Source organism: Triplophysa dalaica, chromosome 10, assembly GCF_015846415.1.
Source record: "Triplophysa dalaica isolate WHDGS20190420 chromosome 10, ASM1584641v1, whole genome shotgun sequence".
Lineage (NCBI taxonomy): Eukaryota > Metazoa > Chordata > Actinopteri > Cypriniformes > Nemacheilidae > Triplophysa > Triplophysa dalaica.
In genome coordinates, this window is record NC_079551.1 from 11,875,002 (window position 1) to 12,130,096 (window position 255,095).

Here is a 255,095-nt window from a genome sequence, read left to right on the forward strand (position 1 = left end):
TTTTTGTTGTTTACCATATCTCATTAGATGTGACATGGTTCATATATGCTTCAAATATGAAGAAATGTATATATCATCAGAAAAAAAAGATTTTCTGATCATTCATGTAAAAAAAACTTGTGAAAAATCACAACTAAAATCCTCTCTTCTGATGTGATCAAGATAAGCCTGTTTTCAGATCAAATAGATCCCAAACCGAGCTCAAAGTTTTGAAAAACCCAAAGGGCAGGTTTGATCCAGATCAAATGTAAGATCGGATTACATGATCTGATTTTAGTTCGGAATCCCTCTTTTGCTTTTAAAAACCCATGTCCAAGATTTGATCCATTCCATGATCCGAAATCCCACAGGATTACTTTTGAAAAACTGGGCCCAGGTGACCAACTATCAGAAATGTCTTAACTTTGTGCCTGTCAACAAGTGTTTCTCCACCAAGTACAAAGTTATGTGTTGTTGGGGGATCAAATACTTATTTCACTGAGTGAATTAATTTATAAAACATTTCCCACTGACTTTTGTTATTCTGCCTCTTTTAGTTAAAATAAACTATTATAAACCCTTCATTTATTTTTAAGCAGGCAAACTTACAAAATCAGCAGCGGATCAAATAATTATTTCCTTCACTGTATTTGATCTGTTCTATTAGATGTTTTCATATTTTAAATTATTGTATTTTTAGAGAATTGTTTTAGAGTTCTGCCAGTGTTCTTCTTTCAAATGAGACCAACCTAAGCTCTGTAATACAAACAATTCATTAATTGCAACAATTTTAGTTCCAACATTGTGTTTTTATGTACACCAAAATGTGCCAGCATGGAATAATTATGAAAGTACAGTTATAGGACTTATACAGTTAAATGGGGTGAGTTTCACACTTGTGACAGTTCCTGAGGATATCTAGAGGATTTAAACAGCACTGCGGTTTCTCACTTCTGTTTTTTCAATAGAAATTGAGAAAATGCGCGTTCGCGCGACGGGGGCCCTTCACTGCAGGCGAGCTTTTCTCGGAACAACAGCGGCGGCTGTTACTCGGAGCTTAAAAACAATAAACACTTAAGTCGTCTTTATGAACTCAAACACCAAACTTACTTACAACAACACAGAGTAATGAAGTTATACACGAAGATCTCTTTACTCTTTATCATCTCTTTTTTCATCAACGGTGAGTTATTTTGTCAGCATTTCTACAACACTTTCCTACCTAGTAAACTGACAGATATTCTTCATAATTAATGTAGCAACTTGAGACTCAATGATTTCAACTTTCTTTTACATTTACGTATGTGCGTAGTTACGTGTTTTTGTTTAATCTCTGACTATTTGTGTTTCTTCAGGTGTGTTTGGTGATGGTCATGAGAGTTTGATAGTGAATGAAGGAGGATCTGTGACTCTACACACTCATCTTACTGAACTACAGACAGTTGATCTGATACATTGGACGTTTAAAGGTGTTCTCATAGCTAATGTCAACAGAGTGTTCGACAGAGATCCAGTTTATGACTCTGATGTGAGATTTACTGACAGACTGAAGATGAATCCTCAGACTGGAGATCTCACCATCACAAACATCACATCTGAACACACTGGACTTTATCAACTAGAGATCATCAGTGAAAAGACAGAAACAATGTTTCAAACATTCAGTCTCCGTGAGTATCACAAGCTTTATTTTAGTAATGATTTTATTTACATAATTATTCAGTGATTAAACTGTGAAAAAGATATTTCTACAGGAAAGTTTGGAATCAAATTATACTCGTACATTATGTTTATCATATATAATAAACAGTTAGGATGGATAATGTGTTTTAGCCACCCTACCTGTAAAAATAATAGTAAATAAAGAACAATAAATATTTATAATTCTAATGTAAAGATATTTGTAAGTGTGAATTGTGAAGTGATCACATCAGTTATTCAACAAGTTTAAAATCTGAAATGTGACCATTATCCGGTGACTCGCATCATCTGTATGACGTACAACCCCAAAAGTCCCAAAAGTGATCATTTATTGAAATAGAATATATCAAATATGATGTTTTCTTACAGGAGTATGGCAAGTTTGGCTTTTGTCACTATATATATATTTGTGCTTAATATTAGCATTCATTTAAGGTGATCTGATCACAGAAGAGTCAGATCATCTGGCATTAATATTTATGTTTTGTGACTATTGTGATATTAAGTCCATAAAAGTCACTCAGTGTTTGTTACTGAAGGTTAATACAGCAGATTTAAATAAGATTATGCTGTTTCATCTGAACATACTTTTAACTGTATTTTTTTGTGCGGTAATGTTAGATTGCTTTACATAATCTACACGTTGATGTCAAGCAAAGTAAAAAATGAAATCTGAAAATATATAAACTTTCAAGTCATAATTGCATAGCTTAAACTCCCGTTATATCACAGAGGCTTTTTACACCTGGTCACTTAATGCATTTACTCTGATCGTATAGATATCTGATCATGAAAAGTGGTGTAAATGCGACTTTCAGCCTGCAATGCAATTATTGACATTTTCCTCCGAAAATAACCGTTTTACCTACTTTACTGACAAATAAGTTACTTTATGTCCACAGATTTGGTTCTGTTTATTTAAAAAAGAGGCGCCTTTATGCGTTTGGTGAGGGGGCATAGGGCACATGCTCCTGTCTGTCAAAGACAGACATGGTGCAATTGAATGCTTCTGCAGAGGTCAGGTACGAATGCCCTTCCCATAGGTGGATCTCAATACAAGATGATTATAGTGAACAGTTTTTTCAGAGTGACATGCGCCCTCTAGTGGCGAAACGTGTAAATTCAATAATAGGGATTTGGATTTCCTCAGAGTTTGTTGGAAAGGTTTGGTGTTATAACATTCTTATGATAATTTTATTGAGTATAAGGGACACTTTTCCTCATGTTCACGCAAGGCACTCAAGTCATTGAAAAGAGTGGCTACTATAATAGCGTATCATTTGGAAGGGTATAAAGAAATGTGGCAAATGCTTTAAGTTCATTTGTAAAAAAATAAATCTGCATTTGTGTACAAAGTTTTTAGTTCTTTCACTTCATCATAGAGTAGGAAAAGTAGGACATGGCCTTCACCTCTTTTCTCAGAACAACAGCGGCGGCCGTTAACTTACTCGGAGCTTAAAAACAATAAACACTTAAGTCGTCTTTATGAACTCAAACACCAAACTTACTTACAACAACACAAAGAAATTGTCATGGTTCCACTACCATGTCATGTTTTATTCCTGTCTCAAGTGGAGCCGTGGCATTGCCTGATGGTTTCATGTGGGGAGAGACGTTTTTGACCCTTGCGTTCTTCCATACTCTCCTCGAGTCGCGTCATTGTTTCCTTACCCTCCTGTTTCCTAGTTTGTGTTAATTACCTTCCCTATAAAGAGTACTCATGTTCCTTTGACTCGTTGCTCGTGCATTGTTTGATGATCGTGTTCTTGTACATGTTCCCGTCTCTGTACCTGTGATATTCAGTGGCGGCTCCAGACACTTTTGATTGGGGGGGCAATGGGGGGTCCTGGTCATTTCAAGGGGGGTCTCATGAAAACCAAAAAAAAATACAGTGGACACGGCTAATAACTGCATATTACTGCTACTAAACAAATAAAACCAGATCCATGCACACTGTGAAAAAAATGACGACAGGCAAAACAAAAAGCCGCGTCTTTTGATAGAATATTCAAGACACTGGTACTGTTTGAACCACGAGTAACTAAAACCCCTGGATGCTAGCTGCCCCTGAGATCCAAAAGAACGACATGGTTATGATTTTAATTTAGGCTGTCTTGGTTTCTCGGCTGGGCCATGGCTTAAATCCCCCGTTAAATCCTTTCCATTTCAAATAACGTATGTGCAACATTAAGTGCAAAATGAAAATAAAAATTCAATTATATCAATTACATTTGTAATCATAAAACCCGTGTAGGAACTCCCAAATGTAATTGATATAATTGAATTTTTATTTTCATTTTGCACTTAATGTTGCACATACCTTATTTGAATTGTATATTTAGATATTGTCAATTTACATAGTGCATTGCCATTTTGCATATTACATTGCAAATTGAATTTTGCAACACATATGCTTCCATATGCGAGTTGCTCCGGTCCCACCTCCTCATCCTCTAATTCAGTGGTTCTCAACTCTGGCCCGCGAGATCCATTTTCCTGCAGAGTTTAGCCCCAACTCTGATAAACACCTGTTGAGGATAAACAGTGACTTCAGGAACAGACGCGTTCAACTTAATGTAGGGCTGCACAGATTGTTTGGCATATCGCATTAAAGTACCGCGACAGCGATTCAAATCCGTACAGAACAATCTGCACTTGAATTGCTCTCGCGGTACTTAAATGTCATACTCTGATAGATTTGCGCAGCGACACATTAGGTTGAACGCGTCTATTCCTAAAGACGCTGATTAGCTTGTTCAGGTGTTTTATATCAGAGTTCGGACTAAACTCGGCAGGAAAATGGATCTCGCGGTCCAGAGTTGAGAACCACTGCTCTAATTCCTCGGTGTCCTCTATTTCTAATTCTAGGATCAAGCAGGGCTCGCCCTCCACTGCAACGGGTATATTTTCAGTCCTATTTCCGTCTGCTGTCAATTTGTTTTTAGGTATGACGAAGCGATCCATTTTAAGCTTAAAGATATAAAGTGCGTTGCAGCACTTGCGGGCTCGCGGCAGCGCCTTGAACGCAATGACGCAAGGCGCAGCGGCAGCAACGTTCATGGGGCGTCGCAGTGATTCTTATGTTTATATTTTTTGATATGTCGAATAAATTATGAATTATTATTGTTCTGCGGAGTTTGAAGAGGACCATTGTTAAATCTTTATCCCGGATATATATATTTTAATAAATATTAAATATTTTTTAATCACGGAGGCGGTGGGGGGTCAAATGGGGAGTCAAGGCGTTTTGTTGGGGGGTCTTGAGACCCCCCAAGACCCCCCTGGCGCCGCCGGTGGTGATATTGCTGTTCCTGAATGTTCTTGTTGTCGTGTCAAAAGTAAGTGTTAGTTTAGTGTTGTTACCAGTGTTTGTTTTGTAGTTTAGTGAGTCAGTGTTTCTTGTTAAAGTATATATATCCCTGTCTTGTTTTCCCCCACGTGGGTTTTTGTTTTGCCTGTTTAGTCTTGTTATTTGTTTAATAAATCCTTGTTACATCTATACCGTCTGTGTCTGCCTGCATTTGGGTTCCCACGCCATGTCTCACCTCGAGACTCATGACAGAAATGAAGTCATACACGAAGATCTCTTTACTCTTTGTCATCTCTTTTTTCATGTAAACTGACAGATATTCTTCACAATTAATGTAGCAACTTGAGACTCAATGATTTCGACTTTCTTTTTACATTTACGTATGTGCGTAGTTATGTGTTTTTGTTTAATCTCTGACTATTTGTGTTTCTTCAGGTGTGTTTGGTGAGGAGACTGAGAGAGTGTCAGTGAATGATGGAGGATCTGTGACTCTACACACTCATCTTACTGATCTACATACAGATGATGTGATAGAGTGGTGGTTTAAAGGCGATCGCATAGCTAGAATCAACATAGAGGACGAGAACAGTGATCAATTTTATTACCCTGATGAGAGATTTACTGACAGACTGAAGATGAACAATCAGACTGGAGATCTCACCATCACATACATCACATCTGAACACATTGGACTTTATCATCTAGTGATCATCAGAGGAAATATCATCACAAAAACATTCAGTCTCCGTGAGTATCAATTCAATTCAATTCAATTCAAGTTTATTTATATAGCGCTTTTCACCATGTGTATTGTTTCAAAGCAGCTTTACAGGGGCAAACAGGAAAACAGAAAAGTTAAAACACAGCACACAGTGCATGGTATTTATACATCGAGTAAGATCATTCTAATAAATAATATCTAATTTCTAAATAAATAAATAAATGAATGAATGCAGTCTCCCGGTGAGCAGGCCAACACTGCCCTGCTGTGGCGAGGAACCCAAACTCCAATGATTGATTAATGGAGAAAAAAACCTCGGGAGAAACCAGGCTCAACCGGGAGGGCCAGATCCCCTCTGACGTGTCATAGCTGCACTCAGACTGCTGACGTGTGGTTTAGGTTTAGCATTTAATACCAAATATTGTAACTTCAGCCTTAATAAGACAAATAGTCCGTCTTTACTCTTGGTTGGGTATGTAGTGGTCTGAGCTGCGATGGTCCGATGGTCATATTTCTCTTGGCTGGTGGTGGAATTGCCTTAGATGGAGCTGGGATGGTCAGTCAGTCTGCAGCTGTATCTGGCGTAATCTCAAATTGGGGATGGGCATCTGTCGGTCGTCTGGACATGGTGGAACTTCTTCCTACCTCGGGATGGGCATCCCGAGGCAGAGGCGGAAAGAGAATAAAGAGAATAATTAGCGTAGCTGCTGTTCATTAACTATGCATTAAGTGAAAGCTTGGCTGAAAAGATGTGTCTTTAATCTAGATTTAAATTGGGAGAGTGTGTCTGACCCTCGAATAGTATCAGGAAGGCTATTCCAGAGTTTAGGTCTTACGTATGAGAAAGCTCGTCCCCCTTTGGTGGACTTTGTTATTCTAGGTGTTGTCAAAAGTCCTAAGTTTTGAGATCTTAGAGAGCGTGATGGGTTGTAACGTGATAAAAGCTCGGTTAAGTAAGTAGGGGCTAAACCGTTTAAGGCTTTGTAAGTAATTAAAATAATTTTAAAATCAATACGATACTTAATGGGTAGCCAGTTAAGCGATGATAAAACTGGGGTTATGTGATCGTATTTTCTTGACCTAGTAAGAACTCTGGCAGCTGCATTCTGAACTAACTGAAGTTTGTTTATCGATGATACAGGACAAACACTAAGTAGAGCATTACAATAGTCAAGCCGTGAGGTCACAAATGCATGAATAAGCTTTTCTGCGTCTGCAACACATAAACTATTTCGCAATTTGGCAACATTTCTAAGGTGGAAGAAGGCTGTTTTTGTGATATTTGAGATGTGATTTTTAAATGACAGGTTGCCATCTAATATAACGCCCTAGGTCTTTAACTGTATTTGTTGGAGTAACAGTGCAGCTTTCAATTTGCAGGCTGTAATCGGAGATATTCTGTTTACTTGATTTTGGTGCTATAAGTAATATTTCTGTTTTGCTAGAGTTTAAAAGGAGGAAATTACTAGTCATCCAATGTTTTATGTCCTCGATGCACTCTGCCAGTTTGGATAGCTTAAAGGAATCATCTGGTCTTGATGAGATATATAGCTGAGTATCATCTGCATAACAGTGGAAGCTAATTCCATATTTTCTAATAATGTTGCCGAGGTTGATGGACATATGCTGTCCTGCGCATTCAAAAATTGGATTTATGGACTTCGGATGAACAAAAGTTGAAGTTTATTAATCTGAAATACAGCGCGCTGGGCCTCCTCAGACTACAGAGTCTACACAGAGAGTCAGCCCCGCTCAAACAGTGTACAACATAAAGTGTGTATGTGAGAGGGTGTATCTTCTTTCTTCAGGCTGTGCCTCCCTCGAGCGCCTCCACATTTGCTACTTTCATTGTGTCCCATGGAGTGATGACACCCCTCGTGCTTATTCCGGCCGCACCCTTCTTCTTTTACTATCTGCAAGACAGCATATTTCCTCCCCCCTGGTCTCCACATAAACTTGTTTCTTAAAACCCGTGCTTATATGGATATATGCATTGTGTAGGATGACCTCAGGTCAAACAGCTGAGTTGCTCGTGCAAACTGCTGACTCTCAACCCCCACATCCTGTCGAAAATTCCATCTACACTCTAATATTCACCCTTAATCTTTCAAACCTTTAAGCACACACTTTATTCATAATTCTTCATATTAATACACACATTCTACTATTGATTATATATAAGCTATAACAAGATAAAATGTAGTTAACCCATAGACTGTGATTAAATGGACATTGTAATTAAAACATAGATTTGTTATTAAAACCCTTCAAGGGGGAGCATGTATATGGAGAAAAGCAAGGGTCCTAAAACCGATCCCTGAGGTAATCCATAATTTATTTGCGTAAGATTTGACGATTTCCCATTTAAATGGACGTATTGATATCTGTCTGTTAAGTAAGATCTGAACCATTGCAGTGCCTGTCCCTGAATACCGATATAATTGTGTAAACGATCTAGTGGTATTTTATGGTCTACAGTATCGAAGGTCAAGCAGGACTAAGAGTGAGATGTTACCTTAATCTGAAGCAATAAGGAGGTCATTTGTTATTCTAACGAGCGCAGTTTCAGTGCTGTGATGCGGTCTAAAGCCAGACTGAAACTTTTCGTGCATGTCATTATTTTGTAGGAAGGAACACAGTTGAGTTGACACTACTTTTTCTAGTATTTTAGACAAGTACGGGAGATTTGAGATCGGTCTATAGCTTCCAAGTTCATTGGGGTCTAAGTTTGGTTTTGTGATAAGAGGCTTAATTACAGCCATCTTAAAGTGCCCTGGGACATAGGGATGGGAATCGAGAACCGGTTCTTCTTTAGAACCGGTTCCCAGTGAATCGATTCCTTGGAATCGTTAGCATACCTGCTTATCGATTCCGCTTATCGGTTCCGCTCGTTGCAAATGTGTCATGATCATAATCACACACACGCGCTGCGTTGTTTTGGTTACGCAGCAAACATGTCATCGAGGTAGAAGCGATCTAAAGCGTGACTATATTTCACTAGAAAAGACCCCAATGCGGTCATTTGCAACAACTGTAAAAGTTTAATTTCGGCAAAGAGAGGAACTACCTCCAATATGCAGAAACATTTGGCCACACAGCACGCAATTCAATTGCAGGACTGTCGCGTGTTTGATACGCTACTACTTAGCGACACAGCAACAAGTGAGTCAAGCAGAGGCGGAGCTAACGAGACGTCATCTGCTATTAATGCCGAAGGTAACTTCTCTATTTAGTTCATGTGAGCGCTAGAGATGGGCGGATAAGCTAATGTCACCCGCATCCGCTGCTTCAAATAAATGATCCACCCCGATCGTCACTTTAAATACTCAGGAAATGTTACTGATTTTTACGGTTTACTGTCTTTGTCTTTGTAAATGCTTGCATCTAATCTTTCGATGTAGCACACACACGATGTAGCATATAAGATGTAGTAGTCTTATGGCTTTCATAAACATACATTGCCTCACAGTCGCTGCATTACAAACTCAGCACTTTCATCCTTGTTAAACCACTTCGTTAAAACGCTACCACACGGTACTTTTCTTTCTTTCCAATTTTTGTTTTGTTTTTAATTCTCCCTTTTCAAATTTCTCTCGGATCTGTTTTGACTCCATTTCGGCTTTAAGAAATAGACCCTCCCTACGCCACGCGCGCATTTCTTTAAAATTACTGCAAATTAGCGCCTGATTAAAAATGCATTTAAAACGTATTCGTATTTTTTGAGAAAATGTGTTAATACTGTATATGATATCATCCACCCGCAATTAATCAGAATGTATTTTTTTATTACCCGACCCACCCGACCCGCGGATCATCCGCAGCGCCCGCGGATTTAACCGCCATCCGCTTATCACTAGTGAGCGCCATTTCATTGTGTATGTCAGTTGAGTTGAATTTTGTTCCTTCCTTGACTGTTTAGTCTGTGTTTTTAGTTTTTATGGCATTTAAAGGCACTTAAATGGCAGTTTTATTTTATTTTTTTGTCTGGACCAATGATGAATTTGAAAAATTCTATAGGTCCCTGGACTTAACTTTGTAGCCTACTTTTAGGTTTGTTCTGAGGTTGCTACACATAATTTGTGTATACTCTGATTATGTGCTGTGTTCTTATCAGATATTAAAGCGAGTTAATACAAACAAACAAATTTGTTCTTATTCACTCACCCAATGAGAATCGATAAGAGAATCGATAAGAAATCGATCGATAAGCAATATCGATAATGGAATCGGAATCGTTAAATTCTTATCAATTCCCATCCCTACTGGGACATGTCCTAGATTAATTGACGAGTTGATTATGTTACAAATGGGCTCAATTACAGCAGGTAGTAACTCTTTTAATAAAGTAGTCGGAATGGGGTCTAATAAGCATGTCGTCGGTTTGGATGTTGCAATAATTTTAATTAAATCTTCCTGATTTATAGGAGAAAAACACTCTAGCTTTTCTTTTTGGGTGACGGTTGAAACTAATTCTTCCGGCACACTTGGAGGTTTGGTTTTAGCTATGTTGTCTCGTATTATTTCGATTTTCTCAGTAAAAAACTTCATGAATTCATTGCTACCGAGGTGCGGCGGAATACCCAGGTCAGGTGGAGTCTGTTTGTTTGTTAGCTTAGCAATTGTACTAAATAAAAACCTTGCTTTTAGTGCCTTTTTATAACAGCTTGCACTCTCTTTCCATGCAATTTTAAAGACCTCTAATTGGGTTTGTTTCCATTTTCGCTCCAGTTTACGCGTCACAAGCTTTACTTTAATAATTATCTTATTTACATAATTATTCAGTGATTAAACTGTGAAAAAGATATTTCTACAGGAAAGTTTGGAATCAAATTATACTCGTACATTATGTTTATCATATATAATAAACAGTTAGGATGGATAATGTGTATTAGCCACCCTAACTGTAAAAATAATAGTAAATATAAAAACAATAAATATTTATAATTCTATTTTAAAGATATTTGTAAGTGTGAATTGTGAAGTGATCACATCAGTTATTCAACAAGTTTAAAATCTGAAATGTGACCATTATCCGGTGACTCGCATAATCTGTATGACGTACAACCCCAAAAGTCCCAAAAGTGATCATTTATTGAAATAGAATATATCAAATATGATGTTTTCTTACAGGAGTATGGCAAGTTTGGCTTTTGTCACTATATATATATTTGTGCTTAATATTAGCATTCATTTAAGGTGATCTGATCACAGAAGAGTCATTATGCTGTTTCATCTGAACATACTTTTAACTGTATTTTTTTGTGCGGTAATGTTAGATTGCTTTACATAATCTACACGTTGATGTCAAGCAAAGTAAAAAATGAAATCTGAAAATATATAAACTTTCAAGTCACATAATTGCATAGCTTAAACTCCCGTTATATCACGGAGGCTTTTTACACCTGGTCACTTAATGCATTTACTCTGATCGTATAGATATCTGATCATGAAAAGTGGTGTAAATGCGACTTTCAGCCTGCAATGCAATTATTGACATTTTCCTCCGAAAATAACCGTATTACCTACTTTACTGACAAATAAGTTACTTTATGTCCACAGATTTGGTTCTGTTTATTTAAAAAAGAGGCGCCTTTATGCATTTGGTGAGAGGGCATAGGGCACATGCTCCTGTCTGTCAAAGACAGACATGGTGCAATTGAATGCTTCTGCAGAGGTCAGGTACGAATGCCCTTCCCATAGGTGGATCTCAATACAAGATGATTATAGTGAACAGTTTTTTCAGAGTGACATGCGCCCTCTAGTGGCGAAACGTGTAAATTCAATAATAGGGATTTGGCTTTCCTCAGAGATTGTTGGAAAGGTTTGGTGTTATAACATTCGTATGATGATTTTATTGAGTATAAGGGACACTTTTCCTCATGTTCACACAAGGCACTCAAGTCATTGAAAAGATTGGCTACTATAATAGCGTATCATTTGGAAGGGTTTAAAGAAATGTGGCATGTGCTTTAAGTTCATTTGTAAAAAAATTAATCTGCATTTGTGTACAAAGTTTTTAGTTCTTTCACTTCACCATAGAGTAGGAAAAGTAGGACATTTCCTTCACCTCTTTTGAAGTCACATCTTGCAAAATATAGTGATGTTAAATTGGATTTGGATAAAGTCTACCAATCACGGTGTGTGTGTAAACTTGTCAATGACCACATGGATTGTGCGCGTCCGGGAAACATCAGTGAGTGACCCACGCAGTTGACTATCACACACAGCCTGCACTGGTGGCGGGTCGCGTTCCACTCATCTATCCACATGAAATAACTACTAGAAGAAATTACAAAGTTGCACATGTGGGAGTAGGCCTATTTGTAAAAAAATGCTTGTGCTTTCTCAAAAACTGGTCTCAAAATGCAACCATTCGGTCGCAGTCTGGAGCCCTGTATATTGACATATATTCTTGATCATTTGAAGCATATTTTATGTTTTATACACAGTGTAAATGGCCTGATTTCATCAATATTCCAGAATAGTCAGCAGTACAACTGTACAGGATTGCATTGTCCAAGGCGCACACAAGTATGAAGGTGATGTCTTCCATTCTTTCCGACAACAAAACTGCTGAACTGAACAAGCTCGAAATCATGACTTATTCTCTCTCTCTGTCTCTCTCTCTCTCTCTCTCTCTCTCTCTCTCTCTCTCTCTCTCTCTCTCTCTCTCTCTCTCTCTCTCTCTCGTTTCTCCTCCGATCCTGTGGAGATTAAAGCGGTCTCCGTCCTCACCAATCCCTGTGATTAGACTCAGGTGATCTTAATCTGCAATCGACCCACTTGCTTAACATCTTTCCTGCGTCTCTCCGCCCCAGCACAGAAGTCACTAAACTTCTAGCTGTAGGATACATTTTGACCCCATTTTTCAGAAGAGTACAGCAAAGTCATTGGCTGTTGAGTTTTATTATGTAAAGCACAATGATTATCAACATCAGTTTGCCACTTCTACTGATGTTTCAGATGAGCTCTGTAAAGCATTTGATACTCCTTTGTTTACATTTATTTGGAGAAAAAAAACCCAAATTGGGAAGTCTAGAAAAGTTGCTACTCACTGTATGAATCTGGTGGATTGAACTTTCTTGATTTTTGTGCTTTTTTTTGTGAAATTGGATGATCATTTCTGCGTTGTGGTTATTCTTTACTGAATTGTTTGGCAATTTGTTTTTCAAAAAAAGGTGGCATTTATTTAAAAATGGAATTCCATTTGCAAAATTGATAAAAAAAATGCTATCTTGCTTATTAGCAAATATTACTGGCCTGGTCTCTTGTATGCAAACATATTTTTTCACCTCTTATAAACTAAAAGTGTTTGAAGATAAATATGTTTTAAAGAAAGCGGGCACACAAGTAAATCACAAAGGCATGCAGCTCACTGAGTTTCTTGCTGTCCCTGGAGTTCCAGTGACATTAAGAGAAACTATGTTGTCATGGATGTAATTCACACAAGCGTCCTAACATTATTCAAACATAATATTAAAAAAAACAAGTCAAACTTTTCCATAGGTGTCTTACAAAAGAGCAATGGCAAAATAAATGAAACAAATTTTCTGGACCTGTATCACAAAAAAAAGAAAGTCACAAGAAAAGTACTGGATAGTAATTTCCCTTATTTATCAATATTTGCTTGGTAAAGTCCAGATGGCTTTCCAATTGAATATGTTTTTGTAGTATATGGTCCACCCCAGAGCTGAATGTATGTTTTTTTTAACTGAGTTTGACTGTTCTTTATGTAAAGGATCACACTGAAGGGGTTTATTCTGCGATAAATGCTGACTGCCTATACAGTGTCCCACTTATTGGCGTTCCTTCCTGTCTACCCATCTGTGCCCATCAATTTTCTGTGAAATCTTTTAAATCTTTCCGATTCCCTAAAATATACAGATGGTGAATACATGGCAAGTGACCTAAGACTATTCCTCCATACAGAGTATAACAAGATTTACTTTAATATTGATTTTATTTACAGAATCTTTCAGGACCCTGAACATTTGCAGTGTGAAATAACAGTTCAGAATCAGAAGAGCTTTATTGCCAAGTGTGTTTGCACACACAAGAAATGTTCTTTGGTATTCTTGGGCAGACTTGGGCAGACCCAAAAAATGTGCTACCCGGACCCGAATATTATTTAAATGCTGGATCCGACTGAACCCAATCGGCACATAATTCACAGCAAATTGCTTTTAACGAGTCAAAAAAGTTGCGAAAATATAACTTTCTGTCTTAGTTAGACACTCACCCAGTGTAAATTTGTGCACTCCCTAGGGAAATAGTGAAGAATTTCTTGAAAATGACACACTGATATCAGATAGAAAGACCCTCGTGGGTGGTCCTGTGCCCAACATTTTTGTGATTTCAACATGCACAAAACGATCACCATAAATATATGGTGATTATTTTATTAAAAATCCTCTACTTAGAATAATATTTATGGGTTTGGAGTTCAAACCACGGCTTGTGATCCTTTCCCTCTTGTCACACTCTCTCTCGTCCCGCGATTTCCGGTCTGTTTCTCTCAAACTGTACTATCTAAAACGGTGGTTCTCAAACTTTTCTGTTGTAAGACCCCTTTGTGTAGAGTGTATCGCTTTGTGCCCCCCCAAATAAAAACATATAATCTTCAACCTCTCTGTTATAGGTGCCGTTTGTAACAATTTTGCTGTAAAATATCCAAAAAGCACTAGGCTAGTGTTATATATTTTGTTGAGATGAGCCCTTACAATATCTCATTCTCAAATGTTTCCAACTACTTGTAAATCATGAGAAAATCGACATTCTAAACAGTGACACGGGGGTCTACTGTCGCCTTTCAATGGCGTCATATCCGCGTTCCGCTTTCTTACCGCCTTTACTGACATAGAACAAATGTGGAAGTAGTGTCTAGAGTCTAGCAACCCACTAGCTTATTTCGAGCAGTCGAGCACTTATTTATATACCACAATTATACACAACATTTATAAAACTTGATTATTCTACCTCATCTGCTAACATGATTTCTCGGTCGTGTCTGATTGATGGCCATCAGAGGTGGAGTTGAAGTCAACAGATCCCATCGCTCAACACTCCTTCACAGCGTCATCAAGCTGCGGCACTGTTGTTGTTTTGATCGTGCAACCTCTAGCGGCGTTTTTTACTAACTTTAATATATCCAGTGTTTACATCAGGTTATCGTTGATGAAGTGTTCATAAGAAATACAAGTTTACATTGATGGTCTGGGTTAATTGCTTGTCTGCATCTCTATTGATTCAGTGCTCGGCGCTTGTGTCTGTATCACCTGAGACAGTTTATAACACTGGATGTGACACCTGTAGAGTTTTACTAACTCTTTCTTTTTTACTCTTTCTGATTGTTCTGCAGGTTTGTCTCCTACATTGAAGATAGTGAAAGAGAAAGATTCTGTCTCTCTACACATTGATGTTCCTGAAGAACAGAGAAATGAGAAGATACACTGGAAGATCAAACACAACAACTCTCCTGTAGCTGAAATCATTACAGAGAATAAAAAGATCTCAACACCTTTTATTGAAGAGAGATTCAGAGACAGACTGAAGCTGGATGATCATACTGGAGATCTCATCATCACACACATGAAGAATGAAGACTCTGGACAGTATGAAGCAGATGTCACCATTGGGAACAACACACAGACTATACACAAGACATTCACTTTCACTGGTTCAGGTGAGAAGATCTCTTCAGAATAAAAAACATCTTATAATTACAGTTTCTGTCACAGTAAAGTTGAAGATATCTCAGTGCTAACACATACATTGAGATTGTTTATTAACCGCTTCATGTCTTGGCCAGAATTATTATAACCCTTAGTAAAAAATAAATCCTTGAGGTTGAGATAAGTCTACACTTATCCAACACTTGGAGCTGCTTAGCAGAGATTGCTTTTTACCTCAAAACAAAATGAAGCATTCAGCAGCCCAGTATTATATAAGAACTCAATGACTCGAGAAAGGAGTCTGTATTTTACTGTAGCACGACAATAGCAATAATATTTTAAAAATTCAAAGCTGAAAACAAAAGGTCATTTGAAATCTTCAGGTTATTTTTCCAACACAACTTAAATATATGTTGGTCACTTTAGAACATTGTGGCTCTCTAGTTAATTTTTTGTTTTACTCTGATAAATGTCTATTTCAGTAGTAAACTGTGACTTTTAAATTTTGACACTCTGACCGTCCAGTTAAAGACTGTTGACATGTTTACAGTAACAATGAGAAAGTGTCTGCTTGTTTCTGTTTCTGATCATTCATATATATATATACAGTCAGGTCCATAAGTATTGGGACATCGACACAATTCTAACATTTTTGGCTCTTTTCATTCAAATGAAACGAAAAAAAAAGTGCTGTGACTGCAGACTGTCAGCTTTAATTTGAGGGTATTTACATCCAAATCAGGTGAACGGTGTAGGAATTACAACACTTAGCATATGTGCCTCCCACTTGTTAAGGGACCAAAAGTACTGGGACAATTGGCTTCTCTGCTGATCCATGGCCAGGTGTGTGTTATTCCCTCACTATCCCAATTACAATGAGCAGATAAAAGGTCCAGAGTTCATATCAAGTGTGCTATTTGCATTTGGAATCTGTAGCTGTCAACTGTTAAGATGAAATCCTAAGAGCTGTCACTATCAGTGAAGCAAGCCATCATTAGGGTAAAAAAACAAAACAAACCCATCAGAGAGATAGCAAAAACGTTAGGCGTGGCCAAAACAACTGTTTGAAACATTCTTAAAAAGAAGGAACACACCGGTGAGCTCAGCAAAACCAAAAGACCCGGAAGACCACGGAAAACAACTGTGGTGGATGACCGAAGAATTCTTTCCCTGGTGAACGAAACACCCTTCCTAACAGTTGGCAAGATCAAGAACACTCTCCAGGAGGAAGGTGTATGTGTGTCAAAGTCAACAATCAAGAGAAGACTTCACCAGAGTGAATACAGAGGGTTCACCACAAGATGTAAACCATTGGTGAGCCTCAAAAACAGGAAGGCCTAGAGTTTGCCAAACGACATCTAAAAAAGCCTTCACAGTTCTGGAACAACATCCAAAGGACAGATGAGACCAAGATCAACTTGTACCAGAGTGATGGGAAGAGAAGAGTATGAAGAAGGAAAGGAACTGCTCATGATCCTAAGCATACGACCTCATCAGTGAAGCATGGTGGTAGTAGTGTCATGGTGTGGGCATGTATGGCTGCCAGTGGAACTGGTTCTCTTGTTTTTATTGATGATGTGACTGCTGACAAAAGGAGCAGATGAATTCTGAAGTGTTTCGGGCAATATTATCTGCTCATATTCAGCCAAATGCTTCAGAACTCATTGGACGGCACTTCACAGTGCAGATGGACAATGACCCAAAGCATACTGCAAAAGCAACCAAAGAGTTTTTGACGGGAAAGAAGTGGACTGTTACGCAATGGCCAAGTCAATCACCTGACCTGAATCCGATTGAGCATGCATTTCTCTTGCTGAAGACAAAACTGAAGGGAAAATGCCCCAAGAACAAGCAGGAACTGAAGACGGTTGCAGTAGAGGCCTGGCAGAGCATCACCAGGGATGAAACCCAGCGTCTGGTGCTGTCAATGCGTTCCAGACTTCAGACTGTAATTGACTGCGAAGGATTTGCAACCAAGTATTAAAAAGTGAAAGTTTGATTTATGATCATTATTCTGCCAAGCCTCTACCAAAAATGTTAGAATTGTGTCGATGTCCCAATATTTATGGACCTGACAGTACATAAACACCTGCTATGAACACATAGTAATGAATGACATCAACACAATCATTCTGAACATAATTCAGCCAATACATCTGATGTAAAATGAAAGTTTTTCGAATGCTTTTTGTTTCACTTTAGATAAATGTTAGAGCTGCCTGAGCTGAAAACAGCTTGAACTGAAATATTTTTTAGTACATCAGTGCCAACTGAAGTGGCTTAATTTAGCTAACACCGTGTCTACACCGCATGCGAGGCGGCAAAAGACATTAGAAATGCATTAGAATCCATTTACAAAATTGTATTAACAATTTTAAATATTTTCCACACTGGATGCAGCGCAGCGAGACACGACAAACCCATTAAGAACAAGCCTGTCGCGTTCGGTGTAGACACGGTGTAACACCTAATCCGCACACCCCTAAGTGTTTTACACATATCTGGTGAATGTTAATGATCATGACTAATGAATTCATTAATAATATTAAAAACTGTCTCTCTGTCATTATATAGAAGCTAGTGAAAGATTCAACGTTGATGATAAAAATGTTCTATCATTCACAGGTCAGTCTGTAAGTCACCCATTAGGTGTGATAGTAGGAGTATGTGTTTCTCTTACCATCCTGGTTTTTGCTGTAGTTGTGATCTACTGTCAACACAAAAGGAATCGTCCGGGTAAGAAACATGTACAGCTGATACAACAAGAGCTGCAGTACTGCAGTACAGATTTCATTTATACATGTAAACATGTTGTGGACATTTTATGTGTGGCAGACACTTTCATCCAAAGCAACTTACAGTCTATGTAGTTTATGTGTTCCTTATATTTGCAAAATACTTTTAGCTTGCGTCATTAACAAAAACTGTGTGTGAGCATTAGTACTGTGGATGTACTGTTTGTTTTGAGAGATTTTAATGGGATATTTTCATTTGATATTTGAGATGTCTAAAATGAAACTAGTTCAGGAAACATCATTTATCTGTCGATTTCTTGAGACAGAAGTTCACAGAAGGCTCCAACTTAGTTTCTAAGCAAACTGCTATCCAATCACAGCAGTGGGCATTTACTTTATCACACCTTTAAATTAAAATCTGTCACTACGGTTACAGACATCCTGTGTTGAGTGAAGTGAACTGAGCACCTTGAAGTAAATTTGAAGAGTTCATTTGCATAACCAGATATCTCCATTTTTATTCATTTTCTTATTTTTTTATTGTGCATTCCAAATAATATAATTTAAACAGTTGGGTTGTTTTGATTGAATAACAAACCTTTTTTCACCCTGATGAGTTTGCATCCCTGATTTGAGTGTTTTCTACCAAATAAGCTAAAAGTTTCAAATTTAACATGATTACTCGCTGACTTTCAAAACAACGTTTTGTAAAGTTATAGTACAGCTGCACCACTGTTAAGGAAAGGGGTGCGTCGTGGAGTTATAACATAAGAAGAGAGCATCCTTAAAAAATGGAATGCACGCAATAATTGTTGTATCTTGATTATTTTGTTTTTGTAATCGTTGCAGGCCAAATAGATGATTATGACTTATTTTCGATTAATTGTACAGCCCTTAGTAATGTTTTCGGTTTCCATACTTTCATCCTTTTTAACTCCTATAAAAGCATTCAACTGTATTCATGAGATTTTTTTAACATTTAGCAAAGAATAAACAGAAATTTGTTTTCTGTTTCCTACAGATCCCAATACAGGAGAAGAATCAATAAAGATGGAGGAGCATTTGAGGAATAGAGACGACAGCAATGTTGATGTTCCACCACTCTAACATGATCAACGTTACAAAAACATCAATGTGTAATCTGATGGAGGAGGAATTTAAAGTATACAGTGAACAGTCAGATATGTGTCTGATATTAATTTGCCAGAAGACTCTGTATGTAGGGATCCACAACATAGCATTGAATTTTGTTCTAGAGTAGTCCTTAATTTACCTGATTGGTTTCAAAAGGAAACACCTTTGAGAAGTTTCACTATAAGGCTGGAAAACACCAAGTTTTCAGATGTTTTCGGAGACTTGGGACATCTCACTTTGTTTGACTTGAACAAATAAAGCTAAATCTTTGACACCTGGACCTTCCTTGTCTGAGCAATTTTTTGAGATTCAAAATCAACATTTTCCCCATCCGGTTGGAATGAAAATGTTGCAGAGTTCCATGCTGAGGCTATAAGGGCTTTTAAAGTGTGGGTTGAGTTAGGTAGACATAGACATAGACATGGCCTCTTATTTGAGTATAAGAAACAAAGGCAAACTTTAAATATGCCCTACTTATTACAAGAAGTTTATGATGCAGTCTTGATGTTAAAAAGGTAACAAGGCATGTGGTAAGGATAAGATATCTGCTGAACATTTAGCATTTGCAGGCAGAAAACGTTGTCCTTTGCTTGCCATTTGTTTTACTGGGTTTTTAGTCCATTGTATTTTACCTGATGCTATTTTATCTGTTATGTTGGTGTCTATTATTAAAGACAAAGCTTTTAAGATGAACAGCATGGATGATTAGCGGTCTATTGCCTTGGCCAGTATTTTATCCAAGGTTTTTGAGAGGACGTTATTTAATAAGTTAAAACCGTTTGTTCTGACTTTTGATAACCATTTTGGCTTTAAAGCCTAGTTCACACTACAGGATTTTAAGCCCGATTTGCAAGTTACAAGCTCGCCGACATGTAGGGCTGTTACCGGGGGGAAATCATAGGGTGATCGGCGCTCTTCGGTCTTTATGTGTGAACTACTCAAGGACCAATCAATGGGGCTGGAGCAGTCGGCCGACTCGATATCACATGATGTCAAGTGACTCGAGGAGCATCAGCCAATGAGAGAGCACTGCAAGATCATCACCGGAAGTAAAAGGACGAAATCAGCAGCAACATGGCAAAAAAGTGTACTGATCCACTCTTTCACCCATTTACTTTGTTTTTTCCTTTTTGGGTTTTTTTCAGAACAGATCATCGCGCAAACAGTTTTCAGCGCTTAATTCTGACCAGTGTCCATTTTCACTTCCTGTTTCGTGCGTTGTTTCACGTTATTTCCCGTTCCAATTCTCGCGTGTGCTTTCGTGACAAAAGGTGGTTTAGGGGTACCAGATAGTCGCTGGGAAACAGTGTTGTTGTCATTTATGTTTTGTCGCGTAGTGTGAACAGCACAACGATCTACCGACGTGTAAAGTCGTGTAGTGTAAACAAGCCTTAAACCGAAACATGGCACATATTTGTATTTTTGCTTTAATGGAGATTTTCGATTTGTTAAACAGCCATAATTCTGTATGTCTTTTATTGATTCTTTGAGCCTTTGATTGTCTAAATCATGAAAAACTCTTTTACAAGCTATATAATAGAGGGTTTCCTAAATGAATTCTGGCTTTTTGGTATGATCATCAGGTAATGTCTCCAAAGCGACTTATAGGTTGGGTAAACAATGGAAGCAATTGGGTCAACATTAGGACAACAAAAAGCATAAGTGCAATAAAACATGTCTCACAAAGCCTACTACAGTGTAGAGAGCTAAGTTTTTTTTACCTTTTTGGAAAGGCACAACAAGACGTTGTTCGTTTGCAGAGCGTAGGGATCTGGCGGGTACATAAGTCTTTATTAGTGAATGAAGATGAGGGGGTGACAAACCAGTGGTGGTCTTGTAGGCCAGTAGCATAGTCTTGAATTTGATGCGAGCGACTATATGGAGCCAATGTAACTCATGAGGTGAGGAGTGACGTCTGCTCTCTTCAGTTCATTGAAGATCCCTCTTGCTGCAGCATTCTGGATCATCTGTAGAGGTTTTGTTGTGCAAGCAGGAAGTCCAGCTAGTAGCGCATTGCAATACTCCAGTCTTGACAGAACAAGAGCCTGAACTAGGACCTGTGTAGTATGCTCTGATAAGAAAGGTCTAATTTTCCTGATATATGAATGATTTATCAAAGCTGCTAAACAATTGTGGAACAGGCTGTAGAGATGGTTAACACCATCATTAACCATTTGATGTATGCAGACGATCTAGTGATTTTTTGCCATATAGTGGTGGAGTTAATGATAATTTGCTCTCAATATGGTGTAGACTGTGACATCAAATATAATGCAAAAAAAGTAAAATTATGATCGTTAGAGCTAAAGAGGACAAGAAAATGGTCATTTCCGGATTTCTCTCTTTCTGGTTCTGTTCTTAAAGTATGTGATGATGTTAAATGCTGTCTGATGATAGGGATATTTACAGACAGTGTTGTATGAATCATGTGCAAGCAAACATTTGATTCGCAAATTTAATATACAGTGAGGAAAATAAGTATTTGAACACCCTTCTATTTTGCATGTTCTCCCACTTAGAAATCCTGGAGGGGTCTGAAATTGTCATCGCAGGTGCATGTCCACTGTGAGAGACATAATCTAAAAAAAATACTAGAAATCACAATGTATGATTTTTTAACTATTTATTTGTATGATACAGCTGCAAATAAGTATTTGAACACCTGAGAAAATCAATGTTAATATTTGGTACAGTAGCCTTTGTTTGCAATTACAGAGGTCAAACGTTTCCTGTAGTTTTTCACCAGGTTTGCACACACTGCAGGAGGGATTTTGGCCCACTCCTCCACACAGATCTTCTCTAGATCAGTCAGGTTTCTAGCCTGTCGCTGAGAAACACGGAGTTTGAGCTCCCTCCAAAGATTCTCTATTGGGTTTAGGTCTGGAGACTGGCTAGGCCACGCCAGAACCTTGATATGCTTCTTACAGAGCCACTCCTTGGTTATCCTGGCTGTGTGCTTCGGGTCATTGTCATGTTGGAAGACCCAGCCTCGACCCATCTTCAATGCTCTAACTGAGGAAAGGAGGTTGTTCCCCAAAATCTCGCAATACATGGCCCCGGTCATGCTCTCCTTAATACAGTGCAGTCGTCCCATGTGCAGAAAAACACCCCCAAAACATGATGCTACCACCCCCATGCTTCACAGTAGGGATGGTGTTCTTGGGATGGTACTCATCATTCTTCTTCCTCCAAACACGTTTAGTGGAATTATGACCAAAAAGTTCTATTTTGGTCTCATCTGACCACATGACTTCCTCCCATGACTCCTCTCGATCATCCAAATGGTCATTGGCAAACTTAAGACGGGCCTGGACATGTGCTGGTTTAAGCAGGGGAACCTTCCGTGCCATGCATGATTTCAAACCATGACGTCTTAGTGTATGACCAACAGTAACCTTGGAAACAGTGGTCCCAGCTCTTTTCAGGTCATTGACCAGCTTCTCCCGTGTAGTTCTGGGCTGATTTCTCACCTTTCTTAGGATCATTGAGACCCCACGAGGTGAGATCTTGCATGGAGCCCCAGTCCGAGGGAGATTGACAGTCAAGTTTAGCTTCTTCCATTTTCTAATGATTGCTCCAACAGTGGACCTTTTTTCACCAAGCTGCTTGCCAATTTCCCCGTAGCCCTTTCCAGCCTTGTGGAGGTGTACAATTTTGTCTCTAGTGTCTTTGGACAGCTCTTTGGTCTTGGCCATGTTAGTAGTTGGATTCTTACTGATTGTATGGGGGATGGACAGGTGTCTTTATGCAGCTAACGACCTCAAACAGATGCATCTAATTTAGGATAATAAATGGAGTGGAAGTGGACATTTTAAAGGCAGACTAATAGGTCTTTGAGGGTCAGAATTCTAGCTGATAGACAGGTGTTCAAATACTTATTAGCTGCTGTATCATACAAATAAATAGTTAAAACATCATACATTGTGATTTCTGGATTTTTTTTAGATTATGTCTCTCACAGTGGACATGCACCTACGATGACAATTCCAGACAATTTTTAGCCTAGCAACCATTTAGCAATACCTATATCTCTGCATCAGAACATCATAGAGACACAGGGGTTGGTTCGTTACCCTCATGGCTTGGAGTATCATACTAGCAACATTCGAATTATGCCAACGAACATACTTATCATGATAACAACATAGTAAGCCCGGTTTTTACACACTGGGGTGACATAATTTTGTCCATCATGTTAGACAAAGTTTAACAATGAAACCTTTCAAACTCTTCAGGACAGGCTTTGTCAAGACAACATAAAGTTTGTACTCAAAGTTTAAAAATCTAGTTAAATATTATTATTGGCGCTGTTTTGCTCTTAATTTTGTGGCTAACCAAAACAGACCAAAATCTTAACTGAACTACGTCCTTTTTATGGCAATCCTAACTCAAACCAGGATGTAGCCTCTGTTTCACACAAAGACGGTGAAAAAAACAAAAAAAAAATCCCAGAATTAAGACAGAATTAGTTGCTACCTGGGAAGAGACCAGCTGTGACGTAATCTTGATTACCACGCTGTTTTGAAAAAGTGTGATGTGTTAAAAATCCCCACCCCCAGCTTCTGCTTTTCACAGCGTAAGACGCCAACGGCTGTACAGTTAAGTGCTGCAAATTTACAGAAAGGGATTAATCTTTGATCTGTTAACCTACAGGATTAAACTGTCTATTGAAATAACAGAATTTACTGTTGGAAATTGCCTGTTTTTTAACAGCAATTTTTACATTGCAGGGTTGAAATGGGAGAGATGACATCAGATTTAAGAAGAGAAAAGCTAGCTGTGATGTTTTGGGTTCCTTGAATCATTGTACACGCTCAATTTTAAATGAGTGATTGGAATATAAAAAGAATGGAGGAAATAGTTTTGGATGGAAATATGAACAGTGTCTGCAGAATGAGTAATTTGCAATAATTTGTCATTAAATGGTGTATCAGTGGAATATTCCTGAACCGAATGTGGACAAAGCGGAACAAGGATATGTGTTGAAAAAAAAGTTTTAATAGACAAATGTGAAGTAAGTAATTTCACAAACCAAATGTATATTACATCAATTCTTGCATTGTATGCCTCGATAAACATTAATGTCATGCAATAAAATGCCATTACAAAACTCATTAAAAGGATCAGACATACAGTGACATCAGTTCACCTAAAACAAGGTTTAGCAGACTCTCGTGAGGTCATCCAATCTTACTTCTGCCTGGACATGACTGTCTCACATATATTTATTAATCCTCAACTCAACTTTATTTATATAGTGCTATTTACAGTTTTCATTGGTACAAAGCAGCTGCACGTGAGACATAATCCTGACCCTATCATACATGCTGCCACTGCATCAGCCATCCTCACATATAATAAAACAAAGCACAACACACTTTAAATAATCTATAGATGAAAATATGATATAGTTTAAAAACAAATGGAAGCAGATCTGATTTGTGATGTGAAAATGTTGAGAAGTGAGTTAGGCAGATTCGAGCCTACTTCACAGCAGAGTCAAAATCATTTGTCACGCGTCCTTCCCACCACACCACAGAAGCTGCTGATAAAGTACTATTGTGTTTACAATCTTTTCTCTGTAAGGAGTCACTTACATTTTTTATTCTTCCGATGCTTCTGCAATAAATCCTGTAATAAAATATTAGTCTGAATTGCCCTGACCAGACAGCCGTGAGAGCTCCTGCCATACCCAGAACGCCCCTGTAGACATACTGTAGGCCTACATTGAAGTGAGTGTTTATTAAAACAGGGCCTTTCATCACACAGTTCAAATAAAATAAGACTCCACTGGAATCCCAGTCTCAATTTTCTCTTCTGTGATCAGATGTTAAAAGAAACCCATCACAACAGCCTCCAGTCTTTTGTCCTCTTCTGTAGTTGAACTAATTATCCATCTGTGGACAATTCTCAAACCTATTATACAGAGTAAATGCATTTCTAGCTTTGCTTTTGATTATTTTAATCTTAAAAATCATTAATACCACCATACTAGTGCTCACAATTTGTTAAAGTAAACTTTTTTAATCATTTTAAATATGCTTTTTAACATTTAATGGTACTGCTGTGATTTAGTTTAGTTTAGTGTCTGTTTATAATCCACATTCCTACTTTAATACATAGCGGAGAAAGTGGGTTAAATAAACTTGGTTTATCTCAGAAACTTTAATTTAATGTGTTATTTTAAATAGACAATGATGCAAGTGCATCAAAATCATTTGCTCAGGTGACATGTATACTACAAAACGTTGCGCAAAACGAACGCAGTTATTTATTTACGTAAAACATTAGACATCCAAAAACTGAAAAGCCTGACATGACACGGAAGCTCATAAATATTCATGCAACTTTGCCCTTTGAGAAAATATTGGCAACCAAAAATCTCGTAGCACCAACACAGCTGTAAACAGGAGGAAGGAAATCGGCTCAAAATCGGAAGTGAATAAACTTCCAGGACAATTCGCCATTAAGAGTCAAACTGTCGTCAAACAAACACAAACTACACGGTAAGAACTCAACGATAAACTTCACTTCAGTTTCTGATATAATGTTTAAATATGATCATGTTTTTATTACACTTGTTGTCGTGTTAATCGATCTGAACGCTTATTTAAAACCGATGACATGTTGAAGTTCCAGACGAGCTCGAGGTCTGAACTTATGGACTGATCTGCTGAGTTGTCTTGACAAAGTTAGATCCAAAAGCTGCAGATTATTGCTGCTGTGACAGGTTCACTTTTCTATAATTATAATTAGATTATAAAGTGTAGTTCAGGTTTTCACGGATGAAATGCACTGAAATGCTCCGCGAACTGGTCTTTGATTTATACAAAATAAATGCTGCATCGCTGCAGTTTGACTAAACTTTATAGCACAAACTTTCTCTTTAAACTCAAAATTCTTTGGTTTGCCAGCTGATGCACCTTATTTAGAGACTATAATTAAAAAGCTAACAACCATCAGTGTAAAGACAATTATAGTATTTGCGTGAAAACAAGAGATATTCTTGTATTTTTAATTTAGAATTTCAACGAAACTACCAGTTCAGTAACGTAATGTACCTGTTTAAAGCTCCTCGAGACACCACTGGACCAGTTCACATCCGTTCAAAGGGTGAAAAAACGATTCAACACAACAACTTCTTTTGCTTTAAACTTTATAACTCTTTAAAGATATCAGCCAGACTGTTGAAAGTGAGGGTGTGTAATAAAAGTGCCTTCAAACATTATATTGACGACATACAGACAGAGAGACAGCAACACAACCCAGTGTGTGAGTGACAGTGCAGTCTGAGGTGAGGCTCGACACTTCACTTCAGCATTTATGCCTTTTATAAGAGCAGGAAACGTGCAAATTTAGCGATTTTGACTGTAACAATGATCAAATTATTGGAATCATTGGAACTTATAGCACAGAACAGGTTTCATTTATTCAATTTTATTGTATGTTCTTATTATTCGTTTATTTTTCATGATGAAAAGTGAGTCTGACCGCAAGTCACTGCTCTGTCATGAAGCCTATATAACAGGGCGTATCTAGGATATAAAACCATCAGGGCTGAGCCTTAAACACCAGGGGCTATTGTAGGGCATTTGGATAAGGTTGTAAGGGCTAATTTGAAAATATCCTTTGAATAAACTTTGTTTATGCAATATAGTTTATTAGCAGACACAAAATAATCACATATATTTAAATGTGTTCTTCTCAAGGAAAACATGCTTTGCATGAAGACATTTATGCAATATCCTCTATATTGTTTTGATGGTAGAATCATCAGAGAGTATCATTCAGACTTGACTTGAGCAGAAAAAAGCATATGGTTATGTTTGTAATGTGTTAGTGCTTTCATGTTTATGAGCTGGCCGATAATAATGCATGAAATGAACAGTCAGTTTCTTAAGGAGTTTTCCTTGTTTGTAAATTGTTTGTTTACTTCATACCCGATTGTGTGTAAAGAAAACTCGATGGAAATTTTTCGCTGCTGTCTTCTCCGTCTGTTACCCGTGTTGGAATATTCTTCCCACAGATCCAGTTGGCATCTCCATTGTCCCTTGCTCGTTTGACTCTGATTCTGGCTCACTCCAGTTTATCTTTGGCCTCTTAAGGCAGTGTTTATGTCTGTTTATTGAACCTTCTGAGTTTATTAAAGACTATTCAAACGCATCTGCTTTTGGGTCTGTCCTCTATCCGTGACAGAAAGATGAGATTCGCTTGCTTACGGGAAGCATTTGCTCAAGGATGATGTTTTTTTTCAAGTAATACAAATCTGTATTGCTCCACTACGCTGTCATATATGAGGTTATATTATTGCTTCGCCCTGTCCTCCTTATGTGAGGCAGCAGCCTGGTAAGAAAGGTTCACACAGATCACTCACTGACGTCACATGAGTGACAGGCAACATCTCTGCATTATCCTCCTAAAAATACTGCATTACAAGCTTAAGTTAATACCTTTCTTCAACTTCTGGTAAAATGAAAAGATTGTTTGTTTCTTGGCACTTCTGTAGTCTTCTCTGCCCTCCACTGTTATATTTTATTTTGTCGAGCAGCTCAACTGCAGTGGTGATGTTCTATGATAGGTCGAAGTCAGTCACATGTTGTGTGTATGTGCCTGTGTGTGTGTGTCAGACTCTGCACGTGTGAGTCTGAGAGAAGCTGCAGTCGGCATCGTGTACACAGTGTCAGCATTGAATTTTAAACGTCCAGTTACTGAATTCCTATTATTATATTTCCAGTCCAAAACATTCGGGTCTAGATTACAAACAATGGAGCCCTGAATAAAAAGTGCTAGCGACGCCCATGCTATAGAATATATGAATATGGTCTTGACATGCATCTTTTCTGTTGGTTTAAATTAATTCAGATTAATTTAGTCTGGTGTAGTCTGGAGTTTAAACAGTCGTTTTAGCATCAAGACAATCGATAACAACCCATCTCTGCCTCTTTTTAAATAACAACAAAATCTGCTATCAACTGCATTCAAATAAACTGGCAGCATTTTAATACTATTTGAACACACTTACACAGATTTATATTTGTGGACAAATGTAAAAACATCTAATACCATTCCGCTGAATTCTGCATATTGCATAGGGCCCTGCTTATGAGGAAAAACAACTTGAAAAATACTTTATGTGAGCAAAAACTATTGGGGGGAAGATATACACACCACAGGATAAATAAAAGTAAGCCATTAAAAAATGTAAGTTCATGTTATGTGGCTCTTAAAAAATAATTTGTCACCTTTGTTTTTCGCCTCTATAGTAGCCAATTGCTCCTTATCTGATTTTTTTGTTCGGAGCCCTAAGATTTGTTCCCTTACTGTCGGCCTCTCTACGTTGTGTCAAGAACGACAGATGGGGTTCGCCCTTGAGAACCAACCAACTCTGACTACTATAGAAAAGGTCAATGAAATTTGGCGAATGAAACTTGCATGCCGGTCTCCGCCCCCGGATGTCCGGTATGAAAGGAAGCCGGCGTGCAGCAATCATTTACCTTTTGTTCTTCAGAGCCTTCGCTCATGACTACGAACAAAACTAATTCAACGAATTCTTCTTCTACTTTGCCGGATCTACGACGTAGAGCAGCGGATCGTCCCTACCTGCAGTGACCTTCCCCTGGGCGTCTTAGAGGTTTTTTCTAAAAGGTCCTTTTCAGGACTGAGCATTCTCCAGCATGGCATGTCCCGCTGTTCTCTTGGGTGTGGTACTCTCATCGAGGAGGGGGATGGACACGATAGCTGCGTCGATTGTCTGGGCATCAAGCACACTGAGGCAGCTTTCGTTGACACATCTTGCCCACACTGCGGGCAGATGGTCATACAGAAGTTGAGGTCACCGGTGGCTGTCTTCCTACGGGAACCAGCCACCATTTTGTTGCTACCTGGGCCATGACGTCGGTGGCTTTTTTTCAACACAATGACATTGTTTTTTATTCACCTTAGGACTTACAACTTGGCAGACTGCTTACTTTCATACACAGCAACATAACACAATGCATGACATGTAATTTTCATGATCTAATGCTACTTACTCTTAAAAAAATTTAAGCTTTTTCGGCTACTTGAAGCTCTAGCTCCTGACCAAGGGGTCGCATCGACTCACAGTCAGTGTGGTTCGGATGGCCCGGCAGAGACCATTCCAACAAGTCCTGGCTCGTTTCTCTAAGTCTCATCATCATCCTGCCCAGGACTTTCGATCGTTTTATAACTCCAGCCCCTGGGGTCGCAGCGGGATGAACCCAGGCTCGTCGGAAAGGTCTCCTCCCAGCCTCCTTTACACAACACATTTGTTGTTTCTTAGACATTTTTGTTGCTGGTCAGTGGTCTGCTCTTTCCTGAAAATGGCTGACAGAGTGTCTCTGGTGGACAGTGGGAACTGAGCGCATAAGGCGGAGTCTATGAGTGGTCATGGGCAGGACATGTGACATCAGATTGTTAGGGGATCCCTAACTGATGTTTTGTATCACTGTTATGGTTTAAAGGAGATTACAAAAAGAAGAATAGATGGATTTTTATAATTACAGGGTGCGTCTGCACACTCGCTGGTGATTCACTATCTGTTTGATAAACATTTAAAAGTGCATTTTCTGGGATAGAGGCCCTTTAATGAAGGGATAGTTCGCCCCAAAATTTTGTCATAATTTACTCAATTACCCAAACCTGCATACAGAATCTTTGTTATGTAGAACACGAAAGAAGATATTTAAAAAAACGTTGAAAACTAAACAGTTTTGGGACACCATTGACTACCAATGTAGATTTGTCCACTTCTATAGTAGCCAATGGTGCACCAGAGCTGTTTATTTACAAACATTCTTCCAAATATCATTTTTGTGAACAACTATATTTTTGCAGGTTTGGAACAATCTCAGGGCGAGTAAATGATGCTAGAATGCTTATCTTTGGGTGAACTAACCCTTTAAGTAGCATGAATGAATCTCATTGTAAAATGTGTCTGCTGCAGATGAGTGAAGTCAGTGTTGATGTGAAGGCGGACACAAGTTCAGCTGTAAATGCTCCTGTGGTCACTGGAAACACTATAACAGGACCCGTGACCATCATCTGCAGCTCAAACACTGCAGGTACAATAGAACACAAACACAAATACAACACGATCAGTTTCACAGTGTTTTCATTCATCTTTTCTCTCTTCACAGAGCAGCAAAACTCCACAGAGAAGCTCACACAAGAACAAGGTGAATCAACACTAAACATCAGACTCTAACAGCACTTTACATTCTGTCCTGACTCACAGAAAACATGACTCAGTTTGTTACAGTAAAGTGTCGAGTGATTGAAACAGTCGATTTAGAGACTCTAACTTTAAACAATCCAGTTGAGTGTAAAAAGGGATTTGTTGAATCAGAACAGCATTACTATCATGACTACACATCAGTTCCACTTTCGTCCAGACGTCTTCAACTAATGCTTTGTTGGAAGTCACTAGCCTGTTTAAACTCCATCATAAGGTTTGTTGCTCAGAGATGATCGGCTCATTTCACATGATACAGAAGAACTTGAGTGTATTTCAGTAAGAGCTTGTGTTCAACTACACCGAAATAAAACACTAGACTGACTCCTGAAATATTTTTTTAGTTTGAATTCAGTTGTCTAAATATCTGAAAACGTAAATGATCGTGTTATTTTCTCATCTCATAATGACATATACATACGTGACACAGCTCAAGACAGCTACACTACATTAAATTATATTAACTTAAAAATTTACTGCATCATGTCTGTGACACTTCTTTCATTTTCAGCTGCATTACCTAAAAGTCTTTAGTTGACAATGCTCAATGTTCAAGCAGGAGATTCTGTATTTTCTTTATAAGTAAAAAAATTAGATAACCGGTTGTTCATAGTACATACCGACTGTCATATTGTCATAGAACATTCCTTCTGTAAAGTATTTCCATAGTACATGCCCATTGTGTATCCTAATATTGTATTCTGTATTTATTCACACTGTATATCCTGCACTTGCTATTTGCACTTGTGGTTAGACCTAAACTACATTTCGTTACACTGTACTTGTATATGTGTAATGACAATAAAGTTGAATCTAATCTAATCTAATCTAATATATTTAAAGGGATAGTTCACCCAAAAATTATATACTGTCATCATTTACTCACCCTCAAATTGTTGCAAACCTGTATACATTTCTTTATTCTGCAAAACACATCTACTGTATATAAAACATCTGAACAATAAACACAAAACTAACTTAGAAAGCAAGATTCTGAAGACTGGAGACGGGTCAGATATACAGTATAAGCACATCAGATATATATATGCTTCATATTTTCTCACTTTTCATTTCGCTTAAAAACATTTAATGCCCTATTTATTGAGTCCACCCAATGTCATGATGTGTTGAACTGTTTCATGTGAGATTTGTTTCATTTGGTCTGTAATCCTCCATTAGATGAATTTAATGTGTGAATAAAGATGAACATGCTGATGTGAATAACATTTGTCTTGAATCATTTCTCTTTTCTTCTCGTCATTTATGATAACAGAGGCTTTAGGACTGAAAGAGTTTTTGAGAAGTCATAAGATCTACATGAAGGAGAATTCAAAACGTATTTTTGAGGGTATGAAGGAAAATGAAGCCGATCTGAATGAGATTTACACAGATGTGTTCATAACAAAGGGGGATATGAAAGAAGTCAACCGTGAACGTGAGATTCTGAACATTGATGATGCCTTCAAAAACACAACCAAATCATCAGAGGACAAACACATCAAATGCAATCTGATATTTCAGTCACTGAGAGACAAGAAGAAGATTATTCTGACCAAAGGTGTCGCTGGAATTGGTAAAACAGTCTCTGTGCAGAAGTTCATTCTGGATTGGGCCGAGGGAACAGCCAATCAGGACGTAGACGCCATGTTTCTGTTTCCATTCAGAGAGATGAACCAGATTAAAGACAAAGTCAGTTTTCATGAGTTTCTGCTGGAATTTTATCCTGAAATGAAAACAAATGTCATAAAGTTAACAGAGAAATATAATGTGGCGTTTATCTTTGACGGACTTGATGAAAGTCGCTTGAGTTTTAATTTTAAAAGCAGAAAACGGAGTAGTGTTGAGGAAAGATCATCTGTAGATGAAATGATTATAAATCTGATCAGAGGAGATCTGCTTCCATCATCTCTCGTCTGGATCACATCAAGACCAGCAGCAGCCAATCAGATTCCTTCTAAGTTTGTAGGTTTGTTCACTGAGGTGAGAGGATTCACAGACCGGCAGAAAGAGGAGTACTTCAGAAAGCGAATCAAAGATAAGAGTCAAGCTGATGAAATGATCAAACACATCAAGAGATCTCGTAGTCTCTACATCATGTGTCACATCCCCGTCTTCTGTTGGATCACAGCTTCAGTACTTCATGATATTCTCATCCAGAACCATGAAGAAAACATTGACACGACTCTCACTGAGATGTACATTCACTTTCTGCTGATTCAGATGAACATGAAGAACCAGAAGTATGATGAGGAAGATGAAGAAGACTATACAAAGCTCTTAGAATCCAATAAAACCACCATTCTGAAGTTGGCCAAACTGGCGTTTGAGCAGCTGAAGAAAGAGAACATCATCTTCTATGAGAAAGATCTTAAAGATTGTGATATTGATGTGAGTAAAGATTCAGAGTACACAGGAATGATCGCTGAGATCTTCAAGAAAGAATCTGTTCTTCACAAGACAAAAGTCTTCAGCTTTATTCATCTGAGCGTTCAAGAGTTTCTGGCTGCGCTGCACGTCTTCATCTGCTACATGACCAACAATATGAAGGACCTTGAGTTTTTCATCACACCTGAACAAGACACAAAGATTTCTCTTCATGAGATTCTGAACAAGGCCATTGATAAAGCCACAGAGAGTGAGAGAGGACATCTGGATCTGTTTTTACGCTTTCTGATGGGCCTTTCACTGGAGTCTAGTCAGAAGCTTCTCAAAGGTCTGCTCACAAGCACTGAAGACACCAGAGACAGCATCACAGAAACAACTCAATACATTCAACTATTACAGGACAAGAGGATCTCAGATGAAGCTAAAGTGAACCTGTTTTACTGTTTACTGGAGATGAAGGATCAGTCATTATACGAGAGAATCCAGAAATACTTACATCCAGATGATTCAGATTCACTCATAAAGCTCTCGTCTTCAATGTGTACACTGATGATCTATGTGCTGCTCATGTCAGAGAATGTGCTGGATGAGTTCAACATGAACAGATATAAGACATCAAAAGCAAACTACAAGAGACTTGTTCCAGCTGTGAGATGTTGTAGACGAGCGATGTGAGTTCATTCAGTGTTTTTATAGCCTCTCAAAATAACAATATTCACTCTGTGAAAGTACAGGCTGTGAATGAACACTGTAATATAATCTAGATCAATCTTCTTCTCACAGATTTTCAGGGTGTGATCTGACTGCTGAGTCCTGTGAAGTTGTGTCTTTAGCTCTTCAGTCCTCAAAGTGTCCTCTGAGAGAGCTGGACCTGAGTAACAATGATCTGAACGATTCAGGAGTGAAGCTGATCTCTGATGCTCTCAAGACTCACAATTGTCACCTACACACACTGAGGTCAGACACTTTCACTGAAAATAATAAATGAGATTGTCTGTAATACACTAGATATGTTTTACAAACTGACATTTTTGACTTTTGTGTCATTGTGTTTTGTTTGTGTTTAGATTGTCCGGGTGTAATGTGACTGAAGAGTGTTGTGTAAGTTTGTCATCAGCTCTTCAGTCCTCAAAGTGTCCTCTGAGAGAGCTGGACCTGAGTAACAATGATCTGAAGGATTCAGGAGTGAAGCTGATCTCTGATGCTCTCAAGACTCACAACTGTCAACTACACACACTGAGGTCAGACACTTTCACTGAAAATACAAAAAATAATACATGATAGAGTCTGTCATACACTATATGTTCTTTATTCACTTCAACTGAAATGACTGAGTGGTTTATTTAAAGAGCATTTTAACATTAGTGTAAAAGAAACTTTCTTGTTTGACTTGAAGCACTAGTAGTTCATTTTGAGCGTTTTTCGACATTTTTGTCTTCTGGGTTCAAAAATCAAATGTAAAATATATTTTCATGTGAAATACAAGCATGTTCTTTTTGGGGTTAGGTCTTCTTCACAGAAAGTGATAAATACATGACAGATGCTGATGGCCAACTGGAACTGCAACTTTTTTGTGGTGGCCGGAGCTCAAGTGGTTAAGTTCAGCTCAATGTGTCTCGATCAGAACACAAACGGATGAAGGGGCTTATTGTCCACTGAGGCGCATTTATGCAGTTGAAAACGGCAGGAGCTCAGTTGAAAACGCCCGCTGCAGGCAGGGAAAAGCGCATAGCACCTGCGCTGAGAGAAAAAAACAACTGATGGCTTTTTTTAAAGGGCGACTTTACCATTGAAAACAATTTAAAAGACTGAATGTGTGAGTGTTTATAGATGTGTATGTACGCATAGTTTATATGTATGTGCGAGTATTGTATAGGTGTGTTTGCACGATTTTATATGCGTGAAAAAGTGTACATGCATACATTACTAACATAAGATGTATTTTATATTGTGATGTAGAGCGCACATGTTTTTCATATGTGTTTGCTTGAACATCCAATAGTATACATGTATATGTGAGCAATGTTCATGTGTGTATGCACGCTTTTACATATGTTTTCATAAGTGCAGTTTCATTTAAACCCTATACGGTCCTCATAGTGAGGCAACGACTTTAAACATCAGCATTACAGAACTCAAGACTAGACTACGTTCTCACTGCCAGCCTTAATGCTCAAATCTGATTTTCTGTTTGGCTGTTCACATTATTTTAAGAATGTGGCCCATATCAGATACCAGTGTGAACTGGTCGCAGTCCTGAACTGAATCACATGCGCACAAGAGCAATAACAAATGATGTTAATGGTTGACTAACGATTAAGAAAGTTCAGGAGAAGCCAGAGCAGATAATTAAGAGCGGCTGGTTCACAATCAGCAGTCATAGACTCTACTCTCAGCTCAAGTGAAGCAGACAAACATTCTAACCTGAAGCCATCTCTAAAGGATCACACATCCCACCACCTCCCCATCTCCTCTACTTGAGCTCTTGTTGATAGCAGGGCTCCGAGGGGTGAGTGCTGGGTTCGGCCATTTCCGAGCTCGGCACACTCGCCCCTACAACACGCCAAACACGCCATCTTTTTACTACCCCTGTGTAGTGGAGTAGGCGGGGCGAGACAGTGGTTCAAATCATGTAAAACGATGTGTAGCGAAGCCACAAAATTCACGAGCAAATGATAAGAAGAGCAAGGAGCAGGGGAAAGGGCAAAACTTTAATTCAAAACACGGCAGCGCAATTGCTGCCATTTCTGTATGAAGGTGTTTGTGGATGCGAAGTAGGAGCCAGGAGTGGTGGGATTGTGCTGTAAATAACTTTACTCAAATTTTTTTCATGCAAAATTTCAGGATGTCAAGGGCTACTTTATATCTGCCAGCGCCTCTCCAAAGCTCTCTCACGGCAGGACACATGATGATCAAATCTAACTCTTCACTGTCCCTCCACTGACTTATCTGACTGCTGTCCTCCATGTTGTTACGATTAAACACCTGACACGGTAGATCACACCGGCCCAGAATTATGACGCTGGACGATGTAGAATGACGTAAAAGTTGCATGAATACTGATATGACCGTTCAGTCTGACGTCGCAATCTGATTAAGGACAACATATGTCTCCGATCAAATTTAAAATGAGTTAAAGTGTTTTGTCCTGTTCACACTGACATGCAGTAAAAAGATCTGGGTCACATATGAGCAAAATAAATCTGATTTTGCTGGCAGTGTGAATGTAGTCTATATGACAAATATGTGACCCAGTTTGTGAAAACCCACCACAATTTTTTGGTGATTTACTGATTTGTACATACCATCGTCATATATGATGTATAGAACATTCTGTGAAAATTTCATCTTGATATCTTTAATATTGACTAAGACCTTGTCAGAGATTGAGATGATTGAACTCAAACACTGATGCTTGTTATCTGTGAATTAGATTTTAAGCCTTTAGTCTGGTTTTCACAGACTAGATCACATATTAAGATGTCTGAGCCGGTGGTCCATTGAACTGCTGGCTGACATGTTGTACAGCAGCACTTTGATCGACTTTAGTTTTGAGTCCTGTCTCGTGGTCCTGTTCCTCCATCTCTCATCCCGTAACGTCCTGTCTCGCTCAACTGTCCTATCAAAATAAAAGCTGAAATAGGCAGAAAAATTAAGTTAAAATAATTTGATTCAACTCAAAACAATTAAGACTGCAGATTTATTTAAAACTAGTTTTGTTGTAAGTTTGTCCAAAGTTTTAAAAAAATTATTAAAATTTTGTTACAGTCAATTTTATACGTATGTCTATGTCTACGTAAGTCTATACAGATAGTCTGCATACTGTATTCTCTCTTTAGGGACAAATAACATTGAATTTTACTTTGTTGTTTTATTTGAGTTTCCCAAAGAACCAAACATCACTCTCTCCATCACAGAGTTGACTTCTGAGAATTTGTGGGCGGGGCAATGGCTGATTTCTCCTCTCCTTTCATTGGTCACTTTTAAACACACAGTCACACACAGTCTCTGACGTGCATCTTAATGATCACCTTCCTTTAGCTGTGTGTGAGAATTGAAGCAAGTGACATTTTGATTTCTTACATCTGTCACGAAATTGATGGTGTATAATATAGTTGAACTTACATTTCATTTAAGACCTTTTTAAATTCAAATGTACTATAATGATATTCAATTAGATTAAATAAGATTTTATTTATAAAGCGCTTTTCAGAATTGTCTTTGTTGTAAAGCAACGTATCTACTTACCTATATCAAAATTAAAACAATAATTGTAATAGATGAGGAAAAATATACAATGGACAGTATATTGTAAGTTTTTCTCTGTTCAATGTACACTGATGAAAGTTCACAGAAATAAATACTATGTTAGCTTGTCAGAAAAACCCTTGAGAGAGACCAGACTCAAGCGGGAGAGCCAGTTCTCCTCTGTCATATTAAAACAGCACTGCTGCAACTACAGAGAGAAGGATGTCAACTGTTATTAACCCGCTGAGAAGTGAAAAGAGAACTTGTGGGGATAGAAATATTCTGGTAATATATGAGAATAATGTCTCCTGGACTCATTTAATTTGAGCTATCTCATAACATTGGAAGGGTCTACTGCTATAACCAGTTGTGTTGTGTTTAAACAAATAAAGAAAATGCTTTAAATGGCATTTTGGAGAGTAGATCTACATCATATTGTCATTTATAATAACTTCAGCTTTGAAATATAATGTTGTAGCTGTTTTTAACAAACATTTTGTATCAATAAAGTTCATGAAAACCTTTAACAATACAACAGCATTTATTAATACACATTACCAAACGATTTCTTTTTGAACTTATGTGGATCCATAAAGTCAAGGACATCCATTACACTGTAACCCAACTTTAAAAACTGACAAATAAATGTATGGTGTTATGTCAAATGAGGAAGTGTCTGTATAATGGTTAAGATGCACGTCAGAGACTGTGTGTGACTGTGTGTTTAAAAGTGACCAATGAAGGAGCGAGAAATCAACCATTGACCCGCCCACAACGTCTCAGAAGTCAACTCTGTGATGGAGAGAGTGATGTTGTTTTATTTGAGTTTCCCAAAGAACCAACAAAGTAAAATTCAATGTTATTTGTCCCTAAAGAGAGAATACAGTATGCAGACTATCTGTACACAGAAGCTGCGTTTATATGGACACATGGGATTGAATTTAATCAGATTGTGCAATCTGAATGTAGTGTTTACATGAAAGGTAATTGAAGGGATCTGATTGATGTATGTGTTAACATGACAAGCTTCAAATCTGATATAATCTGCTGACATGAGCACACTGCACAAGTGTTCACCTAAAAACCCACTAAAACAGTGTTTTAAAGCAAATGTTGTGCATATTTTATTTTACAAACGGCACATTTGTTTTTACAGTTTATAAAGGCAGAGATTTGCGGATTAATTTATCAGCATTAACAGTAAAAAGAGACCGGCGCGGTGGTCGTAACAATGTTGTAAGCACAGATGTGTTTATTTTATGTCTCAGAACCCAGGATAATAATATACAATTCATAAACGCAAAATAATGTCTACATGTCAATGAAGAAAGGTCATTTCAGCGTCTTATCATGGTGAAAACAGTAAATCCTTCTGAAGCACATGTAAGTAAACGATAAATAAAATAAATGTTCAGTAGCCTACTACGAATATAAGTGAAATTTTATGATAAAATATTTTAACCTACAGTATGTTTGTACATCTGCAAATGTATCGTGTTTTAAAAAGGAACTGAGAAATTGTGGTTAAAAACTCACTTCAGGGAAACAGTTAAGACATTTAAAATGCATAGAAACATTAATATGTTCATTGGGAGATGACAAGCATATGAAAATACTGCTTTTTCAGATTGATGGTTTATTTAGCAACAGCTCCTCCGTTCCGTGCGTCATACGCCTTTACGTCTGTACGAGCCAAAGTCTTGTCATCATAAGGAGAGATTTGACGTGAGGTATTGACACAGATAATGGGTTATGTTGACGGCTTCAGCCAATGACTCCACTGACAGAATGAAAAGCAAAGGCCATAGAGGACGACCTTGACGGGTATCACGATCAAGAGTGAGACATGACAACACTGAAGAGCCAGTGAGAATGTGAGCTATAGAGTGTTTCAACCATTCTGATAAATCTTCTCAATGAGTGCTGAGACTATATCTCAGATGACAGAAATGATTTCAGGGGGATTCCCTCACTGTCTGGACCTTTGTTCTGTGGCATCGAGTCCAGGACCAGTTTTACTTCATCAAGAGATAATTGAGCATCTCCTGATAGTGTTCATCAAGTTTAGGAAGATGAAACTGCTGAAGGACAGATAGATGGAAGTGTTCAGAAGATCTTTTAAAGCTCTGATTTATATCTCAGGGTTGGGTGGAGAAAACACTGTCTCTCTTTACAACATGTATGTTTGCTCTAGATTTCATCTGTTTGATCCGTCATGCTAATCATTTACTTGACCTCTGACCAATGAAATCATGAGATTGCCTCGTGTGATGTTGAATGAATTCAGCTCTTTGTTGATGGATCCAACTATAGATATGACTCGCAGATCTTATAGATGCAAAAAGTCCAGTTTCACTAGATGGGACTAATTCTGTACTTAAATATCAACTCTGTTGTGAGTTTATAATTCAAATCAACCACAAGGTAGATACAGAAGAGAAGAACAACAGCGTGACACCAAGTGATGTGAATAAAATGAAAATAATTCAGTGAATAATCTCAGGTGTGCTTCAATGCTCAGTTTAGCTTCTTCTGACTAGAAACAGATTCAATATGTATTATTATACCACACAAGAATGAGCTTTCAAAACATTGTCTCGTGACATTATCATGAACCTTGAGATGGAGACATAATACAGCACCCAACATAAGGACAAAATGTGACAAATAATAAGAATAAAAGTGAATAATAACAAGATCAAATAAATGAATGAATATTAAGTATATGATAAAAGAAATGTCCTAAGCGCATACAACTTAGTAAATATATAATGGAAATAATGATCAATGAAATGAAATAAGAAGCAAATGTATGTTTCTGATCAGATCTATGGGTGTAGAAATGTGATCCTTTAGCTCAGATTTAAGTGCAGGTCATTTTTCTCTCTTTGTTTGACAGAAAGTGTTTTTAAGGTCCTGTTCCACCTCCTGAACTTATCTCTTCAGCTCATCTCTGCCGAGGCTCATAGATTTCAGAGGAATAGAAGTATAAAAAAACACATTTCACTCTAATAGAATATTTTGTTACATCCCATAAGGACGGAGGATTATTTAACAAGTGAATAAACTCGACTAGAGAAGAACGCAGCTGTGATCAAAGTTCTTGATTGTGGAGTAAAGATCGATTAAATCTCTAACAGATTCATTTAGAAACTAAACAGTGTTGTGTGTTGTTCAGAGTAACGCAACAAATCTGCTTTGATTAGAATGATTTGAATCATTAAAATAGTGAGAAAACAGTCATTGCTTACAATATGACAATGAAATCTAATAATAGTTTCTTGTTAATTGAACTGTAGAACATCAGTCACTTTTACAGTTGTGATGATATTAGGAATCATTGATATTAGGTGTCATTCTACATTGCTTTTTGCGTCCTTAAAAGGCATAACATAAGGAAACGGCGCTTAAAATGGTGATTAATGGAGAAAATCTTCAACACTAGAAATGTATATTTTCTGAGAAAAATGTGATTTGTGGTTCATGGCAACAGCGGCACTGGGTATTCACTGAGGTGAAGAAACCGAAAGCCACGATCGAATCTAACCAATCGCCATGTCTGTAAAATGTTCTGATGCAGAGATATACGTCTGACTAAACGGATGCTAGGTTAACCTGTTTGGTATCTTCGGGTATAGCTCAGCATCTGCAATGCTAGTATATGACACTTTTAGCTATGAGTGAAACGAACCAACCCCCATGTCTCTACGATGTGCTGATGCAGATATAGGTATTGCAAGATGGTTGCTAGGCTAAGCTGTTTGGTTGCTATGGGCGTGGCTTAACATCTGCATGTTGATGACACTCTTAAGCTATGAATGAAACCAACCAATCCCCATGTCTTCACAATGTTCTGATGCAGAGATATAGGTATTGCTAAATGCTTGCTAGGCTAACCTGTTTGGTTGCTATGGGCGTGGCTTAGCATAATGTTATGTCTGTGATACTGATTGGTTGCTTGAGTGAAATGAGCCCACCCCCTTGTCTCTAAGTGGTTGCACTGCAAAGTCATTCAACATAAGAGATTTATAATGCCTTATATATATACACTAGATGTTCTTAACAAACTGAGTTTTGTGTGTTTTGTGTCATTGTGTTTTGTTTGTGTTTAGATTGTCGTTGTGTAATGTGACTGAAGAGTGTTGTGTAAGTTTGTCTTCATGTCTACAATCATCAACGTCTCTGAGAGAGCTGGACCTGAGTAACAATGATCTGAAGGATTCAGGAGTGAAGCTGATCTCTGATGCTCTCAAGACTCACAACTGTCAACTACACACACTGAGGTGTTTCTCTCTACACACTGATCTCACAATAGAAAAGTGAAAAGTGTGTTGACATGTTGATGTGTGTGTTTGTAGGTTATCAGGTTGTATGGTGACAGATGATGGTTGTTGTTCTTTGGCTTCAGCTCTGAGTTCACAGTCGTCACGACTGAGAGAGCTGGATCTGAGCTACAATCACCCACAACACACAACACTTCAGCTGCTCTCTCACACACTCAATGATCCAAACTACACAATCAAGTATGACACACAACATACACATGATTCACACACACCAGACCAATGTCACATCATGTTTCTGTCTTTAATGTGTGTGTGTTTGTGTAGTGTGAGTCATGGAGGAGAGAAAAGAATTAGAGCAGGACTACACAAGTGTAAGTCTACACACACACACACACACACACACAAACAAACACACCTGACACACACACACACAAAGACACACCTTAAACATATACCCACCTGACACACACAGATTGATTTAGTGATTGTTGTGTTGTTGTGTTATAAATGTGTCTTCTTGTGTTCAGGGGTCTGTGATCTCACACTGGATCTAAACACAACACACACTAAACTCAAAGTGTCTGAAGAGAACAGAAAGATCACAGTTGTGAGAGAGTGTCAGTCGTATCCTGATCATCCAGACAGATTTGATGAGTGTCCTCAGGTGTTGTGTAGAGAGAGTCTGACTGGACGCTGTTACTGGGAGACTGAATGGAGCGGATCACGTGTTATTATATCAGTGTCATATAAAAGCATCAAGAGGAAAGGAGAGAGTAATGATTGTGCGTTTGGATATAATGTAAAATCATGGAGTCTGTTCTGCTATAATAACACATTCACTGCATTTCACAATAAGAATAAAAAAGACATTAGTGTCTCTCCAGGTGTGTGTAAGAGAGTAGGTGTGTATGTGGACCAGTCGGCCGGCACTCTGTCCTTCTACAGCGTCTCTGACACACACACACTCACACACTTACACACATACTACACAACATTCACTGAGCCTCTCTGTGCTGGATTTGGAGTTGATTATAACTCCTCAGTGTGTCTGTGTGACATAAACAGTCTCTATAGAGCCTCCTGTTAAACACAAGAGAGACACACATAACCACATGAGTTATTACACAAATACTGTCAAATCTTTCTCTTCTGCTTTCTTTAATCTGGACATTATGATCAGTGTGTGTGTGTGTGTGTTTGTGTGTCTGAAAATGAGCAAAGAAATCAAAATAATGTCAATAATGAGTAAATATATAGATCATAACAGACATTATTTATATGTTTGTGTGTCAATATTTGTCACGTCAGACTCTTAGTCACTAGTTTGTTTCCATCAGACACAAAAGTTATTGTGTGAGTGGAGGAAGATTTTCTTTGTAGTTTTCATCAGTTTCTTGTTTCTCTGTCACTGATGTGAAAGTTCTCATGAACAAGAGCAGATTCATGTTGTGTAAATGTTGTGCTCTTTTACTCCGTTTATATTCAATTCAATTCAAGTTTATTTATATAGCGATTTTCACAATGTGTATTGTTTCAAAGCAGCTTTACAGGGGCAAACAGGAAAACAGAATAGGTAAAACACAGCACAGTGCATGGTATTATACAACGAGTAAGATCATTCTAATAAACAATATCTCATTTCTAAATAAATGAATGAAGTCTCCCGGTGAGCAGGCCAAAGCTGCCCTGCTGTGGCGAGGAACCCAAACTCCAATGATTGATTAATGGAGAAAAAAACCTCGGGAGAAACCAGGCTCAACCGGGAGGGCCAGATCCCCTCTGACGTGTCATAGCTGCACTCAGACTGCTGACATGTGGTTTAGGTTTAGCATTTAATACCAAATATTGTAACTTCAGCATTAATAAGACAAATAGTCCGTCTTTGCTCTTGGTTGGGGGTGTAGTGGTCTGAGCTTGGATGGTCCGATGGTCATATTTCTCTTGGCTTCTGGTGGAATTGCCTTATATGGAACTGGGATGGTCAGTCTGCAGCTATAGCTAGCGTAATCTCAAATTGGGGATGGGCATCTGTCAGTCGTCTGGACATGGTGGAACTTCTTCCTACCTCGGGATGGGCATCCCGAGGCAGAGGCGGAAAGAGAATAAAGAGAATAATTAGCGTAGCTGCTGTTCATTAACTATGCATTATGTGAAGGCTTGGCTGAAAAGATGTGTCTTTAATGTAGATTTAAATTGGGAGAGTGTGTCTGACCCTCGAATAGTATCAGGAAGGCTATTCCAGAGTTTAGGTGCTACGTATGAGAAAGCTCGTCCCCCTTTGGTGGATTTTGTTATTCTAGGTGTTGTCAAAAGTCCTAAGTTTTGAGATCTTAGAGAGCGTGATGGGTTGTAACGTGATAAAAGCTCGGTTAAGTAAGTAGGTGCTAAACCGTTCAGGGCTTTGTAAGTAATTAAAATAATTTTAAAATCAATACGATACTTAATGGGTAGCCAGTGAAGCGATGATAAAACTGGGGTTATGTGATCGTATTTTCTTGACCTAGTAAGAACTCTGGCAGCTGCATTCTGAACTAACTGTAGTTTGTTTATCGATGATACAGGACAACCACTAAGTAGAGCATTACAATAGTCAAGCCGTGAGGTCACAAATGCATGAATAAGCTTTTCTGCGTCTGCAACACATAAACTATTTCGTAATTTGGCAACATTTCTAAGGTGGAAGAAAGCTGTTTTTGTGATATTTGAGATGTGATTTTTAAATGACAGGTTGCCGTCTAATATAACGCCCTAGGTCTTTAACTGTATTTGTTGGAGTAACAGTGCAGCTTTCAATTTGCAGGCTGTAATCGGAGATATTCTGTTTACATGATTTTGGTGCTATAAGTAATATTTCTGTTTTGCTAGAGTTTAAAAGGAGGAAATTACTAGTCATCCAATGTGTTATGTCCTCCATGCACTCTGCCAGTTTGGATATCTTAAAGGAATCATCTGGTCTTGATGAGATATATAGCTGAGTATCATCTGCATAACAGTGGAAGCTAATTCCATGTTTTCTAATAATGTTGTCGAGGGGCAGCATGTATATGGAGAAAAGCAAGGGTCCTAAGACCGATCCCTGAGGTAATCCGTAATTTACTTGCGTAAGATTTGACGATTTCCCATTTAAATGGACGTATTGATATCGGTCTGTTAAGTAAGATCTGAACCATTGTAGTGCCTGTCCCTGAATACCGATATAACTGTGTAAACGATCTAATAGTATTTTATGGTCTAAAGTATCGAAAGCAGCACTAAGGTCAAGCAGGAATAATAGTGAGATGTTACCTTTATCTGAAGCAATAAGAAGGTCATTTGTAATTCTAACGAGCAGAGTTTCAGTGCTGTGATGCGGTCTAAAGCCAGACTGAAACTTTTCCTTCATGTCATTATTTTGTAGGAAGGTACACAGTTGAGTTGACACTACTTTTTCTAGTATTTTAGACAAGTACGGTAGATTTGAAATTGGTCTATAGCTTACAAGTTCATTGGGGTCTAAGTTTGCTTTTTTGATAAGATGCTTAATTACAGCCAGCTTAAAGGGTCCTGGGACATGTCCTAGATTAATAGACAAGTTGATTATGTTACAAATGGGCTCAATTACAGCAGGTAGTAACTCTTTTAATAAGGTAGTCGGAATGGGGTCTAATAAGCATGTCGTCGGTTTGGATGTTGCAATTATTTTAATTAAATCTTCCTGATTTATAGGAGAAAAACACTCTAGCTTTTCTTTTGGGGTGACGGTTGAAACTAATTCTTCCGACACACTTGGAGGTTTGGTTTTAGCTATGTTGTCTCGTATTATTTCGATTTTCTTGTTAAAAACTTCATGAATTCATTGCTACCAAGGTGCGGCGGAATACCCAGGTCAGGTGGAGTCTGTTTGTTTGTTAGTTTAGCAATTGTACTAAATAAAAACCTTGGATTGTTTAAAACTCTGTTGTGCTCTTTTACTCTGTTTATATATGATCACATATGACACACGTGAACTCTGTTGTGCTCTTTTACTCTGTTTATATATGATCACATATGACACACGTGAACTCTGTTGTGCTCTTTTACTCTGTTTATATATGATCACATATGACACACGTGAACTCTGTTGTGCTCTTTTACTCTGTTTATATATGATCACATATGACACACGTGAACTCTGTTGTGCTCTTTTACTCTGTTTATATATGATCACATATGACACACGTGAACTCTGTTGTGCTCTTTTACTCTGTTTATATATGATCATATATGACACACGTGAACTCTGTTGTGCTCTTTTACTCTGTTTATATATGATCATATATGACACACGTGAACTCTGTTGTGCACTTTTACTCTGTTTATATATGATCACATATGACACACGTGAACTCTGTTGTGCTCTTTTAGTCTGTTTATATATGATCATATATGACACACGTGAACTCTGTTGTGCTCTTTTACTCTGTTTATATATGATCATATATGACACACGTGAACTCTGTTGTGCTCTTTTACTCTGTTTATATATGATCACACATGACACACGTGAACTCTGTTGTGCTCTTTTACTCTGTTTATATATGATCACACATGACACACGTGAACTCTGTTGTGCTCTTTTACGCTGTTTATATATGATCACACATGACACACGTGAACTCTGTTGTGCTCTTTTACTCTGTTTATATATGATCACACATGACACACGTGAACTCTGTTGTGCTCTTTTACTCTGTTTATATATGATCACGTATGACACACGTGAACTCTGTTGTGCTCTTTTACTCTGTTTATATATGATCATATATGACACACGTGAACTCTGTTGTGCTCTTTTACTCTGTTTATATATGATCACATATGACACACATGAACTCTGTTGTGTTCTTTTACTCTGTTTATATATGATCATATATGACACACATGAACTCTGTTTTGCTCTTTTACTCTGTTTATATATGATCATATATGACACACATGAACTCTGTTGTGCTCTTTAACTCTGTTTATATATGATCATATATGACACACATGAACTCTGTTGTGTTCTTTTACTCTGTTTATATATGATCATATATGACACACGTGAACTCTGTTGTGCTCTTTTACTCTGTTTATATATGATCATATATGACACACATGAACTCTGTTGTGTTCTTTTACTCTGTTTATATATGATCATATATGACACATTAATCACATTAATCATCTGAACAGCCTAGAAGTAGTCAAGCCCCCTCACCTCCATTCTCTGGGGGGTATGATCAGGGTCTGGACACACACTGAGCTCAGAGCCCTCGCCCCGGGACAGCTCGACAAACACACAAACTGTCTGTCCCACTTCATTATCTGTAAGATGAACTCGTGAATTCACTTTTTCTCTCTACAGAAATACATAGAAAATAGAGACGAGGACAGAAACATTGACACAGAATTCATTAACATAATACATTAGATATAAATTAAATGTAATATTAAATGATTGACATTATTTGTTTATTACCATAACTTGTTCTTTGTAAATTAATGTTTCTTTGTTAGAAATAAATCAAGTAATGCTCATTTAAGCTTGAAACATGAATGTAGATTTGACATCAAGTGTTGAATGTGTCTGTAGAATAAGAATGCAATGTCTCATTTCATGTTTCTGTATTCAATGATCTTCTGTCTTTCCTGTAAGAGGTGAATGAGTGTCAGTCAAGACTTTTCTTTCATCTTCTCTCTGAATATATCGACAAATCAAATGATTCTTGACTGCTATGAGTTGCCTTATTTACTTTCTATTACTGTAAAACGTATTGTTTCTTACATTCACTGATTTAGAACGTTTTATTTTTATATCAAGAAATTTTGTAATTGGTCTTAAATTGAGAAAATATAAAGAACTACAAAGAACATTAATTTAACAGTTTAAACACTAACATCTAAAACAAAAACATATGTAGAGATTTACAACAACTGTTTTAAATCACTGTGACTCCACGTCAGCTTCAATCACCGGGACATTATGGACTGAAGCTTCAGAGGAAGTCGGGAGATACTGGAATGACAAAAAGATAACAGTATTGTATTTAAGTCTGATGAGAATTACCATTAAAGCACTGGAATGTACTTGCTCATGCAAAATATCTTATTTAAAAAATGGAGTGAATAAACATTTTTTAATGCTTCAGCATGATGAATTAATTATGTTATGGATATGTGTTTTTTTAAGTTATTTTCTGACTTGCAAAAAATTGTTTAAAATAAATAACTTGCACTTCTGCTAAGAAAATGTGTGCTTTGATTTCATTTGATCAACGTTGACGTTCAATAAATAACAGTAGACAGGGACAGATTAATGCATGGGCCTACTGACCATGACCAGCAGGGGGCCCTGGCTAATTTAATATGTGCACATTTTTTTAAATCAATAAAATAGCGCTGAATAATGCGGAATAAAGGGATTATTTTAGCAGCTGTGGAAGTATTAATGTTTTACTAAAACAATCTAAACTGAAACTAAAACGGAAACTGACTAAACATTTATAAAAAAACGTTTTTAACATCACACCACTAGATGCCGCTATTAGGTTACAAATCTTTTCTAAACCTATTGGCCCGTCTTATAAAAAGTTACAGAGTTGATTGAATCATAGTGATAATTTAAAAATGACAAATGTGTGTGTGGGCCATATTTTAAAACAAGAGAAATTTCGTCCTCACATCAGTTGCCCTCAGCTGCTTAAAGATTTTTGTGTTGCTCCTATAAAATAGAATAACAATCTCTGATCAGATAAATACTCCCTTTATGTTCAAACAGTAAAACAAACGTTTTAATGACCCTAAAATGAAAACTTGCCTATTACTAAGTGGCATATTTGTAGGTCTTGGAAGGCCTGTTTATGTTTCTTTCAGAAAGGCCCCCAAGACCTAATTTAAGACAATTTTGCAAAATATTTTGCGGACCGCAGCACCAGGATTTAAGCCCCCACTGGATCAAAGGAAGTTCATCTGTAAAAAATATAATAAATAGTTAATGCAATGTAGGAATTTAATTTAAAAAGTAAAGTGTCTTCAAAGAACGTTCATAAAGATTGATCTATAACAGAATCTGAGGAATATATATATATCTGAAGAAAGCAGGGGATGAGAAGGAGAATAAGATGGAGAGAAGCACACATGTATTGATAACTCATTGTATCGGTACCTCAAAAGGGTGGTAGACTAACAGATTGTAAAAATGAAACGTTGTGTCCCAGTCCAGACCTGGGGCCCGTTTCAATAAGGAAGTTCAACCAACACCGAGTTAAAATCTGAACTCTGAGTTGATTTACTCAGAGAATCGCTACTCTGAGTTTTCAGTTTCAGAACAGCTGATTTGAGTTAGTTCAATCAACCCTGAGTAAGTTCACTCTAGGTTACGCGCGTTCAGCATGGCGATGAAAAGCCATCATCAATTGAGTGAAGATAGCACGATTCACCATGGCAACGGCACGTGACAAAAAGCGCTCTGTTCATTTCTCGCCAATCGAATTGAAGGTACTGTTACAAGCGTAAGGTGAATATTAAGAAAAAAAGAGCAACACAGCCGCAGCAGCAAAAGAAAGAGAGTTGGTATGGGAGAAAAGTGCTTCACTTGTTAATGCGCCAGTTTATATGTCAATCACTTTTATATTTATTTTGTTGAAACTGTGAAAATGCGAATTATATTTAACTCTCTCGCTCTCATGTAGGTGCTATCCTTTTGCAATAAAAAGATCTTGGCAGCAGCTGAATATGAAATATACGACGGCGTCGTAAAAAAAAAAAAACATTTCGAGAATAAAGTCGAAATGTTACGAGAATAAAGTCGAAATATAAAGTCAAAATGTTACGAGAATAAAGTCGAAATATAAAGTCAAAATGTTACGAGAATAAAGTCGAAATGTTACGAGAATAAAGTCGAAATGTTACGAGAATAAAGTCGTAATATTTTGAGAAAAATAACAGAATTTCTAGAAACAATGGATGTGGAGGATTTGGTTAAATCCTACTTTAGATTATGATTTAGCAATAAGGAAATTCTTTGTATTTTGGCGCATCATCACGGAGTTATAATTAGTAAAAGGACACTGCAGCGGTTATGTAGGAAACTGAATTTATTCAGAAGAAAAAATCTGACATGAACTACGAATTAACTCACTGATTCAGATGACGTGCTCAAACATAACTTCAACTCTTAAACTACAACCTTCACGAAAATAAAATACGTATTACGACGAGTTTATTCTCGTAACATTTCGACTTTAATCTCGTAACATTTCGACTTTAATCTCGTAATCTTGAATTTATTTTATTTTTAACGTGCCACTAAAACGCCGTCGTAGAAATACAATAACATCATTTATTCAGGAAACTTTAAAGAAATAAAATGGTCTTGCTAGTAAGATGCCTGATTGGGAAATGTTAAATATACTTCTTAAACTGGCTTTAAAAGTTAAGATAAAACGTCCAAACGGGCCTCACAATTCTCTCCCGACATAAATATAATTCTCTGCGAATTAATGCAGCTTCCTCTTCTATGGGTTCCTAAATAAACGGACATGCCATTTTAAGTTCTGTGTGACTAAATTGAGCGCGATTAGGAACACGAATCAATAAACAAATGACGTATGTAATTTCAACACCGCTCGCTTTCACTTCGAAAAGGGGGAGGAGATTGTAACAAACCCTGCGTTTGCGGAATAAAACCTGCTCCCGACCAGGTTAGGTTCACGGAGTAGGTTACTCTGGTTACTCACTCGGAGTATAAAATACCTCGATTTCTGAAATGGGCTTGACTTACTCCGTGGTCGCGGGTTTGACATACCTCGCGTTCTGAAACCAAAAACCCTGAGTATTCCGTTTTCTGGGGTTGACTTACTCTGAGTTTGCACTTACCCTGCTTTCTGAAACGGGCCCCTGGTGCAGATTAACATTTTTAGGCCGGGAAATTGCACACTGCTTAATTAAGAAACCACGTACCTATCTGTCAACACTATTTTTTTATGCATTATACTTTTTAACAATCACGTGCTGGTAACTCTTTATTAAATCAACAGTGCATTGTTTGTGTTCAAAATAAACAAAAAAGTAACAAGAAACAAATAACTTTACAACATTCCCTGATGCTGAAGAAGTTAACATACACTATACCGTGCAAAAGTCTAACCCAACAAAATGTTTTGAGCCATTTCTTTATATTTTTTGCTGTAGTGTGTCTGTAGGAAATGTAAGTCTACATAACCTAGTATTCCTTTTTGTTATTATTTGTGAAAATACAGTGACGTTTCTGTATGTACAGGGAGTCCGACAACAATGCTCCACACCGAAATGTTGTCTTGTCATCGTCTAGACTGATATTATTACATTAAGGAGGATAAAAAATGAGACAGACTAAATTCAGAAGACCTGTGGCAATGTCTCCAAGACACTTGAAGAAACCGACTTGCAAAGCTGAATATTGGACAAAAGCGGCTTTAAACGCATAGGACAGTCACTGCAAATATTGATAATAGAAGGTAATTGATAAATAAATTGATTTATAACATTTTTATTATGAAGGATCCCCACTTTACAGATTACAGAAAAAAGTGTCCAAAACTTCATTGTTCTGTATGTTCTGTCAAATCTGATCAGAATATTGTATATTGATGTTGAATTAATTATTACTTTTTGTGTTTTTAATATTCAAAAAGATGTGTAAGTCTTTGCCAAAGGTTCTGTTATCTGGGTTTTTGTGGATTACCATTATGCGAAAAAGTAAAGAATGTGGTGATGCAAAGGCTGGGCTGCATATTGTTGATACTTTGCTGGATTTTATTTGATTTAAATTATTGTGTACCTGTTCTTGCTAATGCAGCCATAATCTCTTGCTGTTCTACAGAAAGTGAAGTTTCTTTTTAAGTTATTACACATTTTAAGTGAATAATAAAACATTATGTGATGATGTGAATGTCATTCACTCACACTCTTATCATTTGAAACCTGTATGACTTTCTTTCTTATAGAGAACGCAAAAAAGAAGATATTTTGAAGGATGTTAGTAACCAAACAATGGCAAACAAAGGTACCTTAACTACAGGTATACCTTCTCTAGTTGTGTTCCCCGAACTAGAAGGTGACTTACGTGCCACGTTACCAGGTGCTGTCTATGGCTGTGTTGCTGAATCGACAATCTTTTTTTACTCTATACAGGGACTAATTTACTGCGTTATGTGAGATAGCAGCATTCTTTATAAAAGAAGCACTTTAGAATTTGTTGAAGTTGCATTTATAAGGAATCATAGAATGAAAATAAACCAAATTGAAACCTAAATCCAGACATGTTTTTATTTAATTGTAAAATGAGTGTGCAAACCCAAAATCTCATGTGCAAATGTATCAACCCGCTACACTAACTGGCAGTGAGGTCATTTATATCACAGGTTCTCAAACTTTGGGTCATAAGGAGAGTCACGCAAAGCCACTTGATGTGCATAAAAAAAGTTCATCCAGCAACCAAAAATGATCCTTTGTTTATTGTTCTTGGACACTGGATGATTTTCTCAGATTAAACAGTGATAAATTAGATCTAAGAGCGCTCCAGACCAACCTTCTGAACGTATGACTTACAGGAGGTACTTAACTATGAAGGTTTGGGGAAATGCGTCCCAACACTGTATAAATAGTGAATCACTGTAGGAATCCAGTTTAATGCTACAACAGCGGCTGCCAGCAGATTTCTTAAATGTACAATTAACATTCTTGCTTTATATTTATACATATATTTACCATCTTGGTTCGTTTTTCTTTCTGGGCAAGTTCAGTGTCCAGCAGCTGAAGTTCTTCCACTGTCTGAAACGGCTCATTATCAAGAAGGTCTCCTCCATCCTCTGCCACAGTCACAGCTGTAGAAGACAGGAATTGTCACTGCATGGCCAGGATTTCTTGTTGGTTTTCAACAATGTCTTGCAACTTTTGCAACTTTTGTGCGATAGTCTGAAAAGCCTTTAGAATAATATTGAATATGCTTTATTTTAATCTGAAAAATTAATAAACAGACTTACTCTTTGTTGCTGCTTCAGACAAAGACTGGGGCTCTTCTAAAAGGAGCTGTTCGGCAACTGTTGCAAAATAAAGCAATAAACCCCAAGAAGCAGTGGGTTACTGGTTTTTCATAACGGCTTAGAACCAGGATCAAAATCAAGGACCAGAACTGACCCTTTTATAAAAATATTTTTAAGTTTTAAAAGTATTAAAAGTGATTAATTTATTATAAAGATACACTAATTTTAATAGTCAATAAATACAATAATGCATCACATTTTGCACAACGAAGATTGTAAGACACACTTTGCTGTGGGTACTTCTGCAGAGATTCTTCTGCCATAGAAAAAATAACCAAATAAACTATTAAATGGTGCCTTTCTGATAAAGTTTCAGGTTATGAAAATTAAACAAGAAAAAAATATTCTCACAATTTACAGAACAACTACTTGGGGCCCTATCTTGCACCCAGCGCAATTGACTTTGTACACCGACGCATGTGTCATTCCTATTTTGCACCCGCGCAAAGCGCGCTTTTCCCTCCACAGAAGCACGTCGCTAAACTAGTGAATGAACTTGCGCTACCTGGGCGGTTCAGCGCAAAAAAGGAGGCGTGTTCCGGCGCAAACAATCCCTGGTGCTATTTTGCTGTTCCATTAAACAATTGCGCCACTGACCAGAAAAAACCTAGTCTAAAGTCAGTGGCGCGTTGCGCGTTGTTCATTATGCTATTTTAAGGGCGCATGCTTGACCATAATGTATAGCGTGCACAACGCGCATACACTTTGCTCATGTAATCTACACAGATGCAACAGTTATTTTTGCAAATCATAAATTGTTACACTAAAAAATATTATTAACACATGAGATGACGGAAATCATTGTGGTGTGCCACGAAGATGTGAAAAAATAGGCATAAATCTAGCTTACAAATTATTCAGGCAAATTGTAGTAATTAAGGATCAGACCTGTTTGCCTAATAGTGGCAAGACATATATGTATATAAGGACATCTGACAAATTGGTTTGTCCGTCAAGAACCAGGAAAAAAAATCGACTGAAAAACTGAAAAAACTGAAAGACTGAAAAAAAAAGACTGTGAAATCACCTTTACCATAATGTAAGTACATTTAAAACCTTAGTCTTCAACTTACCAGTTAAGTTGAGCGTGCGCCTGGTAAATACGCCATAATAATAGCAATCCATACTGGAACTTGCGCACCTGGTTTTAAAGGGAATGTTGGATGACGCTCTGATTGGTTTATTTAACGTTACGCCCAAACCACACCTATGAATAATGAAGCTACTTCAGACCAACCCATTTTAGATTTGCGCCGGGCGCAAGAGCCATTTATCCCGCCGGGAAAATAGCAACAGCGCCGAGACCCGCCCACAAAGTTACTTGCGCTTCGCGCTTTGACACTTGCGTTTCAGATCGTTAAAATAGGGCCCTTGAAATGTCATTGTTGTCTGTTAGAAGCCAAAGCGCAAGAGAAAAAAGAGAGTCATATACTGCATGTCTAGTACTAATACTTAAAAACATATTTTTATATTGTACGAACCCATGACCAGAGGAGTCTTGGGCAAGGGTGTGTCTGTAAATAAAAAACTGAAAGAACATCAAGACTGGAAAACAATTATGTATTATATTTAATACCACCAACTGACATTTAGGTGGAACAGGTTTGTATATACTTTTTGTTGACTTCTTCTTTGATAAAACTCTGCCATCTTCTGAAAATAAGAACAAATTGTGTTAAAATAAAGCTCAGAGCAGGTCTAGTCAACTCAGCTCCTGGAGGGCCGGTGTCCTGCGGAGTTTAGTTCCAACACTAATCAAATACAACTAACCAATGTGATCTAAGTATTCAGGACTATTTGAAAATGATGAACAGGTGTGTTGGATAAGGGTTAGAACTAAACTATGAAGAATACATGCTCTCCAATATTGGGACCGACTTTCACTAGCACAGAGTTCACAAATACAGTTCAAATTGTATCTTAAATGTAATTATGTGAAATCTAAATATCTGAAACTAAGTAGCAAAATAAAATTTGTCCAAAGAAACTTGTCGATATGGGACGATGACATTCTTTCCTTTAATAAATATTTTTTATTTTTAATCAAACAAATCACAATTGGTTAAAAGTTTTATTTTAGGGTTATTGAGGTGCCCAAAATGTCACAACTTAAATTTTGTTCATTAATTTGTTTTCTCAGAAACATCTCAGAATAAATTAATAGAGCTTTATGTGAACATATGCTTCACAGTAAAAATACATTAAAATAGCATTTAGTAAACTAGAGAATGAGTGACTTGTTTCAGACTGTTTATAGTTTTAAGAAATGTTTCAGTCTTTTGAAGAGTTGGAATAGTTGTTGTGGAAGTGATTTCTATTGTTACCTCTTGAGAAAAAATCTTGTTCTGACAGAAATCTCTTTGGCTTCTTCTGTGCCCTCTTTTTACTTCTTGTGGTGTCTGTTTCAATATTTGAAGTCTCCACAACACGGGAACATTTTTCTACAGCTTTGCTGTATGAGCCTAAAAAATTTTTGTGTCAAATAAACCTTTTGCGCAATGCTCTTGACATTTAGTTTTAATAATGTTCATTAAAATATGAGCAGGGATATTTATTTTAACCTATAGATGCTGAAAATCTTGCTTTATGTATGAATGAAAAGTGCATAGTGTTTAGATGATATTTTATAGATACAATATGAAATTCCTCCATCCCCCTTGAATATCAATCCCTTGATCTCTCCCTGCATTTCCCCATTCCCATTCCCAGCACTGGATATTATATACAAACTACAATGGAATTACGTTTTTCAGGCAAAACAAATGTAACTGTAACCTCCTCCAGTTGATCCTGTCAGGCAAACTGCAGCTTTCACACATTGGAAAAAACAGGAGAATATTTTTCCCTGAAAAAAGTAAATATAAATCACTGTAAATATATCCATATGCTGTTAATTATTATATTGATTGAAACAAAAACATACCTCTTTGCTCTCCTCCAACTATGAGCTTGGGACAATTTCGACCGAATTGTCGTCCGTAAATTCCACCACTGCATGTTGTTTTGTGACCATCTGTTTAAATAAAATTGGATTTCTCTGAGGATCAGTAGGCAGAGTTCATATCAAACAGAAGACTAATACAAAACTATAAAAAACAAAAACTGTTAATTTTAATATGGGAATTGCATAGTATTAAAAGTAACCAATGGTTCATGGCCTCCACGTAGTGCATTAAAACCCTTTAATCACGACTAGTCTTGGATCATCCCCCACATGTAATGGGCTTTATGTAAACATCTGTTATGCGAAATAAATGAAAGTTATGTGAAAAGTTAAGGGCAACGTTAATCAAAATATTCTGTTGCTGTTTACGTTTTTTTATCCATATTTTTCGGCATTAATATTTAATAACTGTTTTTTAAAAGTAATAACATACTTGAGGCTAGTACTTTATCGTAAATAAGTTACTTATTCACACTTAACCTCTCGTACCTTATTGCTTACTTATTAAATTACACTCTTGAATACTGTATTCTTAGCCAGAATGTCTGCTTTTAAATAAAAAATCGTTACTAAAATGTTTTAAATCAATGTTTCATGTTTAATAACTTATGAGGTAAGTGTGTAACAGGGATAATGTTCAATCATACGGTTATTTTGAAATAAAATCCTTCAGTGTGATACAAGCCTGATGAAACACTGTCAGAGTTTATTGTGAGATTGTCTACCTCTGGGTAAGTTACTCGCCCAAAGACCCATGTGCCTTTCTGAGTGCATTTGTCACATACAAAATACCCAGAATGCTTGATCTTCTTCACCATTGCTCTTGCTTTTGTCCATCCACACCATTGTCGAGGAGCTCTTTGATGTCATTTATGGCTTCCTCAGCAAAATCCAGATCTTTTGGTTTGGTGAGACCAAGTGTCAGTGTGACAGGATAAACACTGATGGGGTTTAGGTGAATAGAACAGAGGATGGGCCAAAGATCTGTCCTGCTTCTTTTAAAAATGGGTAGGCCATCAATATTAAATGATAGCTCCAGTGTACTCACTCGTTCAATCATCTCTGTTGGATAACGTTTGAACTGGTCACAAAGACTCTCTCTTAAATTAAAATGAACACACTCCATTCCTGACTTTTGTGCCGATGTAACAGTCCTTGGAGTTTTCAGCAATGTCCTTGCTGTGGATGGGAGCTCTGGGTGTCCATTTCTTTTAAGTCCTCTCAGGAGATCATCTAAAGCATTATGCGTGATGCTGTGCTTTATTGCCCATTCTTGCAGAAATGTTGGGAGTGAAGTTGAGGCTGTTTGATTTTCACTCTCAGTTTTCTCATTGAGCGCATTGTTCACACTCTTCATGTTCAGAACTGCAACTCTTCCCAATGAAACCAACATCAACAGAACTTGAGATGTCATCATCAATGTCCATTCTTCCAGCATATCCTTCTTGAGGTGTTAATGGATGATCTAATCGTTCCTCCTCCACAGGAACTTCATCCAATGATCTTCGTGCATATTTCCACTGCCTTGTGTATCACTGCCTCTTAGATTTGGAATCCATTTCTAAAGCCAACATACTGGACCTAATTAAAATGTTGTCATAACATATTTCACAATAATTCATTTAACATCAGTCATAAATTCATCATTTGGAATGCTACCATTAAATTGCCTTTTTAACAAAAAAGGACACTTGGCAGATTATTGCTGACCAAAAAAGTAGTAATAGTTGTAAAAAATTGTGATTTACAGTTTGTCATGATTAGATTAGAATTGAATAGTAAAAGATTCAAGTAAACTTAAATGTTCCACTGATGGAACAGGTTAAGGTGCAAGGTATACATTCTGTTGTGTGTTCCCTGCGCTGGAAATCACAGCCTTTTGTATTGTTGAGCTACAGGAACACTTTAGGAACATTATTGGTTGCGCACTGATGATGTGATAGAGACAAATGTTGTACTATGAGCTAAATATTTTGGTTTAGACACCAGAGGAAGACGAGTACCTCTACCTTAGTGACAGTGCTTGTTTCTCAATGTTATACGAATAAAGTAATCTACTTTTCTCAGAGCTTTATCAGAGTTGCATGAATCCTAACATGAGTCTGTGCTCGCCTCCACGTCCTCCTCGTACTGTAAACCACGAGAACGTAACGTTACAGTATTTCGAATTGTTTTGGTCCACAACAAACATAGCTCTGATAATGGAGAAAAGGGAATGGGATTTAATCCCAGTTTGAATAACTCTTACATGTATGTACACTGCAACATGCAAGGTTACTGATTCAGTCAGTGTGTAAGAACTTGACTCGTAAGCATAAATCCAAGTCTTAAACCCAGATGAACACCTTTGATGTGACTTTAAATTAAGACTCTGCGCCAAAAGCTCATCACTTCACATCAATGACTTGTATACATTGCTACAGTCATTTTAGAACAGAAGAGAGCTTCTTCTAAAACTGCTGCATCAGTGATGGAAACAAAATTCTTTAAGATGGAATCTGTTGAAATGCAATTTTGAAAAGTTTCCGAAGTGTCTTTCCTGTTCTAAAATGACTGTACCACTGTTTACAAGTCACTGATGTAAAGTGATGAGTTTTTGGCATTTAAAGTCACACCTAAGGTGTTCATCTGGGTTTAAGACTTGGATTAATGCTGACCAGTCTAGTTCTTACACACTGACTGAATCAGTCATTTCTTTCTGAACATTGCCCTATACACAGAGAAGTATTGTCATGTTGGAGATGAAAAGGGCACTCCCAAAACTGTTGGTATAAAATTAGAAGCACTCAATTCTATAGAATATTATTATATGCTGTAACGTTAAGATTGGTACCCACAGAAATGCCTTAATTTGTCAAACCTGTTTATTAGGAGCAGGCGACCCAAAACCTTTGGCAATATAATGTATATAAGTAATACTTCATTTAGCTGTTTTATTTTTTGTATTTAGGCTGTATATCATTAGTTTATGTAAAGCTTGTTTTAAGCCACCACAGTGTTATTTAAAACATTAATGAAATATCCTTTCATCAGACTTTCATTTCAACTTACACTCTAAAACAAGGCCTATAGCCCCCTCGTCGTCTTCAGTGGGAAAATCTTCTGAAATAAAAATGGAAAAAATGTGCTTGGTGAGATATCTATCTAACTGTTTTATTTTTGTTGACTTGTGAAACCTTTTTATGCAACCCTGAAACAAGTGAGTGCTTCACAATATTTTAAATTCATCTTTTGTTTTTGCTCTAATTTTCAAGTGCTTGGAGACTTTCTGTCCGTTGTCTGGGGTTGGTCTATAATTGCCATTGAATATAACGTCAACTGGTAAGTTAACATCAATTAAAGTAGCGAAGGTTAACTTTAGTTTAGTTAAGACTATTTAGTTAGTTTAGTGTTAGGTAAACAGTGAAACAGAAATACAAATAAATTGTAAACAGTTTTTTGTCACATGTAAACGGAATGAATGAACGGCTTAATAAATGAATTATTATTTTAAAATACTAATATTTCATGTCTGATTTGATGGATATGGAAATCAGAAATGTAACAAAATCAAAGCTAGATTGCTAGAATTGTTTGACGAGGCAGCAAAACATTATGATAATGTGTGAAAGAAAAACTACATAAATGATCTCTCAAGTTCTCCAGCTTGACAGACACATAAAAGTTTATGATTAGATTTATTTAGGCAGGTAAATGCCTGGCAATGTTATTATAAATTAAATTAATTAGGAGCTGATGAATTAAACCTACAAATCTGAATGAATCCCCAGCAATCGACAGCAAAATCAGCAGTGATAAGTGAACCCACCTGCTGTAATGTGTACAGTTGAGGTCAAAAGTTGACATACATTTAGCAGAATCTACAATTTTTTGTGAATTTACAATCAATGAGTACATGAAAATCTACCACTTCCCTTTACCTTAGTATTTTTACTTTTAAAAGTAGAAAAGTATTTTTTTTTTAAATTTAATTAAATGCTGAATTAAACTTACAAAAAATGCTTTGAATAATAAGCGAATAAATCACTGAGACAATGATAAACAAGTAACAATAATATTTACTATAACGATTCGAGTAAATGATGAATTAAGTAACTTTTATTTATTTATTTTTCTTTGTAAATAAGACTCGTCAATTGACTTGCAAAGGTTACTCTCTGCTGTCTCAGACGACATCATCTCTGTCCTGTGTCTGTAACTTCAGTCTGTTGTTCGCCTGTGAGACGTAGATTGCAATTATCAACACCACCGGTATGGCCGCTATCATTTACGGAACCCTTTTGTCCTGTGACGGCAACCGTAGCTTCTCTAATGCGAGGGAGAGGGTGGAGGAGCTTTAAGTTGCAATTTCCAACTACGCCAATAGTGGCCTCTGAAACTTACACACAGAACCTCTAAATGTCAGATCTGAATGCTGATGAAATGTTTTCATTTGGATGGTTTAGATATACATCTTTACAGTATATTATACAACATTCTGTGTGTGTTGACAACCAATGTATTAGTGTGAACAGCTTTGAAGCATTTGACTCAATCCTGCAGATGAACTAACCCAGAAATATATATACAATTTAATTTCTTAAAATGCAGATTCTACATCTCTGTTTGCACTTTTCTGAACTATTGCACTGTTACTGTTACAAGTTGAAGATGATAAATGGCTTAAGCTGTATTGCTTGTTTGAAGTGTCTTCAATAAAAGACTTAAGACAAGTCACGATGCAGTTTTATTTCTATGAGACGTTTAATAGAAACATTTTTATTGACTTTACGCAAGAATAATTGATTTGTGTGATCTGTTGTATCGAGACTTTTAACCTGAAGTTTACCACCTATAGATGTGCTTAAAATGAGTTGTGTTGGAAGATTGTGAGTAAATTATGCAGTTTGAATTTCATGTCTTAACAGCTTTAATTCAGAACCTTTGGCTTAATTAATAATTTAATAATAACTTCTTATTCACCTTTATTGACTTCATTAGTTTGTCTTGTATTTACGTAGAAATCAAAGAATACTTTTGGACACCAGATGGCGCAAAAGTCAAAGTGAATTACTGATCATTGTGATGTCAGTTTAATATATATGAATGCTGCAGTTCATATATTTGAGCACAACGAGGCGCTATAAACATGTAAAGTTTATTATAAAGATTTGACACATCTAATAGAACAGACCTTGATGTTTATCAGCTCAGTCTGCTAAACTGCAGTAGAGGTGACATTTTAAGCTATGATATAATTTACTTCATATCTAAAAATAAAAATAAATAGCAATACTTGACAGATGCTTTTTAAGTGACTTTATAAGATACATTACAGAATGAGATATCACTGTTTGATTTAAAGCAATCTTTTATTTGTCAGACTTTGACAAAGAGTTAAAGATGAAGACAGCAAAAGAATCACACTTCAGTCGCACAAACAAACACAAACTCTTCACACCTCTGACACAAACGCACGCACGCACGCATGCACACACACACACACACACACACAGACACACACACATGGTCATCAACCACAAACGGTCACTAATAGACAAACACATATCTCATGTTCACCAGCAGAACAGAAACCACATTTATCTCCACAGCAGATTTGACTTTAACCCAGAAATAAAGCTGTTAGAGCAGCGTCACATGCATTCAGTGTCAAACATCAAATACTGTGTATTTGAGACCACTGTTAGTTATTCATTTATATTTTTGATCTCTGTCTGAAAATATTTCATAGATCCATCTTTGTCTAAACAAAATGTTCAATCAATGTTAAGAATGATCAATTTAATATTTATTCAACATTAAATCAATGATCTTTGCTATCTGGGTAGTGTTTCCAAGTGTTTCTTGTTTACTTTGGTTGTTTCTCAATTGATGCTTCCACACTTCTGTAGATTGTAACATCGAAACCAATCAAGCTGAGCCATTTCAGGATTGAGGAGACTTCTGAGGAGTCCAAAGCGAGGATACACAGGTGTATCTTTCCCTCACATCCTCAGGTGATGGAGATAAGAATTCACAAGGATACACAAACAAGAAATAAGAACACTGCATTTAGTTTGTGTATTTATATCTCTATGTTCCTGTTGTATCTTGTTGTGAGTTCTGAATGAACAGATTCAATGATATGAAACATGATGACATGTTTTTTACGTTTAACTATTTTATCTTTTTGTTTATCGCTTCATTATGACGTTTAATAAAGTATTGATGTCTTTGAGGGCAGAGTTTAGGCCTGTATAAGAAGGCGTGTGTTGAAAAGAAGAAGCGGTCTTGTGGCAGAGACATGAACATCACCTCACTGAAGACTTTACTGACGTGACACTTGTTCAGACCTCTGAAGTGATGAAGACGATGTTTCTCTTGTTTGTTTTTCTCTCTTTGTGCTTCTGCTGTCTGCAGGGGGGTAAGTTATAAACACTCAACTTTAGGATTTATAATATCAGTTATACAGAGTCATGATGCACAGTTTCTATCAGTAGATTTCAATTTGAATGTGTTTGATGTGCTTTTGAACTTCAGCGCCAGCTTCAATAAAGTTAGGAACAGAATTCATTTATCATTGTATAATGACCAAGTTGTTTTCCTAGAAAGTGACAAGTTTCCTATTTTCTGTTATTTGCAAGAGTTTGACTTCTGAACACTTTCTGCAGGTGTGTTTACAGATGAAGTGAAGTCAGTGTCAGTGATGGAGGGAGATTCTGTTACTCTACACATGAACACTGCTGACATACAGACAGATGATCTGATACCGTGGAGTTTTGTAACTAAAGAAACTCTCATCGCTCAAGTCAACAGAGAAGCCAAAAAAGTCTTATTATATGCTGATGTTCATGATGGGATGTTCAGAGACAGACAGCTGCTGGATGATCAGACTGGATCTCTCACCATCATGAACATCACAACTCAACACTCTGGACTTGATCAACTAATCATCAGCGGCAAACAGAAGACCTCATACACATTCAGTGTTACTGTCTATAGTGAGTAAAGATTTACTGTTTGTCCTTTGACAGCCACATGAATGTGTCAAAAAGTCTCTTAATATTGATTATTAATGTTCTGTTTGTTCTCAAATATTTTCCAGCTCGTCTTCCTGTTCCTGACATCTCCAGATACTGTCCACAAAACTCATCATCTTCAGTGTCAAAATGTGTGTTGTTGTGTTCAGTGATGGATTTGACACATGTGAGTCTCTCCTGGTACAAATGAAAGAGTTTATTGTCCAGCATCAGTGTGTCTGATCTCAACATCAGACTCTCTCTACCTCTGGAGGTGGAATATCAGGATACAAACAAATACAGATGTGTCATCAACAATCCCATCACAAACCACACACAACATCTCAATGTCACTCAACTCTTTTACAAGTGTTCAGGTGAGTCACATGTGATGTTTGTGTTTATTTACTTTTACTTTTCTCTTTCAAAATAAAGTTATTATGAAATCGTGTGACGTGCTCGTGAACTGGAGTTGAGTTTTTGCATGTAGGAAGCTACGTCATTCAAATCGCATTGGTTAAAACAGATAATGGTGCAGTCTACCACTAGGCAAATGTGGCTGTACATGTACTGAGGGAGTCTATAAAATAGCTTGTTTTTGTTATGACTAGACGAACAAAGTATGAACATTTCACCTAGCAGATCAGATGGCCACAGAAATAGCAAATAGATTTGGGAAATCGATCAAAGAGGTATATAGCAGCTTAATAAAATTACTTTACATGGATTTATGGTCAGAGGTTTTAATTATTATCCACCTTGAGGAAACATAATAGAGGCTTGTCAGTAGAAAGTGCTTTGTCTTGCATTTGAAAAAAAATAATTCTTAATGAAGAATTTGAAGAATTATGTTCTAGAGGCTTTAGGTTGACTATTTTATAAGATGGTCAAACGTAGGAAATATAGGGTGTTCTAGATACAGAAAGAATTAGTATATTAATTTAGTGTCTAAAAATAACTAATTGATTTGAAAATATCTTTACATCATTTTTATGTAAATATTGAAGTATTGGTTTCATTGTGAGTTGCGCTGAAGATGGAGGGGCTGAACACGCAGCACCATCAGATCAGAAGCTCTTTTCCTGAAATGTTTGAGGTATACTCCTAAGATTATTAAGTCTGGTAGTGGAGATGGTGGTCTAGTGGGTTAAACCACTGAACTGGTAAATCAAAAATTTGCCGTTCATCCCAGCAGCCACCACCAGTGTGTCCTTGAGCAAGACACTTTACTCCATGTTGCTCCAGGGGGATTGTCCCTGTAATAAGTGCACTGTAAGTCGCTTTGGATAAAAGCGTCTGCCAAATGACTAAATGTAAATGGTTGTATTTTCCACTCCCTTGGTCTTCACACTCCATCCCAGTAGGTGGCAGATATGCACCAAATGCTGGTTTGCCAACCAAAGAAGGAAAGAAAGGGGAAGTAGCGGGCATCGGATGAAAGCTGGGACAGCGTTAAGTCTTTTCTACTCCTGCTGTTTTGAAAATCACAAACAAGAGACTCTTTTAACATCGGAGGAATCTTAAAGATAACCCGTCAGTAAACCATCATCGCTATATCAGCGTGTGCAGGTTTAGTTTAGTGTTTTTCTTCGTTTTCTCTCACTGGGATTGTTAGCCCGCAGGTTTACGGTTAGAACTCAAACGCAGAATAACTTTACTTCTCATCTTTATGGACCCAAACACCTACAAAAACATGAAGAAAATCTCATTACTCTTTATGATCTTTTTCTGCATCTACGGTAAATTTATTTAATCACCTTTACACAACACTCACTTTCTTACAAACCGTGTAAACTACAACAGACCCTGTTTTTGGTTCCAAAAAACATGAGATTTACCAGTCAAGTCTTTTACACACAGTGTTTGATCTCTCAGTGTTTGTGTCTTCAGGTGTGTTTGGTGATGAGACTGATACAGTGTCAGTGAATGATGGAGGATCTGTTACTCTACACACTCATCTTACTGAACTACAGACAGATGATCTGATAGTGTGGATGTTTAAAGGCACTCGCATAGCTAGAATCAACAGAGAGGTCAACAGTGATCCAGTTTATGACTCTGATGAGAGATTTACTGACAGGCTGAAGATGAACCCTCAGACTGGAGATCTCACCATCATAAACATCACATCTGAACTCACTGGACTTTATAAACTAGAGATCATCAGCGGAAAGACAAAAAGACAGTCATTCAGTGTCAGTGAGTATCACAAGGTTTACTTTAATAATCATTTTATTAACATTCAACATCCAGAACAATTGCAGTGTGAAATATCAGACATTTGAAGATGTGATGTAAATTAGGGATGCACCGAAAGTTCGGCAACCGAAAATATTTAGCCAAAAATGACAATATTGGCATGTTCAGCCGAATAAGAGAAAAGGTCTAAAAAAATTAATCTAACACTGACACAGCAAGCGTTACGTTAGAAGTGAATGATCGTAGAGTGAGAGGCGCCCAAGCTTGACCAAACCAGTATACATGTTGGCAGTGTGGAAACGCTTTAAAGTGTCTGAAAAATAGGCAAAATTTGCCGTTTGTAGTCACTGTCCTGCAGAATTGTCAAGAGGGGATACATCTGCAAAACCCTACAGCACTTAAAGTTTAATTCATCATTTAAAATCAAGACACCTAGATCAACGCGCAAAATATGTGAAAGACAAGGCAGTGGCATCAGCAGCGAAAAGTCCAGTTCTTTCCCCTACACCCACTTCATCTGTAGATTTTTTTTTTACACAAAAAAAAGAGGTTTCAAAGCTAAAGTAATTACTAAAAAGATAAAGCAATTCATCGCTTCGGATGATCAGCTATTCTTGTTAGTAGAGGATGTTGGATTTGGCAAGTTCATTGATTTTATTGAGCCCCGTTACACCATGTCTAGGAGACAGTATTTCTCAGACCTTTGCTTACCTGAGATGTATAACGTCATGTACACAAGCTCTTGGCCAAAGATATAACAGCACTCCATTTAAAGACTGATATATGGAGCTCGGATGTAAGCCCCACCAGCATGCTGACTTTAACAAAGATTTAAGCCACAAAAGGTTGTGCTTCACTCACAACAGTTCAGGGGGTTCCATACAGTTGAACCGATACGCTGCATGGCACACACAATTCAACTCGCAGTTCACGATGGATTGTTGAGTCAGCGCAGTATAGCGGATGTGATCACAATTGACAGAAAAATTGTTGGTCTCTTTAAGCATTCTCCGCTTGCTTACACACACCTACAATCTGTCCAAGAGCAGTTCGGAATCCCACCAAAACGTCTCCAACAAGATGTAAGCACTAGGTGGAACAGTACACATATGCTGCGGAGCCTATCTGATCATGAACTGCCTGTGACTTTCGCTACATACCATTGAGTGTTAAAAGACAACGTGCTCTCTATCTTCTGGCCCCATTTGAGCAGAACACAAAGGAGATAAGCTCATCAGATTCATCCGTCCCAGATGTTATCCCCTTACTGGCAGCACTAAAGTATATTCTAAACAAAGAGCTTGCAACGCACTACAGAGTGAAAACATCTAATAAATGTAAATAAATAAAATTCTACTTAGGCTAGTTAAGGAGGCAGGCGTGTGTTGCTTAGGCAGCCGCTGTAAAGTGCTGTGGGAAACCGTGCAGTAAGATATTTCAGGTGAAACAGAAACCAAATCTAACATTAACTTTGTGAATGTTAAGTCTATCCTGACGTTAGCGAGCTAGCTGGCGTTAGCTAACTAGAAAAAAAAGCTTCAAACTAACTAACATCGTTAACTGTATTGTTATTGCCTCTGTCCAGAGATTCCGCCTTAGGTGACATATCAAAAGTATTCCTAGCTCTTGACTTGCCTTCAGTGCTACTTCTTGTCCTCTTAAAACCGAAGTCCCTCAGGTCAATCTATCCATGTTGCTTGGCCATGATGCTGAAATCACAGGCACCAGCACCTGTGCTACTATGTCGCAGACTGACGTCAATTTAAAACAGATCGTCGTGTTATTATATGTACACGTTCCCCTCGTCCACAGTATTTTAGCCTATTCAATATTCGCAAAAACTAAATGTTGAAATAGTGCTAATATTTACAAATTCATTGATAAAATAACATGGGATGGGAAGGGGGGATGGCAGTTTTAGAAGGGGGATGATTTTGACCATCTTTATTTCTATGGGGTATGCCACCCCCCTCAACTCGAGTAGTGCCCATACTAAAGATGAGCCACACATCATCGCTGTCTGACATGTTTGTAGAGATCCTCCAAGAAAATATCCCGGACAGGTCTCTAGAGTGCGACCAATTTAGTCGCACATGCAACCTTATTTTTCAATGGTGCGACTTAAAATTATCAGAGGTCGCACCGGTGCGACCAGCCGTTCGAAGGGAAAAAAGTCTCCGCAATTCTGAGAGTCTTCATGTGATTCATCAACAGACACACATTAGGTACATATCGTGGTCTAAACCAATCAATGATAGTGAAGGGCGGACCCCCCTCTGATTGGCTGTGGTCCAGATATTCCTGCACGTGTGTGTACCAGAAGTCGTGTTAACTGAAAATTCTCGAAAAATCTGAAGGCCGTCCGTCATTTTGTCGGATTATAATGAGGGTAATTTGCAAATCCCCGTTTCCCTTCAGCGTGATTTGCTCGCGAAGCGGCCTTTGTGTTTTCACGTCATTGTTACTGACTAGACATATGATGCGATCTGGGGAAACACGTCGGATGTCGCGCTGTTCACCTATCAAAGTAAACCACATAACATGAAGAATGAAGGAGTATCAATGCACATTTCCCGCCAGTCCTGTGTAAACTATGTCACGCAAAGTTATTTTATACCATCTTTTCGTGAGTTGACAGAGCTCACAGTCTACAGCACCAGGAGTTATCACCGCTCCACTGCTCACGCGAGCATGACCACGATCGCAAAACATACAAGAGATGATCAAACACACTATGCACATGATGAACAACGTAAATCTTGCTTCAAAGTTCTTTAACTGTGCTGCACCATTTTCCTTGCTTTCGTTTTATTCAAACGGTTTTCTACAGTATTTTTGTAGACTTCAACACTAGAATTTGTTTTTAAGAAATTGTTATTAGAGTAAGTCTCTTACCACTGTGAAGTGACTTTTACTTGTGAAACTGGACTTCTGTGCTTTTAATTTCCTCACTGATCTTTAAACACGATTTACTCCAAATTTCATTCCTGAAAATCACAGCGCTTCAGTCGACATCAGCCATAACCTTTGTTACATACACAAGATATGAGCAAAATAAAAAGTGATTTGGAAAGGGCTTGAATATGGTATCAAAAACTGTAACTGCTTTAAAGGGCATTCGGTTGTATTACAATACAACAAGTTCCGAGACGCCAGTACAGCGTGATGACATCACGAACATACAAATTACCACCTAACGCCACCTTGAACCATAGTGACGGGTAATAACAGATTATGACGGATTTTTTACGAGCATGTCAGTCAAAATGATGGACAAAAAAAAGTGTAGCGCAACCTCTGGTGCGTACGTTTGAAAATGCGTGTGCTGCAGTGAGACAGAGAGGTGAGTAGACTAATGCTGTTAGTTATACAGAGTGGATGTAGCAGGGGATGATGATGATGAGAGAAGAGGAAAAGAAAAATTCACAACTTTTTCGTCACTAATGTTAAAGTTAAAGGTTAAGGCCTGATCTGTCCGAAAATCATAAGCAATGCTCTGACACGGAGCCTTCAAGCCCTTGTCCATTCATCTTGAGATCTTTTAAGTTTAAATTTCACTTTACTGAAGCACTTTAAGCACCAACACTTTTTCAGTAAGTTACCTTTCTTGTAATTTTGTGCTTCAAATAAAGAACTTTATGTTAAATAGTTTGTAAGATAAACATTTACAAGTTTTCCAATGGACATTAAAAAAAAGTGAACTGGTAAATGTTAAATGCGATGCGGTCTAAAATTTTGGTGCACCTAACTTTTGTGCTGGTGCACCTAAGAAAAAAAGTAAGGCGCACCAGTGCAAAAAGTTAGTCTAGAGCCCTGCCGGATGTGGTACAGAGGACAAGCTCAACCGTGCAGCAGTTAGATTGTTATCTCTCAGATTTACCCAGGTGCAATAACCCGTCTTGGTAAGAGAGGGATTAAATATTGTAGTATGTTATTTATCAATGTCTCAAAACGTGAATATAAAAATATTTAACTATTCTGATGCTAGCTTCTTGTCTGCTTCATCTACAAGCTCTCTTTTTCAATGCAGCACCAAATGCATTTTTTTTACAGTAAATATACAGTTACAGTCTTTTAGCAGACATTTATAAGCCCACGGCTATTCAAGAAGGGCCATTAAAAGATGACCAGAAATTTTATTTTTCGAATTTATTTGAAAAGGTTTCTGATTGTCTGCTGATATGTATAATGTTCAGAGTTTAATAAATATTTTAATTTGAGTAGTTTTGTTGTTATTATTATTATTGAAAAGCAAGCAATACAAAATAGTAGAAGAAAGCATATTCTGATTATTTACACAAATGTAATGTGATTAATTGGGCAAAATAAATAACAAAATAGTTTTAATACATATTCTGTATTATTCGGCAAAGTGTTTCACATCATGTTGGGCTTCTGCTAAGAATTTTCGTTTCGGTGCATCCCTAATGTAAATTTTATTGTCTGATAGTAAAACTGTCAAACATTCTGCGGTGAAATAGTCACGTCACTACAGTTAACTCAAGATGCATGAAATCTCTCATGTCAACATCATGCACTGATTCACAAGATTTTTGTAAATTCATTACAAAAAACAAAGTCATCAAATTTACTTTTTCAATTTGCTGCAAAATGATCCATTTCATTTTCTGAATATTGTAAAGTTTTGATGTGTGCTGTGCGTTTGTATTTTCTTCATTAGATTTGGTTTAGTCAGTGTATGTGTACATCTGTATTGATTCAATGCTGACCATCCGTGTCTCGGTCACATGAGAGTGATTATAACACTGAATGTGACACATTTATCTGTTCTCTACTCTCTCTCCTGTAGTGTTTACTTTCTCTTTGCCTCTTTCTGTTTGTTCTGCAGGTTTGTCTCCTAAAGTGAAGATAGTAAAAGAGAGAGATTCTGTCTCTCTACACATTGATGTTACTGAGAAACAGAGAAATGAGAAGATACACTGGAAGATCAAACACAACAACTTTCCTGTAGCTGAAATCATTACAGAGAATGGAAAGATCTCAACACCTTTTATTGAAGAGAGATTCAGAGACAGACTGAAGCTGGATGATCAGACTGGAGATCTCATCATCACACACATGAAGAATGAAGACTCTGGACAGTATGAAGCAGATGTCACCATTGGGAACAACACGCACACAATACACAAGACATTCAGTGTCACTGAGTCAGGTGAGGAGATCTCTTCAATATAAGTATTTTCATCATAGTTTTCTCTAAATCAATTATGTCAAAACATTGTCGAAACAAACCCGTCAGAGGAATATTAACGGTGTAGTGAGTCAGTATTTGTTTTACTGGCTCGTCATCATCTCAGTGCTGTTTCACACAAATACATGAAGTTTATTAACTCCTTCACATTAAAAGCTCTTTACAGTCCTGGGGCTTGTTTAAGAAAGGAGTTTAAGTGAAAACTATGTTTGTTAAGCCTGAAATGAGGGAAACTCTGGGTTGTCCGTTTCAGAATGCGATGTATGTCAAACCCGAGAACGCGGGGTAAGTCAAGCCCATTTCTCTGTAGGGCTTTCACGATTATTAAATAATCATTTTATCCCGATTGTTTGACCTCATCTCGATGGTTTCAAATTGTTGCAATTATTGCATATCTCTTTAGAAGATACAAGGGGAAGCTGTAGTGCCTGCATTTTGCATATTTTAGTGTATATGTTGTATCCGAAGTATTATAATGCCGGTAAAATGTATCAAAAATCACTTTAGAAAAAACGTTAAAGCATATACCATAAAAAACCTGTAGTTCATTATCATAGAAGTGAAATGTTATTTTAACCTTGCAAATGAGAAAAACAGACTAGAAGCTTTTCTATGACTGATAGCATTTCAATGGTGATTCAATTCACTCCTGGATTTACACATTTTTAGCGGCTGTATTTTTATTGACATGTAAAAGCCTACTTTAAATATATGATGACCCCATTAAAAAGAAAAAATAACACTGCTCACGCAGAGACCATCTCAGTAACTAAAATATCCTATGTTGACATTTTCATCTCGATGCGGCAGCTTCCTCCATGCATGTCACGACCACGAGTCCCTATTTGCATGTGCTTGCTAAGGGTCTACATTTAAAATAACGAACTTGCTTGCGCCAAAGACATGAAACGTGAATCGCCACTAATTCTTATCACTAGAGGACCGATTGGGAGAAGGGAAATCAACCTTGTGTGTTGTGGCCATTTCAGATCAATTAAATCAAACCTCAGGAGTGACAAAGTCAGTGAAAGACTGACAGAATGACAAGGTACATCCACCGTAGTTAATGTTTGAAGACAAGAGATAGATATTTGGAAGAAGGCTTGTAGCCAAACAGATCTTCCCATTGACTCCCATAAGTAGGTAAAAATACTATGGTTGTCAAAAGTGCCCGATCACTGTTTGCTGTTAATGAGAACCATGTAAATCAGAAGAGGTGCACCTCTCAGAAAACTTAAGATGTTTAATTATATTATGGAGCATTGGGATCTTGAGACTAGGGCAACGTATTTATTTTTTATGAAGGTCTTAAATTTGAACAAAATCAATATTTTTCCCTTGGCTCCAAATAGTTGTCATGTGATTGGCTGCTCCATTGGTGTCATGTTTCGCACTTAAAAACTTGTGGAGGCCCAAAGCCTGAAGAAAATGACAATACAACCCCCTTATATTCAGTGACCATGGTAAATCGATGAGTCAGCACTCTATTGATGACGGCTTTTTGTGTTGTCAGGCACGCGTGTAACTCAAGGTAAACCTGCTCAGAGTTAATGAAACTAACCCATAACAGCTGTAATGGAACCTTAAACTCAGAGTTTCCTTTTTTGGGGTTTGTTAACCCAGAGGTCAGGGTTTATCTTAAAATTTGTGGAACTTCCTTTCTGGAATACACCCCAGGTCTATGATGAGACTGACAGATTCAGTTGAATTCATGAAGTCTCTCTCTGTCGTTACAGCTGGAGGTCTCTCTTCAGGTGCTATAGCAGGGATATGTGTTAGTGTTCTACTGGTCATCGCTGCTGCTGCTGTTGTTGTTGCTGGTGTGATTTACCAACGTCACAGATCGTCAAATTCAGAAACACAAGAGGGTAAGAATCACGTAGCTCTGATACATCAGCAGGAATATCATCATCTTTATTCTCCAATTCTTTTTATTGAATTTCAAATGGTTTACATTATTTACTATGTTACTATTACTATAACCCGCAAGAAAAAAACAACCTCGCCAACAGTTTAAAAAGTTCCCGACTGTCCATGTACTTTAAACGTAACGGGACCTGGCAAGTCTCTGGATGGATGTATAAGTCAGTATAGTTAGTATTTTCACATTTGCAAAGAAAATGAATAACACAGCATTCTTTATTTGCTTTATGTAATGTTACAGAAGAACAAAATAGCCCTGTAGAATGTACAGCAAGTTTCTCCCTTACCTAATAATGCTCGAGACATTGCCATGGATAAATCATGAGTTTTGTGTTTTTCAATATTTGACGCAAACATTAGATAGTCAAGACATACGCAGCACTGCGCATTTGCACTATGTTGTTTTCAAATCTGTTTGAGAAAACACTCTGATTCAGAGTTCTTAATGTTTCCTCCTGATCGGATTGCTTTTGGTCTACACCACCCCTTTCAATCATATCGACCTCAATCGGATTGATGAAGGTGTTCACATGAAGGCTCTTCAGTCTGATTGCAAGTGGATTATTTGATCATTGTCTCAGAACTTCCTGGATTTACATTTATGCCTTTTGCAGATGCATTACTCTACCAATTGAGCTGCAGAACAATAAGTGCATAAATATTTTAGTAAATGTTTGTCACTTTTTATTGATTTAATTATTTGACCTTTTTTTGTCTTACAGGTTCCAACAGTGCAAGTGAGTTAGAAGCCATAAATGAGAAATCCATCAGCTTCAGTGTTGTGGCGTCTTCAGTCTGCTGTTCAAATGCTCATCAAACTCACCCTCCATCTGCAAGCTCTCTGGCGTCTATCACAGCGGAACTCACCTAGGTTAAAAAGATTTCAGTAAAAATGTCCATTGTTCTCGGTTACAAAGAAGTACAGGAAATCAGCCTATTTGAACAAGTACACAGTAGGAAAGTTTTAGAGGTGTCGTGAAGTGGCCTTTTTATTATTTTTATACTGTCTGAGGTCAACTCTTCTGATATTCGTGTGGTTTTTACATTCAAAAACTCAAAAATTTTTTTTTTACGGGCGGTCCGCATTAAAGACTTAGTAGTTAATGCCCACTGCTATGATTTGATGACGATACTGGTGGACACGTAATGTAGGTTACACATAATCAGGGCATATCAAATGATCTCGAACAAAGCAATATTGACGCATAGTACAAATATCTTTAACTTGCACAAGATTGCTGCGCCATTCCTGTCGGATGCAATATTGAAGGTACTGCATTGCCTTTTATTCTCAGTCTCTCTGCAAATCCAGTGTTTACCTGTGCCTTGTTTACAAAGTTAAATGAACCAAACAAGTTAAAATTGATTTCTTAATCACGACATCTTTAAAAGTACGCAAACTGAGCGCATTAACAATACTTGAATTCCTGGAATACTTGTAGTGCCTTACACTCTGACCGTTACATTACCACTAAAGTGTCATATAGCATGGTAGGAACATGAAGGAAACGTGCATTAAATATAATTGAAATATATAATATATATAATAGATGTGTATATATAGAGAAATTTAATAGGAAATCGACTTGGGTATTAGGTTTTCAATGTTTTGACTCTAATGGCTACCTGAACAATTTTCAGTTTGTTTTTTGTCTTTGTGCTGTAAAAACTGACGTTCTGCCTTTGACACTACTTTTGCCTTTGTGAGTTTGTTAATGATTGTATGTTGTCAGGTACAGTTTTTTTTTTTGTTGGATTGACTGCTGTTCATTTCAAACCCTTGACATAATCATTTAGTTTGTTTGAGAAATTTAGTCGTTTTGGGGAAATAATGTGATGTGAATACCTAAAAAATGTGAATACCTCAAAATTTGAATCACAACTTCATTAAAGGAAATTAGTGAAAGGGAGGGGTTACTTGTGACCATAGGTACACTAAAGGTGCTGCTACAAAAGGTTCTTTACAGTGATGCTTCCCCAAAGAACCACTTAAAAGTGCCTATTTATCACAAATTGGTGTGATTCTATATGGCCTCTAACTGCACACTCCTGCCAAAGCACTGTTTATTAATCACCAAACAAATGTCTGTAACAAACTTCACTATTTTGAGACAACTGAAATCGACTGTGCCATTGACTGACTGAAACCTGGTCGGTCTCGAACCTTGAAACCTTCCAATGCCTCATTCGCCATGTACTGAAAATTGAAACTGCTGGGTGACACAGGTGCCTGTGTTTTCTTCACAGCTTTTCTAAACTGTCAAACTTGCCAGAAAAACAAAAATGCCAAGTATTCAGCACTTTCGCGTTCGACTGAACATCCGACTGTACTTAACCCAAAAGGGAATTCAGTCAATTAAGCTAGCTTTTGTTTTGTTTTGTTAGAGTAGTTTTAACCAGTACGTCTTTGTAATAGCTATTACTACATACTTAGGAAACGTTTGGTTCTTTTAGTTATTTGATGGTCTTATACAACTTTGTTGTTGTCATTGTTTTGTTGTTTAAATAAGCCATATTATTATTATGTGTTATTTTATCACTAATATGCAAATTCAGATCAAACATATTTATTTTAAGCATTGAGTTATTGTGAATGTAAATGTATTATACACCGTATTGATGTGTAACAATAAACTCATGCCATTTATAAATTTGAGCATGTATTTTTGTAGTTCCTCTATGACTCCAACTTAAGTATCTGTACAACTTAATTTTTGATGTTTCAAAATGTTTAAAGTTAATTGATATTTGATAATAGAGAGAAAGAATATGCTTCAATTGCTTTGACTCCTCCACATCCCCCATAGGATATGATGCATAAATAAGAATTGACATTACTGTAATAGATCAATAAACTGTATTATATACATTTCATAACTGCTATTGTTTGTATATTTGGCCACAAAGAGGCGCTATAAAGACATTCATCTCCATCAAACTGTGTTGCAATTTCTCTTTGGCCTTAACCTATATGTTGAATCGTCATTCTTTTTGAAAACCTTAAACAAGTCTAGTTTGCAAATATCATACCCTTTATTTCCAAAACTAAACACAATCTCTCTAAAATATATTTGAAACGGTGATACACTTGTATTGCAAAATGGTAAACACAGTCGACAATAGTTTAAAAATAAAAGGAGGATGAGGATGAGCATCCAGCACGTGACCCAAGACCTGTAGCCTAGTATTCATATTTGAACTCGTGATTACTATAGATTTGTTTACAATGTTTGAAAAGTCTATTGCTATGTACAAAAACGTTTTTTTTTTCTGTTTTATCAAAGTGTGTAATGAATGAGTTGTTATGCGACCATGGATAACAAAACTTATGTGTAATTTTTTAGAAATCGAGATGTTAACATCATTTGAAAGCTGGATAATGAAGCTTTCTACTGATGTATCGGTTGTTATAATAATATCTGGCGGAGATATAAAGGTTTGAAACCCTGGAATCTTAGGGTCAAAAGAATCAAAATATTGAGAAAAATGCCTTTGAAGTTGTTAATAAGAAGCTTTGTTACTGGCCATAATCTCACAACGATTAAAATTGTATATATCTAAGGTAGCAAATTAACTAAATGTCTTCATGGAACATGATCTTTACTTAATATTCTAATTATTTTTGACGTAAAAGAAATATCTATCATTTGGACCCACACAATGTATTTGTGGCTTTAACTAAATATGTTCCTGTGCTAAGACTATATTTACTTTGCGTACGAGGTTTTATTAATATAGTTTAAAGATTTGGCCTTTTCTTTAAGGTTTTGAGGAAACGAGCCATGGTTGTCATGACAATTGTGCAAAAATTCCAGGGAATCTGTTCGTTTGGATGATTCGCTCCTAAACGGTTCACCTGATTCGTTGATTAATTGAACTCAAGAGAAATAAATATTTAAAATTCTGCTGTTTAATTATACTAAAAAAACTACATTTGTTTCTGATTCCACGACGCATATTTAATCATAAAAGGGAACTTTCAACGAGATCAAGTCGCTACAGGTAATATGGAAGTATTTTAATGACATTAGTTTTTGAAGAAAAAAGCATGTTGAATTACCACTAATCAAAAATAACGTATGCATGTTTGGAGTCTGCAATTCAATATGGTTGTACATTTAAGCTGTGAATATTTCAAATTGAAACATTTCACTCCGTTTCATCGTCTAACCTTTTAAATTTCATTAAAAAATTCAACTTGTTTTTAAATACAACCTTTAATATTCGACAGATAATTTTTAGTCCATATTATTTCGATTTACAAATTCGCTTCCACAAATGCAGAGGTTGAAATTCGGCTTGAATTTCAAAGTTTCACATCCGAGAATCCGAGGAAAAGCAACAGAGCGCCGATTCTACAAATACATGATCACCAGCAGGTGGTGCAAGTCGGTTCTGACGCAGATAAAAGCAAGAAATGCAGATATGTTTGCCACACAGTCCACTCATCTGCTCGATTAAGTGAATTTAGTTGTTCTCATTGATAGCCTTTTTATGTATCACCAACATTTTCAGACATTTAACTGACACTTGCACTACCAGTAGTCTGCACAGACACACTCTAGTCCTATTATGCTCAGACTTTGACTGCCCTCCTGTTCTGGCTTGAAGGAATTAGGTTATTTTTTACTTCAACATATCATTTTCACATAAAATTATGCATCATCAGCATTTACAGGACATTTCTTGTGTTTATAGCGGCCAAATACTGAGATCTCAACCACCATCTTATTGATAACTGCTCCGATTTTAACACGGCATCTCTCCCAGTAGTGCTTCTTTTACAGACTTTCTTTTTATTTTAATAACATTATCTTGTTTTAATTTGTGACTCTCAGATGATGGATAATGAGGAATTGTGGAAATGTTCGTCGTTTTTATTTTGTTAATACAAAGTAGAAAAACTGATATTTTAGCCAAGCAAACTTCTTGAGCAGGCCAGATAAAATTGACCAGATACAAATAGACAGCACCTGTTTTAGAACCAGACAAGACCCGAAAAAGCAAATTAATTTTAAATTACCAGAGACCACATGCCATACTGAATATCAGCAACATGCATGGTGGGATGGTGGAACAAAAACGTTATCTTTACTAAGTGCTCGTACTCCATCCCTTTAGCGTCCAAGGATCACGCCATCACAGCCAGTGTACCTCGCTAAAATGCTTAATGTTGCTTTATCTTCAGACCAGATGACCAAGATTAGTATAACCTACACCTTTTTACTAAAGCGTAGGCTATACAGAAATGCGGAAGAGCCCTGAATATGAACACAAAAAGCACAATAAGGATTTTAGGATGTCCAGGCGTATTTCTCACATAAGCTGAAAACATAACTAATAGGAAAAACAATGACACGAGTTAGGTAGGTGTCTTTATTATTGCAGTATTTCAGTTAGTTTTTTTATGTATTCGTTCATTTAGCCTAATATGCTAAAATTGGCTTTATTTTTCGTTCTGACCTCAGAGATTGCAGATGAAAAGTAGGCATAATTATTTCCATTGATATGTCTCTTTTAGGTGGTAATTGGTTTGTTTAGGTTAAAGCATTTATATCCTATATTTACAAAATATTTTACAATTATGTTTTTAAGAAAATACTTATTTTAATATGTTGTTGAAAAACAATTCATGGCTTGTTCTTATATCTGTTTGCACTACTTTTTCATTTACTACTGTAGTCAGTTTTAAATCGATATTTATTAGGGCTGGGTAAAAAATATCGATTCTTCGATATTAATCGATTTTCAATTTAACAAAACAATATCGATTCGGGAAATCCCGATTCTTAATGCGTGTGCTTTAATTCAAGGATAGCTGTATTTCGCCTTCCTGAAGATGTCGCAATCACTCGTGCTGATACAAATAAAACAAAATAAATTCCAATAAAAGCGGGAGAGGAAATAAGGATCATGGCGGAAGCTCGCGGTAGCCAATGGACCCCAGCGCCTGCAAATGTCAGATTCACCTCGCGCTAAGACTACGCGATAGCTGAGAACGAGGGATTTCACAATCTAACCAATGTTTTGGAGCCGAGATACGTAATGGTGACACGCAAGTACTTCAGTGAAAGGCATAACATGTCACTATATCCTGGGATGCACATAAGTGATGCGCGTGCGTGACCAAAATTAAAATTGCGCTCTCTCAATAAGTTTGGGTCGCTCATCTGCGTACTGACATGGTTGAAACCTTTTGATGCACAATCACTGTTTTAGACCGACTAAATGTAATACTGGAAAAGATTTCCCTTTGAACTGAATGCTGCTAAAACTACTGCTATCTCGTTTGTTCCCGGTGTTAAATGGGACCTGGGTGTAAGTTATGAAAAACGGAGTATTGGTAGCTCCGCCTTGGTTTGTTCTGTGAATGTCTGGATCTGCACTGCGCTTCAGGTCCATGTGCACTCGCAAGTGCACTTCCCAGCAACCTGCCCTAAACCATAAAGGTTGGCGTTTTAAGTTTCAAATTTGATGTTGAAAATTAATATTTACTAATTTAAAATGAAAAACAAGAATAAATACAATACCATTGTATTTTAAGTGTACTTTAAAGCAATATAAATATAGTATTATCCCACTATATTATTTTGTTTATTTTTATGTATCTCTTCAGAACCAGATAGAAAAACGTATGTGCACCCCTGACTATATTGCAAGCATATACTAAAATGTGGATTCCATGCCTGCAAAACTAGCATTGTAATTGAAGTACTAATAACTAATCGATATTGAATCGAATCGAATCGAAAATCGAATCGAATCGAAACCATAAAATCAAGAATCGAATTGAATTGCCAATTTGGTCGCAAAACCCAGCCCTAATATTTATTGCTTTTTTTCCTATTTAGTTTTATACTAAAAGAAAATGTTTCATTTGAATCGTTAAGTTTATTGTGATTGTGTTATGAACCTAATGTAATGCTTTAAAATATTGTTGTATTGTTTTCTGGCACATTTAATCATATAGCATTGCATGTGTCATTCAAAAAGCTTCATGAAATTAACTTATTTTATTTTAAAACTCAATACACAGTATGGTTCAGTAAAGCACTGTTATATATCCGTTTTTTCTCATCCCCGAAACTCAAACCGTTATTTGATGACTTAAGATGGTACATATCAATATCACGATTTTATGTTTGTATTTGGCAAGCTACAGAAATTATTTAAAGTAATTTTAAAGTTTTGCTCCTGTATGACATACCGCTTTATGGCTTCCTGAACTCTTTTTAAGTTAATTTGAATAAAAATGCTAAATGCTTAAAAATGACATAATGTTAATATATCATATGCACGTAAAAAGCAATGGATGCGTATAAATAGCAAGCCAAATACAAACATAAACTTGTACTCTAGATAGACAGTACAAGGAGATCGGGTAGAATATTAAAATAATTAAATTAATATTATAAATGTATGAGTAGTCCAATGATTCTAGGCAACCTGGAATTGTCCCCGTGCTCCATGTCCTTTCCAGGGCTGATAGTGGTGAGCTAAGCTGCCAGTACAAACGTCAATAAAAAATTTTCTTGATGATGCATAAGAAGCTATCTATGAGAACAACTAAGTTCACTTAATCGAGCAGATGAGTGGACTGTGTGGCAAACATATCTGCATTTCTTGCTTTGATTTACGTCAGAACCGACTTGCACCACCTGTTGGTGAAGCGGTCAGGCAGCAGGAAGAGATCATGGATTTGTAAGATCGGCGCTCTATTGCTTTTCCTCGGATTCCCTGATGTGAAACTTTGAATTTCAAGCCGAATTTGAACCAAAAAAGCCCTGAATTTGTGGAAGCGAATTTTTAAATCGAAATAATATGGACTGAAAATTTTCTGTCGAATATTAAAGGTTGTTTTTAAAACCAAGTTGAATTTTTTTAATGAAATTTAAAAGGTGAATTTTGATGATTTAATTTTTAGACGATGAAACGTAGTGCGAAATGTTTCAATTTGAAATATTCACAGCTTAAATGGATTTTCATGACGTCATAATGGGAGATTTAAGCAATTATACAATTTTGTTTAAAAGAGTGAGAGAATATAAAATAGTGTTAAATTGTAGAATGACAATATTGTTTTGTAAATAACAGGTGCTGATGCTAATCGAAGTCTGACTGAGATGCTTTGACGTTTTGCTTAAGCATTGAATGTGATATGAACGATCTCAGCCTTTCAAGACATTCTGGAACAACAAGTGATTTACTGTAAATGTGTTTTCTTTCTGTGATCCGGTGAAGAGCGAAACTGAAAGTGTTTGAAGGTGCAATACACAAGACTGTCACTCAAAGTGTATGGGTAAAAAAAACATGTTAAATGTGATTGATATACATGTATGTATATTGCTGTAGACTTCATCTGACTGAATAGATGAAGTGATGTTAGAGGATAAAATGTGTGTTTGATGAATCTGAGCCGCACCCAAAACCCACATCCTCCCACCTGAGATAAACACCCAAAACATGTTTAACACCACACACTCTTAAACACGATTAAATTTACGAGGCTACTTATTTTTAAGTATTATCTTAGTAGGCTACTGCTATAAGAGCAATTCGTTTTTGACAGTTTTTTTTTAAAAGCAATAAAATAAATGTCACTCACCGTTCAGGATCAAAGAACAGAAGAGCATTAAGAGATTCTTCATGTTAATGTTTCTATGATGTTCTCTCAGACTGTTTGAGATCAGTGATAGTGATGCACTGGACCAGTCTGACTGCGTCACGTGATCTCCGCAAAGGATGCTGCGCACGTCACTCAGTTTGAAGGTGTCCCGAAATAAACCCGAGACCTCAGAGAGCCACAAGGTGTCGCTAACGCGATGATTTTAAACATAACTGTGTTCAATCTAACAAAGTCTTCGACCATATGGTCTGCCTCAATGTTACCTGTTAGATTAGTATAAAGTCCAAACACAAATGTATAGAAACTCTACTAGAACGTTGGACGGTCAATATTCGTGAATAGCCTATAGGGTCCCTGGTTATGTACACTTTAATACACACGTTTCTACTGTAACTTCAATGACATTTAAAGTGAATTACATTCAGTCACAAAATTCAGGTTCATGGTGTCAACTTTAATGCACACCTTTTATATCTCTTATATTTATTACAACAAGCAATCAAATCACATGTAGATCACTCATTCATACATTATGTCAATATTTACAGCTCAATAGCATTTAAAAGGAGTGACATAGACTTATAGAGACTTCCTCACACGCATCAGAAATCGAAAAGAGGATCTTACTTATCGAGGAAGCTGCTAACTGCGCTACTACTGCAAAGTAAGTTTATAATTATATTCTATATGTCATAGTGATTTAATTCTTGTATGGTGTTCAATTTTCGGGTTAGACCTACTATGTTTACAGGTCAAGTGGACCCACAAACATCATTATTTTTTAAGTCAATAAAGCCATGACAAAAATGTGCATATTTGAAGCACGCTTGTATTGCAATAATTGCAACATGCAATTTTTAGATATTCAGACAGTATAGCCTGTGTGGTTAATATTAGTCGTTTGTCAAATATTTGTCTTGGGTAAATCAATTGAATTAAAAAGGTACAGTTAAAAAATGCTAAACATAAAAAGTACTATCAAAGAAAAATTTGTAAGGGTAAATAAATATGTTTATAATAAAATTATAAGGGACGAAAGTTTGGGTTTGAGTTTAAAATGGGTTTAAAGACATAAAAAGGAAGAGCACAGTAGTTAAAACGTCATTAAAGTTGTTAGTTTTTGATGCCGCACTGCTGTGATTGCGTCCTCGTGATTGTGTTAAACCGACAGTATTCAACACTTCACACACCGCTATTTCCTGTGACATTCAGACAAAGTTTCCTTCCGTAAATGAGAGTAAACGCCGACTTTGGGTAAAAGTATGAATGTATGCCTAAAATATTTGGGTTTTATATATATTTTATATCTTTCTATAGCCTACAGATATCACATAAAACTGTTGTAGGACATCCGGTGTATTCTGAAAGGAGTGCTTTTCTCGGCACAACAGTGATAAGTAAAACGAGAGTCCTTCATTAAAGTGGAATGAAGTACAGCAATAGTAACTAAGGCCTATTTCAAATTACAGTAACGTTAGTGTTGCTTTTATAAGAAATCGTATCTCCTGATTAAAGTCCCAGTGAAATTAAAAATGACACTTCTCATTTTTTCATGAAATATTGCAGATTGCATAGTAAATAGCTTATCAATGTGGGTTATTTTCTTTTTACAATTCATGTACCTTTATATTCTCCAGTTAAAATCTGAAAATGCACTGCCGCCCTGAAATGGCGATCCATCTCAAATGACGTGCTCTATAGACGGCTTGGGTCATCTCTTAACTCCTCCCCTTCAGCTGTCAGTCTTTATTTCAAAATCAATGCAACAGCTGTTTAACACATCCAATAAATTCGCATTGAAAAACGCAAGCCACGCCCACTAATTTTCTCCTTTGAAACTTATTTTCACACGGAAGTAAAAACTATCGAAGCTTCCGGTTCGCAGGCAATTTAATGCTACTTACCACAGTTTTGGTGATAATTCTGATTTTCCATACATCATGTCTGTGTTTAGATTCAACCATTCAATTTAAGTTGGATGTATAGGGCTGTAAAGCAATAATACCAATAAGATTCTGTGTAACAGTTGGTTTAGTCATTGGCCTAGTTCATGTTTTTTGTGATACAAACGTTGTTTCCCTTTCTGTCGGTCTCTCCACGTTGTGTCGAGAACGACAGATGGAGTTCGCCCTTGAGAAGCAATCAACTCTGACCACTATAGAAAAGGTCAATTAAATTTGGCAAATTCAATTTGCATTGCTGGTCTCCGCCCCCGGATGTCCGTGATCAAAGGAAGCCGGCATGCAGCATTCATTTACCTTTTGTTCTTCAGAGCCTTCACTCATGACTACGAACAAAACGAATTCAACTAATTCTTCTTCTACCTTGCCGGACCTACGACGTAGAGCAGCGGATCGTCCCTACCTGCAGCGACCTTCCCCTGGGAGTCTCTGTGGTTCCGGAGGTGTTAGAGATTTTTTTTGAAAAGGTCCTTTTCAGGACTGAGCATACTCCAGCGCGGCATGTCCCGCTGTTCTCTTGGTTGCCGTACTCTCATCGAGGAGTCGGATGGACACGATAGCTGCGTCGAGTGTCTGGGCGTCCAGCACACTGAGGCAGCTTTTGTTGACACATCTTGCCCGCACTGCGCCCACTCTGGGTGCCATTTTTTTCCCGGAGGAGCTGTGTAAAACTTGGAGTGGTCCAGGAGAGACACCCCCGGCTGTACCTTGCGCAGTTGAGTGACACAGAGAAAGTAAGCAACACCGTTGAGGACTGCGCTCAGCAGTTTTTGACGGTGAAGAACCAGACAGTGGCAATTAGCCACATTTTACTGCGCAGCGACTCAGCCGCCTACAGGCCTCCGAGATCCCGCGTGATGTCTGCCTCCCGGCAGCCAAGGACCCCTTCGACATCGGCTCAGGTTCCTGTGCCCCCACAGGCAGCACCCCAGAAGCGGAGGTCGAGGGGTAAACCTCCACCCCGTCAGTAACCTTCTTGCAAGAAGTGACACTGATGGGAAGACCCCAGGGAGAACAACATTGGGCCCAACCTTCACAGCCACGGCTCTGATCGGTCGGTACGGGACGGCTCCTGCCTCGTCACCAAAGCCGGATCCTTTTCAGGGCCTGGCGCCCACTTACACACAGAGTTTTTCCGTTCTGCCCACCGGGTGTAGTTGCAGCCAATCGCACACTCCACTGGACTGTGCCCGGCAACCCGACCTCACGCCCTGGCGAGGCCACCACTCTCAAACCGACAGTACCTGCAGCTGTCCCGCCAGGCAGGCAAAAAGGCGGGGCCAACCTTCCCTTCAGGGACCCCCCCGCGACACATGGTTAGCTCCGCCAGCCGATGAACCACCCCCCGTGGGAATGGTGAAGCAGACCGTCCCCTTGGTCCCCCGTCACACTCCCTGGAATCTCGAGAGCTGCCCACACTGTCTCGGTGGCTTATGAGGACGGTCCGTCTTGGTTACTCGATCCAGTTTGCCAGAGACTCTCCCAAGTTTCGGGGCATCCTCTCTCCCTATGTCAGAGGCAGGGACGGCTCCGTACTTCGGGTAGAGGTCAACACCCTTCTGGTGAAACAGGCATCGAGTTCGTCCCTCAAAACCAAGATGTTCAGTGGGTTACAGCCAGCACCATATCGTTCCCAAGAAAGACAGCCGGTTGCGCCCATAAAGTCTGCAAACCCTGAACAAAGCACCTTCGCAAGCTGCAGTTCAGGATGCTCATGCATAGACGCATCCTGACATTGATCAGGTGTCAGGATTGGTTTTGTGGCAAAAGACCTGTTCTCCCTTTCGGTCTGTCCCTGTCCCCACGGTCTTCACAAAGATCATGGAAGCCACCCTATCTCCCTGAGGTGTGCGGGTACTAAACTGTCTCAACGACTGGCTTATCTTGGCACACTCGCGAGATCTGTTATGTACACAAAGGGACCTTGTGCTCCGGCACCTAGATCGATTGGGACTACAGGTCAACCAAAAGAAGGCCAAGCTCTCCCCAGTGCAGAGCATCCTTTTTCTCGATATGGAACTCAACTCTGTCACCATGTTGGCGCGACTGTCTGCAGCACGCGCCCAGTCAGTGTAATAATAAGGCGTATCGGCATGACCGTGTTGTCTTTGCAATGTGATCATTGAAGGACAGCTGTTCATCAAATATGACTCCGAGGTTCCTGGCTGTTTTGGAAGGAGTGATTTTGGTATTGCCAAGATGGATGTTGAGATCATTTTGCACCGTAGGGTGCGCCGGAAACACAAGTAGATCAGTCTTGGCAGGGTTCAGTTGGAGGTGATGCCCTTTCATCCAAACTGAGATGTCCTTGAGGCAAGCTGTAATACGAGCTCCTACAGTGGCATCGTCTGGTTGAAACGAGATGTAGATCTGGGTGTCATCAGCATAACAGTGATACGAGAAGCCATGAGCCTGTATGAGGGGTCCCAAGGATGTCATGTAGATGGACTCTTGCGTTATCTTGAGACCCAGGCATGGATGCGTGCCCAAAAGTTCCCACTACTCCCTTCCGGGGCCAAGTGGTGAACTTGCAGGCGCTCCCCATCGGGGAGGAAGACCCAACCCCATCCATGTTGTGTCCAGTCCGAGCACTGCGCCTCCACCTGGAAGGCTGTCTCCAAGCAGAGGCTGGCGCACTGGGTCGTGGATGCCGTTACGACGGCATATCGATCTCAGAATCTCCCATGCCCATTGGCAGTGAGGGCTTATTCCACACGGGGTATAGCCACCTCCTGGGCACTGGCCAGAAGCACCTCTCTAGCAGACATCTGTAGAGGTGCGGGTTGGGCTACGACCAAACACCTCGCAAGGTTTAACTACCTTTGCGTATACCTGGTGTCAGCCCACGTCCTGCTTGGCGACATGTAGGACTGGCATCCGGGGGGGGCGTATGCCTGCGAAAGCACCTTCTCACCCTCCAGTAGGTTGGGTCAGTGGGGGGGGCGTATGCCTGCGAAAGCACCTTCCCACCCTCCAGTAGGTTGGGTCAGTGTGCTATCTACCTCTCTTCTTACCCGAACATCTGGCTAAGAACAGGTATCTCACCAACCTCCCTTCTTACCCAAACACTGGTTAAGAACAGGCATTCCATCCATCACTACGCAAGCACCCCCTGGGGGTTGGCTGGGAAGAGCAGCCTTCCCCCATAGGCCGGGATACGATATGACCTATCACAGATAGTTCTAACCGGCCTGGTGCTATCAGACGCAGTAACACCCCCCCCGTGGGCTGTTCCATCTGCTATACCCTCATGACAATGGTTCCCACACATGGTAACCCATGAGCTTCCCCATGTGGACCTCCACCTCGCGGTGAACTACCCAGTCCGCACGTTCCATGCGTTCTCCTCCAAGGACGAGACCATATATATATCTCCACCATATTCCTCCCCATGGGTAGGAGGTGGCCTCTGCAGCGCTTCTCTGATTAAGAGTTGCGCTTTTCCCGGTGTAAACCCGAGCCGGACGGCCTCTCGCCTGTAGAGACCTAAGGCCCCGTCCGTGAAAGGTTACCGGTCAGTGCTGTACCCATCATTCTCCAAGAAAGCTCTGGAACCCCCCGACCACCACATTTGAAGGTTACAAGTTTCATGAAAGATTCGAGCTGGCACGCCCAGGCTTGTTACCGTCGCTTCGCTGAGATTGTGACGCGATTCAGCGTTGTGGCGTTTTCCATAGGCAACCCCATCTGTCGTTCTCGACACAACGTAGAGAGACCGACAGAAAGGGAACGTCTTGGTTACATATGTAACCTCAGTTCCCTGATGGAGGGAACGAGACGTTGTGTCCCTTATGCCACAAACACGTATCTCATTCTGCTGCAGTCGTGAGAGGCTCTCAGGCTCTTCAGAACAAGAGGTAAATGAATGCTGCCGGCTTCCTTTTATACCGGATATCCGGGGGCGGAGCCCGGCATGCAAATTTCATTCGCCAAATTTCATTGGCCTTTTCTATAGTAGTCAGAGTTGATTGGTTCTCAAGGGCGAACCCCATCAATCGTTCTCGACACATCGTCTCGTTCCCTTCATCAGGGAACTGAGGTTACATACGTAACCAAGACGTTTCATTAGGTCTATAGTCAGTTTATGGTGTGTGGGTGAGATCAGACAGAGAACACAAGTGTACACTGAACTACTACAGTATTTACTACAGTATTTGATCTACATTATCACATCTCTCCACCATCTGACAAACATGTTGAATGTGTTCATTATGAAGAGACAGAAAAACATGCAGAAGATCAACAGCTCACTGTTATCTTTTATGAACCACATTATTGGTTTGTTATTTACACAGCAACATCATCTGAGCTCCAGAAACTGTCTGAGATGTTTTTCTTCTCGTCTTGCAGAAGTCAGTTAGTGATGGATGATGGAGCTTCTCAAGAACTCGCTGAATGATTTGAGAAAAGATGAACTTAAAGAGTTTCAGTGGCACCTGAGGAATGATTATAAGTTTCCAGCTTCTGGACTGGTGGAAGCAGATGTCTTAGATACAGTAGATAAGATGGTGGAGCGTGAGAAACAAGAAGGAGCTGTGAACATCACACTGGACATCCTGAAGAAGATAAACCAGAACCAGCTGGCTGAAGAACTAGAGAAAAAACTCAAAGTTAAGAAAGGTAAAGAAAAAGAGTTTCATCTGATGTTAAAGTTCACGAGTCTTTTATTATCTCTCCTTCATTTGACAGTTAAGCTGTTTTTTGTGATTAAAGTGAGTTCAGAAACAGACTGAAGAACATCTTAAAACAGAAACTTGAGCGCTTATTGAATGGTGATGTAGAGACAGTTCTGTATCAGTCTGAATAATGTTGAAACTGATCTTTACATGCTGGAGAACGAGACTGATGGAGCAGTGACATCTCACATACATACATCACATTATTGTTCTGTCTCATCTTCAGTCCACACAACCAGTTTCCCTCAGATCACATACAGTAGAGAATGACGACCCTCAGAGGACTCAGATCTGGATTAAACACACACATGAACCACAACTGACCCAAATCTCAGCTGAGAAATAATTTATAACTGGACCAGAACAGAACTGAAATTAATTTTCTTTCAGCAACAGTAGTGTTTCACTCAGAACTCTTGATAGAAAATCAGTTTGATTAACAAATAAATCACTGTGAGGTTGAAGCATTAAAAGGGTCATCACATGTCAGACCACATTTTCCTTGATCTTTTCACATATATAGGTGTTGGTATCCTTTAGAACCTCTGAGCAAGTGTAGTAACTTAAAACACTTACATCCTAGTCTTGTCAGTACTAAATTATGTGTTAATTTTTTATGGACTAAACGAGAATCCTGCAAACTGAAAGTAATTTATTTCATTTAAATAATACTTTGCAACCGGTAATGACCCGTTCATACGTGAGTTTTTATTTATGTATATGTCAAATCATATATAAATATTGCTGTTTCACTACACATGGTTCAAAATTGTACAAAAAAGGGTTCTTTGGCTTAAAACAAAACCACAACCATTTTTGTTGCTATATAAAACCCTTTTAGGTTTTACAGAACCTCAGTGGAACCATATCTTTATCAGAATATAGGAGGGGTTTTAATTTAGATATTTTTATTAATTCATTTTTTCTAGATTTTCTATTTCCGTTTTACCTTGTAAAAACAATAAGCAAGACATGTAAATCAAGTAATACTTTTATTTCCTATTGGTCACATCATTAAATGTCAGGCAACATTCAATATATTTGAACAAATTAATACCTTAACTGGTTAAGCAAGATTATACAGCAAGCAATGATACAGCAAGGAAATACAATGATTTTAGAAAAATGATTAATGGAAATTCAACCTGTAGAAGTAAATAATGATTGATGATATAATATTTGTGATAAATATTGAGTAGAGTATATACATTTTAACTATCCTAAATAATTGGTAAAGCAGATTCACATTAATTATTTAACAATAAAATATCTTAAATACATGAAAAAACACAAAATATACGATTAAAAACAGTCTGAAGCTTACCTGTGGGGTGTCAGTCTGCAGGCACCTCAGTAGGACTGTTAAATCAAGACATTGATTCAGGACAAACAACCAATCAGGAGGCAGCTTCTAAATGACTTGATTTAATTTAAACCAAAAAAGGCAGGAATAAAGAAACCTTTCCCAATACAAAGAACCATTTCAGGTAAGAAGGGTTTCTTCAGAAGACATGCTTCTAAATAATACATTTACCATCATTAAACCTTTTATGAACCATATTTGTTTAGAGTGTACTGTATAGGCTCAAACACAAAGTATTAAATCATTTCAAGCTCAAAAGCTTTTAAAGAGAATGCAGTCTTACTCAAAGCATGATGGGAAGGGAAATCCCTCTCATTGAGTAAATGAACAGTAATGCTGACACAGTAATGTAATGTCTTAAATGATTTAATCTTCTTGTTGTTTTGCTTTACAGGTGCAGTTGACAGTAAAGCTGTTGATGTAGATTACAGTGACTTCAGCAACAAACTGAAGAAGTTATTAAAACAGGATTATGAGAAAATATTGGATGGTAATTCACACCAGAATACATACTTGACTGATATCTACACTGATCTCTACATAGTGAAGAATCACACTGGTGGTGTAGTGAATGAACATGAAGTGAGACAGATTGAATCAAACAGAACTGCTGCTGAGGACACGTCAGTCATGTGTAATGACATATTTAAAGTCCAGCGTGATACAGGTCGACAAAACAGAAAAGTGCTGACGCTGGGCATTGCAGGTGTGGGTAAAACTGTCTCTGTCAGTAAATTCATCCTTGACTGGGCTGAAGGAAAAGAAAATCAGGAAATCATCTTTATTTTTCCTCTGGCCTTCCGTGAACTGAATCTGATTTCAGTGAACCGCAGTCTAATGGGATTGATTAATAAAAAGTTCTTTGGTTCTGAAAATCAACTGTCCTCACTGCCTAAAGAAGAAGGTAAAGTGATGTTCATCTTTGATGGTCTGGACGAGTGTCGCTTCTCTTTGAGCTTTAAGAACAGTGAGGGATTTACAGATGTTACTAAAGAAACTACAGTGGATGTCATAATAACAAACCTGATCGAGAAAAATCTGATTCCCTCTGCTCTCATCTGGATCACCTCCAGACCAGCAGCAGCCCATCTGATACCTCCAGAACACATTGATCAGGTGACAGAGATCAGAGGATTCAACGATGAGCAGAAGGAGAAATACTTCACCAGAAACAGCAAACCTGAGAAAATGTCAGAGAGAATCATCTCACACATCAAGAGATCCAGAAGTCTGCACATCATGTGTCATATTCCCGTCTTCTGCTGGATCTGTCTCAGTGTTCTCCAGCCTCTGATGATGACTCAAGAGAATCTGCAAAGTATTCCTACAACTCTCACAGGGATGTACATCTACTTCTTACTCTCCCAGATGAAACAGATGAAAGCAAAAAAACAAAGTGACAATCTCCCTCAGTCTTTTGAAGATGTTGTTCTGAAGCTCGGGAAACTGGCCTTCACACAGCTTCAGAAAGGAAATCTGATTTTCTATAAAGAAGATCTTGAGGAATGTGAGCTGTATGTCGATGATGGTATAGTTTTCTCTGGGTTATGCACTCAGATGTTTCAGGCAGAAAAGCCAGTTTCTGGGAGAAAGGTCTTCAGTTTTGTACATCTCAGTGTTCAGGAATTCCTCGCTGCTCTTTACGTGCTTTTCATTTACAAAAACAGAAAAACAAACCCATTCCCTCTCACTCTTGGAGACAAAATAAAGAGGACATTCAAGAAAAATTCACTGGTTGACCTTCATAAGACTGGAATTAAAAATGCTCTTCAGAGTAAGAACGGACACCTGGATCTTCTCCTGCGGTTCCTCATGGGTCTCTCTCTGGAGTCAAATCAGAATGAGCTGAAAGATCTTCTGCCCTCACTGAACATCACAGCAGAAGACATGAGACAGACTTGTAAATATATCAAACAGAAAATTAAGAATGAAGAATCATCAGAGAAGACCATCAATCTCTTCCACTGTCTGAATGAACTGGGAGATGATTCACTGATCACAGAAATCCAGAAGTATCTGAATTCAGAAGGTCTTTCAGCACGTAAGCTCTCTTCTGGTCAGTGGTCTGCTCTGGTGTTTGTGCTGCTGATGTCTGAAGAGACTCAAGAGATGTTTGAGATGCAGAAATACAGAAGATCTGATGAAGCAGTGATTCGACTTCTGCCAGTGATCAGAAACACCAGAAGAGCTCTGTAAGATTCATCTCTACATTCATTCATATCAACACAACACTGACACACTTGAGTAATCTGATATAATGCAACTTTACATCAAACAACATGTATTAATGTAAAACATGATATTTCTAAACCTGGACAATGTTTTTAACCTAAATGTTTGAATTAAATGTAGGTTGTGCATCAAATATTATAATAAAAGTTATATTAGTTTGTCTGTAGATTGACAGCAGCGGGTAGTTTTTGTCACTGAATTGATTGTTTAAATGAAGTTATCAGAATATATGAACAATCTCAATATAAACACAAAAAAGTATTTGTGTTCAATTATTATTTGTAAACACATGTGAGGCTTTTAGCTTTACTGCCGCTGTTTGTTCAGATGATTTGTGTGTTTTATGTATTTGTTTTCTATAAAAGCACTAAGTGTTTCATTTGAATGTGTTGTTTGTGTTTTTCCTGCACACAGTCTTCAGAACTGTAATCTGACTGAAGAGTGTTGTGAAAGATTGTCTTCATGTCTACAATCATCAACGTCTCTGAGAGAGCTGGACCTGAGTAACAATGATCTGAAGGATTCAGGAGTGAAGCTGATCTCTGATGCTCTCAAGACTCACAACTGTCAACTACACACACTGAGGTCAGACACTTTACTAACATATTTTAACATGTTTTTGTAATGTTTTTTTTTCTTTAACACAATACAGCTCAAATAATCTCTATTAATACATGTGTCAGGTTCTTAGAGGTCATAAAGTATCTGGCCCACACCACGTCTCAATCAAGTCACTCAATAAAACGTAATGGTGATTAATGCCTCTGCAACACTAGAAATATTTATTTTCTGTGGAAAATGTGAGTCGGGCTTCATGGCAAGCTGCGGCAACGGGCATTTAATATGGTGATGACACATAAAGCCACAAACAAATCTAAACAATCGCCTTGTCTATAAAATGTTCTGATGCAGAGATATATGTCTGGCTAAACGGTTGCTAGGCTAAGCATGCTGGTTGCTACGGGTGTGGCTTGGTATATGCCAATTGGTGACACTCTAAGCTATGAGTGAAACGCACCAACACCCGGGTCTCTATGAAGTTCTGATGCAGACATATAATGGACATAATAACTTGTTAAATGGTTGCGAAGTTATCATGTTTTGTTGCTATGGGTGTGGCTTCGTAGCTTAATGATGTGTCTTGATACTGATTGGTTGCCTGAGTGAAACGAGCCCACCCTCTTGTCTCCAAGTGGTTGTACTGCAAAGTTATTCAACAAAAGAGATTTATAATGCCTTATATGGGCATGTTTCCTGTCCTATGTCAATGGGGAATTTTGTGAGTTGTGAGTGATATTCTAACAGAGTCTGATAGTGTCTTCAAATGTGGTGACCCGCATGTTTCAACACAATTCTCACTCTGAGCTACGACCCTTCAAAGTTTGGCATCAATGTTAAGTCAATGTGATTTTTTGGGTGTTTTTTTCCCCCCTATAGAAGCCCGATCACTTGTAAAAGTCCCATCACGTCTCTCCTCAGTAAACACACCATTTGAGCCTCATTCAGGGGTCACGAGCGGATGAGTTACACCACACAAATAAACACAAGAAGAACAACAAGAGTGTCGCTTTACTACACAAACACCCCCAAAAAATGAGAGTCTGTGTCATAAACTAGATGTTCAAACTAACATTTGTGACTTTTGTGTCATTTTTTTTTGTGTTTAGATTTTCGTTGTGTAATGTGACTGAAGAGTGTTGTGTAAGTTTGTCTTCATGTCTACAATCATCATCGTCTCTGAGAGAGCTGGACCTGAGTAACAATGATCTGAAGGATTCAGGAGTGAAGCTGATCTCTGATGCTCTCAAGACTCACAACTGTCAACTACAAACACTGAGGTCAGACACTTTCACTGAAAATACAAAAAAATAATACATGAGAGAGTCTGTCATACACTAGATATGTTTTACAAACTGACTTTTGTGTCTTTTGTGTCATTTTGTTTTGGTTGTGTTTAGATTGTCGTTGTGTAATGTGACTGAAGAGTGTTGTGTAAGTTTGTCTTCATGTCTACAATCATCAACGTCTCTGAGAGAGCTGGACCTGAGTAACAATGATCTGAAGGATTCAGGAGTGAAGCTGATCTCTGATGCTCTCAAGACTCACAACTGTCAACTACACACACTGAGGTCAGACACTTTACTAACATCATTTAACGTGATTTTGATTTTTTTATCTTTAACACAATACAGGTAAAGTAAGCTCTATGAATACATTTATAATGAAGTGTCAGGTTCTTAGAGGCCATAAAACATCTGGCCCACACCACGTCTCAATCAGGTCAAGTATAAAAGACCACCCACTGGCCCAACAACGGAATCCAATGGTGTGGTTGAAGGGATCTCGTGTTCTGCTTCTCCTCAGCGATTTCTACATGAAGTTATTCAAGAACTGTTACAATTTAGTCAATTTATATGACACTGTGGTTAAGACCGATCTGACTCCAATTTAATACTATAAAATAACTTATATGTCATTTCAAATGTATCTGTTGATCACAGTTAACTTATCTATAAATCTCCATACTTTAATATTTATTATTTATAGTTATTCTTTCGATTGGGACCTGCAGTCGCACAGAGTCTCACGCCGGCCGGGTTCATGGATCTCACAGACACAAAACGGTCAGTTCCGATCTAGTCAGAGGTTGCCTGGTAAACTAATATCATATCGCGATATGCTTGCTCAGAAACATAACAATAGTTCTTTTGGTCACGATCATGCAACTTGCTAGGCCAGATGATAGGTGGAAAGTCTGTAACATGTGAGCTTTAGTAATGCCCCATTTATAATAAAAAGTCTAGTATAAACTAGTCGATCCAATCCTGACACATCGATTTTGCGTTAACAGAACAGTTTCCTTTCAATCTATTTGTAATAACAGACTTTGAAGAATTTAGATAATATCAACAATAACAATTTATTATACCAGGCAGGCACAACATTAATTAAAACCATAGAATGAATATACAAAGAAATTATTAATTTACTATGCAAAGATCATCAACATAGTATAAGAATAAAATAAAACCACAAAGTTTATCATACCTGGTAAAATTGAGACACACAGCTGCAGTGTGGGAAGGTCTGGTTACAGACGCTTCCCTGAGTCTTTTGCCAAAGCACCTTATATACCCAAGAATGACGGATTCAATGTTCATTGTGAAAGAATCATGAATACAATGGTCATTGTGAAATTTAGTTTAACTCGTGGCTGACGAGATCTTCAAATGGGATGCCAATTTTTCTGTGAACAGGGTTCCCCGATAAAGCCAATCCTCTTAGAGGAGTTCAGGTAATGTCCTAAATTAAAAAAGCTCTAATACACTCTTTGTTAGGTTTGAAGGAACTATAGATCCTTTTACCCATCACACCAAGACCTTTAAAACATTACCAAACATGATGATCAAATCTTCATAACATGACAAAACATTATAAACACAATATGGAATGTGTAAGCACTTTTCCAATGATCAAGGCTTGAATAGATGAAGGAGATGAGAGTGGTGTGATAAGAAGGGAAACAATACACATTGTGAAAAGCGCTATATAAATAAACTTGAAAGGGTTCAGTTCATGGACATCAACACCTGATGAGAGGAAAGGATATCATTCCTCAGGATCTAGCAACAAATGGGGTTTGATTGTTTTGTGTCCTAGCATCAAAAACAACCTTAGTTCGTAGCACCTTTCCAGCTGCCTTACACAAGCTAAACCGTCACTTTCCCAGAAGAAGTAGCTGGAATATAGGAATACTTAATGAAAAGAAGTGAGTTCTAGACCTTAGAAAGTAAAGCAGTAAAAGAGGTCTTATAGAGTCCAGCCGCTCCCACAGAGGTGTCAGTGACTCAGAGAACACCATCAGCTTTAACAGCTCATCTCAGTCTGAAATAGAGAAACTGAAATGATTTGAGACTGTCACTGAAAATATCTTTCAGGGTATAATGAGCACAATCACCTCAGGCTTTAAAACACAAGGTTTTATTACTGCAGGGATCAAGGGAGGAAGACTTTTGGATTTGTGTTTCTCTGCATCTGTAAGACACATTAAAGCTGATTTATTACAATTAATTGTGAACCAAAAATGTTGAAAAGATTGAAGCATTCAGGAAGAGACACAGAAATATTATAAACAGAGCAAATTCTTGTCATCATAAAGAGAGATTTGACGTGAGGTAGTGACAGAAATAATGGGTTGTATAGTTGATGACGGCTTCAGCCAATGACTCCACTGACAGAATGAAAAGCAAAGGCCATAGAGGACGACCATGACGGATATCACGATCAAGAGCGAAACATGACCACACTGAAGAGCCAGTGAGAATGTGAGCTATAGAGTGTTTCAACCATTCTGATAAATCTTCTCAATGAGTGCTGAGACTATATCCCAGATGACAGAAATGATTTCAGGGGGATTCCCTCATTGTCTGGACCTTTGTTCTTTGGCATCGAGTCCCGGACCAGTTTCACTTAATCAAGGGACAATTGAGCATCTCCTGATAGTGTTCATCAAGTTTAGGAAGAGGAAACTGCTGAAGGACAGATAGATGGAAGTGTTCAGAAGAACTTTTAAAGCTCTGATTTATATCTCAGGGTTGGGTGCAGAAAACACCGTCTCTCTTTACAACATGTATGTTTGCTCTAGATTTCATCTGTTTGATCCATTATGCTAATCCTTTACTTGACCTCTGACCAATGAAATCATGAGATTGCCTCGTGTGATGTTGAATGAATTCAGCTCTGTGTTGATGGATCCAACTATAGATATGACTCGCAGATCTTATAGATGCAAAGAGGCCAGTTTCACTAGATGGGACTAAATCTGTACTTAAATATCAACTCTGTTGTGAGTTAATACTTCAAATCAACCACAAGGTAGATACAGAAGTGAAGAACAACAGCGTGACACCAAGTGATGTGAATAAATTGAAAATAATTCAGTGAATAATCTCAGGTGTGCTTCAATCCTCAGTTTAGCTTCGTCTGACTAGAAACAGATTCAATATGTATTATTATACCACACAAGAATGAGCTTTCAAAAAATTGTCTCGTGACGTTATCATGAACCTTGAGATGGAGACACAATACAGCACCCAACATAAGGACAAAATGTGACAAATAATAAGAATAAGAGTGAATTATAACATGATCAAATAAATGAATGAATATAAAGTGTATGATAAAAGAAATGTCCTAAACGCATACAACTTAGTAAATATATAATGGTATTAATGATCAATGAAATGAAATAAGAAGCAAATGTATGTTTCTGATCAGATCTATGGGTGTAAAAATCTGATCTTTAGCTCAGATTTAAGTGCAGGTCATTTTTCTCTCTTTGTTTGATAGAAAGTGTTTTTAAGGTCCTGTTCCAACTCCTGAACTCGTCTCTTTAGCTCATTTCTTTGGCCGCTCATAGATTTCTAAGGAAAAGAAGTAAAAAAACACACATTTGCCTCTAATAGAATATTTTGTTACATCCCATAAGGACGGAGGATTATTTATCAAGTGAATAAACTCGACTAGAGAAGAACGCAGCTGTGATCAAAGTTCTTGATTGTGGAGTAAAGATCGATTAAATCTCTAACAGATTCATTTAGAAACGAAACAGTGTTATGTGTTGTTCAGAGTAACACAACAATTCTGCTTTGTTTAGAATGATTTGAATCATTGAAATAGTGAGAAAACAGTCATTGCTTACAATATGACAATGAAATCTAATAATAGTTTCTTGTTAATTGAATTGTAGAACATCATTCACTTTTACAATTGTGATGATATTAGGAATCATTGATATTAGGTGTCATTCTACATTTCTTTTTGCGTCCTTAAAAGGCAAAACATAAGGAGACGGCGCTTAAAATGGTGATTAATGGAGAAAATCTTCAACGCTAGAAATGTATATTTTCTGAGAAAAATGTGATTTGTGGTTCTTGGCAAACAGCGGCACTGGGCATTCACTGAGGTGAAGACTAACCAATCGCAGTGTCTGTAAAATGTTCTGATGCAGAGATATACATCTGGCTAAACGGATGCTAGGTTAACCTGTTTGGTTGCTATGGGTGTGGCTTAGCATCTGCCAGTTGATGACACTCTAAGCTATGAATGAAACGAACCAACCCACATGTCTTTACGATGCAGAGATATAGGTATTGAAAAAGTCTAGTATATGACACGCTTAGCTATGAGTGAAATGAACCAGCCCCCATGTTTCTACGATGTGCTGATGCAAAGATATAGGTATTGTTAGTGGTTGCTAGGTTAACCTGTTTGGTTGATATGGGCGTGGCTTAGCATCTGCAATGCTAGAATATGACACTATTAGCTATGAGTGAAACGAACCAACCCCCATGTCTTTACGATGTGCTGATGCAGAGATATAGGTTTTGTTAAATGGTTGCTAGGTTAACCTGTTTGGTTGTCATGGGCGTGGCTTAGCATCTGCAATGCTAGTATATGACACTATTAGCTATGAGTGAAACGAACCAACCCCCATGTCTCTACGATGTGCTGATGCAGAGATATAGGTATTGTTAAATGGTTGCTAGGTTAACCTGTTTGGTTGCTATGGGTGTGACTTAGCATCTGCAATGCTAGTATATGACACTATTAGCTATGACGGAGAAGCAGTTTGTTGCAGTTTGAGAATCATCTGAAAGTCGTAAGTTTAATTGATTATTGTGAGTGTGTTTTATTGAATCTAACGCAGTTTCGTTTCCATTGTGTGCGTCCGGTGAGTCACGCTGAGTCACGTGTTAACAGTTGCGTTTAATTGGCGTGTTATTTGGAGTTTTTGGAAGGCGTGTCCTGCTAAATTCAAGTGCTAGACTAAAACGGGTATATAAGTAAGACTATCCACCGCGTGCTGCGGTCGCGTGCAGCCCTCATCGCGTGAAGACCGAAGAGAGTTAAGACCATCGACTCTACCTGCGCGACTAATGACCGAAGAGAGTTAAGACCATCGACTCTACCTGCGCGACTAATGACCGAAGAGAGTAAAGACCATCGACTCTACCTGCGCGACTCCACCGAGCAAGGACACCGACAAGGCACTTGAGTATTACTGTTTGCACTTCGACTATTGCACTTATCTATTATCTTTATTTGTCTTGTACATTCCTTCCTTTTTTACTATGTGTTTCCAAATCCACACTGTCATTACATCTCGTACACAAACGGTTACTCGCAGAAGGCCACGCATGGCTAATGCTAACAACCTGCGTACTCTTTCAACATCCAGCACTACCTCTATTACCTTTCCTATTGGTTTATGGAACTGCCAATCCGCTGTAAACAAGGCAGATTTCATCACAGCTATTGCAAAACATTCTGGTCTTTCTCTTTTAGCACTTACTGAAACCTGGATCAAACCCGAGGACACTGCCACACCGGCTGCACTCTCCAATAATTGCACTTTCTCCCACAGCCCACGCATATCAGGGAGGGGCGGAGGAACCGGTCTACTTATTCCTAACGACTGGAAATTTAAACAGCTTGCACCCTCATGCAACAACACCGCCTTTGAGTTTCATGCTGTCACTGTCATCTACCCTGTTAAAACGCATGTTGTAGTTATATATCGTCCCCCAGGGCACCTTGGACTCTTCTTGGAGGAATTGGACACACTTCTGTCATCATTCCCCGAGGATGGTACTCCTCTGGTGGTACTTGGAGACTTCAACATCCACCTGGAAAAACCACAGGCTGCTGACTTCAACAACCTGACTGCATCGTTTGACCTCAAGCGAGTCCCCACTTCAGCAACCCATAAATCTGGTAATCAACTTGACCTCAATTACACACGCAATTGCTTCACCCATCACTCCCAGGTAACCCCACTGCACACGTCAGATCATTTCCTCATAACTCTTGATCTCGGCTTAACTTCTCCAGACACACATGATTCCCCACTGGTCACATTCCGACGCAACCTACGATCACTCTCTCCCTCCCGCTTATCCTCTGCAGTCTCTGCTACTCTCCCACCCGCTAAACAGTTCTCTCTCCTTGATGCTAACACTGCCACCAACACCCTTTGCTCCACACTAACCTCCTGCTTAGACATCTTATGCCCTCTTAGATCTAGACCATCTCGTGCATCTCCTTCTGCCCCCTGGTTATCTGATGTCTCCTCTGCGAAAACCCAATACTACCACACTAAAATCAACAACTCTCCTGACCCTCGTACTCTCTTTAAAACCTTTTCTGCTCTCCTCTGCCCGCCTTCCCCCTCACCTCCATCAGACTTATCAGCTGACGATTTCGCATCGTTCTTTGTAAAGAAAACGAGCACCATCAGCAATCAATTCTCTGCGCCACCGCCTCTTGACCACAGTCAATCCCCTGACACATGTTTGTTCCCCTCGTTCTCTCTCCTATCTGAAGAGGAAGTTTCCAAGGTAATTTCTTCCAAACACCCGACTACCTGCCCTCTAGATCACATCCCCACTCATCTCCTCCAGGCCATCTCTCCATCGGTTGTTCCCTTTCTGACTCACATTATCAACTCGTCTCTCACCACTGGCACATTTCCTACACTCTTCAAAGAGGCCCGTATTACCCCACTACTAAAGAAGCCTACTCTTAATCCTGCACTGTTAGAAAACTATAGACCGGTATACCTACTCACCTTCGCTGCTAAAACTCTAGAACGTGTTGTTTGTAACCAGCTCTCATCTTTCCTCACCCAGAACAACCTCCTGGACAGCAACCAGTCTGGGTTCAAGAGCGGTCATTCCACTGAGACTGCGCTGCTCTCTGTTATTGAAGCCCTGAGACTGGAAAGAGTCTCCTCTAACTCATCTCTTCTTATCCTACTGGATCTATCTGCCGCCTTTGACACCGTTAACCATCACATCCTCCTGTCCACCCTCAAGGCGATGGGGGTCTCTGGAATGGTGCTACAACTTACCTCTCCGGTAGGTCTTTTAGAGTATCTTGGAGAGGTGAGGTGTCGGAGTCCCATCATCTCGACACAGGTGTGCCTCAGGGCTCAGTGCTTGGTCCGTTGCTATTCTCTGTATACATGACATCCCTTGGCTCTGTCATTAGGAAACATGGCTTTTCCTATCACTGCTATGCGGATGATACACAACTCTACATGTCTTTTCGCCCTGACGATCCGACTGTCTCTGCACGCATCTCAGCTTGCCTAGCCGACATCTCGCTCTGGATGAACGCCCATCACCTGCAGCTGAACCTTCCAAAAACAGAACTGCTTGTAATCCCGGCTGTCTCGAAGACTCATCACAACCTTTCCATTCAACTGGGCTCATCAACCATCACACCTTCCAGAAAAGCAAGAAACCTGGGAGTGGTGATCGATGATCAGCTCAACTTCACAGATCAAGTTGCCGGCACCGCCCGGTCCTGTAGATTCATCCTCTACAATATCAGAAAAATTAGACCCTTCCTTTCAGAGCATGCTACACAAATCCTTGTCCAGGCTCTTGTCCTGGCCAGACTGGACTACTGCAATGCACTACTGGGAGGACTTCCAGCTTGCACAACCAAACCTCTACAGATGATCCAGAATGCTGCGGCAAGAGTTATCTTTAATGAACCAAAGAGAGCACACGTCACTCCTCTACTCATTAAGCTACATTGGCTTCCCGTAGTCGCTCGCATCAAATTCAAGACTCTGCTCCTGGCCTACAAGACCACTACTGGTTCGGCACCACCTTATCTTAAATCGCTAATGCAGACATATGTACCCGCCAGATCCCTACGCTCTGCAAAGGAACGACGTCTTGTGGTGCCATCCCATAAAGGTAAAAAATCTCTCTCGCGCACCTTCTCCGGATCTGTTCCACCTATGTGGAATGATCTGCCCACTGCTACAAGATCTGCAGATTCTGTAGCCATCTTTAAGAAACGCCTGAAAACACATCTCTTCCGCCAACATCTGACTGATCTGTTCTGACTCTTTTCTTCTCTACTCTACTCTAAAAAAAAATGAATGAATGAATGGTTCCGTATACTGTGTTAGGCTATATGAGACTAGTCTTCTTTTTGATTGCACTTATGCTTTTGTTGTACTTATGATGTCCTAATTGCTTCCATTACGTACCCCCATTGTAAGTCGCTTTGGATAAAAGCGTCTGCTAAATGACTAAATGTAAATGTAAATTAGCTATGAGTGAAACGAAGAAACCCATGTCTCTACGATGTGCTGATGCAGATATATAGGTATTGCAAGATGGTTGCTAGGCTAAACTGTTTGGTTGCTATGGGAGTGGCTTAGCATCTGCAATGCTAGTATATGACACTCTTAGCTATGAGTGAATCAAACCAACCCCCATGTCTCTACGATGTGCTGATCCAGACATATAGGTATTGCAAGATGGTTGCTAGGCTAAGCTGTTTGGTTGCTATGGGCGTGGCTTAGCATCTGCATGTTGATGACACTCTAAGCTATGAATGAAACGAACCAACCCCCATGTCTCTACGATGTTTTGATGCAGAGATATAGGTATTGCAAGATGGTTGCTAGGCTAACCTGTTTGGTTGCTATGGGCGTGGCTTAGTATAATGTTATGTCTATGATACTGATTGGTTGCCTCAGTGAAATGAGCCCACCCCCTCGTCTCTAAGTGATTGCACTGCAAAGTTATTCAACATAAGAGATTTATAATGCTTATATATACACTAGATGTTCTTTACAAACTGACTTTTGTGTCTTTTGTGTTTTGTTTGTGTTTAGATTGTCGTGGTGTAATGTGACTGAAGAGTGTTGTGTAAGTTTGTCTTCATGTCTACAATCATCAACGTCTCTGAGAGAGCTGGACCTGAGTAACAATGATCTGAAGGATTCAGGAGTGAAGCTGATCTCTGATGCTCTCAAGACTCACAACTGTCAACTACACACACTGAGGTGTTTCTCTCTACACACTGATCTCACAAAAGAAAAGTGAAGAGTGTGTTGACATGTTGATGTGTGTGTTTGTAGGTTATCAGGTTGTATGGTGACAGATGAAGGTTGTTGTTCTTTGGCTTCAGCTCTGAGTTCACAGTCGTCACACCTGAGAGAGCTGGATCTGAGCTACAATCACCCACAACACACAACACTTCAGCTGCTCTCTCACACACTCAATGATCCAAACTACACAATCAAGTATGACACACAACATACACATGATTCACACACACCAGAGCAATGTCACATCATGTTTCTGTCTTTTATGTGTGTGTGTTTGTGTAGTGTGAGTCATGGAGGAGAGACAAGAATTAGAGCAGGACTACACAAATGTAAGTTTACACACACAGACACGCACACACACAGACCCATTAGCAAACACAGATTCATTTAGTGATTGTTGTGTTGTTGTGTTATAAATGTGTCTTCTTGTGTTCAGATGTTTGTGATCTCACACTGGATCTAAACACAACACACACTGAACTCAAAGTGTCTGAAGAGAACAGAAAGATCACACGTGTGAGAGAGCGTCAGTCGTATCCTGATCATCCAGACAGATTTGATGTGTGTCCTCAGGTGTTGTGTAGAGAGAGTCTGACTGGATGGTGTTACTGGGAGACTGAATGGAGCGGATCATTTGTTCATATATCAGTGTCATATAAAAGCATTGAGAGGAAAGGAGAGAGTTATGATTGTGTGTTTGGATTCAATGTAAAATCATGGAGTCTGTTCTGCTCTGATGACACATTCACTGCAGTTCACAATAATAAACAAACACACATTAGTGTTTCTCCAGGTGTGTGTAAGAGAGTAGGTGTGTATGTGGACCAGTCGGTCGGCACTCTGTCCTTCTACAGCGTCTCTGACACACACACACTCACACACTTACACACATACTACACAACATTCACTGAGCCTCTCTGTGCTGGATTTGGTGTTTATGAATGTAACTCCTCAGTGTGTCTGTGTGACATAAACAGCCTCTATAGAGCCTCCTGTTAAACACAAGAGAGACACACAAAACCACATGAGTAATTACACAAATACTGTTAAATCTTTCTCTTCTGCTTTCTTTCATCTGTACATTATGATCTGTGTGCGTGTGTGTGTGTGTGTGTATATGTGAGAAATCAAAGAAATCACAATAACTGTCAATAATGAGTAAATATATATATATATATATAGATTGTCACGTCAGACTCTTAGTCACTAGTTTGTTTCCATTAGAGACAAAAGTTTTTGTGTGAGTGGAGGAAGATTTTCTTTGCAGTTGCTTGTTTCTTGTCACTGATGTGAAAGTTCTCATGAACAAGAGAAGATTCATGTTGTGTAAATCATGCATTGGTGCAGATGAACTCTTTTGTTCTCTTTTACTCTGTTTATATATGATCATATATGACACACGTGAACTCTGTTGTGCTCTTTTACTCTGTTTATATATGATCACATATGACACACATGAACTCTGTTGTGCTCTTTTACTCTGTTTATATATGATCATATATGACACACATGAACTATGTTGTGCTCTTTTACTGTGTTTATATATGATCATATATGACACACATGAACTCTGTTGTGCTCTTTTACTCTGTTTATATATGATCATATATGACACATGTGAACTCTGTTGTGTTCTTTTACTCTGTTTATATATGATCACATATGACACACCTGAACTCTGTTGTGCTCTTTTACTCTGTTTATATATGATCATATATGACACACGTGAACTCTGTTGTGCTCTTTTACTCTGTTTATATATGATCATATATGACACACATGAACTCTGTTGTGCTCTTTTACTCTGTTTATATATGATCATATATGACACACATGAACTCTGTTGTGTTCTTTTACTCTGTTTATATATGATCACATATGACACACCTGAACTCTGTTGTGCTCTTTTACTCTGTTTATATATGATCACATATGACACACGTGAACTCTGTTGTGCTCTTTTACACTGTTTATATATGATCATATATGACACACATGAACTCTGTTGTGCTCTTTGACTCTGTTTATATATGATCATATATGACACACATGAACTCTGTTGTGCTCTTTTACTCTGTTTATATATGATCATATATGATACACATGAACTCTGTTGTGTTCTTTTACTCTGTTTATATATGATCATATATGACACACATGAACTCTGTTGTGCTCTTTGACTCTGTTTATATATGATCATATATGACACACATGAACTCTGTTGTGCTCTTTTACTCTGTTTATATATGATCATATATGACACACCTGAACTCTGTTGTGCTCTTTTACTCTGTTTATATATGATCATATATGACACACATGAACTCTGTTGTGCTCTTTTACTCTGTTTATATATGATCACATATGACACACATGAACTATGTTGTGCTCTTTTACTCTGTTTATATATGATCATATATGACACACGTGAACTCTGTTGTGCTCTTTTACTCTGTTTATATATGATCATATATGACACACATGAACTCTGTTGTGCTCTTTTACTCTGTTTATATATGATCATATATGACACACGTGAACTCTGTTGTGCTCTTTTACTCTGTTTATATATGATCATATATGACACATTAATCACATTAATCATCTGAACAGCCTAGAAGTAGTCAAGCCCCGTCACCTCCATTCTCTGGGGGGTATGATCAGGGTCTGGACACACACTGAGCTCAGAGCCCTCGCCCCGGGACAGCTCGACATTATCTGTAAGATGAACTCGTGACTTCACTGTTTCTCTCTACAGAAATACATAGAAAATAGAGACGAGGACAGAAACATTGACAGAGAATTCATTAACATAAAACATTAGATATAAATTAAATGTAATATTAAATGATTGACATTATTGGTTTATTACCATAACTTGTTCTTTGTAAATTAATGTTTCTTTGTTAGAAATAAATCAAGTAATGATCATTTAAGGTTGAAACATGAATGTAGATTTGACATCAAGTGCTGAATGTGTCTGTAGAATAAGAATTCAATGTCTCATTTCATGTTTCTGTCTTCACTGATCTTCTGTCTCTCCTGTAAGAGGTGAATGAGTGTCAGTCAAGACTATTCTTTCATCTTCTCTCTGAATATATCAACAAATCAAATGATTCTTGACTCCTATGAGTTGCCTTATTTACTTTCTATTACTGCCAAACGAATTGTTTCTTACATTCACTGATTTACTTGTGTGTGTATTCTTTGGTTATAAGAACGTTATTCAAAAAGTTTTTAGAACGATTCATTCTATTGTTATATTAATGTTCTTAGAACGTTTTTCTAACGTTCCCAGCAAGTTTTGAAAACAATATATTTGAATGTTCTTAGAACGTTCAAAACCTCCAGTTTTTTAGACGTTGTATTAACGTTATTGTTTGGTTATAATAACGTTATAAAAAAACGTTTTTAGAACATTACAGTCTCTCGTTATAAAAATGTTCTAAGAACTTTGAAACATTTTTAGAAATTTCCATCCCCATTATATTATGGTTTTCTTTTATGCCAAAAATTTTTAGGATATTAAGTAAAGATCATGTTTCATGAAGATGTTTTGTACATGTCCTACTGTAAATATATCAAAACTTTATATTTGATAAGTAATAAGCAATATTAGGGACTTCTTTTAGACAACATCATTTTCTCAATATTGGGATTTTCAAATAGTTGCATCCCAAATATTGTCCAATCCTAACAAACCATACATAAATGAAAAGCTTTTTTCTCAGATGATGTAACGAGTATGGATACAAAACCAATGACATGTACAAAGAATCAATTAAATGTATACTTTATATTCTATTTTGTTTATATTATAATTAACCCTGCAGTTCACACAGTATTTTTAGCTCACATCTATATGAAACACATGAAATGATTAGTAAGAGTTATGGATATGTGTTTTTTTAAGTTATTTTTTTTTAAAATAAATAACTGTTATGTTTGCTTTGATTTCAGTTGATCAACTTTGACGTTCAATAAATAACTGTAGACAGGTACAGATTAATGCATGGGCCTACTGGGCATGACCAGCAGGGGGTCCTGGCAAATTTAATATGTGCACATTTTTTTTTAATCAGTAAAATAGCGCTGAATAATGTGGAATAAAGGGATTATTTTAGCAGCTGTGGAAGTATTAATGTTTTACTAAAACAATCTGAACTGAAACTAAAACGGAAACTGACTAAACATTTATAAAAAACGTCTTTAACATCACACCACTAGATGCCGCTATTAAATTACAAATCTTTTCTAAACCTATTGGCCCGTCTTATAAAAAGTTAGAGAGTTGATTGAATCATACTGATAATTTAAAAATGACAAATGTCTGTGTGGGCAATATTTTAGAACAAGAGAAATTTCTTCCTCACATCATGTTGCCCTCAGCTGCTTAAAGTTTTTTTGTGTTGCTCCTATAAAATAGAATAACAATCTCTGATCAGATAAATACTCCCTTTATGTTCACACAGTAAAACAAAACTTTTTAATGACCCTAAAATGACACAAGTTAGGACAAAACTTGCCTATTACTAAGTGGCATATGTGTAGGTCTTGGAAGGCCTGTTTATGTTTCTTTCAGACTGTAGGCCCCCAAGACCTCATTTAAGGCAATTTTGCAAAACCTTTTTGCGGACTGCAGCACCAAGGATTTAAGCCCCCAAGGGATCAAAGGTAGTTCATCAGTAAAAAATATAATAAATAGTTAATGCAATGAAGGAATTTAATTTAAAAAGTAAAGTGTGTTGAAAGAACGTTCATAAAGATTGATCTATAGCAAAATCTGAAGAATATATATATATCTGAAGAAAGCAGGGGATGAGAAGGAGAATAAGATGGAGAGAAGCACACATGTATTGATAACTCATTGTATCGGTACCTGATAAGGGTTGAAGACTAACAGATTGTAAAAATGAAACATTGTGTCCCAGTCCAGACCTGGTGCAGATTAACATTTTTAGGCCGGGAAATTGCACACTGCTAAATTAAGAAACCACATACCTATCTTTCAACCCTATTCTTTTATGCATTATACTTTTTGTTATATATCCATTTTTTCTCATCCCCGAAACTCAAACCATTATTTGATGACTTAAGATGGTACTTGTCAATAGCACAATTTTATGTTTGTATTTGGCAAGCTACAGAAATTATTTAAAGTAATTTGCCCACACGATCTTAACCAATATTGTTTTGCTCCTGTATGACATATCGCTTTATGGCTTCCTGAACTCTTTTTAAGTTAATTTGAATAAAAATGCAAAATGCTTAAAAATGACATAATGTTAATATATCATATGCACGTAAAAAGCAATGGATGCGTATAAATAGCAAGCCAAATACAAACATAAACTTGTACTCTAGATAGACAGTACAAGGAGATCGGGTAGAATATTAAAATAATTAAATTAATATTATAAATGTATGAGTAGTCCAATGATTCTAGGCAACCTGGAATTGTCCCCGTGCTCCATGTCCTTTCCAGGGCTGATAGTGGTGAGCTAAGCTGCCAGTACAAACGTCAATACATGTCTTCTTGATGATGCATAAGAAGCTATCTATGAGAACAACTAAGTTCACTTAATCGAGCAGATGAGTGGACTGTGTGGCAAACATATCTGCATTTCTTGCTTTGATCTACGTCAGAACCGACTTGAACCACCTGCTGGTGAAGCGGTCAGGCAGCAGGAAGAGATCATGGATTTGTAGAATCGGCGCTCTATTGCTTTTCCTCGGATTCCCGGATGTGAAACTTTGAATTTCAAGCCGAATTTGAACCAAAAAAAAGCCCTGAATTTGTGGAAGCGAATTTTTAAATCGAAATAATATGGACTGAAATTATCTGTCGAATATTAAAGGTTGTTTTTAAAACCAAGTTGAATTTTTTTAATGAATTTAATGAAATGATTTAATTTTTAGACGATGAAACGTAGTGCGAAATGTTTCAATTTGAAATATTCACTGCTTAAATGTATTTTCATGACGTCATAATGGGAGATTTAAGCAATTATAGAATTTTGTTTAAAAGAGTGAGGGAATATAATATAGTGTTAAATTGTAGAATGACAATATTGTTTTGTAAATAACAGGTGCTGATGCTAATCAAAGTCTGACTGAGATAAACACCCAAAACATTTTTAACACCACACACTCTTAAACACGATTACATTTACGAGGCTACTTATTTTTAAGTATTATCTTAGTAGGCTACTGCTATATGAGCAATTCGTTTTTGACAGTTTTTTTTTAAAAGCAATGAAATAAATGTCACTCAACGTTCAGGATCGAAGAACAGAAGAGCATCAAGAGATTCTTCATGTTGATGTTTCTCTGATGTTCTCTCAGACTGTTTGAGATCAGTGATACTGATGCACTGGACCGGTCTGACTGCGTCACTTGATCTCCGCAAAGGATGCTCCGCACGTCACTCAGTTTGAAGGTGTCCCGAAATAAACCCGCGACCTCAAAGAGCCACAGGGTGTAGCTAATGCGATGATTTTAAACATAACTGTGTTCAATCTAACAAAATCTTCGACCATATGGTCTGCCTCAATGTTACCTGTTAGATTAGTATAAAGTCCAAACACAAACTTATAGAAACTCTACTAGGACGTTGGACGGTCAATTTTCGTGAATATCCTATAGGGTCCCTGGTTATGTACACTTTAATACACACGTTTCTACTGTAACTTCAATGACATTTAAAGTGAATTACATTCAGTCACAAAATTCAGGTTCATGGTGTCAACTTTAATGCACACCTTTTATATCTCTTATATTTATTACAACAAGCAATCAAATCACATGTAGATAGTTTTCATGGGCTCATTCATACATTATGTCAATATTTAAAGCTCAATAGCATTTAAAAGGAGTGACATAGACTTATAGAGACTTCCTCACACGCATCAGAAGTCGAAAAGAGGATCTTACTTATCGAGGAAGCTGCTAACTGAGCTACTACTGCAAAGTAAGTTTATAATTATATTCTATATGTCATAGTGATTTAATTCTTGTATGGTGTTCAATTTTTGGGTTAGGCCTACTATGTTTACAGGTCAAGTGGACCCACAAACATCAGTATTTTTATTTTTTGAAGCACGCTTGTATTGCAATAATTGCAACATGCAATTTTTAGATATTCAGACAGTATAGCATGTGTGGTTAATATTAGTCGTTTGTCAAATATTTGTCTTGGGTAAATCAATTGAATTAAAAAGATACTGTTAAAAAATGCTAAACATAAAAAGTACTATCAAAGAAAAATTTGTAAGGGTAAATAAATATGTTTATAGTAAAATTATAAGGGATGAAAGCTTGGGTTTGAGTTTAAAATGGGTTTAAAGACATAAAAAGGAAGACCACAGTATTTAAAACGTGATTAAAGTTGTTAGTTTTTGATGCCGCACTGCTGCGATTGTGTCCTCGTGATTGTGCTAAACCGAAAGTATATTAAACACTTCACACACCTCTATTTCCTGTGACATTCAGACAAAGGTTCCTGCCGTAATGAGAGTAAACGCCAATTTTGGGTAAAAGTATGAATGTATGCCTAAAATATTTGGGTTTTTATATATATTTTATATCTTTCTATAGCCGAGATATGACATAAAACTGTTGTAGGACATCCGGTGTTTTCTGAAAGGAGTGCTTTTCTCGGCACAACACCAGAAAGAATGATGAGCTGAGTAATAAGTAAAACGAGAGTCCTTCATTAAATTGGAATGAAGTACAGCAATAGTAACTAAGGCCTATTTTAAATTACAGTAACGTTAGTGTTGCTTTTTATATGAAACCGTATCTCCTGATTAAAGTCCCAGTGAATTAAAAAAAATGACACTTCTTATTTTTTCATGAAATATTGCAGATTGCATAGTAAATAGCTTATCAATGTGGGTTATTTTCTTTTTACAATTCATGTACCTTCATATTCTCCAGTTAAAATCTGAAAATGCACTGCCGCCCTGAAATGGCGATCCATCTCAAATGACGTGCTCTATAGACGGATTGGGTCATCCTTTAACTCCTCCCCTTCAGCTGTCAGTCTGCTTGAAGCTTTATTTCAAAATCAATGCAACAGCTGTTTTACACATCCAATAAATTCGCATTGAAAAACGCAAGCCACGCCCACTAATTTTCTCCTTTGAAACTTATTTTCACACGGAAGTAAAAACTATCGAAGCTTCCGGTTCGCAGGCAATTTAATGCTACTTACCACAGTTTTTGTGATAATTCTGATTTTCCATACATCATGTCTTTGTTTAGATTCAACCATTTAATTTAAGTTGGATGTGTAGGGCTGTAAAGCAATAATACCAATGTCTATAAGATTCTGTGGAACAGTTGGTTTAGTCATTGGCCTAATTCATGTTTTTTGTGATCCAAACGTTGTTTCCCTTTCTGTCGGTCTCTCGACATTGTGTCGAGAACGACAGATGGGGTTCGCCCTTGAGAAGCAATCAACTCTGACCACTATAGAAAAGGTCAATGAAATTTGGCAAATTAAATTTGCATGCCGGTCCCCGCCCCCGGATGTCCGGTATAAAAGGAAGCCGGCGTGCAGCATTCATTTACCTTTTGTTCTTCAGAGCTTTCGCTCATGACTACGAACAAAACGAATTCAACTAATTCTTCTTCTACCTGCCGGACCTACAACGTAGAGCAGCGGATCGTCCCTACCTGCAGCGACCTTCCCCTGGGCATCTCAGTGGTTCAGGAGGTGTTAGAGATTTTTTTTGAAAAGGTCCTTTTCAGGACTGAGCATACTCCAGCACGGCATGTCCCGCTGTTCTCTTGGTTTCCGTACTCTCATCGAGGAGTCGGATGGACACGATAGCTGCGTCGAGTGTCTGGGCGTCCAGCACACTGAGGCAGCTTTCGTTGACACATCTTGGCCACACTGCGCCCACCCCGGGTGCCATTTTTTTCCCGGAGAAGCTATGTAAACTTGTGGTCCAGGAGAGACAAACCAGGCTGTACCTTGCGCAGGTGGGTGACACTGAGAAAGTAAGCTTTCTCGATGCACCCGTCTTGCAGGGTGGGTTGTTGGTAACACCGTTGAGGACTGCGCTCAGCAGTTTTTGATGGTGAAGAAGCAGACAGTGGCAATTAGCCACATTTTACTGCGCAGCGACTCAGCCGCCTAGAGGCCTCCGAGATCCCGTGTGATGTCTGCCTCCCGGCAGCCAAGAACCCCTTTGACATCGGCTCAGGTTCCTGTGCCCCCACAGGCGGCACCCCGGAAGCGGAGGTTGAGGGGTAAACCTCCACCCCGTCAGTAACCTTCTCGCAAGAAGTGGCACTGCTGGGAAGACCCCAGGGAGAACAAAATCGTGCCCGACCTTCACAGCCGCGGCTCTGATCGGTCGGTACGGGACGGCTCCTGCCTCGTCACCAAAGCCGGATCCTTTTCAGGGCCTGCCGCCCACTTATTCACAGAGGGTTACAGCCAGCACCAAATCGTTCCCAAGAAAGACAGCCGGTTGCGCCCCAAAAGTCTGCGTACCCTGAACAAAGCACCTTCACAAGCTGCTGTTCAGGATGCTCATGCATAGGCGCATCCTGACATTGATCAGGTGTCAGGATTGGTTTTGTGGCAAACGACCTGTTCTCCCTTTCGGTCTGTCCCAGCCGCCCTACCTCCCTGAGGTGTGCGGGTACTAAACTGTCTCAACGACGGGCTTATCTTGGCACACTCGCGAGATCTGTTATGTACACAAAGGGACCTTGTGCTCCGGCACCTAGATCGATTGGGACTACAGGTCAACCAAGAGAAGGCCAAGCTCTCCCCAGTGCAGAGCATCCTCTTTCTCGATATGGAACTCAACTCTGTCACCATGTTGGCGCGACTGTCTGCAGCACGCGCCCAGTCAGTGTTGAACTGCCTGGAAGACTTCAGGCAAGCAGCGGTCCCCCTGAAACAATTCAGAGGCTCCTGGGAAACATTGCGTCCTCGCGGGGGTAGTACCCCTCGGGTTGATGCACATGAGACCGCTCCAACACTGGCTTCAGAGTCGAGTTCCAAGGAGAGCATGGCACACCGGCAGCACGCGCATGGTCATGACGCCCTGCTGCCGACGCACCATAACCCACTGGTCTTCCATGACCTTTCGACGGACTAAGGTCCCTCTGGGCAAGTTACGAGGCAAGTCGTGGTGACGACAGATGCCTCCCTGCAGGGGTGCGGTGCAGTGTGTAAAGAGCATGCAGTAGCGGGACGTTGGACGAACCCCTGCCTGCGCTGGCATATCAATTGTCAAGAGTTGAGGGCTGTGCTACTTGCACTATGCAGGCTGCGGCCTCTCGTGCAGGACAAGCATGTGCTGGTCCGAGGACAGCACTACAGCTATGACATAAATCAAATCGTCAGGGTGGCGTATGCTCACGGCAGCTAACACGACTTGCTCTACGCCCCCTCCGGTGGAGTCAACAGGTGACCCGTTCCCTGCGGGCCACACACATCCCGGCCAAACTGAACCAGAGAGCCGACGCGCTTTCTCGTCAGTATACGCAGACACTACGCAGGGTCAGGGAAGAGGAGTACCAGGTATTATTAGTTGCGCCACACTGGCCCAACCGCACTTGGCTTTCAGAGCTGAGGCTCTGGACAATAACTCCCCCTGGCCCATTCCCCTGACAGAGGACCTGCTCTCTCAGGGGAAGGGCACGTTTTGGCATCCCAGATCAGACCTCTGGAAAACCCATGTCTGGTCTCTAGATGGGACCAGAAGATCCTGAGTTGGCTACTCTCCCGCTATGGCCGAGACCATCACCCAGGCTAGGGCCCATCTACTAGGTGGTTTTACGCCTCTAGACGGCACCCCTTCTCGTCCTGGTGTCTCTCTCAACGAGAAAGACCTGACAAGTAAGACGGCCCTCTTGATGGCGCTCGCTTCCTTCAAGAGGGTAGGGGACCTCCAAGCATTCTTTGTGTCCCCGGATTGCCTTGAATTCGGCCCTGGAAACTCTTACATTTACATTACATTTAGTCATTTAGCAGACGCTTTTATCCAAAGCGACTTACATAGAGTTAGGGAGCAACAAGCAATATGTCATACAGGAGCCATTATACACGAGGTGCCAATACAAAGTTACTAGTTTAACAAAAGCTAGACCACTACCTGTTGAGAGAAAGGGTTAGGCTACTGAGTTTTTTTTTTTTTTATTTATTTGTCTGTCAGATATTCTCAGAAGAGTTGGGTTTTGAGTAGTTTTTTTAATGTTGTGAGAGATGTGGCTGACCGGACAGAGTTAGGAAGAATGTCCCACAAGGAAGGAGTTGTGAAGTGGAATGAGCGGGAAAGCGATTTACTGTCCTTATGAGAAGGCAATACAAGACACCGCTGGTTTGCTGAACGCAGGGATCTTGGTGGGGTGTAGGGTTGCAGGAGGGTGTGAAAGTAACCCGGTGCAGATCCAGTGATAGTCCTGTAGGCAAGCATAAGTGACTTGAATCTGATGCGGGCTTCGATGGGCAGTCAGTGGAGAGAGATGAAAAGGGGTGTCACATGAGCCCTTTTGGGCTTTTGGAAGACGAGGCGTGCTGCTGCGTTCTGGACCAGGTAGAGCGGTTTGATAGCCTTTGCAGGAAGACCAGCAAGGAGAGCATTGCAGTAGTCCATGAGATAAGGTCTAACCTTTCTAATGTTGAATAAGGCGTATCGGCATGACCGTGTTGTCTTTGCAATGTGATCATTGAAGGACAGCTGTTCATCAAATATGACTCTGAGGTTCCTGGCTGTTTTGGAAGGAGTGATTGTGGTATTGCCAAGATGGATGTTGAGATCATGTTGCACCGTAGGGTGCGCCGGAAACACAAGTAGTTCAGTCTTGGCCGGGTTCAGCTGGAGGTGATGCCCTTTCATCCAAGCTGAGATGTCCTTGAGGCAAGATGTAATGCGAGCTCCTACAGTGGTATCGTCTGGTTAAAATGAGATGTAGATCTGGGTGTCATCAGCATAACAGTGATACGAGAAGCCATGAGCCTGTATGAAGGGTCCCAAGGATCTCATGTAGATGGACTCTTGCGTTATGTTGAGACCCAGGCCTCGATGCGTGCCCAAAAGTTCCCACTACTCCCTTGCGGGGCCAAGTGGTGAACTTGCAGGCGCTCCCCATCGGAGAGGAAGACCCAACCCCATCCATGTTGTGTCCAGTCCGCGCACTGCGCCTCCACCTGGAAGGCTGTCTCCAAGCAGAGGCTGGCGCACTAGGTCGTGGATGACGTTACGACTGCATATCGATCTCAGAATCTCCCATGCCAATTGGCAGTGAGGGCTTCCACGGGGTATAGCCACCTCCTGGGCACTGGCCAGAAGCGCTTCTCTAGCAGACATCTGTAGAGGTGCGGGTTGGGCTACGTCCAAACACCTCGCAAGGGTTAACCACCTTCGCGTAAACCTGGTGTCAGCCCACGTCCTGCGTGGCGACATCTAGGACTGGCATCCGGGAGACCGGCATGCAAATTTAATTAGCCAAATTTCATTGCCCTTTTCTATAGTAGTCAGAGTTGATTGGTTCTCAAGGGCGAACCCCATCTGTCGTTCTCGACACAACGTTTCGTTCCCTCCATCAGGGAACTGAGGTTACATCCGTAACCAAGACATTTTGTATCACTGTTATGGTTTAAAGGAGATTACAAAAAGAAGAATAGATGGATTTGTATAATTACAGGGTGTGTCTGCACACTCGCTGGCGACTCAATATCTGTTTGATAAACATTTAAAAGTGCATTTTCTGAGATAGAGGCCCTTAAATGAAGGGATAGTTCGTCCCAAAATGAAAATTATGTCATAATTTACTCACCCCAAACCTGCATACAGAATCTTTGTTATGTAGAACACGAAAGAAGATATTTTAAAAAACGTTGAAAACTAAACAGTTTTGGGACACCATTGACTACCATTGTAGATTTTGTCCACTTCTATAGTAGCCAATGGTGCACCAGAGCTGTTTATTTACAATCATTCTTCCAAATATCATTTTTGTGAACAACTATATTTATGCAGGTTTTGAACAATCTCAGGGCGAGTAAATGATGCTAGAATGCTTATCTTTGGGTGAACAAGCCCTTTAAGTAGCATGAATGAATCTCATTGTAAAATGTGTCTGCTGCAGATGAGTAAAGTCAGTGTTGATGTGAAGGCGGACACAAGTTCAGCTGTAAATGCTCCTGTGCTCACTGGAAACACTATAACAGGACCCGTGACCATCATCTGCGGCTCAAACACTGCAGGTACAATAAAACACAAACACAAATACAACATGATCAGTTTCACAGTGTTTTCATTCATCTTTTCTCTCTTCACAGAGCAGCAAAACTCCACAGAGAAGCGCACACAAGAACAAGGTGAATCAACACTAAACATCAGACTCTAACAGCACTTTACATTCTGTCCTGACTCACAGAAAACATGACTCAGTTAGTTACAGTAAAGTGTCGAGTGAATGAAACAGTCGACTTAGAGACTCTAACTTTAAACAATCCAGTTGAGTGTAAAAGGGATTTGTTGAATCAGAACAGCATTACTATCATGACTTACTACACATCAGTTCAACTTTCGTCCATACGTCTTCAACTAATGCTTTGTTGGAAGTCACTAGCCTGTTTAAACTACATCATAAGGTTTGTTGCTCAGAGATGATCGGCTCATTTCACATGATACAGAAGAACTTGAGTGTATTTCAGTAAGAGCTTGTGTTCAACTACACAGAAATAAAGCACTAGACTGACTCCTGGGGGGTATTGCACAAAACCAAGATAAGGGATTAAGCCGGTATATGTTGGGTATCCTGGCAGGATTTAGCCTCAAGTCGGTTGCATGAAAGCAGCTCAAACTTAACCCAGCCAAGTTACTATGGTGATTTATTCTCTGACGCTAGCCTGCTCCAGACCAGGCTAACAGACAGGCTAAAATTAATCCTAGTGATTCCACCGCCAGTGATTCCACTGCTGCATGCAAACACATTAATTCCTCACAGGTTTGGTTGCAGCATGTTCAGGTTCTTTCTAAGTATGTTGCATCATTGTAATTATCCTGTATTAAAATATTACATATATAGTAAATTTTAATTTAATTTAAATCCGTTGGTTGTTTGTAATTGCAACAGTCTTTCTATATTGATTCAATTGGAATTATTATTACTCAGGCCAAGTGTTATATTACTATGCTAATAAATAGTGCTTTTCAAATTGCCATCAGAGGTTTCATAAATATGTGTTTATTGCACTAATTGAGATTACAAAACTTAGATTTACTGGTGGGCCGCCCCCTGTGCCAGTTCTATGGGCTTTTTTTTAACTGCTACAATTCAACATGTCAGCAGACACCTAATTTATTCACCTCATTTGTTCTCTGTTATCTACTTTAAAGTCACTTACCAGCTTCAAAAATGTTCTTATATTTAATTTTAACTTGCTGCCAGATCCTTTTATGGCCAAACAAGTTGTTCTTTATGAAGGATAGAAAGATAAAATCGATAAAAACGTAACATGAGAAAAATAGATTAAATGACACAAATTGTGGATAATTGTTTGCATCAGTTGATAGGTGGACTTCAATAGTAATTCATTTACTCCTTTATTTATTGCCTAATTATGACAGTTCCAGTGGAGCACTTTTTATTAACTGTACAGTTTTGGACTTCTTACGCATTGAGCCAGTCCGCTGTTGTCTGCCAGGCTTTCTCGCGTTATCTCGTCATTTAAAAAAAAGGTTCAGTGGTTGTACTGTTGTACAGCAGGTGGCGCTTTATTTTCTCACTTTTTATTTCCCTTAAATACATTTTATGCCCTATTTATTGAATCCACCCAATGTCATGATGTGTTGAACTGTTTCATGTGAGATTTGTTTCATTTTGTCTGTAATCCTCCATTAGAATAATTGAAATGTGTGAATAATGATGAACTTGCTGATGTGAATAACATTTGTCTTGAATCATTTCTCTTTTCTTTTATGATAACAGAGACTTTAGGACTGAAAGAGTTTTTGAGAAGTCATAAGATCTACATGAAGGAGAATTCAAAACGTATATTTGAGGGTATGAAGGAAAATGAAGCCGATCTGAATGAGATTTACACAGATGTGTTCATCACAGAGGGAGATATGAAAGAAGTCAACAGTGAACGTGAGATTCTGAAGATTGATGATGCCTTCAAAAACACAACCAAGACATCACAGGACAAACACATCAAATGCAATGAGATATTTCAGTCACTGAGAGATAAGAAGAAGATTATTCTGACCAAAGGCGTCGCTGGAATTGGTAAAACAGTCTCTGTGCAGAAGTTCATTCTGGATTGGGCCGAGGGAACAGCCAATCAGGACGTAGACGCCATGTTTCTGTTTCCATTCAGAGAGATGAACCAGATTAAAGACAAAGTCAGTTTTCATGAGTTTCTGCTGGAATTTTATCCTGAAATGAAAACAACTGTAATAAAGTTAACAGAGAAATGTAATGTGGCGTTTATCTTTGACGGACTTGATGAGAGTCGCTTGAGTTTTAATTTTAAAAGTAGAAAACGGAGGAGTGTTGAGGAAAGATCAACTGTAGATGAAATGATTATAAATCTGATCAGAGGAGATCTGCTTCCATCATCTCTCATCTGGATCACATCAAGACCAGCAGCAGCCAATCAGATTCCTTCTAAGTTTGTAGGTTTGTTCACTGAGGTGAGAGGATTCACAGACCAGCAGAAAGAGGAATACTTCAGAAAGAGAATCAAAGATAAGAGTCAAGCTGATGAAATGATCAAACACATCAAGAGATCTCGTAGTCTCTACATCATGTGTCACATCCCCGTCTTCTGTTGGATCACAGCTTCAGTACTTCATGATATTCTCATCCAGAACAATGGAGAAAACATTGACACGACTCTCACTGAGATGTACATTCACTTTCTGCTGATTCAGATGAACATGAAGAACCAGAAGTATGATGAGGAAGATGAAGAAGTCTATACAAAGCTCTTAGAATCCAATAAAACCACCATTCTGAAGTTGGCCAAGCTGGCGTTTGAGCAGCTGAAGAAAGAGAACATCATCTTCTATGAGAAAGATCTTAAAGATTGTGATATTGATGTGAGTAAAGATTCAGAGTACACAGGAATGATCGCTGAGATCTTCAAGAAAGAATCTGTTCTTCACAAGACAAAAGTCTTCAGCTTTATTCATCTGAGCCTTCAAGAGTTTCTGGCTGCGCTGCACGTCTTCGTCTGCTACATGACCATCAACATGAAGGACCTTGAGTTTTTCATCACACCTAAGCAAGACACAATGATTTCTCTTCATGACATTCTGGAGAATGCCATTGATAAATCCACAGAGAGTGAGAGAGGACATCTGGATCTGTTTTTACGCTTTCTGATGGGCCTTTCACTGGAGTCTAGTCAGAAGCTTCTCAAAGGTCTGCTCACACGCACTGAAGACACCAGAGACAGCATCACGAAAACAACTCGATACATTCAACAATTACAGGATGATGATATCATCTCAGATGAAGCTTCAGTGAACCTGTTTTACTGTTTACTGGAGCTGAAGGATCAGTCATTATACGAGAGAATACAGAAATACTTACATCCAGATGATTCAGATTCAGTCACAAATCTCTCAGATTCAATGTGTACACTGATGATCTATGTGCTGCTCATGTCAGAGAACGTGCTGGATGAGTTCAACATGAACAGATATAAGACATGGGATAAGAAGATACTCGTTCCAGCTGTGAGATGTTGTAGACGAGCGATGTGAGTTCATTCAGTGTTTTTATAGCCTCTCAAAATAACAATATTCACTCTGTGAAAGTACAGGCTGTGAACGAACACTGTAATATAATCTAGATTAATCTTCTTCTCACAGATTGTCAGGGTGTGATCTAACAGCTGAGTCCTGTGAAGTTGTGTCTTCAGCTCTTCAGTTCTCAAAGTGTCCTCTGAGAGAGCTGGACCTGAGTAACAATGATCTGAAGGATTCAGGAGTGAAGCTGATCTCTGATGCTCTCAACACTCACAACTGTCAACTACACACACTGAGGTCAGACACTTTCACCGAAAAAAAAAAAATAATACATGAGAGTGTCTGTTATACACTAGATATGTTTTACAAACTGACATTTTTGACTTTTGTGTCATTGTGTTTTGTTTGTGTTTAGATTGTCTGGGTGTAATGTGACTGAAGAGTGTTGTGTAAGTTTGTCTTCATGTCTACAATCATCAACGTCTCTGAGAGAGCTGGACCTGAGTAACAATGATCTGAAGGATTCAGGAGTGAAGCTGATCTCTGATGCTCTTAAGACTCACAACTGTCAACTACACACACTGAGGTCAGACACTTTCACTGAAAATACAAAAAAATAATAAATGATAGAGTCTGTCATACACTAGATGTTCTGCACCTCAGCTGAAATGACTGTGTCATTTATTTTAATACATTGGTGTAAAAGAAACTTATTGTTATCAATAACTATATCCAAACCAAAGCGTGTCATATTTTATATGTGTGTGTGAGTGTTTATAGATGTGTATGTACGCAGAGTTTATATGTATGTGTGAGTATTGTATAGGTGTGTTTGCACGCATCGATTTTATATGTATGCGTGAAAAAGTGTACATGCATACATAACTAACATAGGATGTATTGGTATGGATTTCACATTAGTGCGCACATGTTTTCATATGTGTTTGCTTGAACATCCAATAGTATACATTTATATGTGAGCAATGTATATGTGAATACATATGTATTCATAAGCATTGTTTCATTTAAACCATATATGGCTCCTTATAGTGATGCATCGACTTTAAACATCAGCATTACAGCAACTCAAGACTAGACTAAGACTACGTTCACACTGCCAGCCTTAATGCTCAATTCTGATTTTCTGTTCATCAACCATAGACTTTACTCTATCAGCTCACTCTATCAGCTCACTCTATCAGCTCACTCTATCAGCTCACCCTGTCAGCTCACTCTATCAGCTCACCCTGTCAGCTCACTCTATCAGCTCACTCCATCAGCTCACTCCATCAGCTCACTCTATCAGCTCACTCCATCACCTCACTCTGTCAGCTCACTCTATCAGCTCACTCTGTCAGCTCACTCTATCAGCTCACTCTATCAGCTCACTCCATCAGCTCACTCTATCAGATCACTCTATCAGATCACTCCATCAGCTCACTCCATCAGCTCACTCTATCAGCTCACTCTATCAGCTCACTCCATCAGATCACTCTATCAGCTCACTCCCTCAGCTCACTCCATCATTCACTCTATCAGCTCACTCCATCAGCTCACTCTATCAGCTCACTCTATCAGCTCACTCTATCAGCTCACTCCATCAGCTCATTTTATCAGCTCACTCTATCAGCTCACTCCATCAGCTCATTTTATCAGCTCACTCCATCAGCTCATTTTATCAGCTCACTCTATCAGCTCACTCTATCAGCTCACTCCATCAGCTCATTTTATCAGCTCACTCTATCAGCTCACCCTATCAGCTCACTCTATCAGCGTGTGTGTGAGTGTTTATAGATGTGTATGTACGCAGAGTTTATATGTATGTGTGAGTATTGTATAGGTGTGTTTGCACGCATCGATTTTATATGTATGCGTGAAAAAGTGTACATGCATACATAACTAACATAGGATGTATTGGTATGGTTTTCACATTAGTGCGCACATGTTTTCATATGTGTTTGCTTGAACATCCAATAGTATACATGTATATGTGAGCAATGTATATGTGAATACATATGTATTCATAAGCATTGTTTCATTTAAACCATATATGGCTCCTTATAGTGATGCATCGACTTTAAACATCAGCATTACAGCAACTCAAGACTAGACTAAGACTACGTTCACACTGCCAGCCTTAATGCTCAATTCTGATTTTCTGTTCATCAATCATAGACTTTAACTCAACTCAACTCAACTCAACTTTATTTATATAGCGCTTTTTACAATTTTCATTGTTACAAAGCAGCTGTACATGAGACACATTTAATACAAGTATGAATTCTAAAGCAGCCCCCCCGGCCAGGCAGATAGTGCAAAACAATATGCAAACGGTGGTGAGGAACCCAAAACTCCCATCGAGAAAAAAAACCTCAGGGGAACCCAGGCCCAACCAGGGGATTCCAGTTCCCCTCTGGCAAAAGCTGCTGCCTCTGCACAAGCTCATCAGTGCTTGCACAACAAGGCTTAATAAAAATATAAAAATTAAAGATTATCATTAACAATCTAATAGCATTTGAAATGTTGTAGAAAAAAAACAAAGTTGTCGCGTCCTTTATCCAGCTCTATCCTCTTAGCACTTGTCAGGTCACCGCTTCCCATTCTCAGCTCTGCCATCAGGTCTGGGCATGAACTGCATCCTGCGGTAACCTTGGAACAAAGAGACAAGACTGGCTGAGAGTAGAGTACTGTTCTGCACTCTTTGATGCAACAAGTACATCATTTGTTGTTGGATGTGTTCCTGGTTCCGGTTGATCTAAATAATGCAGCCTAAATCCTCTGAGGATTAATATTATGGAGGTGTAGTGTATGCAAGATTAAAAAGATGAGTCTTTAGTCTAGATTTAAACTGACAGAGTGTGTCTGCCTCCCGGACCGTGCAGGGAAGAATATTCCAAAGTTTAGGCGCTAGATAAGAAAAGGATCTACCACCTGCACTTGATTTTGAAATTCTAGGTATTACCAACTGACAGGACCCCTTAGAGCGTAATGTACGTGGTGGTCTGTAATACAATAGAAGTTCATTCAAATACTGCGGCGCTAGACCATGTAGGGCTTTATAGGTAATAAGCAAGATCTTAAAGTTAATGCGATGCTTTATAGGTAACCAGTGCAAGGTTGACAGAACCGGGGTTATATGCTCATACTTTTTTGTACGTGTAAGAACTCGAGCTGCCGCGTTTTGAACCAGTTGCAGTTTTTGTAATAGGCCCGCAGGGCAACCACCTAGAAGTGCATTACAGTAATCTAGTCTTGATGTCATGAATGCATGAATTAATTTCTCTGCATCTGACAGTGACAGCATATGACGTAATTTAGATATATTCTTAAGATGGAAAAATGCAATTTTACAGGTGTTGGCGACATGGCTTTCAAATGAGAGAGTACTGTCAAATACAACGCCAAGATTCTTAGCTGATGACGAGGATTTTATGGAGCAACCGTCAATCGTTAAGCAGTATTCTTGGTTGTTACGCATAGCAGTTTTCGGTCCAGTAAGTAACACTTCTGTTTTGTCCGAGTTTAGTAGTAAAAAATTGTTACTCATCCACATTTTTAAGTCAACTATGCAATCCTTTATTCGATGAAACTGCTGGGTTTCATGAGGCATCGAGGAAATATAAAGTTGAGTATCATCAGCATAACAGTGAAAGCTAATTCCGTGTCGCTTTATTATATCTCCTAGAGGTAGCATGTATAATGCGAAGAGCAGGGGTCCCAAGACTGAGCCCTGTGGTACACCGTACTGGACTTGTGATTTGCGGGACACCTCATTGTTTATTGCTACAAATTGAAAACGGTCGGATAAATAAGACTTAAACCATTTCAATGCTATTCCGTTAATGCCGACGTAATTTTCGAGTCTATGTAGAAGTATGCTGTGGTCAATGGTGTCAAATGCAGCACTGAGGTCTAGCAGCACCAATAACGAAATACAGCCACGGTCAGACGCTAAAAGCAGATCATTTGTAACTCTGATCAAAGCAGTCTCTGTACTGTGACATGCTCGAAATCCAGACTGGAATTCATCATTAATGTCATTCCTTTGGAGGAAGGAGCATAATTGAGTTGAAACTACTTTTTCCAGAACTTTAGATATAAAAGGTAAATTCGATATAGGCCTGTAATTCCCTAGTTCTTTGGGGTCGAGTTTGGTTTTTTTTAAAAGAGGCCTTATAACAGCCACCTTAAATGCTTTAGGCACATGTCCTAATGTCAGAGATGAGTTAATAATACTAAGAAGAGGATCTATAATTTCGGGGAGCATTTCTTTCAGTAGTTTTGTAGGTATAGGGTCTAGCATGCATGTTGATGATTTAGATGATTTAATGATTTTAGACAGTTCATCGTGATCTACTGTAGAAAATAATTGCAATTTCTCCTTAGGGGTGCTGTAGTTAGTTTGTTCAGCGGATTTCACTACAGGTTGCATTGTTATAATTTTTTCTCTTATATCTTGGATTTTACTTGTGAAGTAGTTCATAAATTCATCACTGTTATGCTGATAATCAGAATCTGACGTCGATGACGACTTATTTTTTGTTAATTTAGCCACGGTGTTAAATAAGAACCTAGGGTTGTGATGGTTTTCCTCTATTAGTGTTGAAAAGTAGGCGGATCTAGACGTTTTTATTGCATTCCTGTAATTTCGAGTACTATCCTTCCATGCTATACGAAATACCTCTAAATTCGTTTTCTTAAAGTTGCGCTCCATTTTACGGGATGCTTTTTTTAGAGTCTGAGTGTGTTCATTATACCACGGTGTTGGGCTGCTATTTTTAATTTTCTTTAAACGCAGAGGAGCAACTGTGTCTAATATTTCCGAGAAAGTAGAGTTAAAATGTTCAATAGTAGTGTCAAAATCGTCAACGTTATTACTCATGCTGGATATTTTAGACAATTCAGGCAGATTATCGAGAAACGCATCTTTGGTAGTTGAAGTAATCGTTCTACCATATTTGTAACAAGGAGTTTGATTTGCAGCCGTAGGCCATTGAAGCAAACATAATATCAGATAATGATCCGAAATATCTTCACTCTGCTGAACGATTTTAACATCGTCCACATTTATACCATAAGAAAGTATTAAATCTAAAGTATGATTACGAAGGTGAGTGGGTCCTGACACATGTTGACTAACGCCCATGGAGTTAAGAGTGTCTTTGAAAGCCAGTCCCAAGGCATCTGTATCATTGTCTACATGGATATTAAAGTCACCGACGACAAGGACTCTATCTGCGGCCAGTACTAGTTCTGATAAGAACCCACCAAAATCTTTAATAAAATCTGTGTGGTGCCCTGGAGGCCTATATACAATAGCTAGAATAAATTTTAAAAATGTTTTGTCCTTAGTATTAGGTGTCGATACGTGAAGTACCATGACTTCGAAAGAACTGTACTTAAAATTAGACTTCTGAGAGGTAATAAAAGAATTCTTGTAAAGTGCAGCGACACCTCCCCCTCTACCTTTTAGACGAGGCTCGTGTTTATAGTAATAATCATGGGGAACGGATTCATTTAGAGTAATAAAATCATCTGGCTTTAGCCATGTTTCTGTCAAACAAAGCATGTCTATTTTATGATCGATTATCAAATCGTTAACAAAAAGTGCTTTATTTGAGAGAGATCTAATATTAAGCAATCCGAGTCGTAACAGCTGATTATCTGTATTTTGTTCATGTTTGATTTGTTTAACGTTTATTAAATTACTTTCAAGAGGTTTACGCAATATCTTATGTTTGCTAATCCGGGGGACAGACACAGTCTCTATTTTATGTTGTTTGTAAGAAGGGATTATTACATGTTGTATATTTTGTGTATTCTGTAACGCGAGACGGCAAGCAGACAGTTGGTTAAGCCATTCTGTCTCCTTCCTGACCTGGGCCCTAGGTAGTCAGACTTTAGCATTATTAAGACTGTGTGCCAAATTTCTAGAGAGGAGGGAAACCCCATCCCAGGAGGGATGGAGACCATCTCGTTTCAACAGGTCAGGTCTGCCCTCAAAACTCTTCCAGTTATTTATAAAATCTATATTATTCTGCAGGCACCACTCAGACAACCAGCCATTTAGTGATGATAATCTGCTATAAATCTCATCACCACGGTAAGCAGTAAGGGGGCCAGAGAATATTACAGTGTCTGACATCGTTTTTGCGAGCTCACACACCTCTTTAATATTATCTTTAGTGATCTCCGATTGACGGAGTCTAACATCATTTGTGCCGACATGAATAACAATCTTACTGTATTTACGATTAGCCTTAGCCAGCACATTTAAGTTTGACTTGATGTCAGGCGCTCTGGCTCCCGGTAAACATTTGACTATTGTGGCTGGTGTCTCTATGTTAACGTTCCGGACAATAGAATCACCGATCACTAGGGCACTTTCAGCAGGTTTCTCAGTCGGTGCGTCACTGAGCGGGGCAAACCTGTTCGAGACTTTAATCGGAACGGTTGAGTGATGTTTTGTCCTGCGACTATGCCGTCTCACCGTCACAAAGTTTCCCAGCTGCAGGGGATTTTCAACCGGAACCGAGCTGTGTGCGCTAACATTGCTCGCATCCGAAGTGTTTTCTACGGTTCTTACACTCTTACTATCCTCAAATAAAGATTGGATGCGAGACTCTAATTCTAAAATCTTCTCCGTCAGCCTAACTACTTCCCTGCATTTATCACATGTAAAACCCTCGCCGCTGACAGAGAAGGCTAAACTAAACATATGACATGAGGTGCAAGTAACAACAATAGGAATAGAAGCCATAACTCACCGGGTATGAAGTGCAATCCTAACTTACCAAGGTTGCTTGATGAGTCTTAGTATATACACTTAAAAAGAGAAACAGTTAGCACACAAGACAAATAGGGGGAGATGATATTCCACAATGTAAACAGAAGGCAAGCTAACACGCTAATATGCTAGCGGCGTTACGTTTCAATGAATATAGGTTTAAAATATAAAGTTATAAATAATTCGGCAACGACAGTGATATGTAACGATAGTAAAATACACTAATAATAAGACCAAGAACAAATGTGAGGTGAAGCAAGTGTCAGAGGATACAAACTAGCCGCCGGCAGCGATGCAATCAGGAACCGGAAACCGCAACCCAAGCCAACCTGATCCAGCACTCGAGCTCATCACCTTAAAAAAAAAAACTTTACTCTATCAGCTCACTCTATCAGCTCACTCTATCAGCTCACTCTATCAGCTCACTCCATCAGCTCACTCTATCAGCTCACCCTGTCAGCTCACTCTATCAGCTCACTCTATCAGCTCACTCTATCAGCTCACTCCATCAGCTCACTCCATCAGCTCACTCTATCAGCTCACCCTGTCAGCTCACCCTGTCAGCTCACTCTATCAGCTCACTCCATCAGCTCACTCCATCAGCTCACTCTATCAGCTCACTCCATCAGCTCACTCTATCAGCTCACTCTATCAGCTCACTCTGTCAGCTCACTCTGTCAGCTCACTCTATCAGCTCACTCCATCAGCTCACTCTATCAGATCACTCTATCAGATCACTCCATCAGCTCACTCCATCAGCTCACTCTATCAGCTCACTCCATCAGCTCACTCTATCAGCTCACTCTATCAGCTCACTCTATCAGCTCACTCCATCAGCTCATTTTATCAGCTCACTCTATCAGCTCACTCCATCAGCTCATTTTATCAGCTCACTCCATCAGCTCATTTTATCAGCTCACTCTATCAGCTCACTCCATCAGCTCATTTTATCAGCTCACTCTATCAGCTCACCCTATCAGCTCACTCTATCAGCGTGTGTGTGAGTGTTTATAGATGTGTATGTACGCAGAGTTTATATGTATGTGTGAGTATTGTATAGGTGTGTTTGCACGCATCGATTTTATATGTATGCGTGAAAAAGTGTACATGCATACATAACTAACATAGGATGTATTGGTATGGTTTTCACATTAGTGCGCACATGTTTTCATATGTGTTTGCTTGAACATCCAATAGTATACATGTATATGTGAGCAATGTATATGTGAATACATATGTATTCATAAGCATTGTTTCATTTAAACCATATATGGCTCCTTATAGTGATGCATCGACTTTAAACATCAGCATTACAGCAACTCAAGACTAGACTAAGACTACGTTCACACTGCCAGCCTTAATGCTCAATTCTGATTTTCTGTTCATCAATCATAGACTTTACTCTATCAGCTCACTCTATCAGCTCACTCTATCAGCTCACTCTATCAGCTCACCCTGTCAGCTCACTCTATCAGCTCACTCCATCAGCTCACTCCATCAGCTCACTCTATCAGCTCACTCCATCACCTCACTCTATCAGCTCACTCTATCAGCTCACTCCATCAGCTCACTCTATCAGATCACTCTATCAGATCACTCCATCAGCTCACTCCATCAGCTCACTCCATCAGCTCACTCTATCAGCTCACTCTATCAGCTCACTCCATCAGATCACTCTATCAGCTCACTCCCTCAGCTCACTCTATCAGCTCACTCTATCAGCTCACTCTATCAGCTCACTCCATCAGCTCATTTTATCAGCTCACTCCATCAGCTCATTTTATCAGCTCACTCTATCAGCTCACTCTATCAGCTCACTCCATCAGCTCATTTTATCAGCTCACTCCATCAGATCACTCTATCAGCTCACTCCCTCAGCTCACTCTATCAGCTCACTCTATCAGCTCACTCTATCAGCTCACTCCATCAGCTCATTTTATCAGCTCACTCTATCAGCTCACTCCATCAGCTCATTTTATCAGCTCACTCCATCAGCTCATTTTATCAGCTCACTCTATCAGCTCACTCTATCAGCTCACTCCATCAGCTCATTTTATCAGCTCACTCTATCAGCTCATTCTATCAGCTCACTCCATCAGCTCTCTCTATCAGCTCACTCCATCAGCTCACCCTGTCAGCTCACTCTATCAGCTCACTCCATCAGCTCTCTCTATCAGCTCTCTCTATCAGCTCACTCTATCAGCTCACTCCATCAGCTCTCTCTATCAGCTCTCTTCATCAGCTCACTCCATCAGCTCACCCTGTCAGCTCACTCTATCAGCTCACTCCATCAGCTCTCTCTATCAGCTCTCTCTATCAGCTCACTCTATCAGCTCACTCCATCAGCTCTCTCTATCAGCTCTCTTCATCAGCTCACTCTATCAGCTCACCCTGTCAGCTCACTCTATCAGCTCACTCTATCAGATCACTCTATCAGATCACTCCATCAGCTCACTCCATCAGCTCACTCCATCAGCTCACTCTATCAGCTCACTCTATCAGCTCACTCCATCAGCTCACTCTATCAGCTCACTCTATCAGCTCATTTTATCAGCTCTCTTCATCAGCTCACTCTATCAGCTCACCCTGTCAGCTCACTCTATCAGCTCACTCTATCAGATCACTCTATCAGATCACTCCATCAGCTCACTCCATCAGCTCACTCCATCAGCTCACTCTATCAGCTCACTCTATCAGCTCACTCCATCAGCTCACTCTATCAGCTCACTCTATCAGCTCATTTTATCAGCTCACTCCATCAGCTCACTCTATCAGCTCACTCCATCAGCTCACTCCATCAGCTCATTTTATCAGCTCACTCCATCAGCTCACTCTATCAGCTCACTCCATCAGCTCACTCTATCAGCTCACCCTATCAGCTCACTCTATCAGCTCACTCTATCAGCTCACTCCATCAGCTCTCTCTATCAGCTCACTCCATCAGCTCACCCTGTCAGCTCACTCTATCAGCTCACTCTATCAGCTCACTCTATCAGCTCACTCTATCAGCTCACTCTATCAGCTCACTCTATCAGCTCACTCCATCAGCTCTCTCTATCAGCTCACTCCATCAGCTCACCCTGTCAGCTCACTCTATCAGCTCACTCTATCAGCTCACTCCATCAGCTCTCTCTATCAGCTCTCTTCATCAGCTCACTCCATCAGCTCACTCTATCAGCTCACCCTATCAGCTCACTCTATCAGCGTGTGTGTGAGTGTTTATAGATGTGTATGTACGCAGAGTTTATATGTATGTGTGAGTATTGTATAGGTGTGTTTGCACGCATCGATTTTATATGTATGCGTGAAAAAGTGTACATGCATACATAACTAACATAGGATGTATTGGTATGGATTTCACATTAGTGCGCACATGTTTTCATATGTGTTTGCTTGAACATCCAATAGTATACATGTATATGTGAGCAATGTATATGTGAATACATATGTATTCATAAGCATTGTTTCATTTAAACCATATATGGCTCCTTATAGTGATGCATCGACTTTAAACATCAGCATTACAGCAACTCAAGACTAGACTAAGACTACGTTCACACTGCCAGCCTTAATGCTCAATTCTGATTTTCTGTTCATCAATCATAGACTTTACTCTATCAGCTCACTCTATCAGCTCACCCTGTCAGCTCACTCTATCAGCTCACTCTATCAGCTCACTCCATCAGCTCACTCTATCAGCTCACCCTGTCAGCTCACTCTATCAGCTCACTCTATCAGCTCACTCCATCAGCTCACTCCATCAGCTCACTCTATCAGATCACTCTATCAGATCACTCCATCAGCTCACTCCATCAGCTCACTCTATCAGCTCACTCTATCAGCTCACTCCATCAGATCACTCTATCAGCTCACTCCATCAGCTCACTCTATCAGCTCACTCCATCAGCTCACTCTATCAGCTCACTCTATCAGCTCACTCTATCAGCTCACTCCATCAGCTCACTCTATCAGCTCACTCCATCAGCTCTCTCTATCAGCTCTCTTCATCAGCTCACTCCATCAGCTCACTCTATCAGCTCACCCTATCAGCTCACTCTATCAGCGTGTGTGTGAGTGTTTATAGATGTGTATGTACGCAGAGTTTATATGTATGTGTGAGTATTGTATAGGTGTGTTTGCACGCATCGATTTTATATGTATGCGTGAAAAAGTGTACATGCATACATAACTAACATAGGATGTATTGGTATGGATTTCACATTAGTGCGCACATGTTTTCATATGTGTTTGCTTGAACATCCAATAGTATACATGTATATGTGAGCAATGTATATGTGAATACATATGTATTCATAAGCATTGTTTAATTTAAACCATATATGGCTCCTTATAGTGATGCATCGACTTTAAACATCAGCATTACAGCAACTCAAGACTAGACTAAGACTACGTTCACACTGCCAGCCTTAATGCTCAATTCTGATTTTCTGTTCATCAATCATAGACTTTACTCTATCAGCTCACTCTATCAGCTCATTCTATCAGCTCACTCTATCAGCTCATTCCATCAGCTCACTCCATCAGCTCACTCTATCAGCTCACTCCATCAGCTCTCTCTATCAGCTCTCTCTATCAGCTCACTCTATCAGCTCACTCCATCAGCTCTCTCTATCAGCTCTCTTCATCAGCTCACTCCATCAGCTCACTCTATCAGCTCACTCTATCAGCTCTCTCTATCAGCGCACTCACCCCTATTGAGGGGCGGGAGCGTTCCAGGTCCTATCCCCTGATATCTTATTTATCTGCTCAGGTAAACTCGTGAATACGTCACACGCAGCACGGTCAGAGTAAACATGTAGGCCAGTTTGTTAACACGTTAGGAGCTTATATTTTTAAAACGATGTGTAGCGAAGCCACAAAATTCACAAGCAAATGATAAGAAGAACAAGGAGCAGGGGAAAGGGCAAAACTTTAATCCAAGGCACTTTGTGGCGCAATTGCTGCCATTTCTGTACGGAGGTGTTTGTAGATGCGAAGTAGGAGACAGGAGTAGTGGGATTGTGATGTAAATAACTTTACTCAAATTGATTTCATGCACAATTTCAGGATGTCAAGGTCTACTTTATATCTGCCAGCGCCTCTCCAAAGCTCTCTCACGGCAAGACACTCTCACTCACCCACATGATGATCAAATCTAGCTCTTCACTGTCCCTCCTCTGACTAAACTCACTGCTCTCCTCCATGTTGTTACGATTAAACACGTGACACGGTAGGTCACACCGGCCCCGAATTATTACGCTGGTCGATGTAGAATGAATACTGATATGACCGTTCAGACTGAGGTCGCATTGCAGAACATCAGACCTGTATCTGATTTAGGACCACATATTGAAGTGGCTCAGATCAGATTTTAAAAGATCGGATTCCATGTGGTTAGTCCTGTTCACACCGACATGCAGTAAACAGATCCGGGTCACATATGAGCAAAATTGATTTTGGTGGCAGTGTGAACGTAGTCTATATGACAAATATGTGACTAAGTTTGTGAAAACCCAGCTGAAGTCATTTTTTGTGATTTACTGATTTCTATGTACAATCATCCTCCATGATGTAAAGAACATTCTGTGAAAATATCATCTTGATATCTTTAATATTGACTGAGTAAGACCTTGTCAGAGATTGAGATGATTGAACTCAAACACTGATGCTTGTTATCTGTGAATTAGATTTTGAGCCTTTAGTCTGGTTTTCACAGACTGGATCAAATGTTAAGATGTCTGAGCCGGTGGTCCAGTGAACTGTATGCTGACATGTTGTACAGCAGCACTTTGATCGACCTTAGTTTGAGTCCTGTCTCATTGTCCTGTTACCTGTCTCTCATCCCGTAACGTCCTGTCTCGCTAAACTGTCCTATCAAAATAAAAGCTGAAAAAGGCTAAAAAATCAAGTTAAAATAATTTGATTCAACTCAAAACATTTATGAATGCAGATTTATTTAACACTAGTTTTGTTTTGAGTTTGTCCAAAGTTTTTAATAAAATTATTCAGATTTTGTAACAGTCAGTTTTATACGTATGTCTTCAATTATATTTCTTTTGGTTGAGGATGATACGTGTTGAGTTACAGTGACATACATTCTTCACAAGGGAGTGGATGATGAGAGTAAAACTCAGTCTGTGAGCACAGGACCGTGATGAGCACTCACAAAATCATGTAAGACCTTTTTAAATTCAAATGTACTATAATGATATTCAATTCGATTTAATTTGATTTTATTTATAAACCATAATCAAAACAATAATAGTAATAGATGAGGAAAAATATACAAAAGACAGTATATTGTAAGTTTTTCTCTGTTCAATGTACACTGATGGACCTTCACAGAAATAAATACTATGTTAGATTGTCAGAAAAACCCTTGAGAGAGACCAGACTCAAGCGGGAGAGCCAGTTCTCCTCTGTCATATTAAAACAGCACTGCTGCAACTACAGAGAGAATGATGTCAACTGTTATTAACCGGTTGAGAAGTGAAAAGACAAAATAACTTGTGGGGATAGAAATATTCTGGTAATATATGAGAATAATGTCTCCTGGACTCATATAATTTGAGCTATCTCATAACATTGGAAGGGTCTACTGCTATAACCAGTTGTGTTGTGTTTAAAACAAATAAAGCAAATGCTTTAAATGGCATTTTAGAGAGCAGATCTACATGATATTGTCATTTATGATAACTTCAGATTTGAAATATAATGTTGTAGCTGTTTTTAACACACATTTTATATCAATAAAGTTCATGAAAACCTTTAACAATACAACAGCATTTATTAATACACATTACCAAACGATTTCTTGCATTGAAACATTAATATGTTCATTTAGAGATGACAAGCATATGAAAATACCGTTTTTTCAGATTGATGGTTTATTTAGCAACAGCTGCTCTGTTCAGTGCGTCATACTGTATGTCTTTGCCTCTGTAGGAGTCAGTGTCGTCTTTGAACATTTTTAGTCTGCTTGACGTGTTTTTATGGAGCGTTTCTATTGGGATTACATTGGTTCATGTTAACGCAGTTAGTGACGGATCAAAAACTAAGAGCCATGGTGACAAGATCCAGACTCAGAGACATAAAGTCACTATAGAGACGAGCAGACACACACAAACATGACTGACACAGGACCAGAGACTGTGTCCACACTGTCATCTCAACACAACTGAGACACAACTCCACTTCCTAACAGAATGCACAAAATACACAGATATATGGACAGCGTTCTCTGGAAGAATCAAGTCCATACACCAGATGTCTGAAAGTCTGTCAAATGATGACAAACTGGTGTGTCTGTGAGGAGAACACAAGGACTGATGTGTGTTAGCTGAAGGTCATAAAGCATCTGGCCTACACCACGTCTCAATCAGGTTGATGTAAACCGTCACTTTCCCAGGAGTTAGTAGCTGGAATATAGGAATACTACATGAAAAGAAGTGAGTTCTAGACCTTAGAAAGTAAAGCAGTAAAAGAGGTCTTATAGAGTCCAGCCGCTCTCACAGAGGTGTTAGAGACCCAGAGAACACCATCAGCTTTAACAGCTCATCTCAGTCTGAAATAGAGAAACTGAAATGATTTGAGACTGTCACTGAAAATATCTTTCAGGTTATAATGAGCACAATCACCTCAGGCTTTAAAACACAAGGTTTTATTATTACAGGGATCAAGGGAGAAAGACTTTTGGATTTGTGTTTCTCTGCATCATTAACACACATTAAAGCTGATTTATTACAATTAATTGTGAACCAAAAATGTTGAAAAGATTAAAGCATTCAGGAAGAGACACAGAAATATTATAAACAGAGCAAAATCTTGTCATCATAAAGAGAGATTTGACATGTGAGCTGAGTGTTTCGACCATTCTCAATGAGTGCTGAGACTATATCCCAGATGACAGAAATGATTTCAGGGGGATTCTCTCACTTTCTGGTCCTTTGTTCTTTGGCATCGAGTCCAGGACCAGTTTCACTTCATCAAGGGACAATTGATCTCCTGATAGTGTTCATCAAGTTTAGGAAGAGGAAACTGCTGAAGGACAGATAGATGGAAGTGTTCAGAATAACTTTTAAAGCTCTGATTTATATCTCAGGGTTGGGTGCAGAAGACCCCGTCTCTCTTTACAACATGTATGTTTGCTCTAGATTTCATCTGTTTGATCCGTCATCCAATCATTTACTTGACCTCTCACCAATGAAATCATGAGATTGCCTCATGTGATGTTGAATGAATTCAGCTCTGTGTTGATGGATCAAACTATAGATATGACTCGCAGATCTTATGGATGCAAAGAGTCCAGTTTCACCTGATCTGACTAAATCTGTACTTAAATATCAACTCTGTTGTGAGTTAATAATTCAAATCAACCACAAGATAGATACAGAAGAGAAGAACTGCTGCGTGACACCAAGTGATGTGAATAAAATGAAAAGTTGTGCTTAAATGCTCAGTTTAGTTTCGTCTGACTAGAAACAGATTCAATATGTATTATTATACCACACAAGAATGAGCTTTTAAAACATTGTCTCGTGACGTTATCATGAACCTTGAGATGGAGACACAATACAGCACCCGACATAAGATTCAACAAGATTAAAAATAAGGGCAAAATGTGACAAATAATAAGAATAAGAGTGAATAATAACATGATCAAATAAATGAATGAATATAAAGATTATGATAAAGAAATGTACTAAAATACAACTTAGTAAATATATAATGGTATTAATGATCAATGCAATGAAATAAGAAGCAAATGTATGTTTCTGATCAGATCTATGGGTGTAAAAGTGTGATCTTTAGCTCAGATTTAAGTGCAGGTCATTTTTCTCTCTTTGTTTGATAGAAAGTGTTTTTAAGGTCCTGTTCCACCTCCTGAACTCGTCTCTTCAGTTCATTTCTTTGGCCGCTCGTAGATTTCTGAGGAAAAGAAGTAAAAAAACACACATTTCCCTCTAATAGAATATTTAGTTACATCCCATAAGGACGGAGGATTATTTATCAAGTGAATAAACTCGACTAGAGAAGAACGCAGGTGTGATCAAAGTTCTTGATTGTGGAGTAAAGATCGATTAAATCTCTAACAGATTCATTTAGAAACGAAACAGCGTTGTGTGTTGTTCAGAGTAGCACAACAATTCTGCTTTGTTTAGAATGATTTGAATCATTGAAATAGTGAGAAAACAGTCATTGCTTACAATATGACAATGAAATCTAATAATAGTTTCTTGTTTATTGAATTGTAGAACATCAGTCACTTTTACAATTGTGATGATATTAGGAATCATTGATATTAGGTGTCATTCTACATTGCTTTTTGCGTCCTTAAAAGGCAAAACATAAGGAGACGGCGCTTAAAATGGTGATTAATGGAGAAAATCTTCAACACTAGAAATGTATATTTTCTTAGAAAAATGTGATTTGTGGTTCTTGGCAAACAGCGGCACTGGGCATTCACTGAGGTGAAGAAACCGAAAGCCACGATCTAATCTAACCAATCGGCGTGTCTGTAAAATGTTTTGATGCAGAGATATACGTCTGGCTAAACGGATGCTAGGCTAACATGTTTGGTTGCTATGGGCGTGGCTTAGTATAATGTTGTGTGTGTGATACTGATTGGTTGCCTGAGTGAAAAGAGCCCACCCCCTCGTCTCTAAGTGATTGCACTGCAAAGTTATTCAACATAAGAGATTTATAATGTCTTATATATACACTAGATGTTCTTTACATACTGACTTTTGTGTCTTTTTCTGTCATTGTGTTTTGTTTGTGTTTAGATTGTCGTGGTGTAATGTTACTGAAGAGTGTTGTGTAAGTTTGTCTTCATGTCTACAATCATCAACGTATCTGAGAGAGCTGGACCTGAGTAACAATGATCTGAAGGATTCAGGAGTGAAGCTGATCTCTGATGCTCTCAAGACTCACAACTGTCAACTACACACACTGAGGTGTTTCTCTCTACACACTGATCTCACAAAAGAAAAGTGAAAAGTGTGTTGACATGTTGATGTGTGTGTTTGTAGGTTATCAGGTTGTATGGTGACAGATGAAGGTTGTTGTTCTTTGGCTTCAGCTCTGAGTTCACAGTCGTCACACCTGAGAGAGCTGGATCTGAGCTACAATCACCCACAACACACAACACTTCAGCTGCTCTCTCACACACTCAATGATCCAAACTACACAATCAAGTATGACACACAACATACACATGATTCACACACACCAGACCAATGTCACATCATGTTTCTGTCTTTTATGTGTGTGTGTTTGTGTAGTGTGAGTCATGGAGGAGAGAGAAGAATTAGAGCAGGACTACACAAATGTAAGTCTACACACACACACACACCTGACACACACGCACACACACGCACACACACCTACACACACACACACACACACACACACACACACACACACACACACAGAGACACCTTAAACACATACCCACCTGACACACACAGATTGATTTAATGATTGTTGTGTTGTTGTGTTATCAATGTGTCTTCTTGTGTTCAGATGTTTGTTATCTCACACTGGATCTAAACACAACACACATTGAACTCAAAGTGTCTGAAGAGAACAGAAAGATGACACGTGTGAGAGAGTGTCAGTCGTATCCTGATCATCCAGACAGATTTGATGTGTATCCTCAGGTGTTGTGTAGAGAGAGTCTGACTGGACGCTGTTACTGGGAGACTGAATGGAGCGGATCATTTGTTCTTATATCAGTGTCATATAAAAGCATTGAGAGGAAAGGAGAGAGTTATGATTGTGTGTTTGGACAGAATGTAAAATCATGGACTCTGATCTGCTCTGATGACACATTCACTGCATATCATAATAATAATCTAACAGACATTGGTGTTTCTCCAGGTGTTTGTAAGAGAGCAGGTGTGTATGTGGACCAGTCGGCCGGCACTCTGTCCTTGTACAGTATCTCTGACACACACACACTCACACACTTACACACATACACAACATTCACTGAGCCTCTCTGTGCTGGATTTGGTGTGTTTGATTATAACTCCTCAGTGAGTCTGTGTGACATAAACAGCCTCTATAGAGCCTCCTGTTAAACACAAAAGAGACACACACATGACCATGATCACATATGACACACGTGAACTCTGTTGTGCTCTTTTACTCTGTTTATATATGATCATATATGACACACATCAACTCTGTTGTGTTCCTTTACTCTGTTTATGTATGATCATATATGACACACATGAACTCTGTTGTGCTCTTTTACTCTGTTTATATATGATCACATATGACACACCTGAACTCTGTTGTGCTCTTTTACTCTGTTTATATATGATCATATATGACACACGTGAACTCTGTTGTGCTCTTTTACTCTGTTTATATATGATCATATATGACACACATGAGCTCTGTTGTGCTCTTTTACTCTGTTTATATATGATCACATATGACACACATGAACTCTGTTGTGCTCCTTTACTCTGTTTATGTATGATCATATATGACACACATGAACTCTGTTGTGCTCTTTTACTCTGTTTATATATGATCATATATGACACACGTGAACTCTGTTGTGCTCTTTTACTCTGTTTATATATGATCACATATGACACACATGAGCTCTGTTGTGCTCTTTTACTCTGTTTATATATGATCACATATGACACATATGAAATCTGTTGTGCTCTTTTACTCTGTTTATGTATGATCATATATGACACACGTGAACTCTGTTGTGCTCTTTTACTCTGTTTATATATGATCATATATGACACACGTGAACTCTGTTGTGCTCTTTTACTCTGTTTATATATGATCATATATGACACACGTGAACTCTGTTGTGCTCTTTTACTCTGTTTATATATGATCACATATGACACACATGAGCTCTGTTGTGCTCTTTTACTCTGTTTATATATGATCACATATGACACACATGAAATCTGTTGTGCTCTTTTACTCTGTTTATATATGATCACATATGACACACGTGAACTCTGTTGTGCTCTTTTACTCTGTTTATATATGATCATATATGACACACGTGAACTCTGTTGTGCTCTTTTACTCTGTTTATATATGATCATATATGACACACATGAACTCTGTTGTGCTCTTTTACTCTGTTTATATATGATCATATATGACACACATGAACTCTGTTGTGCTCTTTTACTCTGTTTATATATGATCATATATGACACACGTGAACTCTGTTGTGCTCCTTTACTCTGTTTATATATGATCATATATGACACACATGAACTCTGTTGTGCTCTTTTACTCTGTTTATATATGATCATATATGACACACATGAACCCTGTTGTGCTCTTTTACTCTGTTTATATATGATCACATATGACACACGTGAACCCTGTTGTGCTCTTTTACTCTGTTTATATATGATCACATATGACACACGTGAACCCTGTTGTGCTCTTTTACTCTGTTTATATATGATCATATATGACACACATGAACTCTGTTGTGCTCTTTTACTCTGTTTATAAATGATCACATATGACACACGTGAACTCTGTTGTGCTCTTTTACTCTGTTTATATATGATCATATATGACACACATGAACTCTGTTGTGCTCTTTTACTCTGTTTATATATGATCACATATGACACACGTGAACTCTGTTGTGCTCTTTTAGTCTGTTTATATATGATCATATATGACACACATGAACTCGTCTGGCTCTCCATAATCAATCACATCAGTCATCTGAACAGCCTAGAAGTAGTCAAGCCCCCTCACCTCCATTCTCGAATCGAAGCCTCCTCCCTCCTCGATCCTCGACTCCTCCGGGTGCAATTAGAGAATTGAGATGGCCTTCAATATGGCTGAGCTCGTTCGGTGTCCGGGTCAAAGGATGGAGGATAGAGGAGCGAGGAGGGATATTGAGAAGCACCCATAGACTCTCCTAGCTCAAGCCCCTCGTCTCCACTGTATTTGCTTTACCCATATTCTGTCTTGCCTTACAATACACTCCCTTTTCATAGTACTGACCTCCGTGTCCCGTGTCTGCCTGCTGACTCTCCCTTTATGTTCACACAGTAAAAAAAAACTTTTCAATGACCCTAAAATGACACAAGTTAGGAAAACTTGCCTATTACTAAGTGGCATATTTGTACGTCTTGGAAGGCCTGTTTATGTTTCTTTCAGACTTTAGGCCCCCAAGACCTCATTTAAGGCAATTTTGCAAAACATTTTGCGGACCGCAAGCACAAGGATTTAAGCCCCCAAGGGATCAAAGGAAGTTCATCTGTAAAAAATATAATAAATAGTTATTCAATGAAGGAATTTAATTTAAAAAGTAAAGTGTGTTCAAAGAATGTTCATAAAGATTGCAGAATCTGAAGAATATATATACAGTATATCTACACATACACACATCTACATATTGGCTATAAAACAATTACCATGGCAATCACAATAATTCCAAACAAATTAAATGAACCTGCTTTGTACAGTTCAATCGGCGTGTTCAGACACACACTTCACGTCATCACTCTCAACAGACTTTCCGAAAAGCCCGCTCACAGTAACGTACATGAGAACAAAGCGCGTTATTGACTCAACTCAACTTTATTTATATAGCGCTTTTTACAATTTTCATTGTTACAAAGCAGCTGTACATGAGACACATTGAATATAATTAAAACAACTAAAAGCATACACCTGTAAAAACAAGAAAAAGGTGAAAACAACAAAAGACAGACATACAAATGCTCCACACAAACAATATGGAAACATACTTACACACATTGACATAGACGCACACACACACACAAACAGAAGAGAACCACAGGTCAAATATTAAACGGACTATAAATTCTTATATGCAATATTAATTATGTCTAATTTCTGAATTCTAAAGCAGCCCCCCCCCGGCCAGGCAGAACAATATGCAAACGATGGTGAGGAACCCAAAACTCCCATCGAGAAAAAAAACCTCAGGAGAACCCAGGCCCAACCAGGGGATTCCAGTTCCCCTTTGGCAAAAGCTGCTGCCTCTGCACAAGCTCAACAGTGCTTCCATAACAAGGGTAAATAAAAATAAAAAAGTGATAGATTTAAGATTATCATTAACAATCTAATAGCATTTGAAATGTTGTCGGAAAATCAAAGTAGCCGCGTCCTTTATCCACCTCTATCCTCATAGCTCTTGTCAGATCACCGCTTCCCATTCTCAGCTCTGCCGTCAGGTCTGGGCATGAACTGCATCCTGCGGTAACCTTGGAACAAAGAGACAAGACTGGCTGAGAGTAGAGTACTGTTCTGCACTCTTAATGCAACAAGTACATCATTTGTTGTTGGATGTGTTCCTGGTTCTGGTTGATCTAAATAATGCAGCCTAGATCCTCTGAGGATTAATATAGGGAGGTGTAGTGTACGCAAGATTAAAAAGCTGCCGCGAGCACAAGGCGCATTCTCGCCATGATTTACGTTCTTTGCGTATAGAATTGTGGACAGTGACAACAGCCCCTACTGCGGTCACAAAATATTACGGGTAACAGAAAATTTTGTAACACCGCCTCGGAGTCCCCTGCTATCTGGGATACGCAGTCTAGAACAACTAAACATTGACGTGCTTGTACACATTATACATTATGCAATAAATGTAACCATGATTATTTCTTAAGCAAGTTTCTGCATGTCTTACGAAGAGAAAACATGTTTTTCGTCAATTTACGAGCGTGGCACACGTGGGATATTTTTAAAGGGACACTCCACCCAAAAATTTAAATTCTGTTTTGAATAACTCTAGTTGTTTCTAAACCTGTATACAATTATTTGGTCGGTTGAACACAAAGATATTTGGTAGAATGTTAGCTGCTGAAAATTCTTTGGCTTCATTGACTACCATAGCAGGAAACAATAGTAGTCAAACGTGACCCAGAATTGTTTTCTTCCCTAAATATCCCCAAACTTATTTTGTGTTCAACAGAACAAAACAATATATATAATACCCAGCAAACCATTCAGATAAAAAAATATGGCAATAGAAACGTCTTTAGGCAGTTGTTAACTTTGATTCGCACAGACATGTGCTGGTCGGGAATATAATTAAACCTGTTGTTAATTCAGTTAATTATTAAGATGTTAAGAGTAAATATATTGATATTACAGACAAATATTGTTATTGTTGCGCTCGGTTATATTCTATTCATTATGTATACCATGCACAAGTGGATGCAGAAAATATGTATGCTGCACATGGATATAACACACATAGCATACATTATGCAATAAAAACAGAGTGAATATTATTATATTTATTCAAATGTTCTATATTGGCTGCAGCCTCTCAGCTTGCACGCTCAGACTTGCACGTCGCTCAGGCACCTACACTGCCTGTGACGTCACTTACAGTCGACACCCCCACTCCTCGTGCTGCCTGCATTTACATGCTTCAAGGAAAGTGTTACCAATGTATTTCCCGACCCGAAGTCTACTGTAAAATCCTATTTTCAAAAGGTGGAGTTTATTGCTATTTAAGTGTACCGTAAAGACTGGTGATTCCGGTCACGGGCCCGGATTTACATAAAATTGTAGCTTAAAGCCATGATTGCACATCTACACTGATAATGTCTGATTACTTCGCATATGTGCCTACATAAAAGGTTATAATTGCAATATACATTACTAATGAACGTTATTACATTATTAAATAAAACTTTTCCATGTATAATATAAAATCATTGAATTAAAAAGAATTGACAACTGCAATGAGATGGAAATGGAAATTGAATCAAGACAAAAAAGTTAATCTATAAATGTAGCTAGCACCCATATGACGTATACGTAACGGAGTCACATGTTATGTCATTTCATTCTACAGTTCTTTCTGGTCAGTAACTCAAACTCATAAGTGAGGTTGATGTGATTTAAACAGGTAACTGTCATTATGCAATTTATGTCTTATCCACCAGATGGGAATAGAGTGTGAAGTATGTTAAATTCATGTGTTGATACTAGAAAAGGACTACATGGCTGTGTCCGAAACAGCCATTTTAGTGGTGTCCGAATTCATAGTGGATATTATTGAGCGTACTCCTTCAATCCCATGGTGCATCATAATAACGAGTGTACAACCGATGTACGCTAGCTGCTAGCCATTCGTGATGCTCGCACTGAATGAATTCCTGCGTCACGGCACAAGATGGCCCCCACAGCACCTCCAGTGCAAAGAGTGTCCAAATTTACTCACTCGTTCCACCCACTCCTTAAAGTGGACTAAATTAGTGAAGTTATGTAAGGAAAAGTGAATGAGTGTAAAGTTGGTGTTTTCGGACGCAGCCCATGTGTTTTTGCAAGCCTATTCGGTCGATGTAGTCACGGCATATTCCTCTCCGTTGCCAAGTAACTGATGTTAATAAAGTGGAGACATTAAGACACTGTTGCTTTATTGAAACATTACAACATACAACAACAAAAAGTTTGTTCAAGAAATGCATGTTGTCCTCTAAAAATACAGAATCAGAGAGAGCTTTATTGTGAAGTGTATCTGCACATACAATAAAATAGTTTTTGTGAAAGAAGCATCCAGTGCACAAAAACAGCAGCAAACAGAGTCCATAACACAATACAAAGGTTATCTGTATATAAAAAGAATTGAAATATTGCATAATGTTATTAATTGCACAGTGGGTTGAACATTTAACTGTTCATTAAGTAGATTGCTTGAGAGAAGTAACATTTTTTTGTGTCTGGTTGTTTTGATGCTTATTCCTCTGAAGCGCTGAGCAGACAGCAAAAGTTCAAAGAGATTATGGCTTGGATGTGAGGGGTCCATATCAGGGGCTCATATTAGCTTATGGGTTTACATACCTGCCAACTTTTCAAAAAACCCTGGAGTGAGATTTTGTCAGGAGTGATCAAAATTATGCCGCGCATGCAGCCACACAAGTTGGTGCCTCAGATATCAGAGAATTGGAATTCATTTGATGTTGTACCCTGCATTCTGGTAGGTTGTGCGGAGGCCCAAATCCGTTGATAGGGGCAGCCTACTAGAGATGGATAATATTGGTTACATTCTGTGAATCAGACATAGCTGAAATATTCCACCCCCAGGAAATTTTGGATTAAGTAGATGTGATTTCCTGCATTCTAGTGGATTTTTGAGTGGTCTGCTAAAGATGTGTAATACCTGAACTTATTCTGATTTATGTTCTTCATAATGACTTGTAGCGCCTTCTAGACTTGAGCTGAACAGTCGACCTGAAAAATATTGTTGTGCCTAAATGACTGCCTATGTACCACAATAAAACCTTATTTATAGACCATTGTTTAGGATTTGACCTAGATAGGTTGATTGATATTTTGATTAGAATGGTATTTAACTCATTCTTAACTGAAACCTAGCCTATGTTGTGAATAATTGTATTCTTAAAGGGGTCATTTGACTCGGCTAAAACGAATATTATTGTTTGCTTTAGATGTAATTCAATGTGTATACACGATTTAAGGTTAAAAACTGTATTTTCCACACACCGATCATGTTTGTATCTCCTCTTTGCTCCACCTCTCTGAAACGCGCTGATGTTTTACAAAGCTCATCGGTCTGAACAGTGAGGTGTGCTATGATTGGCTAGGTCACTAGTGCAAAGTGATTGGTCTAATACTGCACTGAAATGTAACGACTCTTACCATATTCGGAACATCAGGCTGCGCAGGCGACGGTACAATGAGATATAAAAGACCACCCACCTTACTTGAGTATACATTTGGGTGGTCTTTGTCAAATCAACGTGATGTACATGCGTGGAATGTGGTTACAAGAGGCGTTTCAGGCAGGTCTGGGTTCACATTCGCTTTTAGATTGAATGTATCTTTTGTTCCGACACTTAATATTTTTGAATTTTATGTGTCTTATACATGCATGGGCAACTACAACACCCCAAAGACAGAGAAAAACACGTATTTCCGCCATATGACCCCTTTAAGAGCGCTTCTTGATTAATGTTCAGCCAAAAACGACACAAGATTACTTAGGGAGGGACATTATTCTTCATTCAAAGCCACACACATCAGAAACAAATAAAGGGCAACAAATAAAGTGCTGAAACAGTACAACTTTTTAAGCAATAAAACAGATGAATTTAATGGGTTTAATAACTCTACTCTCAGTTACAAAAACATGTCTACTTCTATATCTCAAATTTCTTGTATTTATGTTAAATTCTTTGGAATACATACCTGTTTGGTCAAACAGATGAGAAAAAGTCTTCATCCACACGAGTCCTTTTCGTTGGACTGTTGATAAAAAGATAAATGTGATAGGAATAAATAAACAATGCTATAACCTCATGTCTTGAGCATGCATTAAACAAATAATTTAATTTCAAGATTTAAAGTTTAAGAGAGTCAGTACTCAATTGGACGACATTTCATTGTTACATACCTAGTCTCAGATTCATCATCAGACTTGAGGTGGTAGTTTCTCTCATTGTCTTTCAGGGTTTCTCTCCCCCTGTCGCTAACTTGGGGGGGTGGGTTAGCCAGCCATTAGAGCCATCTACCATCGGGGAGTTTGAAAAGGAACGAACGAGTCTCGCCCCACGATCGTTATTTTTTTTTGCGTGAGAAATTGGATGTGTGGCGTGAGTGCATGTGAAAATAGAGAAATCCGTGTGTCACACGGCAAAAGCGTGAGAGTTGGCAGCACTGGGTTTAAAACATGAGATTTACTAGTCAAGGCTCAAAGATATCAGCTATAGCCGTTCAATGTTTAAGTATGTTTAACTCTTACTCTCTGTGTTCTGCAGGTGTGTTTGGTGATGAGACTGAGAGAGTGTCAGTGAATGATGGAGGTTCTGTTACTCTTCACACTAATCTTACTGAACTAAAGACAGATGATCTGATAGTGTGGAGGTTTAATGGCACTCGCATAGCTAGAATCAACAGAGAGGTCAACAGTGATCCAGTTTACGACAATGATGATGTGAGATTTACTGACAGACTGAAGATGAACCCTCAGACTGGAGATCTCACCATCACACACATCACATCTGAACACACTTGAGATTATCAACTAGACATCAACAGCGAAATGGAGAAGTTCAGTGTCAGTGAGTATCTCATTCTTTTACTTGAATAAATACTTTATTTATATAATTATCTCTGTTGTGAATTAAGACAACTATTTCTGCATAACTTTATTACTAAAGAATCAATAGTGACAACACTAAATTTAGTAACACTTTCTGTTTGTTCTGCAGGTTTGTCTCCTAAAGTGAAGATGGTGAAAGAGAAAGATTCTGTCTCTCTACACATTGATGTTACTGAAGAACAGAGAAATGAGAAGATACACTGGAAGATCAAACACAACAACTCTCTTGTAGCTGAAATCATTACAGAGAATAGAAAGATCTCAACACCTTTTATTGAAGAGAGATTCAGAGACAGACTGAAGCTGGATGATCAGACTGGAGATCTCATCATCATACACATGAAGAATGAAGACTCTGGACAGTATGAAGCAGATGTCACCATCAGCAGCAACACACACACTATACACAATAGGTTCAGTGTCACTGACTAAGGTGAGGAGATCTCTTCAGAATAATACAAATTTTGTCATCATAGTTTCATCTCAATTTAGATTTGAAAACATTGAGCTACAACCCCAATGTCCAATAAATCTGTCAGAATTATATTAACGATGTAGTCAGTCAGTATTTGTCATCATCTCAGTGCTGTTTCACACAAATACATGAAGTTTGTTTATTAACTGCTTCACATTAAAAGTTCTTTATAGTCCTGAGGCCTGTTTTAGAAAAGAGGTTTAGTGGAAAATATGTTTGTTAAGCCTGAAATGAAGGAAACTTTGGGTTTTCCTTTTCAGAATGCGAGGTCACTTATACTTAGTAGGGTCTTCACGATTACGAAATAATCGTATCATCTATTGTTTGACCTCATTGCAATTATTTCACGTCTCTTTAGAAGACACAAGGGGGAGCTGCAGTGCCTGCATATTGTATATTTTAGTGCATTTATTGTAACCTAAGTATGATCATACCGGTAAAATGTACCAACAATCACTTAAAAACACTTTAAAGCATATACCATAAAAAACCTGTAGTTTATTAAGGTAGAAGTAAAATGTTATTTTATTCTTGCAAGTGAGAAAAAACAGACTTGAAGGTTTTCTATGACTGATGGCAATTTAATGGTGATTCAATTCACTCCTGATCAAACTGGTTTTACATGTATTTGGCGGCTGTATTTTTATTTACATGTAAAAGCCTAAATGTGACCCCATTTTTTTAAGAGAAGGTAAAACAGTCCTATATTCAGAACAATATGGATGTTTTAAAGCCGAATAAAAAATGTTTTTAATAAAAAAAACAGACATTAATCGCAAAGACTTTTTAGACAATCATCAGCCAAATGACAGCCCTAATACGCCGAGTCAGTAACCAGGGTAACTTACTCTTTGAACCTAACCTGGTCGGGAGCAGGTTTACTTTGCTTCCTCTTTTAAAGCACAAGCGGTGTAACTCATTCATTAATTGTCCTCATTCTTTAATCGCTCTGGATAAAAGCGTCTGCTAAAATGACTAAATGTTAATTAAAATAAAAAAAATGAATCAAAGGTGCCCCAGAACTGATTGCTGTCCTAACTTCTTCAAAATTCCGTCTTTTGTGTTTTACAGAACAAAAAAAACGATTAAGTATTTTTTCCTAATATGGGAGTCAATGGGGGGCGAGATCTGTCTGGTAATAAGCATTCTTTCAAATATCTTTCTCTGTGTTCATCAGAACAAAGAAATGTATACAGATTTGAAACAACTCAAAGGTGATCCTCGAATGATCCTCACGCATTTTCCATCCTCTTAGACTCATGCATTAAGAGACAAAAATAGCTAGCAATCTACATTTTAAAGTGTCATTCATTCTTACGCATTCATCCGGGCAGCAATTGATTCCCATGCTGTGCCTGTCTTGCCTTTGCGATGGCAGCGGTGTTGGTTTTGTCTCCAAAAATGTGCTTGTGTTATCTTTGAGCTTTGACGATTATCTCCAGTTCCAGGGGCAAGAAATATGACGAGCATTTGAATTCGGTGACCATGGTAAATCGAGGAATCGGAGCTCTATTGATGACAGCTTTTTTTGATGAAGGCTTTTTTTGTTGTCAGGCATACGTGCAGCTCAATGTTAACTTGCTCTGAGTTAATGAAACTAACCCAGAACAGCTGTAATGGAACCTTAAACTCAGAGTTTCCTATTTTGGGGTTTGTTTACCCAGAGGTCAGGGTTCATCTTAAAATTTGTTGAACTTCCTTTCTGGAATATACCCCAGGTCTGATGAATGAGTTATGCGACCCTGCATAACAAAACTTATGTGTAATTTTTTCGAAATCGAGATGTTAACATCATTTGAAAGCTGGATAATGAAGCTTTCTACTGATGTAAGGGTTGTTAAGATGCTACCTGGCGGAGATATAAAGGTTTGAAACCCTGGAATCATGTGGTGCAAAAGAATCAAAATATTGAGAAAAATGCCTTTGAAGTTGTTAATAAGAAACTCTGTTACTGGCCATAATCTCACATCGATTAAAATTGTATATATTTAAGGTAGGAAATTAACTAAATGTCTTCATGGAACATGATCTTTACTTAATATCCTAATTATTTTTGACATAAAAGAAAAAATCTATCATTTGGACCCACACAATGTATTTTGGCTTTAACGAAAAATGTTCCCGTGCTAAGACTAAATTTACTGGCTGTGCGTAGGAAAGATTTAAAGATTTGGCCTTTTGTTTCAGGTTTTGAGAAAACGAGCCATGGTTGTTGGATGATTCGCTCCTAAACGGTTCACCTGATTAGTTGATTAATTGAACTCAAGAGAAATAAATATTTAAAATTCTGCTGTTTAATTATACTAAACAAACTACATTTGTTTCTGATTCCACCATGCATATTTAATAATAAAAGGAAACTTTCAACTAGATCAAGTCGCACAGATTCTTATATTCATTGATAATTATGGGAAATGGGTTATTATATCATCACTCTGGTGTTTTATTTGTGAGTTTGTGGATGCAGGACATCTCATGTCAGTTCAATCTTGATGGAAGTTTCCAGCCTCTCATTTGTTATGCAGCTGTGATGTCAAGTAGAAATAAACACAAGATCAAACTGACAAAACATCTATGAAAGTTCAATATTGTCAATTCATACGAATTATCCTCTTTTATTCCTCATATTGTGGATGCTGTTGTAATGGTCCTGAACCTGTGATCCGATTGGTCATCTCTGCTGTGGTGGGCGTGGCTACTGTCGCAGTACTGGTGTATGACGTCAGATCTAGAAAGGTTCAGATTTGAGCATCATATCTTCCCTGATAATATTGTACACAGTCACATCTACTGTAGCTTACACGTGTGTCTATGAGTCTGTACATGAGCAACATTTAACACTTTTAAATGACAAACTTTAGCTTTTGATTTAACTTTTTAAATCTGGGCTTGTATTCACAAAACATTTTAACATCTTAACAATTTCTCCTAAATGTAGTCTATTAGTAAAAGTGTTTAGTAAAGAGTTATATTAACCCTTGTATAGAGTTCAGTTTTTGTTTATTAGCCAATAAATAAATACGCCACTCACTCACCAGTGACATTAATGCAGAATGTCCTTTGTAACATCAAACTTCTGCCGTTGACGTTCACTTCACTTATTCTCCAGATTGATCGAGTCTGATGTTTGCGATGTTCAGGTGTCCGGTCTGATGATTCACATCACAGTTTGTGAATCTCGAGTGAGTTAAACATCGCCATTGAACTCACGGTATGACAACATTTGTCTGTATTTTAAGAACAGGTTGCAGAGTGAAATAATCTCCCTCCATCAATGACACTGTGCTCATTTCTGTCTCAACACCAAACAAACAAACAAACAGAAACACATTACATGTAAAACATTGTCAATAATTTCCAAATAGTGGAAGTTGACATATACTATAGTGTCCAATCTACATCAAAATCTAAATGGTCATAATCAAGGTTGCGGATTGTAGATTTGTGTAAAATCGAGTTACATTGTATATAGCATGTGCCATATTGTGTGCACATGTGTCAAGATTGGATCGAGTAGGTCCAGTAGTGCTGCCATAAATGTGAATTGTAAATACTAAAATATTCAAAAGATTGTTTAACTTTAATATAATCATAATATATATAAATTAGTGAATGTGTTGTTTGATGTGTTTACTGCTGTTTTTAATAACTGGACATGTTGTAACCTAGACTAGGTAGGCTGAAGGTTAAACACTGAAATGAAACCTTTTTTAATCATAAATTACATCATCGAAATGCTGCTGTTGTTCGCTTCTGCGATATTTAACACATCTGAAGTTTAATCCTTCAACAAACAAGATCAAATAAACCTTCAAAAATTATTATTTATTAATGCATACATTTGGGGATTTTCCAGAACAATATATTAACTCTTCACAGACTTTGAATCCAATGCTCACAAGAGAAGACATGAATCACTCACCACTGACAGAAACTCTGAATGTCTTTTTCTTTTCTGTGCTGGCTGTGATTTGCAGTTTATATTCTCCAGAGTCTTCAGATGTGATGTTTTGGATGATGAGAGATCCGGTCTGACGGTCCACCTTCAGTCTGTCTCTGAATCTCTCATCGGGGTATTCTACTGGACAATCTTCACGTTCTATATCAATCTTTGCTATAATTGTGTCTTTAAACGTCCACTCTAGATTAGAAGCTCTCTTTATATCATCGGGATTAATAGGAAGAGTGGCAGATTCTTCCTCCATCACTGACACTTTAACATCATCAGCACCAAACATATGGAGGACCAGGAGAGTCATGTGTAAAGTAATAAAGCATTTCATTGTTTAATAACTTATTCTTCAATAAAAATAGGCATTAATCCATTTATTTCTAATTTCATTTTTTAATGGGCAATAAAAAGCGTGATTGTAAAAATAATTATTAAATGAAATATTAATCCATCAATAAATACTTCAATTTAAAAAGGGACTTTTAAAAATCAACATAAAACACGAAATAAATCAATCTTTTTAAAGCGCATTAATGAATTCCTTTATAAATAGTGGAATTTCAAAATCTATTTCAAAATGCGATTTAAAAAGAGGAATAAATAATTGGATTTACAAATTAAACTAGAAATAAAAGTTTTAATCCGTCATTTAAAAGACTATTTCTTTTAGCATTTGCATTTCCATTTCCCCTCTGCATTTCCTTATCCGATTTGCTATTCGATTTGCCAAGTCATTTAGCTTTTCCTTTTAGCCTCTCTATTTACCATTTCCGTGACACTCTGGGGCCTTGCATGCTCAAACGTGGTAAAACAATGCAAATTAGCCGCGGTGAGACAGATGTAACAAGCTCTCTGACTGGCTAATTCATTTTACGTCATGTTCAGAGGTGTGTCAGATGAGCAATGGAGAAGAGAGGATAGTCTGTTGTTCACTACACGTGTAACCAGTGCGTTATCAGCGCCTCCTTATTCTCTAACACAAATCATAGAAAATGAAACTTATTGTTAGAACAGGTTAGAACATTCATATTGCACGTGGAAGCAGCAGTGCTGCGCTCATTTTGGCGCCGAGTCTATTTATGATGCGATGCTTACATGGAGTTAACGTGACATAAGTTACGGTGCTTATGGCCAAAATGCTTATAGATTAACGCGAAATGTAACAGTTTTACCATTAAAGCATGTAACTGATGTCAGCTGTGTTTTAATCCGCCAATATCTACTTTTTATGAAACCGCAAACACACACCATGGTGTGTATTATATGCATATAGTAGATGCAGTGCCGGTGTTACACATTTTCTGTTACCCGTGATATTTTGTGACCGCAGTAGGCGCTGTTGTCACTGTCGACACTTCTGTGCAAAATGGATGGTAACATGCAGCTGGGGCTGAAGAACTATCTTTTAAAAGGGGAATATCCCAAAGATGCTGATAAACAGCAGTGTTACGTTTTGAAAAGAAGAGCTAACAACTTTCGTATCATTGGTAGGTAATGTTAATAAGCACCTGAGAGAAAAGTACACTAGTGGGTATGGCTCTAGGCTTTTCAAATATTCATTATCCCCACTATAAATATATTCTTACTACAGTAACCGTTAACCATGGTATTTGTGTTTAATTTGTTATAAATCAGCAAAAGCATCGATCGCTGTTATTTGATATTTTTCACCCATGTTGTACATATTTATTATGCATGCATGGCAACAGTTCATGGAAGGACGTTGATAGCATTTATAACAGATTTAAAATAACTTAAACACAAATTCAAAAATATTTTTTAACTAAATTATTACAGTATTGTATTTTTAGTAATGTAACATTTGAAGGTATAAAGTATTCATTTTGTGATGATTTAATCACATGTCTCAGCCAAAAACGGTGTGACTTTAGTGGCGCAAAATTTTGGCTAATCATAATCATAGCTAGCAATGAGGTCAGAGAGGTCCAGACAGTTTTTTAATGCTCATAAATAAATAGAAAAAATTAATTAAACTGTTTTCAAATGTATATAAAACATACTGTCATACACTAAATCGACAACATCTTTAACAATAAATTATTATCAATTACAATGAAGTTAACGAAAGCAAACACAGAACGTTCCCCTAATATTGGTTCCCATTTGGTTATTTATGGGGAACCAAAAAAGAACGTTCAAAAAACGTTCCATACAGAAATTGGATACAGGTAAAGCTAAAAAATAGAATATAATGAAAAAGGTCAATATGTTTTGTCACTCATTTCAGAAAGTTAACCCATATATTATAAAACAGGGGAAGGTAACAGATTTTTTTAGGCCGTTACCGTGCATCGTGAAATATGGTGACCTGCTGTACCACAGTCACTGTTCTCATCACAGCTAAATGCTCTTCAGGATAAGACACAGAAGGCATTAGATGTCAAAAGAGTCAATATGAAGAACAATAGGGCTATTCTGTGTAAAACAGGGGAAGGTAACAGATTTTTTTAGGCCGTTACCGTGCATCGTGAAATATGGTGACCTGCTGTACCACAGTCACTGTTCTCATCACAGCTAAATGCTCTTCAGGATAAGACACAGAAGGCATTACATGTCAAAAGAGTGAATATGGAGAACAATAAGGCTATTCTGTGTAAAACAGGGGAAGGTAAAAGATTTTTTTAGCCTGTTACCGTGCATCGTGAAATATGGTGAGCTGCTGTACTACAAGGTTACTCTGTACATTATAAACATATAATTTTATAATATTATGTTCTTATGTACATTTTATAGCCTATAATGCATGTATGTATGTATAACACAAAGCTCATTTATGTTCATGTTTCTTAAATGGACAACGTTTAGATTGTCGTGATTGCTGTTCTATTATTTGGGTAAAGGGCCTACGCAATCACACACATATATATATATATATATGTGTGTGTGTATTCACTTTTTATATATGTATATGTATATATATACATACACACACACACACACCTACATGTTGGCTATAAAACAACTACCATGGCAATCACAATAATGCCAAACGCAATCAGTAGAGGAATTAAATGATCCTGCTTTGTACAGTTCAATCTGCGTCTTCAGCCACCCACGTCACGTCAGCACTCTTAACAGACTTTCCGAAAAGCCCGCTCACAGTAACGTGCACGAGAACAAAGCGCTTTATTGCACAAGATTAAAAAGCTGCGCACGAGCAAAAGCGCATCCTCGCCCGAATTTACGCTCTTTGCGTAGAGAAGTGTCGACAGTGACAACAGCGCCTACTGCGGTCACAAAATATCACGGGTAACAGAAAATGTGTAACACCGGCACTGCATCTACTATATGCATATAATACACACCATGGTGTGTGTTTGCGGTTTCATAAAAAGTAGATATTGGCGGATTAAAACACAGCTGACATCAGTTACATGCTTTAATGGTAAAACTGTTACATTTCGCGTGAATCTATAAGCATTTTGGCCATAAGCACCGTAACTTATGTCACGTTAACTCCGCGTAAGCATCGCATCATAAATAGACTCGGCCCATAATGACCGCAGCACTGCTGCTTCCACGTGCAATATGAATGTTCTAACCTGTTCTAACAATAAGTTTCATTTTCTATGATTTGTGTTAGAGAATAAGCAGGCGCTGATAACGCACTGGTTACACGTGTAGTGAACAACAGACTATCCTCTCTTCTCCATTGCTCATCTGACACACCTCTGAACATGACGTAGAATGAACTAGCCAATCAGAGAGCTTGTAACATGTCTCTCTCCGTAGCTAATTTGCATTGTTTTACCACGTTTGAGCATGCAAGGCCCCAGAGTGTCACGGAAATGGTAAATAGAGAGGCTAAAAGGAAAAGCTAAATGATTTGGCAAATCGAATAGCAAATCGGATAAGGAAATGCAGAGGGGAAATGGAAATGCAAATGCTAAAAGAAATAGTCTTTTAAATGACGGATTAAAACTTTTATTTCTAGTTTAATTTGTAAATCCAATTATTTATTCCTCTTTTTAAATCGCATTTTGAAATAGATCTTTAAATTCCACTATTTATAAAGGAATTCATTAATGCGCTTTAAAATGATGTATTTATTTCGTGTTTTATGTTGATTTTTAAAAGTCCCTTTTTAAATTGAAGTATTTATTGATGGATTAATATGTCATTTAATAATTCTTTTTACAATCACGCTTTTTATTGCCCATTAAAAAATGAAATTAAAAATAAATGGATTAATGCCTATTTTTATTGAAGAATTAGTTATTAAACAATGAAATACTTTATTACTTTACACATGACTCTCCTGGTCCTCCATACAAACACACCTGCACACACAAACAGTTCAATGTGTTTGAAAATGTCTGCGTCCACTTTATTTCCTCATACATACTTTATTTACTCAATATTCATGTTTAAAAGCAGCTCAGGGCCGTAGTTCAGTATTTCAGTTTATTCACCGTGATTTCACTGCAGACACTGTGACACTGGATTAATTCACTACAAACTGGATTTTCATGACGTCATAATGGGAGATTTAAGCAATTGTAGCATTTTGTTTAAAAGAGTGAGAGAATATAATATAGTGTTAAATTGTAGAATGACAATATTGTTTTGTAAATAACAGGTGCTGATGGTAATCGAAGTCTGACTGAGATGCTTTGACATTTTGCTTAAGCATTGAATGTGATATGAACAATCTCAACCTTTCAAGACATTCTGGAACAACAAGTGATTTACTGTAAATGTGTTTTCTTTCTGTGATCCGGTGAAGAGCGAAACTGAAAGTGTTTGAAGGTCCAATAAGCAAGACTGTCACTCAAAGTGTTTGGGTAAAAAGAACAAAACATGTTAAATGTGATTGATATACATGTATGTATATTGCTGTAGACTTCATCTGACTGAATAGATGAAGTGATGTTAGAGGATAAAATGTGTGTTTGATGAATCTGAGCCGCACTCAAAACCCACATCCTCCCACCTGAGATAAACACCCAAAACATGTTTAACACCACACTCTCTTAAACACGATTACATTTACGAGGCTACTTATTTTTAAGTATTATCTTAGTAGGCTACTGCTATAAGAGCAATTCGTTTTTGACAGTTTTTTTTAAAAGCACTGAAATAAATGTCACTCACCGTTCAGGATCAAAGAACAGAAGAGCATTAAGAGATTCTTCATGTTAATGTTTCTATGATGTTCTCTCAGACTGTTTGAGATCAGTGATAGTGATGCACTGGACCAGTCTGACTGCGTCACGTGATCTCCGCAAAGGATGCTGCGCACGTCACTCGGTTTGAAGGTGTCCCGAAATAAACCCGAGACCTCAAAGAGCCACAAGGTGTCGCTAACGCGATGATTTTAAACATAACTGTGTTCAATCTAACAAAGTCTTCCATATGGTAACAATGCCTCAATGTTACCTGTTAGATTAGTATAAAGTCCAAACATAAATTCATAAAAACTCTACGAGAACGTCGGACGGTCAATATTCGTGAATATCCTATAGGGTCCCTGGTTATATACACTTTAATACACACGTTTCTACTGAAACTTCAATGCCATTTAAAGTGAATTACATTCAGTCACAAAATTCATGTTCATTGTGTCAACTTTAATGCACACCTTTTATATCTCTTATATTTATTACAATAAGCAATCAAATCACATGTAGATAGTTTTCATGGGCTCATCCATACATTATGTCAATATTTACAGCTCAATAGCATTAAAAAGGAGTGACATAGACTTTATAGAGACTTCCTCACACGCATCAGAAATCGAAAAGAGGAATCTACTTATCGAGGAAGCTCTGCCATGAGGAAACTGCCATGAGCTACTTCTGCAAAGTAAGTTTATAATTATATTCTATATGTCATAGTGATTTAATTCTTGTTTGGTGTTCAATTTTTTGGGTTAGACCTATGTTTACAGGTCAAGTGGACCCACAAACATCAGTATTTTTATTTATTGAAGCACGCTTGTATTGCAATAATTGCAACATGCAATTTTTAGATATTCAGACAGTATAGCATGTGTGGTTAATATTAGTCGTTTGTCAAATATTTGTCTTTGGTAAATCAATTGAATTAAAAAGGTACTGTTAAAAAATGCTAAACATAAAAAGTACTATCAAAGAAAAATTTGTACGGGTAAATAAATATGTTCAAAATAAAATTATAAGGGATGAAAGCTTCGGTTTGAGTTTAAAATTGGTTTAAAGACATAAAAAGGAAAACCACAGTAGTTAGAAAACGTGATTAAAGTTTTTAGTTTTTGATGCCGCACTGCTGCGATTGTGTCCTCGTGATTGTGTTAAACCGAAAGTGTTCAACAACTCACACAACGCTATTTCGTGTGAGATTCAGACAAAGGTTCCTTCCGTAATGAGAGTAAACGCCAACTTTGGGTAAAAGTATGAATGTATGCCTAAAATATTTGGGTTTTATATATATTTTATATCTTTCAGCCTACAGATATCACATAAAACTGGTGTAGGACCGGTGTAATCTGAAAGGAGTACAAATTACAGTGACGTTAGTGTTGCTTTTATAAGAAACCGTATCTCCCGATTAAAGTCCCAGTGAAATTAAAAATGACAATTCTTATTTTTTCATGAAATATTGCAGATTGCATAGTTAATAGCTTATCAATGTGGGTTCTTTTCTTTTTACAATTCATGTACCTTCATATTCTCCAGTTAAAATCTGAAAATGCCCAGCGCCCTGAAATGGCGATCCATCTCAAATGACCTATAGACGGCTTGGGTCATCTCTTAACTACTCTCCTTCAGCTGTCAGTCATTATTTCAAAATCAATGCTGTTTTACACATCCAATAAATTCGCAGTGAAAAACGCAAGCCACGCCCACTAATTTTCTCATTTGAAACTCCTTTGAAACCCACTAATTTTTCAAACTTTGATGATTTTCCATACATCATGTCTGTGTTTACATTCACCATTTAATTTAAGTTGGATGTATAGGGCTGTAAAGCAATAATACCAATGTCTAAAAGATTCTGTGTAACAGTTGGTTTAGTCATTGGCCTAGTTGATGTTTTTTGTGATCCAAACGTTGTTTCCCTTTCTGTCGGTCTCTCGACGTTGTGTCGAGAACGACAGATGATGTTCGCCCTTGAGAAGCAATCAACTCTGACCACTATAGAAAAGGTCAATGAAATTTGGCAAATTCTATTTGCGTACGGCCTCCGCCCCCGGATGTCCGGTATAAAAGGAAGCCGGCGTGCAGCATTCATTTAACTTTTGTTCTTCAGAGCCTTCGCTCATGACTACGAACAAAACAAATTCAACCAATTCGTCTTCTACCTTGCTGGACCTACGATGTAGAGCAGCGGATCGTCCCTACCTGCAGCGACCTTCCCCTGGTCGTCTCTGTGGTTCCGGAGGTGTTAGAGATTTTTCAAGACTGAGCATACTCCAGCGCGGCATGTCCCGCTTTTCTCTTGGTTGCCCTACTCTCATGGAGGAGTCGGATTGGACACGATAGCTGCGTCGAGTGTCTGGGCGTCCAGCACACTGAGGCAGCTTTTATTGACACATCTTGCCCGCACTGCGCCCACCCCGGGTGCCATTTTTTTCCCGGAGGAGCTGTGTAAAACTTGTAGTGGTCCAGGAGAGACACCCCCGGCTGTACCTTGCGCAGGTGAGTAACACAGAGAAAGTAAGCTTTCTTGATGCACCCGTCTCGCAGGGTGGGTTGTTGGTAACACAGTTGAGGACTGCGCTCAGCAGTTTATGACGGTGAAGAAGCAGACAGTGGCAATTAACCACATTTTGCTGCGCAGCGACTCAGCCGCCTAGAGGCCTCCGAGATCCCGCGTGATATCTGCCTCCCGGCAGCCAAGGACCCCTTGGACATCGGCTCAGGCTCCTGTGCCCCCCCAAGCGAGACCCCGGAAAAGGAGGTCGAGGGGTAAACCTCCACCCCGTCAGTAACCTTCTCACAAGAAGTGACACTGATGGGAAGACCCCAGGGAGAACAACATCGGGCCCGACCTTCACAGCCACGGCTCTGATCGGTCGGTACGGGACGGCTCCTGCCTCGTCACCAAAGCCAGATCCTTTTCAGGGCCTGGCACCCACTTACTCACAGAGTTTTGCCGTTCTGCCCACAGTGTGTAGTTGCAGCCGATCGCACACTCCACTGGACTGTGCCCGGCAACCCGACCTCACGGCCTGGCGGGGGGCGTAGGGTCGTACACACACAGCTGCCACCACTCTCAAACCAACAGTGCCTGCAGCTGTCCTGCCCGCCAGGCTTGCAAAAAGGCGGAGCTAACCATGTGTCGCGGGGGGTCCCTGAAGGGAAGGTTGGCTCCGCCTTTTTCAGCCGACGAACCACCCTCCCTGGAAGCTCGAGAGCTGCCCACACTGTCTCGGTGGCTTATGAGGACGGTCCGTCTTGGTCACTCGATCCAGTTTGCCAGAGACTCTCCCAAGCTTCGGGACATCCTCTCTCCCTCTGTCAGAGGCAGGGACGGCTCCGTACTTCGGGTAGAGGTCACCACCCTTCTGGCGAAACAGACATCGAGTTCGTCCCTCAAAACCAAGATGTTCAGTGGGTAACAGCCAGCACTTCATCGTTCCCAAGAAAGACAGCCCGTTGCGCACCAAAAGTCTGCGTACCCTGAACAAAGCACCTTCACAAGCTGCTGTTCAGGATGCTCATGCATAGGCGTATCCTGACATTGATCAGGTGTCAGGATTGGTTTTGTGGCAAACGACCTGTTCTCCCTTTTGGTCTGTCCCAGCCACCCTATCTCCCTGAGGTGTGCGGGTACTAAACTGTCTCAACGACTGGCTTATCTTGGCACACTCGCGAGATCTGTTATGTACACAAAGGGACCTTGTGCTCGGGCACCTAGATCGATTGGGACTACAGGTCAACCAAGAGAAGGCCAAGCTCTCCCCAGTGCAGAGTATCCTCTTTCTCGATATGGAACTCAACTCTGTCATCATGTTGGCGCGACTGTCTGCAGCACGCGCCCAGTCAGTGTTGAACTGCCTGGAAGACTTCAGGCAAGCAGCGGTCCCCCTGAAATAATTCAGAGGCTCCTGGGAAACATTGCGTCCTTGCGGGGGTAGTTCCCCTCAGGTTGATACACATGAGACCGCTCCAACACTGGCTTCAGAGTCTCATTTCCAAGGAGAGCATGGCATACCGGCAGCACGTGCATGGTCATGACGCCCTGCTGCCGACGCACCATAACCCCCTGGCCTTCCATAACCTTTTGACGTACTAAGGTCCCTCTGGGCAAGTTACGCAGACACTACGCAGGGTCAGGGAAGAGGAGTACCAGGTATTATTAGTTGCGCCACACTGGCCCAACCGCACTTGGCTTTCAGAGCTGATGCTCTGGACAATAACTCCCCCTGGCCCATTCCCCTGATAGAGGACCTGCTCTCTCAGGGGAAGGGCACGTTTTGGCATCCCAGATTAGACCTCTGGAATACCCATGTCTGGTCTCTAGACGGGACCAGAAGATCCTGAGTTGGCTACTCTCCCTCTATGGCGGAGAACATCACCCAGGCTATGGCCCATCTACTAGGTGGTTATACGCCTCTAGACAGCGCCCCTTCTCGTCCTGGTGTCTCTCTCAACAAGAAAGACCCACTGAGCAGCTCGATCAGGATCATGTTGTCCTTCTTAAGAGACTGGAGACTAAAGTCTCCCCTCCACACTGAATGTGTATGTAGTCGCTATCCCCACTCATCATGAGTTGATGGAAAGATTGGGACCCTAAAGTGGTCTTAAATGTGGTCCCTCGGAGGTTCCGATCTTTCTCACCTGACGAGTAAGACGGCCCTCCTGATGGCGCTCGCTTCCTTCAAGAGGGTAGGGGACCTCCAAGCATTCTCTGTGTCCCCGGATTGCCTTGAATTCGGCCCTGGAAACTCTTACATTTACATTACATTTAGTCATTTTGCAGACGCTTTTATCCAAAGCGACTTACATAGAGTTAGGGAGCAACAAGCGATATGTCATACAGGAGCCATAATACATGAGGTGCCAATACAAAGTTACTAGTTTAAACAAAAGCTAGACCACTACCTGTTGAGAGAAAGGGTTATTGAGTTTTTTTTAAGTTTTATTTTTTAATTAATTTATTTGTCTGTCAGATATTCTCAGAAGAGTTGGGTTTTGAGTAGTTTTTTTAATGTTGTGAGAGATGTGGTTAACCGGACAGAGTTAGGAAGAATGTTCCACCAGGAAGGAGTTGTGAAGTGGAATGAGCAGGGAAAGCGATTTACTGTCCTTATGAGAGGGCAAAACAAGACGCCGCTGGTTTGCTGAACGCAGGGATCTTGGTGGGGTGTAGGGTTGCAGGAGGGTGTGAAAGTAACCCGGTGCAGATCCAGTGATAGTCCTGTAGGCAAACATAAGTGACTTGAATCTGATGCGGGCTTCGACGGGCAGCCAGTGGAGAGAGATGAAAAGGGGTGTCACATGAGCCCTTTTGGGCTATTGGAAGACGAGGCGTGCTGCTGCGTTCTGGACCAGCTAGAGAGGATTGATAGCCTTTGCAGGAAGACCAGCAAGGAGAGCATTGCAGTACTCCAACCTTAAGATTACCAGGGCCTGGACAAGGAGTTGTGCCGCATGCTCCGTGAGATAAGGTCTAATCTTGTTGCACGCCGGCTTCCTTTTATACCGGACATCCGGGGGTGGAGACCGGCATGCAAATTTAATTAGCCAAATTTCATTCGCCTTTTCTATAGTAGTCAGAGTTGATTGGTTCTCAAGGGCGAACCCCATCTGTCGTTCTCGACACAACGTTTCTTTCCATCCTTCAGGGAACTGAGGTTACATCCGTAACCAAGACATTTTGTATCACTGTTATGGTTTAAAGGAGATTACAAAAAGAAGAATAGATGGATTTGTATAGTTACAAAAAGATTTGTATAGAGTGTCTGCACACTCGCTGGCGACTCAATATCTGTTTGATAAACATTTAAAAGTGCATTTCCTGAGATGGAGGCCCTTAAATGAAGGGATAGTTCGTCCCAAAATGAAAATTATGTCATAATTTACTCACTCCAAACCTGCATACATATAAAAACTAAACAGTTTTGGGACACCATTGACTACCATTGTAGATTTTGTCCACTTCTATAGTAGCCAATGGTGCACCAGAGCGGTTTACAATCATTCTTCCAAATATCATTTTTGTGAACAACTATATTTTTGCGTACAACTATATTTTTGCGTACAACTATATTTTTGCGTACAACTATATTTTTGCAGGTTTGGAACAATCTCAGGGCGAGTAAATGATGCTAGAATGCTTATCTTTGGGTGAACAAGCCCTTTAAGTAGCATGAATGAATCTCATTGTAAAATGTGTCTGCTGCAGATGAGTAAAGTCAGTGTTGATGTGAAGGCGGACACAAGTTCAGCTGTAAATGCTCCTGTGCTCACTGGAAACACTATAACAGGACCCGTGACCATCATCTGCGGCTCAAACACTGCAGGTACAATAGAACACAAACACAAATACAACATGATCAGTTTCACAGTGTTTTCATTCATCTTTTCTCTCTTCACAGAGCAGCAAAACTCCACAGAGAAGCGCACAAAAGAACAAGGTGAATCAACACTAAACATCAGACTCTAACAGCACTTTACATTCTGTCCTGACTCACAGAAAACATGACTCAGTTAGTTACAGTAAAGTGTCGAGTGATTGAAACAGTCGACTTAGAGACTCTAACTTTAAACAATCCAGTTGAGTGTAAAAAGGGATTTGTTGAGTCAGAACAGCATTACTATTATGACTTACTACACATCAGTTCTACTTTCTTCCATACGTCTTCAACTAATGCTTTGTTGGAAGTCACTAGCCTGTTTAAACTCCATCATAAGGTTTGTTGCTCGGAGATGATCGGCTCATTTCAGAAGATACAGAAGAACTTGAGTGTATTTCAGTAAGAGCTTGTGTTCAACTACACAGAAATAAAACACTAGACTGACTCCTGGGGGGTATTGCACAAAACCAAGATAAGGGATAAAGCCGGGATATGTTGGTTATCCTGGCTAGATTTAGCCTCAAGTCGGTTGCATGAAAGCAGCTCAAACTTAACCCAGGCAAGTAACTATGGTGATTTATTCTCTGACGCTAGCCTGCTCCAGACCAGGCTAACAGACAGGCTAAAATTAATCCTAGTGATTCCACCGCCTGTGATTCCACTGCTGCATGCAAACACGTTAATTCCTCACAGGTTTGGTTGCAGCATGTCCAGGGTCTTTCTAAGTCTGTTGCATCATTGTAATTATCCTGTATTAAAATATTACATATATAGTCAATTTTAATTTAATTTAAATCTGTTGGTTGTTTGTAAATGCAACAGTCTTTCTATATTGATTCAAGTTGTATTATTATTACTCAGGCCAAGTGTTATATTACTATGCTAATAAATACTGCTTTTCAAATTGCCATCACAGGTTTCATAAATATGTGTTTTATTGCACTAATTGAGATTACAAAACTTAGATTTACTGGTGGGCCGCCCCCTGTGCCAGTTCTATGGGCTTTTTTTTAACTGCTACAATTCAACATGTCAGCAGACACCAAATTTATTCACCTCATTTGTTCTCTGTTATCTACTTTAAAGTCACTTACCAGCCTCCAAAATGTTCTTATATTTAATTTTAACTTGCTGCCAGATCCTTTTATGGCCAAACAAGTTGTTCTTTATGAAGGATAGAAAGATAAAATTGATAAAAACGTAACGTGAGAAAAATAGATTAAATGACACACATTGTGGATAGTTGTTTACATTAGTTGATAAGTGGACTTCAATAGTAATTCCGTTACTCCGTTATTTATTGCCTAATTATGACAGTTCCAGTGGAGGACTTTTTATTAACTGTACAGTTTTGGACTTCTTACGCATTGAGCCAGTCCGCTATTGTCTGCCAGGCTTTGTCGCGTTATCTCGTCATTTAAAAAAACGGTTCAGTGGTTGTACTGTTGTACAGCAGGTGGCGCTTCATATTTTCACACTTTTTATTTCCCTTAAATACATTTTATGCCCTATTTATTGAATCCACCCAATGTCATGATGTCTTGAACTGTTTCATGTGAGATTTGTTTCATTTGGTCTGTAATCCTCCATTAGATGAATTGAAATGTGTGAATAATGATGAACATGCTGATGTGAATAACATTTGTCTTGAATCATTTCTTTTTTCTTCTCGTCATTTATAATAACAGAGACTTTAGGACTGAAAGAGTTTTTGAGAAGTCATAAGATCTACATGAAGGAGAATTCAAAACGTATATTTGAGGGTATGAAGGAAAATGAAGCCAATCTGAATGAGATTTACACAGATGTGTTCATCACAGAGGGAGATATGAAAGAAGTCAACAGTGAACGTGAGATTCTGAAGATTGATGATGCCTTCAAAAACACAACCAAGACATCACAGGACAAACACATCAAATGCAATGAGATATTTCAGTCACTGAGAGACAAGAAGAAGATTATTCTGACCAAAGGCGTCGCTGGAATTGGTAAAACAGTCTCTGTGCAGAAGTTCATTCTGGATTGGGCTGAGGGAACAGCCAATCAGGACATAGATGCCATGTTTCTGTTTCCATTCAGAGAGATGAACCAGATAGAAGACAAAGTCAGTTTTCATGAGTTTCTGCTGGAATTTTATCCTGAAATGAAAACAAATGTCATAAAGTTAACAGAGAAATGTAATGTGGCGTTCATCTTTGACGGACTTGATGAGAGTCGCTTGAGTTTGAATTTTAAAGGCAGGAAACTGAGGAGTGTTGAGGAAAGATCATCTGTAGATGAAATGATTATAAATCTGATAAGAGGAGATCTGCTTCCATCATCTCTCATCTGGATCACATCAAGACCAGCAGCAGCCAATCAGATTCCTTCTAAGTTTGTAGGTTTGTTCACTGAGGTGAGAGGATTCACAGACCAGCAGAAAGAGGAATACTTCAGAAAGAGAATCAAAGATAAGAGTCAAGCTGATGAAATGATCAAACACATCAAGAGATCTCGTAGTCTCTACATCATGTGTCACATCCCCGTCTTCTGTTGGATCACTGCGTCAGTACTTCATGATATTCTCATCCAGAACCATGAAGAAAACATTGACACGACTCTCACTGAGATGTACATTCACTTTTTGCTGATTCAGATGAACATGAAGAACCAGAAGTATGATGAGGAAGATGAAGAAGACTATACCAAGCTCTTAGAATCCAATAAAACCACCATTCTGAAGTTGGCCAAGCTGGCGTTTGAGCAGCTGAAGAAAGAGAACATCATCTTCTATGAGAAAGATCTTAAAGATTGTGATATTGATGTGAGTAAAGATTCAGAATACACAGGAATGATCGCTGAGATCTTCAAGAAAGAATCTGTTCTTCACAAGACAAAAGTCTTCAGTTTTATACATCTGAGCGTTCAAGAGTTTCTGGCTGCGCTGCACGTCTTCATCTGCTACATGACCATCAACATGAAGGACCTTGAGTTTTTTATCACACCTAAACAAAACACAAAGATTTATCTTCATGACATTCTGAAGAAGGCCATTGATAAATCCACAGAGAGTGAGAGAGGACATCTGGATCTGTTTTTACGTTTTCTGATGGGCCTTTCACTGGAGTCTAGTCAGAAGCTTCTCAAAGGTCTGCTCACACGCACTGAAGACACCAGAGACAGCATCACGAAAACAACTCGATACATTCAACGATTACAGGACAAGAGGATCTCAGATGAAGCTAAAGTGAACATGTTTTACTGTTTACTGGAGCTGAAGGATCAGTCATTATACGAGAGAATCCAGAAATATTTACATCCAGATGATTCAGATTCAGTCACAAATCTCTCAGATTCAATGTGTACACTGATGATCTATGTGCTGCTCATGTCAGAGAACGTGCTGGATGAGTTCAACATGAACAGATATAAGACATGGGATAAGAAGATACTCGTTCCAGCTGTGAGATGTTGTAGACGAGCGATGTGAGTTCATTAAGTGTTTTTATAGCCTCTCAAAATAACAATATTCACTCTGTGAAAGTACAACCTGTGAATGAACAGTGGAATATAATCTAGATCAATCTTCTTCTCACAGATTGTCAGGGTCTGATCTGACTGCTGAGTCCTGTGAAGTTGTGTCTTCAGCTCTTCAGTTCTCAAAGTGTCCTCTGAGAGAGCTGGACCTGAGTAACAATGATCTGAAGGATTCAGGAGTGAGGCTGATCTCTGATGCTCTCAAGACTCACAACTGTCAACTACACACACTGAGGTCAGACACTTTCACTGAAAATACAAAAAAATAATACATGAGAGAGTCTGTCATACACTAGAAGTTCTTTATTCACTTCAGCTGAAATGATTGAGTGGTTTATTTAAAGAGCATTTTTACATTGGTGTCTGTGCGTTGACAATGGAGGTGGAGAACATGGTCCACTCGGACTCAATATCTCCAGACTCCCTCGGGATCTGGTCGAAGCTCTGCCGGAGGTGGAAGTTGAAGATCTTTCTGACAGGCGATTCGGCCAAATGTTCCCAACAGACCCTTACAGTACGTTTGGGTCTGCCGAGTTTGCATAGGCATAGCCTCTCAACATAGGCAACTCCAGAGAGGTGAAGAGTCCATCCTTCTTAGAGAAGAGTGGTTCCAGAGCCCAAGCTGTGCATAGAGGTGATCCCGACTATTTCTAGTCGGAATCTCTGAACCTCACACACAATCTCAGGCTCCTTCCACATCAGAGAGATGACAATCCATGTCCCTAGAGCTAGATTCCGCGTCCAGGGATCGGGTTGTCGAGGCCCCTGCCTTCCATTGTCGCCCGATCAACTTTGCACCAGCCCCTTACGGTCCCTTCTGCAGGTGGTGGGTCAACGGGAGGGTGGCCCCACGTCGCTCCTTCGGGCTGAGCCCGGCCGGACCCCATGGGGGAAGGCCCGAACACCAGGTGCTCGCAAACGAGCCCTAACCCCGGGGCTGGCTCCAGGGTGGGGCCCCGGCTTCGCCATACCGGGCGACGTCATGGTCCTCCAATTCCTTGTCATCATAAGGTTTTTTTTTAACCGCTCTTAGTCTGACCCGTCGCCTAGGACCTGTTGGACCCTTGGGAGACCCTTCCAGGGGCATATAGCCCCAGACAACATAGCTCCTAGGGTCTTTCAGGTGCTCAAACCCCTCCACCACGGTAAGGTGGCAGTTCAAGGAGGGGCTGTGGCCGTAAGGTCTCTGGTGCCTGTCCAGGCGGCAATCCCCGAACCCGGTGGTGGACACCCGAAGTAAGGGATGCCGTCAAGCTAAAGAAGGAGTCCTATCAGGCCTGGCTGGCTTGTGGGACTCCAGAGGCAGCTGACAGGTACCGACAGGCCAAGCGGACGACAGCCCAGATGGTTGGGGAGGCAAAAACTCGGGCCTGGGAGAAGTTCGGTGAGGCCATGGAGAAGGACTATCGGTCGGCCTCGAAGAGATTCTGGCAAACCGTCTGGCGCCTCAGGAGGGGTAAGCGGTGCCCTACCAACGCTGTTGACAGTGGAGGGGGTCAGCTGTTGACCTCGACCAGGGATATCGTCGGGCGGTGGAAGGCATACTTCGAGGATATCCTCAATCCTGCCGTCACGTCTTCCATTGAGGAAGCTGAGGCTGAGGGCCAAAGTCACTGAGGTAGTCCAGAAACTCCTCGGTGGCAGGGCACCGGGGGTGGACGAGATCCGCCCTGAGTACCTCAAGTCTCTGGATGTTGTGGGGCTGTCTTGGCTGACACGCCTCTGCAGCATCGCGTGGGGGACAGGGACAGTGCCCTTGGACTGGCAGACCGGGTGGTGGTCCCTCTTTTTAAAAAGGGGGACCGGAGGGTGTGCTCTAACTATCAGGGATCACACTTCTTAGCCTCCCCGGGAAAGTCTATGCCAGGGTACTGGAGAGGAGAATCCGGCCGATGGTAGAACCTTGGATTCCGGAGGAACAGTGTGGTTTCCGTCCCGGTTGTGGAACACTGGACCAGCTCTATACCCTCTCCAGGGTGCTGGAGGGTTCATAGGAGTTTGCCCAACCAATCCGCATGTGTTTTGTGGATTTGGAGAAGTCATTCGACTGTCTCCCTCGTGGCATCTTGTGGAGGGTGCTCCGAGAGTATGGGTCCGGGACCCTTTGCTAAGGGCTATCCGGTCCCTGTACGACCGGAGCAGTAAGCCGGCAGTAAGTCAGACTTGATTCCGGTGCATGTTGGACTCTGGCAGGGTGGCTGGGCGATCCCTTAGAGATAGGGGGAGAAGCTCGGTCACTCGGGAGGAGCTCAGAGTAGATCCGCTGCTCCTCCACATCGAGAGAGGGCCAGCTGAGGTTGCTCGGGCATCTTTTCCGGATGCCCCCTGGACGCCTTCCCGGGAAGGTGTTCCGGGCATGTCCCACCGGGAGGAGACCCCGGGGAAGACCTAGGGAGAGGGAAGTCTGGGCATCCCTGCTTAGACTGCTGCCCCCGAGACCTGGCCCCAGATAAGCGGTAGAAAATGGATGGATGGATGGATGGATGGTAAAAGAAACTTATTGTTTGTTTTTAAAATGTCTTGTTTGAGTTCAATCATCAGTAGTTTGTTTTGAGCGTTTTTCAACATTTTTGTCTTCTGGGTTTAAAAATCAAATGTAAAATATATTTTTATGTGAAAAACAAGCATGTTATTTGTGGGAAAAGGTCTTCTTCACAGAGAGTGATAAATACACGACAGATGCTGATGGCCAACTGGAACTGCAACTTTTTTTCGACGGCCGCAGCTCAAGTGGTTAAGTCCAGCTCAATGTGTCTCGTTCAGAACACAAACGGCTGAAGGGGCTTATTGTCCACCGAGGTACATTTACGCGGCTGATAACGGCAGCAGCTCGGCTGAAAACGCTCGCTGCAAAGTTGAGCATCGTGGGAAAATGCATAGTACCAGCGCTGAGCGGAAAAAACATCAACTGATGGCTTCTTTTTAAAAGCGCGGCGTAACCGTTGAAAACAATTGAAAAAACACGCCGGCCACAGGCATAAACGCCTCGGTGGACACACGGCTGAAGGGTGACCCCAACAACCACTGACCACTGGAATGAGATCACGAGTAGGCGGATGGAAACCCTGTGTTTGGTTGGACATCAACTATAGACACATTAAAACTGTCTGTATGTAGCAACCATTTTTTGTGGGGGTGCTTTTAGAAAATGTAGACATGTGACTTTGTCATGAGGTCAGTGTTATTGCACGACTGTGACCTGAGGACTTTTCATCTCTTCAAATGCGGTAACTGTCATATTTGAACCATATCAGTTATACTTGTCTTTTGTCAAAAATAACCTCATGACCTCATGACCCTTTAAAAGCTAATTTCACTCCCGTTGAAATGAAACATGAAAAGACACAATTTTGTTGAAGGTTTATTTTGACTTCAGAGGTTTTTAATGTCCCATGATCAGATCACATCTGGTTGATAATGTCAGTTAGGCTGTGTTCACACTGCACCATTTTAGCCCCAAATTTCACTCACCAACTTGTTTTGTGCATTCCCAGACGAATGGTCGAAACCGGAGGTAAATCAGTGCTCGCTCACATGATTGAAAATAACACAGTGTGAATTATCAAAGACGTGATCTGAGAGAATCACAGACAACCATCACATATGTGCATGTGCGTGAACTTTTCAGTGTAAACGGAAGTCTTCTTCATTTACATTTACTTTACACTGAAAAGTTCACACACATCCACATATGAAATCTCTATCCATCAAAACTAATCCGTGTCATATTTTGTATGTATGTGTGAGCGTTTATAGATGTGTATGTACGCAGAGTTTATATGTATGTGTGAGTATTGTATAGGTGTGTTTGCACGCATCGATTTTATATGTATGGGTGAAAAAGTGTACATGCATACATAACTAACATAGGATGTATTGGTATGGATTTCACATTAGTGCGCACATGTTTTCATATGTGTGTGCTTGAACATCCAATAGTATACATGTATATGTGAGCAATGTATATGTGAATACATATGTATTCATAAGCGCTGTTTCATTTAAACCATATATGGCTCCTTATAGTGATGCATCGACTTTAAACATCAGCATTACAGCAACTCAAGACTAGACTAAGACTACGTTCACACTGCCAGCCTTAATGCTCAATTCTGATTTTCTGTTTGGCTGTTCATATTATTTGAAGACTGTGGCCCGTATCAGATTCCAGTGTGAACTGGTCGCAGTCCTGAACTGAATCACATGCGCACAAGAACAATAACAAATGATGTCAATGGTTGACTAACGATTAAGAAAGTTCAGGAGAAGCCAGAGCAGATAATTAAGAGAGGCTGGTTCACAATCAGCAGCCATAAACTTTACACTATCAGCTCACTCCATCAGCTCACTTCATCAGCTCACTCCATCAGCTCTCTCTATCAGCTCACTCTATCAGCTCTCTTCATCAGCTCACTCTATCAGCTCACTCCATCAGCTCACTCTATCAGATCACTCTATCAGATCACTCCATCAGCTCACTCCATCAGCTCACTCCATCAGCTCACTCCATCAGCTCACTCTATCAGCTCACTCCATCAGCTCACTCCATCAGATCACTCTATCAGATCACTCTATCAGCTCACTCTATCAGCTCACTCTATCAGCTCACTCCATCAGCTCACTCCATCAGATCACTCTATCAGATCACTCTATCAGCTCACTCTATCAGATCACTCCATCAGCTCTCTCTATCAGCTCACTCTATCAGCTCTCTTCATCAGCTCACTCCATCAGCTCACTCCATCAGCTCACTCCATCAGCTCACTCCAGTCCTGTTTTTTAACTTATGTGGATCCATAAAGTCAAGGACATCCATTACACTGTAACCCAACTTTAAAAACTGACGAATAAATGTATGGTGTTATGCCAAATGAGGAAGTGTCTGTATAATGGTTAAGATGCACGTCAGAGACTGTGTGTGACTGTGTGTTTAAAAGTGACCAATGAGGGAGCTAGAAATCAACCATTGACCCGCCCACAAATTCTCAGAAGTCAACTCTGTGAGTGCTGAGACTATATCCCAGATGACAGAAATGATTCCAGGGGGATTCTCTCACTGTCTGGACCTTTGTTCTTTGGCATCGAGTCCAGGACCAGTTTCACTTCATCAAGGGACAATTGAGCATCTCCTGATAGTGTTCATCAAGTTTAGGAAGATGAAACTGCTGAAGGACAGATAGATGGAAGTGTTCAGAAGAACTTTTAAAGCTCTGATTTATATCTCAGGGTTGGGTTCTGTTTGATCCGTCATGCTAATCCTTTATTTGACCTCTGACCAATGAAATCATGAGATTGCCTCGTGTGATGTTGAATGAATTCAGCTCTGTGTTGATGGATCCAACTATAGATATGACTCGCAGATCTTATAGATGCAAAGAGTCCAGTTTCACTAGATGGGACTAAATCTGTACTTGAATATCAACTCTGTTGTGAGTTAATACTTCAAATCAACCACAAGGTAGATACAGAAGAGAAGAACTGCTGCGTGACACCGAGTGATGTGAATAAAATGAAAATAATTCAGTGAATAATCTCAGGTGTGCTTCAATGCTCAGTTTAGCTTCGTCTGACTAGAAACAGATTCAATATGTATTATTATACCACACAAGAATAAGCTTTCAAAACATTGTCTCGTGACGTTATCATGAACCTTGAGATGGAGACACAATACAGCACCCAACATAAGGACAAAATGTGACAAATAATAAGAATAAGAGTGAATTATAACATGATCAAATAAATTAATGAATATAAAGATTATGATAACGAAATGTACTAAAATACAACTTAGTAAATATATAATGGAATTAATGATAAATGAAATTAAATAAGAAGCAAATTGTGGGACACGAGACAACCAAGGTTGGTGTTGACAACAATCCCCGAACTTGGGACCAACAGTTCGGCAGTGGGCCCACCAGGTCCATCCCAATCCTATCGAAGGGTACCTCTATGATGGGCAGGGGGATAAGGGGGCTGGGGGAGGTTTGTTCGTTGCTGTTACCTGACAAGTGGGGCAGCTTTGGCAAAACCTTTTCACATCTCCCTCCAATCCTGGCCAGTGGAATCGGTCCCTTATTCGTTGGATCGTATTCGCTGGTCCTAGATGTCCGGTTAATGGATGGGTGTGGGCCAATTCTAGAATGGGGTCCACCTTGGACTTTGGGATTACCAACAGCTGTTTATCCTCCCTCCTCCTTTTGGCAACACAGTAGAGCAGACCATTTCGTACGGCAAAATAAGGGAGCGGGTGGGGCGGGTTCTTGCGGATTTCTTCGTCCACCACTCGAACTTGGGACCAACAGTTCCCTAGTAGTTCATCTTCTCTATCTTTCACCAACCCGGAAGTAAGCCGTTGTTGTTGGGAGAGAGAGAAGATGAGATCCTATGGAACCGAAAAAAAAAAAAAAAGTATGTTACCCGGTTCCTGATAAGTTGTACTCGTGTATAGTCACCCGCATTCTCCACCAGTTGTGGGACTTAAGACACGAGACAACCAAGGTTGGTGTTGACAACAATCCCCGGAGGGTGGTTTATTTTGTAACACACGTGAAGATATAGGCCTGCAACACTACAAATCCACCAGGGTGCCAGTGAGGAATAAACTCCCGTTCCGTGATGAAGTGCTTCCAGTGTTCGTTTCCGTGCTTGTGGGGTAGGTCCAAACTTGCTTCAGTCCGTCTGTCGATCGTCAAGTGCTTGACTCTTGAAACAGAAGAGAAAGAGAAATAGTGTCAACCGCATCAACCTTATGGAGATATAACTCACTCTTTCTCCTCTCTTCCTCGGTTTTATATCCTCCGGATATCTGCCTCAGATGCTGACGATCGACAGGTGTTATTAGAGGGAAACACACATTTCCCTCTAATAAAATATTTTGTTACATCCCATAAGGACGGAAGATTATTTTAAGTGAATAAACTCGACTAGAGAAGAACGCAGGTGTGTGCTAAGTTCTTGATTGTGGAGTAAAGATCGATTTAATCTCTAACAGATTCATTTAGAAACGAAACAGCGTTGTGTGTTGTTCAGAGTAGCACAACAATTCTTCTTTGTTTAGAATGATTTGAATCATTGAAATAGTGAGAAAACAGTCATTGCTTACAATATGACAATGAAATCTAATAATAGTTTCTTGTTAATTGAACTGTAGAACATCAGTCACTTTTACAATTGTAATGATATTAGGAATCATTGATATTAGGTGTCATTCTACATTGCTTTTTGTGTCCTTAAAAGGCAAAACATAAGGAGACGGCGCTTAAAATGGTGATTAATGGAGAAAATCTTCAACACTAGAAATGTATATTTTCTGAGAAAAATGTGATTTGTGGTTCTTGGCAAACAGCGGCACTGGGCATTTACTGAGGTGAAGAAACCGAAAGCCACGATCGAATCTAACCAATCGCCATGTCTGTAAAATGTTCTGATGCAGAGATATACGTCTGGCTAAACGGATGCTAGGCTAACCTGTTTGGTTGCTATGGGCGTGATTTAGCATCTGCCAGTTGATGACACTCTAAGCTATGAATGAAACGAACCAACCCCCATGTCTTTACGATGCAGAGATATAGGTATTGCAAAATGGTTGCTAGGCTAACTTGTTTGGTTGCTGTGGGCGTGGCTTAGCTTCTGCAATGCTAGTATATGACACTCTTAGCTATGAGTGAATCACACCTACCCCCATGTCTTAACGATGTTCTGATGCAGAGATATAGGTTTTGCAAAATGGTTGCTAGGCTAACCTGTATGGTTGCTATGGGTGTGGCTTAGCATAATGTTGTGTCTGTGATACTGATTGGTTGCCTGAGTGAAATGAGCCCACCCCCTCGTCTCTAAGTGATTGCACTGCAAAGTTATTCAACATCAGAGATTTATAATGTCTTATATATACACTAGATGTTCTTTACAAACTGACTTTTGTGTCTTTTGTGTCATTGTGTTTTGTTTGTGTTTAGATTGTCGTGGTGTAATGTTACTGAAGAGTGTTGTGTAAGTTTGTCTTCATGTCTACAATCATCAACGTCTCTGAGAGAGCTGGACCTGAGTAACAATGATCTGAAGGATTCAGGAGTGAAGCTGATCTCTGATGCTCTCAAGACTCACAACTGTCAACTACAAACACTGAGGTGTTTCTCTCTACACACTGATCTCACAATAGAAAAGTGAAGAGTGTGTTGACATGTTGATGTGTGTGTTTGTAGTTTATCAGGTTGTATGGTGACAGATGAAGGTTGTTGTTCTTTGGCTTCAGCTCTGAGTTCACAGTCGTCACAACTGAGAGAGCTGGATCTGAGCTACAATCACCCACAACACACAACACTTCAGCTGCTCTCTCACACACTCAATGATCCAAACTACACAATCAAGTATGACACACAACATACAGTTGAAAGAAAAAGTATGTGAACCCTTTGGGCTTACTTGGATTTCTTCAAAAATTGTTCATAAAATGTGTTCTGATCTTCATCTTAGTCACAACAATAGAGAAACACAGTCTGCTTAAACTAATACCGCACAAACATTATACGTTTTCATGTTTTTATTGAACACAACATGTAAACATTCATAGTGCAGGGTGGAAAAAGTATGTGAACCTTTGGGTTTATTAACTGGTTGACCCTCCTTTGGCAGCAATAACCTCAACCAAACGTTTCCTATAGTTGCAGATCAGACCTGCACAACAGTCAGGAGAAATTTTGGACCATTCCTATTTACAAAAGTGTTTCAGTTCAGCAATATTCTTGGGCTGTCTGGTGTGAATCGCTCTCTTGAGGTCATGCCACAGCATCTCAATCGGGTTGAGGTCAGGACTCTGACTGGGCCACTCCAGAAGGCGTATTTCTTCTGTTGAAGCCACTCTGTTGTTGATTTACTTCTATGCTTTGGGTCGTTGTCCTGTTGCATCGTCCATCCTCTGTTAAGCTTCAGTTGGCGGACAGATGGTCTTAAGTTTTCCTGCAAAATGTCTTGATAAACTTTGGAATTCATTTTTCCATCGATGACAGTAATCCGTCCAGGGCCCGAGGCAGCAAAGCAGCCCCAAACAATGTTGCCCCCTCCACCATATTTCACAGTTGGGATGAGGTTTTGATGTTGGTGTGCTGTGCCTTTTGTTCTCCACACATAGCGTTGTGTGTTCTTTCCAAACAACTAAATTTTTTGGTTTCATCTGTCCACAGAATGTTTTGCCAGTAGTGCTGTGGAACATCCAGGTGCTCTTTTGCAAACTTCAAACGTGCTGCAATGTTTTTTTTTGGACAGCAGTGGCTTCCTCCGTGGTGTCCTCTCATGAAGTCCATTCTTGTTTAATGTTTTCCTTATTGTAGATTTGTCAACAAAAATGTAAGCATGTGCCAGAGATTTCTGTAAGTGTTTAGCTGACACTCTAGGATTCTTCTTCACCTCATTGAGCATTCTGCTCTTGGAGAAGCCATTAGCCTAGGGTTTCACATACTTTTTCCACCCTACACTATGAATGTTTACATGTTGTGTTCAATAAAAACATGAAAACGTATAATGTTTGTGCAGTATTATTTTAAGCAGACTGTGTTTCTCTATTGTTGTGACTTAGATGAAGATCAGAACACATTTTATGACCAATTTATGAAGAAATCCAAGTAAGCCCAAATGGTTCACATACTTTTTCTTTCAACTGTATATATGATTTACACACACCAGACCAATGTCACATCATGTTTCTGTCTTTTATGTGTGTGTGTTTGTTTAGTGTGGGTCATGGAGGAGAGAGAAGAATTAGAGCAGGACTACACAAGTGTAAGTCTACAAACACACACACAGACACACACAGACCTTAAACACAGACCCACCTGACACACACAGATTGATTTAGTGATTGTTGTGTTGTTGTGTTATAAATGTGTCTTCTTGTGTTCAGATGTCTGTGATCTCACACTGGATCTAAACACAACACACACTAAACTCAAAGTGTCTGAAGAGAACAGAAAGATCACACGTGTGAGAGAGTGTCATTCGTATCCTGATCATCCAGACAGATTTGATGTTCATCATCAGGTGTTGTGTAGAGAGAGTCTGACTGGACGCTGTTACTGGGAGACTGAATGGAGCGGATCATTTGTTCATATATCAGTGTCATATAAAAGCATTGAGAGGAAAGGAGAGAGTTATGATTGTGTGTTTGGATTCAATGTAAAATCATGGAGTCTGAGGTGCTCTAATAACAGAATCACTGCAGTTCACAATAATAATCAAACACACATTAGTGTTTCTCCAGGTGTGTGTAAGAGAGTAGGTGTGTATGTGGACCAGTCGGCCGGCACTCTGTCCTTCTACAGCGTCTCTGACACACACACACTCACACACTTACACACATACTACACAACATTCACTGAGCCTCTCTGCACTGGATTTGGTGTTTATGAATGTAACTCCTCAGTGTGTCTGTGTGACATAAACAGCCTCTATAGAGCCTCCTGTTGAACACAAGAGACACACACATGACCACATGAGTTATTACACAAACACTGTCAAATCTTTCTCTTCTGCTTTCTTTTGTTTGGACATTATGGTGTGTGTAGGTGTGTGTGTGTGTGTGTGTGTGTGTGTGTGTGTGTGAGTGTGTGTGTGTGTGTGTGTGTGTGTGTGTGTGTGTGTGTGTGTGTGTCTGTGTGTGTTCGTTCGTGTGTGCGTGTGTGCGTGTGTGTATGAAAATGAGCAAAGAAATCACAATAACTGTCAATAATGAGTAAATATATAGATCATAACAGACATTATTTATATGTTTGTGTGTCAATATTTGTCACGTCAGACTCTTAGTCACTAGTTTGTTTCCATCAGAGACAAAAGTCCTTGTGTGAGTGGAGGAAGATTCTCTTTGTAGTTTTCATCAGTTGCTTGTTTCTCTGTCACTGATGTGTAAGTTCTCATGAACAAGAGAAGATTCATGTTGTGTAAATGTTGTGCTCTTTTATTCTGTTTACATATGATCATATATGACACATGTGAACTCTGTTGTGCACTTTTACTCTGTTTATATATGATCATACATGACACACATGAACTCTGTTGTGCTCTTTTACTCTGTTTATACTGTATATGATCATATATGACACACGTGAACACTGTTGTGCTCTTTTACTCTGTTTATATATGATCATATATGACACACATGAACTCTGTTGTGCTCTTTTACTCTGTTTATATATGATCATATATGACACATGTGAACTCTGTTGTGCTCTTTTACTCTGTTTATATATGATCATATATGACACATGTGAACTCTGTTGTGCTCTTTTACTCTGTTTATATATGATCATATATGACACACGTGAACTCTGTTGTGCTCTTTTACTCTGTTTATATATGATCACATATGACACACGTGAACTCTGTTGTGCACTTTTACTCTGTTTATATATGATCATATATGACACACGTGAACTCTGTTGTGCTCTTTTACTCTGTTTATATATGATCATATATGACACACGTGAACTCTGTTGTGCTCTTTTACTCTGTTTATATATGATCATATATGACACATGTGAACTCTGTTGTGCTCTTTTACTCTGTTTATATATGATCATATATGACATACGTGAACTCTGTTGTGCTCTTTTATTCTGTTTATATAAGATCATATATGACACACGTGAACTCTGTTGTGCTCTTTTACTCTGTTTATATATGATCATATATGACACACGTGAACTCTGTTGTGCTCTTTTACTCTGTTTATATATGATCATATATGACACATGTGAACTCTGTTGTGCACTTTTACTCTGTTTATATATGATCACATATGACACACGTGAGCTCTGTTGTGTTCTTTTACTCTGTTTATATATGATCATATATGACACACATGAACTCTGTTGTGCTCTTTTACTCTGTTTATATATGATCATATATGACACACATGAACTCTGTTGTGCTCTTTTACTCTGTTTATATATGATCATATATGACACACGTGAACTCTGTTGTGCTCTTTTACTCTGTTTATATATGATCATATTTGACACACATGAACTCTGTTGTGCTCTTTTACTCTGTTTATATATGATCATATATGACACACGTGAACTCTGTTGTGTTCTTTTACTCTCTTGACTAAGACCACCCATATCTATATGCAGACATGCCGGGCATATAGGTAAGCAGTAAAACATAAGTAAAAATAAATTTTAAACAGTTTTTGTCACATGTGAGCTGAATGAATGAATGACCTAATAAATGAATTATTTTAAAATAATAATTATAAAAAATATTTCATGTCTTTTTTGATGGATGTGGAAATCAGAAATGTTACAAAATCATTCAATTGCATGTTTTATCTTTTATTCCCAGAGGTGGATAGTTCTTAAGCATGTTATCAAGTACATTCAAAAATATCTTTGGACAAAAAATCCCTTCCTACAATATGAAGCACATCATACTTACTCCACTACAGTCCATAAATAAATGTTGTTATTAAACTTTTAATCCATGAGTACATTAAAATCTACCACTTTCCTTTACCTAAGTATTTTAACTTTTAAAAGTAGAAAAGTATGATTTTTTTAATTTAATTAAACTTACAAAAATGCTGTGTATAATAAGCAAATAAATTACTGAGACAATGTTAAACAAGTAATAATTATATTCACTATAACAATTAGAGTAAATTATGAATTAAGTAAATTTTATTTATTTTTCTTTGTAAATAAGACTCGTCACTTGACTTGCAAAGGTTACTCTCTGCTGTCTCAGATGACGTCATCTCTGTCATGTGTCCGTAACTTCAGTCTGTTGTTCGCCTGTGAGACGTAGATTGCAATTATCAACGCCACCGGTAATGGCCGCTATCATTTACTGAACCCTTTTGTCCTGTGACAGCAACCGTAGCTTCTCTAATGGGAAGGGGAGGGGGGTGGAGCTGAAACTTACACACAGAACCTTTAAATGTCAGATCTGAATGCTGATGAAATGTTTTCATGTGGATTTGGTTTAGATATACATCTTTACAGTATATACCCTATAAATGGACCGAATCAAAACCCAGATCTCATTTCGGTGCTACTAAAATGCTGACTGAGCTGTTGATTGAGACATTTGCCCTCACGTGAAAGAAAGTCAGAAAGCTCTGATATTACAAATCCAACACATCTTATATGATACAATCTGAATTACGGACAAGTTTGGATGTTTTTTAAATTTGAATTAAATGAAAACTAAAGAAATTTCAAATCACATGAGCCAAAATTGTATTCACAATAGACCATAGATAACAGCAAATGTTTAAACTGAGAAATTGTACACTTTTATCCACTAAATTAGCTCATTTAAAATGTAATGCCTGCTACAGGTCTCAAAAATATTGGCACGGGGGCAACAAATGGCAAAAAAACAAGCATTTTTGAAAAGATTCAGCTGGGAGAACATCTAGTGACTTATTCAGTTAATTGATATCAGTTGTGTAACATGATGAGCTATAAAAGGGATGTTATAGAGAAGCAGAGGCTCTCCAATCTGTGATAGACTGCGTAAAAAGATTGTGGAATACTTTAAAAACAATGTTCCTCAACGTCAAATTGCAAAGGCTTTGCAAATCTCATCATCAACAGTGCATAACATCATCAAAAGATTCAGAGAAACTGGAGAAATCTCTCTGCGTAAGGGACAAGGCCGGAGACCTTTATTGGATAAGAAGTCAGTAAGAAAAAACGACCGTAGGAGGGAAATATTTATCACCCGAGAAAAAAAAACTTCCACTTGAAATCTGGAGATTTTCCAAAAAAATTCAACAGAATTATTTGTTGTCTGTTTTCTTTCAGATTCCAACAGAGGAGAAGAGTTGAGGGAGACAAATGAGCTTCTGAGGAAAATAGTCTGCAGTAATTGTGATGTGTCTCCAGTGTAACATCAACATCACAAACCATGGGCGGAAATCTCATTTATACGGAGCCCTTTTGGGGACATGGTGATGGAAAAAAATGAGAGGGAAGAGAAAAATATTTTTTAAAGCTTTTGCGTTATCTCGCAAAACTTTTGCGTTCTCTCGCAAACATATTTGAATTCGGACAAACACTTCCTGTTTAGATTAGATTCAACTTTATTGTCATTACACATATACAAGTACAGTGTAACGAAATGTAGTTTAGGTCTAACCAGAAGTGCAATTAGCAAGTGCAGGATATACAGTGTGAATAAATACAGAATACAACATTAGGGGAATATATTTAATGTCCTGCTGGCTGAGTTTGAGACTAGCTCCTTAAACATTGGTTTATATATGCAGATTCCCGAACTAATAACTAGTGAACTAAACGTTCTTATAACACAAATGATACCTCATTCTACGTAACGTAAACAATGAACATGAACTAAATATTTTAACAAAACGAGCCCGAGGCGGGAGCCGGCTGAGACAAGACCGAAGGGATCCTCTATAAAGGGCAAACCCAGAAGATCATTAGGCTACTCAAAATAGTAATTCACTTCAGTGCTACATAATGTAGTATAACTAAAACCAGTTTAGATTCAGCAGGAGGCCATTAATGTGTAATCTGAATTTGGTGAGACTACAGTCACAAAAAATACTGTGTCTTAATTGAGTGGATGCGGGCCTGTATGTATGTTTCGCACGTTTTGTCCCTGTTGTCCTTCCGTACAGTGACGATATCTTTATGCGATGCGAGACTCCGTGTTCTGCAATGTTGAAGACGCAAGAACCTGCGCTATTCTTTAATACTCTGTTAAACTATTCCTCACTTTCAGCATCTATAGTTGTGTAGTCTTTCTTTTTATTTGTAGTCTTTATGGGTATATTTGTGTCGGTTTCAGAGTTTTTGGTCGTGAATTCTTAGGGCGTCACACATCATGAAAATTCCTTTGCTCATTTTTGTTTCTTTAGTAACCAACGGTAAGTTCTGCAACTTTTATTCAACTTACTGGTTATATAGGCGTCTTTCCTTCACTCATGAGCACGACATGTTTTTGTATAAATATGAATTTTAGCCTTCTGTCTGCACCCTGGATGACCTTTTTTCTTTATGATGCAGTTTTTATAATATTTTGTGCATTTCTGACATCTTCGATGTTGATTCTCAGGCTAGGCCTAGTGTGTCCACATTAGAGGAGAGGAGACAGGGCTTGATGTAGGAGAGGAATGTGAAGAAGAGAGAGGAAATGATGAGAGTAGACAGGAGCAAGAAGAGAAGGAAGACCGAGGAGAAGATAAAACGCACGATAGAGGAAAGAATAGGTTAGGGAAGACTAGGAGAGAGTGAATAAGAGTGGATGAAAGTAAAGAAACTAAAGGACAAATCGATTCATTTAAACCAGACTCAGACACAAACTCTCACAGGAGTCTTTTTATAGATTTTATGTTGATGGCAACAGAGAGGGACATCCTCTTCTCTCTTGATTCTTATGTGATAATTGACAAAGTTGCAGAGTTATCTGTCAAAATAAGGTCCGCTTAACTTAAACAAACTCTCTTTGCGGCATCCCGTCAAAATAAAAGCCTGGTTGACTTGAACAAGTTATAATACACTCACATTTTACCACACCACCCCTTTGATTTTTTTTATAATTCGACCACAGAGTATATTGTTAACTTAAGCAAACTGAAAGTTAATGTGCTAGTAAAATTGTGCTACTTATAATAAAAAAATGAACTTAATTTAAGTAGTAACAAAAAGAAAAGAAAAAATAACGGGGCAAAATATTTTTTAGTTTAGAATAATGTTGAGTTCCCCCTCCTTTATCTCACAGTTCTTTAGGTCCACTGCACTGGAGGCTTGCCACCTGCACCACAACCACACCATTATATCCAAACTCCACTCCTCGGGACTCCCCTTCCAGAATGTTTTAGATGTTTATTAATTTGGAACACTCAACTCATCAGCTGGTTACTGTGTTAATTGTGGAGACTAATTATCGCAACTAACTAACATTCAGAGAGAGAGCTTATGAGTTTAAAACATTACTTATTCTGGTAGTTTTATCTGTTTAAGTATGTTTGATCTCTTACTGTTTGTGTCTGCAGGTGTGTTTGGTGAGATAGTGTCAGTGAATGATGGAGGATCTGTTACTCTACACACTCATCTTACTGAACTACAGACAGATGATGTGATTGTGTGGTATTTTATGGGCGTTCTCATAGCTAGAATCAACAGAGAGGTCAACAGTGATCCAGTTTATGACCCTGATGTGAGATTTACTGACAGACTGAAGATGAACAATCAGACTGGAGATCTCACCATCACAAACATCACATCTGAACTCACTGGACTTTATCAACTAGACATCACCAGTAAAGAGAGCAAAACGGAGACGTTCAGTGTCAGTGAGTATTCTTTTACTTTAATAAATACTTTATTTACATAATTATTTAGCCTCCAAAATCAGAATCACAGTGTAAAGTAGAGCTTTAAAAGACAACATTCTTTGTAGACCCAAAACGGGTTGATAACTGCGTATTCACACATACAGTTGTGTTCAAAATTATTCAACCCCCACTGAAATTGATTGTTTTGGTCGGTTTGACATTGATTATGATCATTCAGTCATCCTGCTTACAATTAAATCGAAGAGGCACTTGTAGGTCAGACAAATATAACGTATTTGTAATGAAATAACCACAAATGTCTTTTCTGAGCTAACATCATTATCAGTTTTATTCAACCCCCAAGTGACATTCAATCTTAGTACAACATCCTTTTACAGTTATAACAGCTTTTAAACATGAAGCATAGCTTGACACAAGTGTCTTGCAGCGATCTACGGGTATCTTCGCCCATTCATCATGGGCAAAAGCCTCCAGTTCAGTCACATTCTTAGGCTTGCGCACTGCAACTGCTTTCTTTAAGTCCCACCAGAGGTTCTCAATCGGATTTAAGTCTGGTGACTGCGATGGCCACTTCAAAATGTTCCAGCCTTTAATCTGCAACCATGCTCTAGTGGACTTTGAGGTATGCTTGGGATCATTGTCCTGTTGAAAGGTCCAACGTCTTCCAAGCCTCAGGTTTGTGACGGACTGCATCACATTGTCATCCAATATCTCCTGGTACTAAAGAGAATTCATGGTACCTTGCACACGCTGAAGCTTCCCAGTACCTGCAGAAGCAAAACAGCCCCAAAGCATGATTGACCCCCCGCCATGCTTCACAGTAGGCAAGGTGTTCTTTTCTTCATAGGCCTTGTTCTTCCTCCTCCAAACATAGCGTTGATCCATGGGCCCAAACAGTTCTAATTTTGTTTCATCAGTCCACAGAACACTATCCCAAAACTTCTGTGGTTTGTCCACATGACTTTTGGCATACTGCAGTCGACTCTTCTTATTCTTTGGGGACAGCAAGGGGGTGCGCCTGGGAGTTCTGGCATGGAGGCCTTCATTATGCAGGGTGCGCCGTATTGTCTGAGCAGAAACTTCAGTACCCACATCTGACAAATCTTTTCTCAGTTCCTCAGCAGTCACACAGGGACTTTTCTCCACTCTACGCTTCAGGTAGCGCACAGCAGTCGAAGTCAGCATCTTCTTTCTGCCACGACCAGGTAGTGTTTCAACAGTGCCCTTTGCCTTGAATTTGCGAATGATGCTTCCTATGGTGTCTCTTGGTATGTTTAACATCTTTGCAATCTTCTTATAGCCATTGCCCTTGCTGTGAAGAGTAATTACCTGTTCTCTTGTCTTCCTGGACCATTCTCTTGACCTCACCATGTTTGTAACCACACCAGTAAATCTCTAGAAGGAGCTGAGTATCACAGTCATTTTAAAGCTGCCTAATTGGTGCTTATTAGGCTTTATTGCTGCTCCCTGATATCCACAGGTGTTTTCAATACCTGATTGAAAACACTTCATTGAACCTCTGTTCTACAGAGTGTTAGTCTTTAAGGGGTTGAATAATTATGTCAATGAAGAATTCACAAAAGAAACATTTACTACTGTATTACAGAACTAATTGATGTCATTTTAGTTGCATATGGTTCTTTAAGAAGTCCTTGTAGGATTTCATTCTGAATACAATTACAAATGTACACTAAATTCCCTAAAACCATTCACAGCATTGGGGGTTGAATAATTTGAACACAACTGTATGATCAGCTAGTCTGGTCTGTTAAAAGGTATGTTAGGTACAAATCGGTAAATATAAAAAGTGCAAGTTGTGTGTTCGCATTGAACATTCCCAAAAAAAGAAGTGCACTTAAAATATGCTCTCATTCAACTGACAATAGGTGAAATGCTGGACATTTCATACACTTTGCAAGTCAGGATTTTACTCATGTACCACTTTGTAATAGTTTGTATACACAATATTGTGCTTGTCCAGGGAATCAGTTATACTCAAAGATCAATTTATAGCTCCCTCATACAAAGCATTTGAAGTGTAAACTTTAAGAGCAGCTCTGTAGTAGAAGTTCATGTATTTATATCTTCATAAATCATGATGCAGACACAGAAAATGTCTCAAAACTGCCACACATTATTAAAACAAGTTTACATTTTAAAACCGCAGCTAAATGATTCCTGATTCATTCATATTCATATTATGATTTGAATAAGATTTGTTACTATTTTCAGGTTATGTGACAGTCCATGTCATACAGTTTTAATGTCTAGATTCTGTCTGTGTTTTGCACATTTCAGAAATCATAGGGCCTTAAAAATAATGTTTTCACAGTCTGCAGCTCTGTGCCCCTCATACACCACAGACTTTTCCAGATTGCAAATATTTGAGTAACAGTCACACAGTGTGCTCCAGCTTTAAGTTTGTTTATTTTGTGAATTAAGACAAATATTTCTGCATAACTCCATTACTAAAAGAATCAACAGTGACTAATATTAGTTACACATTCTGTTTGTTCTGCAGGTTTGTCTCCTAAAGTGAAGATGGTGAAAGAGAGAGATTCTGTCTCTCTACACATTGATGTTACTGAAGAACAGAGAAATGAGAAGATACACTGGAAGATCAAACACAACAACTCTCTTGTAGCTGAAATCATTACAGAGAATAGAAAGATCTCAACACCTTTTATTGAAGAGAGATTCAGAGACAGACTGAAGCTGGATGATCAGACTGGAGATCTCATCATCACAAAAATGAAGAATGAAGACTCTGGACAGTATGAAGCAGATGTCACCATCGGACACACACACACTATACACAAGACATTCAGTTTCACTGACTCAGGTGAGGAGATCTCTTCAATATAAGTCTTTTCATCATAGTTTTCTATAAATCCATTATGTCAAACCCATTGTCCAATAAATCCGTCAGAGGAATATTAACGGTGTAGTGAGTCAATATTTGTTTTACTGACTCGTCATCATCTCAGTGATGTTTCACACAAATACATGAAGTTTATTAACTCCTTCACATTAAAAGCTCTTTACAGTCCTGGGGCTTGTTTAAGAAAGGAGTTTAAGTGAAAACTATGTTTGTTAAGCCTGTAATGAGGGAAACTCTGGAAAGTAAGTCAAAGTAAGTCAACCCCATTTCTCAGTAGGACTTTCAACGATTTTTAAATAATCATTTAATCCAGATTGTTTGACCTCATCTGGATGGTTTCAGATCGTTGCCATTATTGCATATCTCTTTAGAAGACACAAGGGGAAGGTGTAGTGCCTGCATATTGCATATTTTAGTGTATATGTTGTATCCGAAGTATGATAATACCGGTAAAATGTACCAACAATCACTTTAGAAAGACGTTAAAGCATATACCATAAAAAACCTGTAGTTCATTAACATAGAAGTGAAATGTTATTTTAGTCTTGCAAGTGAGAAAAACAGACTAGAAGCTTTTGTATGACTGATAGCATTTCAATGGTGATTCAATTCACTCCTGGTTTTACACATTTTTAGCGGCTGTATTTTTATTGACATGTAAAAGCCTACTTTAAATATATTATGACCCCATTAAAAAGAAAAAATAACACGGCTCACGCAGAGACCATCTCAGTAACTAAAATATCCTATGTGCTTTTAGAGAGGATTTCTCAAAGGTTGACATTTTCATCTCGATGAGGCACCTTCCTCCATGCATGTCACGACCACGAGTCCCTATTTGCATGTGCCTGCTAAGGGTCTACATTTAAAATAACGAACTTGCTTGCGCCAGAGACATGAAACGTGAATCGCCACTAATTCTTATCACTAGAGGACCGATTGGGAGAAGGGAAATCAACCTTGTGTGTTGTGGCCATTTCAGATCAATTAAATCAAACCTCAGGAGTGACAAAGTCAGTGAAAGACTGACAGAATGACAAGGTACATCCACCGTAGTTAATGTTTGAAGACAAGAGATAGATATTTGGAAGAAGGCTTGTAGCCAAACAGATCTTCCCATTGACTCCCATAAGTAGGTAAAAATACTATGGTTGTCAAAAGTGCCCGATCACTGTTTGCTGTTAATGAGAACCATGTAAATCAGAAGAGGTGCACCTCTCAGAAAACTTAAGATGTTTAATTATATTATGGAGCATTGGGATCTTGAGACTAGGGCAACGTATTTATTTTTTATGAAGGTCTTAAATTTGAACAAAATCAATATTTTTCCCTTGGCTCCAAATAGTTGTCATGTGATTGGCTGCTCCATTGGTGTCATGTTTCGCACTTAAAAACTTGTGGAGGCCAAAAGCCTGAAGAAAATGACAATACAACCCCCTTATATTCAGTGACCATGGTAAATCGATGAGTCAGCAATCTATTGATGACGGCTTTTTGTGTTGTCAGGCACGCGTGTAACTCAAGGTAAACCTGCTCAGAGTTAATGAAACTAACCCATAACAGCTGTAATGGAACCTTAAACTCAGAGTTTCCTTTTTTGGGGTTTGTTAACCCAGAGGTCAGGGTTTATCTTAAAATTTGTGGAACTTCCTTTCTGGAATACACCCCAGGTCTATGATGAGACTGACAGATTCAGTTGAATTCATGAAGTCTCTCTCTGTCGTTACAGCTGGAGGTCTCTCTTCAGGTGCTATAGCAGGGATATGTGTTAGTGTTCTACTGGTCATCGCTGCTGCTGCTGTTGTTGTTGCTGGTGTGATTTACCAACGTCACAGATCGTCAAATTCAGAAACACAAGAGGGTAAGAATCACGTAGCTCTGATACATCAGCAGGAATATCATCATCTTTATTCTCCAATTCTTTTTATTGAATTTCAAATGGTTTACATTATTTACTATGTTACTATTACTATAACCCGCAAGAAAAAAACAACCTCGCCAACAGTTTAAAAAGTTCCCGACTGTCCATGTACTTTAAACGTAACGGGACCTGGCAAGTCTCTGGATGGATGTATAAGTCAGTATAGTTAGTATTTTCACATTTGCAAAGAAAATGAATAACACAGCATTCTTTATTTGCTTTATGTAATGTTACAGAAGAACAAAATAGCCCTGTAGAATGTACAGCAAGTTTCTCCCTTACCTAATAATGCTCGAGACATTGCCATGGATAAATCATGAGTTTTGTGTTTTTCAATATTTGACGCAAACATTAGATAGTCAAGACATACGCAGCACTGCGCATTTGCACTATGTTGTTTTCAAATCTGTTTGAGAAAACACTCTGATTCAGAGTTCTTAATGTTTCCTCCTGATCGGATTGCTTTTGGTCTACACCACCCCTTTCAATCATATCGACCTCAATCGGATTGATGAAGGTGTTCACATGAAGGCTCTTCAGTCTGATTGCAAGTGGATTATTTGATCATTGTCTCAGAACTTCCTGGATTTACATTTATGCCTTTTGCAGATGCATTACTCTACCAATTGAGCTGCAGAACAATAAGTGCATAAATATTTTAGTAAATGTTTGTCACTTTTTATTGATTTAATTATTTGACCTTTTTTTGTCTTACAGGTTCCAACAGTGCAAGTGAGTTAGAAGCCATAAATGAGAAATCCATCAGCTTCAGTGTTGTGGCGTCTTCAGTCTGCTGTTCAAATGCTCATCAAACTCACCCTCCATCTGCAAGCTCTCTGGCGTCTATCACAGCGGAACTCACCTAGGTTAAAAAGATTTCAGTAAAAATGTCCATTGTTCTCGGTTACAAAGAAGTACAGGAAATCAGCCTATTTGAACAAGTACACAGTAGGAAAGTTTTAGAGGTGTCGTGAAGTGGCCTTTTTATTATTTTTATACTGTCTGAGGTCAACTCTTCTGATATTCGTGTGGTTTTTACATTCAAAAACTCAAAATTTTTTTTTTTACGGGCGGTCCGCATTAAAGACTTAGTAGTTAATGCCCACTGCTATGATTTGATGACGATACTGGTGGACACGTAATGTAGGTTACACATAATCAGGGCATATCAAATGATCTCGAACAAAGCAATATTGACGCATAGTACAAATATCTTTAACTTGCACAAGATTGCTGCGCCATTCCTGTCGGATGCAATATTGAAGGTACTGCATTGCCTTTTATTCTCAGTCTCTCTGCAAATCCAGTGTTTACCTGTGCCTTGTTTACAAAGTTAAATGAACCAAACAAGTTAAAATTGATTTCTTAATCACGACATCTTTAAAAGTACGCAAACTGAACGCATTAACAATACTTGAATTCCTGGAATACTTGTAGTGCCTTACACTCTGACCGTTACATTACCACTAAAGTGTCATATAGCATGGTAGGAACATGAAGGAAACGTGCATTAAATATAATTGAAATATATAATATATATAATAGATGTGTATATATAGAGAAATTTAATAGGAAATCGACTTGGGTATTAGGTTTTCAATGTTTTGACTCTAATGGCTACCTGAACAATTTTCAGTTTGTTTTTTGTCTTTGTGCTGTAAAAACTGACGTTCTGCCTTTGACACTACTTTTGCCTTTGTGAGTTTGTTAATGATTGTATGTTGTCAGGTACAGTTTTTTTTTTTGTTGGATTGACTGCTGTTCATTTCAAACCCTTGACATAATCATTTAGTTTGTTTGAGAAATTTAGTCGTTTTGGGGAAATAATGTGATGTGAATACCTAAAAAATGTGAATACCTCAAAATTTGAATCACAACTTCATTAAAGGAAATTAGTGAAAGGGAGGGGTTACTTGTGACCATAGGTACACTAAAGGTGCTGCTACAAAAGGTTCTTTACAGTGATGCTTCCCCAAAGAACCACTTAAAAGTGCCTATTTATCACAAATTGGTGTGATTCTATATGGCCTCTAACTGCACACTCCTGCCAAAGCACTGTTTATTAATCACCAAACAAATGTTTGTAACAAACTTCACTATTTTGAGACAACTGAAATCGACTGTGCCATTGACTGACTGAAACCTGGTCGGTCTCGAACCTTGAAACCTTCCAATGCCTCATTCGCCATGTACTGAAAATTGAAACTGCTGGGTGACACAGGTGCCTGTGTTTTCTTCACAGCTTTTCTAAACTGTCAAACTTGCCAGAAAAACAAAAATGCCAAGTATTCAGCACTTTCGCGTTCGACTGAACATCCGACTGTACTTAACCCAAAAGGGAATTCAGTCAATTAAGCTAGCTTTTGTTTTGTTTTGTTAGAGTAGTTTTAACCAGTACGTCTTTGTAATAGCTATTACTACATACTTAGGAAACGTTTGGTTCTTTTAGTTATTTGATGGTCTTATACAACTTTGTTGTTGTCATTGTTTTGTTGTTTAAATAAGCCATATTATTATTATGTGTTATTTTATCACTAATATGCAAATTCAGATCAAACATATTTATTTTAAGCATTGAGTTATTGTGAATGTAAATGTATTATACACCGTATTGATGTGTAACAATAAACTCATGCCATTTATAAATTTGAGCATGTATTTTTGTAGTTCCTCTATGACTCCAACTTAAGTATCTGTACAACTTAATTTTTGATGTTTCAAAATGTTTAAAGTTAATTGATATTTGATAATAGAGAGAAAGAATATGCTTCAATTGCTTTGACTCCTCCACATCCCCCATAGGATATGATGCATAAATAAGAATTGACATTACTGTAATAGATCAATAAACTGTGTTATATACATTTCATAACTGCTATTGTTTGTATATTTGGCCACAAAGAGGCGCTATAAAGACATTCATCTCCATCAAACTGTGCTGCAATTTCTCTTTGGCCTAAACCTATATGTTGAATCGTCATTCTTTTTGAAAACCTTAAACAAGTCTAGTTTGCAAATATCATACCCTTTATTTCCAAAACTAAACACAATCTCTCTAAAATATATTTGAAACGGTGATACACTTGTATTGCAAAATGGTAAACACAGTCGACAATAGTTTAAAAATAAAAGGAGGATGAGGATGAGCATCCAGCACACGACCCCAAGACCTGTAGCCTAGTATTCATATTTGAACTCGTGATTACTATAGATTTGTTTACAATGTTTGAAAAGTCTATTGCTATGTACAAAAACGTTTTTTTTTTCTGTTTTATCAAAGTGTGTAATGAATGAGTTGTTATGCGACCATGGATAACAAAACTTATGTGTAATTTTTTAGAAATCGAGATGTTAACATCATTTGAAAGCTGGATAATGAAGCTTTCTACTGATGTATGGGCTGTTAGGATGATAATATCTGGCGGAGATAAAAAGGTTTGAAACCCTGGAATCTTAGGGTCAAAAGAATCAAAATATTGAGAAAAATGCCTTTGAAGTTGTTAATAAGAAGCTTTGTTACTGGCCATAATCTCACAACGATTAAAATTGTATATATCTAAGGTAGCAAATTAACTAAATGTCTTCATGGAACATGATCTTCACTTAATATTCTAATTATTTTTGACGTAAAAGAAATATCTATCATTTGGACCCACACAATGTATTTGTGGCTTTAACTAAATATGTTCCTGTGCTAAGACTATATTTACTTTGCGTACGAGGTTTTATTAATATAGTTTAAAGATTTGGCCTTTTCTTTAAGGTTTTGAGGAAACGAGCCATGGTTGTCATGACAATTGTGCAAAAATTCCAGGGAATCTGTTCGTTTGGATGATTCGCTCCTAAACGGTTCACCTGATTCGTTGATTAATTGAACTCAAGAGAAATAAATATTTAAAATTCTGCTGTTTAATTATACTAAAAAAACTACATTTGTTTCTGATTCCACGACGCATATTTAATAATAAAAGGGAACTTTCAACGAGATCAAGTCGCTACAGGTAATATGGAAGTATTTTAATGACATTAGTTTTTGAAGAAAAAAGCATGTTGAATTACCACTAATCAAAAATAACGTATGCATGTTTGGAGTCTGCAATTCAATATGGTTGTACATTTAAGCTGTGAATATTTCAAATTGAAACATTTCACTCCGTTTCATCGTCTAACCTTTTAAATTTCATTAAAAAATTCAACTTGTTTTTAAATACAACCTTTAATATTCGACAGATAATTTTCAGTCCATATTATTTCGATTTACAAATTCGCTTCCACAAATGCAGAGGTTGAAATTCGGCTTGAATTTCAAAGTTTCACATCCGAGAATCCGAGGAAAAGCAACAGAGCGCCGATTCTACAAATACATGATCACCAGCAGGTGGTGCAAGTCGGTTCTGACGCAGATAAAAGCAAGAAATGCAGATATGTTTGCCACACAGTCCACTCATCTGCTCGATTAAGTGAATTTAGTTGTTCTCATTGATAGCCTTTTTATGTATCACCAACATTTTCAGACATTTAACTGACACTTGCACTACCAGTAGTCTGCACAGACACACTCTAGTCCTATTATGCTCAGACTTTGACTGCCCTCCTGTTCTGGCTTGAAGGAATTAGGTTATTTTTTACTTCAACACATCATTTTCACATAAAATTATGCATCATCAGCATTTACAGGACATTTCTTGTGTTTATAGCGGCCAAATACTGAGTTCTCAACCACCATCTTATTGATAACTGCTCCGATTTTAACACGGCATCTCTCCCAGTAGTGCTTCTTTTACAGACTTTCTTTTTATTTTAATAACATTATCTTGTTTTAATTTGTGACTCTCAGATGATGGATAATGAGGAATTGTGGAAATGTTCGTCGTTTTTATTTTGTTAATACAAAGTAGAAAAACTGATATTTTAGCCAAGCAAACTTCTTGAGCAGGCCAGATAAAATTGACCAGATACAAATAGACAGCACCTGTTTTAGAACCAGACAAGACCCGAAAAAGCAAATTAATTTTAAATTACCAGAGACCACATGCCATACTGAATATCAGCAACATGCATGGTGGGATGGTGGAACAAAAACGTTATCTTTACTAAGTGCTCGTACTCCATCCCTTTAGCGTCCAAGGATCACGCCATCACAGCCAGTGTACCTCGCTAAAATGCTTAATGTTGCTTTATCTTCAGACCAGATGACCAAGATTAGTATAACCTACACCTTTTTACTAAAGCGTAGGCTATACAGAAATGCGGAAGAGCCCTGAATATGAACACAAAAAGCACAATAAGGATTTTAGGATGTCCAGGCGTATTTCTCACATAAGCTGAAAACATAACTAATAGGAAAAACAATGACACGAGTTAGGTAGGTGTCTTTATTATTGCAGTATTTCAGTTAGTTTTTTTATGTATTCGTTCATTTAGCCTAATATGCTAAAATTGGCTTTATTTTTCGTTCTGACCTCAGAGATTGCAGATGAAAAGTAGGCATAATTATTTCCATTGATATGTCTCTTTTAGGTGGTAATTGGTTTGTTTAGGTTAAAGCATTTATATCCTATATTTACAAAATATTTTACAATTATGTTTTTAAGAAAATACTTATTTTAATATGTTGTTGAAAAACAATTCATGGCTTGTTCTTATATCTGTTTGCACTACTTTTTCATTTACTACTGTAGTCAGTTTTAAATCGATATTTATTAGGGCTGGGTAAAAAATATCGATTCTTCGATATTAATCGATTTTCAATTTAACAAAACAATATCGATTCGGGAAATCCCGATTCTTAATGCGTGTGCTTTAATTCAAGGATAGCTGTATTTCGCCTTCCTGAAGATGTCGCAATCACTCGTGCTGATACAAATAAAACAAAATAAATTCCAATAAAAGCGGGAGAGGAAATAAGGATCATGGCGGAAGCTCGCGGTAGCCAATGGACCCCAGCGCCTGCAAATGTCAGATTCACCTCGCGCTAAGACTACGCGATAGCTGAGAACGAGGGATTTCACAATCTAACCAATGTTTTGGAGCCGAGATACGTAATGGTGACACGCAAGTACTTCAGTGAAAGGCATAACATGTCACTATATCCTGGGATGCACATAAGTGATGCGCGTGCGTGACCAAAATTAAAATTGCGCTCTCTCAATAAGTTTGGGTCGCTCATCTGCGTACTGACATGGTTGAAACCTTTTGATGCACAATCACTGTTTTAGACCGACTAAATGTAATACTGGAAAAGATTTCCCTTTGAACTGAATGCTGCTAAAACTACTGCTATCTCGTTTGTTCCCGGTGTTAAATGGGACCTGGGTGTAAGTTATGAAAAACGGAGTATTGGTAGCTCCGCCTTGGTTTGTTCTGTGAATGTCTGGATCTGCACTGCGCTTCAGGTCCATGTGCGCTCGCAAGTGCACTTCCCAGCAACCTGCCCTAAACCATAAAGGTTGGCGTTTTAAGTTTCAAATTTGATGTTGAAAATTAATATTTACTAATTTAAAATGAAAAACAAGAATAAATACAATACCATTGTATTTTAAGTGTACTTTAAAGCAATATAAATATAGTATTATCCCACTATATTATTTTGTTTATTTTTATGTATCTCTTCAGAACCAGATAGAAAAACGTATGTGCACCCCTGACTATATTGCAAGCATATACTAAAATGTGGATTCCATGCCTGCAAAACTAGCATTGTAATTGAAGTACTAATAACTAATCGATATTGAATCGAATCGAATCGAAAATCGAATCGAATCGAAACCATAAAATCAAGAATCGAATTGAATTGCCAATTTGGTCGCAACACCCAGCCCTAATATTTATTGCTTTTTTTCCTATTTAGTTTTATACTAAAAGAAAATGTTTCATTTGAATCGTTAAGTTTATTGTGATTGTGTTATGAACCTAATGTAATGCTTTAAAATATTGTTGTATTGTTTTCTGGCACATTTAATCATATAGCATTGCATGTGTCATTCAAAAAGCTTCATGAAATTAACTTATTTTATTTTAAAACTCAATACACAGTATGGTTCAGTAAAGCACTGTTATATATCCGTTTTTTCTCATCCCCGAAACTCAAACCGTTATTTGATGACTTAAGATGGTACATATCAATATCACGATTTTATGTTTGTATTTGGCAAGCTACAGAAATTATTTAAAGTAATTTAAAGTTTTGCTCCTGTATGACATACCGCTTTATGGCTTCCTGAACTCTTTTTAAGTTAATTTGAATAAAAATGCTAAATGCTTAAAAATGACATAATGTTAATATATCATATGCACGTAAAAAGCAATGGATGCCTATAAATAGCAAGCCAAATACAAATATAAACTTGTACTCTAGATAGACAGTACAAGGAGATCGGGTAGAATATTAAAATAATTAAATTAATATTATAAATGTATGAGTAGTCCAATGATTCTAGGCAACCTGGAATTGTCCCCGTGCTCCATGTCCTTTCCAGGGCTGATAGTGGTGAGCTAAGCTGCCAGTACAAACGTCAATAAAAATTTTTCTTGATGATGCATAAGAAGCTATCTATGAGAACAACTAAGTTCACTTAATCGAGCAGATGAGTGGACTGTGTGGCAAACATATCTGCATTTCTTGCTTTGATTTACGTCAGAACCGACTTGCACCACCTGTTGGTGAAGCGGTCAGGCAGCAGGAAGAGATCATGGATTTGTAAGATCGGCGTTCTATTGCTTTTCCTCGGATTCCCGGATGTGAAACTTTGAATTTCAAGCCGAATTTGAACCAAAAAAGCCCTGAATTTGTGGAAGCGAATTTTTAAATCGAAATAATATGGACTGAAAATTTTCTGTCGAATATTAAAGGTTGTTTTTAAAACCAAGTTGAATTTTTTTAATGAAATTTAAAAGGTGAATTTTGATGATTTAATTTTTAGACGATGAAACGTAGTGCGAAATGTTTCAATTTGAAATATTCACAGCTTAAATGGATTTTCATGACGTCATAATGGGAGATTTAAGCAATTATACAATTTTGTTTAAAAGAGTGAGAGAATATAAAATAGTGTTAAATTGTAGAATGACAATATTGTTTTGTAAATAACAGGTGCTGATGCTAATCGAAGTCTGACTGAGATGCTTTGACGTTTTGCTTAAGCATTGAATGTGATATGAACGATCTCAGCCTTTCAAGACATTCTGGAACAACAAGTGATTTACTGTAAATGTGTTTTCTTTCTGTGATCCGGTGAAGAGCGAAACTGAAAGTGTTTGAAGGTGCAATACACAAGACTGTCACTCAAAGTGTATGGGTAAAAAAAACATGTTAAATGTGATTGATATACATGTATGTATATTGCTGTAGACTTCATCTGACTGAATAGATGAAGTGATTTAAGTGGATAAAATGTGTGTATGATGAATCTGAGCCGCACCCAAAACCCACATCCTCCCACCTGAGATAAACACCCAAAACATGTTTAACACCACACACTCTTAAACACGATTAAATTTACGAGGCTACTTATTTTTAAGTATTATCTTAGTAGGCTACTGCTATAAGAGCAATTCGTTTTTGACAGTTTTTTTTTAAAAGCAATAAAATAAATGTCACTCACCGTTCAGGATCAAAGAACAGAAGAGCATTAAGAGATTCTTCATGTTAATGTTTCTATGATGTTCTCTCAGACTGTTTGAGATCAGTGATAGTGATGCACTGGACCAGTCTGACTGCGTCACGTGATCTCCGCAAAGGATGCTGCGCACGTCACTCAGTTTGAAGGTGTCCCAAAATAAACCCGAGACCTCAGAGAGCCACAAGGTGTCGCTAACGCGATGATTTTAAACATAACTGTGTTCAATCTAACAAAGTCTTCGACCATATGGTCTGCCTCAATGTTACCTGTTAGATTAGTATAAAGTCCAAACACAAATGTATAGAAACTCTACTAGAACGTTGGACGGTCAATATTCGTGAATAGCCTATAGGGTCCCTGGTTATGTACACTTTAATACACACGTTTCTACTGTAACTTCAATGACATTTAAAGTGAATTACATTCAGTCACAAAATTCAGGTTCATTGTGTCAACTTTAATGCACACCTTTTATATCTCTTATATTTATTACAACAAGCAATCAAATCACATGTAGATCACTCATTCATACATTATGTCAATATTTACAGCTCAATAGCATTTAAAAGGAGTGACATAGACTTATAGAGACTTCCTCACACGCATCAGAAATCGAAAAGAGGATCTTACTTATCGAGGAAGCTGCTAACTGCGCTACTACTGCAAAGTAAGTTTATAATTATATTCTATATGTCATAGTGATTTAATTCTTGTATGGTGTTCAATTTTTGGGTAAGACCTACTATGTTTACAGGTCAAGTGGACCCACAAACATCAGTATTTTTTAAGTCAATAAAGCCATGACAAAAATGTGCATATTTGAACCACGCTTGTATTGCAATAATTGCAACATGCGATTTTTAGATAGCCAGACAGTATAGCCTGTGTGGTTAATATTAGTCGTTTGTCAAATATTTGTCTTTGGTAAATCAATTGAATTAAAAAGGTACAGTTAAAAAATGCTAAACATAAAAAGTACTATCAAAGAAAAATTTGTAAGGGTAAATAAATATGTTTATAATAAAATTATAAGGGACGAAAGTTTGGGTTTAAAATGGGTTTAAAGACATAAAAAGGAAGAGCACAGTAGTTAAAACGTGATTAAAGTTGTTACTTTTTGATGCCGCACTGCTGTGATTGTGTCCTCGTGATTGTGTTAAACCGAAAGTATTCAACACTTCACACACCTCTATTTCCTGTGACATTCAGACAAAGGTTCCTGCCGTAATAGAGAGTAAACGCCGACTTTGGGTAAAAGTATGAATGTATGCCTAAAATATTTGGGTTTTATATATATTTTATATCTTTCTATAGCCTAGAGATATGAGATAAAACTGTTGTAGGACATCCGGTGTATTCTGAAAGGAGTGCTTTTCTCGGCACAACAGTGATAAGTAAAACGAGAGTCCTTCATTAAAGTGGAATGAAATACAGCCATATTAACTAAGGCCTATTTCAAATTACAGTAACGTTAGTGTTGCTTTTATAAGAAATCGTATCTCCTGATTAAAGTCCCAGTGAAATTAAAAATGACACTTCTCATTTTTTCATGAAATATTGCAGATTGCATAGTAAATAGCTTATCAATGTGGGTTATTTTCTTTTTACAATTCATGTACCTTTATATTCTCCAGTTAAAATCTGAAAATGCACTGCCGCCCTGAAATGGCGATCCATCTCAAATGACGTGCTCTATAGACGGCTTGGGTCATCTCTTAACTCCTCCCCTTCAGCTGTCAGTCTTTATTTCAAAATCAATGCAACAGCTGTTTAACACATCCAATAAATTCGCATTGAAAAACGCAAGCCACGCCCACTAATTTTCTCCTTTGAAACTTATTTTCACACGGAAGTAAAAACTATCGAAGCTTCCGGTTCGCAGGCAATTTAATGCTACTTACCACAGTTTTGGTGATAATTCTGATTTTCCATACATCATGTCTGTGTTTAGATTCAACCATTCAATTTAAGTTGGATGTATAGGGCTGTAAAGCAATAATACCAATAAGATTCTGTGTAACAGTTGGTTTAGTCATTGGCCTAGTTCATGTTTTTTGTGATACAAACGTTGTTTCCCTTTCTGTCGGTCTCTCCACGTTGTGTCGAGAACGACAGATGGAGTTCGCCCTTGAGAAGCAATCAACTCTGACCACTATAGAAAAGGTCAATTAAATTTGGCAAATTCAATTTGCATTGCTGGTCTCCGCCCCCGGATGTCCGGTATCAAAGGAAGCCGGCATGCAGCATTCATTTACCTTTTGTTCTTCAGAGCGTTCACTCATGACTACGAACAAAACGAATTCAACTAATTCTTCTTCTACCTTGCCGGACCTACGACGTAGAGCAGCGGATCGTCCCTACCTGCAGCGACCTTCCCCTGGGAGTCTCTGTGGTTCCGGAGGTGTTAGAGATTTTTTTTGAAAAGGTCCTTTTCAGGACTGAGCATACTCCAGCGCGGCATGTCCCGCTGTTCTCTTGGTTGCCGTACTCTCATCGAGGAGTCGGATGGACACGATAGCTGCGTCGAGTGTCTGGGCGTCCAGCACACTGAGGCAGCTTTTGTTGACACATCTTGCCCGCACTGCGCCCACTCTGGGTGCCATTTTTTTCCCGGAGGAGCTGTGTAAAACTTGGAGTGGTCCAGGAGAGACACCCCCGGCTGTACCTTGCGCAGTTGAGTGACACAGAGAAAGTAAGCAACACCGTTGAGGACTGCGCTCAGCAGTTTTTGACGGTGAAGAACCAGACAGTGGCAATTAGCCACATTTTACTGCGCAGCGACTCAGCCGCCTACAGGCCTCCGAGATCCCGCGTGATGTCTGCCTCCCGGCAGCCAAGGACCCCTTCGACATCGGCTCAGGTTCCTGTGCCCCCACAGGCAGCACCCCAGAAGCGGAGGTCGAGGGGTAAACCTCCACCCCGTCAGTAACCTTCTTGCAAGAAGTGACACTGATGGGAAGACCCCAGGGAGAACAACATTGGGCCCAACCTTCACAGCCACGGCTCTGATCGGTCGGTACGGGACGGCTCCTGCCTCGTCACCAAAGCCGGATCCTTTTCAGGGCCTGGCGCCCACTTACACACAGAGTTTTTCCGTTCTGCCCACCGGGTGTAGTTGCAGCCGATCGCACACTCCACTGGACTGTGCCCGGCAACCCGACCTCACGCCCTGGCGAGGCCACCACTCTCAAACCGACAGTACCTGCAGCTGTCCCGCCAGGCAGGCAAAAAGGCGGGGCCAACCTTCCCTTCAGGGACCCCCCCGCGACACATGGTTAGCTCCGCCAGCCGATGAACCACCCCCCGTGGGAATGGTGAAGCAGACCGTCCCCTTGGTCCACCGTCACACTCCCTGGAATCTCGAGAGCTGCCCACACTGTCTCGGTGGCTTATGAGGACGGTCCGTCTTGGTTACTCGATCCAGTTTGCCAGAGACTCTCCCAAGTTTCGGGGCATCCTCTCTCCCTATGTCAGAGGCAGGGACGGCTCCGTACTTCGGGTAGAGGTCAACACCCTTCTGGTGAAACAGGCATCGAGTTCGTCCCTCAAAACCAAGATGTTCAGTGGGTTACAGCCAGCACCATATCGTTCCCAAGAAAGACAGCCGGTTGCGCCCATAAAGTCTGCAAACCCTGAACAAAGCACCTTCGCAAGCTGCAGTTCAGGATGCTCATGCATAGACGCATCCTGACATTGATCAGGTGTCAGGATTGGTTTTGTGGCAAAAGACCTGTTCTCCCTTTCGGTCTGTCCCTGTCCCCACGGTCTTCACAAAGATCATGGAAGCCACCCTATCTCCCTGAGGTGTGCGGGTACTAAACTGTCTCAACGACTGGCTTATCTTGGCACACTCGCGAGATCTGTTATGTACACAAAGGGACCTTGTGCTCCGGCACCTAGATCGATTGGGACTACAGGTCAACCAAAAGAAGGCCAAGCTCTCCCCAGTGCAGAGCATCCTTTTTCTCGATATGGAACTCAACTCTGTCACCATGTTGGCGCGACTGTCTGCAGCACGCGCCCAGTCAGTGTAATAATAAGGCGTATCGGCATGACCGTGTTGTCTTTGCAATGTGATCATTGAAGGACAGCTGTTCATCAAATATGACTCCGAGGTTCCTGGCTGTTTTGGAAGGAGTGATTTTGGTATTGCCAAGATGGATGTTGAGATCATTTTGCACCGTAGGGTGCGCCGGAAACACAAGTAGATCAGTCTTGGCAGGGTTCAGTTGGAGGTGATGCCCTTTCATCCAAACTGAGATGTCCTTGAGGCAAGCTGTAATACGAGCTCCTACAGTGGCATCGTCTGGTTGAAACGAGATGTAGATCTGGGTGTCATCAGCATAACAGTGATACGAGAAGCCATGAGCCTGTATGAGGGGTCCCAAGGATGTCATGTAGATGGACTCTTGCGTTATCTTGAGACCCAGGCATGGATGCGTGCCCAAAAGTTCCCACTACTCCCTTCCGGGGCCAAGTGGTGAACTTGCAGGCGCTCCCCATCGGGGAGGAAGACCCAACCCCATCCATGTTGTGTCCAGTCCGAGCACTGCGCCTCCACCTGGAAGGCTGTCTCCAAGCAGAGGCTGGCGCACTGGGTCGTGGATGCCGTTACGACGGCATATCGATCTCAGAATCTCCCATGCCCATTGGCAGTGAGGGCTTATTCCACACGGGGTATAGCCACCTCCTGGGCACTGGCCAGAAGCACCTCTCTAGCAGACATCTGTAGAGGTGCGGGTTGGGCTACGACCAAACACCTCGCAAGGTTTAACTACCTTTGCGTATACCTGGTGTCAGCCCACGTCCTGCTTGGCGACATGTAGGACTGGCATCCGGGGGGGGCGTATGCCTGCGAAAGCACCTTCCCACCCTCCAGTAGGTTGGGTCAGTGGGGGGGGCGTATGCCTGCGAAAGCACCTTCCCACCCTCCAGTAGGTTGGGTCAGTGTGCTATCTACCTCTCTTCTTACCCGAACATCTGGCTAAGAACAGGTATCTCACCAACCTCCCTTCTTACCCAAACACTGGTTAAGAACAGGCATTCCATCCATCACTATGCAAGCACCCCCTGGGGGTTGGCTGGGAAGAGCAGCCTTCCCCCATAGGCCGGGATACGATATGACCTATCACAGATAGTTCTAACCGGCCTGGTGCTATCAGACGCAGTAACACCCCCCCCGTGGGCTGTTCCATCTGCTATACCCTCATGACAATGGTTCCCACACATGGTAACCCATGAGCTTCCCCATGTGGACCTCCACCTCGCGGTGAACTACCCAGTCCGCACGTTCCATGCGTTCTCCTCCAAGGACGAGACCATATATATATCTCCACCATATTCCTCCCCATGGGTAGGAGGTGGCCTCTGCAGCGCTTCTCTGATTAAGAGTTGCGCTTTTCCCGTTGTAAACCTCTCGCCTGTAGAGACCTAAGGCCCCGTCCGTGAAAGGTTACCGGTCAGTGCTGTACCCATCATTCTCCAAGAAAGCTCTGGAACCCCCCGACCACCACATTTGAAGGTTACAAGTTTCATGAAAGATTCGAGCTGGCACGCCCAGGCTTGTTACCGTCGCTTCGCTGAGATTGTGACGCGATACAGCGTTGTGGCGTTTTCCATAGGCAACCCCATCTGTCGTTCTCGACACAACGTAGAGAGACCGACAGAAAGGGAACGTCTTGGTTACATATGTAACCTCAGTTCCCTGATGGAGGGAACGAGACGTTGTGTCCCTTATGCCACAAACACGTATCTCATTCTGCTGCAGTCGTGAGAGGCTCTCAGGCTCTTCAGAACAAGAGGTAAATGAATGCTGCCGGCTTCCTTTTATACCGGATATCCGGGGGCGGAGCCCGGCATGCAAATTTCATTCGCCAAATTTCATTGGCCTTTTCTATAGTAGTCAGAGTTGATTGGTTCTCAAGGGCGAACCCCATCAATCGTTCTCGACACATCGTCTCGTTCCCTTCATCAGGGAACTGAGGTTACATACGTAACCAAGACGTTTCATTAGGTCTATAGTCAGTTTATGGTGTGTGGGTGAGATCAGACAGAGAACACAAGTGTACACTGAACTACTACAGTATTTACTACAGTATTTGATCTACATTATCACATCTCTCCACCATCTGACAAACATGTTGAATGTGTTCATTATGAAGAGACAGAAAAACATGCAGAAGATCAACAGCTCACTGTTATCTTTTATGAACCACATTATTGGTTTGTTATTTACACAGCAACATCATCTGAGCTCCAGAAACTGTCTGAGATGTTTTTCTTCTCGTCTTGCAGAAGTCAGTTAGTGATGGATGATGGAGCTTCTCAAGAACTCGCTGAATGATTTGAGAAAAGATGAACTTAAAGAGTTTCAGTGGCACCTGAGGAATGATTATAAGTTTCCAGCTTCTGGACTGGTGGAAGCAGATGTCTTAGATACAGTAGATAAGATGGTGGAGCGTGAGAAACAAGAAGGAGCTGTGAACATCACACTGGACATCCTGAAGAAGATAAACCAGAACCAGCTGGCTGAAGAACTAGAGAAAAAACTCAAAGTAAAGAAAGGTAAAGAAAAAGAGTTTCATCTGATGTTAAAGTTCACGAGTCTTTTATTATCTCTCCTTCATTTGACAGTTAAGCTGTTTTTTGTGATTAAAGTGAGTTCAGAAACAGACTGAAGAACATCTTAAAACAGAAACTTGAGCGCTTATTGAATGGTGATGTAGAGACAGTTCTGTATCAGTCTGAATAATGTTGAAACTGATCTTTACATGCTGGAGAACGAGACTGATGGAGCAGTGACATCTCACATACATACATCACATTATTGTTCTGTCTCATCTTCAGTCCACACAACCAGTTTCCCTCAGATCACATACAGTAGAGAATGACGACCCTCAGAGGACTCAGATCTGGATTAAACACACACATGAACCACAACTGACCCAAATCTCAGCTGAGAAATAATTTATAACTGGACCAGAACAGAACTGAAATTAATTTTCTTTCAGCAACAGTTAGTGTTTCACTCAGAACTCTTGATAGAAAATCAGTTTGATTAACAAATAAATCACTGTGAGGTTGAAGCATTAAAAGGGTCATCACATGTCAGACCACATTTTCCTTGATCTTTTCACATATATAGGTGTTGGTATCCTTTAGAACCTCTGAGCAAGTGTAGTAACTTAAAACACTTACATCCTAGTCTTGTCAGTACTAAATTATGTGTTAATTTTTTATGGACTAAACGAGAATCCTGCAAACTGAAAGTAATTTATTTCATTTAAATAATACTTTGCAACCGGTAATGACCCGTTCATACGTGAGTTTTTATTTATGTATATGTCAAATCATATATAAATATTGCTGTTTCACTACACATGGTTCAAAATTGTACAAAAAAGGGTTCTTTGGCTTAAAACAAAACCACAACCATTTTTGTTGCTATATAAAACCCTTTTAGGTTTTACAGAACCTCAGTGGAACCATATCTTTATCAGAATATAGGAGGGGTTTTAATTTAGATATTTTTATTAATTCATTTTTTCTAGATTTTCTATTTCCGTTTTACCTTGTAAAAACAATAAGCAAGACATGTAAATCAAGTAATACTTTTATTTCCTATTGGTCACATCATTAAATGTCAGGCAACATTCAATATATTTGAACAAATTAATACCTTAACTGGTTAAGCAAGATTATACAGCAAGCAATGATACAGCAAGGAAATACAATGATTTTAGAAAAATGATTAATGGAATTTCAACCTGTAGAAGTAAATAATGATTGATGATATAATATTTGTGATAAATATTGAGTAGAGTATATACATTTTAACTATCCTAAATAATTGGTAAAGCAGATTCACATTAATTATTTAACCATAAAATATCTTAAATACATGAAAAAACACAAAATATACGATTAAAAACAGTCTGAAGCTTACCTGTGGGGTGTCAGTCTGCAGGCACCTCAGTAGGACTGTTAAATCAAGACATTGATTCAGGACAAACAACCAATCAGGAGGCAGCTTCTAAATGACTTGATTTAATTTAAACCAAAAAAGGCAGGAATAAAGAAACCTTTCCCAATACAAAGAACCATTTCAGGTAAGAAGGGTTTCTTCAGAAGACATGCTTCTAAATAATACATTTACCATCATTAAACCTTTTATGAACCATATTTGTGGTGTTCTGTGTAAGCCTCTAGAGGGAGCGCGAGAATGTAAGTGAGGAGAGTACACATGTGTGAAAAATAAAGAAAGTTACCCTGAGTTCGACACGGAGTGTATTTACTTTAATTTGACATTCCACATATTGGCGACGAGGATGGGATTGAGTCTGAGCCAACCTGCCCCGTTCCTGCAAACACCGGGTGAACCACCGATTCCATTCACAGCGTGGATCAAAACTTTCGACAATTTCTTGCTGGCCGTGGGCGAGGAGCTGCCTAATGCTAGGAAGCGCGCTCTTCTGATACACTGCCTGGGAACCGAAGGGCAAAGATTGTTCTACACCCTGAACGTGAGTGATCAGGGAGACGATACATACACTTCCGCTTTGAGTGCTATACGGGATTTTTTTGCCCCTAAAGTTAATGTGGTTGCTGAACGTTACCGCTTTCGCCAACGGAGCCAACGCGTGGGCGAGACTACAGACCAGTATGTTGCTACACTACGTGAACTGTCTGCCACCTGTGAATTCGGCGCGATGGAGGACGAGATGATACGCGATCAGCTGGTCGAAAAAACTAATTCAGCTCGCATCAGAGAACGGCTGCTGCTGGAAGTGCCACTTGACCTTAAGAAAGCCGTGACTGTCGCCCGGCAAATTGAAACTGCTACAGCCGAGGCTAAAGCAATGATCGCGTCATCCGACAACTCAGTACAAGCAGTTCAACAACAGAACAGGTTCCGACGGAGCAAAAGTAAAGTCAACGTCTCACGTGGACCTCCAAAATTTACCCGTGCACGTACTTGTTACCGCTGCGGATCTGAGCAGCACGCAGCTAATTTTCCTGGATGCCCTGCTAAGGATGCAGTGTGCAGGAACTGTAACAAAACAGGACATTTTGCAAAGATATGTCGAGGAAACAAACGGGTGAGTGAAATTACGGTACCTGAAGTGACTGTGTTAAACATTGAACATTCTGCTCGTGACTGGGGAAAAATAATGTGTACAGTACAGATATGTGTAAGCACAGGACAAACACGGGACATTCAGTTAATGGTGGACACGGGATCAGCAGTGTCCATATTGCCAATGTCCATTTACACTGGATCTTTCAGTCAAGCACCCCTTTCACCACCGAAACTCAGTCTAGTTAGCTTTGGTGGCGATGCAATTGAAGTGAAAGGATGCCTGCAAGCCCGCATCTCATATGGAGGTCATTGCACTACCACAGACTTATACATTGTACAAAAGGGATCCGCTGTGCTGGGCAGAGACCTCTTTACTGGACTGTGTTTACAACTTTGTGATGGTCAGGTCAGTACAGACCAGCGCACGCATCCTGTCTCATCTATGGATGCAAAATCGGAAAACTGGCTGGGATGTGCAAGAGGATTTGTACATCGTGTCCAGGTTCGGCCTGGCAGTCAGCCGGTGCAGCAGAAACTGAGGCGGTTACCTTTCTCAATTCGCAATGAGGTGTCCAAGGAATTACAGAAGCTCGTACAACAGGATGTAATTGAGCCTGTGGATGCATCTGAGTGGGTCTCCCCAATAGTTGTCACTAGGAAAAAAGATGGGGGGATTCGGCTCTGCGTCGACTTGCGTGAGCCTAATAAGGCAGTGGTAGTGGACAGTTTTCCTCTTCCGCATATGGAGGAAATGTTTGCAAACCTGTGTGGAGCAACAGTGTTTTCCACATTAGACCTCCAAAGTGCATATCACCAGGTAACGTTGCATGAGGACAGTCGAAGTCTTACTGCGTTTATTACGCATGATGGATTATTTCGTTTCAAAAGGGTTCCATATGGACTGGCCTCAGCCCCAAGCTGCTTCCAGAAGATGATGTCTGAAATCCTTAAAGGTCAGTCTGGAGCTCATTGTTACTTGGATGACATCATGGTCGCAGGAGCAACACTCAAGGAACATGACGAAAATTTGCAAGCTGTGCTGCAGCGAATCAATGACGCAGGCCTCAAATTGAACATGACAAAGTGTCACTTCAGAAAAGCAGAACTGTCATTCCTCGGTCACACCCTGTCCGAGAAGGGATTACAGCCTGATGCTTCCCATATCTCTGCAGTGTCCGATGCACCACCTCCTGTTGATGAGGTTAGTCTTCGTTCATTCCTGGGGCTCACATCATGGTATTCGAAATTCATACCAAACTACGCTACAGTGGTGGAGCCATTGCGTGTGCTTTTACGAGGCTCTACTCCATTCGTTTGGTCACCTGAGGCTCAGGAGAGCTTTGAGACAGTTAAAGGGCTAATTGTGAATAGTGCTGCCCTTGCGCTTTTCAATCCAGAACTATCTACTATAGTCACGACAGATGCCTCAGACTATGGAATAGGAGGTGTTCTTACCCAGGTACATGCAGACAACATGGAGAGAACAGTGGCTTTTGCCTCACGCACTCTTACCGCAGCAGAACGGAAGTACTCCACAGTAGAAAAAGAGGCACTAGCATGTGTTTGGGCCACAGAGCGATGGAGGACCTACTTGTGGGGCCGACACTTCACACTGCGGACAGATCACAGCCCGCTGACCACCCTTTTGTCATCTAAGGGTCAAGGCAGAGCAGGTATGCGCATAGCAAGATGGTCAGCTAGGCTGATGGCTTTTACCTATGATATTCAGTACAAGCCAGGGCATGAGAACGTGACTGCAGACTGTTTATCTCGTTTACCACTCCCTAGTACTGAACCTAGCCTGGAACATGATTTGGAAGTCGTAGCTCTCACTTCTACACTCACGGCAATAACCAGCTCTGAGTTCAAAGAGGCATGTGATTCTTGTCCTATCCAAGCTGAGCTACGCAGACTGCTCGCCTCAAAATGGCCAAAGTGTGCACAGACACTGGATAATGCGTTAAAGCCGTATTTTCAAGTGCGGCATGAACTTTCACTCCAGGATGGTTGCATAGTGCGTGGAACCTCACGCCTACTGGTTCCAGAATGTGTCCAGCCCAAGCTCATCGCACTCGCACATGATACACATCAGGGCATTGTCAGGACAAAAAGGAGGCTGAGAGAGCTCTATTGGTGGCCTGGCATGGACAAACAAGTAGAAACAGCTGTCAAAGCTTGTGTCACTTGTCAGTTACATGACAAATCAGCTGTTATACATACCACACCACTTCAACCTGTGCCTTACCCTACTGACGCCTGGGAGAAAGTGGCCATAGACATCATGGGACCTTTTGACGCAGCACCTGCTGATTGTCGTTTTGTGATCACTCTGGTGGACTATTACAGTAAGTGGCCTGAGATAGCATTTGTCTCACATCCTACCACCCATGCCGTGACACGGTTCCTTTCTACAGTGTTTAGCAGGGAAGGAAACCCGAAAGAGTTGATTTCTGATCATGGAGTACAGTTCACTTCGCACGAGTTCGAATTGTTCTTGCAAAACAGAGGAATCATACACAGGACATCATCTGTGTATTACCCAAGAGCAAATGGGGAAGTCGAACGTTTCAATCGCAGTTTAAAGGATAGTTTGCAAACTGCTTTACTGGAAGGACGAGGGTGGAAGGAGTTCACCAAAGACTTTCTGCAGGCATACCGTGCGACGCCTCATGCCACAACACAGTGCACACCAACAGAACTTTTGCATGGGAGAGCCATGTTAACCAAACTTAACGTCTCGGGTCTTTGCTTGCCACCTGCAGGCAGGTCGATCACACCTCACCAGCTTGCTTCACACGTGAAAGAGAAACAGGAAAAAACTAAACAGTACAGTGACAGAAAACGCAATGCAAAACATGTTTCATTTCAGTGTGGATCGTATGTCCGTGTAAAGAAACCGGGAATTGTGCCAAAAACCCAGTTTAAATTTGGAAAACCCCTGAAGGTTGTGGGTAAGAAAGGACTATACACATATAAGCTGTCAGATGGACGATGCTGGAACGCATCCCACCTGGCACCTGCACTTGCTCCGTGCAGAGCAGAGGAGCCCAGTGATTTGCCAGTGTTTGACCCTGGGAATGCTAATCCTGTAGGAGCTGAACAACCTGTAGTAGTTACAAGACCTGTTCGAAGCAGGCATGCACCTGCATGGACTCAGGATTATGTAATGTGAAGTGTGCTCATGCATTACTAGCACAATATATGTGTCCATATAGTATATGGAAAAGCACGTTCTTGTTGTTCTGAGAATATTGTGTTGAGTAGGTGATGTTTATACCAAGTGTTCGGAAATGGCATTACTGTACCAATATTTGTTCATAAGGCTTGTTTGCTAATCATAGTATTGAGAGTTAAAGGGTGCAAAGAGGAAAAAAAAAAAATCAACAGTAACGTGTATCTTAACGGTTAACTAAGTGCACTGAGACTATGTACCTATAGCATGTTTGTTCTTAAGAGAGAGAGATATGTGGTGTTCTGTGTAAGCCTCTAGAGGGAGCGCGAGAATGTAAGTGAGGAGAGTACACATGTGTGAAAAATAAAGAAAGTTACCCTGAGTTCGACACGGAGTGTATTTACTTTAATTTGACATTCCACAATATTTGTTTAGAGTGTACTGTATAGGCTCAAACACAAAGTATTAAATCATTTCAAGCTCAAAAGCTTTTAAAGAGAATGCAGTCTTACTCAAAGCATGATGGGAAGGGAAATCCCTCTCATTGAGTAAATGAACAGTAATGCTGACACAGTAATGTAATGTCTTAAATGATTTAATCTTCTTGTTGTTTTGCTTTACAGGTGCAGTTGACAGTAAAGCTGTTGATGTAGATTACAGTGACTTCAGCAACAAACTGAAGAAGTTATTAAAACAGGATTATGAGAAAATATTGGATGGTAATTCACACCAGAATACATACTTGACTGATATCTACACTGATCTCTACATAGTGAAGAATCACACTGGTGGTGTAGTGAATGAACATGAAGTGAGACAGATTGAATCAAACAGAACTGCTGCTGAGGACACGTCAGTCATGTGTAATGACATATTTAAAGTCCAGCGTGATACAGGTCGACAAAACAGAAAAGTGCTGACGCTGGGCATTGCAGGTGTGGGTAAAACTGTCTCTGTCAGTAAATTCATCCTTGACTGGGCTGAAGGAAAAGAAAATCAGGAAATCATCTTTATTTTTCCTCTGGCCTTCCGTGAACTGAATCTGATTTCAGTGAACCGCAGTCTAATGGGATTGATTAATAAAAAGTTCTTTGGTTCTGAAAATCAACTGTCCTCACTGCCTAAAGAAGAAGGTAAAGTGATGTTCATCTTTGATGGTCTGGACGAGTGTCGCTTCTCTTTGAGCTTTAAGAACAGAGAGGGATTTACAGATGTTACTAAAGAAACTACAGTGGATGTCATAATAACAAACCTGATCGAGAAAAATCTGATTCCCTCTGCTCTCATCTGGATCACCTCCAGACCAGCAGCAGCCCATCTGATACCTCCAGAACACATTGATCAGGTGACAGAGATCAGAGGATTCAACGATGAGCAGAAGGAGAAATACTTCACCAGAAACAGCAAACCTGAGATGTCAGAGAGAATCATCTCACACATCAAGAGATCCAGAAGTCTGCACATCATGTGTCATATTCCCGTCTTCTGCTGGATCTGTCTCAGTGTTCTCCAGCCTCTGATGATGACTCAAGAGAATCTGCAAAGTATTCCTACAACTCTCACAGGGATGTACATCTACTTCTTACTCTCCCAGATGAAACAGATGAAAGCAAAAAAACAAAGTGACAATCTCCCTCAGTCTTTTGAAGATGTTGTTCTGAAGCTCGGGAAACTGGCCTTCACACAGCTTCAAAAAGGAAATCTGATTTTCTATAAAGAAGATCTTGAGGAATGTGAGCTGTATGTCGATGATGGTATAGTTTTCTCTGGGTTATGCACTCAGATGTTTCAGGCAGAAAAGCCAGTTTCTGGTAGAAAGGTCTTCAGTTTTGTACATCTCAGTGTTCAGGAATTCCTCGCTGCTCTTTACGTGCTTTTCATTTACAAAAACAGAAAAACAAACCCATTCCCTCTCACTCTTGGAGACAAAATAAAGAGGACATTCAAGAAAAATTCACTGGTTGACCTTCATAAGACTGGAATTAAAAATGCTCTTCAGAGTAAGAACGGACACCTGGATCTTCTCCTGCGGTTCCTCATGGGTCTCTCTCTGGAGTCAAATCAGAATGAGCTGAAAGATCTTCTGCCCTCACTGAACATCACAGCAGAAGACATGAGACAGACTTGTAAATATATCAAACAGAAAATTAAGAATGAAGAATCATCAGAGAAGACCATCAATCTCTTCCACTGTCTGAATGAACTGGGAGATGATTCACTGATCACAGAAATCCAGAAGTATCTGAATTCAGAAGGTCTTTCAGCACGTAAGCTCTCTTCTGGTCAGTGGTCTGCTCTGGTGTTTGTGCTGCTGATGTCTGAAGAGACTCAAGAGATGTTTGAGATGCAGAAATACAGAAGATCTGATGAAGCAGTGATTCGACTTCTGCCAGTGATCAGAAACACCAGAAGAGCTCTGTAAGATTCATCTCTACATTCATTCATATCAACACAACACTGACACACTTGAGTAATCTGATATAATGCAACTTTACATCAAACAACATGTATTAATGTAAAACATGATATTTCTAAACCTGGACAATGTTTTTAACCTAAATGTTTGAATTAAATGTAGGTTGTGCATCAAATATTATAATAAAAGTTACATTAGTTTGTCTGTAGATTGACAGCAGCGGATAGTTTTTGTCACTGAATTGATTGTTTAAATGAAGTTATCAGAATATATGAACAATCTCAATATAAACACAAAAAAGTATTTGTGTTCAATTATTATTTGTAAACACATGTGAGGCTTTTAGCTTTACTGCCGCTGTTTGTTCAGATGATTTGTGTGTTTTATGTATTTGTTTTCTATAAAAGCACTAAGTGTTTTATTTGAATGTGTTGTTTGTGTTTTTCCTGCACACAGTCTTCAGAACTGTAATCTGACTGATGAGTGTTGTGAAAGATTGTCTTCATGTCTACAATCATCAACGTCTCTGAGAGAGCTGGACCTGAGTAACAATGATCTGGAGGATTCTGGAGTGAAGCTGATCTCTGATGCTCTCAAGACTCACAACTGTCAACTACACACACTGAGGTCAGACACTTTACTAACATATTTTAACATGTTTTTGTAATGTTTTTTTTTCTTTAACACAATACAGCTCAAATAATCTCTATTAATACATGTGTCAGGTTCTTAGAGGTCATAAAGTATCTGGCCCACACCACGTCTCAATCAAGTCACTCAATAAAACGTAATGGTGATTAATGCCTCTGCAACACTAGAAATATTTATTTTCTGTGGAAAATGTGAGTCGGGCTTCATGGCAAGCTGCGGCAACGGGCATTTAATATGGTGATGACACATAAAGCCACAAACAAATCTAAACAATCGCCTTGTCTATAAAATGTTCTGATGCAGAGATATATGTCTGGCTAAACGGTTGCTAGGCTAAGCATGCTGGTTGCTACGGGTGTGGCTTGGTATATGCCAATTGGTGACACTCTAAGCTATGAGTGAAACGCACCAACACCCGGGTCTCTATGAAGTTCTGATGCAGACATATAATGGACATAATAACTTGTTAAATGGTTGCGAAGTTATCATGTTTTGTTGCTATGGGTGTGGCTTCGTAGCTTAATGATGTGTCTTGATACTGATTGGTTGCCTGAGTGAAACGAGCCCACCCTCTTGTCTCCAAGTGGTTGTACTGCAAAGTTATTCAACAAAAGAGATTTATAATGCCTTATATGGGCATGTTTCCTGTCCTATGTCAATGGGGAATTTTGTGAGTTGTGAGTGATATTCTAACAGAGTCTGATAGTGTCTTCAAATGTGGTGACCCGCATGTTTCAACACAATTCTCACTCTGAGCTACGACCCTTCAAAGTTTGGCATCAATGTTAAGTCAATGTGATTTTTTGGGTGTTTTTTTCCCCCCTATAGAAGCCCGATCACTTGTAAAAGTCCCATCACACCTCTCCTCAGTAAACACACCATTTGAGCCTCATTCAGGGGTCACGAGCGGATGAGTTACACCACACAAATAAACACAAGAAGAACAACAAGAGTGTCGCTTTACTACACAAACACCCCCAAAAAATGAGAGTCTGTGTCATAAACTAGATGTTCAAACTAACATTTGTGACTTTTGTGTCATTTTTTTTTGTGTTTAGATTTTCGTTGTGTAATGTGACTGAAGAGTGTTGTGTAAGTTTGTCTTCATGTCTACAATCATCATCGTCTCTGAGAGAGCTGGACCTGAGTAACAATGATCTGAAGGATTCAGGAGTGAAGCTGATCTCTGGAGCTCTCAAGACTCACAACTGTCAACTACAAACACTGAGGTCAGACACTTTCACTGAAAATAATAAATGAGATTGTCTGTCATACACTAGATATGTTTTACAAACTGACTTTTGTGTCTTTTGTGTCATTTTGTTTTGGTTGTGTTTAGATTGTCGTTGTGTAATGTGACTGAAGAGTGTTGTGTAAGTTTGTCTTCATGTCTACAATCATCAACGTCTCTGAGAGAGCTGGACCTGAGTAACAATGATCTGAAGGATTCAGGAGTGAAGCTGATCTCTGATGCTCTCAAGACTCACAACTGTCAACTACACACACTGAGGTCAGACACTTTACTAACATCATTTAACGTGATTTGGATTTTTTTATCTTTAACACAATACAGGTAAAGTAAGCTCTATGAATACATTTATAATGAAGTGTCAGGTTCTTAGAGGCCATAAAACATCTGGCCCACAACACGTCTCAATCAGGTCAAGTATAAAAGACCACCCACTGGCCCAACAACGGAATCCAATGGTGTGGTTGAAGGGATCTCGTGTTCTGCTTCTCCTCAGCGATTTCTACATGAAGTTATTCAAGAACTGTTACAATTTAGTCAATTTATATGACACTGTGGTTAAGACCGATCTGACTCCAATTTTAATATAATATAAAATAACTTCTATGTCATTTCAAATGTATCTGTTGATCACAGTTAACTTATCTATAAATCTCCATACTTTAATATTTATTATTTATAGTTATTCTTTCGATTGGGACCTGCAGTCGCACAGAGTCTCACGCCGGCCGGGTTCATGGATCTCACAGACACAAAACGGTCAGTTCCGATCTAGTCAGAGGTTGCCTGGTAAACTAATATCATATCGCGATATGCTTGCTCAGAAACAAAACAATAGTTCTTTTGGTCACGATCATGCAACTTGCTAGGCCAGATGATAGGTGGAAAGTCTGTAACATGTGAGCTTTAGTAATGCCCCATTTATAATAAAAAGTCTAGTATAAACTAGTCGATCCAATCCTGACACATCAATTTTGCGTTAACAGAACAGTTTCCTTTCAATCTATTTGTAATAACAGACTTTGAAGAATTTAGATAATATCAACAATAACAATTTATTATACCAGGCAGGCACAACATTAATTAAAACCATAGAATGAATATACAAAGAAATTATTAATTTACTATGCAAAGATCATCAACATAGTATAAGAATAAAATAAAACCACAAAGTTTATCATACCTGGTAAAATTGAGACACACAGCTGCAGTGTGGGAAGGTCTGGTTACAGACGCTTCCCTGAGTCTTTTGCCAAAGCACCTTATATACCCAAGAATGACGGATTCAATGTTCATTGTGAAAGAATCATGAATACAATGGTCATTGTGAAATTTAGTTTAACTCGTGGCTGACGAGATCTTCAAATGGGATGCCAATTTTTCTGTGAACAGGGTTCCCCGATAAAGCCAATCCTCTTAGAGGAGTTCAGGTAATGTCCTAAATTAAAAAAGCTCTAATACACTCTTTGTTAGGTTTGAAGGAACTATAGACCCTTTTACCCATCACACCAAGACCTTTAAAACATTACCAAACATGATGATCAAATCTTCATAACATGACAAAACATTATAAACACAATATGGAATGTGTAAGCACTTTTCCAATGATCAAGGCTTGAATAGATGAAGGAGATGAGAGTGGTGTGATAAGAAGGGAAACAATACACATTGTGAAAAGCGCTATATAAATAAACTTGAAAGGGTTCAGTTCATGGACATCAACACCTGATGAGAGGAAAGGATATCATTCCTCAGGATCTAGCAACAAATGGGGTTTGATTGTTTTGTGTCCTAGCATCAAAAACAACCTTAGTTCGTAGCACCTTTCCAGCTGCTTTACACAAGCTAAACCGTCCCTTTCCCAGAAGAAGTAGCTGGAATATAGGAATACTTAATGAAAAGAAGTGAGTTCTAGACCTTAGAAAGTAAAGCAGTAAAAGAGGTCTTATAGAGTCCAGCCGCTCCCACAGAGGTGTCAGTGACTCAGAGAACACCATCAGCTTTAACAGCTCATCTCAGTCTGAAATAGAGAAACTGAAATGATTTGAGACTGTCACTGAAAATATCTTTCAGGGTATAATGAGCACAATCACCTCAGGCTTTAAAACACAAGGTTTTATTACTACAGGGATCAAGGGAGGAAGACTTTTGGATTTGTGTTTCTCTGCATCTGTAAGACACATTAAAGCTGATTTATTACAATTAATTGTGAACCAAAAATGTTGAAAAGATTGAAGCATTCAGGAAGAGACACAGAAATATTATAAACAGAGCAAATTCTTGTCATCATAAAGAGAGATTTGACGTGAGGTAGTGACAGAAATAATGGGTTGTATAGTTGATGACGGCTTCAGCCAATGACTCCACTGACAGAATGAAAAGCAAAGGCCATAGAGGACGACCATGACGGGTATCACGATCAAGAGCGAAACATGACCACACTGAAGAGCCAGTGAGAATGTGAGCTATAGAGTGTTTCAACCATTCTGATAAATCTTCTCAATGAGTGCTGAGACTATATCCCAGATGACAGAAATGATTTCAGGGGGATTCCCTCATTGTCTGGACCTTTGTTCTTTGGCATCGAGTCCCGGACCAGTTTCACTTAATCAAGGGACAATTGAGCATCTCCTGATAGTGTTCATCAAGTTTAGGAAGATGAAACTGCTGAAGGACAGATAGATGGAAGTGTTCAGAAGAACTTTTAAAGCTCTGATTTATATCTCAGGGTTGGGTGCAGAAAACACCGTCTCTCTTTACAACATGTATGTTTGCTCTAGATTTCATCTGTTTGATCCATTATGCTAATCCTTTACTTGACCTCTGACCAATGAAATCATGAGATTGCCTCGTGTGATGTTGAATGAATTCAGCTCTGTGTTGATGGATCCAACTATAGATATGACTCGCAGATCTTATAGATGCAAAGAGGCCAGTTTCACTAGATGGGACTAAATCTGTACTTAAATATCAACTCTGTTGTGAGTTAATACTTCAAATCAACCACAAGGTAGATACAGAAGTGAAGAACAACAGCGTGACACCAAGTGATGTGAATAAATTGAAAATAATTCAGTGAATAATCTCAGGTGTGCTTCAATCCTCAGTTTAGCTTCGTCTGACTAGAAACAGATTCAATATGTATTATTATACCACACAAGAATGAGCTTTCAAAAAATTGTCTCGTGACGTTATCATGAACCTTGAGATGGAGACACAATACAGCACCCAACATAAGGACAAAATGTGAGAAATAATAAGAATAAGAGTGAATTATAACATGATCAAATAAATGAATGAATATAAAGTGTATGATAAAAGAAATGTCCTAAACGCATACAACTTAGTAAATATATAATGGAAATAATGATCAATGAAATGAAATAAGAAGCAAATGTATGTTTCTGATCAGATCTATGGGTGTAAAAATCTGATCTTTAGCTCAGATTTAAGTGCAGGTCATTTTTCTCTCTTTGTTTGATAGAAAGTGTTTTTAAGGTCCTGTTCCAACTCCTGAACTCGTCTCTTTAGCTCATTTCTTTGGCCGCTCATAGATTTCTAAGGAAAAGAAGTAAAAAAACACACATTTGCCTCTAATAGAATATTTTGTTACATCCCATAAGGACGGAGGATTATTTATCAAGTGAATAAACTCGACTAGAGAAGAACGCAGCTGTGATCAAAGTTCTTGATTGTGGAGTAAAGATTGATTAAACCTCTAACAGATTCATTTAGAAACGAAACAGTGTTATGTGTTGTTCAGAGTAGCACAACAATTCTGCTTTGTTTAGAATGATTTGAATCATTGAAATAGTGAGAAAACAGTCATTGCTTACAATATGACAATGAAATCTAATAATAGTTTCTTGTTAATTGAATTGTAGAACATCATTCACTTTTACAATTGTGATGATATTAGGAATCATTGATATTAGGTGTCATTCTACATTTCTTTTTGCGTCCTTAAAAGGCAAAACATAAGGAGACGGCGCTTAAAATGGTGATTAATGGAGAAAATCTTCAACGCTAGAAATGTATATTTTCTGAGAAAAATGTGATTTGTGGTTCTTGGCAAACAGCGGCACTGGGCATTCACTGAGGTGAAGACTAACCAATCGCAGTGTCTGTAAAATGTTCTGATGCAGAGATATACATCTGGCTAAACGGATGCTAGGTTAACCTGTTTGGTTGCTATGGGTGTGGCTTAGCATCTGCCAGTTGATGACACTCTAAGCTATGAATGAAACGAACCAACCCACATGTCTTTACGATGCAGAGATATAGGTATTGAAAAAGTCTAGTATATGACACGCTTAGCTATGAGTGAAATGAACCAGCCCCCATGTTTCTACGATGTGCTGATGCAAAGATATAGGTATTGTTAGTGGTTGCTAGGTTAACCTGTTTGGTTGATATGGGCGTGGCTTAGCATCTGCAATGCTAGTATATGACACTATTAGCTATGAGTGAAACGAACCAACCCCCATGTCTTTACGATGTGCTGATGCAGAGATATAGGTTTTGTTAAATGGTTGCTAGGTTAACCTGTTTGGTTGTCATGGGCGTGGCTTAGCATCTGCAATGCTAGTATATGACACTATTAGCTATGAGTGAAACGAACCAACCCCCATGTCTCTACGATGTGCTGATGCAGAGATATAGGTATTGTTAAATGGTTGCTAGGTTAACCTGTTTGGTTGCTATGGGTGTGACTTAGCATCTGCAATGCTAGTATATGACACTATTAGCTATGACGGAGAAGCAGTTTGTTGCAGTTTGACAATCATCTGAAAGTCGTAAGTTTAATTGATTATTGTGAGTGTGTTTTATTGAATCTAACGCAGTTTCGTTTCCATTGTGTGCGTCCGGTGAGTCACGCTGAGTCACGTGTTAACAGTTGCGTTTAATTGGCGTGTTATTTGGAGTTTTTGGAAGGCGTGTCCTGCTAAATTCAAGTGCTAGACTAAAACGGGTATATAAGTAAGACTATCCACCGCGTGCTGCGGTCGCGTGCAGCCCTCATCGCGTGAAGACCGAAGAGAGTTAAGACCATCGACTCTACCTGCGCGACTAATGACCGAAGAGAGTTAAGACCATCGACTCTACCTGCGCGACTCCACCGAGCAAGGACACCGACAAGGCACTTGAGTATTACTGTTTGCACTTCGACTATTGCACTTATCTATTATCTTTATTTGTCTTGTACATTCCTTCCTTTTTTACTATGTGTTTCCAAATCCACACTGTCATTACATCTCGTACACAAACGGTTACTCGCAGAAGGCCACGCATGGCTAATGCTAACAACCTGCGTACTCTTTCAACATCCAGCACTACCTCTATTACCTTTCCTATTGGTTTATGGAACTGCCAATCCGCTGTAAACAAGGCAGATTTCATCACAGCTATTGCAAAACATTCTGGTCTTTCTCTTTTAGCACTTACTGAAACCTGGATCAAACCCGAGGACACTGCCACACCGGCTGCACTCTCCAATAATTGCACTTTCTCCCACAGCCCACGCATATCAGGGAGGGGCGGAGGAACCGGTCTACTTATTCCTAACGACTGGAAATTTAAACAGCTTGCACCCTCATGCAACAACACCGCCTTTGAGTTTCATGCTGTCACTGTCATCTACCCTGTTAAAACGCATGTTGTAGTTATATATCGTCCCCCAGGGCACCTTGGACTCTTCTTGGAGGAATTGGACACACTTCTGTCATCATTCCCCGAGGATGGTACTCCTCTGGTGGTACTTGGAGACTTCAACATCCACCTGGAAAAACCACAGGCTGCTGACTTCAACAACCTGACTGCATCGTTTGACCTCAAGCGAGTCCCCACTTCAGCAACCCATAAATCTGGTAATTAACTTGACCTCAATTACACACGCAATTGCTTCACCCATCACTCCCAGGTAACCCCACTGCACACGTCAGATCATTTCCTCATAACTCTTGATCTCGGCTTAACTTCTCCAGACACACATGATTCCCCACTGGTCACATTCCGACGCAACCTACGATCACTCTCTCCCTCCCGCTTATCCTCTGCAGTCTCTGCTACTCTCCCACCCGCTAAACAGTTCTCTCTCCTTGATGCTAACACTGCCACCAACACCCTTTGCTCCACACTAACCTCCTGCTTAGACATCTTATGCCCTCTTAGATCTAGACCATCTCGTGCATCTCCTTCTGCCCCCTGGTTATCTGATGTCTCCTCTGCGAAAACCCAATACTACCACACTAAAATCAACAACTCTCCTGACCCTCGTACTCTCTTTAAAACCTTTTCTGCTCTCCTCTGCCCGCCTTCCCCCTCACCTCCATCAGACTTATCAGCTGACGATTTCGCATCGTTCTTTGTAAAGAAAACGAGCACCATCAGCAATCAATTCTCTGCGCCACCGCCTCTTGACCACAGTCAATCCCCTGACACATGTTTGTTCCCCTCGTTCTCTCTCCTATCTGAAGAGGAAGTTTCCAAGGTAATTTCTTCCAAACACCCGACTACCTGCCCTCTAGATCCCATCCCCACTCATCTCCTCCAGGCCATCTCTCCATCGGTTGTTCCCTTTCTGACTCACATTATCAACTCGTCTCTCACCACTGGCACATTTCCTACACTCTTCAAAGAGGCCCGTATTACCCCACTACTAAAGAAGCCTACTCTTAATCCTGCACTGTTAGAAAACTATAGACCGGTATACCTACTCACCTTCGCTGCTAAAACTCTAGAACGTGTTGTTTGTAACCAGCTCTCATCTTTCCTCACCCAGAACAACCTCCTGGACAGCAACCAGTCTGGGTTCAAGAGCGGTCATTCCACTGAGACTGCGCTGCTCTCTGTTATTGAAGCCCTGAGACTGGAAAGAGTCTCCTCTAACTCATCTGTTCTTATCCTACTGGATCTATCTGCCGCCTTTGACACCGTTAACCATCACATCCTCCTGTCCACCCTCAAGGCGATGGGGGTCTCTGGAATGGTGCTACAACTTACCTCTCCGGTAGGTCTTTTAGAGTATCTTGGAGAGGTGAGGTGTCGGAGTCCCATCATCTCGACACAGGTGTGCCTCAGGGCTCAGTGCTTGGTCCGTTGCTATTCTCTGTATACATGACATCCCTTGGCTCTGTCATTAGGAAACATGGCTTTTCCTATCACTGCTATGCGGATGATACACAACTCTACATGTCTTTTCGCCCTGACGATCCGACTGTCTCTGCACGCATCTCAGCTTGCCTAGCCGACATCTCGCTCTGGATGAACGCCCATCACCTGCAGCTGAACCTTCCAAAAACAGAACTGCTTGTAATCCCGGCTGTCTCGAAGACTCATCACAACCTTTCCATTCAACTGGGCTCATCAACCATCACACCTTCCAGAAAAGCAAGAAACCTGGGAGTGGTGATCGATGATCAGCTCAACTTCACAGATCAAGTTGCCGGCACCGCCCGGTCCTGTAGATTCATCCTCTACAATATCAGAAAAATTAGACCCTTCCTTTCAGAGCATGCTACACAAATCCTTGTCCAGGCTCTTGTCCTGGCCAGACTGGACTACTGCAATGCACTACTGGGAGGACTTCCAGCTTGCACAACCAAACCTCTACAGATGATCCAGAATGCTGCGGCAAGAGTTATCTTTAATGAACCAAAGAGAGCACACGTCACTCCTCTACTCATTAAGCTACATTGGCTTCCCGTAGTCGCTCGCATCAAATTCAAGACTCTGCTCCTGGCCTACAAGACCACTACTGGTTCGGCACCACCTTATCTTAAATCGCTAATGCAGACATATGTACCCGCCAGATCCCTACGCTCTGCAAAGGAACGACGTCTTGTGGTGCCATCCCATAAAGGTAAAAAATCTCTCTCGCGCACCTTCTCCGGATCTGTTCCACCTATGTGGAATGATCTGCCCACTGCTACAAGATCTGCAGATTCTGTAGCCATCTTTAAGAAACGCCTGAAAACACATCTCTTCCGCCAACATCTGACTGATCTGTTCTGACTCTTTTCTTCTCTACTCTTTTCTTCTCTACTCTACTCTAAAAAAAAATGAATGAATGAATGGTTCCGTATACTGTGTTAGGCTATATGAGACTAGTCTTCTTTTTGATTGCACTTATGCTTTTGTTGTACTTATGATGTCCTAATTGCTTCCATTACCTACCCCACTTGTAAGTCGCTTTGGATAAAAGCGTCTGCTAAATGACTAAATGTAAATGTAAATTAGCTATGAGTGAAACGAAGAAACCCATGTCTCTACGATGTGCTGATGCAGATATATAGGTATTGCAAGATGGTTGCTAGGCTAAACTGTTTGGTTGCTATGGGAGTGGCTTAGCATCTGCAATGCTAGTATATGACACTCTTAGCTATGAGTGAATCAAACCAACCCCCATGTCTCTACGATGTGCTGATCCAGACATATAGGTATTGCAAGATGGTTGCTAGGCTAAGCTGTTTGGTTGCTATGGGCGTGGCTTAGCATCTGCATGTTGATGACACTCTAAGCTATGAATGAAACGAACCAACCCCCATGTCTCTACGATGTTTTGATGCAGAGATATAGGTATTGCAAGATGGTTGCTAGGCTAACCTGTTTGGTTGCTATGGGCGTGGCTTAGTATAATGTTATGTCTATGATACTGATTGGTTGCCTCAGTGAAATGAGCCCACCCCCTCGTCTCTAAGTGATTGCACTGCAAAGTTATTCAACATAAGAGATTTATAATGCTTATATATACACTAGATGTTCTTTACAAACTGACTTTTGTGTCTTTTGTGTTTTGTTTGTGTTTAGATTGTCGTGGTGTAATGTGACTGAAGAGTGTTGTGTAAGTTTGTCTTCATGTCTACAATCATCAACGTCTCTGAGAGAGCTGGACCTGAGTAACAATGATCTGAAGGATTCAGGAGTGAAGCTGATCTCTGATGCTCTCAAGACTCACAACTGTCAACTACACACACTGAGGTGTTTCTCTCTACACACTGATCTCACAAAAGAAAAGTGAAGAGTGTGTTGACATGTTGATGTGTGTGTTTGTAGGTTATCAGGTTGTATGGTGACAGATGAAGGTTGTTGTTCTTTGGCTTCAGCTCTGAGTTCACAGTCGTCACACCTGAGAGAGCTGGATCTGAGCTACAATCACCCACAACACACAACACTTCAGCTGCTCTCTCACACACTCAATGATCCAAACTACACAATCAAGTATGACACACAACATACACATGATTCACACACACCAGAGCAATGTCACATCATGTTTCTGTCTTTTATGTGTGTGTGTTTGTGTAGTGTGAGTCATGGAGGAGAGACAAGAATTAGAGCAGGACTACACAAATGTAAGTTTACACACACAGACACGCACACACACAGACCCATTAGCAAACACAGATTCATTTAGTGATTGTTGTGTTGTTGTGTTATAAATGTGTCTTCTTGTGTTCAGATGTTTGTGATCTCACACTGGATCTAAACACAACACACACTAAACTCAAAGTGTCTGAAGAGAACAGAAAGATCACACGTGTGAGAGAGCGTCAGTCGTATCCTGATCATCCAGACAGATTTGATGTGTATCCTCAGGTGTTGTGTAGAGAGAGTCTGACTGGATGGTGTTACTGGGAGACTGAATGGAGCGGATCATTTGTTCATATATCAGTGTCATATAAAAGCATCAAGAGGAAAGGAGAGAGTTATGATTGTGTGTTTGGATTCAATGTAAAATCATGGAGTCTGTTCTGCTCTGATGACACATTCACTGCAGTTCACAATAATAAACAAACACACATTAGTGTTTCTCCAGGTGTGTGTAAGAGAGCAGGTGTGTATGTGGACCAGTCGGCCGGCACTCTGTCCTTCTACAGCGTCTCTGACACACACACAATCACACACTTACACACATACTACACAACATTCACTGAGCCTCTCTGTGCTGGATTTGGTGTTTATGAATGTAACTCCTCAGTGTGTCTGTGTGACATAAACAGCCTCTATAGAGCCTCCTGTTAAACACAAGAGAGACACACAAAACCACATGAGTAATTACACAAATACTGTTAAATCTTTCTCTTCTGCTTTCTTTCATCTGTACATTATGATCTGTGTGCGTGTGTGTGTGTGTGTGTATATGTGAGAAATCAAAGAAATCACAATAACTGTCAATAATGAGTAAATATATATATATATATATATATAGATTGTCACGTCAGACTCTTAGTCACTAGTTTGTTTCCATTAGAGACAAAAGTTTTTGTGTGAGTGGAGGAAGATTTTCTTTGCAGTTGCTTGTTTCTTGTCACTGATGTGAAAGTTCTCATGAACAAGAGAAGATTCATGTTGTGTAAATCATGCATTGGTGCAGATGAACTCTTTTGTGCTCTTTTACTCTGTTTATATATGATCACATATGACACACATGAACTCTGTTGTGCTCTTTTACTCTGTTTATATATGATCATATATGACACACATGAACTCTGTTGTGCTCTTTTACTCTGTTTATAAATGATCATATATGACACATGTGAACTCTGTTGTGTTCTTTTACTCTGTTTATATATGATCACATATGACACACCTGAACTCTGTTGTGCTCTTTTACTCTGTTTATATATGATCATATATGACACATGTGAACTCTGTTGTGTTCTTTTACTCTGTTTATATATGATCACATATGACACACCTGAACTCTGTTGTGCTCTTTTACTCTGTTTATATATGATCACATATGACACACCTGAACTCTGTTGTGCTCTTTTACTCTGTTTATATATGATCATATATGACACACGTGAACTCTGTTGTGCTCTTTTACACTGTTTATATATGATCATATATGACACACATGAACTCTGTTGTGCTCTTTGACTCTGTTTATATATGATCATATATGACACACATGAACTCTGTTGTGCTCTTTTACTCTGTTTATATATGATCATATATGATACACATGAACTCTGTTGTGTTCTTTTACTCTGTTTATATATGATCATATATGACACACATGAACTCTGTTGTGCTCTTTGACTCTGTTTATATATGATCATATATGACACACATGAACTCTGTTGTGCTCTTTTACTCTGTTTATATATGATCATATATGACACACCTGAACTCTGTTGTGCTCTTTTACTCTGTTTATATATGATCATATATGATACACATGAACTCTGTTGTGTTCTTTTACACTGTTTATATATGATCATATATGACACACATGAACTCTGTTGTGCTCTTTTACTCTGTTTATATATGATCATATATGACACACCTGAACTCTGTTGTGCTCTTTTACTCTGTTTATATATGATCATATATGACACACCTGAACTCTGTTGTGCTCTTTTACTCTGTTTATATATGATCATATATGACACACCTGAACTCTGTTGTGCTCTTTTACTCTGTTTATATATGATCATATATGATACACATGAACTCTGTTGTGTTCTTTTACACTGTTTATATATGATCATATATGACACACCTGAACTCTGTTGTGCTCTTTTACTCTGTTTATATATGATCATATATGATACACATGAACTCTGTTGTGTTCTTTTACACTGTTTATATATGATCATATATGACACACCTGAACTCTGTTGTGCTCTTTTACTCTGTTTATATATGATCATATATGACACACCTGAACTCTGTTGTGCTCTTTTACTCTGTTTATATATGATCATATATGACACACATGAACTCTGTTGTGCTCTTTTACTCTGTTTATATATGATCATATATGACACACATGAACTCTGTTGTGCTCTTTTACTCTGTTTATATATGATCATATATGACACACATGAACTCTGTTGTGCTCTTTTACTCTGTTTATATATGATCATATATGACACACATGAACTCTGTTGTGCTCTTTTACACTGTTTATATATGATCATATATGACACACATGAACTCTGTTGTGCTCTTTGACTCTGTTTATATATGATCATATTTGACACACGTGAACTCTGTTTTGCTCTTTTACTCTGTTTATATATGATCATATATGACACACATGAACTCTGTTGTGCTCTTTCACTCTGTTTATATATGATCATATATGACACACCTGAACTCTGTTGTGCTCTTTTACTCTGTTTATATATGATCATATATGACACACATGAACTCTGTTGTGCTCTTTGACTCTGTTTATATATGATCATATATGACACACGTGAACTCTGTTGTGCTCTTTTACTCTGTTTATATATGATCATATATGACACACGTGAACTCTGTTGTGCTCTTTTACTCTGTTTATATATGATCATATATGACACACATGAACTCTGTTGTGCTCTTTTACTCTGTTTATATATGATCACATATGACACACGTGAACTATGTTGTGCTCTTTTACTCTGTTTATATATGATCATATATGACACACGTGAACTCTGTTGTGCTCTTTTACTCTGTTTATACATGATCATATATGACACACATGAACTCTGTTGTGCTCTTTTACTCTGTTTATATATGATCATATATGACACACATGAACTCTGTTGTGTTCTTTTACTCTGTTTATATATGATCATATATGACACACGTGAACTCTGTTGTGCTCTTTGACTCTGTTTATATATGATCATATATGACACACGTGAACTCTGTTGTGCTCTTTTACTCTGTTTATATATGATCATATATGACACACGTGAACTCTGTTGTGCTCTTTTACTCTGTTTATATATGATCATATATGACACACATGAACTCTGTTGTGCTCTTTTACTCTGTTTATATATGATCACATATGACACACATGAACTATGTTGTGCTCTTTTACTCTGTTTATATATGATCATATATGACACACGTGAACTCTGTTGTGCTCTTTTACTCTGTTTATATATGATCATATATGACACACATGAACTCTGTTGTGCTCTTTTACTCTGTTTATATATGATCATATATGACACACGTGAACTCTGTTGTGCTCTTTTACTCTGTTTATATATGATCATATATGACACATTAATCACATTAATCATCTGAACAGCCTAGAAGTAGTCAAGCCCCGTCACCTCCATTCTCTGGGGGGTATGATCAGGGTCTGGACACACACTGAGCTCAGAGCCCTCGCCCCGGGACAGCTCGACATTATCTGTAAGATGAACTCGTGACTTCACTGTTTCTCTCTACAGAAATACATAGAAAATAGAGACGAGGACAGAAACATTGACAGATAATTCATTAACATAAAACATTAGATATAAATTAAATGTAATATTAAATGATTGACATTATTGGTTTATTACCATAACTTGTTCTTTGTAAATTAATGTTTCTTTGTTAGAAATAAATCAAGTAATGATCATTTAAGGTTGAAACATGAATGTAGATTTGACATCAAGTGCTGAATGTGTCTGTAGAATAAGAATTCAATGTCTCATTTCATGTTTCTGTCTTCACTGATCTTCTGTCTCTCCTGTAAGAGGTGAATGAGTGTCAGTCAAGACTTTTCTTTCATCTTCTCTCTGAATATATCAACAAATCAAATGATTCTTGACTCCTATGAGTTGCCTTATTTACTTTCTATTACTGCCAAACGAATTGTTTCTTACATTCACTGATTTACTTGTGTGTGTATTCTTTGGTTATAAGAACGTTATTCAAAAAGTTTTTAGAACGATTCATTCTATTGTTATATTAATGTTCTTAGAACGTTTTTCTAACGTTCCCAGCAAGTTTTGAAAACAATATATTTGAATGTTCTTAGAACGTTCAAAACCTCCAGTTTTTTAGACGTTGTATTAACGTTATTGTTTGGTTATAATAACGTTATAAAAAAACGTTTTTAGAACATTACAGTCTCTCGTTATAAAAATGTTCTAAGAACTTTGAAACATTTTTAGAAATTTCCATCCCCATTATATTATGGTTTTCTTTTATGCCAAAAATGTTTAGGATATTAAGTAAAGATCATGTTTCATGAAGATGTTTTGTACATGTCCTACTGTAAATATATCAAAACTTTATATTTGATAAGTAATAAGCAATATTAGGGACTTCTTTTAGACAACATCATTTTCTCAATATTGGGATTTTCAAATAGTTGCATCCCAAATATTGTCCAATCCTAACAAACCATACATAAATGAAAAGCTTTTTTCTCAGATGATGTAACGAGTATGGATACAAAACCAATGACATGTACAAAGAATCAATTAAATGTATACTTTATATTCTATTTTGTTTATATTATAATTAACCCTGCAGTTCACACAGTATTTTTAGCTCACATCTATATGAAACACATGAAATGATTAGTAAGAGTTATGGATATGTGTTTTTTTAAGTTATTTTTTTTTAAAATAAATAACTGTTATGTTTGCTTTGATTTCAGTTGATCAACTTTGACGTTCAATAAATAACTGTAGACAGGTACAGATTAATGCATGGGCCTACTGGGCATGACCAGCAGGGGGTCCTGGCAAATTTAATATGTGCACATTTTTTTTTAATCAGTAAAATAGCGCTGAATAATGTGGAATAAAGGGATTATTTTAGCAGCTGTGGAAGTATTAATGTTTTACTAAAACAATCTGAACTGAAACTAAAACGGAAACTGACTAAACATTTATAAAAAAACGTCTTTAACATCACACCACTAGATGCCGCTATTAAATTACAAATCTTTTCTAAACCTATTGGCCCATTTCATAAAAAGTTAGAGAGTTGATTGAATCATACTGATAATTTAAAAATGACAAATGTCTGTGTGGGCCATATTTTAAAACAAGAGAAATTTCGTCCTCACATCATGTTGCCCTCAGCTGCTTAAAGTTTTTTTGTGTTGCTCCTATAAAATAGAATAACAATCTCTGATCAGATAAATACTCCCTTTATGTTCACACAGTAAAACAAAACTTTTTAATGACCCTAAAATGACACAAGTTAGGACAAAACTTGCCTATTACTAAGTGGCATATTTGTAGGTCTTGGAAGGCCTGTTTATGTTTCTTTCAGACTGTAGGCCCCCAAGACCTCATTTAAGGCAATTTTGCAAAACCTTTTTGCGGACTGCAGCACCAAGGATTTAAGCCCCCAAGGGATCAAAGGTAGTTCATCAGTAAAAAATATAATAAATAGTTAATGCAATGAAGGAATTTAATTTAAAAAGTAAAGTGTGTTGAAAGAACGTTCATAAAGATTGATCTATAGCAAAATCTGAAGAATATATATATATCTGAAGAAAGCAGGGGATGAGAAGGAGAATAAGATGGAGAGAAGCACACATGTATTGATAACTCATTGTATCGGTACCTGATAAGGGTTGAAGACTAACAGATTGTAAAAATGAAACATTGTGTCCTAGTCCAGACCTGGTGCAGATTAACATTTTTAGGCCGGGAAATTGCACACTGCTAAATTAAGAAACCACATACCTATCTTTCAACCCTATTCTTTTATGCATTATACTTTTTGTTATATATCCATTTTTTCTCATCCCCGAAACTCAAACCATTATTTGATGACTTAAGATGGTACTTGTCAATAGCACAATTTTATGTTTGTATTTGGCAAGCTACAGAAATTATTTAAAGTAATTTGCCCACACGATCTTAACCAATATTGTTTTGCTCCTGTATGACATATCGCTTTATGGCTTCCTGAACTCTTTTTAAGTTAATTTGAATAAAAATGCAAAATGCTTAAAAATGACATAATGTTAATATATCATATGCACGTAAAAAGCAATGGATGCGTATAAATAGCAAGCCAAATACAAACATAAACTTGTACTCTAGATAGACAGTACAAGGAGATCGGGTAGAATATTAAAATAATTAAATTAATATTATAAATGTATGAGTAGTCCAATGATTCTAGGCAACCTGGAATTGTCCCCGTGCTCCATGTCCTTTCCAGGGCTGATAGTGGTGAGCTAAGCTGCCAGTACAAACGTCAATACATGTCTTCTTGATGATGCATAAGAAGCTATCTATGAGAACAACTAAGTTCACTTAATCGAGCAGATGAGTGGACTGTGTGGCAAACATATCTGCATTTCTTGCTTTGATCTACGTCAGAACCGACTTGAACCACCTGCTGGTGAAGCGGTCAGGCAGCAGGAAGAGATCATGGATTTGTAAGATCGGCGCTCTATTGCTTTTCCTCGGATTCCCGGATGTGAAACTTTGAATTTCAAGCCGAATTTGAACCAAAAAAAAGCCCTGAATTTGTGGAAGCGAATTTTTAAATCGAAATAATATGGACTGAAATTATCTGTCGAATATTAAAGGTTGTTTTTAAAACCAAGTTGAATTTTTTTAATGAATTTAATGAAATGATTTAATTTTTAGACGATGAAACGTAGTGCGAAATGTTTCAATTTGAAATATTCACTGCTTAAATGTATTTTCATGACGTCATAATGGGAGATTTAAGCAATTATAGAATTTTGTTTAAAAGAGTGAGGGAATATAATATAGTGTCAAATTGTAGAATGACAATATTGTTTTGTAAATAACAGGTGCTGATGCTAATCGAAGTCTGACTGAGATAAACACCCAAAACATGTTTAACACCACACACTCTTAAACACGATTACATTTACGAGGCTACTTATTTTTAAGTATTATCTTAGTAGGCTACTGCTATATGAGCAATTCGTTTTTGACAGTTTTTTTTTAAAAGCAATGAAATAAATGTCACTCAACGTTCAGGATCGAAGAACAGAAGAGCATCAAGAGATTCTTCATGTTGATGTTTCTCTGATGTTCTCTCAGACTGTTTGAGATCAGAGATACTGATGCACTGGACCGGTCTGACTGCGTCACTTGATCTCCGCAAAGGATGCTCCGCACGTCACTCAGTTTGAAGGTGTCCCGAAATAAACCCGAGACCTCAGAGAGCCACAAGGTGTCGCTAATGCGATGATTTTAATCATAACTGTGTTCAATCTAACAAAATCTTCGACCATATGGTCTGCCTCAATGTTACCTGTTAGATTAGTATAAAGTCCAAACACAAACTTATAGAAACTCTACTAGGACGTTGGACGGTCAATTTTCGTGAATATCCTATAGGGTCCCTGGTTATATACACTTTAATACACACGTTTTGTACTGAAACTTCAATGACATTTAAAGTGAATTACATTCAGTCACAAAATTCATGTTCATGGTGTCAACTTTAATGCACACCTTTTATATCTCTTATATTTATTACAACAAGCAATCAAATCACATGTAGATAGTTTTCATGGGCTCATTCATACATTATGTCAATATTTAAAGCTCAATAGCATTTAAAAGGAGTGACATAGACTTATAGAGACTTCCTCACACGCATCAGAAGTCGAAAAGAGGATCTTACTTATCGAGGAAGCTGCTAACTGAGCTACTACTGCAAAGTAAGTTTATAATTATATTCTATATGTCATAGTGATTTAATTCTTGTATGGTGTTCAATTTTTGGGTTAGGCCTACTATGTTTACAGGTCAAGTGGACCCACAAACATCGGTATTTTTATTTTTTGAAGCACGCTTGTATTGCAATAATTGCAACATGCAATTTTTAGATATTCAGACAGTATAGCCTGTGTGGTTAATATTAGTCGTTTGTCAAATATTTGTCTTGGGTAAATCAATTGAATTAAAAAGATACTGTTAAAAAATGCAAAACATAAAAAGTACTATCAAAGAAAAATTTGTAAGGGTAAATAAATATGTTTATAGTAAAATTATAAGGGATGAAAGCTTGGGTTTGAGTTTAAAATGGGTTTAAAGACATAAAAAGGAAGACCACAGTATTTAAAACGTGATTAAAGTTGTTAGTTTTTGATGCCGCACTGCTGCGATTGTGTCCTCGTGATTGTGCTAAACCGAAAGTATATTAAACACTTCACACACCGCTATTTCCTGTGACATTCAGACAAAGGTTCCTGCCGTAATGAGAGTAAACGCCAATTTTGGGTAAAAGTATGAATGTATGCCTAAAATATTTGGGTTTTTATATATATTTTATATCTTTCTATAGCCGAGATATGACATAAAACTGTTGTAGGACATCCGGTGTTTTCTGAAAGGAGTGCTTTTCTCGGCACAACACCAGAAAGAATGATGAGCTGAGTAATAAGTAAAACGAGAGTCCTTCATTAAATTGGAATGAAGTACAGCAATAGTAACTAAGGCCTATTTTAAATTACAGTAACGTTAGTGTTGCTTTTATAAGAAATCGTATCTCCTGATTAAAGTCCCAGTGAAATTAAAAATGACACTTCTTATTTTTTCATGAAATATTGCAGATTGCATAGTAAATAGCTTATCAATGTGGGTTATTTTCTTTTTACAATTCATGTACCTTCATATTCTCCAGTTAAAATCTGAAAATGCACTGCCGCCCTGAAATGGCGATCCATCTCAAATGACGTGCTCTATAGACGGATTGGGTCATCCTTTAACTCCTCCCCTTCAGCTGTCAGTCTGCTTGAAGCTTTATTTCAAAATCAATGCAACAGCTGTTTTACACATCCAATAAATTCGCATTGAAAAACGCAAGCCACGCCCACTAATTTTCTCCTTTGAAACTTATTTTCACACGGAAGTAAAAACCATCGAAGCTTCCGGTTCGCAGGCAATTTAATGCTACTTACCACAGTTTTTGTGATAATTCTGATTTTCCATACATCATGTCTTTGTTTAGATTCAACCATTTAATTTAAGTTGGATGTGTAGGGCTGTAAAGCAATAATACCAATGTCTATAAGATTCTGTGGAACAGTTGGTTTAGTCATTGGCCTAATTCATGTTTTTTGTGATCCAAACGTTGTTTCCCTTTCTGTCGGTCTCTCGACATTGTGTCGAGAACGACAGATGGGGTTCGCCCTTGAGAAGCAATCAACTCTGACCACTATAGAAAAGGTCAATGAAATTTGGCAAATTAAATTTGCATGCCGGTCCCCGCCCCCGGATGTCCGGTATAAAAGGAAGCCGGCGTGCAGCATTCATTTACCTTTTGTTCTTCAGAGCTTTCGCTCATGACTACGAACAAAACGAATTCAACTAATTCTTCTTCTACCTGCCGGACCTACAACGTAGAGCAGCGGATCGTCCCTACCTGCAGCGACCTTCCCCTGGGCATCTCAGTGGTTCAGGAGGTGTTAGAGATTTTTTTTGAAAAGGTCCTTTTCAGGACTGAGCATACTCCAGCACGGCATGTCCCCCTGTTCTCTTGGTTTCCGTACTCTCATCGAGGAGTCGGATGGACACGATAGCTGCGTCGAGTGTCTGGGCGTCCAGCACACTGAGGCAGCTTTCGTTGACACATCTTGGCCACACTGCGCCCACCCCGGGTGCCATTTTTTTCCCGGAGAAGCTATGTAAACTTGTGGTCCAGGAGAGACAACCCAGGCTGTACCTTGCGCAGGTGGGTGACACTGAGAAAGTAAGCTTTCTCGATGCACCCGTCTTGCAGGGTGGGTTGTTGGTAACACTGTTGAGGACTGCGCTCAGCAGTTTTTGATGGTGAAGAAGCAGACAGTGGCAATTAGCCACATTTTACTGCGCAGCGACTCAGCCGCCTAGAGGCCTCCGAGATCCCGTGTGATGTCTGCCTCCCGGCGGCCAAGGACCCCTTTGACATCGGCTCAGGTTCCTGTGCCCCCACAGGCGGCACCCCGGAAGCGGAGGTTGAGGGGTAAACCTCCACCCCGTCAGTAACCTTCTCGCAAGAAGTGGCACTGATGGGAAGACCCCAGGGAGAACAGAATCGTGCCCGACCTTCACAGCCGCGGCTCTGATCGGTCGGTACGGGACGGCTCCTGCCTCGTCACCAAAGCCGGATCCTTTTCAGGGCCTGCCGCCCACTTATTCACAGAGGGTTACAGCCAGCACCAAATCGTTCCCAAGAAAGACAGCCGGTTGCGCCCCAAAAGTCTGCGTACCCTGAACAAAGCACCTTCACAAGCTGCTGTTCAGGATGCTCATGCATAGGCGCATCCTGACATTGATCAGGTGTCAGGATTGGTTTTGTGGCAAACGACCTGTTCTCCCTTTCGGTCTGTCCCAGCCGCCCTACCTCCCTGAGGTGTGCGGGTACTAAACTGTCTCAACGACGGGCTTATCTTGGCACACTCGCGAGATCTGTTATGTACACAAAGGGACCTTGTGCTCCGGCACCTAGATCGATTGGGACTACAGGTCAACCAAGAGAAGGCCAAGCTCTCCCCAGTGCAGAGCATCCTCTTTCTCGATATGGAACTCAACTCTGTCACCATGTTGGCGCGACTGTCTGCAGCACGCGCCCAGTCAGTGTTGAACTGCCTGGAAGACTTCAGGCAAGCAGCGGTCCCCCTGAAACAATTCAGAGGCTCCTGGGAAACATTGCGTCCTCGCGGGGGTAGTACCCCTCGGGTTGATGCACATGAGACCGCTCCAACACTGGCTTCAGAGTCGAGTTCCAAGGAGAGCATGGCACACCGGCAGCACGCGCATGGTCATGACGCCCTGCTGCCGACGCACCATAACCCACTGGTCTTCCATGACCTTTCGACGGACTAAGGTCCCTCTGGGCAAGTTACGAGGCAAGTCGTGGTGACGACAGATGCCTCCCTGCAGGGGTGCGGTGCAGTGTGTAAGGAGCATGCAGTAGCGGGACGATGGACGAACCCCTGCCTGCGCTGGCATATCAATTGTCAAGAGTTGAGGGCTGTGCTACTTGCACTATGCAGGCTGCGGCCTCTCGTGCAGGACAAGCATGTGCTGGTCCGAGGACAGCACTACAGCTATGACATAAATCAAATCGTCAGGGTGGCGTATGCTCACGGCAGCTAACACGACTTGCTCTACGCCCCCTCCGGTGGAGTCAACAGGTGACCCGTTCCCTGCGGGCCACACACATCCCGGCCAAACTGAACCAGAGAGCCGACGCGCTTTCTCGTCAGTATACGCAGACACTACGCAGGGTCAGGGAAGAGGAGTACCAGGTATTATTAGTTGCGCCACACTGGCCCAACCGCACTTGGCTTTCAGAGCTGAGGCTCTGGACAATAACTCCCCCTGGCCCATTCCCCTGACAGAGGACCTGCTCTCTCAGGGGAAGGGCACGTTTTGGCATCCCAGATCAGACCTCTGGAAAACCCATGTCTGGTCTCTAGATGGGACCAGAAGATCCTGAGTTGGCTACTCTCCCGCTATGGCCGAGACCATCACCCAGGCTAGGGCCCATCTACTAGGTGGTTTTACGCCTCTAGACGGCACCCCTTCTCGTCCTGGTGTCTCTCTCAACGAGAAAGACCTGACAAGTAAGACGGCCCTCTTGATGGCGCTCGCTTCCTTCAAGAGGGTAGGGGACCTCCAAGCATTCTTTGTGTCCCCGGATTGCCTTGAATTCGGCCCTGGAAACTCTTACATTTACATTACATTTAGTCATTTAGCAGACGCTTTTATCCAAAGCGACTTACATAGAGTTAGGGAGCAACAAGCAATATGTCATACAGGAGCCATTATACACGAGGTGCCAATACAAAGTTACTAGTTTAACAAAAGCTAGACCACTACCTGTTGAGAGAAAGGGTTAGGCTACTGAGTTTTTTTTTTTTTTAATTTATTTGTCTGTCAGATATTCACAGAAGAGTTGGGTTTTGAGTAGTTTTTTTAATGTTGTGAGAGATGTGGCTGACCGGACAGAGTTAGGAAGAATGTCCCACAAGGAAGGAGTTGTGAAGTGGAATGAGCGGGAAAGCGATTTACTGTCCTTATGAGAAGGCAATACAAGACACCGCTGGTTTGCTGAACGCAGGGATCTTGGTGGGGTGTAGGGTTGCAGGAGGGTGTGAAAGTAACCCGGTGCAGATCCAGTGATAGTCCTGTAGGCAAGCATAAGTGACTTGAATCTGATGCGGGCTTCGATGGGCAGTCAGTGGAGAGAGATGAAAAGGGGTGTCACATGAGCCCTTTTGGGCTTTTGGAAGACGAGGCGTGCTGCTGCGTTCTGGACCAGCTAGAGCGGTTTGATAGCCTTTGCAGGAAGACCAGCAAGGAGAGCATTGCAGTAGTCCATGAGATAAGGTCTAACCTTTCTAATGTTGAATAAGGCGTATCGGCATGACCGTGTTGTCTTTGCAATGTGATCATTGAAGGACAGCTGTTCATCAAATATGACTCTGAGGTTCCTGGCTGTTTTGGAAGGAGTGATTGTGGTATTGCCAAGATGGATGTTGAGATCATGTTGCACCGTAGGGTGCGCCGGAAACACAAGTAGTTCAGTCTTGGCCGGGTTCAGCTGGAGGTGATGCCCTTTCATCCAAGCTGAGATGTCCTTGAGGCAAGCTGTAATGCGAGCTCCTACAGTGGTATCGTCTGGTTAAAATGAGATGTAGATCTGGGTGTCATCAGCATAACAGTGATACGAGAAGCCATGAGCCTGTATGAAGGGTCCCAAGGATCTCATGTAGATGGACTCTTGCGTTATGTTGAGACCCAGGCCTCGATGCGTGCCCAAAAGTTCCCACTACTCCCTTGCGGGGCCAAGTGGTGAACTTGCAGGCGCTCCCCATCGGAGAGGAAGACCCAACCCCATCCATGTTGTGTCCAGTCCGCGCACTGCGCCTCCACCTGGAAGGCTGTCTCCAAGCAGAGGCTGGCGCACTGGGTCGTGGATGACGTTACGACGGCATATCGATCTCAGAATCTCCCATGCCAATTGGCAGTGAGGGCTTCCACGGGGTATAGCCACCTCCTGGGCACTGGCCAGAAGCGCTTCTCTAGCAGACATCTGTAGAGGTGCGGGTTGGGCTACGTCCAAACACCTCGCAAGGGTTAACCACCTTCGCGTAAACCTGGTGTCAGCCCACGTCCTGCGTGGCGACATCTAGGACTGGCATCCGGGAGACCGGCATGCAAATTTAATTAGCCAAATTTCATTGGCCTTTTCTATAGTAGTCAGAGTTGATTGGTTCTCAAGGGCGAACCCCATCTGTCGTTCTCGACACAACGTTTCGTTCCCTCCATCAGGGAACTGAGGTTACATCCGTAACCAAGACATTTTGTATCACTGTTATGGTTTAAAGGAGATTACAAAAAGAAGAATAGATGGATTTGTATAATTACAGGGTGTGTCTGCACACTCGCTGGCGACTCAATATCTGTTTGATAAACATTTAAAAGTGCATTTTCTGAGATAGAGGCCCTTAAATGAAGGGATAGTTCGTCCCAAAATGAAAATTATGTCATAATTTACTCACCCCAAACCTGCATACAGAATCTTTGTTATGTAGAACACGAAAGAAGATATTTTAAAAAACGTTGAAAACTAAACAGTTTTGGGACACCATTGACTACCATTGTAGATTTTGTCCACTTCTATAGTAGCCAATGGTGCACCAGAGCTGTTTATTTACAATCATTCTTCCAAATATCATTTTTGTGAACAACTATATTTATGCAGGTTTTGAACAATCTCAGGGCGAGTAAATGATGCTAGAATGCTTATCTTTGGGTGAACAAGCCCTTTAAGTAGCATGAATGAATCTCATTGTAAAATGTGTCTGCTGCAGATGAGTAAAGTCAGTGTTGATGTGAAGGCGGACACAAGTTCAGCTGTAAATGCTCCTGTGCTCACTGGAAACACTATAACAGGACCCGTGACCATCATCTGCGGCTCAAACACTGCAGGTACAATAAAACACAAACACAAATACAACATGATCAGTTTCACAGTGTTTTCATTCATCTTTTCTCTCTTCACAGAGCAGCAAAACTCCACAGAGAAGCGCACACAAGAACAAGGTGAATCAACACTAAACATCAGACTCTAACAGCACTTTACATTCTGTCCTGACTCACAGAAAACATGACTCAGTTAGTTACAGTAAAGTGTCGAGTGAATGAAACAGTCGACTTAGAGACTCTAACTTTAAACAATCCAGTTGAGTGTAAAAGGGATTTGTTGAATCAGAACAGCATTACTATCATGACTTACTACACATCAGTTCAACTTTCGTCCATACGTCTTCAACTAATGCTTTGTTGGAAGTCACTAGCCTGTTTAAACTACATCATAAGGTTTGTTGCTCAGAGATGATCGGCTCATTTCACATGATACAGAAGAACTTGAGTGTATTTCAGTAAGAGCTTGTGTTCAACTACACAGAAATAAAACACTAGACTGACTCCTGGGGGGTATTGCACAAAACCAAGATAAGGGATTAAGCCGGTATATGTTGGGTATCCTGGCAGGATTTAGCCTCAAGTCGGTTGCATGAAAGCAGCTCAAACTTAACCCAGCCAAGTTACTATGGTGATTTATTCTCTGACGCTAGCCTGCTCCAGACCAGGCTAACAGACAGGCTAAAATTAATCCTAGTGATTCCACCGCCAGTGATTCCACTGCTGCATGCAAACACATTAATTCCTCACAGGTTTGGTTGCAGCATGTTCAGGTTCTTTCTAAGTATGTTGCATCATTGTAATTATCCTGTATTAAAATATTACATATATAGTAAATTTTAATTTAATTTAAATCCGTTGGTTGTTTGTAATTGCAACAGTCTTTCTATATTGATTCAATTGGAATTATTATTACTCAGGCCAAGTGTTATATTACTATGCTAATAAATAGTGCTTTTCAAATTGCCATCAGAGGTTTCATAAATATGTGTTTATTGCACTAATTGAGATTACAAAACTTAGATTTACTGGTGGGCCGCCCCCTGTGCCAGTTCTATGGGCTTTTTTTTAACTGCTACAATTCAACATGTCAGCAGACACCTAATTTATTCACCTCATTTGTTCTCTGTTATCTACTTTAAAGTCACTTACCAGCCTCAAAAATGTTCTTATATTTAATTTTAACTTGCTGCCAGATCCTTTTATGGCCAAACAAGTTGTTCTTTATGAAGGATAGAAAGATAAAATCGATAAAAACGTAACATGAGAAAAATAGATTAAATGACACACATTGTGGATAGTTGTTTACATTAGTTGATAAGTGGACTTCAATAGTAATTCATTTACTCCTTTATTTATTGCCTAATTATGACAGTTCCAGTGGAGCACTTTTTATTAACTGTACAGTTTTGGACTTCTTACGCATTGAGCCAGTCCGCTGTTGTCTGCCAGGCTTTCTCGCGTTATCTCGTCATTTAAAAAAAAGGTTCAGTGGTTGTACTGTTGTACAGCAGGTGGCGCTTTATTTTCTCACTTTTTATTTCCCTTAAATACATTTTATGCCCTATTTATTGAATCCACCCAATGTCATGATGTGTTGAACTGTTTCATGTGAGATTTGTTTCATTTTGTCTGTAATCCTCCATTAGAATAATTGAAATGTGTGAATAATGATGAACATGCTGATGTGAATAACATTTGTCTTGAATCATTTCTCTTTTCTTTTATGATAACAGAGACTTTAGGACTGAAAGAGTTTTTGAGAAGTCATAAGATATACATGAAGGAGAATTCAAAACGTATATTTGAGGGTATGAAGGAAAATGAAGCCGATCTGAATGAGATTTACACAGATGTGTTCATCACAGAGGGAGATATGAAAGAAGTCAACAGTGAACGTGAGATTCTGAAGATTGATGATGCCTTCAAAAACACAACCAAGACATCACAGGGCAAACACATCAAATGCAATGAGATATTTCAGTCACTGAGAGATAAGAAGAAGATTATTCTGACCAAAGGCGTCGCTGGAATTGGTAAAACAGTCTCTGTGCAGAAGTTCATTCTGGATTGGGCCGAGGGAACAGCCAATCAGGACGTAGACGCCATGTTTCTGTTTCCATTCAGAGAGATGAACCAGATTGAAGACAAAGTCAGTTTTCATGAGTTTCTGCTGGAATTTTATCCTGAAATGAAAACAACTGTAATAAAGTTAACAGAGAAATGTAATGTGGCGTTTATCTTTGACGGACTTGATGAGAGTCGCTTGAGTTTTAATTTTAAAAGTAGAAAACGGAGGAGTGTTGAGGAAAGATCAACTGTAGATGAAATGATTATAAATCTGATCAGAGGAGATCTGCTTCCATCATCTCTCATCTGGATCACATCAAGACCAGCAGCAGCCAATCAGATTCCTTCTAAGTTTGTAGGTTTGTTCACTGAGGTGAGAGGATTCACAGACCAGCAGAAAGAGGAATACTTCAGAAAGAGAATCAAAGATAAGAGTCAAGCTGATGAAATGATCAAACACATCAAGAGATCTCGTAGTCTCTACATCATGTGTCACATCCCCGTCTTCTGTTGGATCACAGCTTCAGTACTTCATGATATTCTCATCCAGAACAATGGAGAAAACATTGACACGACTCTCACTGAGATGTACATTCACTTTCTGCTGATTCAGATGAACATGAAGAACCAGAAGTATGATGAGGAAGATGAAGAAGACTATACAAAGCTCTTAGAATCCAATAAAACCACCATTCTGAAGTTGGCCAAGCTGGCGTTTGAGCAGCTGAAGAAAGAGAACATCATCTTCTATGAGAAAGATCTTAAAGAATGTGATATTGATGTGAGTAAAGATTCAGATTACACAGGAATGATCGCTGAGATCTTTAAGAAAGAATCTGTTCTTCACAAGACAAAAGTCTTCAGCTTTATTCATCTGAGCGTTCAAGAGTTTCTGGCTGCGCTGCACGTCTTCGTCTGCTACATGACCATCAACATGAAGGACCTTGAGTTTTTCATCACACCTAAGCAGGACACAATGATTTCTCTTCATGACATTCTGGAGAATGCCATTGATAAATCCACAGAGTGTGAGAGAGGACATCTGGATCTGTTTTTACGCTTTCTGATGGGCCTTTCACTGGAGTCTAGTCAGAAGCTTCTCAAAGGTCTGCTCACACGCACTGAAGACACCAGAGACAGCATCACGAAAACAACTCGATACATTCAACAATTACAGGATGATGATATCATCTCAGATGAAGCTTCAGTGAACCTGTTTTACTGTTTACTGGAGCTGAAGGATCAGTCATTATACGAGAGAATACAGAAATACTTACATCCAGATGATTCAGATTCAGTCACAAATCTCTCAGATTCAATGTGTACACTGATGATCTATGTGCTGCTCATGTCAGAGAACGTGCTGGATGAGTTCAACATGAACAGATATAAGACAAGGTATAAGCAGAGACTCGTTCCAGCTGTGAGATGTTGTAGACGAGCGATGTGAGTTCATTCAGTGTTTTTATAGCCTCTCAAAATAACAATATTCACTCTGTGAAAGTACAGGCTGTGAACGAACACTGGAATATAATCTAGATCAATCTTCTTCTCACAGATTGTCAGGGTCTGATCTAACAGCTGAGTCCTGTGAAGTTGTGTCTTCAGCTCTTCAGTTCTCAAAGTGTCCTCTGAGAGAGCTGGACCTGAGTAACAATGATCTGAAGGATTCAGGAGTGAAGCTGATCTCTGATGCTCTCAACACTCACAACTGTCAACTACACACACTGAGGTCAGACACTTTCACTGAAAAAAAAAAAATAATACATGAGAGTGTCTGTTATACACTAGATATGTTTTACAAACTGACATTTTTGACTTTTGTGTCATTGTGTTTTGTTTGTGTTTAGATTGTCTGGGTGTAATGTGACTGAAGAGTGTTGTGTAAGTTTGTCTTCATGTCTACAATCATCAACGTCTCTGAGAGAGCTGGACCTGAGTAACAATGATCTGAAGGATTCAGGAGTGAAGCTGATCTCTGATGCTCTTAAGACTCACAACTGTCAACTACACACACTGAGGTCAGACACTTTCACTGAAAATACAAAAAAATAATAAATGATAGAGTCTGTCATACACTAGATGTTCTGCACTTCAGCTGAAATGACTGTGTCATTTATTTTAATACATTGGTGTAAAAGAAACTTATTGTTATCAATAACTATATACAAACCAAAGCGTGTCATATTTTATATGTGTGTGTGAGTGTTTATAGATGTGTATGTACGCAGAGTTTATATGTATGTGTGAGTATTGTATAGGTGTGTTTGCACGCATCGATTTTATATGTATGCGTGAAAAAGTGTACATGCATACATAACTAACATAGGATGTATTGGTATGGATTTCACATTAGTGCGCACATGTTTTCATATGTGTTTGCTTGAACATCCAATAGTATACATGTATATGTGAGCAATGTATATGTGAATACATATGTATTCATAAGCATTGTTTCATTTAAACCATATATGGCTCCTTATAGTGATGCATTGACTTTAAACATCAGCATTACAGCAACTCAAGAATAGACTAAGACTACGTTCACACTGCCAGCCTTAATGCTCAATTCTGATTTTCTGTTCATCAATCATAGACTTTACTCTATCAGCTCACTCTATCAGCTCATTCTATCAGCTCACTCTATCAGCTCACTCTATCAGCTCACTCCATCAGCTCTCTCTATCAGCTCTCTCTATCAGCTCACTCTATCAGCTCACTCCATCAGCTCTCTCTATCAGCTCTCTTCATCAGCTCACTCCATCAGCTCACTCTATCAGCTCACTCTATCAGATCACTCTTTCAGCTCTCTCTTTCAGCTCTCTCTATCAGCTCACTCTATCAGCTCACTCCATCAGCTCTCTCTATCAGCTCTCTTCATCAGCTCACTCCATCAGCTCACTCTATCAGCTCACTCTATCAGCTCTCTCTATCAGCGCACTCACCCCTATTGAGGGGCGGGAGCGTTCCAGGTCCTATCCCCTGATATCTTATTTATCTGCTCAGGTAAACTCGTGAATACGTCACACGCAGCACGGTCAGAGTAAACATGTAGGCCAGTTTGTTAACACGTTAGGAGCTTATATTTTTAAAACGATGTGTAGCGAAGCCACAAAATTCACAAGCAAATGATAAGAAGAACAAGGAGCAGGGGAAAGGGCAAAACTTTAATCCAAGGCACTTTGTGGCGCAATTGCTGCCATTTCTGTACGGAGGTGTTTGTAGATGCGAAGTAGGAGACAGGAGTAGTGGGATTGTGATGTAAATAACTTTACTCAAATTGATTTCATGCACAATTTCAGGATGTCAAGGTCTACTTTATATCTGCCAGCGCCTCTCCAAAGCTCTCTCACGGCAAGACACTCTCACTCACCCACATGATGATCAAATCTAGCTCTTCACTGTCCCTCCTCTGACTAAACTCACTGCTCTCCTCCATGTTGTTACGATTAAACACGTGACACGGTAGGTCACACCGGCCCCGAATTATTACGCTGGTCGATGTAGAATGAATACTGATATGACCGTTCAGACTGAGGTCGCATTGCAGAACATCAGACCTGTATCTGATTTAGGACCACATATTGAAGTGGCTCAGATCAGATTTTAAAAGATCGGATTCCATGTGGTTAGTCCTGTTCACACCGACATGCAGTAAACAGATCCGGGTCACATATGAGCAAAATTGATTTTGGTGGCAGTGTGAACGTAGTCTATATGACAAATATGTGACTAAGTTTGTGAAAACCCAGCTGAAGTCATTTTTTGTGATTTACTGATTTCTATGTACAATCATCCTCCATGATGTAAAGAACATTCTGTGAAAATATCATCTTGATATCTTTAATATTGACTGAGTAAGACCTTGTCAGAGATTGAGATGATTGAACTCAAACACTGATGCTTGTTATCTGTGAATTAGATTTTGAGCCTTTAGTCTGGTTTTCACAGACTGGATCAAATGTTAAGATGTCTGAGCCGGTGGTCCAGTGAACTGTATGCTGACATGTTGTACAGCAGCACTTTGATCGACCTTAGTTTGAGTCCTGTCTCATTGTCCTGTTACCTGTCTCTCATCCCGTAACGTCCTGTCTCGCTAAACTGTCCTATCAAAATAAAAGCTGAAAAAGGCTAAAAAATCAAGTTAAAATAATTTGATTCAACTCAAAACATTTATGAATGCAGATTTATTTAACACTAGTTTTGTTTTGAGTTTGTCCAAAGTTTTTAATAAAATTATTCAGATTTTGTAACAGTCAGTTTTATACGTATGTCTTCAATTATATTTCTTTTGGTTGAGGATGATACGTGTTGAGTTACAGTGACATACATTCTTCACAAGGGAGTGGATGATGAGAGTAAAACTCAGTCTGTGAGCACAGGACCGTGATGAGCACTCACAAAATCATGTAAGACCTTTTTAAATTCAAATGTACTATAATGATATTCAATTCGATTTAATTTGATTTTATTTATAAACCATAATCAAAACAATAATAGTAATAGATGAGGAAAAATATACAAAAGACAGTATATTGTAAGTTTTTCTCTGTTCAATGTACACTGATGGACCTTCACAGAAATAAATACTATGTTAGATTGTCAGAAAAACCCTTGAGAGAGACCAGACTCAAGCGGGAGAGCCAGTTCTCCTCTGTCATATTAAAACAGCACTGCTGCAACTACAGAGAGAATGATGTCAACTGTTATTAACCCGCTGAGAAGTGAAAAGACAAAAGAACTTGTGCAGATAGAAATATTCTGGTAATATATGAGAATAATGTCTCCTGGACTCATTTAATTTGAGCTATCTCATAACATTGGAAGGGTCTACTGCTATAACCAGTTGTGTTGTGTTTAAAACAAATAAAGCAAATGCTTTAAATGGCATTTTAGAGAGCAGATCTACATGATATTGTCATTTATGATAACTTCAGATTTGAAATATAATGTTGTAGCTGTTTTTAACACACATTTTATATCAATAAAGTTCATGAAAACCTTTAACAATACAACAGCATTTATTAATACACATTACCAAACGATTTCTTGCATTGAAACATTAATATGTTCATTTAGAGATGACAAGCATATGAAAATACCGTTTTTTCAGATTGATGGTTTATTTAGCAACAGCTGCTCTGTTCAGTGCGTCATACTGTATGTCTTTGCCTCTGTAGGAGTCAGTGTCGTCTTTGAACATTTTTAGTCTGCTTGACGTGTTTTTATGGAGCGTTTCTATTGGGATTACATTGGTTCATGTTAACGCAGTTAGTGACGGATCAAAAACTAAGAGCCATGGTGACAAGATCCAGACTCAGAGACATAAAGTCACTATAGAGACGAGCAGACACACACAAACATGACTGACACAGGACCAGAGACTGTGTCCACACTGTCATCTCAACACAACTGAGACACAACTCCACTTCCTAACAGAATGCACAAAATACACAGATATATGGACAGCGTTCTCTGGAAGAATCAAGTCCATACACCAGATGTCTGAAAGTCTGTCAAATGATGACAAACTGGTGTGTCTGTGAGGAGAACACAAGGACTGATGTGTGTTAGCTGAAGGTCATAAAGCATCTGGCCTACACCACGTCTCAATCAGGTTGATGTAAACCGTCACTTTCCCAGGAGTTAGTAGCTGGAATATAGGAATACTACATGAAAAGAAGTGAGTTCTAGACCTTAGAAAGTAAAGCAGTAAAAGAGGTCTTATAGAGTCCAGCCGCTCTCACAGAGGTGTTAGAGACCCAGAGAACACCATCAGCTTTAACAGCTCATCTCAGTCTGAAATAGAGAAACTGAAATGATTTGAGACTGTCACTGAAAATATCTTTCAGGTTATAATGAGCACAATCACCTCAGGCTTTAAAACACAAGGTTTTATTATTACAGGGATCAAGGGAGAAAGACTTTTGGATTTGTGTTTCTCTGCATCATTAACACACATTAAAGCTGATTTATTACAATTAATTGTGAACCAAAAATGTTGAAAAGATTAAAGCATTCAGGAAGAGACACAGAAATATTATAAACAGAGCAAAATCTTGTCATCATAAAGAGAGATTTGACATGTGAGCTGAGTGTTTCGACCATTCTCAATGAATGCTGAGACTATATCCCAGATGACAGAAATGATTTCAGGGGGATTCTCTCACTTTCTGGTCCTTTGTTCTTTGGCATCGAGTCCAGGACCAGTTTCACTTCATCAAGGGACAATTGATCTCCTGATAGTGTTCATCAAGTTTAGGAAGAGGAAACTGCTGAAGGACAGATAGATGGAAGTGTTCAGAATAACTTTTAAAGCTCTGATTTATATCTCAGGGTTGGGTGCAGAAGACCCCGTCTCTCTTTACAACATGTATGTTTGCTCTAGATTTCATCTGTTTGATCCGTCATCCAATCATTTACTTGACCTCTCACCAATGAAATCATGAGATTGCCTCATGTGATGTTGAATGAATTCAGCTCTGTGTTGATGGATCAAACTATAGATATGACTCGCAGATCTTATGGATGCAAAGAGTCCAGTTTCACCTGATCTGACTAAATCTGTACTTAAATATCAACTCTGTTGTGAGTTAATAATTCAAATCAACCACAAGATAGATACAGAAGAGAAGAACTGCTGCGTGACACCAAGTGATGTGAATAAAATGAAAAGTTGTGCTTAAATGCTCAGTTTAGTTTCGTCTGACTAGAAACAGATTCAATATGTATTATTATACCACACAAGAATGAGCTTTTAAAACATTGTCTCGTGACGTTATCATGAACCTTGAGATGGAGACACAATACAGCACCCGACATAAGATTCAACAAGATTAAAAATAAGGGCAAAATGTGACAAATAATAAGAATAAGAGTGAATAATAACATGATCAAATAAATGAATGAATATAAAGATTATGATAAAGAAATGTACTAAAATACAACTTAGTAAATATATAATGGTATTAATGATCAATGCAATGAAATAAGAAGCAAATGTATGTTTCTGATCAGATCTATGGGTGTAAAAGTGTGATCTTTAGCTCAGATTTAAGTGCAGGTCATTTTTCTCTCTTTGTTTGATAGAAAGTGTTTTTAAGGTCCTGTTCCACCTCCTGAACTCGTCTCTTCAGTTCATTTCTTTGGCCGCTCGTAGATTTCTGAGGAAAAGAAGTAAAAAAACACACATTTCCCTCTAATAGAATATTTAGTTACATCCCATAAGGACGGAGGATTATTTAACAAGTGAATAAACTCGACTAGAGAAGAACGCAGGTGTGATCAAAGTTCTTGATTGTGGAGTAAAGATCGATTAAATCTCTAACAGATTCATTTAGAAACGAAACAGCGTTGTGTGTTGTTCAGAGTAGCACAACAATTCTGCTTTGTTTAGAATGATTTGAATCATTGAAATAGTGAGAAAACAGTCATTGCTTACAATATGACAATGAAATCTAATAATAGTTTCTTGTTTATTGAATTGTAGAACATCAGTCACTTTTACAATTGTGATTATATTAGGAATCATTGATATTAGGTGTCATTCTACATTGCTTTTTGCGTCCTTAAAAGGCAAAACATAAGGAGACGGCGCTTAAAATGGTGATTAATGGAGAAAATCTTCAACACTAGAAATGTATATTTTCTTAGAAAAATGTGATTTGTGGTTCTTGGCAAACAGCGGCACTGGGCATTCACTGAGGTGAAGAAACCGAAAGCCACGATCTAATCTAACCAATCGCCGTGTCTGTAAAATGTTTTGATGCAGAGATATACGTCTGGCTAAACGGATGCTAGGCTAACATGTTTGGTTGCTATGGGCGTGGCTTAGTATAATGTTGTGTGTGTGATACTGATTGGTTGCCTGAGTGAAAAGAGCCCACCCCCTCGTCTCTAAGTGATTGCACTGCAAAGTTATTCAACATAAGAGATATATAATGTCTTATATATACACTAGATGTTATTTACATACTGACTTTTGTGTCTTTTTCTGTCATTGTGTTTTGTTTGTGTTTAGATTGTCGTGGTGTAATGTTACTGAAGAGTGTTGTGTAAGTTTGTCTTCATGTCTACAATCATCAACGTATCTGAGAGAGCTGGACCTGAGTAACAATGATCTGAAGGATTCAGGAGTGAAGCTGATCTCTGATGCTCTCAAGACTCACAACTGTCAACTACACACACTGAGGTGTTTCTCTCTACACACTGATCTCACAAAAGAAAAGTGAAAAGTGTGTTGACATGTTGATGTGTGTGTTTGTAGGTTATCAGGTTGTATGGTGACAGATGAAGGTTGTTGTTCTTTGGCTTCAGCTCTGAGTTCACAGTCGTCACACCTGAGAGAGCTGGATCTGAGCTACAATCACCCACAACACACAACACTTCAGCTGCTCTCTCACACACTCAATGATCCAAACTACACAATCAAGTATGACACACAACATACACATGATTCACACACACCAGACCAATGTCACATCATGTTTCTGTCTTTTATGTGTGTGTGTTTGTGTAGTGTGAGTCATGGAGGAGAGAGAAGAATTAGAGCAGGACTACACAAATGTAAGTCTACACACACACACACACCTGACACACACGCACACACACGCACACACACCTACACACACACACACACACACACACACAGAGACACCTTAAACACATACCCACCTGACACACACAGATTGATTTAATGATTGTTGTGTTGTTGTGTTATCAATGTGTCTTCTTGTGTTCAGATGTTTGTTATCTCACACTGGATCTAAACACAACACACATTGAACTCAAAGTGTCTGAAGAGAACAGAAAGATGACACGTGTGAGAGAGTGTCAGTCGTATCCTGATCATCCAGACAGATTTGATGTGTATCCTCAGGTGTTGTGTAGAGAGAGTCTGACTGGACGCTGTTACTGGGAGACTGAATGGAGCGGATCATTTGTTCTTATATCAGTGTCATATAAAAGCATTGAGAGGAAAGGAGAGAGTTATGATTGTGTGTTTGGACAGAATGTAAAATCATGGACTCTGATCTGCTCTGATGACACATTCACTGCATATCATAATAATAATCTAACAGACATTGGTGTTTCTCCAGGTGTTTGTAAGAGAGCAGGTGTGTATGTGGACCAGTCGGCCGGCACTCTGTCCTTGTACAGTATCTCTGACACACACACACTCACACACTTACACACATACACAACATTCACTGAGCCTCTCTGTGCTGGATTTGGTGTGTTTGATTATAACTCCTCAGTGAGTCTGTGTGACATAAACAGCCTCTATAGAGCCTCCTGTTAAACACAAAAGAGACACACACATGACCATGATCACATATGACACACGTGAACTCTGTTGTGCTCTTTTACTCTGTTTATATATGATCATATATGACACACATCAACTCTGTTGTGTTCCTTTACTCTGTTTATGTATGATCATATATGACACACATGAACTCTGTTGTGCTCTTTTACTCTGTTTATATATGATCACATATGACACACCTGAACTCTGTTGTGCTCTTTTACTCTGTTTATATATGATCATATATGACACACGTGAACTCTGTTGTGCTCTTTTACTCTGTTTATATATGATCATATATGACACACATGAGCTCTGTTGTGCTCTTTTACTCTGTTTATATATGATCACATATGACACACATGAACTCTGTTGTGCTCCTTTACTCTGTTTATGTATGATCATATATGACACACATGAACTCTGTTGTGCTCTTTTACTCTGTTTATATATGATCATATATGACACACGTGAACTCTGTTGTGCTCTTTTACTCTGTTTATATATGATCACATATGACACACATGAGCTCTGTTGTGCTCTTTTACTCTGTTTATATATGATCACATATGACACATATGAAATCTGTTGTGCTCTTTTACTCTGTTTATGTATGATCATATATGACACACGTGAACTCTGTTGTGCTCTTTTACTCTGTTTATATATGATCATATATGACACACGTGAACTCTGTTGTGCTCTTTTACTCTGTTTATATATGATCATATATGACACACGTGAACTCTGTTGTGCTCTTTTACTCTGTTTATATATGATCACATATGACACACATGAGCTCTGTTGTGCTCTTTTACTCTGTTTATATATGATCACATATGACACACATGAAATCTGTTGTGCTCTTTTACTCTGTTTATATATGATCATATATGACACACGTGAACTCTGTTGTGCTCTTTTACTCTGTTTATATATGATCATATATGACACACGTGAACTCTGTTGTGCTCTTTTACTCTGTTTATATATGATCATATATGACACACATGAACTCTGTTGTGCTCTTTTACTCTGTTTATATATGATCATATATGACACACATGAACTCTGTTGTGCTCTTTTACTCTGTTTATATATGATCATATATGACACACGTGAACTCTGTTGTGCTCCTTTACTCTGTTTATATATGATCATATATGACACACATGAACTCTGTTGTGCTCTTTTACTCTGTTTATATATGATCATATATGACACACATGAACCCTGTTGTGCTCTTTTACTCTGTTTATATATGATCACATATGACACACGTGAACCCTGTTGTGCTCTTTTACTCTGTTTATATATGATCACATATGACACACGTGAACCCTGTTGTGCTCTTTTACTCTGTTTATATATGATCATATATGACACACATGAACTCTGTTGTGCTCTTTTACTCTGTTTATAAATGATCACATATGACACACGTGAACTCTGTTGTGCTCTTTTACTCTGTTTATATATGATCATATATGACACACATGAACTCTGTTGTGCTCTTTTACTCTGTTTATATATGATCACATATGACACACGTGAACTCTGTTGTGCTCTTTTAGTCTGTTTATATATGATCATATATGACACACATGAACTCGTCTGGCTCTCCATAATCAATCACATCAGTCATCTGAACAGCCTAGAAGTAGTCAAGCCCCCTCACCTCCATTCTCGAATCGAAGCCTCCTCCCTCCTCGATCCTCGACTCCTCCGGGTGCAATTAGAGAATTGAGATGGCCTTCAATATGGCTGAGCTCGTTCGGTGTCCGGGTCAAAGGATGGAGGATAGAGGAGCGAGGAGGGATATTGAGAAGCACCCATAGACTCTCCTAGCTCAAGCCCCTCGTCTCCACTGTATTTGCTTTACCCATATTCTGTCTTGCCTTACAATACACTCCCTTTTCATAGTACTGACCTCCGTGTCCCGTGTCTGCCTGCTGACTCTCCCTTTATGTTCACACAGTAAAACAAAACTTTTCAATGACCCTAAAATGACACAAGTTAGGAAAACTTGCCTATTACTAAGTGGCATATTTGTACGTCTTGGAAGGCCTGTTTATGTTTCTTTCAGACTTTAGGCCCCCAAGACCTCATTTAAGGCAATTTTGCAAAACATTTTGCGGACCGCAAGCACAAGGATTTAAGCCCCCAAGGGATCAAAGGAAGTTCATCTGTAAAAAATATAATAAATAGTTATTCAATGAAGGAATTTAATTTAAAAAGTAAAGTGTGTTCAAAGAATGTTCATAAAGATTGCAGAATCTGAAGAATATATATACAGTATATCTACACATACACACATCTACATATTGGCTATAAAACAATTACCATGGCAATCACAATAATTCCAAACAAATTAAATGAACCTGCTTTGTACAGTTCAATCGGCGTGTTCAGACACACACTTCACGTCATCACTCTCAACAGACTTTCCGAAAAGCCCGCTCACAGTAACGTACATGAGAACAAAGCGCGTTATTGACTCAACTCAACTTTATTTATATAGCGCTTTTTACAATTTTCATTGTTACAAAGCAGCTGTACATGAGACACATTGAATATAATTAAAACAACTAAAAGCATACACCTGTAAAAACAAGAAAAAGGTGAAAACAACAAAAGACAGACATACAAATGCTCCACACAAACAATATGGAAACATACTTACACACATTGACATAGACGCACACACACACACAAACAGAAGAGAACCACAGGTCAAATATTAAACGGACTATAAATTCTTATATGCAATATTAATTATGTCTAATTTCTGAATTCTAAAGCAGCCCCCCCCCGGCCAGGCAGAACAATATGCAAACGATGGTGAGGAACCCAAAACTCCCATCGAGAAAAAAAACCTCAGGAGAACCCAGGCCCAACCAGGGGATTCCAGTTCCCCTTTGGCAAAAGCTGCTGCCTCTGCACAAGCTCAACAGTGCTTCCATAACAAGGGTAAATAAAAATAAAAAAGTGATAGATTTAAGATTATCATTAACAATCTAATAGCATTTGAAATGTTGTCGGAAAATCAAAGTAGCCGCGTCCTTTATCCACCTCTATCCTCATAGCTCTTGTCAGATCACCGCTTCCCATTCTCAGCTCTGCCGTCAGGTCTGGGCATGAACTGCATCCTGCGGTAACCTTGGAACAAAGAGACAAGACTGGCTGAGAGTAGAGTACTGTTCTGCACTCTTAATGCAACAAGTACATCATTTGTTGTTGGATGTGTTCCTGGTTCTGGTTGATCTAAATAATGCAGCCTAGATCCTCTGAGGATTAATATAGGGAGGTGTAGTGTACGCAAGATTAAAAAGCTGCCGCGAGCACAAGGCGCATTCTCGCCATGATTTACGTTCTTTGCGTATAGAATTGTGGACAGTGACAACAGCCCCTACTGCGGTCACAAAATATTACGGGTAACAGAAAATTTTGTAACACCGCCTCGGAGTCCCCTGCTATCTGGGATACGCAGTCTAGAACAACTAAACATTGACGTGCTTGTACACATTATACATTATGCAATAAATGTAACCATGATTATTTCTTAAGCAAGTTTCTGCATGTCTTACGAAGAGAAAACATGTTTTTCGTCAATTTACGAGCGTGGCACACGTGGGATATTTTTAAAGGGACACTCCACCCAAAAATTTAAATTCTGTTTTGAATAACTCTAGTTGTTTCTAAACCTGTATACAATTATTTGGTCGGTTGAACACAAAGATATTTGGTAGAATGTTAGCTGCTGAAAATTCTTTGGCTTCATTGACTACCATAGCAGGAAACAATAGTAGTCAAACGTGACCCAGAATTGTTTTCTTCCCTAAATATCCCCAAACTTATTTTGTGTTCAACAGAACAAAACAATATATATAATACCCAGCAAACCATTCAGATAAAAAAATATGGCAATAGAAACGTCTTTAGGCAGTTGTTAACTTTGATTCGCACAGACATGTGCTGGTCGGGAATATAATTAAACCTGTTGTTAATTCAGTTAATTATTAAGATGTTAAGAGTAAATATATTGATATTACAGACAAATATTGTTATTGTTGCGCTCGGTTATATTCTATTCATTATGTATACCATGCACAAGTGGATGCAGAAAATATGTATGCTGCACATGGATATAACACACATAGCATACATTATGCAATAAAAACAGAGTGAATATTATTATATTTATTCAAATGTTCTATATTGGCTGCAGCCTCTCAGCTTGCACGCTCAGACTTGCACGTCGCTCAGGCACCTACACTGCCTGTGACGTCACTTACAGTCGACACCCCCACTCCTCGTGCTGCCTGCATTTACATGCTTCAAGGAAAGTGTTACCAATGTATTTCCCGACCCGAAGTCTACTGTAAAATCCTATTTTCAAAAGGTGGAGTTTATTGCTATTTAAGTGTACCGTAAAGACTGGTGATTCCGGTCACGGGCCCGGATTTACATAAAATTGTAGCTTAAAGCCATGATTGCACATCTACACTGATAATGTCTGATTACTTCGCATATGTGCCTACATAAAAGGTTATAATTGCAATATACATTACTAATGAACGTTATTACATTATTAAATAAAACTTTTCCATGTATAATATAAAATCATTGAATTAAAAAGAATTGACAACTGCAATGAGATGGAAATGGAAATTGAATCAAGACAAAAAAGTTAATCTATAAATGTAGCTAGCACCCATATGACGTATACGTAACGGAGTCACATGTTATGTCATTTCATTCTACAGTTCTTTCTGGTCAGTAACTCAAACTCATAAGTGAGGTTGATGTGATTTAAACAGGTAACTGTCATTATGCAATTTATGTCTTATCCACCAGATGGGAATAGAGTGTGAAGTATGTTAAATTCATGTGTTGATACTAGAAAAGGACTACATGGCTGTGTCCGAAACAGCCATTTTAGTGGTGTCCGAATTCATAGTGGATATTATTGAGCGTACTCCTTCAATCCCATGGTGCATCATAATAACGAGTGTACAACCGATGTACGCTAGCTGCTAGCCATTCGTGATGCTCGCACTGAATGAATTCCTGCGTCACGGCACAAGATGGCCCCCACAGCACCTCCAGTGCAAAGAGTGTCCAAATTTACTCACTCGTTCCACCCACTCCTTAAAGTGGACTAAATTAGTGAAGTTATGTAAGGAAAAGTGAATGAGTGTAAAGTTGGTGTTTTCGGACGCAGCCCATGTGTTTTTGCAAGCCTATTCGGTCGATGTAGTCACGGCATATTCCTCTCCGTTGCCAAGTAACTGATGTTAATAAAGTGGAGACATTAAGACACTGTTGCTTTATTGAAACATTACAACATACAACAACAAAAAGTTTGTTCAAGAAATGCATGTTGTCCTCTAAAAATACAGAATCAGAGAGAGCTTTATTGTGAAGTGTATCTGCACATACAATAAAATAGTTTTTGTGAAAGAAGCATCCAGTGCACAAAAACAGCAGCAAACAGAGTCCATAACACAATACAAAGGTTATCTGTATATAAAAAGAATTGAAATATTGCATAATGTTATTAATTGCACAGTGGGTTGAACATTTAACTGTTCATTAAGTAGATTGCTTGAGAGAAGTAACATTTTTTTGTGTCTGGTTGTTTTGATGCTTATTCCTCTGAAGCGCTGAGCAGACAGCAAAAGTTCAAAGAGATTATGGCTTGGATGTGAGGGGTCCATATCAGGGGCTCATATTAGCTTATGGGTTTACATACCTGCCAACTTTTCAAAAAACCCTGGAGTGAGATTTTGTCAGGAGTGATCAAAATTATGCCGCGCATGCAGCCACACAAGTTGGTGCCTCAGATATCAGAGAATTGGAATTCATTTGATGTTGTACCCTGCATTCTGGTAGGTTGTGCGGAGGCCCAAATCCGTTGATAGGGGCAGCCTACTAGAGATGGATAATATTGGTTACATTCTGTGAATCAGACATAGCTGAAATATTCCACCCCCAGGAAATTTTGGATTAAGTAGATGTGATTTCCTGCATTCTAGTGGATTTTTGAGTGGTCTGCTAAAGATGTGTAATACCTGAACTTATTCTGATTTATGTTCTTCATAATGACTTGTAGCGCCTTCTAGACTTGAGCTGAACAGTTGACCTGAAAAATATTGTTGTGCCTAAATGACTGCCTATGTACCACAATAAAACCTTATTTATAGACCATTGTTTAGGATTTGACCTAGATAGGTTGATTGATATTTTGATTAGAATGGTATTTAACTCATTCTTAACTGAAACCTAGCCTATGTTGTGAATAATTGTATTCTTAAAGGGGTCATTTGACTCGGCTAAAACGAATATTATTGTTTGCTTTAGATGTAATTCAATGTGTATACACGATTTAAGGTTAAAAACTGTATTTTCCACACACCGATCATGTTTGTATCTCCTCTTTGCTCCACCTCTCTGAAACGCGCTGATGTTTTACAAAGCTCATCGGTCTGAACAGTGAGGTGTGCTATGATTGGCTAGGTCACTAGTGCAAAGTGATTGGTCTAATACTGCACTGAAATGTAACGACTCTTACCATATTCGGAACATCAGGCTGCGCAGGCGACGGTACAATGAGATATAAAAGACCACCCACCTTACTTGAGTATACATTTGGGTGGTCTTTGTCAAATCAACGTGATGTACATGCGTGGAATGTGGTTACAAGAGGCGTTTCAGGCAGGTCTGGGTTCACATTCGCTTTTAGATTGAATGTATCTTTTGTTCCGACACTTAATATTTTTGAATTTTATGTGTCTTATACATGCATGGGCAACTACAACACCCCAAAGACAGAGAAAAACACGTATTTCCGCCATATGACCCCTTTAAGAGCGCTTCTTGATTAATGTTCAGCCAAAAACGACACAAGATTACTTAGGGAGGGACATTATTCTTCATTCAAAGCCACACACATCAGAAACAAATAAAGGGCAACAAATAAAGTGCTGAAACAGTACAACTTTTTAAGCAATAAAACAGATGAATTTAATGGGTTTAATAACTCTACTCTCAGTTACAAAAACATGTCTACTTCTATATCTCAAATTTCTTGTATTTATGTTAAATTCTTTGGAATACATACCTGTTTGGTCAAACAGATGAGAAAAAGTCTTCATCCACACGAGTCCTTTTCGTTGGACTGTTGATAAAAAGATAAATGTGATAGGAATAAATAAACAATGCTATAACCTCATGTCTTGAGCATGCATTAAACAAATAATTTAATTTCAAGATTTAAAGTTTAAGAGAGTCAGTACTCAATTGGACGACATTTCATTGTTACATACCTAGTCTCAGATTCATCATCAGACTTGAGGTGGTAGTTTCTCTCATTGTCTTTCAGGGTTTCTCTCCCCCTGTCGCTAACTTGGGGGGGTGGGTTAGCCAGCCATTAGAGCCATCTACCATCGGGGAGTTTGAAAAGGAACGAACGAGTCTCGCCCCACGATCGTTATTTTTTTTTGCGTGAGAAATTGGATGTGTGGCGTGAGTGCATGTGAAAATAGAGAAATCCGTGTGTCACACGGCAAAAGCGTGAGAGTTGGCAGCACTGGGTTTAAAACATGAGATTTACTAGTCAAGGCTCAAAGATATCAGCTATAGCCGTTCAATGTTTAAGTATGTTTAACTCTTACTCTCTGTGTTCTGCAGGTGTGTTTGGTGATGAGACTGAGAGAGTGTCAGTGAATGATGGAGGTTCTGTTACTCTTCACACTAATCTTACTGAACTAAAGACAGATGATCTGATAGTGTGGAGGTTTAATGGCACTCGCATAGCTAGAATCAACAGAGAGGTCAACAGTGATCCAGTTTACGACAATGATGATGTGAGATTTACTGACAGACTGAAGATGAACCCTCAGACTGGAGATCTCACCATCACACACATCACATCTGAACACACTTGAGATTATCAACTAGACATCAACAGCGAAATGGAGAAGTTCAGTGTCAGTGAGTATCTCATTCTTTTACTTGAATAAATACTTTATTTATATAATTATCTCTGTTGTGAATTAAGACAACTATTTCTGCATAACTTTATTACTAAAGAATCAATAGTGACAACACTAAATTTAGTAACACTTTCTGTTTGTTCTGCAGGTTTGTCTCCTAAAGTGAAGATGGTGAAAGAGAAAGATTCTGTCTCTCTACACATTGATGTTACTGAAGAACAGAGAAATGAGAAGATACACTGGAAGATCAAACACAACAACTCTCTTGTAGCTGAAATCATTATAGAGAATAGAAAGATCTCAACACCTTTTATTGAAGAGAGATTCAGAGACAGACTGAAGCTGGATGATCAGACTGGAGATCTCATCATCATACACATGAAGAATGAAGACTCTGGACAGTATGAAGCAGATGTCACCATCAGCAGCAACACACACACTATACACAATAGGTTCAGTGTCACTGACTAAGGTGAGGAGATCTCTTCAGAATAATACAAATTTTGTCATCATAGTTTCATCTCAATTTAGATTTGAAAACATTGAGCTACAACCCCAATGTCCAATAAATCTGTCAGAATTATATTAACGATGTAGTCAGTCAGTATTTGTCATCATCTCAGTGCTGTTTCACACAAATACATGAAGTTTGTTTATTAACTGCTTCACATTAAAAGTTCTTTATAGTCCTGAGGCCTGTTTTAGAAAAGAGGTTTAGTGGAAAATATGTTTGTTAAGCCTGAAATGAAGGAAACTTTGGGTTTTCCTTTTCAGAATGCGAGGTCACTTATACTTAGTAGGGTCTTCACGATTACGAAATAATCGTATCATCTATTGTTTGACCTCATTGCAATTATTTCACGTCTCTTTAGAAGACACAAGGGGGAGCTGCAGTGCCTGCATATTGTATATTTTAGTGCATTTATTGTAACCTAAGTATGATCATACCGGTAAAATGTACCAACAATCACTTAAAAACACTTTAAAGCATATACCATAAAAAACCTGTAGTTTATTAAGGTAGAAGTAAAATGTTATTTTATTCTTGCAAGTGAGAAAAAACAGACTTGAAGGTTTTCTATGACTGATGGCAATTTAATGGTGATTCAATTCACTCCTGATCAAACTGGTTTTACATGTATTTGGCGGCTGTATTTTTATTTACATGTAAAAGCCTAAATGTGACCCCATTTTTTTAAGAGAAGGTAAAACAGTCCTATATTCAGAACAATATGGATGTTTTAAAGCCGAATAAAAAATGTTTTTAATAAAAAAAACAGACATTAATCGCAAAGACTTTTTAGACAATCATCAGCCAAATGACAGCCCTAATACGCCGAGTCAGTAACCAGGGTAACTTACTCTTTGAACCTAACCTGGTCGGGAGCAGGTTTACTTTGCTTCCTCTTTTAAAGCACAAGCGGTGTAACTCATTCATTAATTGTCCTCATTCTTTAATCGCTCTGGATAAAAGCGTCTGCTAAAATGACTAAATGTTAATTAAAATAAAAAAAAATGAATCAAAGGTGCCCCAGAACTGATTGCTGTCCTAACTTCTTCAAAATTCCGTCTTTTGTGTTTTACAGAACAAAAAAAACGATTAAGTATTTTTTCCTAATATGGGAGTCAATGGGGGGCGAGATCTGTCTGGTAATAAGCATTCTTTCAAATATCTTTCTCTGTGTTCATCAGAACAAAGAAATGTATACAGATTTGAAACAACTCAAAGGTGATCCTCGAATGATCCTCACGCATTTTCCATCCTCTTAGACTCATGCATTAAGAGACAAAAATAGCTAGCAATCTACATTTTAAAGTGTCATTCATTCTTACGCATTCATCCGGGCAGCAATTGATTCCCATGCTGTGCCTGTCTTGCCTTTGCGATGGCAGCGGTGTTGGTTTTGTCTCCAAAAATGTGCTTGTGTTATCTTTGAGCTTTGACGATTATCTCCAGTTCCAGGGGCAAGAAATATGACGAGCATTTGAATTCGGTGACCATGGTAAATCGAGGAATCGGAGCTCTATTGATGACAGCTTTTTTTGATGAAGGCTTTTTTTGTTGTCAGGCATACGTGCA

General features: G+C 39.1%; 10 protein-coding genes and 1 long non-coding RNA gene across 15 annotated transcripts; 10 read left to right on the forward strand and 1 right to left on the reverse strand.

Moving 5' to 3' along the window:
* Positions 1-934: 934 nt before the first annotated feature.
* LOC130430399 (carcinoembryonic antigen-related cell adhesion molecule 1-like) lies at positions 935-74,559 on the forward strand. Of its 2 annotated transcripts, none has more exons than XM_056759501.1 (6): positions 935-1,162; positions 1,335-1,649; positions 5,426-5,737; positions 69,496-69,819; positions 71,595-71,726; positions 72,504-74,559. In XM_056759501.1, the coding sequence occupies exons 1-6, from the start codon at positions 1,108-1,110 to the stop codon at positions 72,650-72,652; spliced, it is 1,287 nt and encodes a 428-aa protein (XP_056615479.1). In that variant the 5' UTR covers positions 935-1,107; the 3' UTR covers positions 72,653-74,559. The 2 variants fall into 2 exon arrangements, with proteins under 2 accessions (XP_056615479.1, XP_056615480.1); XM_056759502.1 differs by lacking the exons at positions 69,496-69,819; positions 71,595-71,726; positions 72,504-74,559 and adding exons at positions 15,070-15,393; positions 18,008-18,118; positions 19,139-19,516.
* On the forward strand, positions 25,607-42,535 carry LOC130430397 (NACHT, LRR and PYD domains-containing protein 3-like). Of its 3 annotated transcripts, XM_056759496.1 has the most exons (10): positions 25,656-25,757; positions 30,215-30,332; positions 30,408-30,446; positions 31,776-33,558; positions 33,671-33,844; positions 33,955-34,128; positions 41,248-41,418; positions 41,494-41,658; positions 41,746-41,792; positions 41,949-42,535. In XM_056759496.1, exons 2-10 carry the CDS (start codon positions 30,215-30,217, stop codon positions 42,506-42,508), a joined length of 3,231 nt encoding a protein of 1,076 aa, XP_056615474.1. In that variant the 5' UTR covers positions 25,656-25,757; the 3' UTR covers positions 42,509-42,535. The 3 variants fall into 3 exon arrangements, with proteins under 3 accessions (XP_056615475.1, XP_056615474.1, XP_056615473.1); XM_056759497.1 differs by lacking the exon at positions 41,746-41,792 and having other exon boundaries at positions 25,607-25,757; positions 41,949-42,013; XM_056759495.1 differs by having other exon boundaries at positions 41,494-41,792.
* A 6,479-nt stretch (positions 74,560-81,038) lies between the features above and the next one.
* LOC130430414 (NACHT, LRR and PYD domains-containing protein 3-like) lies at positions 81,039-102,822 on the forward strand. Its single transcript, XM_056759521.1, has 7 exons — positions 81,039-81,071; positions 86,719-86,988; positions 88,802-90,599; positions 91,054-91,224; positions 101,588-101,752; positions 101,840-101,886; positions 101,994-102,822. Exons 2-7 carry the CDS (start codon positions 86,736-86,738, stop codon positions 102,554-102,556), a joined length of 2,997 nt encoding a protein of 998 aa, XP_056615499.1. The 5' UTR covers positions 81,039-81,071; positions 86,719-86,735; the 3' UTR covers positions 102,557-102,822.
* LOC130430412 (uncharacterized) lies at positions 96,780-101,481 on the forward strand. 2 transcript variants are annotated; one of them, XM_056759519.1, is made up of 2 exons: positions 96,780-98,415; positions 101,342-101,481. In XM_056759519.1, the coding sequence occupies exons 1-2, from the start codon at positions 97,773-97,775 to the stop codon at positions 101,359-101,361; spliced, it is 663 nt and encodes a 220-aa protein (XP_056615497.1). In that variant the 5' UTR covers positions 96,780-97,772; the 3' UTR covers positions 101,362-101,481. The 2 variants fall into 2 exon arrangements, with proteins under 2 accessions (XP_056615497.1, XP_056615496.1); XM_056759518.1 differs by lacking the exon at positions 101,342-101,481 and adding an exon at positions 99,330-99,414.
* Positions 102,823-114,658: 11,836 nt separating the features above from the next.
* Positions 114,659-136,195, forward strand: LOC130429961 (NACHT, LRR and PYD domains-containing protein 3-like). Its single transcript, XM_056758815.1, has 9 exons — positions 114,659-114,791; positions 114,867-114,905; positions 116,522-118,301; positions 118,414-118,587; positions 118,706-118,876; positions 134,863-135,033; positions 135,109-135,273; positions 135,361-135,407; positions 135,602-136,195. Exons 1-9 carry the CDS (start codon positions 114,659-114,661, stop codon positions 136,159-136,161), a joined length of 3,240 nt encoding a protein of 1,079 aa, XP_056614793.1. The 3' UTR covers positions 136,162-136,195.
* Positions 136,196-147,243: 11,048 nt separating this feature from the next.
* LOC130430416 (uncharacterized) lies at positions 147,244-148,919 on the reverse strand. Its single transcript, XR_008907785.1, has 2 exons — positions 147,714-148,919; positions 147,244-147,406 (listed from the first exon to the last, which is right to left on the reverse strand). It is a non-coding gene; the product is annotated as an uncharacterized LOC130430416 (long non-coding RNA).
* A 5,499-nt stretch (positions 148,920-154,418) lies between these two features.
* LOC130429962 (NACHT, LRR and PYD domains-containing protein 3-like) lies at positions 154,419-174,141 on the forward strand. The gene is made up of 9 exons (XM_056758817.1): positions 154,419-154,456; positions 159,983-160,100; positions 160,176-160,214; positions 161,843-163,619; positions 163,732-163,905; positions 171,629-171,809; positions 171,855-172,039; positions 173,401-173,447; positions 173,569-174,141. Exons 1-9 carry the CDS (start codon positions 154,439-154,441, stop codon positions 174,129-174,131), a joined length of 3,102 nt encoding a protein of 1,033 aa, XP_056614795.1. The 5' UTR covers positions 154,419-154,438; the 3' UTR covers positions 174,132-174,141.
* A 4,211-nt stretch (positions 174,142-178,352) lies between these two features.
* On the forward strand, positions 178,353-187,566 carry LOC130430401 (carcinoembryonic antigen-related cell adhesion molecule 1-like). The gene is made up of 5 exons (XM_056759504.1): positions 178,353-178,560; positions 179,689-179,988; positions 182,513-182,833; positions 184,602-184,733; positions 185,511-187,566. The coding sequence occupies exons 1-5, from the start codon at positions 178,518-178,520 to the stop codon at positions 185,657-185,659; spliced, it is 945 nt and encodes a 314-aa protein (XP_056615482.1). The 5' UTR covers positions 178,353-178,517; the 3' UTR covers positions 185,660-187,566.
* A 6,491-nt stretch (positions 187,567-194,057) lies between these two features.
* LOC130430396 (NACHT, LRR and PYD domains-containing protein 3-like) lies at positions 194,058-220,354 on the forward strand. The gene is made up of 10 exons (XM_056759494.1): positions 194,058-194,081; positions 199,709-199,978; positions 206,289-208,083; positions 208,538-208,708; positions 209,791-209,961; positions 210,072-210,242; positions 218,790-218,960; positions 219,036-219,200; positions 219,288-219,334; positions 219,442-220,354. Exons 2-10 carry the CDS (start codon positions 199,726-199,728, stop codon positions 220,002-220,004), a joined length of 3,507 nt encoding a protein of 1,168 aa, XP_056615472.1. The 5' UTR covers positions 194,058-194,081; positions 199,709-199,725; the 3' UTR covers positions 220,005-220,354.
* LOC130430411 (uncharacterized) lies at positions 213,950-216,837 on the forward strand. The gene is made up of 2 exons (XM_056759517.1): positions 213,950-215,848; positions 216,763-216,837. The coding sequence occupies exons 1-2, from the start codon at positions 215,206-215,208 to the stop codon at positions 216,813-216,815; spliced, it is 696 nt and encodes a 231-aa protein (XP_056615495.1). The 5' UTR covers positions 213,950-215,205; the 3' UTR covers positions 216,816-216,837.
* Positions 220,355-233,514: 13,160 nt separating the features above from the next.
* LOC130429963 (NACHT, LRR and PYD domains-containing protein 3-like) lies at positions 233,515-245,046 on the forward strand. The gene is made up of 9 exons (XM_056758818.1): positions 233,515-233,647; positions 233,723-233,761; positions 235,378-237,157; positions 237,270-237,443; positions 237,562-237,732; positions 243,732-243,902; positions 243,978-244,142; positions 244,230-244,276; positions 244,453-245,046. The coding sequence occupies exons 1-9, from the start codon at positions 233,515-233,517 to the stop codon at positions 245,010-245,012; spliced, it is 3,240 nt and encodes a 1,079-aa protein (XP_056614796.1). The 3' UTR covers positions 245,013-245,046.
* The last annotated feature ends 10,049 nt before the right edge of the window (positions 245,047-255,095 follow it).

What these genes read in the sequence shown, in the direction of transcription:
- LOC130429962 (XM_056758817.1), top strand. An exon ending in AAACACTGAGGTGTTTCTCT is followed by an intron (nt 171,810 to 171,854) that starts CTACACACTGAT and finishes GTGTGTTGACAT; the next exon opens with GTTGATGTGTGTGTTTGTAG. An exon ending in TAGAGCAGGACTACACAAGT is followed by an intron (nt 173,448 to 173,568) that starts GTAAGTCTACAA and finishes TCTTGTGTTCAG; the next exon opens with ATGTCTGTGATCTCACACTG.
- LOC130429961 (XM_056758815.1), top strand. Translation starts at nt 114,659, where the DNA reads ATGTGTCTGCTGCAGATGAGTAAAGTCAGTGTTGATGTGAAGGCGGAC. An exon ending in TGTCAACTACACACACTGAG is followed by an intron (nt 135,034 to 135,108) that starts GTGTTTCTCTCT and finishes GTGTGTTTGTAG; the next exon opens with GTTATCAGGTTGTATGGTGA. An exon ending in TAGAGCAGGACTACACAAAT is followed by an intron (nt 135,408 to 135,601) that starts GTAAGTCTACAC and finishes TCTTGTGTTCAG; the next exon opens with ATGTTTGTTATCTCACACTG.
- LOC130430397 (XM_056759495.1), top strand. Translation starts at nt 30,215, where the DNA reads ATGAGTGAAGTCAGTGTTGATGTGAAGGCGGACACAAGTTCAGCTGTA. An exon ending in AGATGTTGTAGACGAGCGAT is followed by an intron (nt 33,559 to 33,670) that starts GTGAGTTCATTC and finishes TTCTTCTCACAG; the next exon opens with ATTTTCAGGGTGTGATCTGA. An exon ending in TGTCAACTACACACACTGAG is followed by an intron (nt 34,129 to 41,247) that starts GTCAGACACTTT and finishes GTTTGTGTTTAG; the next exon opens with ATTGTCGTTGTGTAATGTGA.
- LOC130430399 (XM_056759501.1), top strand. Translation starts at nt 1,108, where the DNA reads ATGAAGTTATACACGAAGATCTCTTTACTCTTTATCATCTCTTTTTTC. An exon ending in GTTTCAAACATTCAGTCTCC is followed by an intron (nt 1,650 to 5,425) that starts GTGAGTATCACA and finishes GTGTTTCTTCAG; the next exon opens with GTGTGTTTGGTGAGGAGACT. An exon ending in CACAAAAACATTCAGTCTCC is followed by an intron (nt 5,738 to 69,495) that starts GTGAGTATCAAT and finishes TTTGTTCTGCAG; the next exon opens with GTTTGTCTCCTAAAGTGAAG.
- LOC130430414 (XM_056759521.1), top strand. Translation starts at nt 86,736, where the DNA reads ATGATGGAGCTTCTCAAGAACTCGCTGAATGATTTGAGAAAAGATGAA. An exon ending in AGAAACACCAGAAGAGCTCT is followed by an intron (nt 90,600 to 91,053) that starts GTAAGATTCATC and finishes TCCTGCACACAG; the next exon opens with TCTTCAGAACTGTAATCTGA. An exon ending in GATCCAAACTACACAATCAA is followed by an intron (nt 101,753 to 101,839) that starts GTATGACACACA and finishes GTGTTTGTGTAG; the next exon opens with TGTGAGTCATGGAGGAGAGA.
- LOC130430411 (XM_056759517.1), top strand. Translation starts at nt 215,206, where the DNA reads ATGTGTTTCCAAATCCACACTGTCATTACATCTCGTACACAAACGGTT. An exon ending in TTCAGCAACCCATAAATCTG is followed by an intron (nt 215,849 to 216,762) that starts GTAATTAACTTG and finishes TTCCTCACCCAG; the next exon opens with AACAACCTCCTGGACAGCAA.
- LOC130430401 (XM_056759504.1), top strand. Translation starts at nt 178,518, where the DNA reads ATGAAAATTCCTTTGCTCATTTTTGTTTCTTTAGTAACCAACG. An exon ending in TGTTTCTTTAGTAACCAACG is followed by an intron (nt 178,561 to 179,688) that starts GTAAGTTCTGCA and finishes TTGTGTCTGCAG; the next exon opens with GTGTGTTTGGTGAGATAGTG. An exon ending in AACGGAGACGTTCAGTGTCA is followed by an intron (nt 179,989 to 182,512) that starts GTGAGTATTCTT and finishes TTTGTTCTGCAG; the next exon opens with GTTTGTCTCCTAAAGTGAAG.
- LOC130430396 (XM_056759494.1), top strand. Translation starts at nt 199,726, where the DNA reads ATGATGGAGCTTCTCAAGAACTCGCTGAATGATTTGAGAAAAGATGAA. An exon ending in AGAAACACCAGAAGAGCTCT is followed by an intron (nt 208,084 to 208,537) that starts GTAAGATTCATC and finishes TCCTGCACACAG; the next exon opens with TCTTCAGAACTGTAATCTGA. An exon ending in GATCCAAACTACACAATCAA is followed by an intron (nt 219,201 to 219,287) that starts GTATGACACACA and finishes GTGTTTGTGTAG; the next exon opens with TGTGAGTCATGGAGGAGAGA.
- LOC130429963 (XM_056758818.1), top strand. Translation starts at nt 233,515, where the DNA reads ATGTGTCTGCTGCAGATGAGTAAAGTCAGTGTTGATGTGAAGGCGGAC. An exon ending in CTGCGGCTCAAACACTGCAG is followed by an intron (nt 233,648 to 233,722) that starts GTACAATAAAAC and finishes CTCTCTTCACAG; the next exon opens with AGCAGCAAAACTCCACAGAG. An exon ending in TGTCAACTACACACACTGAG is followed by an intron (nt 243,903 to 243,977) that starts GTGTTTCTCTCT and finishes GTGTGTTTGTAG; the next exon opens with GTTATCAGGTTGTATGGTGA.
- LOC130430412 (XM_056759518.1), top strand. Translation starts at nt 97,773, where the DNA reads ATGTGTTTCCAAATCCACACTGTCATTACATCTCGTACACAAACGGTT. An exon ending in TTCAGCAACCCATAAATCTG is followed by an intron (nt 98,416 to 99,329) that starts GTAATCAACTTG and finishes TTCCTCACCCAG; the next exon opens with AACAACCTCCTGGACAGCAA.